The 266,378-nt window shown below is 41.0% G+C and overlaps 3 protein-coding genes across 4 annotated transcripts; 2 read left to right on the top strand and 1 right to left on the bottom strand.

Moving 5' to 3' along the window:
• Window positions 1-53,723: 53,723 nt before the first annotated feature.
• On the top strand, window positions 53,724-222,320 carry SLC35F3 (solute carrier family 35 member F3; the record flags this gene model as incomplete). 2 transcript variants are annotated; one of them, XM_080616883.1, is made up of 8 exons in its annotated part: window positions 53,724-53,776; window positions 54,104-54,333; window positions 180,385-180,709; window positions 212,477-212,696; window positions 217,062-217,187; window positions 219,605-219,797; window positions 220,824-220,913; window positions 222,076-222,320. In XM_080616883.1, 8 exons carry the CDS (start codon window positions 53,724-53,726, stop codon window positions 222,318-222,320), a joined length of 1,482 nt encoding a protein of 493 aa, XP_080473009.1. The 2 variants fall into 2 exon arrangements, with proteins under 2 accessions (XP_080473009.1, XP_080473010.1); XM_080616884.1 differs by lacking the exons at window positions 53,724-53,776; window positions 54,104-54,333 and adding an exon at window positions 164,438-164,513.
• Window positions 222,321-229,153: 6,833 nt separating this feature from the next.
• Window positions 229,154-230,682, top strand: COA6 (cytochrome c oxidase assembly factor 6). The gene is made up of 2 exons (XM_080616368.1): window positions 229,154-229,431; window positions 230,431-230,682. Exons 1-2 carry the CDS (start codon window positions 229,288-229,290, stop codon window positions 230,524-230,526), a joined length of 240 nt encoding a protein of 79 aa, XP_080472494.1. The 5' UTR covers window positions 229,154-229,287; the 3' UTR covers window positions 230,527-230,682.
• A 411-nt stretch (window positions 230,683-231,093) lies between these two features.
• Window positions 231,094-265,878, bottom strand: TARBP1 (tRNA guanosine 2 -O-methyltransferase TARBP1; the record flags this gene model as incomplete). Its single annotated transcript, XM_080616985.1, has 30 exons — window positions 231,094-231,639; window positions 232,705-232,841; window positions 233,959-234,083; window positions 234,944-235,135; window positions 235,380-235,551; window positions 236,349-236,430; window positions 237,394-237,590; window positions 238,169-238,255; window positions 240,070-240,219; window positions 240,761-240,871; window positions 242,238-242,358; window positions 243,941-244,012; window positions 244,153-244,352; window positions 247,434-247,622; window positions 247,706-247,961; window positions 248,641-248,834; window positions 249,969-250,130; window positions 250,961-251,058; window positions 253,975-254,150; window positions 254,445-254,541; window positions 256,696-256,834; window positions 257,764-257,853; window positions 258,667-258,763; window positions 259,091-259,226; window positions 260,481-260,578; window positions 262,181-262,233; window positions 263,433-263,581; window positions 263,950-264,019; window positions 264,849-264,946; window positions 265,041-265,878. The coding sequence occupies 30 exons, from the start codon at window positions 265,876-265,878 to the stop codon at window positions 231,480-231,482; spliced, it is 4,746 nt and encodes a 1,581-aa protein (XP_080473111.1). The 3' UTR covers window positions 231,094-231,479.
• Window positions 265,879-266,378: the final 500 nt, after the last annotated feature.

Below are 266,378 nucleotides of genomic sequence, written 5' to 3'. Positions count from 1 at the left end.
GCAAATTACATGTACACAGAAAAGAATTGCCTGGGTCCTACCCTCACTCTCCTCTCATCAGTCGATCCAAGCATATATTCTATGGCTAGCTTTATTAGCATGCTGCATCTAGCATGCTATATCTACGTTTGCCATCTTTTATTTTAGTCATTAAATATAAATGTTTTATTATTGTTTCAAGTGAAAGAACTGGCGGGCCATTCGCTTGTGTTGGAAGAAAGAAAATGGAAGAACACACTTAAGTTTTGATCTTGGAGCTGAGTGACAGTCCTTTCGAGAACATGTCCTCTTCCCTAAGAATTTCTTCCCAAGGCTCAGCAATGGCACAGTGTGAGTGAACACAAGACCTGCTGAAGGCTGAAATGAGTAATTTTCAAAGAAGGTAACTTCAGAGGCTTGAGTGGTTTGCAGCTTTAATGCCACACTACAAAAGTTACCTACTTGGATGTATATGTCAGAATAGTTGCTTAAGAGAAGCAGCTCTGGATTACACTAAATTTTGGTCTAGCCCAGTATCTTGTCTCTGGCAATGCCCAAGATCAGATGTATGAACTTGTGTAAAGAGAGGGCAAGCATAAGCATATAACATGCTTAGTTCCCTGGAATCTTCTCCCAGCTCCCAGCAATGGGTAGCTCTGGATCTATGATGGATGTACGGAAAGTTGGTGCAGGTATGATGTGTAGAAGACACGCTACGCTGGTGTGCATGCTTTCTATTAAGGCCAGTAAGAGACTGTCCCACGCATGGTTAAATGAAAATTACCTATTACTTTCCCGTAAGGTAGTTTCAAGTTAAGTGCTTTGCAGTAACCAGGTTTGAAGCAAAAGAAAGTTACTATAACTGAAACCAGTGTTACTCCAGATGTGACCCAGTACAAAAGAATGTGGTTTCTCTTCTCTGCCTTAGTAACTGTCATTATTGTAGTGTGTATCGAGAAACTGCTACACAGGAAAAAAAAAAGAAGTGTGTATCTTCATGTTGCTTGTTTCAAACAGAAGCAGTCATTTTTGAAATCACGGTGATTAGATCTGGAAATTCATATGCTTGCTAATGCATAATAAGTACTTGATGTATGTCATTTTTAATGCTTCATCACTTCCTAAGTTATGAGGTACTTGCTTTTTATTGTGGATTTCTTGTCTCAGTTATCTTCAAAGGTCATCACATTGCCACTGATTATAAGAGCTGTGATGCAGTTATTTTGCTGGCAACGATATAGGTCTGTCAGAGCCATTGCTTTAGCTCACAATAAGACTACCTCATGTGTGGCAGTTGGGGCCAAATGATAGATTTAGGTAATGAGCAGGGACAGTGTGTCTGGGAGCAGGTGCACGGGCTGACAGCCAAAGTCAGAACAAAATCATCTGCTAAGTGACCACATAGTTTTCACCATGTTTCGTTGCCTTTCACTAGGATTAAGAGGAAAATACTTCCAGAGGAAGGTAGGAGAAAGATAAAAGTCAGGATAAAAGGAAGACTAGGGAGAATGTGGGCCCTTGCCAGAAGGAAACATCAGACCTGTTGCCTGGGACATGGAGAAGGCTGAGGTACTCAGCAACTTTTTTGCCTCGGTCTTCACTTGCAAGAGCTCCAGCCACACCACCTGAGTTGTAAAATGTAGGTACTGGGAGAATGAAGAACCACCTGCTGTAAGGGGAAGATCAGATTCAAGAACATTTAAGGAACATGAAGGTGCACACATCCATGGAACCTGATGAAATGCACCTGTAAGTCCTGAGGGAAAAGGCAGATGAAGTTGCTAAGACATTGTCCATCATATTTGGGAAGTCATGGCAGTCTGGTGAAGTTCCCACTGACTGGAAAAGGGGAAACAACTCCCATTTTTTAAAAGGGATAAAATGCAGACCTGGGGAACTACAGGCCAGTTAGTCTCACCCTGGTGCTTGGTGAGATCATGGAGCAGATCCTCCTGGAGGCTATGCCAAGGCAGATGGAAAATAAGGAGGTGATTTGTGACAGCCAGCATGGCTTCACTAAGGGCAAATCTTGCCTGATAGGTTTCTTGGCCTTCTACGAAGGGGTGATAGCACTAGTGGATAAGGGAAGAGTAACTGACATCATCTACCTGGACTTGTGCAGAGTGTTTGATGCTGCCCCACACAATATTCTTGTCTCTAAGCTGGAGAGACATGGATTTGATGGATGGACCACTCAGTGGATAAGAAATTGCATGGATGGTTGTGTGCAAACAGTTGCAGTCAACAAGTTGTCCCGAGAAGCTGTGGATGCCCCATCTCTGGCAGTGTTCAAGGCCAGGCTGGATGGGGCTTTGAGCAACCTGGTCTGGTGGAAGGTGTCCCTGCCCATGGCAGGGGTTTGGAACTGGATGATCTTAATGTCCCTTCCAACCCAAACAGTACCATGATTCTATGAAGGACACCACCAGAAGTAATCTGAAACAAAATTCAATGGATTTGGCTTTTTCAGTTTGTCTGTAGTCTGTGGCTCTCTGTTGCTTCAGTTACACCACATACAATACAAATCAGGAAAACAGTCTGGCTTTTCCCCAGTGTAAATGGTCCCTGGCTCCCTGAAGTGCATTAAGCTTGTTATAACAAGTTTTCCTGTATTAAATTCACTGAGCGCTCAGACCTGTGAGCTGGAAGCATCACTGCTGAAACTTTTTGAGGGCACTGCCTGACCCTGGGACTTCCTCTGTTTTAAGGCTTCAGGCCATCTGGAAAGGGAAAAGGGAACCCTCTATCCTAAAAAGTGAGAAACCAACTCTACTGGGAGGCTCAAAGCTCCCCAAACTCATTTTGTGCTAATCCCAGAGGTCTTGCACTCTTGAGCATATAGTATATATGTAGAAGTATCCAAAGTAGCACATAGAACTACAACTCAGGTTCTCTTTGCCTAATTTATTGAAATCGGTCAACCCACTCAACCTTCTGAATTTTTCTTCCCCATTCAATAATGTGACAGTATTCACTGACCATCCTCAAGCACTCACAGGTACCTATCTGGGCCACTTCAGCAGACAGCAAGGTGAGATTAAGAGAGCAGAAGGGAGTTGTATACCATCTGCCCTAAGGAGGAGCGGTGATGGGAATAGGTGAAGGGACAGGCAGTTACTGGGAAAAACCCATCTTCACCCATGAGAACATGTTAACTTCAACTGTAGCCACCACTAAGGGGACCAGTTATTTCTAAAACTAGTTACAACATCTGGCATATAAGGTCTGTACGATTCACCTGGCTGTGCACTGTATGTTGGCCAAAGTTCATGCTGCTAGTAGCATAATGAATATAAAAACTAACAGCTCATCCAGAATAAATAAATTATTTTTCATTTTGAGTGTGGTGTTGTGCTTCTGGGCATTATTTAGACTCTGATGTTATTCTGGCCTGCAATGCTGCGTTATCCTACAACTGTAAAGATTCTGTCTCAGCCACGCATGGGCAAAAATTAATTAGCATCTTTGCATAAATAGAAGACAGCGAACTGTAGTAACAGTTTAAATGGGAATTAGAAAATCTTATTCTGCTTTCCTGGGCTGGTTTCCTGATTATGAGCAAAGATCTGTTAAATTTCTTCAGGGATTGGCAGCTGTGATTTGAAGCATGCTTTCTGAACAGAAATGCAAAACATATTGCTATGCAGTAATAAAGTACAGTATCACCTTTGGGATTAAGTCCCCCAAATGTTTAGTTAGCTGTTTTTGCAAATTAATCCTATTTGCATGGAGTAGTAAAGCCTTGTTTGAAATTTAGTATGCAAAAATTAAAATCCACACTCCATTTAACTCAACTGCATGTTCAGAGAAAAGAAAAAAGTCAGTATGAAAGAAGGAGATGACCTTACTTTGTACCCCACATCCCAGGGAGCTTGACCTGCTGCTGCTGATCCATGGCCACAGCTGAGAAAATCCCCTGGCTTTCCAGTCCCATGCAGAATGTGGAGGTGGGCAGTCTTTGCCCCAGGAAGGCTTGAAGCAACATCCCCAGCCTTGAGAAGACAGGGCTGTCTCAGGGAGCACCAAGAGAAGAGCAGCAGGCTCCATGGGACCTGCAAGAAGAGTGACCACATCAGCTCTGAGGCTAAGGTAAGCAGCAAAGAGGGCCAATGAGGAAGGGGAGATGATGGGATTTGGAGGAGGCAGGAGCAGACAGCCTGCTCCATCCTGTGGGGAAGGAGCTGCACCTGTGGCAGCATGAAAAACAAAGTGAAATAATTTTATATCAGGATTACAAGGGGGAAGGAGAAGAAGAGGAGGGGGGTGCTTTTTGAAGTTACTTAGCTTTTAATCTTCTGAGTTGTGGGGGGCTTTGAAGTGTATCGCAAAGAAACAGAAGTAGGAACTAGCGAATCTGTAACAATTAAGTGTTGAGAAAAAAAGATGTTTTTCTGTCTTTCAAAGGCAGAAACAACCATTGTGATGCCCTTCCCTGACCTCTTACAGGACCCAAGACACATCAGAGGTAGCTCTATTAGATGAGATTTCCAGATCTGACAGAGACTCTGTCCTAGCTCTCATCCCCTGTCCCAGACACTAATTATCTTCTCTGTTAAAAATTTCCTGTTTCATTTTTCTGACTGCACAATTTGTAATGAATTGTTCCAAAAGCAGCATTTCTATAGGGCTTTGTTACGTTTTGTCTGCTAGGTGATGCACCACATTACATTAGCTGTCAGCTGTCAGCTTGCTCTGAGAAGGTGAGCATCCCTCAATGTCCTTAATAAGCAAAGCAGGCTGAGCTCTTCTGAGCGCTGAATGCAAGCATCTTGTCAAAAGCTCAGTTAATTCCTGTTCCAGTTTTTCAACATGCGTTTTTCACGCAGCACTGAAAACAGGATGCCATGCTCTTGCCATCTCCCCTTTCTGCTCCATGGCCACAGCTCTGCCACTCTGCAGAGGTATCACTCTGGGTACTGGCAAGAGAATACCCCAAAAGGTAATAATTTATAGGATTTCTAACATCTTGGGGTATTTAAATGCAATGTTCTCTATCTGTTGTCACTTAATAGGATTTGATTCCCCTGTTCTAATAAAACAAGAAAGTCTAGATGAACAAACAGCCATGGGAAGGTAAAAGCCGAAAGCCACACTTTACAGGTATTTGTGGTTTCTAAAGTCAGATTTCCCCAAAAATCAGAGAGTCTCTCCCCAGCCAGAAGCACAGACATGTGGAAATGTTTGCATGACTGGACTCCATCCAGGTCAGAGGAAAAAGTCCATCAATTGTAAGGACTTCTCAATTGCAGATGGCAATTCCTTTCCTCACCGTATTCTTTCCTTCAGTTGCATGTTCTGTCAATGGCCAAATATGAGAGTCTTCCCCCATCATATCTAATGTAACTTAAAATTTCATGGAAAAGAGCAAGTAAAATTGTCTCAGCTGACCTCAACTATTCTGGGATCAGGGGGACACGAATTGGTGGGGTGCCTAAAAGTGGTCTCTGTGCTACTGAGGCATCCACACATCTGGACCAATATCCTGTTGCCCCAACGAAGACTAGAAGTCAAAATCAACAGCCTCAAGCACGAAACAAAATCTACCCTGGAGCCTGGGGATAACCAGGAAACCAGCCTAGCATGGAATTGAATGGCTATGTCACAAACACACATGACTAAGTCTCCTTTCAACTGGAGCTCTGAATAATACTAAAGGAATTGAAACTACATTTCTTACACCATCATTCCAAAACTAGGAACCATCTCTGGGTTCACACAATCACTTTCATAACCTAATCCAATATTATCTTGTAATAGACAGATGCCCTCTCCCAGCATCCCCCTTCAAAGGAGACTGCTCTGTCACTTTATTTGTTAACTATCTTCTTTCCAGCACAAATTCTTTCAGGGACAGTGTACACCTGGTTGATCTTGTAGCAGCTTTTATCTGAATAGAAATAATTCCCTTCCTGTATGTATTGCTCAAATGTAATCTAACCCTCTCTCAGTCTTCTGTTAACACAGCTACTGGCTATTTAATCTACCCTTAAGAAACAGAGAGAATCATCTCTTGTTTCTGGGTAGCACTTTGCCCACTTGTCTGTTTAAAATCACCAGTTTGAAAGGCAGATGATGAGAGGTCAGCACACTGACAGCTCAATGAGGCTGTTGTAGTGCCTGAGCCAGCACCAGGGCCTTCCCTGCCACTGTGGAAAACATCTCATCTGATACCTGCTGGATCTCCTGTCATTCTTTCCTGGCTGTTGAGACCAGGAGGCTAAACAGCAGCGCATCGTTTTGCAGTGCACCCAGATCACCCTCTTCCTCAGCATCCCTTCTTAGCATTTCAGCACACGCCAACAGACCACCTTCTCTGATCCCAGGTGAATTATGCAACAGTTTTTTCTACCACATTTCTACTTTTACTAGCTCCAGGGCTACCTAATTCTTTGTATTAAATAATCCAGTCATGCATTATAAACACAGGCTTTGTCTTGCACTGTAGGCGTTAAGGGAAATGGGCCAATTTGTGATTTGAGATACCTTTCTGTGCTGGTAACACCCTTACCAATTAATCTTCTTGTATCGTCCTCTTTACCCACGTTCTTGTGCTGTTTCTAATTCTTGCAGCACATCTCAGGTTTACAAATAAATCCTTCTGAGAAACTATACTAAATTCTTCTGTAGAGATGAGGCCAGCCAATCTATGCTATTGACTGGAATAACCTTTTTGCAGCACTCTCCATCTGTATGCATTTGTACATAATAACCAGCTGTACATAACAACCAACATAATAATAACACATTTTCTAATTCTTTTCAGTGAACATGATGGCTTTTGTTACCTGCCTAAATTTACCCCTGCTCACTGATAAAATGTAACAAAGGAGATGAAAAATACTTGCCATGCGTGCTTGAAAGAAGAAAATGGTTTGATGAATACAGAAACACTGGCTTTTATGTATCATGAAATACAGGACCTGGTTTAACCTATTGAGTGTTTCTTCTTGTTATCCTTCCCTTTCTCCTGGCAAGAGGTGGCCACACAGAGCCTGAACATGTGATTCTCCAAGCAAGCAGTGCCTTTTGTTTGCACAATAACTTCCATCAGGTCTCCAAACCCAAATGCCAGTGCTCAAGATTTAAATGAGACCCCCTGCATAAGAGAGGTGTGGATGGGCAGGTCTCACCTTCCCTTGCTTGTGAGAAGGGACACAGTCTTGGGCCAAGGCTGGCCAGTGGCCACCTGCCTTTCCATCGCCTGGCAGGCAGGATTGCAGATGGTCCGGAAATCAAACCTCCTTCCACACCGGCCTATCTCCCTGCCATCGTCATTAATAAAAGCACTTATGCTGGTTTCCCCAGCAAGGTCAAACACAAACTGGCTAGCAGCTAACACCGATTCAGTCCCCTCCAGTAATTTAAAGTTGCCATTTGCTGGCTTTCCAGGTCTGCCAGCTCGCTGCAGTATTTGCTTCCCATAGAAGGCAGCTGTGGCTCCCTGTTTGTGCCGCTTTAATAACTTCCTCCTTGGGGTGGAGTGTTGTTTGTTTGTTTTAATCATCTCCTGCCCTATTGTGCCTAGCTCTTTCTCAGTGCCTCACATTCCCCTACTCTGTTCCAGTGCCTGCTGTTATTCTTGGCATCCAAATCAATGCTAACTGGTATATAATCAGCCTGTGTTTTACCGACCAACATTTGTTCCACTGTCAGCTTTCATTTCAGCTTCTGCTCTGACACCAGTTACTGCTCTGCTCTCCAGAGTAGAGCTCTGATTGCTTTGCTGGGTGCTGTACACCATTCCTGGGGCCTATTCTAATTATTTTCTTGTCCACATCATGGACATCGAGTGCAGCTTGTTGTGCAGTGTCGCATCCTCACTTCTTACTAATTCATATACTGGGTTTACTTCTGCTCTTATCTGTTGTGTCCCAGCTTTTACCTACTCTTTGCTATTTGCAGGCGCATGTCATTGTAATTCTGTACAGAGTATTTCTTAATTTTAAGTCTAATATGATAAAACATTAAATAAATAGTTCCTGACAGGCACAGTCATACATTATAAGATGCCAGTTTGAGTGTTTTGGCGTGAATCTACTTTATTACATTCTGCCTCTGATAATCAAAATGCTAAAAACCTATTTCCCTCAATCCACACTTTTCTAAATTCATGTTTCATCAATCACTAGAAGCATGTTTTGTGCTGAAGAAATACAAATGTAGCTACCTAGATATTTATCAGCATATTGTCTGTGCTTTGGTGGTATTTGATTGTGTAAATCAGGTTTTGATTTTTGTGAGTAAGAGGCCACATTTAAAATAATCTTAAAGAAAACTTGGTTTATGAGCATCGCAATTCCTCCTCTCCACCCTGTCACAACCTGTCACAGCAAGTGAAAGTCCTGGAGAACTAAGAATAATCAGATGCTAGGGGGATAAGAAGGCTTGTATGGCCACCTCACAAACACTTCAAACATCTAAAAACGATCCTCAGTCCCTCCATGCCACTCCAAGAAAAGTGCTTAAAATTTTATCCTAAATGCCACTTCCTTTGATGTTTGTCCTGACTCCCCACACCACATCCAAGCCCTGTGGCAGTGATGGATGCTGATAGGTGTACTCATGTACACTGATAGGAATATTCACTCCTCCTTGCAAAGTAAAGCACAACTGTGAAATACTGCATTTCTTTGGTATGAATTATAGCCTGGAGTCTGCAAACTCCATATGCAAGTCTATTTGTGCCTAGATATATAGTCAGTTATTAATAAAAACTGTGTCAAGAAGAGTGGAAAGGGCCATGGTGTTTGGGCTGGCAGAGAGGGACATATTGGTCACCATGTGGTTAATCATCCATGGTTAATGTGGCAGGAGAAGTGGACTAATGCAGACAGAGTAAGTGGGTTCACCTATCATCTATTCTAGTCTCTAGGAATCCTTCTCCAACATCACATAGCTGGTTTGTTCCAGGCAAACTGGAGGATGTGGCATTTCATCGTCCAGCATAGGAGAAAAGTCTGCTGGGAAGAGCTGAGTAGCTGGAAAGGACACTCACACCAGAGAACCAGAATAGGAAACCTCAATATAAATTAGAGGTTTTTTTAAGTTTCTCCAATTTAAGAAGCTAAGAGCTGCACCACTAATAATCAAGGAAGAAGAATCACAATCCTTTCTTTTCAGTGTTGCGAATAAGGAAAAGATACAAGAGTGAAGAGAGGATAAAATATTCTAAAAGAGATAAGATGCGGCAGTCATTTTAAAATAATTTGATATGACAGCCTGGATCCCAAGATAAGGAAAACGAGGATACAAAGGGAATCATCAACTCAGTAAGAATCTCGCAGCTCTTTTGTGTGGCCTCATGTGTTTTCAAAACTAGACAATATTGTCTGTTGGGCAAATACCAATGGAGAATAAACATAGCTGTATTTTTTTGCAACAGATAAAGTAGATATTACCTTAGAAGGGAGTTATTATTCCACAGTGGACCAAATCCTGCCCCAAAAGTCACACTCAATGCTATCTTTAAGATATTGTCATTTTCTTTTTGCTAAACCTGTTTGCTAACTTTACTGGATTAAATGTGAGTGAACAGGCACAGGGTGATCTGCTGAGCTCCTTACAGGAAAAAGTGCCTGGGGTTCAAGCAGCTCTCCCTTTAACCAATGCCAGGCAGCTGGGGTAGGTAACAGCAATCAGCGGCTGGGTGGGGAAAGGTCTGTGGTTTGAGGGGCAAGAGCTCCTCCTCTGCAGAGGGTCAGATTAGCTGAAAAGGAATATTGTAGAAATCTAAGCAATGTGCACAGGAAAAACACCTTGTAAAACAGCTTTAGCTATGGAATGAGGACTTGCAGCAGAGAGTGATAGTGGCTTTTATCAGTGCTGGTGGGTGCAGGAGGTGTTAGCAGCCTTGCCAGCAGCCTATCTAGGTCAGTGCATCCATGTATGTGCAATGCCTCCAGCTTCAGTCCTAGAGAAAGGTAAGAACCAACCATGTGTCTCTTGCTCTCTGCACCTTTCCTTAGGCCAGGGCCAGAGCTGTGGAGCATCCTAGCCTGATCTAGGGATGCAGGACCTGGTGGAGGGATATAACTACTGCTTGGGGTGAGTGCAGTTGTAGAGGACTGAGGGTGATCCTGAGGAGTGAGAAGCTGAGACTAAAGAGAAATCAGAGAGCTGCGCTGGGAGCAAGTGTGAGCCAATTTTCTTTTTAGACTCTCATAAGTGCTGTTTGGAGACCTAGAGAAAAAGTGCCCGGGGACTAAAGAATTAGTTTCCTATCTGAGGGGAAAATAGAAAGGCAAGGATAAAACCCTTTTTATGAGAATAGGCAAATATATTCCTTTGATCTAGCTGGGTTTAAACCTCATCCATATGTTTATTAGCCTCTTATCTGAGCCATATGCCTTCTTGCAGCTGCATTTCCCTTATCACAGAGCAAGTGGAGAAGTCTCAAAACGCCTAAAAGCATGTCACTCTTTCATATGCTTCATAAAATCACAGCTGTCATCCATATCGCTGTCCTCCATATTGCTTTCCCCTGTCCATCACTGCAGTAAGTCCTCCTCACTTGCTACTCGATTGTTCACTGCTTTCTCTTCCCAGTCTTTCCTTCACCCTTGTCCTCCCCCTCCTCTGACCACCTCCTGCCACACTTCTCATTTCTGGGGACACCTGGGCTCCTGATTCCTCTCTCCCTGCTCAGTTCACCAAGTGAATGGCTGCTTTAAACCCCATTGATATGCAAAAGTGCCTTTGTGGTGAGTCTTTGACACCTTAGAAACCCAGCTGCTCAGGGCACTTGCTCAGAGATTCCTTCACAAGGAATATCCCCATTGTGCCAAATGAATGCTAAACAGCTGAAGGCTGGGCTTAGGGATGAGTGCTGATGGAAATTCCAAAAAATGAAGCAACCTTGAGTAAAATGTAGGCTGCCAGAGACGGTGAGTCTGATATGACCCTACTATGTTCATTTAGAAGAGATTTTTGTATGGGGACATCCCCTTAAGCCTGTGTGGAGGTGGAGGTATATGTTGATGCACTAAAACACACCTGTAATGTATGACCTCCATTTGATGTCCTCATAAGGCCAGTCCTTGCCTCGATTTAGTCTGAGTTAAATCTCACATAACAAATGTATTTCCTGTATGCAACAATTCAAATGCATTTCCCGCTTGGTGCTAACCTGTCAAAGCAGGACATGAGAAACCATGGTATGTATGCAGAGCCTATGAGAAGGTGATCATCTAGGGATGAGGCATAGGAGTGTACAAAAGAGCAAACACCCCATCGACATTGAGTCTGAGCTGATATGAAAACCTCATCCATGCAGTAGCTTGTGGAGTGCAAGGATGTATGCTGAGGCTCTGCTTGATCCCACAGCTATGGGGGGGAGCACAGGACCTGAGCAGTCTGGATAAGCTTGAGCTGTGGACAGGACCCTTCTTTCCTAGAGAAAATGTGTATATTGGCCCAAGGTGCTTGGTTTGTCACAGCATCCTGGCTGAGGGTGTCTTCTCAAGGGAAAGCATCAAGTCCAGACTTTTGTGCTGCTCCTGAGGGCCCAACACAGGGCACAATGGAAAAGTCCACTTGAAATAGGGGTCTTGGCCCTTTTGGAGGTGCCCTGTATGGAAGTAGGGTCTGCGGACCGATAGTTGCAATTAAAGGCCTCCACCTGCCTGTGGCACTTCTTTGGTGTGTTTCCCTTAAGGGAGGCTCATGCTCTCCCTGCATCTCACACAGCCTCAGCTGAGGGTAGCTATGGCTTGAAGGAAGCCGTGCTGTTGGCAAGGCTGTCCTCTGCCCACAAGACCCGGATGCCCCGGTTTGTGCCAGTCATGCCTGCCAGAGGAGTTGGGGGTTATTTTCTTGTTTTACTGTTGTGCTAGACTTCACTGAGGGAATTGCCTGAGACTTGTGGAATTGCATCTTTTGTGTGTCTGATTTGCCAAAACACCCTTTGCGTGACTGGACTGGGAAACGATTGTACTGCATGGCTGCAGCCTGCTGCAGCTTTTGCTTCTCAATTAACCCTTAGCTGCCGGTCAGCTACAAATGTATCAATCTATTAGGTGGAAATGAAATGAATTATTTTTTCTCTCCCAAACTTTCTTCATGGGTGAATTAACAGAGTGATCCATTGGCTCAAGCAGAGGCTGATCGTTGCCTGTGCCCCCAGGAGTTCTCTGTATTGCTGAAGTTTCATTTCTGGCCTGCTAACCAGGGGAAGTATTTGATGGGGAATAATACAGAGAGAAGCACACAAATGGGGAAGAGAACAAAGATACTGAAGCAAGACCCTGTGTGCTGCTTTACTAAGGGAAATGACTCCAGAAGTGCCCAGTTTTAGCAGGTCCCTCGACTTTCCCTGAGCAGCATATTAATGAAGGAAAATAAGCAGGACACAGTACAGCCAGAACACCAAGGTGTTGCTGGGACACAGACATTGCCCATGGCTGTGCTCAGCAAAGGGCTGCCGCAAAGCAGAATGCGGCAGAGGAGTGTAAACAGGCTTAGACCAATGGTCTGCAACAGGATGAACTACTTCTAAACACTTCTTCTTGCACTAAATCTTCATTAAAATGAAAATAAATGTGCAATATGAAGGTGGGTGTATGCTAGGAAGATTGATTAAGATGTTCAGATGTTAAAGTGGTGCTCAGTCCATCCTCCAACCCCTTCCAGCTTGACATCTGAGAACACTCTCTGGAGCCCTCTGAAAAGGGAAGCAAGCTAAGTGTACAGAACATGGTTACAAAAACAGGTTTATTGCTCCAGGCTGTGTTGATCAGCTGCACAGATGTTTGACAGGTAACCCACAGACCCCAAATCACATGAGTTGTTTTACCTAGAAATCCCTTTTCACACCTTTTCCTTTCTCAAATAACCTATCCGCACCTATTCAGTCTTTTCCCATGGGCCTCAGCTTTGCTGTTTTGGCTTCAGTGGCAACCAATAAACCAGAACCTCGCTATCTCTTCAGATTTTGCCTAAAGGGAGTTCCCAATGCTCCTGTTTCACTCTGAAATGCTTGATTGGTTTTTCCAGCTCCTGTTTGATTAGTTCAGTCCTGGGTATGGTTGGCCAGTTGCTTTTCCTCTTTCATCCCCTGCAATGTTTGGTTCTTTTCTGCATCGTTTTCCTGTCAGGTCTGGCCACTTGTATGGAGACCATAACAGCTGATACTTCCTTCTGAAGACTGCAGAGTATAAACCCTATATGGCTGTATTCAGGTTTGTTGCTTTCAAAAAAGGTGCTTTGCGTTCTCTGTTTCACCAAAAAACTAAGGCTGAGTGAAAGGCAAAAAGACAAAGAAATTCTGAATCCCCTGAATTTCACATGTATAAAGCCAGACCCCGTCAGCTGTTCAGCTGGCACGAAGAGTACAGAAGTTCAAGGCTTCACACACCTGTAATTTTTTTTGGCTAAAAAAATACTTGTCTTCAAACCCAGATAATAAATTGCTGGTGTTCAATGGAAGAAGTAAGGCACTCTCAGCTGTGACCTTTCATCATGTCAGCAGGTGGGCTGTCTGCTTTCTGTACCCTATGTGGCCTTACTTGCTGTCTGTGCCCTGTGTTTGCTGTGGGACCTCACCTTATCAGAGAGATCGCTGGGGCTCTCAGGTGCTGTTTGCAGCACAGTCAATTGTTTTGATTTTTGATCTTGGAGACAGTAAAAAAGAAACCACTCTCTCTGGGCTTTCTGCCCGAGTCTGTAACAAGTTGAAATGTTCCTTTACTTTCTAATGTGTTTGGGCACAAGTGTTACACGAAGTGTTGGCAGAGTAGGGATAAGGTCCTATGGGAGCATCCAGTGAAGCAGAAGCCTTCAAAAACTGAACATGTGGCTGAGGGAAGCAGGAAAGGAGAAATATGGGACTGGATGGGGCACCAAGGGTAGAAAGACTAGAGACAGGAACTGTGCAGAAAGGAGAAGTAAGTCATGTAGAGAAGGGGCATGATTTGACCTCTTGTAAATGACATGAAGAGAAAGTCTGTTGCCAGTGACAGCCTCTGGAAGAAAAGTCCATAAATCATGTTGCTTTTCTTAGTGGGAAGATATAGTTTTGAGGGACAACTCTGGCAAACCCAATGTTCTAAGCCTCCGTGAGAGGGAGTTCTCTGGTAATGAACCACTGACATCAGACAAACAGCTGCCTCCAAGCTCTGAGCTCCCACCTGGATTGCTGCTTTGAGACTATGCCAACCCTTAGGAACTGACAAAGACTGGCCTCATTTTAGAATTACCATTACTTAGTAGATGTGGTGTATTTGCACTAACCACCTCTCCCAGGGCTCTGTAGTCCTTCTTTATGTTTTCCAGCCTACTGCTATCTATATCACTAGCACTCACATGGATCACCAGAAGTGGGTAATAGTCCGTGTGTCTCACTAGAGCAGGCAGCCTCTCTGCAGCATCCCTGATCCGTGCCCCAGGTAGGCAACACACCTCCCTTGAGACCGGGTCAGGCCGACAGATGAGTGCTTCTGTCCCTTTCAAAGTAGAGTCCCCTACCACTATGACCTGTCTCTTTTTCCTGGCAGCACCAGTAGTGATCTTCTTTACTGGCGCACCAGACGGTTGTTTCTGGTGCAAGTGCCCTTCCTTCTTAGCCCCCTGCAGGACAGCAAAGCGCTTCTGGGTGGGGACAACAGATTTAGGAGGAAGCCCCTTGTTTTTAATTGTCCTCTTCCTCTTTTTTTTGTTGTTACTATTTCCCAGCTTCCTGGGTTGACAGCCTCCTCCACTCCTCCATGAGCTTCAGGGGACGCCTGAGGCCCCTGCACAGTTTGGGCCTGGAGAAGGCAGTCCTGCTTCCTCTCAGCTTCCCTGATATCTTGCAGTATGTATTCAGACATTACAGTGTGAGTGTGCAGAAAGTGTAGAAATAACAATTCTCTGTCACACAAAAACATAAATACAGTGTGGTTAGACAAGACAATGAAGGTGAATAAAACACTGAATGGCTGTATTAAGCAAGCTCCTACCTCTTTCAGTTTTGCAACATGGGTCCTGCAGAGAAAAGCAAAACATAAAGAATCCTGTAATCCAATACATTGTTTGAACAAATGACCTCAGTTGTGGTGTCTCCTAGCATCCAAATAGTTCAACCAATTTTACAAGACCATTAATGTCATAGGATGTGTTTTATTATAGTCATAATCCAGGAAAAGGGAAGGGGAAAAGAGATTTGTCATGGGCGTGCTCAGTATAAATTCTCTCCAAAGGTAAATGGCTGCCGTGCCAGGATGTGGCCCATCTTTAATTTATAGCTTTCCCCCTAGGACTATAGGACTGAAGAATATCAGTGCTACCAATGTCGTGCAGTATGCTATGTATTTAGCACAACAGTTAAAAGAAAGGCTGTAAATAAAAGTTGCAGCTGAAGCAGCAACTAAACAGCATTTCAGAAGCTGCTTTTGGTGTGGGAAAGCATAAGGTTTGAGCAACAGGACCTGAAGGGGGTAGGGGAAGAGGCAAGGAAGAGTCAGATGTGGGTTTGCTTTGCCTATTCATCATTCGCTGCTTCTGTACAGTCAGCATCACATAAGGCAGAATCTTCCATGCAATGGGGCTGCCTTGTGTGATGTCTGCTGCCTTCTGTCTGGGTGGAATTGATAACGGATTGGGGTTCTTCCACCTGGTTTGATGACTGAATGAAGATGAAAATACTTAAATCTGAAAGGAAAACGTCAGGTTTGTGGGTTCTTGACTAGACTATTTGGCATGAGAAGCAATCCTGCTGCGAGAGGGAGCTCTTAACTCACCCTTTACTTAGCACAAATCAGGACAGTTATAAATTTGACCTTTTAAAATTAACCGAAGGGGTAAAAATATTTTTTTTGAAAGTAACTATTTCTGAAACAAAATCATGTTCTTAATCCCACTTTAATTTTTTTTTATGTGTTCAAAACTAGACACTTAATTTGACCAAAATTCATAGATGATGTTCTCCCAGAGCTTCTTTAAACACTGGGAGGGATATATGGGATATCAAATAGGAGTTGCAGTCTCTAGTCCTACAGTATTAGCCCACCTGACTCAAAAAATGAGTGTAAGTGCCTTTTCCCTGGATACAGAGACTCCTTTTTTCATCTTTGCAATAGGAGCAACAAAGCACATTTACTGGGAACACTACACTCCTGAGAGAGGGTGGTGTCGCCATTCTAGTATCTTCTTCCTGCTTTCCCCAGCACCAGTGTTAGCAGATGTCACCCATGCTCACCTCATCACTTCAGGCACTTTGCTGTTCCTTGCCCTTGTACTCAAAAGATGACACATGCAGTTGGTAAAGGCTTATTTTTGCATCTTACCTGAATGTTTTCATTCTTGAGCAGGTCCTCAGGACTAGTCAGGGACCAATGCCTTCACACCTTGACTTCTCTCCATTAGCAGAACATACACGTTGCCATAACTTCCTTTCCAGGCACCCAGGCAGGCGTTTTTACTTATTTATGAAAAGAATGGTTATGCTGTCCTCACCACCTTCACTTAGCCCAACATAGTACACATCTTCTTCTACAAAATGTGTTTTTCTTTTCAAGTAATTGAGAGGCTGCACTTTTCAGATACTCTTATCCTGTTGTTCTTCACCAGTCAAGTATGTTACCTTTTAGTTTAAACTTCAGAAGGGTGATTCTTGCTAAAATGATGGCTGTCTGCTCACTGTTTGCCCTAAACATCACTAGAAGATCATCCCCAGGCCAGCACAGTCCTGGTTTCACCATCACAGGCTCTCTGTCCTTCTGCTGCTCAGTTCATGTATCTCTGTGCTTCTTTTCATTTTTAACAGGATTTTGTACTCAGTTTGACCTGCTACCTGATGTTTCCATCCTTTAGTCACAGCTAAGAGACTCTGTTCTCAGGCTAAGACTTTCTGGCATGCACACAAACTCCAGCACCATCACCACCACCCATTGCTTATAGGCAGGCTGAGCAGCTGCCTTCATTTTCTTTTTCCAGAAGAGCACAGCTCAAAGTCTATGGAATATTGATGTACCATAAAGCACTAGTTTTGAGGGAGACTAGTGGAAGTCATATATTATCTCCACTTGTTTTCTGCCTTAGTTTATACTAATAGATTAGGTCCATCTACTTAATAGGCACAGAGAGGTTCTACTGGGGGGAGAAGGAAATAGAGGTGAAACCACACAGGAAATAAGATTTATAAATCCCATTAACTCTTGAAAGGAAGATCAGTTTTCATTGCAAACTTCATTTTCTATACATAAATGTGTCTTTCACATAAACAAGTTTTCAAGTGCCTCAAGTGAGAAAGTAGCCTGAAGTTCAGAAGCTGCAGACCACTTGTGGTTTTCAGAAGTCTAAAGTAGCTGTTGAGTGTCTAATGAAGATTTTGAATAACAAACTCAGATAAACAGGTTGCTCTGTATAATAATATGTGGAAACTCTTTCAAAACACTTGCATGTAGTTTCCATAAAGTCATAACATGCTGGGATATCATCTTCAGTTTGAAATAAAACTGGATCTACTTCTGTATTAGGATTTCTTTTTTTAAATATACACTCTACAAGCTAAAAAAGAAGAAGATGGGCCTCCAGTAAACCATCGTCTGGTGAAAGGCAGAAGGAACTGGCACAGCGTGTGATGTTATCTGCTGTAGTTAACAATTTGGAAGGCAAGGCATAGAGTAACCCTGGTTCAGTGATGGGACTTGCTGCCAGGGAATCTGCAACCCTGCCCAAATCAAGGGAATGAGTTAGGTAAGCAGCTCCTCTATATGCAGAAAGGATCTGCATTATCATGGGTAATTTCAAGTCTAAAGACACATACCATAGGGCTATCCCTGCCAATGACAAAATACCTGTCAAGTCTCTAAATACATTTTTTCCAAACAAGTTATTAGCACAGGCTCTGGACTATTCTGTGTCTGCTAGATAGAATTATCTCTAACAAATGTTTCTAGTTTAATGATTAAATCCTACAGCTACCTATGTGCAAAGTGTGATCAGAGTACAGCTTCATGGAGGAAAAGAATGTGGTTCTGGAACAAACAGTAAAAGCTCAGGGGTAATGCTCAAAAAGTAAATGTGCTTCAGGGAAACTGAGTGCAGGAGGGTTATGTCACAAAATAGCTATGTTGATAAAGATTTTTAAAATCATTCTTTTGATATCTAAAAAGTATAATTATTTCAGATTGATGTTGTGCCTACAAGTATATATTTAACATATATTAATATACCTATTAATACCTATTTTATACATGTGCATGTATATATTTGTCATTGCTATTTTTTACTTCCATTTTAAAGACATTTGCATAATGGAAGCATGAACAGAGGGAGTATTTAGTCAAGAGATTAAACTGGCAGGTATAGGTATGAACCTGTCTCATGTTCTATAAACAGTATTTAATAAAAAAAACCACTACCAACAACAGTCAATGGTCGATCAATATCACAGAAAAAAGAGAGGGACTGAAATCTGATTAATTAACGGATTTGTATTTAGCCTCCTGAGCAAAAGGGAATCATGCAGTATGCTGCTCTTATGTGCACTGTAGCGCTATTCAGGTACCTGTTGTGACAATAAAGTATCTGACTAGCACCGTGTAAAGTATATATAAGCATAGGAATATCACATAAGCAGGAATCTAATAACCTGCTATAGGGCTAATGATCTGTCTTAGAAGGCTTTGTGCAAAAGGGTTCAAAAAGATTTTTAAATGGGAGGAAAAGATATAAAATTTAATCTATTTGCATACTCCAGTTGAAGGTTAAGAGGTGACTTGAGCCTGGTCCACATGTATGTGAATAAAAGAGGGATTTGAATGTTTAGGGAGAAAAGCATAAAGCATAAAAAGAAATCTTCAGTATTTCAGTGGTAAACTACCACATCTCTATATTCCCTGGTCAGTTTGAATTCAGGCAACTTCTGCAATTTAGCCTGTAATTTACTAATACAGATGTGAAGCAATTCTGAATCATAGAATCTATCTCATGATTGTTCACAGAAATATTAAGCTGTTAAAGTAAAAGCATCATGAATTAAGTAAACAGAAGCATCCAAGTATAAAGATGATTTATCTATCTAGTTTAGAGCAGAGTCTCCATGCACTATGCTTTAATTCTTGGTCTTGCTCAAACACTATAAATCAGGCTCAGTTCTGGGCAAAGTGAAGCTGTCTCCTGCTGAAGTGTTTTCCTGTACTTTTAAAAGCTCCATTTCAGGGATTTATGAGAAATATCTGAGGCAGGAGGAAATGCTGGTATAAAAAAAGATGCAAGTGAATTTGTAAACTCCATCAATCAGGAGGATTTCTGAAATCTCTTTCGGTCATTAAAACTCCTTGTTTAAAGTCTCCTTTGAAGTTGTGTAGGAAAACTAACAACATACAGATGAAAATCTGAATTTTTCATTCTCCTATTGTGAATTATTGAGTCCTGCTCCCCGTGGAGTCAATGTCTGCGGTGTGAAACAAAAAAAAAGGTAAATCAATGTAAAGTAAGAAAACTGTAATAATAAGAAACATTCTTATGAAACATTCTTGTACTATTTTCTGTCTAATTATTTAAATGAGCTCTTGCAGGACTGTGGAAGGAATTAATAGTGTTCAGGGCTACACTTTGCTGTGCTGTGTGAAGTAGCATACTGGTAAATCAGAGCATCGTAGAATGTTGTGGGTTGGAAGGGACCTTAAAGATTACACCCTCCTGCCATGAGCAGGGACACCTACCACTAGACCATGCTGCTCAAAGCCCCATCCTTTGGCCTTGGAAACTGACAGGGATGAGGCGTGAAGGATTATTTCCAACGCTATTAGGGAAAGACAAGCAGACACATCTGTGAGCAAACTGGGTGTGGTAGATTTGGCAGAGCCCTCATTGTCCAGGCTGTGCAGCAGGAGCCACAGCAACAAGGGGAAAGCAAGGAGCGGGGAAGCACTACTGGAAATGTCAAATGCTGAAACCATGGCAGAGCAAGACAGTTCACTCAGCAGTGCTCTTGAAGAAGAGCAAGAGCCTGAGACATAGAGGCCTCACATTTTTGTTTATTGTAGACATATACTTGTCCAGGGCTGGGCTCGCTCTGCAGAGTGGATCTGCAGAGACAGCTTGGAGGAACTGCGGGGCAACCAGGACCTCATAAAATATTGTCACCAAAGAGCCATTAGCAGGAACCTGCAAGTAGAAGACTTTCCTAAGGAGAAACTTGAAAGCAGCCACTGACTCAAGAGGGAATGGTTACTAAATACTGGTCTGTGCAGCCAAGCCTGCAAGCTGGAGGCTGAAAAGAGAGACATGCTAGTAGACTCTGTAACATGTGGATGAAGAAGTAATGCAAGTGTGTTCCCTAACTTCTGTCTCATTTGTCTACAAATTGGATTACTTTTATACATTTGACTCCCCCTGATACCAGCGGCTTTTCTATACTGCACTCAACCCATTCGCTCTATTATCTGTCATCTTGGTGTAAAAATTCAAGTAACTTAAAAACCTATAACAGTTAATACAGCTCTACAGATTTGTCCCAAAAATGTCCCAGTATAGATACTGAACATGACACTTCATCTTAGTCAGATTCAAGGAAAATAAATCCAAGCAACTCAAAAGATCACTGTAGGCTGTTTTCATGAAAGGTAAACTGTACATCTCTGCTGCGGCTGTGGCTGGCAGAAAGTTCTGTTTCTGCCATATACGAGCTACAGCCTCACTGAATATACATTTTAAGGCTTGTTTTTAGGTATTTTAAGCTCAAAGTTATCCTTTTGGCAGGTCTACAGCAGTGTGATTATTTGTGGCCAGGATCATTACTCTACATACATAGGTGTTTCCTGAAAGAACAGAGCAGATTGTAAGCCTTGTCTCATGTGAAAGTGCTAGCTATTCATTACACATTTTCAGTCTGATACCTATGATCTGATGGTAATTAAGCCCCTGCTATTCGTGCTTCTGTGGAATGCGACTCCATGATATTTCTTGCTGTCTTTCATTTGCAATTTCCTCAAAAGGAATTGGCTTTTTCTCTGTCTTTTATATCATACAATTTATATTCTTAACTTGCACAATGGTTATCTGCAGAATTGACATGATTGCTCTGAAAATTGCACCTAGCTCATGAAAGCTACAATTGATTTAAAAATGGTAACTATTCTCACTTCCTGTAATCTTGGAGCAGGCTTGAATACACTAAACTTTGTCTAAATTTGTTGGGCATTTTTGTAGAAGTGTTTCATTCATCGGAAGCAACAGTTTTCATTTGCAAATTTTAATGGATCTGTGACCTCCTGTGATATCAGCTTGGATCTTCTACTGAAACTAATGAGAGTTGCTTTGAGAGAGTAATGGCTTCCTAATAGTACCTGTGTGCTAAGACTTTCATGCAGCTTGTGAAGATGGCTACACCCACTGTGCACAAATAAATACTGTTCAGATAGAGTGTTTCTGTACAAAGCAGCTCTAACCCCCACCAGAGGCAGTCGTGGCTGCCTACCATATTTCAGATCGCCAGTCTCTTTTGTCCTATTCTTGCCTCTAGCCTCAGCAACTATAAACAGCTGTGAGAAAGTTAAGTGTATTAATCTAAGCCCACCTGGATACCATCTTGAACAGTTTTGCAGAAGAACTCAGGCCACACACAGAGTAATTCAGTGTGGCTTTGTGATGTCTTGTAGAAAAACCTTACCAGCTGAGCGAAATCCTCCTGCCAGGAAGCCCTGCTAAGTCTTCCCATCATGTTAGATCTTACACTTCAGGACCCTATACTGGTGGCCAGGAAGTAATTAAAAACCTAGCATCTGGACTCATTACTCAGTCAACACAGCCACTGATCAACAAGTCAATACTTGATCAAGACCTCCTGGCAAGCCCAACTTTGCTGTGTTTTTCTCTCTATCAATGCATGGCAAAATGACATCTCTCTACTTTTAGCTTTGCCTCAGGCTTAGTGTGTCTCTGCTAAATGTTATGCTGCTGTTGTTGCCTGAGCTGCAGATACAGCGCTGTTCTGCCACAGCTGAGGTATTTCTCCTCTGGTGAGTTGCACTGGTATTTTGATGCAGTGTTATGCAGGTTGCTGTCTTCTCACTGGTAGCATGTCTTCTGGGATGGTTATTTCTTTTGGTCAGCATATTCATGAAGGTCAAAATTGCACATACCCTGTGCAGAACTTGCCATGGCATAATCTTTTCAGTGACTAAAATCCTTTGCTTGCCAGCCCAGAATAGCTACAAACTGCTAGTAATGAGCATTTTGTGTTCGGTAGATCAAATTCCAGGTAAGGTAAATGATCAAATTCCAGCCTGCAATGTAATAGATGTATCTAGAAAGATCTGTCCCGTTTAGTCCTAGCTACAGCTGCACTGTACAATCTTATAGACAAATTTGCTGCAGTAGGGTCCAAATTGGCTCTAACATCATATGATACTGATGGAATCATATGAAAACAGGTACCTCCCTTCCTGTGGTGTAGGTAACATGGGAAGTCGCTTTATAGAAATGTGGGGTGGTCCACATGGGCAGATGGTACCAGGACCTTCAGAGAAGCAAAACTTTTGCTGCAGTGAGAACTTTTGCACTGGAGCGTACTATGGTACATGGTGACAGCATTTGGTTGAGAAAAACTGGCTTAATCTCTGCTTGTCTATCAGAACCTCAACTAGGGAAACAGGCAAAGTTCAACACAGAAGGGCTCTTCTGACACCTGGGTGTAAAGGACTTCTTATGTCCCAGAGATTGTCTTGTCTCCTGCTGCCAGATGTAGTGCTCTGAGCACACCAGGCTCTGGTCTCAACTTTGTGTGCCAGACAACGCATTCTGGCCAGTGTATTTGACTCTTTTGGCTGCTTGAGAAATGTCAAAGAGACTTCACTGAGCAGAGTTTTGAGTGGTTGGTAAGTTCAAGGAAAACATTATAAAAAAATTTTGATTTGAAACAGGTAGGATTGTCCTGCTGAAACAAAAATATTTCATTAATTTACCATGATTATTACCAAAAGAACATTGCCAGTATTTTCACCTTGGACTCGAAGTATTTTTTTGTTGTTTGTATTTAACAGTTCATTTTTTTATTTATATGAATTATGTTTACTGAATTAAAGCAGAAATCAAGGTTACATTAAGTACATAGGTCCAAAGAAATAAGTAAGGAGCTGTGAGCTCTGTCTGCTTAACCAGGTTTTCAGTCAGCTTTCATTTCTTCCTCTGTTTTCTTGTCCATAAAATAAGATAATTACCTCCCATTGGCTTAAAAGACTCTCTGGTCTTAGAAATATGAAGGATTGCAGTCAGGAAAGCTGGAGAACGCAGTCTGAAAAAGGCTTATGAGAGAGCAGTACTAGGAAAAGCTACTTATGAAGATGTAATCTTTCCTTCCTGATTCAGGTTAAGGCTAATCAAAAAGCTTTAAACACAATTTGTCTTTGCGTAGATGCCAGTTTGACTTACAGTGTATATGAACCTGCCTTACTCGCCCTCTGCAATGTGAGTTAAAGCTTACTGAAGTCAGTGGAGGCTGGAACAGAGCTTATGTGGGTCAGGGGGCCATGGATGAAACAGTAGTATCTGGGATGAGTTTGCCAGCTGAGCAGTATGGATCTCATAGCTTGAAAATCTGGGTGCAATTTGTTATTGTACAGTCCCCACATTTTTTCCCATATATCATTTGAATAAAGACTATATTAAGGCATCCATAAGCAACACAACAATATTACAATTTCACAATCTGTCACAATGCCAAGGCTTCTTATATGTTGGTGTTTGGCTTGCAAAACTAACACTATCTGAATTCATTCTTCTAGCAGTACAGAGGCTACTGATGCTGGAAAACAGCAGAATAAACAAACTAATATGAAATGAATTAAATTACCTTAAGGGTAGTTTTTATTCACCTGCTGCTTTGTTCGGACAGAACAAAATAGCAGATGAATTTTTTTTTAGCTGCTCTATCAGCTCCACCTAATTGCTCACATCAGTGCTTTCAAAGGGGAAACTCATATTCTTGTGGATTAGAGACATCTAGTCCATAAACTCTCTTGTCTTCATGTTCGCAATCCTAGCCCAATGAAACATGTGGAAGGGCAATCCTGAATATAGAGGGACCTCTGCACATTATTACACATAGGGTATTTCTAGTTGTAGATGTCTAAGTCGGTATAACCAGGCTGGCTTTTTAGGAGCACATGGCTTTGTTATGGCACCACGGCTGCTAAAACCCTTTGCAGCTCAGCACTTGAACAAGTGGGGCCCTGAATCACATCAAGCGCATCTTATTAGCACAAACAAAGAGTTACAGCAGGGGACTTGTGGTGCTTCACAGAGTCATCTGTGGCTCAGGCAATGACATAATTGTATCCTGGGCAGCTTTAATCTGCCTTAACCATGAGCTCATCCTTTCTGACTCATCCACCATGTGCTTTCCAGTTCCCAAAACAGGCAGAGAGCTGTTTTTAGTCCTTTTCCTTTGACAGCCTTGGTTCCCTCCAGGAGAAGCTCTATCCTGTGATTTGAAGGAAGAAGGTCCTGTGCAAATCGCTGTCTATGAACACATGCCACAGCCCACAGCAAAGTGCATATATAAGCACACCATGGTAAGGCTGCAAGGGCAATATCAATTTTATCAATTTCCAAACACTTTTCTTTCCAGCCCTCTATTCTTATATACTCTCTGCTGTATAATAATTTTAAGTGCAATGTCTCACCTTCCCATACGGAAGAGTCACCGCCACATAAGTAGTCCAAAAATTAAGTTGTGCTTAACTCAAAAATGAAGCCTGCACTGTCTAGGAATATGCCAGTCAACTGCTTAATCTATTTATTGCTTGGAGGATTCATTGTCTCTCTGAATACCTGCTGCTTCTTCAGAGAGTGCCATGAAGGAAGGCAATAAAATGCATCCAGGTATAATACTCTGTGCTATAGGCAGATGATGACCATTATACCTTTAAATGTCTTTCTGTCTTTATACGGAACGCATGACACTTAAAAGGAAGTATTATTCTTACACGATGAAAACCAATGAAAACATGTGATGCACGTATGGGCTTATAAAGGCATGAAATAACTGAATAAGTCACGAGACTCCATTTGATAATGACTATCTTTTACTTTTACTTCAGTCTGTCACAGCTGTTTAACTTCGTCCTCCCTCAGATAATGCTATTTGAATAGAGCGTTGTTTCTATGAAAAGTCTTGTGACAGGGAAAAGTTATGTATTAAAATGACACCGGTAACAGAAAAGCAGCATAGTTTTTTATTTTGCATGTGATGTTGGCAGTTCAAAAATGAGTTGAGATGGTCATATACTTTGGAAGTGGCTTGCTTCGAGGCTTAAAAATCCCAGTGTTTTGCTTTCTAATTGTTAAAATAGACAGGATAGCTCAGCTTACTGCTCCTAAGAGGCTGGTGGCAGCTCAGGTAGAGCCAGATACAAAGTCAGATGCAACAGATTTCAGGAGAAAGTGGCTTGGGATGCTCACTATTACGAGAGCAGCTAGGATACCCTTCTGACGCACTTGCTTGACCCAGCACTCTTCTAGAATAGTCTTAAGGGGAAAAAAAATTGCTTTTCATAAAGTTGCAAATGGACCTGTAGAAAAGAGCTGAAAAGCAGGACTCTTCTGGCTGAAGTAACCAACATTTGGTCTAAGCAGAAATGCGGACTTTGCATAAAAAATTCTTACTGCCCACATCTGTTCTGATTCATCCCACAGAAATGCGTAGAGGTATTTTACCAGGTATTATTAGCACTTTGTGTTGGTTTGCACACCTAATCACAACCCATTCATTTAGAGAACACTGATTTTATTTCAGGCAGTGAGGAGATAAGATAGAGAATGTGTATTGAGCTTCCAGTGCTTAAGTACGCATAAGTACTAGTAAAAGCAAGTAACAGTCTTCAAATAAAAGTAGATGGTGTTCTCAGGAAGAAATTTGATCTCTGTCTATTTCCCAGGATTTCACAGATACTGAAGGTTTCTATCCATATCTGTATGAGTAGCATATTATGCACTGTTGTGAAGCTGGCCCTCCACTTATCCAACTTACTTTTATTATCAAAAGTGTAACATAGCTATAGCAATGTTTCTTACATATAGAAAAATAACACACCTTCTATAATGCCTTTCATTTAGGAGGTGAGAACATTTCAAGCGTATTCCAGTTCAGTAAAAATGCTGATAATAAATTAAATTCTTCAGCCTATTTTATGGACCATGATACAAAATATTCTGAGGCTGGAAAACCCAAAGTCTTGGGACATATTGCTCAAACTGTGTAAAGAAGCAGATGGACATGGTAGGCTTTCAGGCTTCATACCAGTTTTCAATTGGTGTTCATCCTTCATAAGTTTTCAGATGTTACGTACTTTGGTTCAAATACCGAAAGTATGGATCTGAGCATATTTGGAAGTAATAATCAAAATCATGGCTGAAGTTCTGTTTTCTGTTTGGTGATATAAATGTCATTAGCATTCTCTGAGCATTATCCTGAAAATTCTATAGAATAAAATACATAAACCCAGGACAAATAGTTCCAAGTTCTCTTATAGAGTTATTCTCAAGACTGTATAGCTGTAAAATCACCCATGCAAAGATATCTGGCTGCATGTGTAGGAGCCATGACATTGACATCTGTCAGATCTACAAGTGTTCCCATGAAGAGAACCAATTTATTTTTCCCCCAGGTTACTTGTTTCTTAATGCTCATTGTGACAAGTTTTGCTTCCCCAGATTGACACTATTGTTAGAACATAAGTACAAAATGCACTTGTAGCTGCTCCTTTCACGTGGCTGGGGATTTCTCTGTGTTCAGGCATTATTGCTTGTTGTCTGTGTTCAGAAATTGCACTTTTTTGACTTCTTTGTGTTTATTTGCAAGTTTAATACACTTGATTAGTGATAGTGAAAAGGGTGTGTGTGTGTTAACATTCCATTAGGTCATTTAGTAATGCTTATTCATAGGTTTTATGTAACAATTTGACCATATGCTTTTTCAAGTTGGCAAAAATGTGTATGTTTATCTGTGTATGTATGTGTTTAGGTGGATCAGTCAACAGCTACCTGATACTAAGAACTGGAGACTGAGAAGAGATTAGTAGTGTTCTGGGAGGATATAGGATACCAAAGGATTCTGCACCTTACTGGCAGACATCCTACACCCACACAATCTGTTTCAGATCCCTGCAGGAGCAGAAGAGAGCAGGTGTGATGTCCCATGGCAGCACACATCACATCTGCTGCTTACCTTGCAGCCTGCTAAGTGTTAACTCCTCCCAGGTAATGAGAAGAGTTATGCTTTCTCTGATTAGTGACTTCTGCACATCCTCTGTAACGTCTTTATGTGTCTCTCCTTGCCTCCTGCTAGCTGACAAGCTTCTGCCTGTGGCCAGCGTTGCACAAAATGAGCATGTGTAACAAGAAGTCTTACAGCTTTGAGCTGCTCGGGAGCTGCAGAAAGCAGCAGGCAAGGCAGAAAACAAAACCCTCCCATCGCACAATAGGTGAGGTTGAAAAGCACCTCTGGAGATCATCTAGTTCAGCCTTGCTGCTCAACCAGGTTTTGCTAGAGCAGGTTGCCCAGGGCCATATCTAGATTTGGTACAGTTTTAAAAACAAAGGCCAGAATAGTCTCCTTGCCCTGCAAGGACAGGATGTCACATAGGTCAAACTCATTCATTCTGGGCAGATAAACTGCACTGACCCTTGATGCTCATAGTCAAAGGACTGGAAGGAGCTTTAGCATAAAACTCGCCTAAAAAGGCATGGTTTATTGCACCTTTTGCCCTGAAGATCTCTCCAGACAGGGAAAAACCCACAAAGCTTGTATTTACAAAAATGAATCTTTATTCTTTTAAAATATAATAAAGCAAATTGAAAGCATTAACCTCTGCTCCACAAAGTAACTTCATTACAATGCAGAATCTGACTGAAATACACTGATTCTTCTGAAAGTGTGAAGGACCTTTTGCAAACAGCCAGTGTGAAGGAATTGTATTGTGTGATCCCCTGCTGTCAGGGCAATGTGGAAGAATGACAAAGTGTTTCTGGAAATTCAAGCAGTTTGTATATCATATTGACATAAAAACACATGCTCCTTAAAGTCTGTATGAATTCACCTGCAAACAAGAACATGCATCCTATGAAAGGATACTATAAGGTATTCTGGAATGTATAGAATTGTAGAATAGTACGGGTTGGAAGGAACCTTCAAAGGTCGTCTAGTCCACCTCCCCTGCAATGAGCAGGAACATCTTCAGCTAGATCAGGTAGAATAGTTTAATTATGAACTGAAGTCACTGCATTTTAGAAAAAGCACCTTTTCATTTTTGTTTGTCATGAGCCATTGCCGTACTCTACCAAAGGAAAAAGACCAGTCCCTCCCCCATTCTTACAGGTGTATGTCACAGATATTCCTCCCATGCTTAGTTATTTTGGGGTGGGGAGGGCTGGTTTGGGGTGTTTGTTGGCATTGCAGAATTGTAAAAATGTCTTATTTTAGTCAACATTCAATATCAGTCAAAATGTTTAATGGTGGTTGTTCTTTATGAGGGGAAAAAACAATCTTTCTGTGGAGCAGAAGGATGCTCTAAATTCCAAATATTGAAAGACCCCATAGAATTAATCCAGGAGATAACCAACAAATTCTTCTGATGACATTATTGTTACTATAGAAATATGCCTAAATCCAGAACTTTCCTGTCATTACTTGGTCGATGGGGACTTTAGTAACTGCAGTGCAGAGTCACAGAGGTATAAAAGCATCTCCAGCCCTCTCCATTAAAAGCAGATCAACAGAGATGCAAGTTGTTCTTCAGAACTGTGGCTGAGGGGGCCTTTTTTTCAGCCACCAGGTTTCTGTCACATAATCTAACACCAAAAACTCTTACTCACTGTAAGATGAATAAGGTGACAGCTACAACTTTGTAGTTATTACTTCAAGATTAAAAATGTCAGCCTGAACACCTTGCAAACCTGCAATGCTGTCACACCCCTGTTTTCTTGCACCCTCAGTCCATTTTTCTGCATTTGATGTTTGTTTATGAAGTTTTTCATTATTTGGTGGGTTGCACTGCTGCAGGAGGTCACTGGGGCAAGTACTTCAGTATGAATTTTGAAAGTGGATGGAGAGAATTATTACTAAAGTTCTATCTAATATGGAAGCACTGGCAAAGCTGTAACTAAATCCCAGCCTTCAGAGAGTATGGGTGCTTTCCTTTGCCACTCCACCACTGCTGTCTTTTAGGTTTTAATAGCATTGCACATATGCTTCCATCTTGCCTGTTGTTGTTTTCCCAAGAGCCATCGAAGGCAGTCCTCTACACAGGCAAAACACCTCCAAGACCCAGAGCTGGCCTGTTATTTCCCATGGGTACCACTTCGGTGATTTTGTTACAAAAGAACAGGTAATGAGCCAGGTTGTTGGCCAAACAGAACACAGAAAAGCAGATCAAGGATGTGGAGACCTGCAGCATTCTTGCTTCTGTCTCTCCAGGGCAGCTTCCAGAAGCAGGGTCATGCCAAGAGAAACAGTGGCAGTGTTGGCACCCATGGCATTTCTTGCTGGGAGCAAGGGCTGGCTTGGTGAGGTGACAGCCATGCTTTCTCTGGCAAGCACATTCACTTTCTGGGGATAGCTGGATTTAGAAGTCAGGGAGCAACTAGGAGCACCCAAAAATGCACCTGCTGAACTCCACATAAAACATTTTACATGCTCCCTGCAAAGTAACATAGAAAGTCTTGCGTAAGGGCAGGAAAGGACCTTTAAGTAGAGGTCCCTACGGCTGAGTTAGAAGAGAGAGACTGCTTGCAATGGCCATTTCTAACCTGGGGATCTCCCAGATACCCATCCCTGTCACCCAGCCACATCCCTGTACTTCATTTCAAAGACAGAAACACTCCAGCATGTGTCCTGGAAGATCTCTTTACTGCACTCCATCCAGCCATGTCCTCAGCCTGACTGTGCAGGGGGCCAGGGCTCACCACAGACCTTCTCCCTCGAGGCACACCACCACCCCAGGTGACCCCTGTGCCATGATGGACACTGAGCCATTGCAGTGGGAGGTAAATGGAGCTGCCGACTCCTTCTGGCACATCATGAAGAAGGTAAAACTATTTAAAATTATGCAAGAACTGATGATATTTCAACCACAGTTGAGGTGTCTTGAAAAAATCTTTACAGGATTTAATGAAGATTAATCCAGTTGACTGCTTGAGAAACTATTGTCATAACTACATAAGTTAATACAGAATACCTTGTCTACTGAGGTATTTCAAGAACGTCAATTTAAAAATACACTTGCTAAGATCATGTAAGTTCCCCATGGATATTCAGTAGACTTTCTGCCAGGAAGAAAACCCGTTGGCTTTTTCAACAGACTCTCTAGGAATCTCCCATAAACTGATTAACATTCAAGTGGGAAAGTACGTGTCTTTTCCTGTTTCCCCTGGGAAAAAGCTTGTTTCAATCCTTCCCCCACCTCTTAGTTCTAAAATCTCTTTAGAAACTTACAGTCTTTTCTAAAAATGGTACTAAAAATTAGGTTTCTGTCAAAGTCAACCAACCATGTTCACCTTTCCTGCCTCACTTGTCTGTGTTTAATAAATATATATTCTAATATTTATAATTTAAAGATAATAATTTTATTAATGGCACAGAGGTATATTGATTATTTTTTTAAAAAAGAGATAGTGCTCCCAAGTTATAACATCTGAAATAATGAAGAAAAATTAAAAAAGGGAAAACATTGATTTTCTTCATGAGTGGTTTCTTGAAAATTACATTTCATGCAAAGTTAAAACATGAGCCCTCTCATTTGAATTTTTTTATGCTTCTGGACTGCAGAGATCATTAGTACTGATATTTTTGTGGCTGTTTCCACGTAGACAGCTATGTGCTGTATGTAGTCAGTCTTGGGCTTTTTGTTGACAAAATAAATAAACTACCTCTTAAAATCTTTCATTGTGAGGAATTTCCTCCAGCCCTGGAATCAATTCACAAGAGTTCTTTCCACTCATTTGATTTTGCAATAGTCTTTGGGAGTAGTGGAGTTCAACACTGTATAGCCATATCAGCCTCAGCAGCCCATAGAGAAGTTCTCCTGCCTCCTGTGTACTTTACTGCAGCAGTCAGACCAGTCCCCTTTGAAATACAACTACAGTAAGGGCTCAAGTTTAGCACGTAGTAACCCATATGGACATACAAGCATCATTAAAGGCTTAAAGGGCTTCTGCTTCCTTTTCTTGACAAAATTGCTGATTAGGCACATCTGCTCCAAGAGGGAGCTCTCCAGGCATAGATGAGCAGTGGGTGAAGGTGTTAGAGCATCCTCTGGAGAGCCAGCAGAGAGAAGCTGTGTGAAGGTTCTTGGATGTGGAAGGTAGGAAAGCAGTCTTGGAGAAGGGTGAGAAATGAGAAGGGTTCATATGAGGTACACATGTAGTAAATGGTTGTAACAGAACCCCCTGTTGCAGGCTTTTGTGGGAGGGGCAAGTGACATTATGTTAAGCGAAACTGATCTTGCTCACCCATGTTCTCATATATGTAAGTATTGCTTATGCTTTCACACCCCTGCACTGTAAGCAAAGAGAGGGTTGTACAAGCAATGGGTGAGCAGGAGTAACAGTGTGCAACATGAGGGATGCAGGCCATCTGGTCTTTCGTCTTTCTTGTCTCCCACCTATGCTTGGAAGATCAATCGTCCTGGGCTACAGCAAATTGCTTCTTTTGTTCTCAGTGTTATAAGGGCACTGATGTGCATATCTCAAGGGTGGGACTTATAAAATCGACTCCCCATGCGTCTCATGTCAGCAACCCCAACAGGCCTATGGGCTGCAGCTTCCAGAGGTCAAGCCGTCAGTGTGAAATTCCCAGGCATTCTTCCTCTGGTATCTGCCAGTGTCTTGTTGTGTTAACTTGTGGAGTCTTTTTTAGGACTAGGTGGTGGGATGATGGATGTCTGTGTGCAGACACCCTGGGGGAGGTTGATCCGCAATGATCCCTTGTTTGGATCTTCTAAGAGGGGTCAAGTTGGATGGAGTCTTGGGTGACATGATTTAGTGTCTGTTGTCCCTGCCCATGACAGGGGGTTTGAAGCTAAATGATCTTAAGGTCTTTTCCAACCCTAACTATTCTATGATTCTATGCTCATGCTAGGATTGTAGCAGATCATGTAGCAGATTGTAGCGATCATGTGGCAGATTGAAGCTCCTGAAGGAGGTGCAGTGTGACCACAGGTGGGAGCTTTTGGCTCAATGTCCATCCTTAGAAGCAATGCAATCAGCAGAATCACCTTTCAGGAAGCTGCCATTTGCTAACCTAGTGACAACTGGAGAGTACAGAATAATTACTGGCATGGGTCCTTCAGCCCGCCCTTGTGTATGATCACTTCCTTTAGTTTGGTCTAGTAGTCCAGAGAACCTCCCTACCCCGTCTCCTCTCAAAACTTGGTAGCTGGCACACTGTTCAGTGTGTGGGGAACTGTGGTTTCCTTGCCCTAGTTTGTCTGTTTAAAATGTACAGAATAAACTTTGCTCCTTGGGTTCTGGATATTAGAAGCACAACTGTGAAAGGTTGGATATGAAAAGAAATGACTTGCAGCAATTATCAGTTGGAAGCAATGTTTTGTTATGAATCCTGTTTCCTATGCAATCTTATTATTACAGGTTTCCTCTACTAATTTTAGTTGCTAATTAAGGATACTCAGTGTTAAAATAATCAGAAAAAAACAATTTCTCAAACAGTCTTTTAAAGAAATGTTGCATTATTTGTTTTATAGATTTTTTCTTTTTAATATGGAGACTTAAAAAAGAAATAAAAATCAATAAGTCTTGTGTTCACCAGGGAGACATTTGTGCTTCTGGAAGTGTTAGGCTGTGAAATTTGCAGAAAGTGATTGCATGAATTGCAGAGACCTGAACTCACCTGTTGGGTCATGGCTTATGTTAAGTGCTATAGTTTATTTTTTTCTCTTTTGTTTTTCATAAAGCTCTAATAATGATCCAGGTTACAAAGGAACAAAAACATAACTCATTCCTTCATGATGGAGGAGCCAATTGTATCAGGATAACACCTGATATTTTCTGAGTGTGTCACAAAATGATTTAAGCAAAGTATTTTCCCATTGGCTAGATTGGAAAATGCCAACCACTCTTGCTAAGTTTGTTGATATTCTATCATTTTATGTAAGCCAAAAACTGCGAGGAACTAGAAACGGAAGAACTAAGTTGTACCGACTTGACCGTGTAAGATGCAGAGGTTTGGGCCCTTCTAGTGTTTGCACCTCCCTTGCATAGCAGGAAACAGTGGAGTGAAATTTTGAAATAGTGTGAATGAAAGAATTGGTCTGATGAAGTTTTGAGGAAGACATCTGGGTACTCTGGGGCAGTAAAGAATAAATATTCTTGCCTCAGTGTATATTTCACAGGAAACAAAGATCATGTCTGAAATGGGTGCTGCTGGTGGAGGAATGTGGGTCAGATACATGGTTAACCATATGCTGAATGAAGCTGAGTGAGTATTCAAGGCTTTACCTGCTTGCTGTATGGACAACCTCCGCAGCCTTTCGCTTCAGTTAAACCATTTTCCTAGTCAGGCATTTTTCTGAATAGTCTGTCAGACCACAGGCAGCATGTGCTTCTTTTGAAATTCAGACTGGAGGTGGCTGGAGCTTCATGGCCTTACATTGCACGGTCTGTAGACCCAGAATGCCTGCAGAGGAGGATTCTGAATGTGCAGAGTACTTTGGTCAGTTCCTGCTGTTCTGGGGTAGGCGAAGACAAAGCCGTCTTTGGAATTACACCCAATTGATTTTCTGGAGAAGAGGCTTTTATCTGCCTCCCCACACACATTTGCTGAGGTGCATGCGAAACATTGTTTATGAGGGGTGCACAGCTCTATTGGAAGCTGTTGTTAGTGTAAGTAAATTGGCACGCACTCCCTTTCCTACCTAAAGAGGTAATAAGGAACTACAGAACAGGGTACATAATAGAGATTTGTATTAAGATTTGCCTTTGAGATTTGTGTCAAATGCTTCAGCAATGGTTTTAAGCTTGATTTAATTCCCCAAATGTGTTAGCAACTAACAACCGTTGAGTTTGTTTTCTAATGCAACTCATTTAATACATGGCATGAAATACAGGAAGGATTGAATTACATGGGTATGCGATTATGCTTGCAAAAATGTATTGCAATGAGCTTTTCAATTTATAGGCAGGAAATGAAGCTCTGCAATTATGTGACAACATCAAATCAGAGCAGTGAAATTGGAATTTAGTCTTTTCTTTTTTAGGTCTACTGTCAGCAAACATGACCTTAGCCCATTTTTCCTTCATGTAGCTCAAAAAAGATTTCTGGTGAGAATCCAGTGAAAAACTGGTAATTTAGAGACTTCTGAAGACTGCATCATAGCCAGGGATATCTGGCTCCAGCACTGGTGAGCAACAGGGCCTCATGTACCCTCCCTCAAATGTAAGGTCATTTAGGACACAATCACATATTTTAATAACAGTAAAGCACTCCTCAACACAGACCATTTTAAACTAATTTTGGGATCTGTCCTGTTCTGGGGTGCAGTCGTGCCAGAAGATATACTTGTGAGATGGGAAACAACAAACTCTACAACCCTTCCTGTACTGCACCAGCCAGGACTTCAAACTGTAAGTCAAGAGGGTAAATATGTAGAGCCTTTTATGTTGCTTAATTATAGAATCACAGAATCGTTAGGGTTGGAAAGGACCTTAAGATCATCAAGTTCCACCACCCCTACCATGGGCAGGGACACCCCCCACTAAACCATGCCACCCAAGGCTCTGTCAAACCCAGCCTTGAACACCGCTAGGGAAGAAGCATTTACAACTCCCCTGGTCAACCCATTCCAGTGCCTCACCACCCTCACAGTAAAGAATTTCTTCCTTATGTCTAATCTAAACTTCCCCTGTTTAAGTTTTAACCCATTACCCCTTGTCCTGTCACTACAGTCCCTAATAAAGAATCACTCCCCAGCATCCTTGTAGGCCCCCTTCAGATACTGGAAGGCTGCTATGAGGTCTCCACGCAGCCTTCTCTTCTCCAGGCTGAACAGCCCCAACTTTCTCAGCCTGTCTCCATACAGGAGGTGCTCCAGTCCCCTGATCATCCTCGTGGCCCTCCTCTGGACTTGTTCCAACAGTTCCATGTCCTTTTTATGTTGAGGACACCAGAACTGCACACAATACTCCAAGTGAGGTCTCACGAGAGCAGAGTAGAGGGGCAGGATCACCTCCTTCGACCTGCTGGTCACGCTCCTTTTGATGCAGCCCAGGATACAGTTGGCTTTCTGGGCTGCAAGTGCACACTGAAGCCGGCTCATGTTCAATTTCTCATCAAAAAGTTTGTTATGAAAGCGTGGTTTACAAAATTCAGTACTGATACTGAGAGAATATGATAGTACCAGTTTCATCTAAGTCTTTTTAATTAAGTATTTTATAGAAAGTAAGGCTAAAAGAAAACTAAGTTGATACTTAATGAGTTAGGGATTAATTCCTATTTTGAAGAAAACACATTTAATAAGAATTATACCTACAGTATAATGCACTTTTCATAACAATGATACTCTCTGAAACATATTTTCTTCTAAGGAATAAGTTAGCTTTATTCTTCCACAGAATATACTCTGGATTTATTGCATCTGTGTGAACACTTACTATCAAAGGCTATGATCTTCAGCGTAGAAAGAGCTGTGTCTGAAAACTCTTACTAGGAATTCTGTTTCAGCTGAAGTAATATGTGGTTACCTTTTTGATCATCTAAATATGAACAGAGACTGGAAGACGGGAGAACAAATGAAAAAGGTCTTTGCTGGTGAGGGCTTACTGAGGGTGGAGATCCAGTGGGCCCAGGGCTGGAAAGAGACTGCTGGAAAGACTGAGTTGCCAGAACTGCTCCCTGAAAATGTTTGCTTCTGGGATATGGCTGGGAATTTTATGCCAAACCTCTGTTAGACATATACTGAGAAATACTGATAATGAATCTAGGTCAGGGACTTCTCATGTAAAGTACGGAAATTCACTTAACTGCTAGCAAAACCACAACAACTGTGTCTTCTTTTTAAAGCAGCCTTCATAAAGAGATACTTTTACAGACCTCTGTCTTCAGAAGCTCATGCACTTCAGGCACACTTCTGGCTCTCTGGTTTCTGCTGCAGAATTGCAGTACTTCAACATTAAGTGGATCAATGTCCATTCCTATTTCCAGTTAAATAAGTATTACACAAAAATTTCCTTGTACTTGTATAATTGTTTTCAGTAATATGAGAACAGAGAGTATTTGTGGTCCAAATAGTTGATCTTGATTAAGCTGGAAGGGGAAGTCACTTATCACATACATAATGCATAACTGAGCTATAAAAGCTTCTGAATCAGTGATCTCTAACATGTACATTCTGTATTACACTGCTGCTAGTGTTATGGTTTATTTGGTTTACTAGGAGAAATGTATTAACAAGTTTTAACTTTCTTGATAAGTAATATAAATATCCTATTTTTTTTCTATTCATGTTCATAGAACCTATAACTATATTATAGTATATTACTATACACAAATATTCATTGTGTTAACAAGAAGTAGGATATGTATCTTAATGAGTAAGGGATTCATTCCTGTTTTGGAGGAAACACACTTAAGTATTGTGCCTATAGGATAACATGCTCTTTGTAACAGTGATACTTTCTGAAGTATAGTTTCCTTTAAAGAATAACAGTGGAATATTGAAGTACAGATGTTTAATGTGGAAAATAGAAATTGTGTAATCTGTGTTAGTAAAAAGGAACCTTCCAGACATCTCAAACTGTATTGCAAATGTGAACAGACTATAGGTCTTCTCTTACTCCAAAGTCCTGCTCGCTTCCTCTTTGCGTAAGAGGATTTGATATTCAGAGAGGAAAAGTGGGACGGAGAGAGTGATGTATAACTCACTGACATTGGCAGGGTGCTGCTGGAACTTTTGCTGCTATCTGGAGTGAGCTGGAGGAGTAACATAAAGCTGTTAGTAAGGCTTTGGCTGCAGATGCTATAGGTTTGTATTATCACAGTTGAGGGAACCATTTGAACCTAACCTGTTCTATTTCAAAATATCTGTTTGGGTAAACTGTATTTGATCTTTAGTTTGGCTGGAAGCTAAGCATTGTTTCTGTGTCTTATAAACTGCAGTATAAAGTCAGTGAGATCTCTGCAGTTGTGAAATCTGACCTGATAGAACTGCAACAGTAAGAGATCTGTCTTGTGGAACTATGAAAGCCTTCAAAAAAGCTCAATAAAGGGAACCTCTCTAAGCAGTCTGCTTTTATTTTTCTGTTCATACGGGTTTCTCAGAGTGCCCTCTCTTCCTATGCTTGAAGAAAAGCAGGAGGTAAAATTGCCAAACCTCCTTGATGTTGCTTTATAGTTTTTCCCTTGCTCCTGAAGACAGATAATCCATAGAAAAGTATTCTAAAAGCCCCGTGAAGCCTGCTGAATGAGTCAGAACTGAATTACATTCTCAGACATCTCGAAGGATATGCCTGACGTCAAATCCCAGCAATTCTATCTGTCACTGGGTATGCTTACTGGGGGCTGCAACACCCTCAGCCCCTCAGGACTCCAGGCAGTATCCAAGTACTGAGCTCTTCCCCATGTCCTTTTCTGAATGATAAAACTGCAGTAGGTTTCTACTGCTGAATACAGTAGTTCATCTTCTAAAGTAGTCCAAAATAGGCATTAGTAGGTGTACACACAAAAAAGCAGTGGACTTTATATTTTCTGAACTTCTTATCTTGGGAAAAGATATATTAGATATTTATAAATACATTATTTCTGAAAGATTCAGGCAAACACCCTTAGTTGTAACTGATCCTACTTTTCCAAAAGCTGAAGACCTAAACAAGCATTAACTCTTACATAACTGCAGTACCTGCCTAAATTCTCCTCCATATTTGTGCATCTTCTGCTTAATAGGAAAGATAGTCAAAACTTTAATACAATAATACACTGTTACAGGGATTTTAAATTAAAATTAACAATTGAAAGGATAGGAATTAGTAAAGCAAAGGTGGGGTTTTGTTGGGTTGTTGGTTTTTTGTTGGTTTTTTTTTTATTATTTATTTATTTTTAAGCTAATGTGCTTTGAAAATCAAGATTTGGATGTGATTTGTATAGCTCCAGAGTGATAACATTTGAGCTTCCAACTCAGCCGGGATAGCAAAAAGCTATGTGGTCCTGTCAGGGAAAAAAGCCCATTTTTGTAGAGTGCATTTTGTACATTACAGCAAGATTTCTACTTAATGTCTCTGACATTTATCAATATTTATAAATGCCAACTATAAAAAAAATGTTACTTTGAGAAAGATGATGTTCTGGACTTTATGAATGGTCAGGTAAATGCTTTCAGAGGTGTTAATTACACCATTCATCTCAATAGGATTTTAATGCTAAAGCCACGCAGTGACAATCTTTTTAATTTTGTTACAGGTGATCAAAGCATGCAGGAAAAGAGAGAAGTTCTGTTAGGTTTTGGGTTTGGTTGGAAATCTTTTTGGCTTGTTTTGTGGTGGTTTTGTGTTTGTTTTGGTTTTTTTTAGTTTTATTTGATAAAACCTCATTTAGCTTAGCCAAGTGAACGGTATTCAGGAAAGTAATGCTACATCAGATCTGCTTTTGCTGCGGTTTGAATGTTTTTTCTCCCTATTAATGAAAAGAGCATGCATATGCCAATATCTGCCTTATATCAAGCAAAACCATTCTTAGCATTCAGGTAGCTCAGTACTCTTCAATACTAAAATTCTTTTGTGTTGATGGCTGAGTAGATAAGTGCGGTGGGTTAACCCTGACTGAACACTAGGTACCCACTAATGCTCTCCCCCTGCTCAACTGGACATGGGAGAGAAAATACAAAGACAGGCTTGTGAGTGGAGATAAGGATGGGGAGAGATCACTCACCAGTTACTGTCATGGGTAAAACAGACTCAACTTGGGGAAAATTAATTTATTACTAACCAAAACAGAATAGGGTAATGAGAAAATAAAACCCAAATCTTAAAACACTTTCCTCCCAACCCCCACCCCCCATTGACTTTAGATCTATAATCTGGTCAAGGATAAGTTCTGAAGCTCTTGCTGAATTTCTGTGATGGATAAAGACGGTGATTAAAGTCTTGAATATGCAAGAAAAACAGACATTGAATGGCAATATTCTAGAAACTGCCTTCATTGAGCCAGTGTGTTCCTTTGGTCAGAAATCTCAGCTGTGCACTCTGCCTTCTGTGAATGGACAGATGTCCATCTGTGTCTTTTTTAATTGTGAAACGTTGAAAAAATATGGAAAGCTACAGATAGGGTCCTCAGTAAAGGCACTAAATACAGCTCACTGCTATGATACATAAACGTGAAGCATTGATTAAAGGCATATTCCGTACATGTTTTAAAAGCACTCTCTTCATGGCAGAATGGAGGCATGAGGTATTCTGCTCTATTATTGGGATTTCATTGCTTTGGGTACAGGGTGCAAAAATAAAGCTGCCTCTTACACTCAAGAAACAGAAGACCTAATTGTTTACACCATTGTGTCCATAAGAAAGCTCTTGTGGGCTTTTTAGCTAGCAGTGCTGGAGATAGCAGATGAATACCACCACCTGCTTGAACATGACCGGTTCTAGCCAGCCTGGGATCCAAGGGTTTTGTCTGTCTTCTGCATTCTTCGCCTTCCTTTCTTAGGGCTTTTATCTGTCATCTTTGTTCTGGTTCTTTGGTTTTATGTTTAGAATTTACCTCCATCTATCCTCTTTGAACTGTTTTGTACTCAGATGATCATGCTTGTAATGAACACTCTGCAATTAGTAATCAAAGGGCCCTGAAGTACAGAGTTCAATACAGAGTTAATTCCATGAAATGCGAAAGTGTGTGGATGCAGGCCAGTAAATTCTCCTATAGTATTCGTAAGGATAACAGTAGTCTAAATTTCTGTGTCTGTATTTCACCTTCCTTTTACTATGATAGATCGAATGGCACACCTATTGCCCTCTATAATATGAGCTAAGCCATCTAATTTAACCTGGAAAATGGTGTCTCCCTTTAGTTGCATTGTCTTTCTTCATTACTTCTATCTTTGCTACAGCACTGCATCTAGGTTTCACATTCATCAAATCAAAGGCCAGCATGCACCAGCATTTCCTCTCTCAAAACTTTCCAAGTTGTGTGGGGTAGGTTTTAGCCTAAAAAAAATTCTAATGAAAGCATATGACGTCCATGTGATTAAAGTTGCAAACAACTAGTATGCCTAGGGGCACTGGCATTTACACTACTGCACTATGTAGGCCATTGGGCCAAATGATATTGCTGTTTCAGGAGATTATTCTGATCAAAGGTTGTGTACTGTGATGCACAAATGCACTGTTTTGTCATTCTACTCCAGAGCGCTTGCTCTGAGGCTCCTGATTCCTACAAGTTTTCACAGTACCAGAGGTAGAAATTGCTTAATTAGTGAGCTCAGAGTTAGCTTTGGTGTAAGCACAGACTGCTGGCTTTTGCCGCTGATGGAGTTATTTGATCTAAATCTTTGTATTTGGTCTAGTAGCGTCTGTCCTGTTCCTAATTTACTCTAAAATGAAGGCTGTTTCTTTAAGCTCTAAGTAGACATTACTGCCCACAAGCAGCCCTTTAACGTACCAGCTGGGATATTAGTATGCAGGATATTTTTCACTGCAGAGCTTTTTTGCAGAGTTTTGTATGTGTGCACATGAGAAAATCAATACAATCATTATAATCAGCAAAGCAGTGGAAAACTATAGATGCATGAGCAATGGAAAACAAAGTTGGTATTCTTCTAACAAATGTGTACCTGATGAAGAGGTCTGTGTTAGTGTGGTATTCATTTTCACTCTAACACTGAAATTTGTAAATATGTTTAACGGAACTAACATTATAACATTATAAATGGATCAATAGAGTTCATTATACAGACAAGGCAAAATATATTTTGAAAAAAGCCATAGTAATTTATCACATCTTGAAACTTGTATAAAGGACAAGAAATTCTTGTGAGGAAGGACAAAGATGAACAGTAGAACCACCAGAGGAAACAGCTGAAAGCGCCAGTAATTTAGTGTGGGAAAGTACAGCAGGAGCAGGACCTTCTGCACGGAGCTTTGTGCTAAATTCACCTGTGGACAGCCTTGCTGTTGCACTGCCTGGAGGCTGTAGGCTTCTCTGAAATGAACCTCTCCACACTGAGAGAAACGTGGTTTTTCACTTATGTCTACTGAGACTGCCTAGTGACTTGCTGCTATATGGCACCAAAACTCATTCCACCAGGATTCGTTTTTGCTGGCTGTGCCCACTGTCACTAGAAATTTTGCTTACAGAAGATCAGCGTAACATTGCAACACTACAATGGTAAGCAAGTCCTAAATTAAGGTCCTAATTTATTTCCCTTCTGTTCTTCCTCACAGCAAACTCTTGGGTTATTGTTTGAATGTCAAACTATCCTTACCTTCAAATGTTAGACATTAGGTGAGCTCACCTAAGGAAACTGTTACTTATGGATTGTTTGGTGGAGTTGGATTTTTTTTTAGTATGGACAAGTTACACAAGGTGATCCTATAGTGCAGGATAAGTGTCAGCTCTTTCATGCTATACTGTCACAATCTAAAAGACAGTTGAAGCTATTTACAGCACAGAGAATTGCTGTTTTCATAGAAGTGATTCATGGCTAGAAACTGTCATAGAACTACTGGTGACATGCAGGCTGTTGCCAGTTCCCACTGCCTTCTGACACAAAACATCCAGTGTCACACCTCGGGGATTTCTTGTTTGTCTTCATATACAATAGAAATACAGGAATTACTTTAGCTCACCTTAAAGCACACATTCCAACAACACTTTCGCAGTTTTAACCAGGTCCTTAATTACCCATGTATATTGCCAACCAATCTAGAATTAAGCAACCAATATGAAAGATTATGGCACTTCACAGTGGAGGAGCTGCACCTGGGATGGACTTTAATGAGCCCCAGAAGGTGTTATCTTGTTGCAGATAAGTTAGGACTGTTAATTCATGTGGGTAATGCTTGTAATTGCCTAGAAATTATTTAATCACAGTTTAAATATCTGGCTTCTGGACAAAAAGAAAACTCTTCTTATATTACTTTTCAGCCACCACCTTCCACCAATACTATGTTTAGAAAAGGAAAATATAAAAGAAGTGTTTATGCATAAATGACTCTCAAATTCTGAACTGAGCTTGTTATGTTTGTTACTAATAATGGTCCATAGAGTTGGAGTAGCAGGGAGGGAGAGAGGGGAAGAAGGCAACCATTTCCAGAAGCTTCTCTATAGCTTGACAAATAGAACAGGAGCTGCAAACAAGGCGGAATGAGAAGCTGCACTGTGAATCACCAAAGCCTGCAAAGCTTCATCTCCTCTCAAATGACACGCAGAGACCAAAGTTTCCAATTGTTCTATGAAGGACAGAGACTCCTTGGCCTCTTGTCCAAAAGGAACAAGCCATTCTCCAGGTCTTTGGCTCACTGCTGGAGAGAACAGCCTCAAAATGAAAGTCATGCCACCTGCCCACAGCTCTGCAGCACTTGTTAGTCTCACTTCAAATGATGGCAGCTCACCATCCCTACTAAATGTTGTTATGGTGACAGTGAAGATCTAACACTGAGTACTACATCTGCCTGCTTATCTATCACGAGGGATCCTGCTGTGTACAACTTCAAAAGGAAGGGAACCAATGTGTTGTTTTTCAAAACCTCCTCAGTGATCAAAGAGGAGAGAGAGGACAAAACTGTCCTTCTATTAAAAATTTAATGCTTGAGTACAATCCCAGGTGGTGAAAGGGAGGGTGGATATGACTCTCTGTGCATCCTTACAGCTAGATCCTTTGCTTATCTAGGACCTGGTCATAGTCCTGCAGAAGATTGCAAAAATGCCCTAGCCCCATGTAAGCAGCTTCCAGCAGAGCACACAGCTGGTACAGCAGCTTGGAGAATGAGCTGATCAGTGGTCATATGGGAGCAATGCGCAGGTGCCTAGAACATGCATGCAGACACTCGCATCTTGTTGGAAAGGCACTAGCAGAGAGTACGACCTTGTATATGCTGACACCAGGCAGTTTCACACTCCAGAATGGCACAGATCACTCTCAGCGATATTTTCCTATCCCTCTTTTCAGCTCTTACTATCCTTTGCTTAATACTGGCAGCAACTGTGTCGGTGTAGGTAAATACCTTAAATATCAACTAGTGCCTAGGAAAGGTATAGAAATGAAGTGGAGGGGTGAACTTTTTAAAACACAAGTTAAGAATATAATTGATATGTTTAGGTGAACAGTATGAGTGCACATTACCTTTTTACCCCCAGTAAAAAAATGATCACAAACATATGAGAAGCCTTACTTCCCTCCTTTGTACCACATGCACTTTCTGTAAATCAGTTTAGTCTCCCACACTGTATATGTGCTTGTCTTGGTTGGTGTCAAGCAAAACCACAACACAGGTGCAATTAGATGAAAACCCCTGCAGTCAGCTGGACCTCAAGGTGATGCATGGTGCTCTGCAGTCATCCTGCCTATTCCAGAACAAGGTAACAGAGGGCAGGCTGAACTTTGCAAGAAAATGGTATGCTGATAACTGTTACCACTAGTAGTCAACCATAATCCTTCTTGTCTGATGCTCAACAATTTAGATTCCATGGTAATCTGAGTTCTTAAGGATGTTCAGGGTTTTTCTCCTCCCAAAGCTGCCTTTCCTGCTTCTGAGTAGTGGGAGAAAGTTCTTCATGTTAGTTGGTACTCTGCTTCTCCTTTGTGATTTAGTGCTTCTCTTTTGTCATTTTGATGACTTTCTCTTGCATGTGGTGAAATCTGAGCCAGCGAAGCAGGCAAGCATTGCTCCCCCTGTCACTGGCCCGCTTTGCAGGCTTCAGGGGAGTATCTTTTGTGTTTCATTTGTATCTTTACAAAATATCACCAAAGAATCTTTTCAAAAGTTAGTGCTACAAACTGCATTTCTGAAAAGCATGACACAAACAGTACTCTCCGGAGCTCTGAGCTGGTTCATACACAGTAGAGCTGATGAGCACAGGAGAAACTGAATTTTGTCAGATGAAATGATAGCTTAATTCTGGGGGGAGCAGGGTAGGGGTGGAAAAAGGGTTCATTCTGAACCAGAGAATGAGCATTCAGAAAACGGAAAACAAGCCGTTATCCAGGATATATGTCTTTTCAATATTGTTTGACAACCAAAATGTAATAAAATTAAAAAAAAAAAGGAGGCTGCAAATAATGAGGTAGTTATTGACTGATGCAATACAAAACATTAAATGGCATAGTAGGAGCAACTGCAGCAACACTTCTCTAAAAATCTAATATACAGTCTGTGTTCTTTCTGGCATGATTTTGGCTTGGCACATGAAATGGCTGCTGCCAGTGATCAATTAAGATTGAGGCCTCCACTTCTCCCCTGTGGAGAACAGAAATAAGCAGTATGGGGTTCATCCCTTGACAGATGTTTCTGGGCAATGGCGGCTCCAGCAAACTTCCTGAGCAGGGCACTTCTACGTTGGTAACTGTCCTTACCAAAACACATATTTGCTCAGTATCTAAACTGTAAGTTGTTTATTTTTTTTGCTGAGATGCAAGCCCCTTCACCTGTCCCAGGCTATAGGAAGAAGAATGTGTTTTCTCTTTCTCAGAACAAATGGCTGTAAGGGATTCATGTTAGTCTTCACTCTATGCCCAGCCTAAAAACTACAGTGAGATTGTAGAGATGGCATTTTCTTGCCACCTCCAGTCTATTTATAATCTGATCTGCTAGCTTAAGTTAACTCCACTCCTGTGGAGTCCTTATTGCACCATAAGAATAAAGTAGGAGAGAAAGTGAAAGCAATTCCCTGTTTTTCTCTGTTCCTAAAGCAGTTAAGTGTGTCCTAAATGGTGAACCTTTGCTAATGCTGCCAATGCACAAGAAAAATACCTTTCATCCCTAGGCTGCCTCATGGGGAGCGTGGGTGGGTTTTTTCACAAACCTTTCCATATGATCAGGTGGTGTGCTGTCATGATAAATGCAGGTTCCCTTAATGCCATGAAGATTTTCTCTTTGGTATATAAGTGCACTCTGGAAGAACTGGGAAGCAGCTAGGGTTTTTGTGTATTTTCTCCTAGAGCAGATATTCTTGTTTCTGTTGTTCTGTTTTGCAAGATCTAGTTACTAATTGTACAATGGTCTAATGAAGTCAGTACTTGAATTTACTAAGAAGCAAAATTGTTAAATAAGCATGAATATTGTTCATCAGCTTAGTTTAAAGATCTTGTTTTAGTCAATGGAAATGTTTCATCAGTCTTTTCGTAGAATTTTTTGGTTTACTTGTCCTACTATCATAAAATACCTCAATACTAAAATAAGCACCTGCTACAAAATTACTGATCACAGAAGAAAGACGAATATTTACTCTTTAGTGGGAGATATACCAGAGCCTAGCATTAGCTTGCTAGCCCATGGATTATTCCAATGTCAGAAAAACTGCCATTTATAACTTACACGTTTGTTTCATATCTCTTCAACTTCATGAGCAGACCTGAGTATTTCTGTTGAAGTTTTTTCATTTAACTGATAAGTTTAGGCTTAAAAAGGCTTTTGCTCACTACAAAATCTCTGCTTTTTTATAATAGTAAAGAGTATTATACCTAATATAGCAGAGAATATCCCCAACCATTAGAGAAGAGAGGGAAGGACAAGGTAGTGCTTTATGCACTAATGCAGCACAAAGTGAACTTGAGGCATGGGGAATGACATGACTACCTCAGTAGTTGCACAGTGTGAGTGGGCTTTTGTCTTGAATGGTATCATAGCAACTGACAATACAGTAAATGGGAGAAGCCACAAAAAAGAAAGACCTTTTATTTATGAAAACAAAAGGAATAAATACAATATTGATCCATAACTGGTGCCAAAATGCAGGCTAAAAAAAACTGTTGTGATGAGGATTTGTTTTGTTTTTGCAGAGAAACACCATATTTAAGGTTACAAGACATTAATTTTAGTAGCGGCTGAGAGATAAAACTCTTAGTATATACGCGTGTTAGTATTGGACAATGGCAAAGCACTAGCTGCACCTCGGGTAGTAATGGTGGCTGTGTTTTGTGGGGGTTATTTTAACTCCATTTCAACGTTTACAGAAAATACACTGAAGGCAATATAGAAATGTGAGGTACAAAGGGTGCGTATTACCTCTTCACTACATATTAAAGCATAAAGTGCTGCCACTTTTCAAACTTTTAGCGTGTGAAATCTCAACCACTTCACCCTGCATTGTGTAGCAGGATCAAAAATAAAAATGAATTATTCTAATTTTTTAGTTATTTGATGCAACCACACAGAGCACTGGAACAGGTTGCCCAGGGGGGTTGTGGAGTCTCCTACATTGGAGATATTCAAGGCCCGGCTGGACAAGTTCCTGTGTGATGTACTCTAGGTTACCCTGCTCTTGCAGGGGGGTTGGACTAGATGATCTTTTGAGGTCCCTTCCAACCCTTGGGATTCTGTGATTCTGTGAACTAACATTGATAATTCTGGCAGGCATTAAAAAAATCCTATTAGGGAAGTTTTCAATATCCTTGGGTTGTGTTTTTTTCTTTTTTGATTTACTACAGATTGTAACTGAAGACTACCAAGGCTAGCGTTTTGGCTTGTCTTTATAGCCAAATACTCAAAAACTCCACAGTGGCCTGAAGAATGTTTCTCTCCTCCAGGTTTTCTCACAGGTCCTCCGTCTCGCACAGCACTCTCATTTCCTGAAGTGTTGTGGACTCCTATAGCCTAAGAAAACTTTATGTTATTTTTGTCTCTGGATTACTGTTTCAAGGAAAATATTGGTATTTCAAGACTGTCAAGGTGAGTGTCCTTTTCCTAATGAAGGTATCTAAGCATAATGTGATCTCTTCCTTATCTTTGTGTATGTTTTTTAGTTTGCCTTCCACATACTGCCTCATGATTGTCATGTTGCTAGTATGGCTTAATTTATCTTTGCTGGATTTTCTCATGTTCCCCTATTTTCACTTGAATGGGAATTCTGCAAGGACCAACAAAGGAAAACATATAAAGGAAAACCCTAAGCTCAAAACCATTTCAGGTAGCTTAGAAAAAGGAATATGAAAATTCACTTTAGATAAACAAAGGAACACAAGGACCTACCGATTTTTTTAAGAAGTTTTTACTTGCTTAACTTAAAAATTTTACTGCAATCATATTTTTCTTGAAAATATGATCACAAAAATCACACCACTCTTCTGAATTCACAGGTAGGCTGTTAGATAGGTTGCTGTGTACAAGACTTATGATGCAATTTACTTGACAATATAACTTTGTGTAGTTATTTGTGGCATAGTTGCATGAGTTTAAGCAACAATTACGACATTCATCTTGATCTTTGTGATGTTTTGATAGGCATGATTATGCACAACTGGTGCTTTTCTTCCACTTTCTCCACGTCTTTCTGAACTGTAATTGTTTACACAGAATGTAAGGCGCTGCTCAAAGTGGTGTGGTGGGTCTGTATCAATTATTGTAAATGAAAGTTTACCTTTAGATGGTCAGGTGATGCCAGTGAACTTTCAGATACTAAAAGAAAGAGGATGCTAGTGCGTGCAACTTTTTCCAAACTAAGCTTTTGTATCTAGCTTTCCAATCAGCATACACAACAAAATGAAGCTTGATGCATTGAATTACACAAGGAGAAGCCGTGTTATTTAACATATTGTTCTGTGCAGTAAGAAGCTCTAACATGAATGGGCTGTGGGGGAAGTCTGGACAGTTTAGGACTTCAGTTTTGCAAGGTCATTTTCTCCTGACTCAACCTTTAAGAATATGATTTAAAAGCTTTCTGACTTTGCTCAGCAAATGCCCTTTGGCAGGATTAAACTGCACTGCTGCCAATCTAGCTCAATACCAAGCATGTTAATGAGGTGTTTTGGCTTTTTTATTAATTCTACAAGCAGGGTACTTCATTCAGGAGTGACTGAGAAATTTTAAATCAAATAATCTCATTGTTCCAAATTTATCACCACAATAAAAGAATCTACTAAAGAAATATAAGATGCAAGAACTAATTTTTTAATGCTATATCATTTTATACTAAGAAGTAGTGCAGCCTTGAGGCTAACAGTAGTGCTAACATCTACCCTGTGTGGGTATATAGTATATAGGGGTGCTGCTGTCTACAGGAGGGACCTGCATAGCACCTCTGAAAATTGCCTACCCATGGTTCTTACTGCTGTTTATACTAAACATATTGTATTGTCAACAGGTTTTTTTTAATGAAAAATGTCCTCTCTTCACAAAAGGTGAAGAGAGGACACCTTTGTGTAAATTGTGAGGAGAAGTGGGGTCTCAACTGGTGCAGCAGAATAGTTATAGTAGCTTCCAAATTTATTTCCAGAAGATCAGGAAACTAAAATGTGGGTAACTTATGAAGAGGGTTAAGAATGCATACAAGGAAGCAAGTGGCTATGCCCTACACTGTAGAACCATATGGCAAAAGTGTAATGATCCTTGATCTTCTATGCTCCCAGATTAAAAATTCAGCTGTGGGATTTTTAATGTTTCAGACATGTGAGCAGCTTCAAACAACTGCCATTAATTTTATACAGTAAAAATTGCCTGTCAAATCAGCCTCCAAGTGTTCCCTTCTGAAACCTCTCCTGCTGAGAAAGCTACACAGTCCAAGGCTAGTGACATATTTTCTACATCAAAAAAAGTCAACTTTAAAAATACCTTCAAACCCAGAAAAAAACAAAAACAGAAGTTTGTCGTGAGGGTGAGAATCGTCAGATTTTTCTTGGGGCTAGCATACCTTTCAAATAAGCAACTTTAAACATAACACGAATACAGTGCTCTAATTCACTAAAGCAACTGCCTTCCCTCAGCACAAACCCATTAAAAGTTTTCTTTCAATTCTCTTCAGAGCCCTTCTTCTTCCCTTCCTCCCTCCCTCCATCTTTGTGGCTATTGCTTTTCTTTCCTCCTTCCTCCTTCTTTCCTCCTTCTGCTTCCCTCCTTCCCACCATGGGTTTTCATGGGCTAGCCAGAGTAGCTGTTACTATGACTTCTCCCTCTTCCTTAATTCCCTGATTCTTTGGCTTACCTCTCAGCCAAACTCGTGCAAAAAGGACAAACTAGTAATGATGCACAGAAAAAATACAGAAAACTCGGAAGACCAGTATCTACTCTTTCCTTAACCCCTGTTTTGTAGCCCATTATTTCTGGCACAAATTACTGTGAATGGCAGAACATGAAGGGATACCAAGGCTATGTAGAGCACAGATTGACTTTGAGATTCAAGCCTCTGGTATTTCTCAAAAATACAGGATATTGAAAAGGTCTGCTGTTCCGTATTTTCTGTCATTGACACCTCTTAGGTCTCTTTGAGTCTCTTGCTGGAGGAAGGTAATGTTACTATTTTTCTGCTCTTTGCATTTCATCTTTTTGATTTGAACTGGGAAGAGAGGCAATGGCAGGGCTCATACACCACCAAGACATGATAAGATGTCCTAAATTGTATTTTTTCTGCACTTATCATCTAACAGGGGGTAGCAAAACAAAAAATAGGCCTATCTTCAAATCCAAATATAAAGGACTCCTATTTTCCACTGTCTGGCAAAGAAGAAACTGAACAGTTTATATTCAGTTGCTTCAAAGTAGCAGATTAAAATCAGCTTTCTGTAAAGCAGCAAACCTCCCCAGAACTGGGGCACTGACATCAGCTTTCTATAAAGCTGCATACCTCCCCAGAACCGGGACACTGACTTCATGTGTCCCTTCCCAACTACTGCAGGGCAGGTACATCGTAATTTCCAGAGCTTTCCAGTTGCTTTCAGCAAGGAGTCATGTCAGAAATTCTGGTGCTTGTTTGGTTTTGCCTGTTCATGGCAAGGGTCTCAGAACAACGTGGGAGCTCAAGTGAAAACTATGCTGCAACTTTTCTTAAATTCATCTGTCTGCTCACAAGCACAGCCTCTGTCACCACTTGAGAAAGCAAATGTGAGTCTGTTGAAGGTGGTCATGCTGATTTTTGCTTACTATTCAATTGTGTATTTCGCCATTCTTTACCTGCTGTATTGGTTTTTGGTTCTCTGATTTATTTAAACCATTTAAAGGTGGTTCTGAATATTTTAAAGCACAGATGCAAGCAAAGATTACTCAGGATAGACTAAAAAGTTTCCAGCTATATATATAGGTTTTTTTGGTTGCTGATTCAAAATATTTTGCATGTGACATTAAGTTCAAAATTGCACTGCTATTCAATCTGAATACCATACCACACTTAGTCACATTGATTGAGCTGGAGCCACTGTGGATACAGTAGCACTGTATTCCTGTGGATGTCAAATTTGACCTCAGATAGAGAAAATGAATAGTTTTGTCATACAAGCATTTCCATATATCATATAGAGCTTTTATCATGTATATTTTATTTCTGTCTAATATCCAAAAGCCCTTGGGACAGGAACGTGTGATAAATGGATTGGGTACACACCTTCAATGCTAAGCATAAAAATACTAAAAATCAAGAACATAGACCAGCTATAGAAGATGCAGTTGGAAGAGTATTTGATTAAGGAAGCAGTTGGGTTTTCTGGTGAAGAATCGGCTCCTGGGGATGACTTTTATGAACTGGAGAAAAGGGAACACATCAACTTCATGCTGTAGTTTCTGCAGTTGTGATTATTTTGTTGCCCAATTGAATATTTTTGCTATCCTATGCTTCTACTGTCACTGTATCCTTCAAACGCAAAATTCTTACCTTTAGGAAGGTGGGAAAAATTCAAGAATTCACTTACCTTTCTCATGAAATGAGAAGTATTTTGATAAGTGTAAATTTCCATCCCTGAGAAACTTCTGACAAGCTACTCTTGGTGAGAAGTGAAAACAAATACAAAATTTAAATTACATTTTCCTCTGACATGGCATCACATTGTAGACAACATAACGCTAATATGTCTTAATGGTTGTGCTTTTAAGAGCTGACATCAGTGAAGCATGTAATTTCATGTTGTCTGGAAAAAAAATTAAAAAGTGTATCTAACAGGACAGAATTAAGTCACCGCACCCTGGAATCAGCACTGATTTTTCCTTTGCTTATAGGACTCTGACATTTTAAAAGATCCACTGTTTCCTAACTGTTCTGCCTTTGGGTGGTTGTAGGTGTTTTGTTAAAGCAACAGATTAGTAAGAGGTTCAGAAAAGCTGCTTATAGTGGCTCCAGCTTGGTGTTGCAGACCATGCTTCATGGCTCAAACCTAAACTCTGAGTCAAATCCCTCTCCATTTTGCCCATGATTCTTTGAATAAGTGCATACTATTTAGCAAATGTTTTCTTTCATACTTTTTTCTTGGTAGAATTGTTAATATACTACAATATTTTCTCTCCTATTAAAAATCTTCAGTAGCTCCATAAATCCACAAATTCCAAATCACTCAACCCATGCTTTATTTTTTAGTGTCTGACGCCATATTGTAATGTCTCAGTTTTGGCTACAATGCTTAAACATAATTAAAATAATATATATACATGGATCTTTACTTGTATGTCTCCAGCAGTTATTAGTTTTTAAGAAGAAACATCACTTACAGCAAGGTTTTACAAGATCCTATGTTGATGTTGCCTCTTACTACACATTTGAAATGTCATCTTAATTAAATGTTTCAGTGAACTTTAAAATTTTCACCCCCATGTGTTTTTTCCCTCTCTCGCAAATATGCATGTTCACATCAAGTTTGTCAGCACTGCCAAACAAGCTATTCCGTGTCACTTGCTTGCATGACAGGAGAAAGTATTAACACCCATCCACCGTTTCATTTACACCTTGAAATGACAGCAGCTGGGAAAGAATAAAACAGGAGGAAAACAATCTCTAGTGGATGGAGGAATGAGATGGTTCTGGTGTATTAAAGGGGAGATGTGCGTAATATGGGCAGCTAAATGCATCAGTGATGGAGGCAAAATTTCTAGCAGGGCTGACCAGCCCTCTACTAGTTTGCACCAGCCCATGCCCAGAGGTAAGTGAGCACTCGGCAGGTGTCACTAGTTGGTTGGTCAACAATGCTGCTTGCTTGGTTGTTGGAACTTTTGGTTGCTGTAGGAGTCAGAACTTTATACTGTTTTCTTATGCCAATGTGACTTAGTCCTGTATGGAGCACAGACTTACATTTCTGGACCTGTATTATGTTGGGTTTAGTAATCTTCAAAAATGTTTACCTGTAACAATGGAGGAATTTGACACTAGGTAGGTACATGCAGTATTACAGGCAATTCTCAGATTAAATCCTATCCTTGTCCATCAGTTAAAGCCAGACAAAGCATGGGCTCTGCATATGGAATGATGCTGGACTTCAGAGGTCTGACTGAGAAGTTTAATCCCATTCATGCCTGTTGTTATCTCTCCTCCTGCCCTGAATGCCCTGAAGAGACTTAAATCAAGATAGTAACCAATATCCATAGATTTAGTGAGCATTGTGTTTTCATCCTCTCAACCTAAACCATCCTCCTGCATTGGTTTGTATACCCGACAAGGATCTCTATCACTTTGCAGGTTGGCAGCATCAAAGGCTAGCAGTTGCTCTCTGCTTGTCCACTGCTGTTCACCTGTACAACACTTTGGAACTGACCTCCTTAGCCACAAACATTTTCAATTTCACAGGCTCAAATTAAGGGTTGCATAGGAAATAAATAGATTTAGTGTCTTATTTACTACGTGTACATTTAAGATGGTAATTCGTTTGGCTGTCATCTGCTGGAGATTTTTTGCTTTCTCTTTGTGCTAACGGTGCAGCAATCCTGTAACATTACCTTCAGGGGTAATGAAAGGTTGCATTTAACTGATACCAGCTTGCTTGCACATTCAATTCCTTGGTGTTATAATGGTCCACGTAAACAGCTTGTACAGTGCTGAAGTGCTGAAAGGGAACAGTCCTTTCTCCTAGAACTTCATCATCTTTTTCCCTGTGTTTGAGACACATAGATGTACACAAAAATTCCTTTAACTTCAACTAACACTGTTTACAGGTCATCAACTAGATTTTGTCTAGTTTGTCAGAGTATAAATTTGCTGTCTGTGAAGTGTTTGTACAACGTACACATCCATGCTTCCACATTTTTTTATGCTTAACTGCATCTTTTCCACTTAAGTTAGGTGGTGTGTTTGAAAACAAATAGGTAAAAAATGTTGCTTGATATAAGGTCGGGTGCCTGCGATCTGGGGTTCAGCAGCCCTGTTCCATCGCTCCTTCAGAGGGGACGCTGCCACAAACGACGTACCCTTCACCAGAGCCGCGCGGCCTTCGGGCTGCCGCGCTCCGAACACCCAACCGGAGACCTCCCCACCGGCAGCACGGGAGCGGGCACGGGTCACTCCTCGCCCGAGCAGGGAGCGGGTGCGTCCGCCGGGGGAGGTGAGGCTGCCCCCTCCCCGCCTCGCATGTGCCCGCCAGGGGGCGAATGCTACCGGCGGCTGGCGGGGACAGGGCTGCGGGGCTCCTCCTACTGGCGACCGGTGGCAACGCGCGGGTGGGGGGCGCGGAGCGCGCCCGGCCCGGCCCCCGCCGCTGGCGCTTCGCAGGCGGCAGCGCCTCGGAGGCGGCAGCGGCAGTAGCCCGGCTTCCCGTCCGCCTCTACCACTGGGAGCCAGAGCCAGCCCGGGCACCTTCTGCCACGGCGGCCGCCGCCTCCCCTCTCTCTTCTCTCCTTCCTTCCTTTCCACCTCTTCTCCGGCCGGTGAGCGCCGCCGGCTCGCCCCACCGTGAAGTCTGGGCGCCCCCCAGCCATCGCTGCTGCTCCCCATGGGGATCCGGGAGTTCCCCAACGGCTCCGCGCGGGGCAAAACCGCCACCCTGTGAGTACCGCTGCGGGGCCGGACGGGCGGGGAGGGACGGGGACATCCCACCCCACCGCACCCCACCTCACCTTACCCCACCTTAGCAGGCGGCGCCGCCCGCCCGCTCGCTCCTGGGGGTCGCTCCGGTGGAGAGTGGCAAGGAAAGTTTGCGGTGCCGCCGCCGCCGGTCCCGCTCACCTGCCGGCGGAGGTCCCGCCGCCGCCGGTCCCGCTCACCTGCCGGCGGAGGTCCCGCCGCCAACTTCGCCTCGGGCCGGGGCAGGGCGGCGGCGCTGGCAGCTGCTGTTCCCCGCTCCCCCGCTGACGCCCCTCTCCCGGCCCGCAGCGGCATGCGGCGCTCCCCCGATGTCAGCCCTCGGCGGCTGTCCGACATCAGCCCCCAGCTGCGGCAGCTGAAGTACCTGGTGGTGGACGAGGCCATCAAAGAGGACTTGAAGTGGTCCCGCTCCGTGGAAGACCTCACCAGCGCGTCCGTGGGACTCACCTCCATTGAGGAGCGGATCCTCCGCATCACCGGCTACTACGGCTACCAGCCCTGGGCCGCCAGCTACAAACGTGAGTCCGCGGCGCGGCCGGGCGTGGGGGGCTGCGGGGAGCGGAACGGGCACCGGGGCTTTGCAGGGTGTCAACCCAGCCCAGAGGCGGCTGATGAGTGCGGGTTGGAGGGGCTGATCGCTTTGCCCCTGGGAGCAACTCGCCCCATGGGAGTGCTCTCACTCTGCGAAGAATTCTATGCCCGTGATGCAGTTGCTGGCTCACAGGAGTGGAGTGCTAAAGAATCACGACAGCTAAATTCTGCTAAGAAAATAGGTCAAATATTTGTCTTAGTGTTGCAGACACACTTAGTGATTCTGATTACAGTGTTTGTGACAGCTGTGTAAAAGCCCCAGTGCATTCATGCACATACTGTTTTCACAGGTAATGAGTTCCGAGCATCTTTCTGTCGTTTTAGGGGTCTGACAGATTTTCACAGCACTTGATCTGAATATTATGCCTTTTCTTATGTCAAGTGGAACTGTTTCTTCCCTATGCTTGCACTTGAGAAAGAAACTTCCTACGATATCAATATGAAGAGAGACAGTGGAGCTGTATTCCTCCACATGATTTACAAAGGAAGTGATACCTTGAGTAGCTGTAATATATCAACTAGTGCATTTGTGTGTAACACTTTCTTGCCCATCATTAATTGCCACAATGGCAGCTGCATGAATTAACAAGTTAGAAGTGTAATTTACCAATTAACTGAAGCATTAAAATATTTTGGTTGTCTTAATGTCGTTTGCAGCATCACAGGGGGGTTTGCTGTGAGAAGGATTTTGCTGTAACAGAAATAATTGCTTTGCAAGGAAGACTGGCTCGGATAAAGTGATTGTTTTTATGTTGTTCTTTCCTAAGTATTTAGTGTAAACGTTCTGAAATACTCTTGGATTATCTGTTTGTCAGTGTGCTTATAAGGGAAGAAAATGATACAAGAAAGCATGGTACACAGTACTAGTTCAGTTTTTCTGTGAAGAAGAGCCACTCCTGGTTGCCTGATAATAGGACTTTACTAACAAATATTCTAAGACTTCTTCTCTAAGAGCCTTTTTTTGTTTTCTTTTTTGCTTGCAGTTATGGCAGAAATATCTGTTATTTGCTACTTTACTCACAGGGAATATGGGATTTCTCTGAGAGCAATTCCATTGCCTGGATTGGGACCATTCTTGAGAGTAATGCTTATTCAGGTCATTTTTCAGGATCAGTTCATATGCTGATGCCAGACTGAGTTGGATTTTAGTGCTTCTGTCTGACAGAGTGACTAACAGCCCAGCTGAAGTCTCACTGAGCTGCTATGGCTGAGCTTTCTGAAATAATAAAGGTCATGCTGGCTCCTCAATTATATCCTATTTGTCGAAATTTATAACTGTGCCTGAAAAAGTTAATTGCGAGCTTAAGCCTGCTATTCTAGTTGCATTTTTCTCTCGTAACTCGTTCTGAATAACCAAATTACATACTTGAGTTGTAATGGTGGGGGATAAATAGACAAAGTGTCTGAGTTTCATAAATGTGTGTCTAAGAATAATAGGTTATGTGAAGTTATTGCCAATTTAAAATCTGACTTGCTAGGGATGCAGAAGAACACACTGAAGAAAAGACCCATCTCTCTAGCTGTGATAATAAGGCATGGTTTAAGCAGAGCTGTGTTGATCTGCATCAGCTGAATAGCAGACTGAATGCATGTAAATGGGGTAGATAATCGAAAAGTGGGAAAGTCAAGTCTGTGACAGCTACTTTGAAACATCTTTGAATACTCCTTTAAGCTGGGCTTAAGCCCAGTTTTGGGGTATGGACTTCCTGTGTGACTTCCCAGTTAGAAATTGTCTCAAGAACTGTGAACAAACAATTTTTAATTAAGTTCAGATTGCACCCTGGGTACTTCTTGTTGTCTTATTGTGTATGCCTGTAGACATTTCGGTGCTGTTGGCACTATGAGTGCAATTAGGGTACGCATTAACGGTGGACATGCTTTCTGGAAAATAAGTCTGCAGTCTAGTCTGATCTAGAGTTGGTCTCTCTCAGTGACATTCTTTTTATTGTAACTAAATCACCTGTAGGGCAAGATCTGGTTGTTGTGGGTTTTTTTTCTCATGGAAGTGTATTTCTCTCATACTTTCTGTAGACTGTATATATGTGTGTGTGTGTGTGTATCTATCTATGTATGTATAAAATTGTTTGAGATGTTCAGGACATTTTTTGAAGTTTTTTTTAACAAAACTCCATGATGAAAACTACCAGAGACAATCTGAGATAGTGTTGACCCCATGCCATGACCTCGAAACTTGCTTGGGGACTAGTTTTGCTGTGCTAAAAACTTGAGTATTTAAAACATACTGGGATACCTCAAGGTTATATACCAAGTCCAGTGCTTAATATACTTATAAATTAGATGGAAAGAGAGGAGGAAGAAGTGAAAATCTGCTGAAGACATAAATTGATATGAATTGGACAGAATGAGGTAGGACTCATCATTACTCAAGAGAGACTCGACCCAGCAAGGTGAATAGGCCAGATGTCAACAGATTACATTCAATTATTACAAATAAAAGCCTCATGCTTCCTGAAGATGCTAAAATTACCTGCAGAATTTCACATTATCACATCGGCTGCTCAGAGGGAATAGTTTGTGACTGTACACAGCTCAGGGAAGACCTCTGCTGTTTGACTGCACTTGCAAACTAGATTTTAGGAACTGGAATAATGTAACATACTGCCTGTGTTATGATGCCTTCAGAGAATTTAGTGGTACAGCCTAGTGAAATAATGTGTAATACTGGTTGTCTCTCAGAAAAGATTACACAAGGCTCTGAGATGAGTAAGAAGAAAGGGTACAGATATTCTATAAAGAATCTCAAGAGTTTGGTTGTTTACCTTAAAGAAGTAGAAACAGAAGTATGGAAGGTACTGGCACATATTGCTCAGGCAGATAGTTTTCCTTCTTAATGTGTCATAAGGGAAAAACAGGTGGACAGTCAGTGAAGGTGAAAAGCCATCAATTAACAACTGATGGACAAAGAAACAGTTTTTAAGAAAACACTCAATTTGTTCTTGAGATTGGGAATTCAAGGGCTTGTATTTGATAGCAGTGACTGTGATACATTTGGAACATATTGGAGATAATATTCAGAATTATTCAGAAAATTATTCAGAATTCAAAACTTTGTTATTCAGAATTAGGCTGGGAGGGGGCTGCTTCTTGGGGGTTTGTTGTGCTTCCCTCTGTAGCATCTGCCTGCCTTTAGAAAGAGTGACAGGATTGTGTTTAACCTGATCCAATCTGGCAGTTCTTATTTTTCTGAAATTCTAACTATTGATTTTCAGGGTAACTAATTATGTGAATAACTGCTCTCCAGTCTGAATCCAATATTTGTATTTGTCCCATGGGGACTATTCTGCAGCATCTGATTTGATTTCTGAAATGCAAAGGCAGAGGAGAAGAAACACATGTAAGATGGAGTCAGATTGTAGAGTCATACTCTAATGCAGCTACATTAACAACAGAGCTTAAAATTTGTGAAATCCTAGTTATCAACAAGAGGTATTGACTTTTAAAATTTTTTAATTAACACATCGGAATTAACTTAATTAAAAAAACGAAACAAAAATAAACAACAACAAAAAAAACCAAACATGAAACCCCACAAAATCTGTAGATCTCAGTGGCAGCCTTTATTTTCGCATGGAAATGAAACCATTATTAAAGCTGTATTAGCAGTGCTGTTCTCTTCCACGAAAGTTAAGTAAATTATCATGATTTCTGCCTCTAAAAGCTTGTGACTTCAGTTTAATAGCAGAGACAAGTTTGGAGGTGAACAGACATATTTTAAGTTTCCATTTCATGCCATTATCAGAAGGACTTAGATTTCTAAATATTTTTAGAAGTGTAGTCCCTAGGAGCTTTACTGTACTTCAGAAGTACAGGTGTCACTAAACTCTTGAATTGTCTTGCTGATCAGTATGGAAGACTTGTCTATTTTAATTATTGTAGCAAGTGGTAAGGCCCCTGTTTCCACATGAAATGTGCACAGCTAACACCTTTGCAAAACATGCATTTTTCTCTACATTAACTAGGTCTATTTTGTGGTGATTCAATATCACAGTCTGTCATTATGTGATTAGTATTTTACAGACATTCATGTGGGCTTGAGCCAACTATCTCTTTTTTACAATCTTTGCCTCTTCCTACAGATCACCTGCTTCGACTCTTTTTTTTTTAGAATAGGATTTCTCTTCTAAACAGGGACTTTGAAATACCTGTAGCATGTGTTCCTAAATACAGTCTTGTTACGGATAAATCAGGATTGCATGGTCCCTCCCTCCTTTCAGATGCCCAAGAGACCACCTGGCCTCCCACTTTTATTCACTTACTTTCTTTGTGCGCTTACAGATGTTACTCTACCTGCAGAAAAAGTGATTTTAAATCCTCTCAGTTCTATTTCATAGGAATTGATCACAGTCTGTGGCATATGGCTTATGAACATGCATTTCTATGAGACTTTGACCTTGTGAATAATTCCAGGTTGTTCCAGTGATGACTTTGAAGTTGGCATACTGTTGGTCAGGTGAAAGGGAAAGATGGTGTCCAGTAACTGAAGTTCACTGCCTTTTCTCCTCCCTGCTACTTTAAATGTTAGCTTCCTATTTTTAATGTTTCTTCATAGTTATTTCAACTGTAATAAAATAAACCCAACAGTTGTAAGGTCCAGAATTTCTATGTAGTACTTATCCAGCATGTTGCTAGTAGGTCTTGACCTGGACATGGAATTTAAGTGCCGTCACCAATACAAATAATATATTGGAACACAGTGGCTTACAAATACCCTGGGCATTGCTCAGAAAGCATAATTGTCTGAGTATGAAAATGCCCCAGTGACTGAACTTTGATAGCCTTTCAAGGTAGTAATTCAGTGTTGGTTTTAGCTAATTAAAAGTATGCGCATTGTACCCTTGTAAATGTCGGAGCGTCAGTTATACAGCTAAAGACAAGTGTTTCTTGATGTTCCTTCTTGTGATCTGCTTTTAATATGCCATTGAATGCTGTAACTTTCACACTGACAAAAAGCAAATCCAGTGGGGATATGAATCAGGGTAAAATTATTAATGCTTGAAATTGGTGCAAATTTGCATATTTGCATCCGAGCAAGAATTTAACTTATTTTTTTGAGGTGATATATGGGAATCTTCAGAAGTTCAAAGCCAGAAATTGAAGAGTATTTGTTTCCCCAGGAAAGCCATTTTCAGGCCAGCTGTAAGCAATTAATTTAAAACTGATTACTTGCTTTCCAGTACATAAATACTGAATGTAATGCTGTTACAACTAATGCAAGACTTGGTGGTGTTCATGTTGCTGCTCCTGTGGTCAAATGATCCTCTTGCAAAGTGAGAATCTTGCTTTTCAGGTGAACACATGGAGTAACCTCTAGATGTCTTATTCTGAGAGAGAAATTCGGATAGCTACCCATTGTCAATTTACAGGTCAACCTCCATTCTTGCCCTCTCCTCCCCAAAACTTAGAAGACAAGTGAAAATATATGCCTGATTAATAGGCCTGATCAAGTTTTTTTTCATGCCCTTCGTTGGCCATACTAACGTAACTAAGTGTTATGCTAGCAAGAAAAGCTAAGAAAACATGGTAACTCCTGCAGATGAAATAAAGCAATGACAATGAACTGCATAGCAGAATTGAAAGTTCTGTAGCATTATTGTTTCACACATCAGCTATAATTGTCTCCTGCAATGTAAACTTACATGTGGTTGTACACAAACCAGGGACGCTACTGATTTACATCCACAGGACAACTCACACAAAAACTTGTAAAGCCATTTCCCCACATACTCATTGTGACAGAAGAACTGTCCCCAGAAACAGTCTCTTAAAAGGTTTCAGAGACCTAACCATAAACCTGCAGTGGATGTCCCAGAATATTACAGGAGATGTTTCTCATTGGAAAGGGAACCAACTGGCCTCTGTGGGCTTGAACTCTGACTGGTCTTGCAACTGAGAATGAGTATGGAGTAGCACAATCTGGCCATGGATGCAATGCATCTGCATACATGGATGCAGTGCAGAGGAGTACAGGTTTGGAATACTAGTCAGCTGCAAGGGTACCTTATGAATATTTAAAGAAATAGAGAAATTGATATACAGCCAGCCTTTCAGAAGTTTCTTTTTCAAGAGAATTCCAATGGAGAAGAGACATGAGAGTTCTTTGGCTTTTGGCATGTGGAAAGAAAAGTATTTTTTGGACAATGCTAAGCAGCAACCTGGTTCCTGTTACAATACAGAGCTTCATTAATCACGAATTTTAAGTTTTAAATTGCTTGCTGGGAAGCCAAGCAAATTGTAATTTAAACTGGTTTGCTAAACATTTTGAATTGTTTGGTAAATATTTAGTAAATGATGTTTAGTGAACATTTAGTAACTTGTTTACTCAATAAATTAACTGTGTAGGGTTAAGTAACCACCACTTTTAACTAGGCAGCTGGTGAAGTATTTTATAGTTTGTGTCTAGTTTTCAAAGTGAAGAAACTAAAAATAACCACCTAGAAATAGTCCCTCTTTTTTTTGTTTGTTTCCTGTTTAAACAAATTAATTGGTTGCTTTCAACTTTCTTTTTTTCAGTGCAGATTTAATCTGCTGTACACCATTTATGCAAAACAGTCCATGGGACAGCAATTAGGGTTTGTTGGATTCCAGCATTCATTTTATACCCTTCACAAACTTTATCATTGAAAGTTTTTGTTTTGGGAGAATATACCACCGAAGTCTCCATTGTGAAAACCTACTATTAAAGTTAGTTGTATGACCTTATAAAGTCAGGGCCCATGTTAACAGTTTTGAAGGAGAGTGTTATGTAGCGTTTGAGACTCCTTTCACTGGTGAACTGTATTGGTTTTTTTTTAAATAGAAATGTGAATGTGCTCACTAATCAATGAATTGAATCCATAAGAATGGATTGTGGCTAAACCCACAAATTACTCTGTATTGATACGGAATAATGAGGAAACAAGCTTGGAGACTATCAAGAATTATGAATAAATGCTTATTTTTAGAACTATCTTTATTGGAGGCCCTTCATCAGGGTAAATTTCTGTAATACTTCCGGAGTGTACTGTGTGGTGTATATTTGCAACTTAAATAAATGGTTTGTTTAATAAGCGCAATTAGTTGCATAAGATAATGGCATTGGAATCTGACTGTAAAGTCAGTGCTGGTCTACCATAATATCAGATGCTGTTGTGTAACTGTAGTGTTACTGAAACACAGAGCCACAAAAGGACAAAGACTCATGCTCCCAGATGTTTGTCCCTCTTGAAATTGCTTAGTGCATCACTAGCAAGGCTCATTTACCTAATAGTTAATTTTACCAGGTTCTGATTCATGTCAGGGCTATCTTCGAAGTGAGGTTTTGTTCCCTAATTTCTCTGTAATGTAATAAGGTGTTTGTGTCTCATTTTCCTGGTGCAAATCAGAAGCTGCAGATAATTGATGCCGTCTGCTTGAGGTCAGATAAGCACCTAGATAAAGAGAGGGCTGGAAAAGTTACATACAGGCAACTTTATCCCTTTGCCAAAATGTCCTTCTCTGGAGCAACTGAGGTTGTAGTTCTGCTGCTTTCTTTCTTATAGAAGCCGAAGCCACAGGCTTTCCAGTATTGCGAGTGAATTATGACTACTCTTAAAACAGTAATACAACCAGCATTTATGTTTGGAGAAAGAAATTTATCTGCAAATCATGGTTTCTACCTAAGGAATAGCTAGACATAGAATCATAAAATGGTTAGGGTTGGAAGGGACCTTAAAGATCACCTAGTTCAAACTCCCAAGCCATGGGGTGGGACACCTTCCACTAGACCAGGTTGCTCAAAGCCTCGTCCAGCCTGGCCTTGCACACTCCAGGGATGGGGCATCCACAACTTTTTTTGACAGCATGTGCCAGCGCCTCACCACCTTCACAGTAAAGAACTTTTCCTAATATCTAAATTTCCTCTCTGTCAGTTTAAAACCATTTCCCCTTTTTCTATCCCTCAGCTTGCTCACTCCCCCCCCCCTTTTCTCCCCCCTGCTCCCAGAGGGATGGGGAGGAGAATCAGAAGAATGTAACTCCCACGGGTTGAGATAAGAACAATCCAGTAACTAAGGTATAACACAAATCACTACTGCTACCACCAATAATAATAATGATAAGGGAAATAACAAGGGAAGAGAATACAACTGGTCACCACCCGCTGACCAATACTCAGCCCGACCTGAGCAGTGATCTAACCCTTCTGGGTAACTGCCCCCAGTTTACATAGTGAGCATGATGTGCTGTGGTATGGAATACCTCTTTGGCTAGTTTGGGTCAGGTGTCCTGTCTCTGCTTCCTTCTGGCTTCCCCTCCTCCCTGGCAGAGCATGAGACTCACAAGTCCTTGGTCAGACTAAACAGTACTGAGCAGCAACTGAAAACATCGGTGTCGCAGCGCTGTTCCCAGGCTGAAAGTCAAAACCACAGCACTGCACCAGCTACTAAGAAGGAGAGAAAATTACTGCTACTGCTGAATCCAGGACAGCAAACTAAAATGGTAATATTCTTACGGAAATCTTGTTTAATTTTCCAGTTTAGACATTAGCTACTGCTTATGGGTTTGGGTAGCACTTTTCATGGAACAGAAATTAATAATAGAAAATATATTGTTCCTTGTATTTTTGCTGAAATTATTTTTTGCTGTATAGCATTTAGTTTTACAGTGTACCACTAGCCTGCTAGCCTCTCAGTTGTGGATCTTTCTTCCTTTCAGAAACAAGGCATTTATAAATTAAAAATATGTTTAGGCTTGATTTTCAAATGCTAGTTAAAGAGAAGAAGTTACAAAACAACATAAACATAGAAAAAGGCAGGCAACAAATAAAACCCTGAAAGTCAGTACAGCCATGGAAAAATGTCTGTAATCAAAGTTAGGAGTTTGGATCACTTTCAAGTTGAGCAAGAGGAGTGAGAAAAGGACAGAAAAGGCTTTTTTTTTTTTTTCCTACAGATTTGGCTTCCTGATGCTTATACATGTGTGGGGACTACAGACCTCTGTTTTTAAGGACTTCTATTTCAGCTATTTCTTACATGCATTGCAAATTGACATATATTGTAATTTAGGAACTCAGGTTTCATTCAAGGCAGAGATTATGCCCAGACAAGGTGAATTATGGTGAAATCAGGAGTTTAGAAACAGTTTAAGGTGTCTGTATAGTCATGGGAGTGAAGGTGGGTCTTGAGAATGAACATAAGCCCGCACTTAATTAGTATTGTAAATATATTGTGGGACTCCTGCATCCGGCCACCTGAACCTTCTCCCAGTATGTAGGGTTTATAGCAATTTTTCCAAAGATTCTCTTTTTCAGTCTGGGAAAATACATGAGTTGGAATGAAAAACAGGATTAAAATGTTGGAATAGAGCTGCTGTATGCATTGCTTCGTGGATTTCAGGAGACTATCTGACTCCTGGATGGTTTCTCCAGCTTGTCAAGTTGCCCTGGGAGAATACATGAAGAGTGCACAAAGACATCTTAAATCTCATCTTAAATCACTGCATTCCCACAGTTGGCTTGTAAGACAGTGCACTGTAGAATGTGACCTCTGGTTCCTGCTCATAAAATTATTTCTCAGTCTTTGGGAAATATTATTTAATAAACAACTTATTTAATAAACAACTCCTTTATTTGTTTTTCTTGTTTCAAATACAAAAAGAAAATGTAGTACCTTTTGTTATTTCAAACTTTACACCTTAGTAATGTGTAGTTCAGTATCTGTAGGAAATTCTGTGCCTTTTGCAAATAATTACTTCAAGAGGTATATGTGTTTTGACTTCATACAGGTTGAGTGGTTTTGTGTTCTATATTCCTCCAAATGGAAACAAAGATGGGCAGTAAATCATAGAAGCGTAACAGGTATATTCTTTGTAGAGAAATGTATGGACAAAACAAATGTCTTGAATCTTGTATTGGGAGCCATACTTTGGAACTTTTATTTCTGGCATGTGCATAATAGAAGTCGAATCTCACTGGAAATCATTCTGCCAAACAATATTAATCATTCTGTATTTCTAGAAAACTCAGAAAAAGAAAAGATTTTTGCCTCTCATCTTTATAGGTATCTTTGCTATTCATATTACTTTAAAATGACACTCATATACCAGACAGTGTTTTCTTTCTGCATGTCAGATTCTTTTACTTCCTACAATAACACTTCTCTAAAAGCACTGTATCTCTTCTACATAATAAAAATACATTGGAAGTGGGAATGATACCAGAATCTCTAGAGTGTAAGCCTAGACTCTCTTATGACTCCCTAAGTACTTTTCATTTCTTGATGAATTTATTGAGCAGAGGAAGCTGGGAAATGCATCTCCAGTAGAGCACTTCTTGCTCAAAGTAATGTATTATTCAGCTCAGCAGTCATAATAATGTTGCAAACAGGAGAGAATTAGAAGAGGTGTTGGAATGAACCCCTGACTCCAACCAAGCCTGTGGCACTTTTGTCAGTAACTTCAGTCAAGCCAGGTTTCACCCACCGGGCTTAAATCTTTGAGTTTGCCTTTTAAACAGGCTTCCTGCTTTATATGCTGAACATCTGTTCCTAAGGCAACTGCATCCAATTACACCTACCCATAAATGGTCTTTATTATACGTTCCTGAGCACTATTGAGGAGCTCCATTTAAATTACAGAAGAATTATTTCTTTTAATAGATGTGCAGTTTTTAATTTTCTTTCATCTTGAACTTGGTATTTAATTAGTATGTAATAGTTTGTCCCAACATGGGTAGAAAGCATCTACAGCAATTGAGAAGAGACCACTCTTTCTTCCCATTGCCTAGAAAACTGACCAGTCAGAGCCCAAGTGCTGAAAGGAGAAAGAACATATGTACATTCATTTGCAGTTTTAGGTTAGGAGATAAGGATTGAGACCTCTAACAGGGCATGCTAATAGAAGCACTGGGATAGGAGGTGAAGGTCCTCAGTTGCCAACAGGAAATTGCATTTCTTTAAGCACAAAGTCCCTAATTTTTGTTATATGCCAAACCATTGTTCATGTCTTTTTACTTCATGTGAGGACGAAGAATGCACCTAAACTAGTATGGGGGACACTGAATGGGTCTGAGGCAGGAGCCTTTTAAAACAATAACAGAAAGACATTCTAGTTCACCATTTGTATAACTTGGAAGCTAGTTAGGGTTTGACAGCCCTCATTCAGTCAGCTGAGGAATAAGAACATAAAAAACCAGACCCTTTGCAAACGTAGACAAAGGATGGTGTGCAGTGGGATGAAATCATGGGGTTCCTCAAGAAATTTGAAATGCTAAAGATAAGTGTTGTACATGCAACTTAGTTTTTTTTTTTATTATTGTCAAATTATCCCACCACAAAGCCGTATGAGTGATGTACGGGATGCAGCTTGGAGAAACCCCCAGGTAAAGTTTTAAATCCGTCTAATGAAACTGGCTGATTGGATTCGTGCATCAAACTCTTAACTTTTTATTTTCAAAGTCAGGAATCATTCAGTCTTAATGTTGGTAAAACTCTGATAGAAGTGAAGAGGAATTTTTCCCAACTAAAACCAGCAGTTAACGGTGTGAAGGAATACGGTGGTCCTGAAGGCAAGTGATGGTTCTGGTCTGTGTTTGTAATAGGTCTATGAAAGCTGTGCAGTTTGGCAGGCTTGGACACTCATAAACCTCCAGAGACTACCAGGAGTAAACTAACTGAAGTATTTTTTACAAACACAACATGCTATAACAAGGCCGGCATCTCTTTTTCTGTTCTAATGCTTTCTGCACTTTTCAAATGCAAATTGCAGACTGGATCTGGTCCCAGCGTCCAGCTGAGAGCATACCTGTTGTAGCTATCTGCTGATGTAAAGATGTATAGTAAATTCACTTCTAGCTAAGAGCATTCCCCTTGTAAATGTCTAGTGAATTCCTTTGTTTACTTCGCTTTGTTTCCATGCAGAAAGCAATTAGACAGTAGGCATTTGTGATCTTCCAATTATTTATAAGAAAAGGATCATGCTTATTTATGCTAGGTGAGGACAGCATGAGAGCAATAAAACTGCCTTTCTTTCTGGAGCAGTTCAAAACAGGAGGAGGTAGAACAATCTCAGACGTTGAGGCAATTTGGATCTCAAAACACATTTTTGGAAGGAGGCTTATAGAACCTTAGCCAGAGTCATAGGAATTGTTCTGGAGTAGATAAAGAGATTAAATATTAGTTAATATTTGGGATATTAACTGCTCTAGCTGGATTTCTGTGCATTGAAGGATAATTGGAAGGTACAAAAACATCAACACGTTGCAGAAAGGCTTCTTTCACTTGAGATACATAGCTGTCAGCTAGTACAAGGTTAAACCAGTTGCACTGTAATCTGCTTTGTGTAACAACAGCTAATTTTATTAAAAGAAAATTAATCATATAAATCTGGGTTCAGTGTTGAAGCTGGAAAATTTCTCTGACAATAACCAGCCTTGCAGTACCTGATCTTTCTTGCTTTTTTGTTGCTGTTGATGTTTCTAAAAGGCTGAATTATTCTGTCATCTCCTAAGGATGGTTTCATTAGATTTATTTTTTTTTAGGGTTAAAAATAGAGCAATTCTCAACCATTCCCTACTTTAAATAGTATTTCTCAAATAGTTTTGCATTTATAAGCTTTTGGGACTAGCTAACAAATGAAGTTTAATCCTTGCAGTAATTTCTGTAAGGTAATTCTTCAAGCTTATTGGTATTAAAGAGTCATTTTTACAATGCCTTTAATCATGTGCTTTAACTTTTGGTCAACCCTGAAGTGGTCAGGCGGTTGGACTAGGTAATTATTGTAGGTCCTTTCCAATTGAAACTATTCTATTCTACTCTTCATCTCTCATAATTTTTATAATGTTAATATTAGAACATTAAATTAGTAAGGACCTGTATAATAACCAAAATAATAATTGAAAATGCCCATGGCTGTAAGTAAAGAGTCATGCATCTGTTTATAATTGTAAGATAGGTCTTCAATGGTTTTTATTGAGTTAAATGGCGAGGGAGCTATAGTTCCATGGAAATATTTCTGCAGCTATTTGATACACAAGTTTCAAGCCTGCAGGATTATATATGAGTAACTTAAACCGTGCAGTGGCTCTGTGACTAAAATTATTCATTTTTATATATTAACTTTTAGGATGTTAATTATTAGGATTGCCCCAAATAGCTGGTTTCTACTGACTGTGCAAGTTTTTTCAAAAATACTAATTTAATATTCTTCACAACATAAAATATAACTTTTGTCTATGCAAATTATAGCAATCTAGAAGATTTCATCAGTGCTTTTATAGATACATTATAAGTCAATCTGTGTGTGAATAAACCAAATAATTTTTCTGTGTAATCAGAAATAATTCTATTCAGTGCCAAAATACTTCAGTTCTCTTGATAATTTTATCCTTTCCAACATAACCATTGATCTCTGTTTTAATTCTTTTCATCAATCTGATCTTGTAGTTTTTCCAGAATGTAATATAATCCAAAGTAATTCACATGTCTTGAGCAATTAACTTTAACACAATGGTCCATCTATAAGGAAACATCCTTCTGGCAGGGTTTTTTTGAAGTTTATTTAATGTAAATTAAAAACTGTATACATTAGCGTTTTGATGGATGTTTGATTTATTTGAGAAAATTTATTTCTCCTGGTAGTATTTCTGAATGACCAATTAAATATTATAACACCATGTTGTGAAATTGTCTTTGATAATCTTGTTTGCAAGAAGCACAATTTCCTTAAACATAAAACCCTCTTCAAACCGAGTACACCATTAATTTTATTTAAGTTGGTTCTCTGCTGATTTCAGTGGAGATAAGTAGTACTTCAGCAGCACAAGCTGGTAGAATCCAGCTTAAAATAAATAGCCTGGAGAGAAGAGTGAAGACAGCTATCAGCTGTAGAGTTTTGGGGAAACAGCGTTAACAGTTTCAAGTATCTATCTGTCCTGGATCCCAAATGCAGCATGTGACAAGAAACTTTAGTTACCACATTTTTTTGTGCCAATTTTAACTCTCGGTCAAGTTCTGGGAAACAGGAAAAATTTTGTCATGCACAAGTCTTACATAGATTTATAGACTGTAAGAGACTTACTTATAGTCTCTTACACAGAACACAAGTCTCTGTGTGTTCTGTATAATCTTTACCTAAGGAACTGTCATCTTTAAGGAACCACTATTAACTACACGTTATTTGCAAGTGATTATCTGTGATTTGAGCAAGAAGAATGGAAGGAGAGGGAGAAAAATTAATTTTAACTACTGGGAAGTAGTTATGTGTGAAGTTGTAACTGCTGCTTTCTGTTCTCCAACAACTGCCCTTTTTGTCTGTATGGTTCTGTGTGTGGTTCTGTGATGGGTTCTGTAATGCAAATTATGTCCCATGAACATCATGACAAAATACTCTATACAACTTTCATTTTTCTTTTTCCTTCCTAACGTCAAATCACTTCATTGATGTGATGTGCAGTTGAAAGCCCTCTGTGGATATGTTAGCTGATCATCATATACAACTGTAAGCAAATAACCAGTCTTCCTAATTGAATTGCACTGCAGTGTGGCTGAGGTAGCCATCTAATGGCCTTCCTTTTGTAGACTCTGGCAAGGAGGGGAAATTGGCAAAGGCAAGAAAAGGAGGAGTACCGGTTTTTATTCTTAGATCAAGCACACCAGTTTTATCAGTGTTCCAGGTAATAAGTATCAGCCAGCAGTAGTCTGGAAAGCTAGAAGTAATTAAGCTTCAATTACCTAGACTAATTTTCAAGTTCTGTATGGCTGGGTAGAAGACTCAGATCCCCAAAAGTTTTGGTGAGTCTAAGTTCAGTGAGAATTAGATGCTCAAATGTAAAGGCTGCACCTTGGATTCATCCTACTGCCTCAGTCTTAATTTTCTTGTTAGTGGAGTTTCTAAGGTGTAGCCTGGTATCTGAGATTACCTGCATGTCATTGTTCTCTGAGAGGGACTTTGTTGCTTGATTTGGCACCATATTTGTTCTGTAGCTTGTAGGTCATTCTTTCACCCAAATCTGTAAGTCAGGTTTGGTTTCATGCTTTATGACAGGATCTGTACAACTCCTGGGCACCAATACAAATATTATGAAGATAAAGTAGTATCGGTCCTGCAGAGGAATGTATTTCCATCTCTGTGTGCAGTCAGTCAACTCTAAGAATGAAATGTTACATTGAAGGTCTCTGCTCCTTTAAGCCAGCTTTTTCTGAAGAGCCTGGGCAAGCTTCTTGGGCCTTCCCTCAGTGCTTCTGCCTGTAAAATATGAAATTGTCAGTTCACAAAGCAAGTAACACATAACTCACTTGAGTTACTGTTTTGATAGCTGTGATGTGCTGAAGTATCCATGTGCATGTATGACAGGGCAATTAACAAAATATATTTTGGCAGTAACAGAACAACAGAGACAAAATATATAAATGTAAGGAAAACATTCTGAATCAATTTAGTAAATAAAAAATACAAAGCAAAATAAACCACGAAGTAAACGAGGTTGCTCTGGAAGTGCAAGATTACATGGGTGAGAATGCCCTATGGAGCACTGGATTTCAGGCAGCCGAATTCGCATCTGATGCGAGCTCAGTGAAAACTTATAAGGAAAAAAGTAACATAGGACAGACACTGAAGAATAGCAAAGGCATAGGAGAGGTCATGAAACCTTCAAACAGATCTGAAGGTCTAGAACTAGGAAGAAAACTAGATTTCTCTTCTGCTGAAAATCTAAGAAGTGTCAGAGTTTATGGTATCTTCATACATTTCTCATACACTTATTTAAATAGATTCTGAACTCAAACATTAATGCATTAAGTGACTGTACTCCCAACATGTTTTGTTTAAGAGGTGAGTGCTAGGTGGGCTACGTTGTAATTGTTGTATTGTTTCGTGAATAAGCAGAGAGGAGAAAGCAACTTTATCTGAAATAACCAAACCAAAAAACCCAGACAGCCTAGTATCAGTCAGAAATTACCTTTGCCTATAACTATACAAATGCTAAAAAGAATGGCAAGAAGTCCTTCTAATTAAATATTTCCTTCTCTCCTTCTCTCTGTACTGTATCCTAAGCATCTACAATAAATGAAAATAGTAGCCAGATCTTGGTTATGCTTTTTGCTCCCTTAACAGTAATGGACGTTAAATTGGTGTTCGAGTATTTCCCTGACTTGAAGATACTTTGGCCAGTAAACTCAGATATTCCTGATAAGGGACAGAGAAGAGACAGCTGTTCCACAGAACGTAGATTTTGTGGGCAGGAAAATGAGATACAACTGAGTGATCTTTGTGCAAGCAGGAAGTCCCTGCATGTTATTTTCTACTGATACTGTTTAGACTTGTCTATTCCTGTATCAGTCCAGGATCACAGGAATTGTGAGGATGGAATAATGTATTGATGCGGTCTGTGCCATCTTCAGATGTGCTACATCCTGTGAATTTGGCTGAGAAAGGTACCCTTTTTTCTCCCCCCTCCTTTCCAGATAAACTCTTCTTGACAAGGTAACACTGGAATCCACAGTCCTCTCTCTTTCCTTTGCTTAGTGACTGAGCCTATATGCATGCAGAATCATACATATACCAATCAAGATTATAATGCTGATGTTACACTGCTGTGTGCTTCTTCATTGCTTTTAATATAAACACAATTTCTACACATGTGAACCAAATGCATGTGTGTGCAATGTTAGCTGACATTGTTGGGATTTAAGTGTTACCTTTGAGAAAACTGAACAGTTAGGTTTTCTTGTAACAAGTACCCTGAGAGAACATTATGTAATGATCTTCGCTGACATGTTTGGATGGTTTCTTTACATTGACTGATTGTTCTTACAGCTCATTTCCCCCCTCCTTTTCTAATAATTTAATTCAGTCGCTTGTAAAAAGCCCATCAGTTTTGCACTGAATTTATTGTCTATATCACAGCTATGGATTTGTTCATCTAAGGCATTTTACAGAAGTCTTAATTCAGTCCTTTCTACAGTTCCAGCAGTGAATAATGTAGTTAGACAACCAGTTATTTCAAACTGCATATAACACTCCTTGAGTGGTGTTCACAGAGAAATGGAAAAATGAGAAAGGGAGTTTGATATAGAAGTCTATGTAGTATGCTTTTCACCTGGGCAGAATAAGGTAAACCTATGTAGTGAAAAATAGAGGGAAGGCATAAGAAAAGAAATTTGTGCTACTTTCCCATGACTAAACCTTATTCATCTTTAGCTGTTGTTCTAAGAAGTCTGTAAGCACCCACAATGTATTAAGATCACTGGCTTCAGTACTCAACAAAATTCAGAGGCACATCTTTTTAATGCAGAAATGGGAATGTGCATGCAAAATTATTTCAAAATACTGAAGAAGTTTTTGTGACATTCATGATGCATAATATTGAGCAGGTGATGGAAGAAAGTATAATTTGAAATAATGTGACAATACACTTCTAATGAGAAAGTCTAAGGTTTTTAAAATGACTATTTATTCAGTAAGATCTGGGTTCCACAGACAGGATATTGTAACTTCAAGACACCACTTCAACTAGTACATTTTCCAAAGCCCAGATCAGACATGCTTATTCTCAGCAGGTACTCTTGCTAATTTAAACTTATTGACAGTAAGACATAGCTTATTACTACTTACAGCACTCCTTGCAGTGGTGTCCCTCGGGGATAGAAAGATAGGAATTGCCATGATTGCTAGGAGTTGTGGTTCATCTAATTGTTATTCAGTCTTTAAGAGAAAGCAAAGTTAACTTTGAGAAGGTGTTATGGGAAAACCTCTTTAAAAAGTTGTTTGGTTTTATGTGGGGTTTTTTTTTTTTGGTGTTTTTGTTTGTTTGTTTGTTTGGTGGTTTTTTTGGTTTTTGGTTTTTTGGTTTTTTTTTTTTTTTTTTTTCTGATGCCCAAGGGTTTGCTGGCAAAAATTGGAGTTAACATATTTAAATTCTGGGTTTGAATATCTTGGCAGCTGATGTCTTATAGGTTCAGATATAGCCTTAAAATAATTCAGTGGTTTGCCTATGTGTATTAAAACTGCAAGATAAAAAATACTGTGCCAGTTAAGATGAATGATATGGAATAATTATATTTGGCCATGCAAATATCAATGGATTTTCTTGATAAGATTGTCATTGATTTACTTCAGAATTCTCACATAACTGAGAAGGTAGAACAGGATTAGATGACAAAAACAAGCTGATAATGAAATGTTTTGCTGAGCAGTGAACAAAGCTTAGCTACTAAAGCATCAATGAATAAATATCAGAACATGATGTCATCCCCCTTTATGCCTTATATATAACAAACTTGTCTGAAATAGGAACACAGGCAGGTGATCCAGGTTAAGGAATTTAACCTAAAGTATTTCTGTATCTTGAAAATGTAAAGAGTAACTATACTGATACTAGACATCCCATACAGTTTTCCCATATAGGAAGATGGAGACTCCTAATTTTCAAAAGTATTAGCAGAAGACAGACTTATTTTGGTCTTGGTCTATGTCTCAAATTAAATTAAAATGTCTGTCTTTTTCTGAAAGTGGGAGGCCTGTACAAAAGTGTATATTCCAATTACATGGGTATTCATCTCTGTTACATAAAAACCAAACTGGTACATACTTAAACTGTTGAAAAGTTCAGATAGATCTTTGACTGTAAAGTGTAAGCAAAAAATGTACTTATTTTATCTCCTTGTATCATCCTTTTACAAGTTTGACTTTGATGGAATTTAGGTTTTCAGTCCTGTGAAGGTGTGCTTGAAATGCCTTGTCTTACAGGATTGTTCCTAACCAACAGCACACAGTGTTTTAGGGTTTTGCAAAAGTGAAATGTGTCAGCTGCTTAAAAACAAAGTTTCCATATCTGATGATGAAGTCAAAAGTGAATTGTCTTACTTCAGTCTTACTGATATTTTCAGTACAGGAGCTGAATAAATTGTTTAGACAGTTTTAACAAGTTTAACAGACTTACAATATGCTTCAAGACTATAGCAACTGAAAAAGGAAATAAATAAGAACTACCTTCTAGCAGACTATTAACTGAGACTGACATGAAGCCATATGCACATGTTGATACTCATTGGGATAAAAGTGTCAATACAAAATGACATGCTAATAGCAAGTGTGGTTAGTAAGGTAAGGACACTTGTTTTTATGATGCCTGTAATATATTAGTATTGTCATATATATTATATATACAATATATTAGTAGTTCAAAATTCTTTACTGAAGAATTTAATTCAAATAAAATTGAGATGCTTTTTAAAAAGACAAGATCAAAAACAATTAAGAAGAAAGTATGAAGAACTTAACATTATTAATGTTAACTGGAAACTCTTTTTTCCCCCAACATTAGAGCACCTGTACTGGTTTGAATGACTCAGGTTATGTTAATCATCTGAATCATTGTGAGGACTCTGTAACACACCAAAAAGTCAGCAGTAAAATGGCTTTTGGCTTATCCTGAGACATATTCCCAGTCATGCCTTCCTATCCCAAGTTTTACCACTGCGCATTGGCCAGGAATTCCTTTGTCATGGTAAAAAAGTACTTTAATACAGTGAAAGGAAATCAAAAGTGTGATAATACATTTAGATATGCAGATACATTTAGTTGCACATTAATATTAATATAATTAATTTTATTGACAGAAAAATAATCCATCAAAAATAAGTCATCGCCACTGAATGTGTAGCAGTAAAATTTAAAAAAAATGGAAAAAAGTCTCAACCTTATTGACTCTAATATGTAGGCATTTAGTACCTATTAAAGACAGACATAAGTTGACCATAAACTACAAGGAATGTTATCAGATCAGATGTGTGTTTCTTATGTGTTATAAAGATTTCTTAAAGCAGATTAAATGAGGGAATCTAAGTAAAAGCGTTTTCCACAATAAATTTTCCAGTACAGGAAGAGTTGAAGAGTTGTGTGATGTGGACAAGAAGGGTCTAATTATTCTAGCATCAATGGAGTTCTCTGGTATTTCTCTTACTCAAGGTTTTATTAAGGTAATTTAGAATTGCATTGGTTTAAAATGTATTTGTGCATTGTTGAATCTTCTTTTTAAATGGAATTGTATAGCTTAAACTCTTGTTATTGTTATGTTTTCAGATGTATTTGCAGCATGTTATACCTAAACCCTTTCTCCCATGCTAGTTTCTTTCACATACTGGAAGCACTTTTTCAAAATTTCTCTTCTATGCCATCTATAAAAAACCCCTATGACCTGATAACAGGAATAAGTATTGAATATCACTCCCAGCTGGGCCAGGAATTGGGTATATATTGTGATTTTTGCCACTGTGTTTTCTCCCCAGTCTCTTTCTGTCTGTCCTCTTGTTATACCCTCCTTTTATCCTTTTTAGTAGTATGCTATCGATGGAAAGTGCTCTAAATAATAATGCTTTTACTGTATGTAATACTGCATATAATAGCTAGATTCTGAACATTACCACAATATGAATTGTGGTAATAGATAAATTGGGGGGGGTAATAACTCCTCCAATAGCTAAAGAAGGCCTATTAGAAATCTGGAGGGGGACTTTTTGCAAGGGTGTGTAGTGACAGGATGAGGGGGAATGGCTTTAAACTGGCAGAGGAGAGATTTAGATGAGATATTAGGAAAAATTACTCAGTATGAGGTTACTGAGACACTTGGACAGGTTGCCCAGAGAAACTGCAGATGTGCCATCCCTGGAAGTGTTCAATGCCAGGTTGGATGGGGCTTTGAGCAACCTGGTTTAGTAGGAGTTGTCCCTGCCTATGGCAAGGGGTTTGGAACTAGATGATCTTTAAGGTGCCTTCCAACCCAAACCATGTTATGCTTCTATGATTGCATGATAAATATTAATAAATTATGACCGCTGATGGTACTGCCAAGAGTCAGGGTAGTTCTTGTTTGATATTGAGAGGGTGCACACTTGCAAACCAGCCAAATAGCATATGTTGTAACATGGCTGAGAAGGATGGACTATGCATAGTTTAATATTTAATAGGTACTAGCTCACAGAATCAGACAAAGAAAGCATTTGGGTTCTCCTGATTTTGCTGGAAAAAGGACATCTGTAGCACTTGCGTAAATGTTTCTCTTTCTCTAACAGAAAAAGGTAATTGAGAGAACTTTCCTGTTTATAACATCTATAAATATGAGATGGGGTATTTGGATTTGCACAGAAGTTTATTAGGTAATGACTAGCAGAAGAATACTGTTCTCTTTTCATCTGTCCTGCAGGGTAGTTTTGGACTTTTAAATGCCAGCTCTGGGGAGATGTGATGATCACATTGTGACTTGAATGATTTCAAAGCAGGCAGCAGTCTGTATCTTTCACTTGCACACTGCTCTGCAACCTGGCTCTTTTACTGATTTTTTTATTTCATTTTGTTTCACTGGTTCCAAGGTGGCCAGTGCATTCAGAAAGATTGTATCGTGTTAATTACCAAGAAGTTTTGACAAAGCTGTGTTCTTTCCCAGGACGTGTGGAAGTGTGAAGTGCAGGAACATAAATCAATAGTGTCAAGCCTTGCGCAGTTCAGACTTTGAGATATAAAGTGACTAGTGACAGGATAGACAAGAGTCTTATTCCTTTTATAAGCAAAATAAAGCCATCTTTGTATTCTGCGTGAATATAAGTTCAAGAGAAAGGGAACTACATTCAGTGCTATTCTTGACAGTGTTTTTTCTGAACACCTGGTAAGTTGGCCTGCAAACAGGTATGTGCAGGAAACAGCAGCAGCCCAGCAAGGGAAGTAAACAGCTTGAGTGACAGTCTTTTCCATCTCTGGTTATTGCTGATGATGCCTCCCTCCTGTATGATTTTTTCCCATAATTCAATTTATGCATTACATGGGGAATGGAGCACACTGTGCCAGGAATTAACTTCTTGGAAAATCTCTTTTCTTGGTGCTTATACTTCTCTAATATGATGGCATCCGCGAGAAAGGTGTCTCTCTTGTTCCGTGTCAGGCTTAAATATTTAGTTGAAACGTATTTCTCACTGTTTGTTCCAGGATTTTGTTCTTTTTAGGGTGACAATATGGCTCCTGAGGCAATTTATAAAGAGCTGTGCAGTGATGAAATAGTGCTGTAATTCAGAAGCATTCTGATGTAACAGCTAAGAGTGGAAGATTCCCATCGTCTGGGCAAAGTAAAAAGACTTGTTCGATTAGCAGCAGTGCATTGCATTTTCCTCCTTTTAAAACAAGGATAAGATTTGCAAAAGCCTGAAGCAGTCCTGGGATTTCCCATTGTTTTTAGGGGACTCTGTGTTCCATGTCTTGCTTCTGTCTTTGGAAGTTTATTGAATCATCTCACTTTCTTAAACAAAATTGAATCATTCCTCAACTCCAGCACAGTGTGTTCTTGCCTGAATCTTAGAATTGTAAATGATGGACAGAGTAAACTGCAGCAATTTTTTTTTTTTTTTATAGATAAATACTATATATATATAGATATACATATAGATATATAGATAATGAAATAACTTCCATTATTTAAAGTGCTATGAAAAAAATTCTTAAGTATAAGTCTCATTATGAAAATTTATGGGACTTTAATTATGCCTAAGTAAATACATTATAATGTATTCTGATTATTCCAAGTATGTTTTTAGAACATATCAGTGTAACAGCTTTGTTTGCTGCTGCAGTTATAAGAAGTCTCAATCATGAAAGAGGTGGAGGTCCCTGGCTGTTTAACTAGAACTTCATTGTTTTTGAATGGCTGAGCCCACTTTTGGTATTGGTAGGTTTTTTTATGGGGGAGTGGAAAGCATTTTATCTTGATTTGAATAAATCAGTCAGGTGATCTCAGAAGCAGGAGATCAGATTACAAAAACAAGTTTCTGGTCTGTGAATGAAGATGCAATTTGTAATTTTGGGGGTTTTTTTAATTATTTTGTTTGTTTAAAGGATCACTAGCTCTAGACTCGTGAATGGGACAGTGATGACACAGACCATTATCATAATTCAGTCTCTTACAATAAATTAATTTCTGTGGAATATGAACTACTTTAAAATTCATAAACCAGCTTTTTGCCCTAAAGAATCCATTTAGGATAGTTTAATAAAAAGTAACAACAAAATTTTATGCTGGTTTTGCAATGCCTACATCAAGCTGCTATTTTCATCCAAACTAAGCATGATAAAACCATAACATCAATAAAATTAAGCAGCAACTCTATTACTAATTAAGAATCTGAGTAAACTACATAATATTTAAATAACTTTATATCCTTATACAACTTGCTGGTGGTTTTTTGTTTTGTTTTGTTGGGGTTTTTTTAAGTGATTTAAGAAAAGCTATGTATGATCAGAACCATAATGCAGCTTTCATCTGAAGAAACACTAATCAGAATAAGATAATACAACATGAGAAAAATGGAGCAATGTTATAAGCCTATAAACAAGTTTTAGTCTGGTCTTTCTCATAGAGAGAGACTCATTCGATACTCAATGAAATGATCATGCAGCAATTTTCAAGCATTCATGAAAAGACTGATTGGGGTTTTAGTTTGTTTCTTTTCTGCACCCTTATTATAAGATTATGGACCTCATTGACCCAGGATATATTGAAGTTGAAAAGGAACAAGACACCTGGGGAGAACGGCTGTGTTGCTGGTGTCAGTCTTGGTGTAGCCTCTAACTTGTCAAGTCCATAGGCACCTGCTGTCTGAAAAGTGTGTGAGGAGAACAGGCACATTTGTGCTTGCTCACACTGTTTTCTGTACTTTTCAAATGGCACTGATCATGGTGGGTTTCCTTACTGGGACAGATGCCAGCTGTGCCTTAACAAACAAATCCCTGCAAGTCTGCCTGGAAATCACCCACACTCCTCCTCAGTGGGCTGCATGAACTCCAGGCAGCTCACTCTGAATAGCTATATGGAAACACCTCTGCATGCCTGTGGTCTGCTCACACGATTTCCTTTTTCTTCTGTTCCACTCAGACATGAACTGATGTCTTGACACTGAGAGGCAGCCCACATGGCACTGGAACACTTAGGGACATGGTTTAGCAGAGGATTTGGCAGTGCCGGGTTAACAATTGGACTTAATGATCTTAAAGGTCCTCTCTAGCATAAATGATTCTATGATTCTATGTTTTTGTCATAGAACGACAAAATTCTCATCCGTGGGCAGAGCACAACAGAACAGCGTTCACCCAGATCCTTTGATGCCTCCAGGAAGCAGCGAAGTGCTCTGTCCATATAGCTGCCCATCCTTTCCCCACCTTCCCCAGCTCCCTGTTTTCACAGTATTTAATTAATATTCAAGCTTACTGTTTTCATTTTTGTTAATAAAACACAAAAAGGGAGAGGAAGCAGAAGTAGATTTTGCTACGAGGGCTAGGAGTAACAATGGTCAAGGAGACTTTGCCTGTCTGTGCAGCTCTTGAGATGGAGAAAATGGTTGCCAGACCAGGGCACTGCTCATCTCCTGGAGCTAGCAGTGAGAATTCTGCAAGTGGGTTGCCCTGTCAGCCTCTGGAGTCACCTTCTGTGACAGCCTTGATCTTTTAAACCATAGTCTTCTGTGTCCTGTTTAAACTGGAGTCAAATGACTTAAAGTTATTTCCCTTCTCTTGATTTACTGATCCTTATACATAGTCATGCCTGATCTTCCAAGGGTGAAAATCACAGGGTTTGAGAGTTAACAGTGAAGTCCAAGGAAAAACAGCTTTTGCTTGTATACCATCCTAGCTTTGTAACTTCTCCTTCTCAAAAAAGGAATCAGCTCAGGATTTCTATTATCTTCTCCTTCTTCTTCTTCTTCTTTTATTGGTTTGTTTGTTTAGGTTTATTTGGGGGGTGTGTGTGGGCGTGTTCTGGTTTTGTTTTTTTTTCTTTGGGGGGGTTTGGTTTTGTGTTTTTTTGTTTTTTGTTGTTTGGTTTTTGTTTGTCTGGTTTGATTTTGGTTTTTTTCTTGCTCTCTGTAAGAATGGTCAGGAAGATCATTCAACCGCTGTTTTGGTTGAGGGATCTGCAGAAGTACTGCAAGAATTTGTTTACAGTGAGACAGTATCCCATCTGTTGTCAGAAGCCACTGTGCTTTATTTTCTCATCATTTCATGCTCTTATTATTTACCAGTTGTCCAGCAAAATGTGAGGAATTTAGAGCTATATTTAATGCAAAAGAGAAATATCCTTCATGAACTCAGAGATGACCATATTTGGCCACATCACTGCAGTGCTTTGTGAGCAGTGAGAAAAGTTTGGTTCAAAAGAGTGGTAGAGTTTGGATAAAAATATCAACATTTCTGGTGATTGTTTAAATATATTTAATCACGTGGCTCATCTTCAGTTTTCCATACTGCTCAAAGATAAATTGTAACATTATCTGATGTGATAAGAAAAGAAAAAAATCAATAGAAAAATTAACTTCCATAGTTTCTCATTGAATTCTTTGCCTTTTGTTCCCTTTGTCTCTACAATAAATTGACTGTGAGTATATGTTTATCTGACACTGGTTTTGTTCTTTTTCCTTTTTAAATATTTTTGCTCTGCTGATATATTTTGCATCTTTCCTAGCACTTTGTTAGTCTGCCTCTTCCTGTTTCCGTCTTATATAAAGCATAAGTGGTTTCATTTTCATTAAGGCACAGGGGGGACCTGGGATGTAATGTCTCTTCTAAATTAACAGGGAAAGACAGGGTCATATCTAATTCTAACAGACTTTTTAGGTGATCTATTTAATTACTGAAACAAAAAAAAAAAAAACCTTTCATTTAGACTTTCACCTGGAAGTTCCTGTCTATTGCTTTCCTAATCCTAGTTCTTCCTTCTTATGTTTTTGTCATAGAATGACAAAATGTCATTAATGTCTTAATGACTTTAATGTCCTAAAACTTAAGGCTTACTGTATAGGGGTTTTGTTTGATTTTTTTTATTTTATTTTCTTCTGCAGGCAATGGTATATTCATAGAGCAATTTTCTTGTGGAAGCAGTTAGGTATGCACCTAAATCTGTCTGTTTTCAGAAAAGCACATACGTACTTGTCCTCTTGATCCTAGTGGATCTTATGCATTACAATCACTCTTCTGTTGCAGTCTTCCTGCTTCTGTCTTACAGGCTTCAAATATCAGAAACTCTGATGATGCTGTTGATCTTGAGTTTCAATACATATGTGCTATTAATGCAACCAGGTCTGACCTGCATGTCAAGTGCTGGATTCTAAATTACTTCTTTGCCCTATAGGAGTGTTGGTACCATTATGCTTTCCCAGCAGTACTATTCTTTACATGTAATTTCAAGCTTTAATATAATTGCTTAATTAAATATTTATCAGATGCCAACCCAAACTATTGTGTAGAACTCCTGTAATTAAGTTTTAGAACTGATGAATTCATCTACTTGCAAATAGTGTAAAGAAATTGTTTATTTTTCATGACTTAACATATTTTTATTATGAACAGGTCAAGGGGATGCGGGAGGATGAAGTTCTGCAGTGCAGTCAGATTACGTTATTGCCAGATTCAGTTTTGCTGGAACATGGTGGGTTTTTTTTTGGTTCACAGTATCACAGTATGTTAGAGATTGGAAGGGACCTCAAAAGATCATCTAGTCCAATCCCCCTGCCGGAGCAGGAATACCTAGATAAGGTTACACAGGAATGTGTCCAGGCGGGTTTTGAATGTCTCCAGAGAAGGAGACTCCACAACCCCCCTGGGCAGCCTGTTCCAGTGTTCCGTCACCCTCACTGAGAAGAAGTTTCTTCTCAAGTTTAAGTGGAACCTCTTGTGTTCCAGTTTGTACCCATTACCCCTTGTCCTATCATTGTTTGCCACCGAGAAGAGCCTGGCTCCATCCTCGTGACACTCCCCCTTTATATATTTGTATACACTAATAAGGTCACCCCTCAGTCTCCTCTTCTCCAAACTATAGAGACCCAGCTCCCTCAGCTGGTTGGCTGGTGTTTTGTTGCTTACTTGGTGTCTTTTTTGTTTGTTTGGTTGGTTGGGTTTTTTTTGTTGGTTGGGTTTTTTTCTAATCTTATTACAGAGTCATTGGTACTTGTGAAGGTGATCTAATTAGGTAACATAAAACAATTACTGCTGTAACTGCCAATATTTTAAAAGGGCACTGTCTGCAAAAGTGCTTAAGTTGTTCTCTGGTTGGCATGCTATCAAAAGATAGGAAATCCTGATTTAAAAGAAACGGTATATTTTCATCAAAATGAAATTTAACACAGCACCTCCATTTAAATGGGGAGAAGAATCGCTGGAGCAAGTAATCTGCTGCTGCTGCAGTTATACATTTAACACTAATTCTACAGAACATCAGTAGGAATAGTGAAATAATATGAAAGGACCAAAACCATTTAGATACATGAGCAGAAAAAGAAAAAAGTTGAATTTGGAAAAATGCTAGGTTACATCCATGCCTGTAAGAGTTTTACTTAGTACAGCTTCAGAAAAGTGCTTTTCAATGAAAATATTTGTTAGAAAGAGCAAAATCCTGAGACCCAGCAGTATTGAGGGCGTTCTGTGAGTAGGAGAAATACTAGACATGAATATACAATGGAATATACTGATGGGGAAAAATGTGACTGTTCCTGCATCATCAGCCCATCCTGGGAATAAGCCAATTGATGCAAGGATTGAATTGAACTGAATATACACTTTGTTTGGTTCTGGACACCATTTCTGTGTTATGCTGTCAAACTTCAGTGAGCCCAAAGGAAAAAACATATTTGTAGTAAGTGGCTGGAGGGGACCAGAATGTAACAGAAATGAACATTCGCTTAAATGTTATTTATCTTAATTAAGAAATAAAATAAAGGACAGAAATACAACACTGATGTGCTCTTAGTTTAGCATTTGTGTCTCTGGAAACAGTCAAAGAACTGTGATTCTGCTGTTTTCCACATAGATTATCAGAATCAGTGCTGCCTGAGGGAAACACATTCAGGAGAATATTTTTTGATTTTTTCTGCCTATGAAACATCACACCTATGGGAAGGAAATGCTTGCTAGAGTTGTACATCTTCGGTCTGCTGGCAGTCACCACATGCTTTGTAATGCAACTGAGACCTGCATTGTGCAGGGAAATTCCTTGAGAAGAAGTTGATGTGTAATACCAATGGCATGATAAAAAAATAGATCTTGCACTTTTGCAGGCATATAAATAAGTTGTGCCTTTCTGCAGAGTCTTATAAGTTATTAAAAGGCAGCGTAAGGAGTAGAAGGTAGGAAAGATTTATATCCAGGTGGAATAGGCTGATACAAAGCAAATGGATCAAGGACACTGAAAGCCTTAGCAACTCAAGGGAGGAGTGAACCTCCCTACACGTTGGCTGCAAATAACCAAGCTTGCTTTGTTTTCCAGGCCATTTAATTTAATGAATAATGACTTTTTACCCATAATCATGACCGATGGCGTACCTCTTTGTCTTGGTTGAGACCAGATGTTATTCTTACTGCAACCTTGCAGAGGTTCTCTATTACTTTAGTTCACTTCCTAACTAATAGTCAGATCATTTTTTGCAGTAAATTAGGCCTCTAAATATTGCAGTATAATATGCAAGAGCCTCTGCTGTGGATCAGTTTCAGCACTATGAAAAACATTTAAAGGAACAGTGGGAAACGTGGAGATAGCAGAGCGTGGTTTTGTGTTTCATTTCAGTGACCTTTCTTTCAAAGATCAGGGAAGACGAAAGGTATGGTATATTCCCTGATTTACTGCCATATGGGGCAGGACCTGGATAGCTACCCTTATGCAAACTTGGAGACCTCTCTTCTGCTGGTTGTGTCTGAGAGTTGGGGGCCACAAGCCAAAAGGCTGTTTCCTGTCTAGCATGGTGGGAGCATGGAAAAGCATGATTTTGTCAGGAGATCCTGAGAAAATGTGATCCTATTTCAGGAGCAGGACTCTCTTTGCAGCTATGGGCATGAAAGTCAAAAGCTCCAGCAATTCAGTTTTTGTTTGATGTTGCTTGTATTTTAGATCTGCCTCTTTGCCATTTACAAAATGATACAAAGGATTCCTGTCAAAGATAGGAGGAGAGTGGACTGGAGACATTGAAATAGCTTCAGAAGACAAGTTTGGGACATAAATCTTTGTCTCTTCACTGGGTTAAAACAAATCCATGCCTGTTCACTGGGCTTCACCTCAAACAGCCCCAGCTAGCCTCTTAGTACAGCAGACTCTAGGAACAGTGACTGTCCCTGTCTCTTGTGTCCCCTAGAAAGATTGATTTCTACAGCAGCCTCATCTGTGAACACTGTTTTCTGCTGTCACCAGCCAATATATATGTATATATCAAGTATATATATCCAGTTAACCTAGACTAGTAACTCGTAACAGCTAATCTGCATTTAGCTTGATATTGTTGCTCTTATTTGAGAGCTAGAGAGTTTGAGTGCCTGAATGCTTGTCTTAATTTTTTTTTCTCACAACTGTCAACATGGGTTGCTTATGCCATCATTCTATAATAGCATTATTGATATTTTACTTTAGACATTGATATGACAAAGGACAAAGAGAAAGATACTGCTGTATTTACTAGGCAGTCCAGTCACTTTTAAGTATTCAAGCTTTCTATGGAAAAGGTCATAACCTTTGAGCTTGTGAGTTTCATGAGAAATCATCACTTAGAAAAATTAAGCATATTGTCAAAAATATGTGTTTGGAATTTTTGAGGCAATCTCTGCTTCTAGTAGACTTGCCACTTTCTGAAGAAGAATACTTAAAATAAAATGCTCAGGTTTTAGCTAAAATGTATTTCTAATCAATGGCTTTAGTTCTCACTACAATTTCAAATATGCACTTGTCGCGATGTTTTAAAATGTCAACTTTGTTTTAAAGGAGAATCTTCTGGGTGGTAATTGTTAGATTGAAATACAATAATGTAAAGTTCTTAGATCAACCAAGTGAGATCACTTAAAAAACTCCAACTTCTTACTGCAATCATTACATGTGCCTATTTTTATCTTGCTATTTGTTGGGGAACTTAGATTTTCTATTTTAAAAATCTATTTGGAAATAATTTTTAGGAATATTTTGCTTGAATCTTACTCTATTTGTTTCTCTTTATCCCAAGGTCAGCAGCATAAATTTTCCTTTGGTAAGGTTTTGGTGTGCTTCGTGTGCTTCTGGAGAAGAGAAGGCTGCAAGAGACCTCATAGCAGCCTTCCAGTATCTGAAGGGGGCCTATAAGGATGCTGGGGTGGGACTCTTCATCAGGAACTGTAGTGACAGGACAAGGGGTAACGGGTTAAAACTTAAACAGGGGAAGTTTAGATTGGGTATAAGGAGGAAGTTCTTTACCATGAGGATGGTGAGGCACCGGAATGGGCTGCCCAGGGAAGTTGTGAATGCTCCATCCCTGGCGGTGTTCAAGGCCGGGCTGGACAGAGCCTTGGATGACATGGTTTAGTGTGAGGTGTCTGTGCCCGTGGCATGGAGGTCGGAACTTGATGATCTTAAGGTCCTTGCCAACCCAAGCTATTCTATGATTCTATCATTCTATTTTTCATGTAGGTTAATGAGGTCACAACCTGAAATCTTAAATAGCTTTTTTTCTCTTTTTTTCTTTTTTGATTTTTTTAAAAATTTTCTTATATGAGGCATTTTGAAACATTTTCTCATGTTTTTGTGGATTGTCTGAATCTGACTTAATCTTGCATTAAAGTGGGCTTGTATAAAGAAGGCCTGACACATAGTACACAACATCACAGGAAAAATGTCAAGAAGCTTTAGTGTCCTGCATCATCTTGGAAGACTTAAAAATAAAAGGGAAAAGAATGTTTATTACAGCTTCTTGCCTTGATCTAGTTTTGTTCCTGTAAACGTCAGTGGTAGAATTCCCATGGTTTGCAGAGCAGCCAACACCAAGGGCTATGATTGTGCTGAAAAGGGTTTTCAAAAGCACTGCATAACACAAATTTATCAGCCAAGTGCCCAGTACACCTGAGGGAAGTGCTGATGGCTTAAATGTTTTTTTTAGACAAGCAAACAAAACCAGTCGTCCCTATCTTCCATTCACCTTTTCAAACCAGTGACTGTTGTAACTTTTACTGAGCAGTTGTGAGAGGTTTAGGGCATATCTTAGACATATCTTCTGCAGAAGTTTTAGATGTTGTCACCCATAGCTTCCTACCCTGTGGCAGACTTGTTAAGAGTTGTCAGTGAACCTCTGCAGCACAGTCACATTTGCAGTGCACTTTCTTTACTCAAACCCAGTGTCGCTGGCAGTTTTAGTTTAGATGCTTAAAACCAGACCTTTGCATGGGAGTTTCAGCTATAAGTGTGCATTCTCCTCTACTGCTGTGTGGTAGGGCAGGCAGCACAAATCACACACCACTGCAGCAAGATTACCACAAAACATCTGCTAATACTTTTGGGATGAGTTCTGGCGAAGCTGGCTTATTTACTGTATCGTAGGTGAGAATATTGACAGTGCATAACGCTGCAGTTGATCACACAATTGGTGCCATGTTGTAGTAGAAGTATGCATCCACGTGGTTATTGATTGGGCTTGTCCAGTTTTTTTGAAGAGATTATAAACAGGATTGAGAGATTATAAAAACGATTGAAATTATGCATATTTTACACTGTTGATTAATGTAGTCATGACTGTTACATCAGTCATGCATCTTTTACGTTTCTTCATCTGTTGCACACGTTTTCTAGAAAGAAATACTTATGCATGCAAAAAAAAATCATTTATATATCTGAGAAATCTCATTCTGTAAAGTGCCATTGTGGTACAGACCTGGTCCATGTGAGGATGCAGAATGAGCAATGTTCTTAGTCCCTTTTCAAACAATGCTCAACCTGTGTTTTTTCCTACTGTTGTTTCGTGTCCTGTAATTTCAACCTACTACCAACTTCAAAGGCTTACACTAGAGTGCAAAGTTTAATTATACCCATTTGAATAAAAGTGCCGATGAATCAGCTCTTTACCAGGCTGAATATTAAAATAGTTCAAAATAAGATATTTGCTGCATTTACAGATGTGAAAGATTCTGTGGTTGCCCAGCAACCAGGGAAGGAAAAGCAAACAGGGAACGCTGCTCTTCACTAGTGGTGGGGAGCATCAGTGCTTCATCATGACTAGCAGTAGACTGAAATGGAAGGCCACCTCTACTAATCTAGGCTTCTGCTCAGATAAACACATCCACCTCCTTCTGGGCTTGCCTGTCTTCGTTGAAGGCAGGCATCATTAACTAAAATGTCATTTGGCCATAAAAGCTCTTGCACAAATTGCTAGTTGTGTAGCCATCCTTTCTAAGTAGAATGCATGGAAAGGGAGTCACATCTGTGGGAAGTTCACCGGACTTCGAGCACTGACAGCATTCTAAACGTTTAACTGGGCTACACCCATGCTAACTGTTGTCACATAGCCACCTGTCAGGGTGATGAATGGTTCATCACAAACATCAAACCTGGAGCTGCCTAGCTGTGACTAAAGCTCTGTTCTTTTATCCTTCCCCCTGTGGATTGCAGACCATTATCCTCTTCCTCTTTGCAGCAACTTTTCATGTTTTGGTAGACTGTTAACTTCTTCACCTCTGTTTCCTCTCCATGTTTTTTGCCTCCGTTTGGCTTCTCTTTGTAGCTCTCTATTGCTAGACTGCTATCACTCTCAGTGTTTTCTTCTGGATTCTGTCCAGATGGTTGGCATTGCTATTGACAGCTAGTCCAGCTATGACTTTACCTGTGCTGAATGTGTGCAGCTCATTTCCCAACTGCTGCAGTGCAGAGAGGAACCTGCTGCAGTCTGCTGAGATTGCGTGGCTCTTCAGCAGTGAAGTGCATGTTGGTTGCTATGCCTAGGCTCACACCTCATGTGTAGGGGTGGAAAACATTGCAGGTGGGTCACTCAAGGAGTGTTGGTCCACCTTCTTGGCCATAGCCTCGCTGGGGGGGAAAGCAGTCCGAGATGTACCCAGTATGTCTCCAGGTCTCTATTTCATCACTGTCCTTCTCTTTATGCATCGCAGACAGCAAACAGCGTGGTCTCAATGACTTCTGTTCTCCTTATGATCCACAGCAGCCTACATTTCTGCAGAAATTAAGCTTATTTTGTATTAGTGTTACTGAGTTTTCCCACCAGCACTCCGGACCTTGCATTTAAGCTTGTTGAACAGCATCTAGCCTTCCCATCAAGGGGCTGGTGAGACAGCACAAATTAAGTTGGTGTTTGGACAGCTGTTTCTGCCTTCCCTTGTGTAGAAATTGTATACAGGGTACCAAGTGAACCAGGAAAGAGAAGTGTAGAATTACCCAGAGAAATTATGCCACTGCATAGGGAAGGGGAGAGAGTGAACTGTATAACAGGTATCTAGTGATTCAGAGGAATAAGACCAGATTCCTCTGCTCCGGCTTTAAGCCCAAATAGCAGTTTGAGGGCTGAAATTGTGAAAAAATAGTGGAGAATTAAAATAATATTCTCAAAGAAATGAAAATCAAATATGTAGAGAAATTCTTGCCCTATTCCTGGAAGTGTTCAGGGTGAGGTTGGATGGGGCTTTGAGTAGCCTGGTCTAGTGGAACATGTCCTTGCCCACAGCAGGGGTTTGGAATTAAATGATTGTTAAGGTCCCTTCCAATGCAACCATTCAACAATTCTGTGAAATAGAGTATTGAAAATATGGGGGTTTGCCTGCTTAATGCCCCAGTGCATCTTGCTGTAGTTGTCAGGGTGGCTTGTATGACTGTAATATGTGCAGAAAGGCTTTGGTCAACTTCTATAGTACTTCTATATTTGATGTGGTGATCACCCCTTCCTTCTTTGATTTCAAAAATCTATTCAGTTTAATTTTACTTTTTTCATGGTAGAGTAAGACAAAGCCATTGTTTTTTTTTCTTTAGTAGGGTTCTGCTGCTGCTGCTAAGAAGGAAAAATACACAGGGGCAGTATAGCTTTCCTAATATTAATAACCAGCTTCTCAAGTGAGTACTTGTCCCCACAATGCAGTCATTCTCATAAGCCTGTGCTTCATAATTAGCCTACATTTTCCCAGTGAATTCTTTCCGCATGCTTTTACAGTCTGGATAAAACTGATGGAGAATCTTGCAGGCTCAGTATTTTCTGTGTTTTATAAACTGAAGTGAATAATCTCTCTATATTAACTTTTCTAATTGTGAAAGCCTCAAATTGTATAGAACTGTCTAGAGTTTCAGATCAAGTAGTTTTTTTCTTTTCCTACTAACCTTTGGTTTAAAATGCATGTCTAAGATACAAAATACAATTTCAGGGCTTCATTAATACCCACATCACAGAAATGGCACAGACAAAGCTGAGAAGTAAATGGTGTGAGCAGTATTTGTAGCTGCTATTGTTATGCTGTACCCTGCACTTCTGCATGTCAGGGAAGCTGATGATTTACAGCTTTCCAGCAAGATCTGCAGGTGAGAACTTTGGGGCTTGTGCTTCCATGTAACTTGAATGCTTTTGGAAATTTTCATTGAGATGTCCGAGTATGAACTCAGTAGCCTCTCAAAGGCTCTTAGACAAATCTGTTCTGCGTGTGTTTCAGAAGTTAACCATAACAGCTAAAAGGCTGAAAATCAAGGTTACTTTCCTTTCTCAAGGCTGCGCTGTTTTGTTGTGATGGAACTAAATCTTGTGAAGTTAAAAAATAAAAAACTTATTTCCCGATCCTGCAGTAATTATATACATGCTTGATTTTAAGTACAGAAGCAGTCTGTGGAAGACTTTGGGAATAACTATGTGAGTAACATTTCAGTAGTGCCTGGTTTGCACACAGGGCTTGGTTATTGTTCTCTCTTTAGTTTCCTTCACTAGAGATGCTTAGCTAGAATTAGAGCAGTACAATTGTTCAGATGATTTAAGGCTTTGGAAAAAATAGATCAATTTTTTTTTTTTTTTTTTTAGATTGAAGTAATAAAGAAAAGAAAATGGAGCTGGCTAGGTGCAATCACTGCTCTTTGTCTTTTTCTGTCATTTCCCTCTTCTGCCGCCTTTTCTTTGTTTTCTGTTCACTTCCCTGAGGCCATCTTTTTTCTTGTCCACCCATTCCTCACTTGCTGTATTCTTCCTTATCTTCATTTACTGGCTGATGCAGCATTGCCAGCTCCTTTGGTTTACTTAAACTGTACTGCAAAAGCAGTACCTGTCTGCTGTGGCTTTGACAGGGAAGTGTGGGACCTGTCCAAGGCCCCATTGTCCTTCAGCATCAAGGGTAGAAAATATTTTAAGGACATGCTGCTCAGCAGCTGTGGCGTGTTATCTCTTCTGACTGGTCAGCAAGAATTTCCCTCTAGACTTCAATCTGTAGACTCATAAACTCTTTTATAAAGTGTCTGGCATCTGCTCTCAGGAAAGTGATTCAGGGATAAGCAAGACCTGCATCAGTTAATGAGATTATTCATAGGTGGTTTTTAATTGGTGATCTTGTATGTTGAATAGCAGATGTAATTAATAGTGCTTTTCCCAGTTGTGGTGGAAGTGTTCCAGCAGCAGAGATAAACAGTTCACATCCACACTAGTGCAGACATACCTGGGGTGCTGCTGCTAATTTTCAGTCAGAGCAGTTGCCCTGGTAATTTTAATAACATTGCCAGAAAGCTCACAGGGAATTCAAGGTGAACAAGCAAACCTGCACACAGCAGAAACTGCACCATCTCCCAGCACAGCTCCTTTGCCTTGGCTCCGAGAGAGTAGGTGACATAGGTCAGGGCAACCCATTATCTGTCAGAGACCACATGTTGCCCAGGACCTGTCGCTGCCCATCAGGCCACAGTGGTTCTATGGATGTGTAATGAAGAGGAAGGCCAGGCAAACCAATCTGCTGGGGAGTAGAAAGAGCCATGCGAGGAGCTCATCTCCTATGTGAGAAGTGGTGAGATATCTACCGTCCTTCTTCTAGAGGTCTGAAGGCATCCCCCTAGGAGATGAGTCATTAGGAGGGAATGTGAGATAAAGAAAATCTTTTTCTATCATCCTGAAGATAGATATTTATTCAGGCTAGTTCCCTCTTGTTGTGCCTTTGCTTTCAGAATTAATAATGGTGGTAATACTGAAGCTGTCTACAACAGGGAATGCACACAGTTTTAGTGGCTTAAAACATTTTGATTCAACAAAACTGGTCAGGCAGTCCTACTGCAAGGTAATTGGAGCGGGACTGCCATCCAATTTATCTCCAGCTGGTGTGGCTTGATGATTCCTGCAGATCTGATCTTTGCTGCAGGAAATACAGAGCAATAGCCATTTGTCCAGAGGGGTCAGAGGTGCTTTGAAGAGGTAGCACCTTGCAAGAACTAATCCAAGGAAGTCTAAGCAATTCCTTGATTGATACAGAAAAGCTGTACTGATTTATATATTTGAATACTAAGGTAACTGTGAACTACCCCCATGTGCATAAAAACAGCAATCATACAAAATGCAGAATACAGCCTGAATTAGACTTAAAAGCCAGCAAATCCAGCAAGCCAGAAAAAAAAAAACCAACAAAAAAAAACCACAAAAAAAAACCCCACAACTGGTAGGGATTTTATGGTCAAAAAGCCAATTATAGCTTTAAAGAGTTTATGGAGGAGACTTAAGCTTAATACCTCCATGAAAGCTTGCAAAACATATTCAAAAGTGGAAAATTAACAACAGTTTGAAATAGCTAATTCTTTTATTCAAAGTGAACTCTGTCATCTTAAATTGTTACTGTTTATTATCTGAACTGACTGCACTCATTGGAAAAAGAAAAGCTGAGGTGAGATACATAATGGGGAAATACATAAGAAACCTCATGTGACCAAACAACAAAAATAAGTAATCCTGATCTTCAGGTGGTGGCAGAATGCCAAGTTCAATAATGATACTGACTAATCTTGCTGAAAAATGAATTCTTGTGTTGTAATTTGCCTGCAATTCTTACAAAGGGCTATAAATCTAGTTAAAGTGTGTTTGTTTAGAAACGGCTTCTGATACTGTTTGCAAGCGGGAGAACTGGATTTGTGAGCTGAGAATTCATAATCACAGCACTTTGAAGGATCCTTATTTTTCCCTCTTCTCCTTCAAGAAGAAAACATTGGGAAACACAAAATATTTCATAGCTTTTAAAAGAACAGTCTGCTGTTAAACAAGCTGTAGCTCTGTAGAACGCATTGTTGTGTTGCTCCTGAGCATGCAGAACTGGAAAAGGGATACAACCAGATGCTTCAGTAGGAGCTTTTCAGTAGATGATCCTAATTTTTTTCAGTAAGTGATGGGAGCTGTTGCTAATGCAAACAACCAAAGGTGTTTTCATCAGTAATGGGTATTGGAGGCACCACTTATAGGCAAAGACACTGCTTCTATTCGTTGCATAGAGAGTGCCTAATACAATATTTTATTCCTCTTTAGACACAGAAAAAGTATGATTAATTTTAATAGCAATAACAATATCTAGCTAATAGAAGCTTGTAGTAACCAAGTCTATTGGAAGAAAAAAAACCCAAGAAAGTCTCAGGAATGTTGTATCTCTGTACTCCACTGCAAACTTTTCTAAAGAAAAATTCTCAGAGATGCAATAGGAACAACCCAAGGACAATTGTCCATATGGATTCTGACAAATACCAGATTTGTATTCAGCTGGGTCAAATTGCTTTCCTGGTCTTTCTTGTAACTGCTGCTAGATTGGTTAGGACGAATCAGTGATACAGACTCTGTGTTTATCCTCTGAGTAACTGGCATTATCTACGTTAGTTTTTGAAAGGTAGTCTGAAATGTTTTCCATTTGTTTTTAACAATTTTTCTTATCAACATTATTACTGAAACTCAAATGATCAGCCCAGAATTATTATTTCAGTACAGTGTTATTCCATTTTCCCTGATTCTGCCACTCACCTTTATCTTTTCATTATAAAAAGTCTTTGGCTATTTTCAGGAAATAAATGTTTAAAATGCAATGTGCTGCTAAATATTTGCTTCCATTTACCAGCTGAATGTTTCTTTTAAATAATCTGACAGCACAAAAAAAATCCCTTGATTCACAACAATTCTATTGATTTTGATGGGAGATAGACTTAGGAGTTTACTTTCTAATAATTTCTCTTATTGCTATTTGGAGGAAAATGAAAGACTAGGATCCATAAAATAAGCTAGCAGAACTGTAACTGAGATAGCACAGTAATGAGTCTGCAGTCTGGAGACAATGAATGAATGGCCCATACATGGCCGTGAAAGTCAGACATGAGGGCAGTTCTCGGCATAAAAATAAACCAAAACAAGACAAAACCCAGTAGAGAAGTCTGGTTCTGGTAAAATGATCTGGAAATGTGGTCCAGGATTTATGAATCTCAGCATTCCTCAAAGTTAGCAAATAACTATGAAAATCTGTGTGTGCCTCATGTTAATTTGCCTGTGCTAGTTATGTACCTGGTGTCCCTTCTTCCACTAGTTCAAGTTATAGAAAGACAGTGCATCCAGAAAGATTTCAGCTGGCTTGGCGAGTAAGAGTTCTGAGTAGGATGCTGTGAGATTAATTTTTTTACCCACCTTGCTTTCCCTTTAGAAGTAGCGAAATACGAAGAAATGCTCATTCAACTTGAAACCACTGAGATACTCCGCTTTTCTAATTTGCAAATGCCAGAAAACAAGTTGCCTGTACAACCTGGATGTGATCCAATATGTGCACGTGAAGTCATCAGGGTCCCTGAATCCAGGCCATTGCATGCTCAGGTGGCCAGTCAGCAGCTGGTTATGTCAAAACAGTAGACCTTACATCTTTTTCATGTGCTTTTACTCATCACTGGCCATAAAATACTTTTGATTTTATAATTACCTTCCAATAAACTTTAGATATTGAAAAGGACTGAGAAATGTGCCAGTAGAACATTATTGTTCTGGTGCAGGACACTGCTCATGTTTTAGGTCCTGCACTTGCTGAAAAATTGTAAATTAAATTTCCCCTAGGCCATACCACAAAGGAGGGAGAAAACAGTCTTGATATTCTGGGCCCAGTGTGTGGCATATGAGAAGACACATCAGTCAGGTACATCAGAGATCTGAATGTTGCTGGCAATGCCCATGCTATACCCAGCTATATGCATGTTTCCGTCTATAACCAATCTCGGAGGAAATGGGAGAAAACCATGTTAGACTTGACAAGAGGAAAGCTATCAACTAACTAGGAAAAACTCATAGAATTGATGAAGGCGACTTAAATACGATGCACAAAAATGTCAGCAGCCATCTACAAAAATGTTGCAATTCTCCTGTAGCAAGCTGAGGAGGGCTCTGTCTGTATCTACCACACAGTTGTTTATTACATCTCTCCATTGCTCCATGACAGGAACAAACTGCAGCTGCTATTGCATGTGCTCCAGGAAGCAAGTACAACAGTGTTGTTATACATGTTGAAGAGGTGCTAGATTTCCGTACCACCCACTCAGTTACCTGCAGGATAGAAAGCTGAGCAGCTCTGTAGAGCCTGCAGGTCTGTATTCAGAAGATGGAGGCTCAGGGTATTTGTACAGCAATGGATACAGATTCATACCTCTGTCTCAATGTGCTGCTACGGTGAGCTCTGGAAGGAGCTGGTATTGCAGGCTTTCACCAGCATCCTTCTATGGTCTGCTTTATATACTTCTCTTGTTTATATGGTATAGATGCAGCTGTTCCTGCAGAGTCATTCATTGTAGCAAAATAAGAGTTTTAAGCAGGTGAACTAAACGCAGAATTTATTTAAAAGGCATGTGCTGGGCTGGGTATTACAGACAGAGTCCTAACCATCTCCTTTAATGAAAGGCTGCTAGAGCATGAAAGCAGTGAAAAAGAAATAAAGCCACATCTTAGCATTTCTTAGTGGCATGCCTTGCAGCTTGCTTACATCCCTGTACTGAGTGCCATAGTTTTGGTTTGTTCATTGTTGTGGGATTTTTTTTTAATCCATGAATGCATGCTTTCTTTATAAATAGACATACTTACACAGAGGAGCATGCTTTCTTATTTACATAGCTTTGTGCGTAAAGCCAGTTTGAAGCTTTATGTAATCTAATATGTTTATAAGAATATTAGTATCTTGCGTATGAACCAAATGTTGATCATTCAGATTTTTAACTGTCCTTTGGCAGGAAATTTTTGAACTGTGTTGCTTTGCTGTCTTTTTCACAGTCAAACTAGAGCTTTTCCAAATCTGACTAGGTTTGTTACAAGACGTAGGAAGTGATTTTGTGGTTAGAGATTATTTCAGTTTAAGACCACAGGTGGAATTCAGAAATCCTGATACTCCATATGACCCTGTCAGGAATAGAAATGTAACGAGTCTTTGCGTAAAAGTCAGAAAAAGTGTGTGACCAGTCATATTTGCAGACTTGAAGGCACAGTTCTTCAGAAGACGTTTTAAACTGAGGTTTCTTCCTGCCTTATGATTGTCAAAGTAGTAATTATTCTAGAAGTGCAATAATTGAGTAATATTTGGAATAATTTTCCATTTCTAAAGGCTAGGCTGTCACTGAAAAAGTGACTGAATTCACAATGGCATATGTTTTTGTATTTAAAGACAAAATCACTGCTCTTCTTAACTTGCCATATGCTGAATAGTTACTTTTTCCAGGGATATAGAATAAATGAGAATAAAAAAAATCCAAGAAATGTATCCCTCTTTTGCAATTTGCTTATTTCACTTTGCAGACAAATTTCTTAGTTTTCTTGTCACAAAAGGAATATCAAAGGTAATACAGAAATTGAGGACATTTTTAAAGAGCTGAAACTTGAATATCCTGCTGAATAAGAGAGTAAATACTGTCTCTATGAAGCTTATATGTGATACACAACTACAAACAATTTCAAGGACAGAAAATTGGACGGGAGTGTAAAAACAAAATCCTCTTTGAAAAATGCAGGCTAACACAATGAGAAATTTGAAAATGAATGAGTTGGAAGCTCTGGTTTATCAGAAGAGATTAAGGAGTATTCTCATGAGCACATCTGCAAATACGTTGCCTTAACCAGAAGCTATTATGATCTCTTTGGGCAAGGAAAGTATTACATATATTTTTCTAGATTACACGTATTTTGATGTTTTATGAGGAAAGTATTACTACTATTTTTTAAAATATATGTGAGTGATAATATGAGTGCAGACACACTGGATTACTGTAAATGCAGATTTTTATGCTTCAGATGGTCCCTTTTTCATGCCTGGCATTCAGTCTGGAGTAAATCACAACTGAAGTGAGTTTGGTGCTCTTATACACTAGCATTGCCTAAGTCTTCCCACGTGTCACAAAGGCAGTACAGACTGCAATACATTTATGTTCTGTTTGCAGCCATCCTCCGGAAAGTTTCAAAACCAAACCCGGTCTTTAGATCCACTGTGTGACCATCACAGACAGTGCTGTGAAGGAGCTGGGGGTTACAGTTCCAGTGTTAAACCTCTCTTTACGCAGCACCCCACCCACATTGAGTCTAACTCTTCTCTTGTACGCACCTTCATAAATATCCCCGCTTATAACTTTCTCCGACAAATATTTTTTAAGAGTAACAGACCTATATTGTGCATCTCACCTCACCCTCCAGTGACTTCCATTTAGTATAAACATCAGGCAAGTGTGTCAGCCTTCTTCCTGCAAAGAAGATGATGAATTCTGACTTCAGGGGGAAACACAGCTCAGCTACAGTCAGTGGCAAAACTCCAGCTAACTGAGCGGAACTAGGATTTGGCCCTTAGTGTTCATCTCATCTCTAGCTACCTAAGGACAGAATAAAGCCTGGAAATCCCTGTGTTTATACTTTGCATTTGTTCATCAGATAACTTTCCGTCAGCTCCTTAAAGCCATCTGTGGGGGTTTTTTCAGCTCAGGAACTTGAACTGTGGCCATATTCATGCTTGGAAAAACCAAAGGCTTTTGGTGTAGCCCTACACTGAAAAATGAATATGTAGCTCAGAGAGGTATGGCCATGGGATTTCATTTTAGAAGTCAAAGCATGTTCTTAATGTTCGTTATTCCTGCTTGCATTTTAGAGTCTGCACAAAACAAACAGAGCAGGTATACATTCTGTCCGTCATTGTCATAAATATGTCATTCCTTTTCCTTTTCTTCTACAAACCCCCTCTTTCCACTGAACCTTCAGTTGATGGTTCAGAAACCCCCTCAAACTGTATGAGGTTGTCCTGGGTTCAGCAGCAGCAGTCACTTTGTCTCCTTCTTAGTAGCTGGTGCAGTGCTGTGGTTTTGACTTTCGGCCTGGGAATAATACTGATAAAGCTGATGTTTTCAGGTACTGGTCAGAATGTTTACCCTGACCAAGGACTTTCTGAGTCTCATGCTCTGCCAGGGAGGAGGAGAAGACGGGAGGAAGCAGGGACAGGACACCTGACCCAAACTAGCCAAAGAGGTATTCCATACCACAGCACATCATGCCCAGGGATGTAACTGGGAGTTACCCGGAAGGGCAGATCCTTTTCTTGGTCGGGCTTTTTTCCGACGGGCGGTATCGTATTCTCTTCCCTTGTTATTTCTCTTATCATTGTTATTATTGGTGGCAGCAGTAGTGATTTGTGTTATACCTTAGTTACTGGACTGTTCTTATCTCAACCCATGGGAGTTACTTTCTTTTGATTCTCCTCCCCATCCCTCGGGGGGGGGGGCGAGTAGAGAATGTCTCCTTCATAGGTTGACCGCCCAGGAAGGAGAAAAAAGATGTGTAATTGCTAAGCACTTGTATTATATACTTCCCAAAGTATAAAGGTGGTGACCACACTGGGAACATAAGCCAGATCAGTTTCATGATCAATTTTTCTATTGTATTACAAGTCATTACCATAAAATACAATGAGACAATAACCTTAGCCCAAGCCCCACACTTAAAAACCACTAACACAGCAAATACCGGCTCTAAGTAAGCTACGGTATATTGAAACTGTGAGATCAAAAACAACAACTTTGAGAGCCAATAAATCAGCATTGTGACAAGTGACTATCAATCCAAAACACTGAATGCTTATCACAAATACGATTAGACACACTCCGGTCAGATCTGTCGTTATCTCAACCCTTTGTGCCCCACGTTGGGCACCAAAAAGAACTGTTGTGGTTTAAGGCCAGGCCGTAAATCAGAACCACGCAGTCTACAAAACCACAGCGTTGCACCAGCTACTAAAAAGGAGAAAAAGTGACTGCTGCTGCTGAACCCAAGCCAGTGGTAAAAACATGGATATCGTCCAATTCCAGTGTCGCTCAGACTTTGCTAGCAGAACCTTGGAAGGGAAATGGAGACACAGGATGCTCCTTGTCACTGCTCTCTTCTTTTCTGGACTGCAAGGTCATGTACACACCTTGTTTCTCACACGGTACATCTGTATGTGGCCTAAATCAAACCATGTCATGCATCTAGGAACATAATTTCAGGGGAGAATCAGAGATTTCAGTTTTATCCTGGGAGTTCAGAAACTAGGCTACTAAATGTACCTTTTGGAATTAGAGGCCCAATTCTTTTGGTTCAATGAATCAGAGATTAATTCAGATTATACCCTTGGCAGGATTATTTTGAATGTGATATTTTAATCATGGCAAATAATGTTTTATCTTTTAAATTGATATTTACATTTTATTTAAGCTCAATGGTTATTTCTCCTCCATCTCCATTAAGTGCCACAGGCATTTTTCAGTGAGTATTATGTCTGTAAAGCTGAGGTCTAAGTAACATGTTTCTGTCAAGAATAATACATTAGTATGATTCTTAACTGGCAGTTGCCACTAAAATTAATCTGTTCTCCCAGCTTGTGTCACATTTTAGAAATAGATCCTATATGCAAAGGGTGGGGATTAATAAACACAAACTCTATGTTAAAATTAAATGAAAGAACACATCTCTCACTTAAGGCATCTTTCTGTGTTTATGTCTGGTGGCTGAATACATTCCAAAACACATTTTGTGCTATTCCAGTAAAATTTTGGGAAAAAAACCAAAAAAGTTTTTGTTATTATATTTACGATTACAATTAGACTGAGTCATGATAACCACTGTAACACGACGGCCGTTAATTCACAGATGTTTCAGAGAGGTCTGCTAATGTTCTCTAGAGAGACTTAAAGTAAGTTTAAAAGACCCAGAAATCTCTGATTTTGTTTTAATGTGTCTTTAGTGAACTCTCCTGCAAGGGAAAACAAATTTCTCTGTGCAGATAGAGTCTGCTTCTCTGTTTTGCTTAATAGGAAAAAAAAAGTGTTTATAGATTATGGGGATTTGATGTGTATTTTCATTTTTAGTATGACAGCTGATCTTAACATTTCACTGAAATCTTGAGGTGTTGGAATGAAAAATACCATTTGTTTGAATAACTGAAGAATTCTAGCATGGCATCGTGGGTAGCTTCACTCTTTTTGTATGCTATTATATATAATTGTTCAGTTTTCTGATAAGTCTAAGTAAATTAATTTTTTTTCAAGACCTGATAGTAATAGGTATGTGTAAACTTGAGTGTACACAAATGATAAATTTGTCAAGAACAAACTGTATTTTTTCAACAGACGTTTAGCTTCTTTCTGATAGTGTTTCTCAGGTACTTATATAAAATTTTTGGTCCTCCTCAATGTTTGTAATCATCTTGTGTATATATTGTCTTTTGAGTGCTTTCTTTTGAAAGCTGATCTGTCAGGATACTTTGCCAATCTTTGTTCAGCCATTTGCCATAACTCTAAAATTGTGTCTTCAGAGCAATATGGAGGGGAATGTTTTAGTCTGTGGAAACCTGTTACATGTTTTCTGACCCAATGTATGAGCACTGTAGGGAATGACAGATCACAGATCACTTAAGTGTGTTGTTTCTCAGAATGGCCATAATCAGGTATTTTGAGAACAAGGTAAGAAGGGGACACATATAAAATAGGGATTTCCTGCTTATGGTCTTGGGTTTTTGCAGAGAAGAAGAATATACCAATACCTCAGGTTGTATAAGTGGGAGGAGAGGAAGCAGCCTGACTGCATGAAAAAGGAGAAATGGCTATGGACAGCAGATGCTGGGTAAAATGTCATGATAGCAGAACCCTTCTGAGTATAGGTCAGTCCCAGAGACTGTTGAATGCTGTGCCTCTTCCGCGCTTGGAGACCTCCTGTGCTTGAGGTGGTTCACAGATGAGGCTCAGCACAGTTAATGACAGGGCAAAGACAACTTGAGCACAAATTAACAGGGACCCTACTGCTGTCCATGTCAATTACCACAAGGGTACTAATGTATTTTTTAATCACAGGTTTTGTTTTCTTTACAGAACTATCTGCACATAAAGCACAATTATTTTTCTGTAACAATAGGCAGTGCCCTATCTAAATGATATAGACAGTATTTTATAATATGTAATGCTTTGGGGCCTATGCATTCTTTTTAGAACATTATATTCTTAAATTAAGTTGTCTTCCTTCTATAACTTTGTACTCTTATATGCTATAGCTTCCATATCTTTAGCCAAAGGCAAAAGCCTGATGTCTTAAAAGTAAATAATTGCTTCTCTCTGTATTTTAGCTGTGCAGGACTAGTTACATCTCACCAGGAGATAGTCTCTCAAATGCTGTAGATATTAAATGTAAATGCTGTTGGTTATCAAATGTATACAAAAGGATAAAACAAAGTAACCCAAAACTTAGCTTCAGGGAAAAGCATAAAAACTGTCACTACTCCACTATACGGGATATGTCTGAGTGTACAATACCTGACAAAAGACTCACTTCTTTAATGTTGCCTGTACTTCCTCTTCTTTTTTGTTTTTTTTTTTTTTTTTTTTTAACGCTCTGTGGTTCTGTTTCTGCCCAAATCTGAGGGAGCGAAAGGATGTGCATAGAATGTGTAATATAATCCTCCTTGAGTAGGTATTTTGTGTACAGGAAGAGTTACACTGGGTTGTATCAACTGTCCATTTCCTTCAGTATCTTCACTCCATCAAAGATAGTATGCAAATTCTAAGGTGTAAGATCAAGATAAGCCCATATTGACACCTCTTTCTAATACTTTGCCAGCATCCAGTATCTTCATCTCAGCAACTTCCAGGGCCAGATGTTGTTTATTATACCTAATAAGCTTTCCCGTGAGTGTGCCAAATTTCTCCCTTAATTCTTGTGAGCTTTGCATATCCCACAAAATCCTTTGGCAAGGATTTCTACATATCTACTACATAGTCTGTGACAAGCCACTTGCTTTTGTTTGTTGTGAACATGGTTCCCACTAGCTTAATTTGATTCCTGCTAGATCTTGCGCAGAAGAAACAGTGAACACCAATTCCCATCTCCAGTCTTTTCATGACATTTATGATTTGGGTGGACTCTTTTCACATTCCCCAGGGTAATTTCTACTCCTGGCTGAAGAGGGGTACCTTAGACATTTATTCCTTCTAAAGAATTCTCTAGCGTCGATATCCCTTTTGCCCTTCTCTAAACCTTTTCCAGTTCTGCCATTTCCTTTCTCAGATAAGGGGATGAAAACTGCATCCAGTATTCAAGGTACAGCAACCACAAATTTGCATAAAGGCATAGTGATGTGTTCATCTATTCTCTTGCTAATAGTTCCAAATATTGTATTGCCTTTTTTTGCCTGTTGCTGAGCATTGAGCTGTTTTCATGATCTATCATGGTCTCAGGATCTCACTTCTGGCTGGTAATGATCAATACAGAGTCTTTAATTTAATGTGTGAAGCTAGGATTGTTGTTTGACACATGCACCACTTATGCACATGAATATATGTGAGCTTTTACAAGTTGAGTCCCCTGTAGATATCCTGTTTATTTGTCTAGACTATTAAATTAAGCTGAGTTTGGAGTTGGCTACTTTTTATCTTGTTTTACCCATCACCTTAGGATAGCGAAAAATGAAAACTTTAAGTAGTTAGGATTGACTGGAGATTCTCTAAAATACATGCCTCAGCTGGCTAGGAAAAAATTACTAACATGCATCTGAATGAGGAAGAAGATCAAGCTCAAGTCATCGCTAGTGGGGAAAACAAGTTGGCTAACACTGACCTGTTCTGAGCCACCTGTCTGCATCTTGACAGATCTATTTTCTCAGTATCTTTTTTAAGATACTTTTTTAAGTTGGTTGCTATACAATAACATGGATTAGGTATTTCATTGCAATAATTTCAGATTCAGTTGAGAAAAAGAACGACCTCTTGCTTTTTACTTTTTTTAAATAGATTTTGACCTTAATTCTCATTTATTCAAATCCACGTTGCACCACTCAACCAGTGTAATGAAGGCTTAAAATAAACATAAATGTAATTTGAAGCACAGTTTTCTACCGTTATTGTTTAAAATGTCGTTGGTATAAGTGGTAATCAGAGTCCTTATTTTGAAATTAAAAATAAAGAATATTTCTTTAACAGTAGCTGAAAATGAAAAAGCACAAAGTATAATGGTATATTTAAGCACAATCTAAGGCCATTTCTAAGTTTTGAAGTTTGCATTACCATAAAAAAAAGTAATGCTATTCATTTGTCTAGTGTGTACTCTTTTGTTGGATGTCTCAATAGATATTACACAAACTGAGCATAAAAATCTTCCCCTTTGAATATATTTAGCACAGACTATTTCACTTTCCCAGTCTTTGTTTTGATGTATCTACAGATATAAGTGTCCATTACTGTGAAGTATCTGACCACATCTGCAAGTTATTTTCAAGCTTTTGAACTCTCACAGATCTTTTCATTTACTAGTTGCATTCAGGTTTGCCTTACTGATTTTATTTTTGTTTTATTGGTGCATGACATTCATTCAAACAAAAAAACCCCAACCATATGATGGTGTTGTTTGATGAACCTTTGGGTTTTCTTATTATAATGAAGTTTGCCTTAAAATAAACAAGCAAATAAGGATGGAGAAAATTATTAACCCTTCCTGCTGAAAAGAAACCAACAAGAGTTTGTAGAGTATTACTTCTCTTATGCCTAGGCATTTAGACACACAAGTGTGCCTTTGCATCTTCCTAATTTCCTTAGGACTAATCATCAAAGCTACTCACTTCTGATTCCAGGACTTGGGACTTATATTTTTTTACAGTAAATTAGGCCAGCCTTGGTTGGATTTTTTTTATATATTTGGAAAGAAGAAGAGGAAAGTGAATCTGAATAGTTTCTAGAATCCATGTATCTGTCCTCCAATGTGAGTGCATTGGCTTCTCTAGCTTATGCTCCCTTTTCTATGTCCCAGGGATACACGGTTGTTTTCCACAACATGTTAACATTTTGCAAGTAGGAATGGAAAATCCTCACCTTGAGTTCAGGACTTTCTGTAAATCAAAGTCAAGGCACTCTGCTGGGCTGTGCACTGGGAAGGAATCTCACTCTGGCTGTGCTAAGTGCAGTAATGACTGTGCCACTGGCTGGTGCCACAGCACCAGTTTCTGCTGTGTCCTGTTCTCCCTTTCAGTGGCTTAACCACCTAATTTTGGGGCCAGTGCTAATCTGTGTGCCTCATTCTGACACTCCTCACCCCTTTATGGACATGGGCTGGATTCTGCTCTGAAAGCCCAGCATCATCATCCTAACGTACCCTAACTACGTTTTATACTCTGAAAGCAGAGAAGTGCAACCCAAAGACATTTTAAAGCCACCTTGTAATGTCAGACTTACGTAGTTGTGATTAAGTAGGAGTTTTGTGTTAATTTTTGGTATCTCATGAATCATTCATATAGCCAATAATGGACAATCTGTATTCTGTAAGTTGCTCACAGAGATTTACTTTTTTGTAATTCTTAGGGATGGGAATGAACTCTGCTAGTACAAAATGTGTCTTGTGCATGTACACAATAAAGGAGCCAAAAAACTTCAGACAACTCATTCATTCAAATTTCCAGGAATCAAAAATAAGGTGAAGCCTTTTCATTATGCATGAAAAAAAACTTAGTAAGCATCCATATCTCACCCACTTGATTGTCTTTTCTTTGTACTGGTTTTCTTGGGGGAGTGCCGCTACTCCAGCTGTGAAGTGGATGTGCTCATCATTTGAAACAATACATAATGTGAACCTCCAAATCATGAGCACTGTATCAGCTGTACAAGCAGAAAAGCAGCCAAATACTTGTTTGCACCAAGGTATTTCCAGTTAGGGTGAGAATATGGTGTGGTCTTCAAAGATAGTGAACTAACGGCTCTGTTATGGTATTGTGTACCGATGTGAGCTGTGCTTCTCCTTTCTAGCATGCTTGTACCAGGTAGGAGGAATGAAGTGGAGGCTTTGGAGGACGTCTTCCCCAGGATAGAAGGCAGCATGGAGCCCCATTGAAATTTCTGGGCCATATTACAGAGAATCTGGTGATGACATCCCTGGCTCAAATTCCAGGTTTCCAGCCCTGTCAGTGTTTCAGCAGCTCCTTATGGCCCCTTAACAGGACCACAAGGGCCCCAAAGCGTCCTTAAGCCATTTAGTCCCAAATTTCTCAGTTGTGTGCCATCCTACGTCTCTGAAAGCAAAGCACCAAAAGGTATCCTTAGGTAGCTTTTTTGTACGCTCAGCACTCCCCTTAAAGGTGTTTTAATACAGGTGAAAAGAATGAAAATTAAGGCATAATTATAACTAAGTAGCTTTACTAGGCAGTATAATTGTTTAAAAAATCTGAACAATTTGTATTTAGACAGGTGCTTGGAGAGTTTAGTCAGAACAGAAGAAACCATGCCACAACAGGAGAAACCATGTTGTGTGCAGTTACAGACCCCTTTGGGGTCCTTTAGTATACGGAATTCCCTCTCAGGGAAGTAAAGGCCCTGGGAGCTACTGCTTCAGTTTCTTCAAAATGTTCTTAGCGCCATTTCCCCATGAAATAAACAGCTTCATCAAATTGATAACAGCAAGAACCTGTTCCACAGATAGCTTTATATATCATATAACTGTACTCCTTCCTCGCTAATACAGTAAAGTTCTTACCAAGCCTGGGTTCATTGCTTCCTTCATTGAAATCTACAGAACAGTTTGTCTTACACCTCCATGGGCAGCCATTCTCAGTGAAAGAGTGAAACATGATTAATTTCTGACAGTCATAAAGCTGAAACAGTTGTTCTATAAACACAGAGGTTGTCTGATTTTGTGTTTTTAGATTCACAATAATCCCTACTATTTGTTTCTAAATGTTACATGTAGATCAATTTACTTTAGATATTTTATGAAAGTACAGCCAAGACTGTATTGCCTGTAGATGCCTGCGTGATCATCTTAATTCTGAATGCCATGAACACTATGGAAACAGGTTTCATCCACAATAGCATCATTTTAACTACACTCAAAATGACATAATCATAGATTACTGACAGTTTCAAAGTCATTTAACTGTGGAAAACCATCTTCTACAGACAGCTGGATTTTTATCACTAAAAGTAATTAAAAAACACCAAACAACCTTTCATTAGAGTTGTCTTGATAATTATGATTTACAACAAAGGTGTAGCTATCTCTCCTTAACCACGCAAGTTAAATCACAGTGCACATCTTACACCAGTGGCCTCATTCCCTGTTTTAGAGGAGGTTATTCATGGTTTTATAATTCAGAAGATCCTACCTCTGTGCTGTTTATAAAGCTATTCCTCAGTGTGCTTCTAATAGTTAGCTAGATGATGCTGGTTTAAGGATCGTTTTCATAAAGAAACTTCTTCACTGGGTTATCATCTGGTGTTTTCCCTGCAGTGCTGCAGAGAAGCATAGAAAACATGTGACGGGCTTCCTTTTGAGTGTGCTCTTCTTTTAAATTGCAGCAGTTAAGACAACAGCAACGTAATTGTTGATGTAGACCCTGTATATTCTCTTAGTATTGATCTTCGTGTTATTGCTGGAATTTTTAGTAAATTTGAAAAGTAGTAGGGTGATTAAAAAACCCCAAAACACAACCCCCAAGCTAGAACTTGCTATAGTCTACTTCTCAGTGGCGTCCATTTTCTCCTTGGGTTGTCGTAGTCTCTTGTTTGCAATCAGGAATGTGTCTGCATGTTTCTGTTGCTGTTTAAGCTGTCAGTAACAACATAATCCGTTGATTTTCCTTATCTTTATTTTCAGTCATTCAGTTCAGAATGAAAAATGACTGGAAATTATAAAAACAAGCAATCTTGATTTTTCTTTTTCTCCTTAATTCTCTAGTATGGTTCAAGGTAATTTCCTTGCTTGCTCTTCCAGCTTACTTTGTCAGCAGTGTCTCTGTCTGGGGATACACTGATATTGATACTAACCTGTTTCTTATCAGAGGGAGAATGTAGAAGTTTGTAATTCTCAGGGCTGATCTAAGTGTCAGACCTTGGTTTTATTTTATATCCTTTTGTTATTATAAACACATTATGGGAAGATTTTTTGCCTTTGTCCTGTATTTTGCCATTTAAAATGTTAATTTAAACATATTGAGGAGAGATACAGCTGGCATTTGGTGAACTGACTCTTCACAGCATGATTTTTAACAAAAAGAAATTAAATCTGCACACTTCTTTTCTTCCCTTGGAAGGAATCAGTATCTTTTATGTGTGCAGGAGTAGTAGTCAAGTGCTCTCAGCACAAGAGTAAGTACCTTTTAATCTCCTACCCAGGAGTGGATTCTTGAGGTCAGACGTGTGCTTCAGGTATTGGTCACTGAATTTCAACTTTGAGATTACAGGAAAGAGAGCTCTTCATTAACGGATCAGGTGAGACCATGAAATTTACCCTGTCTCTATTTTGTACCTGAACAGCATCACGGAAAGTTTCTTACCAAAGTTAATTTGGTCTAAAAATTTCGGACTCAGACAGACAACCAAAGCTATTCCACCTGTAAGTGAAATGACATCCATGAAGTAACACTCCTTTACCTGTTCTACATGGTGGTGTAGCTTTTAACAGTCTTTTGACAGGAAAATATCCCTCTTTTTTAACATGAATGACTTTATAACCTTGTAGTTTTCTTAGTTTAGGTCAGTTTTCAAATCCTTTAAACTTAGCCTGGCTATTTTATCACCAGTCTTCTCAAAGTTAAAGTAGTGATAATTCCAACCTATGATTTGAATATATTTATGCACGGTGTACCTGTAAGTGCCATCCATGTTAGGAGATTCCTTATGTGCTGCACCTGAGTACACTGAAGAGGTAAATAGCTGAAGACTGAAGTGGAGAAATGAAGTTCGAGGTGGAGGTGTGGAAAATAATGATTCTCCCCTTCACTCTGTGACAGTGTATAGTAGCTGAGAGTCCATTCCATTAACTTCTATGTCAAACAGCCTCCAGAAGCTTTATTTCACAACACGCTGAAGTAGCAAAGAGCCATCTCCTGATTTACAATGTTATTCAGCAGATATACATTTCAAGGTTACATTAAAATGAATTTATTAGTGAAATTAGTGTTCTGAAATGTGAGTCAAGGAGGTGCAGCCTGCAAGTGAGTTGACTTAATATCAAACAGCACAATTTTTCTAGGTCACATAAACAGTTAAACAGTCAGCATCCAAACCGATGTATGTACAGTTAGCCACTTTCAGCCTCTTTGGACAGTGTCTGTGCATAAATCATATGCCTTAGAATAAACAGTTGTGCAACTGGGTTTTTAGTTTTTATTGCAGATTGAAATACCAGCAGTTGCAGGAAATGCTCCTCATTTGGATTATTTGAATTGTTTTCGGGCCATCTGAAAAAGTTATTCTGAATGAAAATGTAGTATTGGAGCAGTCAGCTGCTCAAAGCTATAAGAAAATGCCAAGTACTTCACTGTGGTTTTAAACTTTTTGTAAAATATTTTCTTTGAACATATACATTATTATTGCCTGTTAATACAAAATATTTGGAAACTAGATTGAAAATACAAAAATGTTTTGCTGGAGCTTATTGAATTACTAATGATGGTTGCTGGTACGTTGATGTGTAATTTCACTCGGAGGTTAATGTCCTTTTTCCAGTTTGCATTGAAAGACAACTTTGTATTGGTGAAAGTTAATTTCTGATCTTGCTTTATCCTAAGCTTTACCTCCTGATGTCTAGAAAATAACCCATTAAGAAGTCTAGAAGACATAAAGCAAGGTTTTCTACTTCAATACAGAATATAAGTTAATTTATTTCTAGTGATAGCAAATTAAAAAAAAAAAAAATGATCAAGTTGCTTTTTAAAGAATCTGTGTACTTTATCAGGCTTCCTATAAAAATTGACCTGTTCTAGGTGAAATAAAAACAAGACCTCTCTTGATTAATTCTGCTTTCATCTGGCCCTTCCATTTGGAGAAATTATGTTAGTTTAAAAACCTAATTTCTGGCTCAAATATTTGCCTACATGTAGTGATTTCTTAAACTTCTCTAAATCAAAACAGGGCCTAGAAGTAGATACACAATTTAGCAGACCAAGCCTGTCACTTTTTTTTTCAATATGCTAGTGTTAAAAGTTCAACTAATGGTTGAACTTGCAATCAAAGTAGTGAAGGAGAAAATAAACTTATCTTTTGTTCAGTATGTGCTCACTTTGCATAATATGGTTTATAAGAAAGTTACCCTGTGCATTCAGTAATTTTCCGTTCTGATTTATACCAATTTCTGATTTATATCAATTTCTGATTTATACAAATACAGATTTTTTTGAAAAGAAATGGAGAAAAGGGAGAAAATGATAAAATAAATAGTACAACTGCCGGTGCTATCTGGAGGACTTAGATTTAAATTGCAGCTTTTTTTTGTTGTTGTTGCTCCTAAAAATATCACTAAGATGTAAAATTCATCTTTCCTTTTGTCTTGGGTTCAGCAGTAGCAGTCATTTTTGTCCTTCTTAGTAGCTGGTGCAATGCTGTGGTTTTGACTTTCAGCCTGGGAACAGCACTGATAACACCGATGTTTTTAGTTGCTGCTCAGTAATGTTTACTCTGACCAAGGACTTTCTGAGTCTCATGCTCTGCCAGGGAGGAGGGGAAGCCGGGAGGAAGCAGAGGCAGGACACCTGACCCAAACTAGCCAAAGGGTATTCCATACCACAGCACATCATGTCCACTATATAAACTGGAGGCAGTTACCCGGAAGGGCTAGATCACTGCTCGGTCGGGCTGGGTATCGGTCAGCGGGTAGTGAGCGGTTGTATTCTCTTCCCCTGTTATTTCCCTTATCATTATTATTATTGGTGGTAGCAGCAGTGATTTGTGTTATACCTTAGTTACTGGGCTGCTCTTATCTCAACCCGTGGGAGTTACATTCTTTCGATTCTCCTCCCTATCCCTCTGGGAGCAGAGGAGAGTAAGGGGAGGGGGGTGGAAGTGAGAGAGCGGCTGCATGGTTCTGAGTTACTGGCCTGGCTTAAACCACAACACCTTTAAAACTAGCCTATATTTAAACGTTCTTCTCTCTTCTTTAAAAACAGTGTTCCTTTTTCTATATTGTACTTGGTTTTAATTCATAAGCTAGCCAGAGTATATTCATATGTTTTGTAATGAATGTACATTTTGCAGTATTAGGGGATTGGGAGTCTGATCAACCTAGATAAATATTTCCATGTATGTCGAACCTTTATTCAGGTATTAGTTATGAAAATAAGGAAGATATCTTAATAATCCATGGGACAACTAAATCTTGCTTTAATCTTGCTCTTTGGGTAGGAGAAGCTGTCTATATCCTAATCTGAAAGGTACTTAGGTGATAACTCTTGGCTGTAGAAATTGCAGTAGAAATTACGCTGTACCTTTTGAATGAAAAATTGAAGGTTTGTGGTTCTTTTTTACTCAGGCTGATGATTTAGTAGGTTTCTTAATCTCAAAAATATGGTTTCTTTAGTGGCCAAGTGTCACAGAAGATCTGGCCTTTGCAGTGGCAGTAATAGTCATTGTGGTTTACAAGTCTGTGGCAGTAGTTCTGCTTCAGCACTACATATTTGTGCATAGAATCATAGAATAGCATTGGAAAGGACCTTAAGATCATCAAGTTCCAACCCCCCTACCATGGGCAGGGACACCTCACACTAAACCATGTCACCCAAGGCTCTGTCCAGCCTGGCCTTGAACACCGCCAGGGATGGAGCATTCACGACTTCCCTGGGCAACCCATTGCAGTGCCTCACCACCTTTACAGTAAAGAACTTCCTCCTTATATCCAGTCTAAACTTCCCCTGTTTAAGTTTTATGCATGTGTATGTGCTGTTTCAAAGTTAGGATGGAAGGCAAGGGCTGTTAATCTTGATCTGCCCTGCTGTGGTTGGAGCATTACTGACACCTATGGTTTGGTTTACCTAGGCAGTGCCCCTATAAACTATCCTATGGAAAATTCCAAAGTGTTCATTGTTTAGGACTAAACTTCCAAAACCCTGTTTCTGCCTTTTTCTTCCCATTTGTGATTTTTATCTGGGCATCCACTGCATCAAACTGGGTCATTGGTAAGATGGAAATAAAACTTTAAAATGAGGTCTCTTTTCTAACAATTGCAGCTCTAAAACCAGCCAGAGCTTGGAGGAGGAATATTTCCCTGGCTTCAAGCATCTCTTTAAAAAATTCTGTTTTAAGTCTTAGAACCAGTCCTTGTCAAAGTGGATTAGTGAGCAGGGAACATAGGAAGCTGTCAACAGGGCATTAGGACACAAGAATGGCTGTGCCAGTTCAGACCAGAGGCCTATCCAGACCAGTATCTTATCTCAAACAGTGCCAGTAGCAGACTGTGAGGGCAGAGTGGCAAACAGGGAAGGCATGGAGCTGTAGCTGCTCAGCTCCTGAGGTTTGTGGCTTAGGGACTTTATGGTGTGATGTAGTGTATCCTTGTGTTTGGCTGCCTTTGAAAGGCACTGCAAATGTGTCAAAAAGTCCTGCCTGGGCATCTGCCCTACAAGAAAGCTTGCATGTATATTAGGACACAGCTGGTCACTGAACCTAGTGTGCCCTACAAGGAAACATGCATATGTATGTGGGTTAGGAAACAGAAGCAGGTCACTGAACCTAGTCAGTCACTGTGAGGCATGGTTTGTGTGCCCAGATGCTGCTGTGGTTACTGACACTGGTGTGAAATTCATGCTCATATTTTATTGTCCAAGATTTTAAGAAAAAGGAAAAGGTGTTTGATTTTGTTTGGTTTGGTTTTTTTGTTTGTGGTTTTGTTTTGTTTTTTAATAATTGTATGCACAGATGTCACACTTATTTTCAGGATTTGAATTCTGGACCTTGCATACTTCATTAGATTCTGGTCACTTGAACTTCAAGTGCCTCCAGATGGCTACCCTTCTTTAGTTCACTATTTAAGACCCAGAAGTGGGACAGAGCAATGTGGGACTCTTTGCCCCCCATAATTTGCAGCAAACTTAATGAAAAGGAAAGCCCTTTAGAAGCTGAGTCATACCAAGGTGAGGGCCAGCTGACTGGCTGGAAACAGCTGTACCTTATGGTCTAATTTACAGTAGCTACTGCGTCTGCACTGACTACAAAGATGAACTACCTGGGTAGGCAAGTTCGTAGCTGGCCTTCTCCTTCCCTAGCAGGGAGGATGTGAGAGGGAGAGGATTTGCATCAGTCTTTTCAATGTAAACAACAACAATAACAGTATTTTATTGATTCTGTAAGATACTTGGGAGCTACTGATCTTGCTTTCCTTTTTTTCAACTGCAATATTTCCCAAGTCCTTTGTGCTCCCTGAATTGGTGGGAGAACATATTTTGAGTCTAGTATGGAATGTGAATAGGAAGATCCTACCCTGGTTTTCTTCCCTCTGAAACGTAAAGGATGTTACAGTCTTTCTACACTGTATGCACAAACAGAAAGAAACTGCATCTTACTTTACACATCTGTGAAAAAAGAGGGGATTGAGAATATAACATGAATCTTATGTTCACTTTTCAAAGTGGATATAAACTGCTTTCCATGGTATGAGCAGAAAAGCATCAAGAATTAGAACTTAGAAATCTGACAACTACAGTGAAAGCAATTAGCCAAGTATGCATGTAGATAAAGGTGATTCTGTGTTGAAAGAGACTCCCTCTTGGGAGTAATGCTGGAGCCAGAAATATTTTTAAAAACAGAAAGTCTTTTCTAAATGTGACCATGCTACATTCACTGAACTCTATGTGACATGTCTTTATCTTCAGGGATTCCTTGAATCCTAACCCTTACGCTGTGCATTCATTTCTTGCTAATCAGGTTCTGGCAAGTCATTGGTTGTTACCACTTCAGAGACTATTCTTTTCACATTCTTTTAATCTAAAGGTCTGGCATGCTGTGAATTATTCCTTAACCATGATGTCACACCTATAAAGTACATTATGTTATTGATTTATATATATATATATTTGGTGCTTACCTCTGCACTATTTGAAGCATAGTAGCTTAATACATTTGCAGGAAAACTTTAAGACAGTGTTTCATACAGGGTCATTCTGGAAGCAATTTTAAAAAGGAGCTCTGGTGGCATGATAAAGAGCATTCAGGAGGAAGAACAGAAAGGAGGAAGAGGAGAGAAGGAAACAGGAAAGCAGTCATCACTCACATAAGGAAACAAAAAGATCAGTTGATAGTGGAGCTAGCACAGGTAGTAATTACAGAGCTACAGGATTTTTTACACAGGCTTGAATCAAGGAACAGTAAAATGTAAAATGGGAATGGTAAATGAATTTTAAAGAACGATGTCCAAAGTCATACATTCAAAAACAGTAGGTTTGGTGAATTCTTTAGTTTGGTTTGTTGTTTGTTGGGTTTTGTTTGTTTTGGGTTTGATTTTTTTTTTTTTTTTTAATTTTTTTTTAAGAAGAGGCATAATGACAGTTTGTCTCCTTCCTGGCATTACCCTGATTTGTAGGTTTGTTTCAGCTACCTTTATAGCTATATCGCATTTATCTACTTCTTCTCACCTATCTGAAATAGTGAGGATAAATGTTCCAGAATGCACAATATGTTTTCATCACATGTATATATATAATTATGGAAATGAGCAAGAAACAAACTCTTTGACAGTATGAAATACTCTACTTTGGGCAGCTCCACAGCTAAAGCAGAATTGCAGGTTGCATACAAGCAGTATGCAATTGCAGTTGCATACTACAGAGATGTGAACACAAACCCAAGGACGTGGTCTATGATACCTCCATGCAAGTGTTTCGTATGGTATGTGCTGGGCTTTTACATCATTTAGTTTGCTAAACTGCTAGATAAAAGGGTCCTGGCTGCTTCTATCAGATAGAGCCAAAAGCATTTCCCGGCTAACCATGATGGCTGCACGTTTTCCATCTTTTGTGAAGGTTGGGCTGTATTTGCAAAAGGTACTTAAACACATTTAGGGCCAGGGAGCAAGCACCACTGGGATTTGACAATGTTTAAGCAAAGAAAGCACCACCTCTGAAGTCATGTCCTTTTGTAAATTGCCTTGCATTTATCTTTGCTTTTTTTCATGTGTCAGCTAAGGAGCTGTATATCTCATTTTCTGCTCTTCTCAAAAGACCATGAATCTGTAAATCACAGTCTTTTACAAGGTCTCCTGCACTCTCTGAGAACTTGAGTCTACTGTGGGAGTAGTAAAAAGAGTGGGTCTCATCGCTTGCAGGCCCCTATTTAGAAAATGGCATTGTTACATAGCATGCAAAACTATCAGTCTTTGTCTGCAACTTCCTATGTGAATAACTCAGAAACAGAAAAAATGGGTTGTTTCTTTTTTTTGAGCCTCAGAGTGCTCAAGCAATGAAGATGTAAATGATTATGTAAAATTTGGCGATATACTAACGAGATCTGCGTTTGATGGATATCCTGATGCATGTAGTCCCTGCATATTTAGCTGAAGAACTTCAGTGGTACTTTTGCACTCATACCTTATGCATAATCCAACATGTATACCAAATTCTCCAGAATAAAGCAACTAAAGAGTACAGAAAGGACGTGGTCAATTAAATTTGAAAAACTTCACACTTTTCAGTGAGAAAACCACTGGATGTGAGACAATCATAGAACAGCTCAAATTGGAAGGGACCTCAACAGATCATCTGGTCCAGCCTTTCACGAGAAAGGGAGCCTAGATGACATTGTCTAGCTACTTGCCCAGTAGCATCTTGGAAATCTGCAGTGGTGGTCACTCCTCTCACCATGTCCTCACTATGCTGACTGACATCTTAGAATCTGGTTATGAATAGCCCAAGAAGTAGCATTCAAGAAGAAATGTTGAGAATTACCTTAAGGGGGAAGTAATACCACTTTGTCCTTGTTTGGGTTATGTGTTTTGATCACCTAAGCAGACCAAATACCTGCTAAAACGAGGTGTCTTGTTAACTTGTGTTCGGTTCTTGAGTACAGAAAGGATATTTTGCAGCTTATAAATCATACGCTAGATTTCACATCAGGCAATTAAGGGGGTACTGAAAGTTGGTAAAATGCCATTCCAGAAGACCAACAGAATGGCTGCAGGTTTTCAATATAGGAGGAAATTCAACACTGCACTATGCACATGTTTACTTTTTAATGCAGTAACTCACATTCAAAGGAGGAAACTAATTGTGCATGGTCTTGATTTTAGCACTATTCCACTGAGATAATGTGCTGTGGTAAACTTAAAATTAAGTTGCTTTGACTGGCTAGAATCTGTCTTTTCAGATTACAAGGAGACGATTCTGAGACCCAAGGAGTCTTGCTAAAGCAAAACAAAATCAGATTAACAATTACAGTCAGTGCTTCAGGCCAGTGAATGGGTGGCTTTTACCCTCAGAATTTACTCATTAGTCTGCACTTCTCACACACTGCACTCAGCTCTCAGGTGGAGCTGGTGCTGGAGAAAACTGCCAGGCTGGTGTAAATTCTTGATCTCCAACTAAAGATCTGATCTTCTGACAGACAGAGATTAGCTTCTCATCATTAGAAAGGAGAATCTGTGCTGAATCTGATAAGATGAAAGGTGTATTGGGAAAAGAAATGTGTATCTTAAATTCATAGTCAGTTTGGTCGTAATAACTGCAAGTTTATCAACCACATTTTGGACCGGCTTCTCTGGAGATGAAGTCACAAATATTGTCCTAGAAACCACACCTCAAATGATGTCAGTCAGTAAAGAGAAACCTGTGTGAGGGTTTAGAAACCTCATAATGACCCTGTGATGTTGAGGGTCACCCAAGAGGAGATGGCTTAGGAAGATTATCTCTTCAGTTTAGTAGATTTCAAGAGTCTCAGTGAGGTCAAGGGCCTCTCCAGACAAAGAAGTTCTCTGACTGGAGTTCTTAATTTGTTATGCCTGAAGAGCTCAAATGTGATGTTTGAGATCTAATTTTGCACTGAAACCCAGCTGCTTCATGTGTTGGATTGGGCTTCTTTTAAAAAAATGAATTGCCTTGGGCTGCCTTCCTTAAAATACTCTTCCAGATGCCAGTTTTCCTTAATGGAAAAAAAAAGGCTGGTATCTAAATTTGCTATGTTTAGTAAACACTGTCCCCAGAATTCCTGCAAAACCACTTACTGCAGAGCTGCCCAGTTTCAGCCCCAGGCTTGCAGGAGATTTGCCTAGGACTTGAACAGAGATATGAGCTATTTATTAGGTCAGCTTAGTTTTTATTGTGAAATAGTAAACCTCACAGTTAATGAATGCAAGTAAAAATACGAACGTATTTAATGTAATATCCAGAGTCAAACATTGTTGGGACTCTCTTGAGAATGGGGCATCTCTATAAGTTAATATATTAAGGAAGAATGGTGATCACAGTGAAAAATCTCTATATTTCTGCCCCCAAGTCAGTTGCAGATGCCAGCCATCTGCCCACTCCTTATATCTTTCAGACAAACACATTGTTCTTGCTGTGCTTGAGAGGTGCAAACTGCCTCATTACATTCATTCTATCATCCTTTATACTTTCTGGTTTTTGTCAATCTGCAAAAGTCATCAGTGGATAGTTTGTGTATCTACTCCCTATCTTGCTAACCAACAGCACACTGCAAGCTTTGTCTGTAACCTTCTGTTACTTCTTGCCTCATACCTAGATCTTAATCTGGACTGAACTCAGCAAAGCTTTAGTTATTCCCAGGGACTCAAGACAACTGTTAACTAGATGCAACATTGATAAGTGGACATGCAGGTGAACTTTTGGGTTCTGTGAACGTTTTTTGGGCTGACTTCACAAGAGGTTTCCAGCAATGTTGTTTGTGGTTGCCCTCATGACAAGCAAAGGGTGCATTCACTTTCTTAGTATGAGTCATAATTTTTTGTGTTTCTTTAAAAAAGATTGTCTCTCTGCTTGTGTTGCAGGAAGAATATGCTTGAATAAGCCTTGCAGCTACTATCAGCCTTGAGACAAATAGGTTGTGTCCAATGCATGAATCAACAAGCTTTGGCGGGGGGGGGGGGGGGGGAGGAAGCATGACATGAAACATCCTGCAATTCTTCTGACCTTGAGCGTTTCAGGTGCTTTATCTTCTCTTAAGAATATCTTGAGTCTCCATCCTTTTGGAAAAGCTATAAATTGTTCCACTGAGAACAATGTTTATGTGCTTTGAATGTTTCCTGATCTTCAAGAACTGTCTGTAGACTAAATGGTATAGAACTAGGTTCTGTAGCAGTGACAGCTCACAAGCAGAACTGACAGCTTCTACACGAAAAGCTGTAACACCATTAGAAAAGGTGTAAATATTTGCAAGTCGCATCTGTGTCCTGTGATGGTGATACATATGTGAGTAGCCTGTCATCAAGGAGAAAGATTCTTCATGGTTTAGAGATCAGATGAGAGCTTACTTATCTGTGGCTTTACTGAAAAATCCAAGTTCCCCAACCTCCTTTAGGTTTCTTAGGTACTTTTACACTCATGACATAAACACGTAAGAACACATTTCTCCGTCTACAGAAATACACTTAACGCTCTGTACATTCAGTAGGGGTAAATGCCTCTGCTGGGACCTTTTAACATCTAGTAAGAAACAACAGCAGGAAATCCTCTTCCTAGCAGAGCAAAGCCATATGGTTTTTAGTCTTTGCTGCCATATACTGAATGACAAGGAGCTTTTTATAGTGGTGTACACCCTGAATTCCCTGGTTTTGTCCAAGGTTTTGGGGCTGCCTCTCAAATATTTTCTTGAGAATCATCCCAACGCACACTGTTTAAAAAAAAAGCTATGGTGACTTGGGACTTTGGGCAAACAGATGAGTGTTGACCATCAAGGTTTTCCACATCCAACTTCCTTGCTTTTCTGCAGAATGCCTGTCAATGAGGACATACTGTGTTCATCCATGGAAATATTTTTATACAAGGCTCTGCTTATCTCTGAGCTTCCCTTGGGAGCCAAATTCACAGAAACCCAACAAGGAGTTCTAGATGGTTTCAAATTGCCTCAGACATCACCACTGTTGGAGGCTTCTCCTGGCAAGCCTGAATTACGGCTCTATCAATTGTAAGTGAAAAGGGATTTTTCATCTTTTCAACCAATTTTGCTAACAAGTATAGCTTGACAGCTCCATTCAGGATGCTGATAGTTTTTATTCCAGTCTTCAGAGCACAGTGCCCCAGGGAACACTCAGGGAACTACAGCAATTACAACTTTTAGCTGTGTTTTCTTCACCTCTTAGCTTCTAGCAGAGGGATTATCTGACAAAAATCTTACCCTGTCATTGAGTGACATATTTGTTTTCCAGGGTCTCAGGTCACTGCTGTTGGCACACTGGTGCACACATCAGATTATCTCTATTCAGCTTTCAACAAATTGTTCATATGTGCCCAGTTTAGTGTAGGCTCTGGAAGCCCCATAGCTGTGTTTGTGGAGTGCTCTATCTAGGCTTATTTACCCTGCCTCTCAGAAAGGCTATTTGGTTTAGGTGCCATATTGAGTGCCAATACTTTGCCCAGGACCCAGTTTAGCTAATTAAAAGTTAGCAGTTATTTCTCCACAAAACTCCATCATGCAGAGTAGAAATTCTCTTGTTTCTTGTATAGGTTTTGAGAGACAGAACTGTGTATTTAGTGTTCTTTATTAACCATGGAATCAACCAGACTGGAAAAGACCTTTAATATCATCAAGTTTAACCTTTACCTCAGCATCGCCGAGGCCATCACTAAACAATGTCAGTAAGGGCTTCATCTACACGGTTTTTAAACATTTCCAGGGACAGTGATTCCACCACTGCCCTGAGCAGCCTGTTCCAATGCCTGACCACCCTTTTGGGGAAGAAATTGTTCCTAATATCCAGTCTAAACCTCTTCTGGCACAGCTTGAGGCTGTTTCTCCTTGTCCCATCACTTGTTACTTGGGAGAAGAGATCAGTCACCTCCTGGCTCCATCCTCCTTTCAGATAGTTGTAAAGAGTGATAAGGTTCCCCCTGAGCTTTCTCTTCTCCATACTAAAACCTCCCAGTTCTCTCAGCTGTTCCTTATCAGACTTGTGCTCCAGGCCCTTCACCAGCTCCATTGCCCTTCTCCGGACCTGCTCCAGCATCTTAATGTCTCTCTTATATTGAGGGGCCCAGAACTGAACACAGAATTCAAGGTACAGCCTCACCAGTGCTGAGTACGGGGAAATGGATGGCCCCTAGGGTAGATTGTGATCTCAGGAGTTTTCTTGTCTTCTTGTAGCTTGACACAAGCATGCATCTTCAAGCCAATGAGTACCTCTGAGTCGAAAGTTTTCTGTCATGAGGAAGAATCACATGAGTCAATAAGTAATGTGTTTTGTTCATATGTTTCCTTTCCTTCAAGATTATTAGACGGTTTTGACCTTTGTGTTCCTTCCTGGCAATGAATGGCTTTAGTAAAGGCACTTGCATGAAAAGGAAGTTTTTCAGATTTGTTAATAATTGCTGCTTTCAGAGGCCAGCAGGTTACGTGTTATGTTTAATTACCACTGCCTCTGCCTGGCTGGAGATTTTAATTGCAGAGACAGACTAGCAGGGTAAAGATTATGAAGTAGTCACCCACCCTACAGTCCTACAATTCTCCTTTTCAGCACATGTTGCTAGCCATAACATGTGGGAGGTAATACATTTAGTGGACCTGAAAAGAAATAATGTTGTCTCACAAGGATGGCGCTTTTGTCTTTTATCTGGAGATTAATGTTCTTCCTGAGGACTCCTGAGAAACATTGTCACTATCCAAATTAATACTAGAGACTTTCTTACCAAGTACAGCTGTTTCACAGGTGAAAAACATTACATTCCAGTAATATTAATGACATTTGCCTTGGGATTTTCATACTGTATTAAATATCTCAAACCTGCCTTTTGATGTCAGCTAATGGTAACATTTTTTCCACCATGACTCAATTCTAAATTGCTTTTCCTACTGCCTTCACAGAAATCCGTAACATTCATAGCTTTCCTAGAAGTCTGTTTTCAATTTTCTTACCTTTTTCGTTTGCCATTTTACACTTACTGATGTGACTGGACGTGATCTGAAGTTTAGAAATATTACATCTAATCTGAAAATAAACTGTGTTAGTATATCTTAGTCTTGATAATATACACTTGATCAGCGAGAGAGCAAAGGAATAAAAGTTTGTGAATGTATGCTCCATACCTTGAAGCATACAACGGAAGTTATGCAGGGCAATCCAGCACCTTGCAGAAGGCTGCACATTAGCCCTGAAAGAGTCTGCTTCAGAGCCAGAGTCTCTGAAATAATTTCAGCAGAATGCCAGGTTCAGTCAATATGACCCTATCAAGGGATGGAGGTGATAATCAGCCTATTGGCGAAATACTCTTTGGTCTCACCAGATAACTGTCTGTGCAGAAGTCCCTGTTATTTGTGGAGAGTTACTGGCCCCTGTGGGTATTCCCAAAACAGTGCTAATCACTCTGTTGAGATATACCCACAGAGATCTTTCAAGTTAGTCCTTTACCACCCACACAGCAACGCAGTGCATAATGGGTGATCTGTTATCATGTGTGATGTCTCACATTAGAAGACCTTCTTCTGACTTTCCCAGTGCAGCGTTCGTGAGGAAGTGATGCACACAATCTACTAGTAGATATATTGGAAGATGCACAGGGGCAGGTGACAAGAATACAGGGTTACAACACTTTGAAGACTATGCTGGAATTCATAGGATTTGTTTCATATCTCTTTGATCTTTAATTTCCATTTTACTGTGTAATCTCATGGTATTGTTCTCAAAATGAGTGAAGTTACTGGTATGTGGTGGTGGTATGAAAGATATGAACTCAGTACAGGGTGTATTATGTCCTCTAAAAAGGCACATAAAACATTTTAGGCAGCTTGAGTGTTGTTCTGATTTGCATTAAAACCTCATTCTGTAATTCCAGCAATGTGAAGAAATATTAGAAGATATTTTTACATATAGTTTGTACCCAGAGAAATATAAAAGGATGAAGGGAGCTGGCATGCATGTCGTTAAGACTTTCAGTGGAAAAATGGTTCAAGGTGAGCGTAAGGCTCCATAGACCAACATAGAGCACTAGTACTGACTTAATAGATTCTCCCATCCTAAAGATAAGTTGGGAACTCAAGATGCGTGCTCCGAAGAACTGAGGGAAAAATTTCTTCTGTTTTCAAGCCTCCTACTTGCATGTTTCCTGTAAGGACTTTGGAAGCTGGTGAGGCAGCTGCAGGGGCTGGAAGTCGGCCACTGCTGCAGACCAGCATTCTGAACTGCCTGGGACAAAGCTGTAAGAGGTGGTGGCAAGAAGAACAGAGAAGTAGCACCAGTAGGGACTGGAGATGCAAGTAAGAAGTGGCCTGAAGGCTGTGCTTAAGAGGAAATACTGATACATTTTTTAGCACATTTCTATTCCTTGGTATTGAGTTTGTTGCTTTAACATTGAAAGGTGGGTAAACCTCAGACTCAGAGGTTCTAGGAAAAGTAGTTTGATATAGCCCATTGAGATTTATGTTGAAATGACTTTACAGCATCCTAGCAGTTTAAAGAACTCCTTAAAATAGATGGAAGCATTGTTCTTGTTCATTGTTATACTTCTTCACCCAGCCAGAGCACTTAGAAATGAACTCTATTACTCAGGATCAAGTACATTTCTCCATACCTGAAGTGGGCAGCTAAATGGGTCATGTATAACCTGGCATGAACTGTACAGGTTCCTGTTTCTATCCCCAGACACCATCTGGGGGAAAAAGAGACTTTTACTTTCTTCTGAGGACAGCAGCACTGAATACTGGCAAACACTACTGTGCAATACAGGAGCGAAACATTATGCCTCCCAAACCCCATTTGTTTTCTTTCATTCTGAGAAAACTTGCTGTTGGTGCTGCTTTGTGACAATGTTCTTGCTAACTCCCTGATGCTCCTTGCAGTGGAATTGCTGCAGTTTCTGTTAATAATCACCTTCCCATTCAAAGTAAATGAAGAAATGGGCTAGTACGTATATTGTGAGGCTTATGCATGTGGTGATGCAGGATTTGTATATATTTTCCAGGTAACTTCCAGCTATAGAACTGAATGAGCTGACTAGGATGAGAGATGACAAATAACGGATTTGTTAGCATTGTCTTGAAGTCTGAGACTTAGTGAGAAACCCTGCTATCCTGCCATTGCCATTTTTTGGTACTTACTAGCTTGGATGCTGGGAAGACCACTAATGAGAAGGCCTACATGCTGCTTGGAGGCTCTGTCTTTCATTTCCATTTTTGGCTAGCTGGTTCTCTGAGGAGCTTAAGGCCTTCATACTTTTCAGCTTGTGGTGAAAGCGGAGATGCAGATTTTGCTTTACTCCTCTCTGTCGCAGGGCAGAAGCTTTTCTGGTCAGTTGTTTCCACAGGCACAGATTTTTGGGGCTACATAGCTAAGCCTACATTTCATTTCATACTATGTTAGTAAATTCAATACCCATATCTGCTACTTTCTTGGATGTGTAGTATTTTAATCACTAAGCTTTCCAGAGCTGCCGATCAGAAATCCTGTGAGAAGAAGGGCTTGAAAATCAGTACATATAATAATAAAATAACATTTTATTGCTCTTTATCTATTCATTTTGTCATCTTATGGCTGAATCCCAGAGTGCACGTTCATCAAGTTTTCAACCTTTCTCCCCTAACCAACAGCAGTAGGAATGTTTTAAAAGGTATTGCAGATTCTCACAGGGACACATCCACAGTTGTGGTGGAAACAGAATACCTGGTGTCTTGAGAATCTCCATTGAACTGGGAAAATTGACAACACTATAGATTTCCCTCAAAGTCTGAGTTTAATGAAACTGATATGATTCTTTGCACAAAGATTTCATTGGGTTTATTGCTGCACTGGGACTTTTTTCAGCCGAAAGCACATGCTTCTTTTTTGGTACTGTGTCACAATATCAATAGATGCATTGATGTTTCCCTCTCCTTTGTAAACTAGCTATTGGGTAGAAGTTTTAATTTTATTTTAAAAACCTGAGTCTTCCAAAGGTACACCTCACAGGCCCCCACATACTGTAAGAGAAAGCATCCTCATAGGATGCTCTTCTTGCTGTAATATTGCCTGTCTACTTTCTAACCAGACAAGAGCATTTTAACACCTTCTCATCACTGAGACAATATGGTTTTGAGGCTATGACAACAGCATGGGAGTCAAGCATTACAGATTATAGCAGCCCAGAGCAATTCAAACAGCCATGTAGCTGCTTTGCCTGGGCTCAGAGCCTAGCAAATGGAAGACGGTTCTGTCTGTAAACTGTAACCACGCTCAGCAGAGCTGAGCCCTTCAGTGGATACACAGCAGTCTGCACACAGCCCTGGGTATAAAGCCTGAGATTCTCCTGCTGCTGTTTGGCCAGAGGTCACTGCTGCATCTTCAGTGTCTGAGTGTTCTCACCTCCAAAAAGGAGAATTTCTTCCTTTTTCACAAAGGGGTAGAAATGTTCACTCTCCTCTTAGATGTGAGAAAACGTGCGTATGCATGAATACGTATATGTACATACGTATATTTACGCACAACATGTCTAGTACTCCAGGTTTTATTTTGCTTAAGGATTGGAAGCCATAACTCCATGTTTTAGGGGTTGTTTTTTTGGCGTGTGTTTCTGAAGTAACCATAAATCCTGCCTGATTTTGATCTCTCATTTCTCAGGCCCCAAATCGTCATACATTTATCTTCAGATTTCATGCATTATGTGCTGAGGAGTGTTCTGAGTTTCCAGACAGCTTTCATAAATTATTTAGAGCCGAACATGGCACGTTAAAAAAAAAACCCTAAAAGCAAACAAACAGAGTGTCTCTTCTGATGATGGAGCCCTGAGAACTAAAACAAAGGGGTTTGTGCTCCCTCTTCAGGCCATGCCCAGGCAATGACCGGTCAAAACATTATCTCAAGCTCAGGGAAGCAAGATCTTTGGCATGACTGAATGCTGAGGGGGTCCACATATAAAGAGACTTTTCAGCCTTCAGAAGTAAAGCTTTCTTTTTCAGCCACAGCCTGAGGTTAGAGACAGAGAAGACGGCAGCTTTCTTGCAAAGAGTTTGCTAGCATTTGGATTGAATCATAGAATCACAGAATAGTTAGTGTTGGAAAGTACCTTAAGATCATCAAGTTCCACCACCCCTGCCATGGGCAGGGACACCTCACACTAAACCATATCACCCAAGGCCCTGTCCAGCCTGGCCTTGAACACAGCCAGGGATGGAGCGTTCACATCTTCCTTGGGCAACCCATTGCAGTGCCTCACCACCCTCTCAGTAAAGAATTTCTTCCTTATATCCAATATAAACTTCCCCTGTTTAAGTTTTAACCCATTACCCCTTGTCCTGTCACTACAGTCCCTGATGAAGAGTCCATCCCCAGCATCCTTACAGGGCTCCTTCAGATACTGGAAGGCTGCTATGAGGTCTCCACGCAGCCTTCTCTTCTCCAGGCTGAACAGCCCCAACTTTCTCAGCCTGTCTTCATACGGGAGGTGCTCCAGTCCCCTGATCATCCTCGTGGCCCTCCTCTGGACTTGTTCCAACAGTTCCATGGCCTTTTTATGTTGAGGACACCAGAACTGCACACAATACTCCAAGTGAGGTCTCACGAGAGCAGAGTAGAGGGGCAGGATCACCTCCTTTGACCTGCTGGTCATGCTCCTTTTGATGCAGCCCAGGATATGGTTGGCTTTCTGGGCTGCAAGCGCACACTGAAGCTGGCTCATGTTCATTTTCTCATCGACCAACACCCCCAAGTCCTTCTCTGCAGGGCTGCTCTGAATCTCTTCTCTGCCCAACCTGTAGCTGTGCCTGGGATTGCTCTGACCCAGCTGTAGGACCTTGCACTTGTCATGGTTAAACTTCATCAGGTTGGCATCAGCCCACCTCACAAGCGTGTCAAGGTCCCACTGGATGGCATCCCTTCCTTCCAGTGCATCAACCGAACCACTCAGCTTGGTGTCATCAGCAAACTTGCTGAGGGTGCACTCAATCACACTGTCCATGTCACCAACAAAGATGTTGAACAAGATAGGTCCCAACACCGATCCCTGAGGGACACCACTTGTTACTGATCTCCAGCTGGACATTGAGCTCTTTGTGCACAGCCATCTAGCAATTCTTTATCCACTGAGTGGTCCATCCACCAAATTGATGTCTCTCTAGTCTCTCCCAGCTCTCTTGGGACCCTGCTCTCTAGGGCTATATCCCATGGAACCTTACTAAGCAGGTTCCTGAAGAGGCCAAAGTCTGCTCTCTTGAAGTCCAAGGCAGTGAGCTTGCTGCACGCTCTTCTCACTGTCCTGAGGATCTTGAACTCAACCATCTCATGACTGCTACAGCCAAGGCTGCCCTGGATCATCACTTTTCCAACCAGCCCTTCCCTGTTGGTGAGTACGAGGTCAAGCATGGCACCTCTCCTTGTCAGCTCCTCTATTACTTGAAGAAGGAAATTGTCTTTCATACAATCAAAGAACCTCCTGAATTTCTTGTGCCAGGATGTACTATCTCTCCAGCAGATATCAGGATGGCTGAGGTCCCCCATGAGAACAAGGGCCTGTGAGCGTGAGGCTGTTCCTATCTGTCTATAGAGTGCTTCATCCACAGAGTCCTCCTGATCAGGCGGTCTGTAACAGATCCCCACAGTAATGTCCCACATCGCTGTTCTCCCTTTGACCCACAAGCTCTCTGTTGACTGATTGCCTATCCACAGGCAGAGTTCCATACTCTTTTGCTGGTGCTGAAGGCGTCCTCTCTGAGTTATTCGCCTTAGCAAATGACCCAATGATTGATCTGCTAAAAGAGTAGTCAGTATATACAGATGTTTAGTTCAACATATCCAGGTAGGCAAATATAACTGAAATTCTACCAGTTGCAGCAGGAGTAAGCAGAGCATAAGCTCAAAGTATCTGAATCTTTTATCTTACATTTGGTCTCCTTCCCATCTTGCTTTTTTAACTGTGCTTTTTTGAATCTCACAGTTCTTTAAAATAACTGTGTTGTTTGGTGAAGGAAGGGCTCACACATTCACACTTCAAATACTTGAAGTCCTCTTAAGATTTAATAAAGTTGCTCTCTAGAGTGGAAGGGGGGAGCAAGGACTATCAAGTGCTGTGTGTTATCTCAGCTGCTAGGGCTGGGAATACTCCCAGTTCTCTGGCAGAGGTGGCAAAATCCTTGGAGAGCCACACTGGGGCTTTATGGTGGGGGTGGCATAGGTTGCCCAGAGAATTTGTGGTGTCTCTATCCTTGAAGATTTTCAAAAGACATTTGTATGTGGTCCTGGGCAACTGACTCTAGCTGACCTTGCTTGAGCAAGAGTTGAACTAGATCATCTCCAGATATCCCATCCTACCACAGCCTTTCTGTCAGTCTGATGAAAGTGGCCTTTCATCACCCATCCTCCTGGCTGGAAATGGCATCCAACAGACTGTCACCAGAGTGAGGACATTATATGGGCCCAGAAGTGCTGAGACGTAGCAGGTCAGCACTTAGCAGTGTCCAGCAACATCATTCAGCACCTAGTAACAGCCAAGGTGTTGGGGCTGCTCATGATCCTGCATCATGGTGCCATCCCCTGGGATAGCAACTCCATGACTCCTCCTGCCTGAGCTACCTGGAACCTCCTGCTTGCCTTTCTGTCGTTCCTCACCTGCACTAAATCACAGCATGTCACAGTAACTGAGATCAATAATGTCAGTGAGGATGGTAAAAGGTCATGGCCATTGTATGTGTGCTATTTTGGAAGGTCAGTGGCAGGGGAAGTGCTCCTGAGTTGGAATAAATACATATTTTAAGAATCTCTGCCTCATGTTGCATATGTTGTTCCTCAGGACAACGACCATACAACTTTGGCACTTTGGAAGGGATACTCTTGTTTGTTAGGTCCCTTCTCCAGGGCAGCCTCAAAGCACTGCAGGAGTGAACACTGCCTATTGCCATGCCTTAGACAGAGTGTGGCAAAGCAATTAACTGAAGTATTTAAGCTTCTCAGATCCTAGGTGAGTAGTAAGTGGTGCTGCATGTTTGATATTCATACTACAAAGAATAAAAGGAAGCCCCATGTCCAGCTAAACCCTGTGCACACCCTCAACTTTCCATAGTGCCTTATAGGTGCATCTTCTATCCATAAAATCCAGCTTAGATGCATCATTGGTGTCTGTGTTGTCTGTGGAAACCATATGTGCTCAGGAAGTCCACTAGCTGTGGTGATTAAACTTCTTTAAAAATATAAAGGGTTTGAGAAGGGCATCTAGTTCCTTAGGATACTGATGAAATGATCATAAAATGCTGAACTTCACTGGAATTCTCTCACTTATGCTACTAGTTTGGGAACATTTTCAGGGTTTTTTGGATAATCATTTCCTATACTTTCCCCACTGGGCTGGCCTAGAATTCTGCAAGTTTTCCAATATAGAATAAAAGTGTCCTACTTTAGTGTTGTACTGCATAGAGAGTGACTGCTTGCCTTTTCTCACCAGATTTTTGGCCATTAGAAATGAGTTGTTTGTGAATTCCAATGCTCCTCTGTGTAGAGAGAGATTAAATCTGGATCTGTGCTCATATATTGAACTTTGTGACCTATTGCAATCAGAATAACATAATTTGTTAAAATGTTTTCTGCAACGTCCTTTTCTTGGAAATTCTAAAATCCAGCAAGTTCATCTATTCTCCAGGGACTTTTCCTGTTTCCTAGTTTATCATGGAGTGTCCTGACTGCGTGGTACTGCTGTGGCTTGAGGTCTTTCTTAGGTTTAGAAAAATCTGACCTCTGAACCAAGGTCCCTGGGACTCCAGGAAGTTCCAGGAAGGAGGTTAATGCTAAAACGTGTGAGGAGCAGCTTTTCTGATGTCCAAGAAGATGCTCTAGTTGTTAAAACTCATCTTAGGGTGAATCAGTTTCCACGGCTGGAAGGCTTCATTGGCACAAATAAAGGTTGAGAGGTTGTTAGGATTATCAGTTGTATGTGAACACAAGGTGGCACTGCAGGAATTAATTTGATACTGCTTAATTAATTTTCAGAGTTAATGCTTTTTATGGTGCTTTTAATAGGCGCACAGAGATGGTTTTTGCTTTCAGATCTGTGTTTTCAGGAATTGGTGTGGGCATATTTACAGTAAAACGAATAAAAATCAACCACAGCCACATGGTTTAGCAGATCACAGGCTCTAATTTTGCTCAGGAAAATCTGAACCGTCGCAATGCAAATTCCCCAGCCTAAGAACTCTCTCTTTCTTTGTTTGATGTTTACGAAAGTGTGAAATTGTAGAGACTGAGGAGCATCCAGGTGTTAACTAACTTTCTGACTTGATAAGATGGACTTGTTTTCATGTTCTTTATTATCCATCTCCTGTTCCTCTCTGTTTTGATTTACGCTACACATAAAATGTAAGATCACTGGGCCAATGGTGTTGTTTTCATTCTACTTTTAATAGTATTTCACAGTGCTATCCTATATCTGATAGGACTTCCAGCAGCTGTTAAAATATACATCAGTCGCAAGTGAAATCCATTATTATAGCTGTTGCCAGTCTCACCAAGTTTGTCTCAAGGACAACATATAAGCAAGTCTGTGATAGCCAGTTAAAAATTTACAAGTTTAAGAAAACTTACTTTATTGCCAACTTGGGTCTGGTGATTTCAGATCTTGGTTAGAAATGTAGTGGGACAAGATGTCCTATTGACTTTGCAGCTGATTTTCTGAAAAGCTTCTCATTCTTTCATTTCTGTGTCGTGTGATGCTTATGGAAACACATCTGGTCACTGTTTTCCTTGTTGGATGGCATAAAATGTACATGCAGCATTTGGGGTGGGTGTCTATTATTTTTTCTCAAGGTTTTCATGCATACTGCTCTGATTGATAGAGCAGCCACAGAAACCATGAGTTACCTTTCACAGTTAAGGCATTATCTCACTAAACCCTATATGCTGGTTTCTTCTTATAGTCCTGAGCCTAAATGTTCTATGTTTTTTAACTCAGGTTTCTAAGGACATAAAATTATGCTTCAATGGTGGTTTCAAGCCTTTTTTTCCACCATTATGGTTTGTAAATGTTTTGTTGCAAAATCTTGAAATGCTCATTTGACCAATTAATTCAAGAGGTAGAACTTTAGCAGAAGAAAATTTGTGATGAAATATAATACCTGTTGGAAACATGTTCAAGATTTTGTTCACACAACTGCCATAGCACTAAAGTGTGTAGCTGTGACTTTCTCTGTATCTTTTGAACTAGATGCCTTTTACCTATGAGTGATTGCATTCAGTCAATTAGAAGGTACTTTAATTCTCCATAATTTTTTAGTCCCACCACTTTCTGCATTGCCAGCCAATCATGGCATCACACAATGCTGGTATTGGCAGAATGGCTAATGCCCTTTTTTATGTGGTGCCAGCAACTCCCAGGGGATTACAGATCAGGGAATAGCACATTCCAGGTACTACTGAGAAAGGTCAGAGTCTAGCTACTAACCTAATAATGTTAGTATAGATGAAATGGAAGAAGAATGGAGCTTGACATGGTGTAAATATGTGATATAAGAAGCCCCATAGTCTGGACAATGCTCTCAGTCATATGGTTAACTTATGTAGTCCTGCAACGAGCAGGTAGTTGGAACTGATGATTGTTATGGTTCCCTTCCAACTCAAGATACTCTATGTTTCTATATTTAACAGAAAAATTTACAAATTTACAGCTGGAAAGGGACTACTAAACAGAGAGGAAGATAGTCTTTGTCATACAAAGCTCTTAACCTGCTGACTGCTGAAAGGCAGAAGGGTATACCAGAAGTATCGTTGTGTATTCACCCTCCTGTTACTCCTTGCTAGAGCTCCTGTACACGAAGTATGTGCCTGAGAACACATACGCATGGAGAGACACATATGCACAATACATATTAAACAGTTTTGTTAGTTGTTTATGCTTTTCATGTGCAGAGCAATGCCACAGGCCCCTGTTTCTCTAAAAACTGCTCTCCCTGACAGCAATGTCCACTCTTTAGCTGATCACATTTCCTCACAACTAAGAGGCAGGACTCTGATCTCATGCATCAGCTCAGTCAGTCTTGCAGGAAGCTTAGTTCCTACAGTCTTTTGCTACGTAACTGTGTGTGGGGCTGTTTCCCACCAGGTAGAAAGTCGGGATTCTCACCGGTGTGCAGGGAGCAGTAGTGAGGCCTGAAGTGAGTTGTGTGCATTGAGCACTTTTATGGAGATGTCTACTGAATCTACACATCCAGTCAATTTTGTGAAGGCTTTGAATCATTGAAAGTAATTGGAGCTGCTGTGTTTGGGTAGTCTGTAGGCCTTTACAGAAAATTTATATCATCCATAAAGATGAACAGTATAAAAACAGCTTGCATCTGAAGAGCTATAGTGATATTACAGTTGATTTGGTTTTGAAGCAGTCAAACAGTCCTTTGAACTTTTCAGGTTCTGAAAAATGAGGACAGTCATCTTCCTCTTTCTTTCTGATAGTCACTCACCTCTCACAAAAGCAAAGGTAGATTTCATCTGGAAAAAGAGAATAATGCTCTTATTCAGTGCCCTACATTCCTTAGGACATTGCAGACCTCTTCCTTTCTATTCTAAGGTCTTAGAAACTTTGTTTCCTTCTTTACTAACAATTTTTTGGTATAAGTGGTGTCCTGTGTTCAGCAGTAGCAGTCATTTTTTCTCCTTGTTAGTAGCTGGTGCAGTGCTGTGGTTTTGACTTTTGGCCTGGGAACAGCACTGATAACACCGACGTTTTTAGTTACTGCTCACATGTTTAGCCTGACCAAGGGCTTTCTGAGTCTCATGCTCTACCAGGGAGGAGGGGAAGCCGGGAGGAAGCAGAGACAGGACACTTGACCCAAACTAGCCAAAGAGGTATTCCATACCACAGCATGTCATGCTGGGGGATGTAACTGGGAGTTACCTGGAAGGGCACTCTTTGCTCGGTCGGGCTCGTTTCGGCGGGTGGTATCATATTCTCTCCCCTTGTTATTTCCCTTACCATTATTATTATTGGTGGTAGCAGTAGTGGTTTGTGTTATACCTGAGTTACTGGACTGTTCGTATCTCAACCTGTGGGAGTTACATTCTTTCGATTCTCAACCCCATCCCTCCAGGGCGGGGGGGGGGGAGTAGAAACTGCGTGGCTGACTTGCTGACAGGGCTTAAACCACGACAAGTAGCCATTGACTTTGCTGCTTTGACAGTGTCAGTATTTATCACTGTCTGTTCAACGACTTTCTCAACAGCTGGAAGAACACCAGGGATATGGGTAGAGATAGTTACGAAGCCAACTTCAGTAGCAACTGTCCTATTGTGTGTATCTTATGAGCAAAAATAGAAAGTGGTTGTCAGCAAGCTCTGTTTACAAAGGGCGAATGCTTGACTTATTAGTAAAGTGGCAGCTAAAGTATGCATGTCAGACAGGTATCAATTGTGTTGATCTAGTAAAACCTATGAACTGCAACATCTTGTCACAGGAAGATCAGCTGCAAATGGGTATGGTGAGTGAGCAAGGGTGAACTAGAGCAGGAAAAATTGTTAGAAACATCTGGCAGCTTTCGTAACTACAGTAATGAGCTCTTCATGAAGGTCTGACAGTTATTCACTCCTGCTGGCAGTGTCGTCTTTTTCTGGTGGCCCAAAGAATCCCTATAGATACTGTTAGAAACTTTTTTATTCCCTTGATATTGATGACCCCAATGTAGTGGCTTACGTGCAAGAATCTTTAATTATTAAGGAGTTAAATTTTGCAGACTTAAAGCATTTCAGCATTCCTGTGTTATAAGGTTATATTTTAATCATCCAACTGTTTTTTGCTCCCAAAACATTGACATCCTACTTTATGTTCACTTTCAAGTATACCATTTGAAAGGTATTTTTTCACCATTCACGAGGGGTTAAGCACACAAATTGCTGCATTTGTATACTAGTTGTCTAGGCCCAATTGAATTGTAGTGAAAGAGGAGCATATACAGATCTGATTATTCCATCTCAGTTGGCAGGGAGAAGTAGTTCTTCAAATGTGCTTGTCATATTAAGTTTATTCAGGTTTTCCAAAGTACACAGAGCAATACTACAGTATCTTTACTGTTGCAGACATGGAGCTGAAGATTTCTTTTGAGAAACTGGCCCATAATAGGCAACTGAGAAGGTAAAGTAATAAAGAAAAGAGAGAAAGGAGGAAGATATTAGAGTGGACAAAAACTCTGCACCTTCAGCAGCTAGAGTGCAATATATGCTTTTTGATTGATCATTTTAAAGAGCAGTATCCTGTTGGCAGTTGTTCCAGTATATTTGCTTTAATCTTCAATATTGAGTTGAGAGAAGGTGTGGCAGAGTAAAAGAATGTGAATTAGTAACTCTTAAGAAGCCTTTTAAAGAAACTCTAAAGAAGCTTTCAAAAGAGAATTTTCTGTTTGAGTTTCTTGGATTTTTTTTCTCTTCTTTCACAATCTTCCTTAAAAGATTATTCTGTTAAGTAGGTAAAATGTTAGCACTTTCAGCACCATACTGCTCTTTTTCTTATGAATCATTACCCTTTCCATATCACCTAATTTGCACTGTTTAAATACTTTTTGTTAATATTGATTCATTCCCCCAAATACATAGATATTCCCTTCCCCACATCACATCGTATTTAAAAGGCTTGCCTTATGTCAAACTGTTCTCATTATTTTTTTACTGCTGGGTGCAATGGAGCTCTTGCTCACAGATCTTAAAGAGCTCATTCTCCACAGATCAGGATCTCTAAGGGGTAAGCCACCTGGATGTATTCACAAAGCAGACTCAGGTAACTACTATGGTAACCAAACATTTTCCCCTGAGAGTGGGCATCTTGTGCACCTGCTGTGTTCTGCCCTCAGCTGTGTGTGTTTATCTATTTGTAGGGGCAAGGACAGGTTTTATATCCTGTTGCATACTTGGTGATGAGTCTGTATTGTTGACAGCCTACGTGCTGTGGACTACTTAGGAGTTTCCTAAGTGCTGAGGCACTGGAGATACAGAAGTGACCTCTGAAGGATCTCAAAGACCAAGGTAATGTTTGTGCTCTTGTTCTGCAGTCTCCACTGCAGGCACATGAAGGGCTGCCAGATGTGTGTGAAGTGTTAGGCAGCTGATAAAACTTACAGAGCAAGAGCTGTCCTTGAAAGCATGGAGAGGAGTAGACTTCACTCAAACCAAAGGATTACAGATGTAAAAATAAAAGACATGTGAATGACATAGAATAACTTTGAAATTTAGATTGTGATTACTTATTTCCACAAAGAAAACTGCTTTCTAAAAAAACCCTTCCCAAGTGGTTGAAGTTTTAAAAGTTAAAGAGAGATAACTAGCAAATACTTAATGTGTTTGAGTACTATACCTTGGAAAAGTCACTTTCAAAATTAGTAAGTCTAGTAATATGTAATTCAGAAAGGAAAGTAGAAATTAATTTACTTCCTAGAATACGCATTAATTTTTGGTGAGTAATGCTTCATACTCACAGAGTGATTAGTTGTATTTTTGTATCTCCTACAATTTATCATAATTAAACTCACCACTAATGCCAAGCATGTTCAGATGTATTCTCAGGATAGCAGCTTTTGCTTGACAAAACTATCTGCAAAGCACTGTTACTCCTCTGACTCTAATCCATTGTTATTAATGAGACTTCCAAATACTTCTTTCCATTGCTTTGGAAGATGTTTCAGCACTCTATTGCCTCATTTTAGTTGAAATCTTGGGGGCTTTTTAACAATATAAAGTACAGATATCGATGTTACCATTTTACTGTCCTTTTTGAAGAGGTATGGCCCTTCTTTCTGCGGCCCCATGAGCATAAATTCAGCCTAAATGTTCAACATAACATCTAAGAGAAATGGGAATGTGTGGGAAGTGAAACCTCATGAGGAGCATTTGCAGAACAAGAGCTGGGTTATAGCAGGTGTCTGGGCAGCAATCTAGCCATTTGCTACCATCTTAATAGTTGCTGGTCAGCTGAAAATCTCTGATACAACAATTTCTCGTTGCAAAATGAAACAGTTTTATGCAACACACAGAATATATGTACTTTTATTGTGAGTGAAATACTGGTTTATTAATAGTGAAGTGTTTCCTTTGATTTTGCTATATTAGACTTTTAGTGTATTTTTTACTACAGTCATGGTATTTTATGCTTGAGTGATGGGGCTGTTTCATCCAAATTTTGTATCATTTAGTTACTTTCCAATTTCAGCTCAAAATTCTTATTTTGAAATTTTTCTCTTTGGCATTGTCATTCTCTTTCTCTGAGCTTCAGAGTGTATGCTCCTTCATTCGTTTGGGTATTTATACTTCCTGACCTCCTTTTACTGTCTGTAGTTCCAAGATGAAGTTGTCTCATTACTTTGCTTGTGTTGATCCAAATATAGCTCTGAATTGCAGACTCCAAAACTTTTTGTATCAAGCTGTTTCTCAGGTTGACAGCAATGCACAGTAATTTTCCTTACCTACTTAAATGTTTAATATTTAATAAATCACATATATATATAAAATAGCTCAGGATTTTAATGGCCTTATTTGAAGGCAGAAAGACCACTAGGAGAGTTTTCACTTTAAGGCCATCCTACTTTCATAAAATGTTAATCACATGAGATAAGATCCAGTCTGCCTACTCAGCTTGCATCTAGGTATTGCAACTCTGCATCTGACTATCTAGCTTGGATCTTAATTTTAGATATCTAGTGAAGAAAGCCTCCTAAAATAAGCACATGCATTCCTTGTCAAATGAATGGAACTCTCAAGTGCTCCAGAGGGAGATAGTGTCTGCTTGAATTCAAGCATCTAAGTAGGTGTTTTCCCCTCAGCTCAGCAGCTGAATTGAAAAGGTAAATTTTACTTTAGTAATTCAATAGGTGATCGCTCACTGGGTGCAAAAATGAAATGAGCAAATAAAGATCTGTTTATGCAACAGTTACATCACTGGCATGTGTAGAAGGGAAGTCAGGACATGATCTGTTCATAATTACACCTAGAAACATTATCAAGAGCAATTTATCCTTTCATTAATGTAGTTCTAAAAATGATTATTTTTGAAAACTTCCTTTACCTGGAAACCAGATGAACCAAGATAATTTCTTAGAAAACACATTTGCCTCACTTTAAAGGTATCTTTTGAAGTTAGCTTTCTTTAAGTATCATATATAACAAGTGAATTATGGTTTCTATGCTAGTTCAGCAGCAATACCTATGCATGTGACTTTCACCTTAAAGATGTAGAGTTTTTTGCAGTCATCCAAAGGGAACACTGTCAGCAATCAGAACTCCATTTGTACAATAGTTTCTGATTGACAGAAAAAAAAGACTGAAGATTCTTGTTGGTGTTTGGTGTTACAACCTTGGTAACTTTAAAGTAACTTTCAGCAATATTTTCCACTTAGAGATATAGGGGTCCATCCTCAGCAAGTGACAAGCAAAAAATAGATAAACTTTCAAGATACAAATGTGGGTCTTGATAGAATTTTCAGTCTTGGTGATATGAGGATAATCTGTTTTCCAAAAAGTGATGGACAGCATGGTTCTCTAAGCCAATTATTTTGAATAGATTTCAGTTTGACATGAGTTTACATTATTAACTTCATGGATCTGAAAAAGCTTGAGTCCAAAGAACAAACTTGAGTTTTAAAATAAATAATGAAAGAATGCCCAGAATCAGAATTTGACTGATGAGTTCCTGTTACTTTGAACAGGTTTTGATACTCGTGTTCTACGCTAGCTCTTAATTTAAAGAAAAGTTGCCATTATAATGAAGTCCATAATCAAAATAGAAGATGAAAGGCTGTGTCATGACCAATCCTATGCCATCAGAACCCAGTGTGAAGGACAGACACCCTCCTTGGCAATGACCAGCTGGCTGCTTGGCGCTGTAAGCCATCTGAACTACTTTAGTAGCTGCCTGGGAGGGCAAGAATTGGTTTCTTTGGCACTGCAGGGCTTGTTTCTGACTTCAGTTTGAAGCTGCATATAGCAGAGTTCTGGGCTTTGCTGCCTAGTGTCTGTCCAGAAGCCTTCCAGTTCAGAAATGTGTGCAGAAACATGTCCTCCCAACCCAGTTTGTTCCTTTCCCACCTGCCTCCTCCCCAGGCTGGCCAGGAGCATCGATATCAGCAAGCAGTAGCAAGGCTGAGAAATTCATGGGCATATGGAACATCATCTCTAGAGACTACTGTAAGGAATTTGTACTGCTTTTTCCCATTCCTGCTTTGTTGAAGAGCAAAGGATGTTGTCCATGATGCAATTTCATGTTGCTTTCAGGTAAAAGGAATTAACTTTTAATCCACTTACAAGGTGAAATCAGTATTTCTTTTACTTCAGTAATTCTGTATTTCTGTCAAGATTTTTATGTTTGGAGCTTCGTTCATGAGTTAAGTATGATTTAGCAATAAGCATTTTAAGTCTTTAGAAATGTGCATCAGACCTGTGGCAAGTCAGTTAAGATGATAAATATGAAGCATAGAAGTAAAACTATTGATTTGAAATGCTTATTGGGAAAGAAGCTGAGAAGCTATGTGGATATTTATAAATTATGGATGTTTTACATAGCTAAATGTTGCCGGTAAGCTTAATGTTTCCTCTTTAACATTTCATTTCCGTTTTTATATATTTTGTAGCATATCTGAGGATTTAAATAACGCAAGTAATTTCTAAACAGGATAGTCATTGGTATACTCTATTCTGAGATGAATGTCACTTCAAGTTCAGAAAGCAGTAACTGTTAAAGAGGATTACAAAAGTCAATATTTAGACTATTAACTGTGTCTAATAAAGCTGCTTCTGGAACACAGCTAGTGGGTATATCAAGTGTATTGAAGCAATGGGCTATTTGTCTACAAAACACTTAAAAGAAGAATATTGCTGGCAAATATTTTCAGACTACCTAGCCCTACAACAATCTCTCCTGCTTGAGGAGTGTGTGTGCTTATATGAAATTAATCAAATTGTGTTGATATTTTCATTTTTAAATGGATTAAGACCAATGCTATTAATTCAGTAAGCATCTGTCTATCATCTCTTTGTCTATCCCTTGAAAACCTTGCGCTTCAGTTATTGTTACTTCAAAAGACCTTCAGCTCCTGAATTAGCCAAGGAACATTTTGACAATATGTTTCTTTGTAATTTTTTGAATTATTTTTTTGTAAAGATATTTTTAAAAGCCTTTGTGTGCCTGATCCATCTAACACATGGAACAAAATGCTGAAAGCTGGATTTTATGCATTTAAAGGCATGTAAAGTTAGTGAAGCACGCGAAGATGCAGAGAGACACCTGTTGTTATTGCTAGTGTTTTGGGGACCTAAGTCTCTTCACTTCCCATTAATTTCAGTGGCAATCTGGCAAATTACCAGCTTCCAAAGTTTGTAATCTGTACATACCAGTACCTTCAGATTTCTGGCTTTTAATATCTGGTTCTCAAGGTACATTGTGTTTAGTTAACTAGCCTTTGTATTTTGTTCCTTGAACTTAGCCATTCTAGATTCTTTTCCTCAAGATCAGCATTAGGGTTGCAATTACATGATCTTACAGCATTTCCCAGTGGGAAGGTGAAATACTAAGACACCAATATAAATGCCTGTCCTTCTTGGTCCTGCATGCTACCCAGTGCTGGTTTTTGTTCAACAAGGATGCTGTGCCCTGAACAAGCTCTTGGGTGTGAAGGTATTGCAGAAGCATGTGTTCATGCTGCCATGTAAGCAACTCCTGTCCTTGGGAGGCAGTCTGCACCTGTATGAGATGTTCACAGGTTAGAACCCCTAAAGTGAGAGGAAGAGACAACAGAATAAGTGATGGAGAAATTAAGAAAACAGGGTGAAATATTTTATCCTTCTAAAGACCATTTGTGTCCTACACAGAGCATGTACTGGCATGCCTCAGCCCAGCACCTACCATGCAGAGACAATTTTAATAGTCTGCCACCTCTCTTCTTCACTGCAGCTGTAGAACATCCCTGCTTCTACTGTGGCACACGTATACACTGAGAAGTAAAACATATTTTTGTGTTTTCTACTGTAAAACTGGATTTCATTCAATGACTAATTTCTTTTGAGTTATCCCCAAAACTCTGTCTCTGCTGTAAGTTTGAAAGCCAAGTCTAATGGTGGCTTGGTTAGACCTTCCATCTATAGGGTGCTTTCTTTTGTTCTTTTTGATCAAACCTCAAATAGGTTTGATCATTTCCTGATACTACCTTAACAGCAAGCCCCTTTCAGCCGTTCAGTAGATCAGAACCCAAGTTCTATGCAGTCTACCCCAACTGCAAGCAAAAAAGAAAATAAAAGGAATTTGGATTATTTGTTTCACACAATTCTGTGAAGTCAGAAAAAAAAAAACAAACAAAACAAACCAAAACCAAACAACCTTGGAGTAAGAGGTAATTCTTAATAATAGATTTCAAGATTCAAATCAGTTTTCTCATGACAACTAATAACTGCTGCTGCAGCTCAGTTCTTGGGTGTGGCAGTACAATTGGAATGAATGAAAAATCACTAAGGGGAGGGAGAATCATTCTTTCAGCAGACTGCATTAAATGGAGAATGCCATTTAAAAAGAAATCAGGAAACTCTGGCTGTCACCTTTTAAGATGAAAACCAAAGTTAGTTAAGTGAACAGGATTCTGTCCACTCAGAAGTTATAATAAATAGTAGTACCTAACCTAAACTATTTGTGGTAATGAAATTATCTTGAAATAACACGTTTTAAGTCTCATGGATAGTACTGGAAGACACTGCATATGCTCAAGGATCTCTGAGAATACAGTGCACCTGAGGATACAGCTGTTAGTCATCGATTGGATTTTTGTCTAAAAGAGATCTGATACATCACCAGATATATTTGCAAAAGTCAAAGACAGTGCATGTGTTACCACCAGCAAATCGCAATTGTAATGCTTAGTTTGAAGTATCCGGTTATGGACTGCTGTCAGGAACTTCAGAAGGAAAAGTAGCCAGTAGGTTCAGGTTGTGCAACTTCTCAGCACATTTGCTGAGGAGAAGGCTCTCTATTGTGGTTTAAGCACAGGCCTGGGAGCCAGGTCTGGATCTATTTGTGGCCATATGCTGTGACCTTGAGTAAGTCAGGTTAACCTCTCTGGGCTTCTGTACGTCTGGTATTATAGCTATGCTTAGGCAAAAGCATTGCAAAATGTTACTGCTGTAGTCACTACACTTCTTTTCCAAGGGTATCTTTGCTTTCAAGGCAATGGGAATGCTAGAATGAGCAGGAGAAAGTTTGGGAGTTTTTCCATGTGGAGTCCATGTTAGTAACCTGTCCTAGTTCACATATGCTCAACTTCAGTGTGACATGTCTTTCCTCTGAGTATCATCCTGCATGCAGACAGATCAGGACCCCCTTCCCTCCACACCACCCCAGAGCTTAGGGTCTGTGAGAAAATGCCAGACCTCCCCTTTTTGGGTCATCTTTTTGGTCCTCCATCCAGATCTCAGTCAGCCAGAACACATCACATAAAGCTTCTGTGTCCCCAGGGCATCTCTGTGCAGGAGGATGATGTGAAGGGATGGCTTGTAACCTATTTCTGATCTCAACAGGTTAAACAAGCAATGCTGCTTATAAGGATGTGTGGTTTTATATTGGATAGTCCTCACAAATTGCTCCAAGGCAGATGTTTCATATTCTCACATCCACTAACAGGTCCCCATGCAGATGACTAGGCATGTCCAGGCTTCTAAGGCACCTTGCTACAAAGCCCCTACAGGGTCCTGGCTATCTTCAGTGGGAAACTGGCTGTTCCCCACTGAAGCTGGGGCCTGCCAGCCTGGTCTATACCAACAGCGTTTCTGTTAGGCTTTACTTGATTTAATGAAAGTATAACCTTGATACAGCAGTTGCAAATGCTGTGACTGTGTGACGCTGAGCAGCGCATGTCTGCTACATAATAGTGTGAGCCCCTTGCATGCACTTCAGCAACATGTGAGGCTGTGAACTTCCCTGCTGAAAGAGAAGTGCTGAGATGAAGCAGCAGTAAGATGTTCTCGCTCTTATTTGTGGACACTAGAGGGCAATATAATAATATAGTCCCATAAATTTCGATAGTGGTGCTTGCAACTCGAACGTTGTAATAGGGATCGACATTTTTAAGTGCTTACCTGAACTGTTAGCAACCCATGCATTGCTAATCATACAAATCTCTGGTGTTAGCTACGAAGGACACTCAATCTTGGTTCTGTGTTATAAAATACATGACTAAGTAACATTACCGCATCTGACAATACGAAAAGAAGGGATCAGAGATTTATTTGTTCTTCTCATTTTGTGACTGGTTCTGGCCCCATCCCCTTCCACACTGTGCTTCCAGCTCAGATGGTGGAGGAAAATTTGCAGAAAGGTGACTGCACCTTTCCGTTCCAGCCACAGAGAAGGTGGAAGCAGGTGTTTTGCTTTGTCTCTAGGCATGCACTGGATAGTAATAGCTATGTAGGAAGCAGAAAAAAGAAAAAAGAAGTTGGGAAAACTGGATCCCTGGAGCTGCTGGAAGATGACTGTTCCCTGTGCGGCTCCGGGGGTGGCTCTTTTGCAGGAGGTCGTGGGTGGGTTTGATTTTCTGCTACCCCATGACGATGGGAAAATAGTAGTTGGAACATGGAAATTAAGAGCTGTTTTCTTCACTGTCTGAGACGGGGAGCTGTGAAATTCTGTCAATATTAATATCACCAGAGGCAGAGCAATGTTTTTACTAGGCTGTTCTGCTACAGTTTTTCCTCTCCAGCAGCAGCTCTGACACAACAGCAGCAGGAAGGAGAAAAATAAAAGGAGTTAACCTGAATTTTTACTGCAGGGTTTTCACCACAGAACAAGAGTAGGAGGCAAAAATAATAGGAGCACGCTGCCATCAGGAAGGAAATTATTAATATAGAAAACTGCGTAAGGTCTCAGACATTTGATGTCACATGCTGTGTAATGGGGTTTAGCTCCGCCAATGCTCATAATTTTCAAAGAGCAGCTGACAAGAGGCCCTAATGCCAGAGATCACTGTGAATTCTGTTTGTTCAACCTGATGCAAGTTCTGGAATTGCTATGAAAGTTGCAAATTTTGAGTGTGTTTAGTTTGTGCTTGCATGAAACAACATAGAATATTGAGATAAAGAAAACATTTCACTTTCACAAAAATGGTTTTTGTCTGGTGGTCTTGACACCAGCCTCGATATATTTGCCCCCACCTCACTGTCACGTAAGACTGATCGTAGCTGGAGTCCTTAGTTGTAATTGTAATCCAAAGACTAAATCCTGGCCCCCAGCAGTCACGCCTGCTACTGTCTCTGCTTTAGGAGACTTGCATCTTTGGCAGTTCACAGTTCTGTGACCAGTGGGTCAAGAGCACATCTTTTACTTGGAATTTAAAAACAGGTCTTGATTTCTTTTTTTTGCAAGCATTGGCAAGCTCAGCCTTGGTCTCTACTGAAGAGGGTTTTGCAGATGCAGCTGCACTGGCAGAGTGCAACCCTCCTAAATTTGCTTCTTACCAGGAAGGGGGGGTTTGCCTGTAAAGCTTAAACCAGAAATGAAGTAAAGTAAGTCAGCAAAAGGGTTTCCTGACAGTATGACAGCTATACTGGGCCATGTTCTGGTAAAGTTGGATGCTTTCTGGACAAGATACTTTTTCATGGTCCGGACTGGTGCAATCATTCCCTCTCTGCATGGAGGTGAGGTTTCACTGATGCTGGGGCAGTACTGAATAGTAGCAGCTTCTCCACTTCTCTGGTGCCTGAAGAGGAGAGGCAGGCAGTGCTTCTCATTCCATTTGGAAAGCAAGGGAAGGAGCAAGGTTCAGAGACTGCAGTCTCTACTGGAAGAAACAGGGGCCTTGCGCATCCATAATATGAAGGTGTGATATTAGCTCCTTTTTGTCAGCTTGCCCCAGCTAGCTGTAAGGACATGGATTTTAGCACATAGTAGCAACCAACCTGCATTCCAGGATCCCCAGAGGCTTCTGGTCCCATCACTAGCTCATGCAGAAACACCCTCTGCTGCAGTCCCTTCCCTGCCACAGTTATCTGGGCTAGAGCAGCTGGCCTGTCCCTGGCACGGGACAAGCCCACTGTGCTTCGAGGTGCTGGCAAGCTCTCAGCACCCTGTCCGGAGGGAAAGCAGCCTTCCGCTCCACCTGTGTAATGACACGATTTTCAGCTTCTGAGTCTGTGTTTTAAAGATTTGAGCGCCCATGCTGTTCCCTTGGGCAGCTGATTTTTCCCTCACATCTCCTTGCATTTCACCATAGCTAGGCAGGGCTGCTGTAGTTTGCTTTCACTCTTCTCACACAGCAGGCCAAATGGTGATAAGCTCCTTCGTGCCTGCCTTGCCATCGAAGCCTGCTAGATACTTACTTACCCCTCAAATTATAGTTCAAGTGTTTTGTTTGTCCTTAAGTTGTTAGTAAGTTTCAAGCTGAAGCCTTTTCTCAGATGGCATTGCAAATGTTATTTCGATTGCACACTAATGCGTTAGTGGCACTTCTAGTAGGGTGAGATTGCCTGCCAGAGGAAAAAAATGTTATTTACAATAAAGGCACTTATGGCATATGTGCCTTCATAATGTCATATCTGCATGGCTGTCAGTGAAAGCCAAGGTGGGCAGCAAAGATTTCTTCCTACCTTTAACTCTCCCGCTGTTTGGCAGAGCGGAGCAGACAGCCTGGCTCTCAGAAATACTAAACCAATCACCCTTTGCATTGCACTGAAACAAGGGAATGAAGCTTTCAGCTGGCATGTGCATTTGTTACCCATATTTTAGCTGCTTGAACACATACAGAAAAAAGCCATGGTGACAGCAATTAGTTACAGATGAAATGTCCTGGAAAGTATTTCCTGAAAACAGTCTCCAGGTATTTTCCTTGAACTGTCTGAATAACTTCAATCCCTCTTCTCTGCGGTGCTTTTGTGAGATCATGTTCTTCTGTGTGGTTTTGCTACCGTGCATTATGTATTACTGATTTAATTCCTACCACAAAAAGGTGCCAAGGAATTTCCAAAGATGCACAGGTACCCACATGAACTTAGACAGGAAAATCGAGGTGACAAACCCAAACTAAGCAATCTAATCACCAGTAGATTTACAAATCTACTGTGGTATGGTAGATTTTGTCCAGGCATGCATGGTATTCTGAGAATTTAAAGTGCATGAAGGTTTTTCCAGTCCCTATCTCAAATTCATTTCCTACGGAAAATTAGACTGGGACTAGGATGTATCTACACTAATGTTGAGAGAGTGTTTAATTCAGTGAATCACTGTGAAGGACCAAAACCTGGAAGTCATATATGCTGAAGCAAAATGGTATAGTAGTGAGCCATATGGAAACAGTTGTGTTATGAACAACTAATAGGATACAAGTGGCTTTTTTTGTCTCTTCCTCTAGTAAACACTTACAGAGAACCCAGCTTCAAATTATACACTTGCTTTGTGTTAGCAATAAACAGCCATTTGTTAAGAATGATCTGTTTTGATAACTCTGTTCTTTGACATTGCAGAGTTTCTTTCTTTGAAATTATTCCCCTGTGCCACTCAAACTGCAGTTAACTCTTCTCTTGTCACTTACAAAACAGCTAGAAGCTCATCTCCTCAAATTCATCCATGTTGCTCCACATCCAGATTATTTAATAATCTCAGTTTTAACATCTGCTACCCTAGAATTCTTCCCAGCACATTCAGCAGTGCCTCTTATGGCTCAGGTATAAGTAAATATGGCTTTTCAGCCCTTTGTATTCTGGAAAAGATTGGAGGAAGAAAGGGTCAAGCTTCAAAATCATTGACTTGAAATTAAGGGACAGAATTGTGGAAGAAGAATGGGACAGGAACGAATGGATTGTTTGACATAGGCTGAGGCAGAAAGGGGTCACCCGGCAGACATGTAGCACAGACCATGACCTGCCATGGGACAATTCAGAGGAATGTTGAGGAGCTCCATTTCCGCTGCATGTGGGTCAAAAAGGAAGGATGAAAGCCAAAGAGCAGGCAAAAGAAAGGACACAGGGAACCATAATGCATAAATCCATCAATGTGACAAGGTTACGTGTTACGGACAGCCATGCAGGTACTTCATTGACTCTTTCTTGACTCAGTCTAAATGCCGGACGGTAAAGCCTGCTAGGCTAAGTATAGCTGAAGGCAGCAGTTGATGGTAGAAGATGGTTGAGGGTTTTACAGCCTGCAGTATTAAGTACTTGCCTAGTAGTATTATAGGGAAATTACAGAGATGCATTGGAGAACTTTTTGAAACTTTTCCCATACTTGTAAGGTGACCGAAGATGGCAAGGTCACCCAAGAATGCTGTGTTTTCATGCTGAACATCATACCGCCACCATGGTGACTTCTAACAATGCTTTGCACTTTCATGAACACTCACCTGATTCATAGTTTCATGCAACAGTTAAGAAATAAGGGGATTTATATTTATTTCTGGTTGGAAGGTGAAATCATGAACAGAACAACATTTGCTTCCTCTGTTTAAATTTCAGTTGCTTTGTTTGAAACTGAAGCTGAAGGCAGAAGGCTTTGAAGCTTACCTTTGGTTTGTTATTTTAAGCATTTTGTGGGCTGTAGCAGAGTAGGAGGGTATCACTGGCAAATAAGCTTTGTATTTTTGACAGGGAGTCTTGTGACATTTCAGTAAGTTGGATCCTTAAGCAGCAGAAAGACTGATACGTGTAGCAGCATTTCTCATGTGTGAGCTTCTTCATCTAGAAAAGAAACTCCTTCCTCTTGTAGTAAGGCAATTTTTGCATCATCCTTGTAGGATGAGAGAGAGATCTGCTGGTTTAGATCCTGTACATGCTAACACCATACGCCGTGTCCAAGAAACATATCATTGATTTCATTGGAGGATTTGTTGGCAATCTTTTAAACTTCGGATCAGTGTAAGTAAATAGTTTAAGAACATTTAAAATAATAGGATTGACACTGCTGAGCAAAGCTTTATCTTAGGATAGCCAATTTTTAGGGTTTCCATGAATTCGAACATGACAAATGAATCAGTTTCTCAGTGAAAGTGTCCCCTTCCCCCTCCTCTCCAAAATACAGAAAGCTTAAAAGGCAGCCAGCTTCTGTTAGTCTGTCCATGCATCTTTCCCACAAGGTTTGCAGAGGTTTCAGCTCAAATCACATATGAGAGAGAAATACTCAGTAACTTTACAAGAAAAATAGGTTGTTTTCTTTCTGAACTATAAAGTCACTGGGGGTCTTATGCAGGGAAGATTTTAACTCAATTGCCTGTAATACAATTAGCCATACCAAAGATTTTTTTTAAAGTGGAATTTACCTGGAAAGGATTGTTGATGATGTGCAAGGCAGAAGGCAGTCTCAAATAGCTGTCCTTAAAGCTCTGCCAGCTCTGTGGAGCCGAGACAAATAGAACTTCAGATTAGCATTTTCACCTGAAATGAATGAGGAATAAGGCAGGAATGTGCATTTTGCTAATCACTTTGTTATGAGTCAGTAACAGTGGATAAGGAAAGTTAGAGATGCACTTGAATTCTGGACTCTTCAGTCTACCAGGGCCAGGAGATGTGAAACAAAATGAAGGGCACTTATTAAACATAGACAATTTGAGATATTTGCACCCAAGTGCCACTGAAATTAAAAGTCAGGTGCACTCATTCATAAGAGCAGAACATGGTTTATGGAAACTTTGAGTCAAAATATTTTTTTAGCCAGCCATTAGGCAGTTTTGGGGGTTTATTCCTGTCCCATACATTTGTTTCACATTACTTGTTTTTCCTTTCTTTTTCTTCATATTTCTTCTAAAAATACTTAATTAAAAAAAAAAAAAAAATAAGATGGATGACTAGTCCTTAGTGTAAGGAGTGGAATTCAGATCATTTTCTCACATAGTTTTCTTAGTGTTATCAGTTATATAGCTCACTCAAAATTTAATTGTTCATACCTGTAAAAGAAAGCTTCCCAGAACCATACTACAGGTTTGCACCTACTGGAACTCTTAAGAAAACTCTTTATTCACCAGATCTTCAGGAGAAGCTCCTCACAATTTCCAGGAGACAACTAAAAGCAAAAGATGGAGAGGAGAAGGGAGACGTGTTATTTCTGTCTGAAGTGTTCCCTGGGTGTAACCCTTTGGTTGGATGTTCACTGGATCAAATCCTTTCCCTCATGACTAAAGCATTTCATCTTCACTTCAGTGCAGACACAGATTTCACCCAGTTCTTTCTACTGATGCTGATTACCTTTGGGTCATATTCACTGCACGAAAAGATTGTCTTGGGAAACAGTAGAAAGGTAATTTTAACTTCTAACAGCTCTTCAGAACAACTAAAACTCAAACCCCACTTTACAGTATTTGTAGTATGATTCTTTGATCTGTTTTTAATACTGTCAGCAGCTGATGTATTTCTACCCTTTGCTGCCATGTAGCCTACTTGCAAACTAATTGATGTACCCTGTAACAGCTTGGCATAACAAAACTCTGCTTCTGTCTAGTCTTTTAAAGAGATTATGCATTTGTCTTCCAGACTTACAAGTCTGTCCCCTTTTCTAGGTTTCTGGAATATACTTTGTGTACCTTTGCAAGGCAGTAAATAATATATGGGAGGGCTAATTTCTCCTTAATGCTTGGTAATAAGCACCTCAAGTGCCTGTGAGTCCCTTCATAGACACCTGGCTGCACACCCCTCTTGCTTTGAATTCCTGACTACCCAAGTAGGAAAAACGAAGGGCACTAGGTTGTGCCAAATCTGTTTCAAATATTAGCCCAAAATACAAACAAGTTTATTCTGGTGAAGGGTGGTGCTCTGGATAATGGAAAACAAAACCAAAAATAGAAGCAACAAACAGCATTCGGCAGTGTCAGAGTACCCCATCTATATGGCAGCCAGGGCTCTGAGTGTAGACTTGGCAGTGATAGCCAAAATATCCTTTTGGCAGCAATCCCATGCCCAAGGAGTAGGTCTCCAAAATTATCTAGCAGAACAGGCAACTTATTTTGCCACTCTGATTTGCTTTGGGAGCTCTCCTACAGCTTGAACCTACTCTGTTCCTCTTTTTAGGATGGATTTTCCTCTTCTGATCTGTCATCTCAGTCCTGCCACCCACCAGCAGGTGAATATTGTGCTTATGAGTGAGGCATCCTTGCTTTCACCTCACTGTTTCTTAATTAGCTTATTCCTTCAGGTTTGAATGGTTACTGCCTTTTGTGAAATAATAACTGCTAGTTACTGATGGTAACTACATTTCCAGGACTGGTTCATATTTATAAATCATGTATCTGAAGTATTTACTACGCATATGCTAACAAACTCTCAGCTTTCTTTTTATTTTGGGTTATTTAAAGACAGCACAGACAATACACAGTAATACAGATGATGTTTTTACCAGTACTCTTTCCATGCTCATCCTCCCCCCACTTTCTGTCAGGGATTTGCTTCCATCACAGCACCATAGCCCTTTCTGTGCTGAGTATCTGCTTATGTGGCTCTATGCTAACAACACTCGTGCTTGGCCACAGTAAATGTCAAATACACCTAGCAATACTGCAAGCAGAGTGTCTTGTCTCAGCTCTAAAGGGGAATCAAATCAGAACAATCTCAACATGATTGTAACAACCAGCCAAAATGGCTGAGTGAAGAGGAAAAGTCCTATCCTGCTTTATGTGAAAGTCTAATGCATTTGGTGACTTAGAGTTCAATTCTAGTGCTTTGACAAAGATGTTTTATAAAAGATAGAGCAGCAGTTTCTATTGACTTTATGGTAAGGATCAAACCAAAGAGAAATATTTGAGATAAGCTATATCTTAAGTGCAAAACAAGTCACTATACAGTACACCAGTGATTCTAATAAGTCTTCTCATATTTGTTCATTGTCATGCACTGGTTATGTATGAATACAAGGACATCATGAAGAAGCAAATAAAACTACATGTTGTATCACTAGAATTACTTGAATACATTTTTCAGGACTTTATCTGTTACCTTCTAGTTGTGCAAAATGACAGTGAGTTTTCTATAAATAATGTGTCTGTGAAAATACTTTTTTGCATTTTAAAATAGTGTACTTACAGGTTATAAATATGACATTCTGGATGCCTACACGTTTTTCATATAGCTCCCATATCATTATTTTATCTGAAAGTCATGTGTCAGGTAGCTGTTCACTGATGAGACAAGCCTGGGCTCTTTTAATCCCTTGCTCTGGTTCTTTCAACCTCCACTGAAAATCTCCTGCACTTTCCAGCACTCCTGACATCTCACTGCTGAGAAAACAGTGACTTTATCAAATGCCTCCTGCTCTGGGACATTTTCTCTTCTGCTACAATTCCATGGACTTCAGTCAGAGTAGGTGAACTGAGCACTCGGTGAGTTACCCAAAGTGGCCTAAGCCAGGAGTGATATTTCCACAGCTATCAGCAATCGTCTTTCTGTTGGCTGCTGTGGAATTTGGATCTCACCCTTAAGATCATACTGCAGATACTTTACTTCTCAGGGTTAACAGACACAGTTCACACAGGAGGCTTGTGCAGATATGCTCAGGAAAGTCAGGACATCTCCTCCTGCAAATAACAAATTCTGCTTCCAAAGTGGAGAGTGGAGTTTTTCTGATCCACTGAAATTCTTCAAACACATCCACAGAAGCAGCAGAGGGAGAAGTACTCACCCACAAATTCTGCCTATAATTATCATCAAATGCTGTAGGAGCGTTTGAGGTGTTCACTCAGGATGTCTGAGTAATGCGTGTGCTTACAGTTCTCCCAGGTGCCTGAGTGCACAGATCTCCTCCCCTCACCCACCAAATGCCTGCAAGAGGCTTGTTAGCTGTGCTGGATACTTGGCCTGGGAGCTGGGATACACCCATGCTCTGCCACAAACAGGTTTTCTAGAGACAGTGTAAGGTGCTCATGCACATATTTTGTAATGTATTTCCACATAATTTTCCACATATAACAGTTCATGCACAGCTTCCATCATCTGCTGTTGTTTGTAAGTCCAAGCCATGTCTTAGTTTGCAGGCATCCAGAGTACTGTAGTGTTGCATTGTTTGAACCTTTTGCTTCTGAGAAACTAATATATCTGTCTCACAAGATTTAAAGGTTGGGCAGGCATAAACTGAATGAAAACAAGCATTGTCTAGCAAAGCAATAGGGTACATTCTTGATCATAAAGCTGAATACATAGTTATAAATAAGAATGTTAAAAATGCAGACATGAGATAAAGCCAAAGTTACATGTGAAATATTCTCACTGTCTTCTAAACTTTTTCTGAGACACCTCTTAGCTGTTATAGCTGAGGGCTAATCAACAGATCCAAGGTGCTGCATTGTAGACTGTAATAAATTGTAGGCTCTCCACACACAATCTCTGTGTTGGAGTTTCTCTAATACTTAACAGTTGTCAGGATAACAATGTGTATAAATTAGACGTCAAAGCAATTCTAGGACCTTCACTTTCTTATTAATCAATTTAGGAAAATGTATTGTATTTGCAGCCTGGGCTGTCTGCAAATGTGCTTGAGATATTATAATGGATATAATGAATGTGCTTATAATAGTGTTCAAGCCTGTCTAGGTTGGGCTGCGTGAAGCCTTTCTTCATAGGAGGGGTGACTTTTTACAACAGCTGTATCTCCCTGCTAATTACCTTGCTATCTCTTTCTGTCCCAGACAGAATGTTTTGTTATGTGAAAATTTCGTCCTTTTTGTAGGAAAATCTAATTTACATATTATGAATGGCAATACCTGTATAGCATTTTGGTCCCACAAATGAGCTTACAAGAAAGACACGTAGCCAGCTCTCTAGATCCCTTAACATTAAAAACACTAAAATAGACTTAGTATTTTAAGTTTCTTCTTTTCTTTCTCTGTTTTTTTTTAGAGTTATTGGCAGGACTAATCGCATTAATCCAGGGTATTAAAGAAATACACTTCTTACAGTCTTTCTGGGTTCCATACTGAAGTAGCATAATTCCCTATCCATAATCTATTACATCAGATTTAGCTACTGGAGACAGTTCTGGCCAACCTTTCATGGACCAGCTTCATCATGATTCGGAGAAACATGAGGTAGGGAAAAGACCAGAGTCATAGAGAAGTTCCAAAACAAAGAGAAGACAGAAAGACAGAGCTGTTTCATGTAAAGGAGTGTTGAATATTAGAGAACAAGATGACTGCAGGCAAAACAAAAAAAATGGTTTAGGGACCATGTGTCAGGCTTCTCCTCTTTGAATTTTCTCATAAAATAAGAAAAAAGGGAATTGTTCATGATTACTTACCCACTAAAACAGGCAGCAGCTGTGAAACTGAGAGAAGAGTTTTTCACCTGGGATAAAGCTAACCTGTGTGACTCTTGCAATGAAAAATATGCTGAGACCATAAGTTCAGTAGGACTTTGAAGAGAATGGGACTTTTAAGGTGGAATTACTCTGTACTCCCAACAGCGTCAACTAAAAGAATAGGAAACATGCTTTAGGGTTAAATCAAATAGAAAACATGGAGGGAGAGAGGCTAATCAGCATCAAGTAAAGCACTGATGCACATTCTTAGCTTTAAATATCTACCTAAACCCACTCAGCAAATCACTTCGTAAGCAGATACAGAGCTCTGAAGGTGTGCTCAAGTCAGTTGAAGTTGAAGCTTCATTATTTGGTGCTCTGATTTTGTGCCTGGGAACTTTTCGATAGTACGAGGCCTGGAACTGGAACATGCTGAGGGATAATGTCAGGCATACTATCCAGGAAATTATAAACCTGCAGTACAGCAGACAAACCTATAACACATGTATATCAAAATACTTAACATTTGAAAGCAATCCTCCCATTGCCATTGCCCTAGCTTCAAGCTGATGAAATGTCCAGTTTGCTAAAATGTATGGCTATTGTCAGGAATCAGGGCACATTACTGGCATGGGAGAAAAAAGTGGATGACTTACAGTATGCCAATTTATGTGATTATAACATAAACGGTTTTGTGCAATGCCCATTACTCTTTATTTTTGTGAATCTGAGGCTCAGTTCAAGCCACTCTTGGGATCCATGGCAAGTCCCTAAGTCTCCTTCACATTAAAATAAATGATGAGGAGGGAAAGTCTGAAAAAAAAATTAAAATACAGTAAAATAAGCCCTCGGTTGAGACTAATAATAAACCATTCTGACACAGTCCTATATCTTATATATTATCCATAATTATATCTTATATATTATATATATATTATCTTATAGCTATTATATATCTTATATATTATTATTATATATTATATAAGTCCTATATCTTATATATTATATATTATCCTATATCTTATATATTATTATGTTTTGCCTTTCACATCCAGGTCTATTTTGATTCCTCCTTCTTATTCAGCTTCTCTTTTACTTAGGCTTTAGATTCTCATAATCTTCCTTAGTGCTGAACAGCAAAAAATTTTCCTGCAAGCCTGGAGGATCTTCTCTGTTTGCTTTCATCCATCTGTATTATCTGCAGCAGAAGTAGCAGTGATTCTAATTATGGAATTTCTGCAGTCATTAACATTTTATAAATTATCTGTTTCTTCTTTGAGATGGTCCTATTCCAGCAGCAGATAGTCTCACATTCCCTCTGTTACTGGCAAATTGTTAAGTATTTGGCATCCTGTACTCAGTGGAGTTGCAAAGAACCTCCCTTCCCCCGTGTGGTACATTCATGAGTACAGCTTTTCTGTTGATCTCTTTTAAATGTCATCTGTTAGTGCCTGTGTACAGTATATAAGCATACAGGAGAACATCAGAATGTTAGTATCTAAGAAACAAGCAGTGATGATTGCTTTTTTGCTCTTCAGTGCCTTTTACCTTGAAGTTTTCCAAATATTAAAACTGAAAAACAAGCCCCAAACCTCTCAGCACTGATCAGGCAGTCATTGGCAGTCATTCTGGGTAGCAATTTCGTCATACCAGATGCATTGTTCTTGTTATGGGTTGGAAATAAAATTGAAAACTTAATTTCTCCAGGTGAAACACAGAAAAAACACAGGAGATTAAAGCACTTCCCTAAACCTCAAAGTGAATGGAGTAAAAAGAATGAGAGATAGGAAAGGCAGAACCTAAGGATCCTGGTTGTTGCCAGTATATAATGACATCACATTTACAAGGTCTTCAGTGATTTCCCCTGAAGCAGAGAAAACAACTTTGAAACTCTGAACTATCTGGAAGTGAGACCAGGCTGGCTGAACCTGTTATGCAGCTCCGCACACTGAAATTCAGTCATTTTGCTGGTAATGCAATAGGACATGGTGTCTTTTCAGATAAGGACTCCTTTTATGTCAAAATTTGCCAACAAAAAAAAAAAATTAAGTAGGTGGGGTAAAAATCACTGTGAAATAAAATATAAAGTGGCTGTTTTTCACTTTGCATGCAGTGATCCAGGAGGGGAATGATAGGTGGCAATGAAATATCCAGACCACAGGAAAATGCGTTTTCAATGACTGCAGTGCCTGAACACTAATTTTGGTGGTATTTAATGATTGGAGCTTGTGATGAACAGATGACACTACTGTTTAAAGGTGAATTGTTTAAGATTCTCCATGTGTAACAATAAAATATGACAAAGTTATGTTTGATAAGATATAGAGGAGATAAAGATATAGTGAGAGAAAAATGTATAGCTTGGCTCAAAGCTAACATACTTACAACAATCAAATAGAATGTCATTATCTAAGTGCTGACTTCATGAAGCAAAAATATCTGTTGGAGAAGTTGTATGATCCTCTACAAGATAACAAAGGCTGATTTTTAAGCAAAAGGACTTAAACCAATCCTGCTTCTTAGGGATTTAGACAGCAGTCAGACAGTAACTGGCAGTTAAATTGGGTGAAGCTTAATGTAGGTGGTATAGATTGCCTGAAGTGCAAAGAGCTTATTTTCTTATCTTTGTGTATATTATACACTGCCAGAGGAAGGAGAGCAGGGTCACAACTCTTTGAAAGATACAGCATTAGCTTAGATGAAGCAGTCAGTATTATTATTATTATTCCTGTTTTACGTGCACTGAAACATAAAAATTTAGGGCCACATTTCATTTAAATATATTCCTCTAAAAGTTAGAGTTGTAGTTTAGGAGATTTCTTCATAGTGCTTCTGCAGATAATGAAAAGAGGTTGGCCTAAGGGATCCACATCTGGATCCTACCCAGATAGCAAAAACATTCTTTTTTTTTTTAAAGTAAGTTTCAAATAAATCTTTACACTCCTGAAATGATTAAATGGATGCAGGCTATCTGTGAATATCTGTTTGGATGCTGTTTAGAACTGAGCAGTGTTGCATATCTCTCAGGAAAGCCAACTTGTACTCCCAACATTTGCCTCGCTAGTATTTCATGTCCTCCCTTTCTGTAACCTTAATTGCACTAATAACTTCTGTATGCTTCTGCCTGTCTTCTGCCTTTGGATTGTTAACTTCAGCTGATGCCTGATTTGCTTTGTCAGACACAAAAGTATCATTCAAAACACAATCTCCCACAGATATGCCTTCCATGACCTTATTTTACACAGCAATTACATGAATAGCTCTTAAATGCTGGAATGACAAAAACTATTCTGAGTTTCTTGCTAACAAAACCAAGAATCTTTCCTCCTGTTTTACTGGCAAGAACTTATCTCAAGCCTAGTCATGCAGTGGTCTTAACTCCATGTAGATTTAAAGCTGTGTTTTGATTCTTCTATTTGTCTATCTCACATAAGCCTTCCGGGCATGATTCTGTTTCTCTATTCACATACTCCCGTGTTCATCCAAACAATCTCTAAAAGAGCACAAGATAAGCTTTTTGATGGAAAAAGAAACCAGTAAAATTCTTGTCAATTCCCATATATAATCTTGTGCCTGGGGAGTATGTATGTGTTTTCAATTAGGGTTTCTAAAGTTCCTTTAAGTGTCCTAGCTATGCCCTATACGCTGATTGAAGGCTTCAGCAAATAGGACCTGAGAGGCTTTACAACCTTCCAGTCTCATATAAATGCATTTGCTTACTCATTTTCCCTTCTTTATGTGTGTGGTTGTTGTTGTTGATTTAATCCTCTCTAGAAAGTCAATCTTGGAGAAATGCCATTAGTAGGGGAAAGACTGAGCAAACAGCAAGTATTATGTTTACTTCTGAAGAAGTGCTGGCTTATTCCTAGAGGTGTCTGAAAGAGTCAGAGAGCCTGGACTCAGCCTAAAGCTCTAATTTTTAGGTCTCCATGAGCAATAATCAGTTTGGTTTACATTTTGCACTGGAAATGCTAATATCCAAGCCAGGTTTAAATTGACACTGAAGAGTTATTTCTATTCAGGGAGTAACTATATGAAATGGCTATAAGTTATTTGCAAGGTGTTTTATACATAGTTAATCAGAAAATAATTGCTTGGCAGTTGTGCTCTTTATTTCCGTTAGGTGGTATGGGACCTAGATTTATGTTTTGAAGCTTTGAGGAACTGTGTATTGCATTGCTGAAGGCTGTGGGCTGTTCTTTGAAAGAAAAGCAGTCAAAGAAATACACACTGCTACCTGAATTATTACACATCTTTGAATAACAAGGCCGCAGCCACATTTGCCTCCTGCCTGTAAAATGAAACAAAGCATGTTTCTCCTACAATAATAGGTACTTGTAATTTTAATTACTTAGAGCAAAATTCAAGTGGTTTATTAATATCAACAGAACCCTAGGACAGAATTATAGTCATATTTTATATACACTTGGGGGAACACTGGTGGAAATAATATGCAGGATACAAATCTGCTGTCCCACTGCTTCACAGTTTGAAGGAAATTTAACCTGAGATCTAGACCTGTGTCTGCTGGGTGTGGGAGAGGAAAGAGGAGCACAAGACCGTCACCCCAGGAAGTTTCATTGTTCTATATCTCAGGAGGATAATTCTGTTATCAGTGCAGAGGCTGGAGCCTGCTCAATGGAGGCTCAGTACAGTCAAGAGGGAGATGGATAGGGTATCTCTTGCTTTCAGGTCTCTTATCCTGCCATCACCCAGGCATCTGTCCAGCTCCCAGCAAAGATCAGAGCATGCCTCACCCTACTGTGACATCAGAAGCTGATTCTCCCCTGGGGTTACACTAAGACATAGGGTACCAGCCAGGGACAACGCAAATGAAGTCCCAGTCTTCTCCCCACTACGCCTGCTTTGTATCCATGTGCCATCCAGTGAACGCTCCTGTGGCCGTACTATGCTTTGCATGACAGGAGGGATACAGATCAGCAGGATTCTCCAAAGAATTTGGCCTGTGGCCATGGTGAAAGGATTAAACTGCAGCTCAAGGACAAGTTGGAAGTCTCTTTGCACAAGGATACATGCTAACCCAAAACAACGTATTACAAGGAGCTTCCTTGTAATAGAAATCTGTGCTTTTAGTAGCCTACTTTTTATTCCATCTGAAAGGAACAGGATCTGCTGAATTCCCACCCTCTATCTGAAGCACACATGGACTTCCCTTACAATAGGCAGGTACTTCAGTTTTTCTGAATTAACCCAATATTATCTTATTTCTGTTTCCAAGTGTGTTTTGTATCTGGGTTTTGATGCTTGCCTGAGCTACTGTGCATGTGTCTTTGGCTTGTCCTGTCTAGTAGTCCTCTCTTTCTTTCTCCACCTTCAGTATTTCTGCCTAATGCTTTGCCTTCTTTCAGCTTCCCCCTGGAATTCTACTCCATAAACTAATATTTTTGCCTACTTTTTAAATTTAACTTCCTCTTTAGTTGTTTAATTATTACCATTTTATCATCAATGAGGGTTCCAGCACTGAGTACATTGAGTGCAATGGCAAAGTTCCCATTAGTTCAAAAGAAAATTGACTGAGTCATGGGAATGTAAAACCATGTGCATAATCTTATTACAGATATCCCTGGTACTGTTAATTAATGATCCAGATTCATTCCCCAAAAGCATTAACCAAATCCAGTCTAGAAGTTGAGGGATTAATGATAAGCAGCAATGTGCCTTTATAAACAGCTGTCTTGTTATTGTGTAAAATACAGGGCTTATAGCATGGAATGACACATCTGCAGTGCTCACAGCCATTGTCATGTAAGCATAAAACTTGAAATTTCTACTCCAGTATATTAAAAATCATCATGCCTATTTTAAAAAAATCTATACACATTCAGCAAGTACTGAGAACCCATTAAACCTGCTTTCTTCTCATACTGCAAGAGAAAAACAGACAAGATCCAACAACGGACATTCATGTCCCAAAGGAGATTGTAAAAATCTCTGCCTTTTGTAATAATATGTAAATTGCAAACTCCCAAAAGTTGGCAGGAATCAAGCTGACAAAGGATAAAAATTGCATTTCATACAGAGCCTCCACAAATAGAGCGCGTATCTCGTGCCTAGCAGGGAGGGAAGAAGGTATCTGTAGTAAATTTGTGTGCCATAGCATAGTTCTTGCTAGAAAGAGGGAGAAGATTGAGAGTGACTAAGAGAAACCATCCAGTTCTTCTTTCCTGCCCTCCTTCACAGACCCTCAGGCTGTGATTCCCCTATATCTGCTGAAATCAAAGGCTCTGTTGGACCATCTCCAACTGAGATTAAACTGATTATTTGAACTGATTTAACTGGTAAGTATGTATGAAATTTTTTAAAGCTAAGCTGATATTCTCTGAATTTGCAATCTGAAGAATAAAAAAACTCCACAAGTTTTTTGTTTATTTTAGACTAAATAAATTCATCAAATACAGAACATAACATTGCAGTCTTGCCTTGTTTATTCAAAGTATTTTTGTTAGAAAAACTCCCAGTTTTCCTCAGACCTCATAACTGTTTTTTGAGGGCTACTACAAACTGAACATTATAGGCTAAGTAAAAGGCCGGATTCATTGCAAGTTGTTTGGGGTGCTGCTGTGCCTTCAACTGACATGGCTGCATTGAAATCTGTGGAATTATTCTGGGTTTACACACTGTTATGAATCTCCTGACTGTATCTGTGGTCCTTCATATAAAGTACCTCCTTTCAAAAGGGACAGAGCAGACCTCCTAACTTTCCAGTCACAACCCCAAGCTTGTTTCCAGTCTTTAACCCCACTCTCTGATCAAAACTTACTTGGCCTTGAAGCAGCCCAAAGGACTTAAACTTTCTCTGTGGTGTTTCCCATGAATATGAGGTGATGTACGTTTGCTGTAGGCGTTCATCTGACATTTTGTTGTTCAGCAATGTATTTGTGAGGTTAAAATCATTAACTCTGTAAAGATATATGAGATTTTGAATCAATTTATAAACACCTAGAATATTAAGAGAGTTACTTCTTGGTCTACAAAAAGCTGATTCACTGTAATTTCGGAAACCCAGAGTTAGCATATCACCCAAAGATTTTAGTTATTCTTGCACTAGTGACAAATAGCAGTAACAATACATTCACTCTCTGCACTAGTAATAAAGCCATCCTCTTTATTAAGAGTAAGCCCTATAGATATATAGATATAAAATGTAAGCCCATTAGATATACTCCAAGTGTTTAATAACAGTAATGCTTGGCTATTCTCAGGGCTTTTTCAGCATAGGATGTCAAAAGCACATTGATGGAGTGGCTAAGTTATGTCCCAGGGTACTCATGAGTGTGACAAAAGCTTAACTTTAACCCTGCGTCATGGTAATGGCAGAGCCTGAAATGGAGTGGAAAGATTGCACTGCCACTGCTCATAGGTACTTCTAGATCTTATAATAGTCATTCCCACCTCAGCATTCTCTTCCTTTTCCCAGTATCTGAATGCAGATATTCTTCTAGGAAACAGGCTTATATTGCTGTGTCATATTATAATAAAATAGCCAGGGCTCAACTGTATTAGTACCTCCCTTAATAGCAGTTGAAAGAAGCAAGAGAAAAAGCCTCCAAAAAACAGTAAAGCAGCCATAGGGCTCAAGAAGCAGCAATTAGCCTCTCCAGGAGTGGGAGACTGAAGTGATTAGGATAGCAGGGTTGGGAGGATATAATTACAATGCACTTGGTGCTAAAAGATTCATCCCATATAATGCTTTTTAAATAAAATCTACCTTGAAGGAGTAGATTTTATTTAAAAGGCATTAAAGGATTCAGCATGCCAAACTGAATGGCCTCTCTGAGGGCAATCAGCCCAGCTGCTTACTGTAGAGGTTCTGTGAGAGGTCCCAGGAAAATTAACCTGTTGCCTACTGGGATCTGACTTGCTGCTTCCCAAGAATTAACCAAGAAGCCTGCTCTGCTGGACCTTGCTTGGAGCTCCGGCAAGGAAGCAGGGAAGACTTGGAAAATTTGGTGAGAGCCTGTGCCTAGGACATTATTTTTCACTCTCATCTTGAATTCTTCTGGACATAGCACCGGTAGCATGCACAGGCAGAAACTTAAAATCACAGAGAAAAGGATAAGATTTTGAAGTTGTAAATTGTGAGGTCTAAGACACCTCCAAAAATCCCAGTACTAGCTATAACGGTTGTGATGGACATGAACAATAAAAAACAGAACCCACAGTTGAATGCGGTTTTATTTTGTTTATCTGTGTAACTTTATAAGTGGATGTGGCATTCAGCTCATACCACAAGCTTTTTAGTATTAGCACTGTGAGAAATTTGACAAAGGAAAGACATGACAAAGGAAAGGAAAAGAAAACAAAGAAAAAAGGAATAGAAGAAATGCTGACATAAAAAGTAAGAAGATAGACAAAGTGCAGAGTATACACGGGAGAACAGGAAAAATATAATTATTTAAAGTGTTTAAAATCACTCTTCCTGGTAAAAGGGCAACACAGAAATCAGTCTGGGCCTGCTTGCTGGCTCTTACGCATCTTTGGACAGGCAGCAGTTTTCTTCCTGGCAAATATCTAGCAAGTTATTTATGTAGGCTGGAGCCCTGTCCATTCCACAGGCCTCTGAGAGTGCTTACAATCCTACCTGATTCAAGCAGCTGACAGTAAAACTTAGATTTGACGGATGTTGTGATTTTCATCCCGGAGCACAGAGTCCATAAAAAGGGTGACTTGAAATACTGAACATATTTGCTCAGAAGTGTCTTTACTGTTATTTTCAGAAAAATCTTTGGATGTCCCTTTTTCATCTCTTTTTTTTTTTTGCTCTTTTTCTGCCTGATACGACTTGGTAGGGCAGTGCAGAGGTCTGCAAGTATTCAGGTGAGAAGGAGGAAAAAAATATGATTCTGTCTTTAGTTCTCATGGTCTCTGCTTGTGTGTTTGAGGCCAGGAGTATATGCTTATTTGCTCAATCAATTCTGAAAGAACCCGTTCTTTGAGCACAAAAGCTTGCCTCACAAATTCAACTTATTTCTTTCTGATCCAGCGTCTGAACAATAGATTTTTTTAATCCTGTTTTTAGGTTTTACATTTTTTTAATTTTGTTTTCATATGTCCCAACTTCAGATTTTTTTCCACCTGTTCTTTTGCAATGCTAGAATTGTGAGTGGCTGCCAAACATGGTCTCCCGGCCTTTGCATCTTTACTAGAGGAGTCAGGGATGTTACAGCAGTAGAGGTTTCACAAAGCTTACACACTGTTTCTAATGGTGGAAAACATGTACAACTACATTTAAATGCACCTCATATCTGGTGCTTTACAAACAACTGGCCAGGAGTAGGCTGGTGGTGAAGAATGTAGAGGTTATGCCCAGTTAATTTTTATATACTTCATGTATCCTAGATAATTAAAAGGTTAAGAAATAGCTGTTACTGAATTATTAATATTGATGGCATAATGATGTATTTCATATGATTTGAGGTCGTTAAGGTGTTGTAGATAGACAGCGTGTTATATGCAAATATGCAAGGAAAAGCAATTGCCTGCTAAGTCCAAAAGGGTCATTACAAAAACTGCCAGGCTGTCAGGGTATGAGACACTAGTTTCTCATCTTCAGCCACAACTGCACAGGGAACTGATGGCTTTTTGGGAATTGACATTTGAAATGGCTGAAAAGTTACAAAAGACAGAAGGAAGGTTGGTAGAGTTGTCAGGAGCAGCTAGCAAAGGGCAGCTTCTGCCAAACAAAACTGTTGAGCCTTCTGAAGTTCCCAGGGAAAGACAAACTGCAGGAAGACAGTTTCCCCTGTATTCTCACAACTAATATCAATAAATGCTATATATCGTGGTAGCCTAATGGCAGGTGGCCTCACTGAACAATCACAGTCACCACATCATGAGTTGTTCCTAAGCCACCTGGTCAAAAAGTGGGCAGTTCCCTTAAACTGCACCAGTAGAGAGGAAAAGGTGTAGGCAAAGGTTCACTGAAGGAGCTACATGGGTATCATAATTATGACAAGAGACATGCAAATTTGTGTTGTATTTGTGGGCCATTCACCTTTAAACATCTTTACTCAATCTGCTGTTGGTTGTAGGAGACCCAGTGGCCTTCAGAAAATGAATAATCTCTGTCATATTTCTCCTACATGTCCATTTTTGAGGAAGTATTGCCCTGGGCTAATCCCAGTGCTCATTTCCCCTGTGTTGCTGAAGACAATGAAGACTGAGTGATTTTGGGATGCTCTTAATCCCCAGCAGTGTCAGACAGGTTTGGAGCAGCTTGGCAAACATCTGATTCCGTTGTAAATGTAAAGCTTCATGCACAAAACCTCACAATTCTATTCCTGCCCATGGGCACTGAATTAATTTTTCTTTAAAATTCAAAGGAACAGAAAAACTGACAAAAAATTTCCCTTCAAAAGCATGGTTAAGACATGAATGTTTCCTGTCGAATTCCTAAAGCGCAAGTCTGAAAATTAAATTCACATAGTCCCGTGCTGAAATTTTGAGACTTAAGCTAGCTTTATTTCTTATATTTTGTGGAATTCGGCAGTATTATTTGAAATGCAGCTGTTCTGTATGCACAAAACCACGAGAGCGTCTCAGAAAATATTGGAAACAGTTAGTATTTTATTAGATTTGGAAACAAAATTGGTCAGTGCTGTCGCTCCAGTAACACTTACTGCAGTTACAGACAGAAAGTTTAAAAAAAAAAAAAAACCCTGAAGAAGGAATTCTCACCAGGATTTTGTATCCTTGTCTAGGAACTGTTGGATATATGGTCACATATGCAACCTGCAGCCTTTATGGATAACTCAGATTTGACTGTTATCTGTAGCATTGCGTATATGATCAAAATTGAAGATACGACATTCAAGTATAGCAGTCTCTGCTTGGTGCAGTCTGGCAAACACCGCTAGCCAGACAGGTTTTAATCCTCTTTCCTTCACTGCCTTGTTCTGTGAATTCAAGACATGATACTGAAAGAAGCTGAACTGTTTTGGCATAGGAAGCTTTGGAAAGACATCATCATCCTTACAGCTCAGCTAATATTGCAGAGAAAGACTGTATGTAAATTTAACAAAATGTGAATTTTTTCTGAGTGGAGGTTGTGAATGTAGGAGGTGTGCAAACAGAACAGTGATGGATGGTCACCAGACAGCATGTCTAAATACAGATTTCAGAATGATTGCAAGACAGCAAACGTCACTTCCAAAATAGCTATTATTTGTGTTGAAAATGTGCTTTTAACATCTATGTTTGGGGGGGGGGGGGGGGTTCAGTTGGGAAATAAAAGAAGATTAGGATATTATTAAGTGGTAGACAAACAAAACTAATAACAGCATTCAAGTAGAACAAGCCCCTCAGAAACAGACTAATAATTATTTGTGGAGGATATTCAGCAAATTACTTAAACTAAAGGGAAGGATGATCTGTTTCTGACAGGTTGTGGGCAGTGTTGGTTTCATGCATGTATTTGACTCCCGGCAGATGAATTCATTCTGGCGTGAGATGGAATCTATTAGGAAATTGGCTACACAAATAAAAGTCCACACTCCATTTCCTTTAGGGTTGCTAAGCACAACAATTACTGCCCTCAGTGGTGAGGCAAGCACTTGAATTAATAAATGCCCCATTAATAAGTACACTATACACAAAAATGTCTGAACTGGAAAAATACCAACTATGCACATTACTAACTGGGCACATGATTCATAAACTAGCTGTTAAGAAAAAAGTCAAAGGTTGTAGCACACATAACTGTGAGAATTTAGTTTTGTCTTGAATCTACCTTTTCCATGTCAATAAGAAATATTTCAGAAAAGTGGTGGTGATGCATGAGCTCAAAAGCAGTATTTTTCTGGATGTTTGCACACTTGTATGTGGGTTTATGTGACTCTAATTTCTTAATCTAAAATGAAGAAGGGTAACTGACTGTAACAAAACCAGTTCCATCAAATTACAGATTCTACAAATTCTTCAAACCGGGCAAATTCTAACTATCTCATCCTGGATTTGTAATCTGACCTTGCCTTTTTCATGTGAAGCATCGGTTTTTTTGACCGGCAATGAAAGTCTGCTTTCTCCAGTTTTGAAGCCTCAAGAGTTTCCTATCTGCATTAGTAAACTGTCTGCCATCCAAACATCCACCATCTTCTCCCCGTTGCCACTTGAATTCGAGAGTGGTGTTATAAATCAAAAAGAAAAGCCATAAATCTGACTTTAAATTTTACCCTGAGTGCATCCTCAGGGTTACCTGAGGTTTACATTGCTTATACTGTAAGATGCTTATTGTAAATTCAACTAAACATAATCCAGCAGCAAATGTGTTAAGGCTTAGGGAGATGGGAGGCTGTAGCGTGATGCAAGTTACAGAAAGTAACAAGCCTGCTGCCAAATGTAGCTCTCACTGCAGAGCCCTTGGAACACAGTCCTCAGACACCCTGGTCTTCATTAAACAAACACAACTTTTTGTTACTGTGATACATGGCTGATATTTTTATGCACAGTGTAAGACAGGGGCCTAGTGTGGATCTCTGGTGTGTGTGTGTGTGCCTGTAAGGGCAGCAAGAGAAATCAGAGACTGACAGATTTAAAATTTCTGGGATGAGGGTCGAGCAGAGCCATATCGGACAGGGTCAGCCCCAGGCAGCAATACTTCACACACACACACTGGGCAAAAGATTTCCAAAAGCCTGCAAGGAGTTGGATGTCCTATCCCCAATTTGAAACCAGTCTTAGTTGGATACTAATTGTTCATGGTCCCTTGAAAGCTTCTTTGGGTTGACTACCTTGGACACTGAAGAGGCTTGAGTGATGTGGTTGTGCAGGGCATCATCATCATCATAGGAGAAAGGAGGACAGGAGGTTTGAAGGCTTAGATGCCTCCTAGTTCTCTTGTAGCACCACTGGCAGAGGTGCACCAGTCTCTGCTAAGCAGTGCCCTTGGAGACCACATAGAATCATAGAATAGTTAGGGTTGGAAAGGACCTTAAGATCATCTAGTTCCAATCCCCCTGCCATGGGCAGGGACACCCCACACTAAACCATGCCACCCAAGGCCTCGTCCAACCTGGCCTTGAACACCACCAAGGATGGAGCATTCACAACCTCCTTGGGCAACCCATTCCAGTGCCTCACCACCCTCTCAGTAAAGAATTTCTTCCTTATATCCAATAGGCAAGCAGAGGTCCATCCAACTGCTGGAGATACTGCCATACAAGTCTTTGACATTTGCAGTTCTAGGCTTTAGTAAAACATTGCAGGCCTGGAACATGTTAACAGCTGCACAAATCCTGCAATATTAAACATATGCAGAGTTAAAATAACATGCTATTAAAAACAAAAAGTCTTGTTTTCAGTGTAATTCTCTAGGTGAGCAACGCCATCCTCCAAGTAAAATAACGTTGTTACTATGCATACATAATATACTCTACTTTCCTTCAATATATGAGAGCATAAACCTTGCAGAAAGGAAAGAGTGTAAGTACCCAGCAGCAAAGACTTTTTAATAAATGTCCTTTAGATTTTTATGAATGTCCCATCGACTACAAGATACAGCCAGTAGAGAAGGCTGATAGTCTTGCCTTGCACAGCCATGTACCTGTAGGAAAAGTAGGTGAAATATGGATGTAAAATGTTGATTTAGTAGTTTCCTGCTTACCTAGCAGGGGCTCCAATGATCCTGGAAGGCAAGCTCAGAGGAGAAGCTGGTCAGGGTTATCCATATTCTGATGTTACTAGTCATCTGAATCTGAGGGAGTCACTTAAAATCTGTGCTTGTATTTTACTCACCAGTGAGGCTGACGTTTCTTTACTGAGGCAGTGCAAAGTGAATTAAAATTTTATAACATGCTTTGAAATCCTCAGATAAAAGGCACTGCAACATTGCAAAATATTTCATGGGCAGGACCATCCAAGGTGAGATCTGCCTCCTTTTTTATGTAACTTCTTTCGAAGATCAGAAACTACTCCAAGGTGAAATAGTGCAATGAAACAAGATGAACCCACAGTTTCCTACATGCCTATGATCTGTAACATCACAGGAAGCTGAATGAATCATATACTTCTACTCAGAAGGCCTGGAAATATCCATGAAAGCCAGGGTTTTTTCATTTGACCAAGCCAAGCTTTTGTGGTCCTTGCACTGAGCACACGAATATACTCTCAAGAAAGATCACTTTGAGAGGAGCCTAATGATTTTTATTGTAAAGCTCATCCCAAAGGCTGGCACAGAAGAGGCATAGAAAGCGTAAACCATTCCTGAGCTTCATCAGAGCACTGATCACGAGGTGAGACCTGTGCAGACTAGCAGTTCACACTTGACCCCCCCAAGAAAGCTCACCTCTCAAATACAGAGAGCTGTCCTGCTGGCACAAGTAAGGTGGTATTTTCCCACGGTTTGCTAAATGGTCTGTCGGGGCTGCTTTTTGGTAGCTAGTACTTGTATAATTAACAAGTACTTTGGAATGTTTGTGGAGTATTGATGGCTGAACAGTCTTGTTTGCAAAGTCCACTCTTTCAGTTTAATCAAGTCTTAAGAAATGTTGAGTATTTGCTTCTTTGTCTGCTGATGCATCTTGTATTGGAACATGGTAAATGCACTAAGTATTTTTATATCCATGGAAGAAATCACGGGGAGTCAAGTGCGCTGAGCTCACCATGCTCAGCAACTTTGCTTGTAGTGGTACAGTCTTTCTTACATGTTTCATATTCATTCGGATGTGATCTCTCCTGGATCCACTTGCGTTAAGTCTTGTTAACTGATAGCAGTTAGACTTCTGCATATTGACAGAAGGGTAAATCTGCCACGCATTTTTGGTGTGTCATGACTGGGGGTCTTAAAATTATTGCTGGAAAAAAAGCACTATAAAAAGTTGCTACATACAAGTGGCATCCAGTTGTGAAATGCTGCATTTTATTTAACTTGTATGTAGGTATGGGGGTACTTTGTTTCATGCCTCAAAAAGAAGGTGGTAAGCTCTGTTAAGAAAGCTATAGAGTATGCTACTGCAAGTATTGGGATATTATGGATAAATCAATGGTGTATCCTCATCTGGACTGTTGTGTCTAATCTTGGCCTCCCTCTTATAAAGACACAGCAGGAACAGAAAAGCTGTACAAAGGATGCGAGAAATTATTAACGGCACGCATGAAAATCGACTCAGAACAGTGACTAGATTTGAAGGAAAATAGAGGAGGGATAATACGGGCAAGTAAGAAATTGGTTTGGAAAGTGTCAACTACCCTTTCCCGTAAGACAATAAGAAGGGTACTAGGCAGATCGCGAAAGCCAGCAGAAATCACCGAGGCCGTGATCCCGGCTCGCTCCGGGAATCCCTGGCGCACCGGCGGCGGCAGCAGCGGTGGCCGCAGCCGCATTACGGGCAGGGCTCGCTGTCTGCTCTGCCTGAGCGGCGGTGCCCGGGAAGCGCAGCCCCGGAGCCAGGCACACTGCGAACTGACGCTCCGAGGCCGGACTGCGGGGCAGGAGCCGACCGGAGCTGGGAGGGGAACGGCGACCGCAGCGCGACCCTCACCGGGGCGTCCGGGCGCCACCTCCGCCTCGACCCAAGGGAGTGAGGGGGCGGCCCCGAGAGCCCTGGGGGCGGTCGTGGGGGGGCTGTGCCGGTGACGTCGGGTTTGCAGCAGCCCCGAGCGGCAGCGGGCGGGCGAGCCCGCCGCCCGGTGCTGCGGCAGAGGGCGGCGGAGCCGGGAGCCGAACCGGGGGAGCTCCGCCGAGGAGGGCTCCGGCGGCGCCAGGATGTAGGCGCGGGGCGGCGGGGAGCTGCCGCCGGTGACGGGCTCGCCATGAAGAAGCACTCGGCCAGGGTGGCCCCCCTCAGTGCTTGCAACAGCCCCGTCCTCACCCTCACCAAAGTGGAAGGTAAACGACGGCGCTGGGAGCGAGACGGGGAGACCGGGTACCGCGATGGGGGATGATGCTCGGGGGAGACCGCGTACCGCGACGGGGTAATGCCCAGCTGCGATGGAGCTGCGCTACCCTAGGGTCCCCGCTGCCCGCCCAAGGGTCGCGCAACTCCCCCTCAGCCGGGCATCACAGGCATCCATCAGTGTCCTCCGCCTCTCTCTGCTCCGTCTCTTTCCTCCCCCACGCTCCACAGTCAGAGCTCCTCTCCTGGAGCTCTCCTCGGGGCCCCGGAGCATCGCCCAAGCCCCTGGACAAGTACGTGCCAGGTGGGACCCTTCGGGGAAGGAAGGAGGATGCTGGACAGATTTACCCTCCCCCATGGGAACACAGTCCCGTGTTCCAACCATCTCTTCTCATCCCTAATCCAGGTGCGTGGTAGCAGTGGGGCTGGGGAATGGAATCAGAAGAATCATAGAACCAAAAGGGTTGGAAAAGATCTTTAAGATCATCAAGTCCAACCTTTAGCCCAGGACTGCCAATTCCACCCCTAAACCATATCATGGAGGGACATCAGGAGCCCAGGAGTAGTGAGGGGTTGGCAGACCTTCAGGGATCATTGGAAACTTTCAGGGATCATGGCTGGGTACTTTAAAAAGGGCAGTGATGTGCTCAGGAGGGTTTTCTAGAGAGTTCTGAAGCTCTGGGTGTTGCTGATCGTGAGGTCTGGGGTGAGGAGCTGCTATCTTGGGTAGAAACCTATAGACCATGCCCTAAGAGAGGCAGAACGGGTGAGGTGGAGAGGGTGATGTGGAGGCAGTAGGGTGCAGGTCAGGAAGAGGAGCCCATCTGAGGAGTGGATATGGACGTCAGTTCCTGAAGGAAGGGCAAAGAGGAAGCCACTGGTTTGGGGGATCCACTGAGGAATGTGGTAGTTGGTTGAACGAATAGGATTGATGAGAGGAAAAATATTGCCTGAGAGGACTGGAAGGCGGAAAGGGAGAAAGGGATGAGCAAGATGAGGCAGAGGAAGAATGATTCAGAAAAGGAAGTTATTGAACAGTAAAGTACAAACTTGAGACTCCATAGAAAGCTCACGAAGGAGAAAAAAAGTAATATTGAAAAACTGAGGAACAAAGAAAGGAGAAGAAGAAATGCCAGCAATAGCTCTGTGGAGGAGAAGGTGAGAACATGCAGAAATGCCTGAGAGAGGGAAAGGAACTGAAATCGGCAAGGAAAAGTGGAAAATCAGGAGTACCTGAAGGTTGTTATTTCAGTTCATGGAGAGCACAGCTGTTGCATTCCCCCAGCATAAAAAGCACTTGCTTTCAGTTTTCTGACCAGAAGAAGAACAGGCCTGATCTTCATTATACTATAATTAGAATTTTTAAAAAGCTCTTGGATTTAGCCTTGTGCATAGTAGAGGGTTTCTCCCAAGGTTTGCATTGGAGGCTTCTCTGGGTACAGAGCATGTCTCCCTTCTTTTTGGTGCACTGCACATGCTTTATGAATCATAAATAATAATAACCCACCAGGTCCCAGCTTTGAAATGTGGGTCATCTCATTCCTCTTCTCACAGTTCAAATACAGTTTATTGCCTACCTTTTATAGAAACAGAACCAGTGCGATCTTTCCCTATGCCATAAAATTGAATCCTTTCAAGCATTTCCATGTCAGCTCTGCATACCAACTCTCAGACACCCTATTGCCACTCACCAGGGACTTTGTTGACCTAGTTGGACTTTTCCTTCTTTACTTGAGACTCTTTTTTCCTTTATCATCAGTGACAAAATCTATATTGCCTTGATGGTGTATGATAGGGCCCAGAGGTTGTACAGAGGCAGATAAGAGTTTCCTTTGTTGTTTGCTTCCTTTTAATGAAACAGACTGGCTTTGTTTGAGAGCTTCTTTTTCCACATCGACATTTCCTTTCAGACTAATATTGAATTTTGACAGCTGCTGTTTAGAGCCATATGAAAAAGCCAAGTGTAGTTACAGGCAAAAATAAGGTGAGGCAGTGGGCACACTGTGCACTGCTTGCTTCCGTCGGTCTGGCTGCCAGACCTCTAGTAAAGATTTGCTTTCCTAAACTTCTCTGGTATCCTAAGTCCCCTGCAAAGGCATAGCCAGTGCTGCAAATACAAGGCAACAAAAACTTTCTTCTGCTTCACAGTTATGATTATTTTCTCACCTATCAGCCAGCATCAAAGCATTTCAAGGATCTCTGGCAGAACCACTAGGAATATGTTTCACTCTGGGATAGTTAGCCAAGAGGAGCCTTTCATTGATTTGCATTGCTGTAAAGCCTTCCAGCAGTCCCTCTATTTTCCTGTTGGTGCAGTAGCTTCTTTGCTTTAAAAGGGAGATAAGGACTTTGTGAGTCTTCACAAGCGTGACTGTCATTTCAAATTACTTCAGAGATTGAATCATCAGTATGCTCTGAGCCTGCTGTACCAGCACTTCCCAAGATGAGTGTATCTTCTTGCATCACCCGGGCAGGCAGTAACCATACCATGTGTTTTGTATGCCTGGCACCATTGCACACTCTTCATATATTGAGAAATGTAGGCTCGGTGCCTGATTCATGCTTGTTCATCTTCCTGTTGTTGTTTTTCTCACCAGTTTCTGTCCATACTGGAGGGGCCATTCCTCTCAGACCAGCCAGTTGACTGGTTTCACCCTGTTTGTACACGAAAGCACAGTGTACTTTGAAGACTGATTTCCCTTCCTTAGGAAAGTAAATATTTCACTCTCTGCTCTGCATCCTCCACAGACAGGTAACATCAGCTTTCATGAGGAGCTGTGGGACAATCACCTTGCCAGAGAAGAAACATCCCTCACTTAATTAGCCCATACTTAGAGCTACTTATTCCCAGGTTTCCAGCACCTAGGAAATGGTATTTCAGCTTCCCAATACAGCACATTCCCTCTGCACTGTTCTCTTGGGAAGAGTGACTAGTGATGTTCAAAGTTGCTTATAATGCAAATAATAACCTCTCTACTTCCAATTATTACACATAAATGTTTAAACTGAGTTGCTGTGGAACCAGATTCGGCCACATGCTCAGCTGGAGTAACCTTGTCTGCGTTGCTGGAGTTGCAGGGAATGATACAAGTACAAATAAGAAATGAGTTTGGCCTTTTAACATATTTGCATGCCTGCAGGGGAGTCATCACAAGCGTATCAACACTGTAATCACTTTAACAAAAAATCTTCTTTACTTCAGAAAGCACGAACTGAAGATCCCGAGCACAGCAAAAACTTCCATGAGTGGCAGTCTGATTCCTTAAGAGATGCAGTTCTTATTATCCTCATTTTGCAGATGGAGCAGCCGAGAAACTGCAGAATGAAGCAACTTGCCTAAAATCAAGCAGCACGTCATTTCACTGAGCAGGCAAGAAAAGACTGACAGTAGGTAGGAATGGACCCCCAAACTTCCCACACATGTTCTCTTGGCCACGGGAGGGCACTGTCATGAATGGATGCAATATAGCGGGGACAACTTTTACTGAAATCAGTGGCTTCAGCTTCCTACTAAAACTTCCTTTTTGGGAGATAAGCTCAAGTGCTGCATAAATATATCTCTGGATAAATACTGTGTAACTGTTAGTGTTCCGCTGGTGGCATTGAAAGATTTTGGTAGTTGGGCCATACTTGTTTATACTTGGAGCACTTGCGCAGACAGTGTGAAAAATCACATCTGTCAGCATCTGTAGAAGCAAGAATTGTGCCCACTGATCTTTTTTATACAACAGCTATACGTGATAGAAATATGCACTACTTGTATGTTCTTGAAAGCAGAAGCAGCTGGAGAGCAGGAGAGGACTGTGGCTCAGCTAGGGCATTTGGTTTGTGTGTGCTTCCCCACTGAAGTGGCCTTCATGAGGAATGCATGCTGGCTTCTGTGCAGAGTAATAACTTGCAAAATACTCACTTTTGGTCAGACAGTCTTCAATGTGAGCATTCACTATTAGGGCAGATCATCAAACCCACCTGGTGCTTGCTCCATAGTTGTGGTAGCAGCTTTTGCTGATTCCTGACCAGAGCTGTGATGAGGTGAATGACCTAGAGGTGAAGGTAGTGCTAACAAGTTTGCATGCAGCTACAGGACTGAACAGAAGTGTAAATTTGCTGTGTGTCTGCTTCTCCATGATGCCACCAGCATGCGCTGTGATATGACAGGGTGAAGTCAATATGACTTACTCCCCTGATGGAAAAACAGTGCACTCTTCCATGTTTACTGCGGGTACTGTTAAGTGCACATAGGCTGTAATTACACTCTGGCTTTGCCACAAGGCAACTTTTGCCCAGATTTCCTATTCCTTGCAGTATTTTCAGTTAACCCACCAGCATATCTGAACAGATGTCCAAGCTCCTGCTCCAAAGGCGTGAGGAGTTTCTTGTTGCATAACACCTGGTTCCCTTCCCAAATGGCACCATGCTTTCTTAAGCTTTAAACAGCCTCAAAATGAGCCACTCTTAGATGTGCTAGGCTTACCCACTGGGGGTTCCCACCAGCTCCTCTTTGATCATGTCCCACCAGTGACAGGACAAGGGGTAGCGGGTTCAAACTTAAACAGGGGAAGTTTAGATTGGATCTAAGGAAGAAATTCTTTACTGAGAGGGTGGTGAGGCACTGGAATGGGTTGCCCAGGGAGGTTGTGAATGCTCCATCCTTGGCGGTGTTCAAGGCCAGGCTGGATGAGGCCTTGGGTGGCATGGTTTAGTGTGAGGTGTCCCTGCCCATGGCAGGGGGGTTGGAACTAGATGATCTCAAGGTCCTTTCCAACCCTAACTATTCTATGATTCTATGATTCTATGATTTCATATACTATCTCGCCTGTGCAAACTCATAAGCTATAGTTTGTAGGTGACTCATTACTTCCGCACTGTGTCCCCCCTCCCCAAAAGATGCAAAAATAAAATGAGACTATTTTAATGTTACTAAACAAATGCCAGAGCAGGAACTTTAATGTATCATGAAGCTGGAAGATAAATTATTAAAGATGTATCCAAGGTTCCTTACTTTAGTGTCTGAAAAGAGCCAACATGCACGTGCTATGGACAAACAATAGTTTCATTTACAATGACAGAACTTACAGATAACAGCAACCTTGGATCATCTTCTCAGATTTTTCTGTAGATCACAGACCATTATGTTTAACCCACTTGCCCCTAGATGAAGCAAGGTGCATTTTCCAGTCATCTTTAATCAATTTAGGCATTTGCTTTCAAAAAATCAGGTTACTAATCCACCTATTTAATTACAGATTTCTCCTATGAGAAGTTGAAACAAGACATAGTAAAAAATAAATATTAAATCACTGCAATGAGTCATTTGTTGTCTCCCATTTTAATTTTATAATTCTTGTTAAAGAAATCTTGTCTCTGTTTCCCAATGGCTGACATTTGTAAACACCAGGATTTGTAGCATAGGAGTAGTTCAGCATAAAAGACAGAGTTCAAACAAGGTTAGTAGTTCAACATAAAAGTCTATGGCAGCTCAACATGTATTCCCCAGGAATCTACCAGTTATAAGCCTCATATACAGCATTATTTATGTTGTAGCTTTCCTAGCACATTATACTCAGCACAGCACATTCACTTACATACTAAGCAGCTCCCTCCACTTGGCTGGAGTACCATTGCCAGCCTTTAGTCTACAGCCCAGTTAATCTTTGTTAATTATAAACCATGAGATGCCACTGCAGACCTGGAGAACATCCCGCAGAAGCAGGAATTTGTCCAATAAAAAAGTAGATTTACTTTATAATCTTCACTGAGTTTTGCTGACAGCCACTACAGAATAAGATCAAAGGCAACAGGAGCCAAGGTGTTTTTAGCGGTGCAGATATGGCTTGCTTTTACAGAGAGCTCCCCACCAACTGTGTAGATACCACGTAGTGGAGAAACCAGCTACCTTCTCTGATGTTAACTGCCCAGTTCCAGGAACCTGGCTCCACTCTACCTGTGCATAATGCAGGGCATAATAACCTGGCATGGAAATTTTGTGAGTCCTACTCAAGGCATGGATTTTTCCATAGGATCTAGCACCGTTTTGTTATACACTGACTTTTCTTGAGGTAATAGGTACACATTTTACTTAGTATCATTACTTCTGGCCAAAACCTCCTCAAATGACAAAAAAAAAAAAGAAAGAGCCCTGCGAGCCTTGTAATTCAGTCATGGAGAATTCAGAATTGAAGAAGTATGATCTAGAGATGCCCTTTTCCACATTCTCCTCAAATTCCCTAGTGCAAGTCTCAGCAAGGATGATATTGTGTTTATGGCTGACAAAGGCACGAGTCTGTCTTCTATAGTGATTGAAACAAGTGAAGAATAGTGGGTTACGAAAGCCTTTCTCACTGAAAAGAGGAAAAGGCAAGTATCAGAGAGAATACAGAAACTAGGTTTTTTGCATTGGAAAGGAATACGCATGAGTCTCAAGGCAGAAAATTAACTCTATCCCAACCAAAATCAGGACAGTAATGTATTTTTGCTAGGAATTATACTGAGCGCCTTTGTGCCACCATGGGTCCAGCCAAACCTAGGTTTGTTATCAAAGGAGACCCAGCTTTTGCTAAACTTTCTGGTGAAAGGTGGAGAGCATCCTCTTCTTTCTTCTGGTAGATCTTTGAGCAGCAGAATGATGGGAGCTTGTCTGGATTACATGTGCATTACTCCAACCACTGTGAGCACGCTCAAGTTCATGTCAAGTCTATGGTAATATCTGGTTATTGGTTGACAGACAACATCTGCTCCAACAATCTTGTTCTGGATGCAGGACCTAAAAAAACATTGTGTTTGAGGTTCAATAGCAGGTAACCCCTTTAGCTTCAAAGAAATCGGTTGGAGTTAGAATTCAGTATGCAAGAAACCAACGGGCTATAGCAAAATCTTTTGTCTAAAATTGTGTTTCCTTGAAAGCCAAGCAGCTCTGAATTTTGGAAAGCTCCATCAGGGAGAAAGAACATCATCTTGGTTTTGATAAAATGCAGCCAGCATAGCCTCCACAGTTAACATAAATTCGCTTACCTCTTAATATAAATACCTGAACATATGTACTGATATAAATGTGCTATTTATATAAGTAGTTAGATTCCCTTGGATATAAAACTATTACTCAAGAAAGACACGAGGCACTCAAATGCCTGGCTAATTAATACAGTAGTTTCCCTCAGAGAATTCAGTCTGTTTTTTTCACCAGAACAGACAATCGTCTCTCAAACCTTTGTTCAGAGTGAAATTTGCACAGACTCTGATCAAAATTTGCCGGGAATAATGTTCTGGTTCTAAGTTATTTTTGTTCTAATGAAAGTTCTGCTTCCATAGAGATGCTGGTCTCCTCACACTAAATGGCAAAACTTCCAGTGACATTGCCAGGCAACTCATTGTAAGCTTCAGTCCAACTTTTATTTAAGAAGGGAATAATGAGGAAAAAAAAAATCTTTTTCCATGCTATCAAGAATATGTACCTCATAATCAGGATTATTCCTTACATGCTTTTACAATTGTTACTTTCCAGTGCCACAATGCTGATACTGTAATAAGCACCCAGTATCTTCCATTTTCACTCTGGATTCCAGTCATGAATTCTGATTAATAATAAAAAGGACAGTATTTAGGGGAGCTCCCCACCCCACAAAATTCAAAGTTGGAATATCATAAATTAATGAGGCCCATTCAAATGCAGCAGTTTTAATAGAATTTCTAAGCAGTTGCCTCTGAAGATAAATTAAGTGGATTAAAGTCTAAATTGCTGTGGTATGGAGTTGGTAATTTTTCAGCTCACTATCGCTAGCAGGAATTAGAACATACATTTTGCAGGAAGCCTCACTGGAGTATTTGGCAGAGGAAGGAATGTGTATGTGTGCTAAGGAGGAGAATTTAGCATATATTCGGCAAATATGTGAGATTATTTAATTCCAACTATTAATAAGTTTAGGTATAATATTTGGTGCAGGATAAACCAGGAATTAATATATAATAACTGTTAGTGATAGAAAACACTATATCTGTTGTTAATAGTTTAGGATTTGGGTGTACCTGTTACAAGAAATTTATGCCTGTTTGGTAGAAGTTAAGTATATGGATGATCTGATGATATCAGTGATATGGGACAGATTTCCACAGACAAAAGGACAGGAGAATCAACTTGCTTGCTGGTGAGCCAGTAGACCTATTTTCTAACCTGCAGAAATTAGGGTGAGATGATCAGGCAAGTTTGAAAATCCTGCATGGATACACTTTACTTTGCATAATTAGTTAATTTATATTATGAATTCCAATAGCAAAAGCAGGTCTGAACTCAGAATGCATTTGTCTCATTTTGAATCTGTCTTCATGCAGTTTTCCACATTTCCAGGTACATATATCCCTTATTCTGTAGCCTAGAGCAAATTCAGACCTTCTGACCTAATAGGTTAATATCCTGGTTTTGTTCTTTAAAATAACCTCTACTGTGGATTTTAAAACTATCTGCTGTATTGATTTATTCTTGATTTAGTCATTCCATTCCATGATCAAATTAAGTAAAATTATTTTTATCTGTTACTGTAAAAGCAAAGCATTTAAAGAAAGTGCTTGAAACTTTTACAGTTTCCCAAATAGCGTCTAAAAATCCATATGTGATGCCATTTTGACCAAATATTCTCATTTAAAAACTGTTTTAATAAAGGTTTATGGGGTTTTGTAATTTTTCCATTACAATACATTAATTGGTATTCACTAAAAAATGTGATACTGGTCTCTTAGACCTTCAGTGCTGACCATGGTTGGAAGGTTGGAGAAATGCGTGCAAACCCAAAGTCATTGTGACACTAAGTGTTGCAGTCTCACCCACCAGCCACCCATGGGGACGTAGGAAAAAACCTTTTTTCTCTGTTTTCTGCTTTGTTCCTAGTAATTTTTGGCAGCTATTTTGGGGTTTCTTGGCTGCTCCTGAACACTGAGTTGCCCTTTTTGTGGAGTAGCCTGTGAAGGGCTCAGGATTCCCGACAGCAGTGGCCGGAGCCCATTGCTGGGTATGCAGCATATTGGTTGTTTACTCCCACCTGCACCTCTTGATCGACAGGTACACTTCTCCATCCGCTGGTGTATGACCCAGTCACGTAGCCTGCCATCCTCGCAGCTGGCCCTTGCCCTTGCTGACCTGCCCAACTTCAGGTCATTGGGAAACTCACCTCACAGCTTGCCCCCTGGTCAGGTCCCCTGGGGTTATTGTGAAAAGCGCAGGTCCCACAGCAGACCTCTGCAAAGCCTCAGCTACTTCCCGCATTACTGTATTTACTCCTCACTGGTTTCCTATCTTGTACTGGGCCTTTTATCCATTCCAGCACCTTCCCCAGGTGCTTGTTTTCTGTAAGATCTTTATAGTGTGATTTTGTCAGAAGCCTCTGAAAAGCCTAGGAGAGGAAACTGCATCTCTTCTATCAGTGTGCCTGTTGGCCCCCATCAGAGGACACTAGTGAGGCTGCAGGTTAAATCGTTTAGTTTGCCCAATAGGTAACGCCGAGTAGAGACCTGTGGTTTATGCTGTGATAAGATCCCTGTTCCTCACTATGGCTCACTCTCTCTAGCACTTACTACTCTGTTTTAGAGTTGAGTTGGCAGCTAAGTGGCTGAACTCTTTTCCTTCAAAAAGTGTAGGTGGAGTGTGTGATCTTCTTCAGTAGCTCAGAGCATGGAGCAGCCTTCCACCCCCTGTGCTAAAAGGAGCAGGAATCCCATCTACTCAGAAGGGTGCCCTAATCCAGTGACTCTCTAATACCAGGGGAACCCAGATATCAGCAAAGCTGGTCTGCTCGCAATAGCAAACATCCTTATTTATTGGAAAGCATGAAGTGAGAAAGTCATTTGCCCAGAAGATGAAAAGTGAGGGTCTAGGCCTTGTTCCGATGACTACTTCAAATACAGTATGGAAGTATTTCTTGGAGCTTACTCTTAAAATGAGAGATGGGAGCTCTCAAATGTGTCTGAATCCTGACAGGGTCTGGATGTGACAGAGGCACAAACCTGCTTAGGAGTCATGGTGCTTAGGTGTGCCCAGGAAAAGATTCTTTGGCGTCTGAGGAACTCTAGTGGGACTGGGAGGAGGATACAGCGGGTAAAGCTAATTCGGAGAAAACGGCCCCTGATGCAGAAGTTAGGCTGTGTGTGCTGTCATTACTGATTTGTGCAGCAGAGAGGAAGGCCTTTGGAAAGGTTGATACGTGAAGGTAACTGGCTTCTGAAATAAAATATTAACAGTTCCTTAAAACCAGTTATCAGGATGACCTGTGAAAGGAGAGGTCATCATTTGCAGTGGCATGAGAAGGCTGCACTAGCTACTAGGTGATCTGCCAGGTGACAGATGAGTCCCTAACTGGCCTGGGCCACACATCTGAATAAATACCCACATTTCAGATTTAGACAACTACAGTGGCAATCAGAGATGTAAATCACTTTGTGGATTTGACATTTCATCTTCACAGGATGATTCCTAAGCTGGTTTTCAACAACTTAGCTCAAAAAGCCCGGACAGCTAAATAGTGCATAGCTAGTGTGGTAGACAGAAAAAGGGATAAAAAACACAGTGAGGAGCTTGGAATTCTGCTACTGAGGCAAATTGTATTTTGTGTCCAGAAAACCACCACCAGAAGTCATCATGTGTGTTCTTAGGTATGTTTGTATGTAACTAGTAAGTTATTGTGTTGGAACTGTCTCCCACTGATCCATGTGGCAATTAATCGGGTGAAGAGGAAGTCACACAGCATTCAAGGTTGTGAGAAGTTGGGTAGTGCTCCAGCTCTGATCCCCCTGCATGTCATTGGTTTCTAGAGCTCTAAACACAGTGGTGGTCAGGTGCTGTGCTACAGGGCTTGCCTCAGCTGCTTCTGCCCTGTTTATGATAACCATATATTTTTGCAAGCTTCACGAGCTTGTTCTGTGCAATGCCCAAGCAGCCGCAAAACATCTGAGAGGCTGGCAAAATGGAAATGCCTGAGGATGGCACATTTGTATTTGTCAGAGAGACCTGTGAGGATTCTTCCTTTTGCCAGAATTTTTTCCAGAAGCTGGATTTAAAACACTGCTTAAGAATATGCTTACATTGAAGCATAAGCATAGACTGGGGAAGCTGGTGGAGTTGTGCGTTATCATTAGGCACATGTTTCAGTCCCTACTAGGCAGGACCTTAGTCTGTGAAGGTCTCTTTCTCACTCTGAAGGGTTGGCAAGGACACCCAGCACTTTTGTAATATGTCTTTCACTCATTTGCTGACTAGCTGGCATCAGCTAAAGCAGCTCATTGGTGACAGCTAAATATGTTTGTGTGTCATGGCCCAGCGCTGAGCCCACTAATGCTGTCTGCAGTGGCTATACTCTGTGTTCCTCACAGAACAGAGGTGGAGAAGTGGGATTCGTCTCGCCCAGCTTCAGACACCTACGCTAGAGACACCTAATTCTGAGCATGTCACCCCAGACTGTTTAGAAGAGCTGGTGGAGAGAAACAAGCACTTGGTAAGGGTGATTCATCTGGCTTGCTTTAATCATCTACTTTAGGAGGAGATAAATCATGCTATGCAAATGTCTTTTTGCTGTCTACTAACTATGCGGAAAGTGTAAATCACTGTCTCAGATACATAAGTCTGCAGAGTAGAAGTCTCAAACTGAGAAGATGAATGCCACCCTTGGTTTTTATCAGTATCACATTTTAACATCTACAGTGAGGTATAGTGTGGTGCTGTGGTAAATCTTTAGGTGGCTATCTGTGCACAGGAGTCTCAAACCTCAACACACGTTTGAAGTGGTCTGGACAGGTTGTTTAAAGGTGTTACCTCTGCTGGGGTGGATTTTCTCTAACACAGTGCAAGCATCTGTAGTTGATGAGAAAGGGCACACCATCTAAGGCATCTAACTTACGTGGGGTGTCTAGTACCTTCCAGTGCCTGTTTTAATCCATGGCCTCAGCTGTGAGCGTGGACTAAGTAGCTCAGGTATAGATGTCCCTACCACAAGTATCAGAAGTCAGCTGAGAGGGCTCTCACCCATAATGGAGAAACAGAAGGACAGCTGTCTCCCAGGGTTGGGGTCCCCATGGGTAACAGCACTGGCAGTAGCACTGGAGGTGATCTCTTCCCTTTGCTTCTGGATGCCATGGCAGAGAGGTTGGGCTGAAAGGGAGGGAAGAGGAGTGGTTCCAGTTGGGATTTACAAAACAGGAAAAGGCATGAATAAAAGGAAAAATGAAAAGCCAAAATTAGTAAAAGCAAGATAGGCAATTTTCCTCTATCTCAGCATCTTGATTTGTTCTTTTGGGGGATACAGTAGCATACAGAGCAGTCTGCTGCAAGGAGCAATGGAAGAAAACCAGTAAAAGTCTGGAGAAGAGTGTCCAGAAATAAAATTCTTTAATGTCCTGTTGTCCATTCTGACAAGACATTTTGCCATCTTTAAATTCGTATGGATTCTGTTGCCAGCTGACCATGGTGGAATGTTAGAAAGGGAGTGAAGAGCTTTTCATCCATGTGTAGGTTTGATGTCACCCCATTTGGGAGCTAAACTGTGGTTTAGGTGAGGAAAATGTCCCCATCAGGACACAGGGATTGGGCAGGGAAAGCTGCAGCTCTGAGTATTATACCAACTGGCAGGCAAGTCCCCATCACAGTAAATGAGAGATGAGACCACATGGGTGTATAACATCTGTAGTGTCCACCTCTTCCAAAGACATCCTGGCTTTTTGGGGCAGATTGTGTCCCCGATATCCTCCAGGACAGTGCCACTAGAAAAGGCTGTGCCCATTTGGCATCTGGGCCTCAAGCAGCACAGGAAATGGTATGGGCACGATACAGTTTCACTGACAGATACCACAGCCACTGACACATGCTTTAAGCCTCAGCTTGTAACTGTGTATTACCAGGATAGTGTTTTTTACCACAAAATATGGTCCCATATTTCATATTTCATCACAAAATATTTCAAATATGGTCCCATATTTCATATTTCAAAATATGGTCCCATATTTCATCATGAAACCCATCATATCTGGCATCAGTTTTTACTTCACCCAGCATGTGAAAGCATCCAAAGAATAAGCATCCCTAAAAATTTAACCCTTGAGCTGCAAGATCACTTTAGATGTGATCCATGCAATGTTGTCTTTTGCTGAAAGTTTGTGTTTCTGTCAGTGTATTTAACACAAAATTAAATATACCTGGACAAGTAATTTTGGCTATGGAGCTGAGAAAGCATCAGTAAAGTTCGGCTTTATTTCATAGGGAGTAATTGCCATGGAGCAGAGTTAAAAGGCAGTGATTCCCTTGCGAGTTGTCCACATGAACCGCTGACTCATGCATATGTGCACAGTAAAAGGGGGAGCAGAGCAGGCATCATCTTCAGCCTTGGTGAGGATAAGATCTTTATCACAGTGTGTGTTGTGAGTTGTCCATCAAACACTGCATTATTTTATGTAGTGTCTGATGCATCAGATGGTATAGTCGTGATTTCCCCCCTTTCCTCTCCCTACGAGGCCAGAGGTACAGACTTGCTGTCTCAATGATCAAATCTGATCTTAGAAAACACAGCTTCAATATTGTGATTCAGAGCACCTACTCATCTTCAGATATCATACACCCTAGTGGCTTAAGGCATGCTCACTAATCTTAAATATCTTCAGCAGGAGGGGTTTAAATCCCGATTTCCTGCTTCCTGGGGGAATAACTGCAGAGAAGACAGGTACGGCAAGTACCCTGCTAGCTGTCTTTCAGAAGGAGGAACATTTTTGCCTACTTCTCCAAGTAGTTTCAAAAATGTAAACTGTGAGTGAAGGAAGGCTGTTCTCTGCACTGACACAGTGGCACAAACCCCTCCTAAGCTCTTGCTTGGCACTCTGGCTGCCTCAGTTTTGGTTTTCTGTGCATAGAAATACCCCTGGTCTGTGGGAAGGACGCTGCAGTTTGTTAGGGTGTGTGAAGAGTTTGGTGTTTCAGTGACAACGCTTAGTAGAAAAGCTTGAGAGGAAAGAAAAAATCAGTAAACGTTATGGGACTTGTGTGGGGAAGAACAAAGAGTGCTGAGCCATTAGATGGTGAAGTTAGAAGAAATGAATGTACTGTTGTCTGGTAAACTGAACCCTGACTGGTCTGTACAGCAAGTAAGGCAAGAAGCATTAGTTACAAGCAGTGTATTATGAAGAAAATGTATTTAAATGATTTTGAATGAGCTAAGGGTTCACAGGCAGCCTTTTCTCAACTCTAGCTTCTTGTAACATTTAGCAGGTAGCACTAACCCTTCCATTAGGTGTTTAATACGAAGCCACACTAACTTTGGATAATTTATTGGCCTGCTGGTGCATCTCCTGTTATGTAGGAAGCTGCCCACACAATGTTCTGCTGAAATAACTGGGGATCAACAAAGTGCCCAGCTCTCTTAAAGCCACTCAAAAAGACCAGATGTTTATACCTGTGCTGCTATTCACTCTTTTTAAGACACCAGAGGCCACAGATTTTCCTGTTACAAAATACAGGTTTACTAGGCAAACTCAGATCTTAGTGAGATCATGCATTTGTTATCTATAAAGAAATAAGTAAATAATTCTCTCCATTGGACTAATCCTTTTCTTTAATAATGTATTAGCTCATATAAATACAAATTTAGGTTAACCTGAAATGAAAGTTTTTAAGCAATTTTCCATTCCAAATATTGATTCTCACCAGGACAAGGAAGGATTTTTGTGTATGGATCTCTCTTAGTCTGCGTTGAACATATATAAATGTTTGGCAATAATACAGTCTCTCATTGTCGTGGCTGCACTTACATTTCTCTTTTCACCTTTCAATGCATGCAGTGACCTCTGGACACTTTTGAAGTTGTAGGTTCCTGGCTTTCAACACAAACTACTAATACATCCTCCTTCAAGTGAATGGACCAACTCAACTGAATCATCCTTTAAATCACTGCTGAGTGCTGCACGTGAATGGGGTGAATTTAAGAAAGGCAGGTAGAAAGCCCTAAAGGGTCTGCTGCTGAGGTCTCCAGCATATTTTGACCTCTGCAAGAACTGCACCACCCTAACCTCACTTTGCTCATTCAGTCACAAGCTGGATACAGTATCTGCTGATAGTGGTATGATACCAGGGCTACACTAATCCATGTTTAAGGATTTAAGGGACGAGGTTTCTTAGGAAAGAAGTTTCCAGCAGCATAGTAGGCTCAGTTACAAACTGGGGAAAAGTTCCAGTCCAGTCTCATTTGGTGCAGGGCTGGAGCTAAAAAAAAGTTAGTCGCCTACTCCGAGATGCTCTCCAGGGCAGCATGTGGGTTGGTCTCATTTTGCCATCTGGCTACAGCCTCAGGAGAGCTGTTTCTCTAGGGATCACTGAAATGCCTGGCAATCCAAGTTCCTTATTAATCGTACTATTTACATTCCTGTGATCGTGCTTAACTGCAAGATAAAATACATTGTCCCCCCTCTCCTTTTAAGAAACACCATATTCCATAAGCTGTCCAATTCCACATTTTCCAAGACAATAACAATTCCAAATGTTGTTGTAATCCCCTTTGATGCTTTATTAAACTCGATGTGTATTTTTCATTCATTTACGTGTCCTAACAGCATGAGTTTAAGTGGTGTGTTAAGCCTTTCTCCGTTCATCAGAGCAACATGTAATTTTCATTTCAATTTTACCCAGTGGCTTCTAAATCTAGAGGTGATAATTATTATTTGCATTGTAATTACGTCTCGGTTGAACCAGAGGCTTTGCAATGATCTAAAAACAAAGGACATTTTGTGGCAAGATCTGGTGGGTTCTTTTGCTGCTAAAGCTCTGCGTGACTGCAGAAGGGCCTAGGGTTTGAAAACTAAAATGCAGGCTGGCTTTCTTTAGTAAGCCTTGTATTTTCTTCTCCCCAGGGGATGAGCGCTCCCGGGAGTCTCCAGCCCCAGCCGAAGCACAGATGCAAGCCGGGGTGGAAGGTGGTGGAAGGGTGAACCGCTGTTGCTGGAAATGCTCCGTGACGCAGCTCAAGAAGATTGTCTGGGGTGTGGCTATGGTCCTGGGTGTCTGCTCCTCTTGGTCAGGTTCAACCCAGCTAGCAAAACTGACCTTTAAGAAATTCGATGCACCCTTCACTCTAACGTGGTTTGCAACAAACTGGAACTTTTTATTCTTTCCTTTATATTATCTTGGACATGTTTTTAAGTCAGCTGAAAAGCAGTCTCCGAAGCAAAGATACAGGTATGGGAGCTTTTGTTTTTTCCCCTGTGGCTCTTGCATGCGGCTCTATGTCTAGCAGGTATTTTATTCATGTCACAGAATCATAGAATGATTTGGTTTGGAAGCGACCTCTAGTTCCAACCCCCCTGCCACACCTTCCACTAGACCAAGTTGCTCAAAATCCCGTCCAACCTTGGCCTTGAACACTCCCAGGGATGGAGCATCCACAGCTTCTCGGGGCAGCCTGTGCCAGTGCACATCACCCTCACAGGAAAGAGCTTCTTCCTTATATCTAATCTAAATCTACCTTCTCCTCCTTGTCCTGTCCCTAGAGGCTCTTGTAAAATGTCCCTCTCCAGATTTCTTGTAGGCCCTGTTTAGGTACTGGAAGGCTGCTCTAAGGTCTCCCTGGAGCCTTCTCTTCTCCAGGCTGAACCCCAACTCTCTCAGCCTATCTTTATAGGAGAGGTGCTCCAGCCTTCAAATCATCTTCAAATGTCAGTTAAATCAAACTTGCATTTGCTTTATTTTCCAGGTTTGTTGAAGGATGTTCTGAATTAATTGTATGTCCTGTGCTAGGTGCTGTGTTATTATTCTTAATACAATTTCACTGCAACAGTAAGAAATCTTGGTTTATTTCCAATGCATACAAGTCACATAATGAAAGTCCACATTTGCTGCAATTACTTCTCAAGAGCTTTCTGTTCAATACTCTGTGAACATCATTTTTTTATTAATACCTTCTTCCTCTACCCACAGCTGACTTTTATGGCAATTTCTGAGTAAGCTCAGTAAGCTTTTCTGTTCCAAACTCAGGACTAGTGCAGTGTCTTGATCAGCCAAGTAAAAAGTATTGCAGTATTTTCCTGGCATTATGCCCCTGACACCAAAGGCCAAGCTCTGATCCCAGTTAAACTCGAGCTGTTGTGTTTATTTCCGGGAGGAAGCGCAGTCATAACCAAAGCCAGTACTTTGTCTTCAGCACACCTTGTCTTTACAGCAAGCCAAACACACAAAGCCCATAGTGCCCATCCTCTGTGAGGGGCTGAGGATGCTCTAGCTGCTTAAAGGACCGCCTCTTGGTGAGCGCTCCTTCAGCTCATCTCATTTTGGCCCGAGAGGTGTCTGGGACAGATGGGATGACTCAGCCATCAAGATGTCCTGTGTCAGAGCGCTTCCCGATACATGGAAGGATGTGAACAATGTTTTCCCCTTCTGTTACACAGTGGGGCTCACAGGCTTTTAATGAAGTAGCTCAGAAAGTAAACAGTAAGAAGTGCACATTTCTCAGCTTCCAGCTGTGCAGCAGCGAGGTGGAAACTTACTACAGGAAAAGTCTAAGAAACCAGGGTACTCGGGAAATGCTCCACCTCAGATGACTATGGTTAAGGTTATCAATGCTGAAATTTTGCTGCTTAGCCATTGTTATGGTTTCTCCATCTTCAGAATTATTTGCGGGCTGCAGATAGAAGAAATCTACTGTTCAGTGCAGGTCCTAGAGCAGCGTCCACAAGTTTTAAAAGCATTTTCATAAAATGCCATGTTTCCTGCACTTCAGTGTTCAATTTGTGCTTGTTTACTCAGCAGTAAACATGGTTGCTTCAGAGATGAGAGAAGTATAGAGGCTAGAGAAGCAAGTTTAATCTAGAGCCAATAACAAATGCTAGCCCCAAAAGAGCTACCTTTTCGTTTCTTTGGGTTTTAAGTATTTTTCTTCCATCTGCCCTCAGATAATGTTTTAAATACTGCTGAATTCTGGAATGAGCAGTTGTGGTTTGCCAGATCCCTGGGGTTAAAACCAGAGCATTATACACATTGTTGCTGCAGTTTATTGTTATGGTTGGTAGTTTTCTGTCTTCCATTCAATTAAATGATGGCTGAGTTGAAAAGCAGGTCATGCAGCCTATTTGGGTTGCAGGGGAACATCACTAAAAGTAAGCTTACAGCAGGCTTAGTAAAGAATGTGCGTTTGTGTTTCTGACCAGTAGATTTCATAGGGTTAATTTACAGAACTGTTTTCTAGGTGTCAGGGTAGACCTGGACATTTGGAGATATGGCTTTGGTTTCTAGCTTTGCTGCAGATTAATTCTGTGGTTTTGAGCAAGTCTCTATAGACATCTGATCTCCTTGTACTCTCTGTTCATTTGGATGAGACAGTTCTTTAGGGAGGGGGGAGGACTCCCCTACCATGTGTTTACATCGTGTCTGCCCCAGCATGTCCACTATCTAAACTGAGACCTTTCAGTGGTGCTGCACTAAAAACTACTGTGAAAAGAATAACTGTTCATCTGCTTCCTCTGTTATGGCTGAGATGTCACATGCATGTATGTCAGAAAACCCAAGCATTGTATTCCAGCATCCTCTCTTAATTATTCTCCCTTTTTTGCATATTTTGTATATGTATAAAAATATGCATAGAAAAAAAGACATATACCAAGACTTTGCAGCTTTATGAGAGCATTACCATCTTCGGGAAAGCTTGAACTCTAGGCATAGTTGGACACCTTAGGGAGGCATTTTGTGGGCTTCTGGGTAGTTATTATAAGACAGTTCTGACCTGGAACTAAGAAGAAACTTGTATAATCAGTTTCTCCTTCCTTTATCCTTCACTTTCATCTATATTTTATATATTATCTGAGCTCTCTGGAAGGCATTTGCAACAAGATAGATGAAAAGGTGGTAGTGGGAGGTGGAAAAATGCCATCTAAGTCACCTTAGCAGTGAGGTAGTAAAGGAAGGGATTCTCAGACACTGCCTACACAGGTTGCTAAAACCCACAGGCACCTAACGGGTTTTGGCAGCTAAGCTCCCCAAGGACACCTGCGCAGCCACCTCCTCCTCCTCAGGACTGGGCAGCTCAGCCTCCTCTCACCATGGCACAGGCAGTGCCTTCCCACCTCCTCTTCCTCAGTGGGTGGCTTCAGGGGGCCTAAGCCAGCAGGCGTGCTTTGGTACCAGCAGGTACCTCACTGTGCAGTTAAAGAGCATGTAAAGAACTGAAACTTTTAGGAAAAATACAAAACACAGGGATAATAAAATGTAGCAACAGTGCATAGATGTATAGTCCCTCAGTGCAGATTATATGGTTTATTGTGGTTTTAAATTTCTGTTGTATTGTACCAGTATGTATATATACTATGCTGTAAATATATGAGTTTTCCTGGTTTTTTAGTCTCACAGAAGAACATACCTGCAATGGACACAAACCAGTTTAAAGCTGCAGATTTTTTTTTTTTTACCCCATTTTATAGCACATACAGTGGTAGTAAAGTTGCCACCAACATTTCAGAGTAGCACATTAAATTTAAGATCAGGTTTATTCAGTTTCTTTACAAGATTTTGAGTATTAGCTGTAATGTAAAGTATTAAGTGTTTCTGACTGACCCATACTGCATGGTAAGGAACGCTATTTAAGCTGGAGCAGACTGTCAGCATAGGGAGACAGTCACTCTCCAAAGCAAACAAAAACTCATGCATTCATAGAATCACAGAATCACATGTCAAAACTGCTTTAGGTTCCCTGTGCAGCTCCATCAACTGCTGGAGTGCATTGGGAATTGCAGTGGGAATTGTGCCCAGGTGTAGACTGCTCAGAGAGACCTTGTGCCATGCTCACTATCAAGGGTGCCACACACCCTTGGCACGGGACTGTGTGCGTGGGTAGTGACGCAGAGATCTGTGGCAGGCCACAGAAGAGCACACCAGGGTCATTGCTGCTTTTTCTTTGTGCAAGCGCTTACTAGCTTAAAATAAAATTGCAGTAACTAAATTATCACTCATTTCAACCATCATCCAGTCCAGAAGTAACACGTAATGATTTATGCGCCTAATGGATCGTCTAAGAGCACTTTATTTCGGCTTTATACTTTCTGCATTCAAACTGCTTTTTAAAATGACACATTTAATCTGATGAGTTACCCTCTGTCGTACCTACATTATTAATTTATGAGGTAACATAAATTAAAAGCACTAGGCTTAAAGTTCACTGGCTACATGAAAGATCAAATTAAAATCTCTGTAAGATACTGCTTAGCTTTGTGTATCTCTAGGCAGGACTAAACGCACCTTTCATAAAGATTCATTCTGTGGGTGCAAGCTGGGGGAATAACAGAGGGCTGTGTACACATTTCAGGAGAATACCTCAGAAGGCTTGATTATTCTGACGGTACAGTCTTATGATTTTTTTGAGAAGGAAACAGCAGGACTTACCAGAATGGTTTGTGTGATTATGTGTTTGTTTATCATTTAAATCTTGATTTTTATTTCATAAAGCACTAGGGCTAAAGAAAACACCAGAAGCTAAAACTAAATCTCTTCTACAACCTAGAATGCACCTAATGTGTTGGGTGAATGAAAGAATCATTGCACGTACCTGCACTGATCTTTACACCTTTAAACCTGCACGTTTTAACATGTTCTCTTTCACTGGGTCAGGTTTTAGTTTATACTGCCCCCAAATTAGCTGCCACTAATCCTTCAGAATTTGAAGAGTTTTCTTTGAAAAGAAGAAAAAACTTGCAGATGACACCAAAATGTAGTTATTTCTTTTAAATGGAACCAGAATAGTGGGAGCAACAACTGTAGAGGTCTAATGTAGTAGATCTCACTTACTCTGATTAATCAACATTAATGTCACAAGAAACACTTTTAATTTATATGCATACGGGCTCAGAATCAAGACAGTTCTTCAGTGGCCAAAAATTATCAGTGCTATAGTTTCACATGATGTTCAGGAGAATGTGGGCCAGTTTCTGAAGGTATTTCGTATGTATTTCTACTAGCACAGAGGAGACAAGGTACTAACAAAGCATTTCCAGCTATTTCAGGAGTTGGGTCCATTAGTTTGATCCTGACTAAAGCAAAAGTGCAACTCACTGCACCATGGCACTGACCTCCTCTTCTGCAGTAGGCAGAGAACCCAGCAATGTCCTCTTCTGCAGTAGGCAGAGAACCCAGCAACGCTGCACTGGTAACCAACCGCCGGTCACCATGCAACTCTAAGGGGAAAGAATGTCAGAGCCTGGTTTGGCAAGACTTTACTATTGATTTTCAGCATTTTGTATTCATGAGTCTCTCATACCCAACAGCATTAAAATGTTGCAGCGTGGCTGACTTTTGGCATCCTACAGATTTATATGACTACTTAGGTGGGAGCTTCACCACCAGAGCAGACAGCATTAACAGAGTCATAAATAAGCTACAAAGGCATCAAGACATGATGAATGCAAGTGGTTTTGGCAAATGTCACCCAGTCAAGCACATTTTCTGTCAAAAACCCTCACTCTATAAACTCTATTTGTGTAATTCAGTACATTAGCCTTAAAATAATACCTCTTTACTTTGTGTTCCTCAAAATAAAATCACTATAATTCAAGTTCCCATTACTTTCTTTGGGGAAAATAAAACCAACAACCAAAGAACAAAAACAACCCTTGAAATTAAAAGATATGGCATCTCATTCTTACTTGAGTTAGACACAAGCCAGGAGTAACTCCAAATTAAATCAGTTTGGTCTCTACAGCAGTCTGTCAGGACTTAGCTTTGTGCTTGATACTGAAGCGATTAATTAAAAAAATGCGTGGATATTGTGCAAGCATACTCGTGATCATCTAAGTCTCTCCTCCAGATGTCTGAACTGTTGTTGTTGATGTGTTATTGATGGGCTCCTGTATTACTTCTCAGACTGTTTTCACTGAATCTGCACTTGTAGCTGAAGACAAGGCCAAATTGTACTATTAGAAAGTAGCAGTAGTAGTGAAGCCTTCTGCTGGAACAGTAGTGTATTTGTAGTAAGGGCAGTGCTGGTGGAAGTCTGTCTAATATACACTTGCTGTGTGTATAGCCTCAAGCTCCATCATGGCACAATCACTTGGGCTTAGCTCAGCTGAAGCACAAGCCACAGAGCTCAGCTGCTGTTGATAAATTCTGGTTTTCAAAGTTAAGTAATTACCTCTTCGTGGTGAAACCTGTGGTTGCTGCTGCATCTTCTCTTTTGAAAAGGAAAGCATGACCCCATGGGATTTGGGATAGGGGTGTGTTGTTCCATAGGAGTTCTGGAGGTGGCTTCTCACTGCTATACCTTGACATGATATAGCTATGTTGCACTGTTGCCGGGTGATCAGTAAGTCATTTTTTCAGCTGCTTCCTTGGGGAGACTTGTTTTCTTAGGTAAGTTAAAGATTAATGCCATGATTTCTTGCTCTTTGTGGGTCTTGAAACAATTAATTTCTCTGCTAGCTGTGAAAAGTGTGTTTTATAGGTTGCCTGTTCTTGAGAAAATAGGTGATCTTCCAGCTCCAGGGTTTTTCTAGAGTAGCCTCCTGTTTACCTAGGTCTTTTCTACACACTGAAGACAGTACCAAAGGTTAGGTTAGCAAGGAAATTTGCCACATATAGCTCCTTAGTGCCACGATGAATATCCCAGCACGGCAGGCTTGGAGCTGAATGCCCAGTTTCTTCCTAAAGTGCATGAAGAGAGCAAACACTTACAGCATAGACACAAACATGAGGCATATAAGGTAAACAGGAGGTAGCTAACACTGCGTTTGAGAGCTTGTGTCTTAGCTTCTGTGGGAAAATGGTTGTGGGTCCTTCTTTAGGCAAACAGTTGTTTCTAATTTAGCCTCCCAGTTTATGTTTGGAGACTGTGTATTTCAGACCATGACATTCTGAAAAGAATTTAATGTTCATGGCTGGTGAAAAGCTTTCTTTTAATCTGAAGATCCTTCATCTTTTGAGGATCACCTCTTCTGGCCTTTTAGATCTTTGCTAATTGAGAATAAAAACTGGATATTGCCTGATCAGGAGAAATACATGTTCTTTAATCTTGAGCTTGGTTTGCAAAACTATCCCAAGGATGATTGAATTAAGTGGTGTCCTGTAATTTTGTCATCTTCTTTCATTACTTCTGTCTTCCCTGCTGTGGCTTGATGCTGTAAAATAATTATGTCATATGCCTCCTATGAGGTAATGGTGCTTGAGGCAAGGACTAGAAAGAGAAATAATTGTTCTTGTTACCTGCAGACAGGGCATGAAACAATGTGTTTATGTAATGGCTTCTGCTTGGAAAAAATGTTGTGCTTTGCAGTACTGAATGATCTCTGGTCAGCAGTTAAACTATGTTTCATTAAAAGGCTTTTCCTCTGGTTAGTAGAGCAATCTGCCAAGCTTCCGTGCTGCTAGGGTTTTTCTCAGGACACCTCAAAACAAGTCCATCTATACTGTGGAACCAAAGCAAGCTAGGATGAAGGGACCTCAAGGGTCATCTCCTCCTTTCCCTGCCTCCAGTCATGAGCTGCACACACAAACAGAAAAGTAACTGGATATTGTGGCTGGCAAAAGAAAAAAGGGACAGGGAAAAGAGTGCATGATGATGTTTATTGCATGGGGAAAGAAGCAGAATGCCGAGGTGAGCATGGATATGTTGTTTTTCCAATCACCATAACATGGCAGAGTTCACAGCTGATCTTCTTTTTGCAGAAAGTGTTTTACCTTGGTTGTCATATCAAGTACCTTGACACCCAGTGCACAAACTCACTGAATGACGACTATCCTAGGCATGTTCTCCATATTCTTTAAACACCAACAAAGCCAACAAAATTTAGGAAGGAGCAACAAGGAATTCTACACATTTTTTCAGCCCAGATCTGTTTCAAAATATCTTGAAGACAGCTACCTTTAAAGCTGCTTTATAAAAGGAAAGTGCCTGTATGGCAACAAACTTCATAGCTGTAATTAACAACTCTCAATAAGGACGTATGGTACAGTGAGAAGTGTTGGAGGCTGGCAGTACTACAGAAGTGGAAAAATCCTTTTTGTCCAGCTGCCTAGTGGTTATGGACCATGTCCAGATTTCCCAGGATTGTTTGTGTTTGTATGAAAAGGCAGCCTCATATATATGCACAAGTACCTGGCTGAAGCGCCTGTTCAGTGCAGGTCTGCAGGAGCTGGCCACCCTTGGTGTTAGTCAGAGCTATAAGCTGGTAAAGAGAGAAATAGCCAAAGGTGAAGGTTGGTAGCTACATAGGTATATAAAGAGGGTGTCATAAATTGAACAACCCTGTCAAACAACTGCATAATGTCTGTAAACAACCATAGGGCTTTTTTTTTTGAGGGAAACAATGGTAAGATATGAACTGATGAGCAGACAGTTTCATATATATATGTACTCACACACATGTACAATTATTTCTGTGTTTTAAAGTGCTAAACCACCTTTTCAATAGTAACTTTCTGACAGAGAATCCAATCCGAAATGGAGAAGACAAACAAAATCTGGGTTTATTACCTTGTTCGCCTACTTTGGGTGGTAGGTAGTGAAGACAGCCTACCTGTGGAAAAAAAACAACCTTCCTGCCGGTCTGCTTTTTAGTCCTTGGAGTCAGGGCTAAAACTCAGTGAGTTTAAAGAGCTTTTTTTAATTTACTTTGTGGCCTTATGGTCATTGCTATATCATTTGGGGCTCTTGTCTTCAGCATGCCTATACTAACCAAGTCCATTGTGGCTACCTCATCTGTTCCCTGTTCCTCATATCTCTGACTGAGCGCATCTCCATGTGGAGCTGGTGTCGTTTTCTTGTGGTTTGTTAATTTATCAGACGTGTTCCTTCAGAGCTGGGGGGGTGTTTACTCGTTTATTGAAGCTGCTTACTTCACGAGCACTTAGAGACTGCTGCAACATTTCCTTCCTACCTTTGAACACCTTCCACTGCCTCAATAAAACGTCCAGACTCCCACAGGGGGGAATGGGCCTCTGTAAGCCTTCCATGAAGGATGGGATCCCCCATCTCTTTCAGCAGATGCAAATGTTAAACCCCAGGGATCTCAAGTCATCATGAATCTCCCTTCAGTGACAGAGCAGTTAAACTTTTTGTAGCTCATTGCTAACACAGGGTGCCCTTGGACAGTACAAGCCCAGGTCCATTTGCTGCAGGAAGACTCTATCTCTGTATCACCTGGCATTTGCCGTAGAATTTTTAGATTAATTTAGAAGTACGTCTAAAAAATGTTTTTCTTCACCAAAGTACTTGGATTGGTGGGGTTTTTTTATTTAATTCTCTTCAGTGTATGCTGTAGAGGCCAGCCAGACCAATGGAAAATTGTTTCTTGGTTTTTCAGCTTCCTTCCATAGTCTTATTATGCTTTCAGCTAGAGTACATACAGGTTTCCAAGTACAGAAGGATAAATTTTCAGGTATGAAAAGCTCTGCTATTAAATAGCACACTAGAAAATAGACAGAATTGCACCTCTACTTTCAGTGCCTCTTAATAGTACCTAGGAACAACAATGACACTACAGCTCTGTAATGCTTTCTGATACTTTCACCATCTAACAAATGGGGCTGCTGTTAGACCATCTCACCATGATATCCAGAACATTAGTTCATAGAAATGTGGAATAATTCTGGCTGCTGGGGAACTGGGGAGGGAGGTCTCTAGACCAATCTGCTCAGCACAGGGCCACCTCATATCTACTTTTTTCTTTGTTAATGGTTAGTGATCTACAGACACTGAATGAGACATAACTATTATTATTTCAATTTATGTGTAGGGGCATGAATGGTACCCACTCTGCTGCTGTTTGCCCCTTTTTGTGAGATTCACCTTAAATATTTGTCTGTCCTCAGGCAAAAACATGTTGATTCAAACCCTGAGGATTTGATTTGTTTTTTCTTAACCTTAAAATAAAATAAGCCTCACTATAAAGTGTTTCTGCTTAACTTATTTTTAACAATCTAATATTTTCAATATTTCATGATGTTCTGTACACTAAATGTGATGGGTCCAGTCAGCACTTGACCCTAGCTGGCATAGCTCCACTGAGTCCCATGCCAGTATGCTCATTTCTATCAGAGAAGGGTCTGGCTCAGTGATTATTAAAAGTATCAAGTTAATAACTATTTAGATGTGTTTTGGCTTTTCTTCTTTCAGAGGGGATCTCAGGCTGTGACCAGGCTGAAATTCACCTGATCTCACACGTTATTTTTTTAAAAGTGTCTTTTGCTTCTGGAGAACTGAAGTAGAAAAACTTAATGTTGAAAAACAATATCCCAGAAGAGGGTACAGTGACATACAGCCAAATGATCAGCTGCCTTCCATTAATGGACCTGCAGACTTGCACTTGCTCATGAAAATTCAGCAATTAAGGCCAACCCTCTGAAAGTCTCACAGTATTTAACAAGGAGCTTTATCTATCTCATTGGTTTTTCAAAGCTAAACAACTCTGCTGTAGTTCCAAGTCATCCCTATGGTGCTGTTACTTTCTGCCTTACCTAGTTCCATATGGCTTTTTCAGTAGAGTTGGACTCTTGATCACATAAAAGGGACAACTTTTATACAGGGGGAGATGATGAAGGTCATCTGAATTGTATATAGATTGGAGAAGGTGAGGAAAGAGCTAGGTGGCATCAAACAGAATGAGTGAGGTGTTTGAAACAAGGGGAGTGGTTCCTATCAATGTGCAACTGAGCTGTCAGTGGCCTGAAAAGCAAGAAAAGAGTAGTTAGTGCATGCTTGGGAATCAGAGGTGGTGGGATCAAATGTGGCCTGTCATGGGAGCAGATTGCATGAGTTCTGCTTGAATGTAACGCTCACATGAATGATAGTTCCTGTTGCTCTTCTACAAGCTAAGCTAAATCAGTAAATCCTGTATGATTTTAATGGACAGTGTGCTTACTGTGGTGTTGCTCATGTGCTGAGTCCTGTGGCTGGTTTCAGATTCTGAGTATGGGATGTAGAATCATAGGTTAGGTCATCTTGAGATCATCTAGTTCCAACCCACCTGCCATGGGCAGGGACACCTCACACTACACCATGTCGCTCAAGGCTCTGTCCAGCCTGGCCTTGAACAGTGCTAGGGATGGAGCATTTACCACTTCTTTGGGCAACCTGTTCTAGTACCTCACCACTCTCACAGTAAAGAACTTCTTCCTTATGTCCAGCCTGAACTTCCCCTGTTTAAATTTGAGCCCATTACCTCTTGTCTTATCACTGCTTGGTTCAGCTCAGCAGCCATCCAAGTTACAGGGATCCAAACATGTCACTCATAAGTATCTAGATGAGATTCAGCAACAGTTACTGAACGTGTTTCCGAATTGGTTTCTTAACAGAAGCGAATACGCAAATAAAATTTACCGAACTGCTGAAGATATTTTCTTGGGATCTTTTCAAAAGCAAGCAGTGAATTGGCTTAATTTTTAAGTAAATAGGAGCCATAATGAGGTCATTCATCTTGAAAATCATACCAGTTATATGCATAGCTCATTGTGGACCTTACTTCTGGCAGGCAAGTTGCAGAATGTTGTCTGCTGCTTTATATTTCTTGAGCTTTGTTTTGTTTTAAGGGTTAACAAAAAAAAGCCAACCAAACAAACAAAAAACAAACAAAAAACCCCCAAAAAACAAGCCCAATCCCAGAAACCAGCTGGCTTCCCGGATATGTTTGCTGCAAGAAACCAGAGACAAGTGGTTTTAAGAAATTAGAGACAAGTGTGTTTCTTCCACGGCAATTGTGCTGAAAACAAACTGGTCTTTTTGTCAGTGTGGCTTCAGACACTTTCTACTATTATGCTGCTGGTATCTGGAGTCCCGTTACCCAAAAAGCCTTTGTCTAGTGCAGAACAGTAAACACAGATTTTAGGCACACGTAGAAACACCTCATTAGGAAACTCTGAGTGAGAGATGACAGATGATGTCTTGGTATCAATCTAATGCCAGGGACTGAATGTACAATGATAGATCATCCCTCTTCAAGTAACTCAGCTACTGAAGGCTTCAGATGGGTTTATCTTCAGTGGGAAGCTTGGTATTCTCCTGCCTTTGGGCTAATAGCCATGACCATATAGCCCCTCTGCATGACGCGTGCTGATGGCACCTACTAGATGTTGTGCAGCTGACAGGAAAAAGATACAGCAGTTCATTAGTTTTGTCATTTTGTCTAATTCAGGCATTTTCAAAAGGAATGGCACTGAAAGCTTTGTAGTACTGAAGGTGCATAATAATTGCATCGAAATTGCCCATCTGCAGCTAAAGTGAGATAATTGCCTAGGCGTATTCACGTTTGCAGAAGAGATTTTGAATAATAAATGTTTATAAAGCCCTTCTGTCATCATGTTATCCAGTCCTCGCCCCATGAGCCAAATTCTCAATTCATTTACAGGCTTTTCAAACCAAAAATATCTCATGTCAGTGCAGCTCTGGAGTTGGAGAAGATGAGAATCTGGACTAGTGTAAGTCACTTGAAATTGGCTTCCAGCTCCCCATCAACTTTTACAGTCCAAATTGAAAGAGAGGAATCAGCAGCAGCAAACCCTGCTGATTCCCTGCTGGTGTTATTTTCTGTATCTTTAATAATTAATTTGACTAAATTACTGCAGTTGAGGGGTGCTGGTACTGTTTTTCAGTGCTGCTGAAGGGTGCTGTTTCCTGAGGGGCAAGACTTGTCACAGGCTCAGACCCCCAAAAAGGCTGAGATGCATGCCGTGTTCTGCAAAGAGGCATAAATATGTACGTGTGGTTTCCAGCAGGTGCTTCTCCCTCCTCAGGAGCCTCTCCTTTCTCTCAGAGGTAAAGCCTGAGTGGATCCATCCTTAGAAAACACAGATAGGCTGCAGGACTGGCAGCAGCAGGTGAAACGCAAGCCCATCTTAATTAGGCTTATCACAGCTGATCTAACCTGCTCTTCCAGATAAGCTCATTACCATGGACTCAGCTCACTCAAGGCTTTAAACATAGTCCCTCTATGCTTCACAAAATGCAAATAGCTGAAAGACATGTCCTGGTTTAAGTGCATGCTTACCTGGTCAACCCTTCTCTGCAGGGACACAGTCTGTAACTGCTCCTGTGTTTTGCTGCACTCCCTTTTCCTGGCAATTGAAGATGAAAATAGCACTGACCACACGAGATTTGTTGATGAAACTTTATCTTATTCTTTTCCAAGACTGAATTAATTGATTTTTCCATTGGACTTGATATAAATCTTTATGTCCCTGTCATCCTCAGTATGCCTGACTGATTCTTTACAGTTTTCACAACACATCTTGTGCCTCTACCATGCTCTCCTGCAGTGACAAGAGCTGCTCATTCTAGCCCAGCACTACTAAATGAGCAATCATGATGGTTTACAGTGGGATGGAAAATATTTCCAGCTAGATGACAGATTCAGCTGCTTTCTGCCACTGCATGGCACTGGTATTTCTGCGTGACCAGAGAAGCTGCCATTCCTGCTGTGGGATCCCATCAGCAGAAGAGCCACCTGCTTCCCCCATGGTCAGCTCACTCTGTAGCTCTTCAGCTTGTAAATCCTTGGTGCTGTAGCGAGATCTCACCAGGCTGTACCTCTTGGGTGTTCCCAGCATGGGCATGGCAAAGCTGTCTAGCTCTTCAGCACTGGGAGAGTAGCCAGCAACTGTATGAGACATCTAAGCTGATGTCCCTAGCCACCTAGAGAGAGCCCTGCACACATCATGAGGTGCTTTGCATGCCTGAATCAGCGAGGTTCTTCGGGTGCCTTCACTGGATCTGAACAGCGCTCTGGGGGAGGAGTGGCACTCACTGCTACAGATCCAGAAGAAAGTGGGTTAGCAAATAGGCGCCACCTTTGCCAGGTTTCTGAGCAAATAGTTTCATCTCAGAGGCTGAAACTGCATTGCTGCTCTTGTCACTCTTCCCAGGAAACAATCTGAAAAGAAATTCAGATGCAACACTAAAATTAGTAACATTACAAACTATTGTTCAGTGCATTTTTTTCTCTCTCAAGGCCTTAAGCTTATTGAGTAACTTCTTTCTCGCTCTGTTTCATCACAGAATGTTACATTTTGAGGAGCGGCTGAGCCCATCCACTGAAGCTCTTCATGCTAGTTGCGTAGGTGCGGTATTGACAGAGCCAGATTTAACACAGTTTACCCGGTGCACAGTGACAGTAAAACAAGAGAGATTTTGTGATGTGTATACTGGGGGGATTGGATAGGGGTATTGCAGGGCACTGTGACTCTGAGTGACTCTTTTCTTTGAGGCTCAGTGAGGTGTCAGGATATTTTGGAGGCATTTTTGAGGTCCTGCTGCTGGATTCTCTGCTCTTACTGAAGACTGTGGTGAAGCTATAATAACTCAGTTGGAAGGAGTGGTGAACCCATAGTGAAAGCTGTTGGAAGTGTTTCCTTGTGGTTGTGTGCATATGTTTGCATGTGTAAGTATGTGTGCATATATGCACCATGTGAGTGCACATATGCACCATTTGAATGCACATGCTGAGATCCTTTACCCTGCAAGAGCAAGGCTATCTCGCAGGGGTTACAGACTGGTTTACTTGTGTCTTCATACGGTGTCCTGCAGATCAGGGGCTCTCCTGTGGAATACAAACTTGAGAAAGAAAGGACAATGAAGTCACAGATTTTGTGCTTTCTAGCTCTAGGGTAAACGTGGGGTCATGCCCTTGACTGGAGTGGAAAAATGTGTATCTTTCCCTACGGGTGTCAGTGGAAAAGCAAGGGCTCCAGGATCAGGTCCCAGCTTGTTTGCTGAGGGAGCTGACACTTGCTTTTTCGCAGCAGGAAAGCTGCTTATTCTCAAGCATCTGTCTCCAAGTGCTGTCTGGTGCTGCTCTGAAAATATCTTCCCCCAGCGAACAGAGCTGGAGCCCCAGGATAGGGTGAAAGGCACCCTGAGCACTCTGCTGCCTGCATGCAGGGTGGTGCCTGCAGCACAAGGTGACTTGTCACTGGCCCCACCACCCTGGGCTGCCCTCACCGTAGGCAGATCTTGGGTTGTGCAGGGGGATCAGGCTGCTCTTACCAGTCTTTCTGCTTTGCACTGCTTTCCATCCCACTCACGTTCAGTATAAAAAGAATGCCCTTAACAGCCCTCTTCATTATCCATACACCTGAACATAAAAAAAAAATCCCCAGCCCTTTGGTACATGCTCCTTCCTCCACAGCCGCACACAGATGCTGTCCCCACTTCCAAAGGGCAAAACTCCCCCTCAGCAAGGCTTTTTGACTCTCTCCTTGGCTTGGGATCCCACTGTGGCTGACGCCTGTGCAAGAGATGCCGTGCTTAACCTTCCTAACTCTGTTTTATAATCCAAATTTGATCACCCATAATTCCTTTTGAAATCAGTGGGTGGTGACAGTCTTCAGCCCACTGGAAATGTCAGTGTGTTAGGTACCTGAATATGAATTTATGTTTTTAATTTCATGTGATTCTCCTGGGATTTCAGTGTGAAGGTGGAAAAACGCAGTAATTCCTTGCAGCTTGCTCATTTGTGCTGCCTATGGATTATTATAAAATTCTTTTTATACGCTTTTCATGACAAATCTAATGAATCTCATCAACACCAAATCATTTGTCTCTGTCGGTTTACTTTCTAGGAGGATTTATGTATATATTAAATGTGATTGCAAGCCATTTCCTAACACAAGTAAATCTCAATTTTAAAGATCTCTGGGGATGCTCTGAGATTTAATAACAGGCTCATATAAAGCACAATTATGCCACTCTGGCAGTGAACATGAGTAAACATGGATATGAGGAGTTGGTAAAGTAATAGTTTATTTGTTATTTCACAAATTATACTTTATAATTAGTAAACTGTCTTTTAAGAATGCATTGACCGCGTACCCTAAACTTGGGATTTCATCCTTGTTTTCACATGCGCTGTTGATGCCAAAGAGAAAAGGGTAAATGTATTTTAATGAATGAGCATAGCAATAAAGCAAAATTCACATCAAAACCAAAGAGCAAGAATTATCAGGTAGATTTTTTTTTTTTCCCCCAGAATGTATTCAAGGTATTCCATGCTTTGCTCTTGGGAAGCTGACAGTGTTTGCTCACTTCTCCCATAAAGTCTTAGAGCTGCCTCTCTCACATGCTGGGAATATTTTGGTTTATGGCTCAGCCCACCTACCAACTATTTCAGCTGCTGAGATGCAGTGAGCTAATTAATGCATTCATCATCTTACACGTTCTTCAGATGCCATGAGCAATAAGGAGACTTAGCCTTAATCTTCTTCTTTGCCTTATTCTTTGTCCCAGGCTTGGCACTGGCTTAACTTAAGCCCATACACATTTTCCTTGCTGAACTGTTCATTCATGTGTTTTTGTTCCCTGTTTTTTGACTTCTAATTCCCTACCTCTCTGAGCACGCATGCTAGATTAAATCTCCTTTGTCAGAGCCTGTGCCTCCTTTTCCTAGCTCACACAGCCGTGTAAGTATCATTATTGCTTAATATTTGTATGAAATTAGCATCCAGCAAGTCCTGATCCACACCAGCAGTTTGTGCTAGGTGCTTTTCCAGCAGGGAAATAAACACAGTGTCTGTGTCACAGAGCCTGTAGTCGAGGTTAAGGCAGAAATCTGCTAAAATCTGCTATTTTTCATTTAACTGGTGATTGGTGCTGACTTCTGCAGCTGCTGTTTGCTGCCCTGTGGAGGAGGGCTGTGGTCCGACAGTACCTGCTGACTGAAGGCTGGATAGAAGGACGAGGACATCAGGGAGATGGTTTTCCCACCCCTTCATGGACCTCACCATGAACCTAAGAAACACAGGATGTGATGCAGTAGCACAGCCTGGCAGATGAACAGGAAGGGAAGTAATTACAAAGGTCCTTATAGATAAGGATCAACGCAGGTTTTTTCAGAAGGCCTGATTCCTCTTCTGCCTGAGATCCACTTTCTGCCAATATAATGCCTCAATCTCATGTCAGAACATGATGTAAGGTGACCAGATTCTATTAATGACAGAGAAAGAGGAAGCTTATGTGAGAAGCAGGCAAATGACAAGTCTTGCTGTGAAGCTCCCCCAAGAGGCTCACAGCACTGAACCCACCGTGGCTGGGCCAGCTTAACCAAGAGACGTTTGTGAAATCCAAGGTCGAAAGAAATCTCAGAGTCTTAGAAACATGTAAACCTGCCTTTCCAGATAACAGCAACAAGTTATCTGGTTAAATTAATCTATGTCTGAACTTAAACTGAGGCAAGTGCTTATGGAATATGTAGGCTGTGATACATCCCCAGCAGTGTTGCTGTTAAATTTTTCAACACCGCCTGCTATGCATGTGTAACGATTTGCAGGCACACCAAAACAGGCAAACTATGCTACTCTCCTCTGCTTTTAACCACTCTCAGAACAGCACTGTGCCTCCTCCTTGCCTGCTTTCTGCTATAAACCCAACCATTTTCATTTCCGAGGCAGCCCATTGCACGTGGCTGCAATTGCACTAACCATAACTGCAACCAAAGGGTATCCGATCCAAATTATGTAGCACATTCTGATATTGGCCTCTGGAGTCACAGATCTGGGCGAGGGCCAGAAAAGCCATTTTACAATTATAGTCTAAGTCATGGGCTTTATAAATCTGTTATTAAAAAAAGAGAAGACAGAGCAGGCATGCCCACAGGGCAGGCATTAATCATGGCTGATACAGTCCACTTCTCTCCTAGGGGGCAAGCAGCAAGGTGTCAGCAGGAGCTGACCCCTGCTGCAAGGACACCCTGTGCTTTTTGCCCTAGCAGTGATTTTACCTTGTCATAGCAGGGAGCAGATTTTTCACTGCTGTCTTGTGCGGCTGCTCTGGAACCAGAGTGTGATCCTGGAAGTAAGGATCACAAGGTCATTTTCCAAAATGAAGGAAGGAATAAGCATGTCACAGGAGTAGAAGGTGGAAGACAAATGAACCTGGTAATTTTTTATCTGGCTTGGCTTGGCTCTCCTCACTTGGCTCTCCTCACTTTGCTCTCCTCACTGCAACTCAGCAAGCAGGAGGGGGACTCATTGCAGAGCCCTTAACTGTTTCTCTCAGAAAATCACAGTCCTACACTCCCTGTAACTCCCTCTACCCATTAAATCCAGGAAGATGCCATAAACTGCAGCTGTATGTCACAGAGCTTTTTCATTTTAGCCAAAAGTGAGTGCTGTAAAAATGGATGTGTTGCACGATTTACTGCAGATTAAAAGGATTGCTGTAGATTAAAAGGAGCTTGATTTCTATAGTCAAAAATAGTCAAAGAACAGAAATTACTTTTGTGACTCTAAATCAAGTTACAGTGCGTGACGGTCTTTCCTGATATTCTGACGTTTTATTTTAGAAATCCTCTATCATAAAAGGATATTCATCTGTGCTACAGTCAATCACATGGTATCTGAACATCTAAATGTAAAAAAACTCTCTAACAGGCTCTATTCCAGACACTTTATTAAAGCTATTACCAGAGATACATCAAAATGTAATGAACACAGAAGCAGAAAATGATCAGAACATTTCTAGTTTGAAAAATGCACAATCTGTTCCGATTAAGGGAAATCCAGGTTAAAAGCTGTCGTTTTCATTTGGCAGTTTCAAATGTCGCAGTCCCATTTCCGAGACAAATCCAGATACCATGTTCATGAGTCACCTCAAGTTTACTGTCAGCAGTCAGTCTCTGCCACTTAAACATCAAAGGCTCCTCTCGCAAGGTGCTCTTGCTAGACAGTGTATCTTCCCCCTGAGTAATCCTGACTCTTCCTCTGCCTGCTACACTAATTCCCAGAAGGTAATGGTACTGTTCTCTCCAGAGATGTAATCTGAGTGAATCCCAACCATCCTGTGGAGCCACACCATCATGGTGCCCGGTATGGCTATTTCCCTGTCACAGGAAGAATTTGGCAAACCATGCACACACAGCACACTGCCCAGGGCTGACAAAGTCCCAGCTGAGCTGAGCAGATGATCAGGATCTTATCACAGTGGTTCATATCATTCTGTCAAAGACAACAGAGCTGCACTTTGGCTCTGCACTTACACCTAAGCCGTTCAGAGCACAGCCAAGAGACAGGACAGGGATTGCCTGGACCCTGGCTGGTAGTTCCTGTCTGGTCCAGGTCCATCCCTTCACAGGCACCTCTGAGTGAAAGCCTCACTGATATAGACCAGGCAGAGGGGAAGACTCACACTGTAATATTATCACAATAATTTCGATGCTGAAAACACGAGTACAGCATTTGGACCAGCAGATGGATTTTTCCAATTCATTAACTCAGCAGTTCTGCATCTTGTTCTGAAAGTTCTTGTGTTATTACTGTTGCAGATAAGGGCTCCTTTCTGGTTTCCAATCATAAAGTAAATTGGTACCTTCAGTGATGACTGGGTTGAAATCCTGATTTGTGGATTCACAGCCAAGATCAGGATGGCACATTAGATGCTAGCGAGGCACTGGCTCGCTCCTCATCAAGGCAGTTTGCAAAGTGCTTCCCTGAACAGAACTGTTTTCTGTGCAGTGAGGATCACACAAAGCAGAGCCAAAAGAAACCATTTAGTAAGCAATAAAAAATATAAAAGTACAAGTACATTAAAAATGTCACTAGGAGGGAGAGCAGTGTGTGCTGTAACAGCCTGATCCAAACCACACTGATATTCCCTCTGTGCATGCACTCTAACGACAAGTTCCTACTGCTTTGAGTTTTCCATGTGGCACCATGCTCCATCCAGAGACTTTCGATGTTCTATCATCTTCTATCATGTAAGAGTAAAATCTTAAAAACATGAAATTCTTCATATAAATAATTTTACATTTTTAAAACAGAGCTCAGCACTCTGAAGCACTGTATCTGTGGAAGGCTTCAGACTCAAAGCAAATTTCTTCCTGGCCTCTGAAGAACAGCTACATCTCCTATCCAAGCACATAAATAATAATGGCTAGCATCCTGTTCAGAGCGTCACTCACAGCTTCCAGCAGTTTTTAGCCACAAGCACCATTTTGCTTCACCATCTCAATTTTTAGTCAAATTTGACAAATCTGAAACTTCCCAAAGTTCTGTTTCCTTCAAATTCCTGACTATCCCTCACCACTATTCTCATTTCTGGTCTTCCTACAGACTTCAAAGAAATCTCATTTCCTTACAACCTCTAAGTAGCATAATCACCTCAGTGCTGTAATATCTTTGTTTACTTGTAGAATGAATCAGTTTTATCTCATCTCTTTCCCCCTCATTATATTTCTTCTCTGTTCTTTTTAATATCATGCTCGCCTTACTTCAGTCTGAATGAAGCAGTTGAGGGCTAATAACCCCATTAGGTGTTTATGTTCTTATTTTGTTTCTAAGGAGGATCTTGGCTAGAAAGTTGAGAGTAGGACATAGCAGCTGGAGGAAAAGTCAACACCAAACGTGGCTGCTCTGATAGTCAACAGTGGGGTCACAAGGGTAACCCACGTGTGTCACTCCACACTTCCAGCAGAAACCAAGGAGGTAACTTAAAAGTTTTAAAATGGAGCAATTTCAAAACCTCTATCAGTATTTTTTGCAGGATTTTTAACCTGTACCCTTCTACAGAAGTTTCTGTTTCAGTGAATGAGCATTTTGTTTCACAGCTAATTGAATGAAAACAAAAACCTACAGCTTTTTGACCAACACTTGTAGAACATCTCCTGCACAGCTCTTCACTGGAGCTGTATCTACCTAACTCTTCATGAAGAAACTCTCTTGGAGTTCCAGCTGCTATGGCTCCATTTCTATGCTATCCAGTCCTTCTTTAAAAACACAGTAGATGTCAGTACTTCTTACTTTACCTGTTTATTGTTCTAACAAGAAAGTGCTTGTATGGAGAGCCTAAAATTACATATTTCTCTTGGACAACAGGTAATTGATTTCCAGGCCATTCTCAGTGATTGTATGCCACTTGAGAGACCTAAATGCTCCAGTAACACAGAGTCATTCAATTGGTGTTACATATTGCCCTGTTTTTACCATTTATATTAAGGACTTAAACAAAATTAATGCAGACAGCAACAGCAACATATCATAGAACATGTTTACTGAAGGACTAGCCTATTGAGAGGAGGGTCAAAACAAGTGAAGCTGTTCGGAAATCTGAATCTCAGAAGTGCATCATATTCTATAACACCTTCCTTTTGTCACCAAACTCATCAGCTGTACTCCTTCATGTGACACCTGACTGCCGAGTTTCTCAGTCTCTCGTGGGCTGCTTTTCAAAGATCACTGTGCTCTGAAGGGTGCTGTTATATCAGACTCTGAGGTGAGGGTAGATGCCAGTGCCTTGAGACCTCCTCACTCTACTTCCATGGGTCATTCAGGGCTTGCTTCACTCCATGCTGTGCTGCTGTGTGTGGGGTTGGGATGACATTACTGAATGTCAGAGAGTAAGGGAGTACGGGGCAGAGTGCTCTGGTTTTCTGTTAAATTTACATCAGCAGTGTAATTACAAAGGCAAACAAACTTCAAACAGAAAAGATTCACCTGTTCTTGATACAAGGTGCTCTAAAAATGACCACAAATGCAAGTATTTAGAAAAGATTAATTCCTTTCTATACCCCGGTTTACTTAACACATCTAGAGTCAATTTGTGGGTTGTGAACGTCAGTTTCTCTGTTATGTCAGCAGGCTCCTGGCTTTCTTTTTTGTATAACTTTATTTCTTTTCATTGACTAGCTGCCAGGTTGATGGTGTCTCTTTTGGTGTCTCCTGACTCACGTGCCTTCCTGTTCCCAGCTGTTCCAGTATCCTGTCATGGTGCTGAACAATGAGCACTTAGGCTATGGAGCTGACCTATTTCCCTCGTTTTCTGTATCACAGCACAATGCTGCTATGGAGTAAGGATTTGCAGAGGCAATAGTTTATGCCCGTGTGTGTATTTCACATATATATATGTGAATTATATATATATTAGTATTTCATTAATATTAGTATTAGTATTTCAGTCATAGCTATCTCAGGGTATTTGCATAGCCAGGATTGTCACTGAGACATTCCTCTCCTCCTGGTATTGCCCCTTGTCTTGTTCCTTCCCTCCCCCAAGAAACAACAGCCCAGTTCCCCTTCTGTCAGCATTGTGCTTCTAAATCAGCAAAGCCAAAACCCTCCATTTCCAGAAGCCAAGACAGCAGCTATTAGAAACTCATTTTATTCTTGCATGCTTTTTTGTCTACCTGTACCAACTGCTACAAAAAATCCAGTTCACAGGAGGCCAGCTGGCCAGCTCCTCCTAGAAGTTTCATTTTGACTGTTCCAAAAACTAGTAAGTGGTGCACAGCTGAAGAGCACAAGCTGAATATAAATCACATCAGGACAAGCTTAAGACATCTGCAAGCGATCGCTGCACAGTTTCAAACTCTGCAGGCCTTTCACACCCGGAACATCCACTGACGACAATGGAAATTTTGGACGATGACGGAGAGCACTGATGATGTTGACTCCGGCAGTGAAAGCCTTAAGAGCCTAGTGTTTAGGTTTTCTCTGCTTTAGTTTGTATATGCTGTCCCTCACCACACACTAAATGCTGCACAAATGCTCACTTGCATTTACCTCAACACAGCCCTGGGAAATAACAATGAGCCTGTACCCTCATGTCCTGCTGCCGAGCCGAGGAGGGACGGACTGGCTGTGAGACTCAGCCAAGCTTATGCTGGGAATCTGTGATAAAGCATCACCATGGGCGTCAAATTCAGCCTCCCAGCACCTTTTCCAGCTCTTTCCCTGGGAGACTTTTCCTCTTTTCAGTAACTGAAGTGGTGTAACATTGCTTGAGGTGCCTCTCCAAACTGCTGGGACCTGCAGGGAATTGCCCAATCCACTTAGGTAACATTAAAAACAATGTGGGTTTGTGGTTTGAGTTTTTTCCCCCCATCAAAAAAAGTGTTATTAACTCACCTTTTAAAGGCCAAAATTAACAAACACATTCATAAGACAGCCTGGGCTATGCAGGACACAATTAGGTGTGAATGGTGCCAGTGCACCTCCCAGGACACTCTGGACACAGCCCATGCTTCTTAGCACAGCACCCAGCTGCACTGGGCAAGGAAATGGCCCCTGAAGCAGCGGGAGATCCTCGGGAAGGTCTGAATTCATTAGCACTTAGCTGCTCTGAGCAGTCGATGCCCTGTTTTTTTGATGGCAGTCCTTAGGTGCGTGGTATAAGCAGGAGCCCTGCCCCAAACACAGCAGGAACAGTCCTTCTGTGTGCACTGTGGGTATGCCAATAATCCCCACGCACCTGTGAAGCTTTCATTCCCCTCACTACCCCTTCCAGCTTCAGCCGATGCTGCTGTGAAGAGGAAATGTCTGGTCCAAGTTTCCTCCTGGCCACTGCTCTGATGGGTTCTAATAAGATTTAGGGCTGATTCTGTGAGCTACACCAGACCAAGTCAAGGGGTGCATCTCCTTATGGGCTCAGTAACAAGCTGCTCCATGAAACAGGCTTGGAGCGTAACTAAAAACCTCATCTCTACGTCCAAGTGTGACGTCTGTCTGGTCTGTGGGTGTTTGGAGCTTGCATATAGCAACAGTATTGCATGATATTTGTATAATAGCAATTACCTAGAACAGTATAAAGCAGTTCAGGCCCTAGGTACTTCTAGGTTATAAAGCCAGAGAATGTTAGATAATGTACCATTCTCAACTTCAGCTGTCTGATCACACTGAAAGCTTCTTGACAGGAATACTTGCTGCATTTCCCAAAATGGCACGTCCCCTCTGGCCGGATGGCAGACCTGCAAATGCCAGCCTGCCCCATGCAGCACGCTGAATGAAGGCTTTCCAGCAGGATCTCCTGGTTGCTGTGATAACACACCCCAGCGTGAGCTCAGCTAACCCTGGTGCTTATGGACAGATGTGACTCCGCAAGGAAATCTGTTGTAATGTCTGCTCACACTGTTACAGCCGGTGTTGTTCCTCTAAAGTATCAGCAGTGTTGTAGTGCTGCTGAGAGACTTTACCTTCTCCTCAGTGCCTTCCCTGATGTCCCATCAGAGATGGCTGGTGGCCTGCTCCCACAACAACAAGCAACTTACGTGCAAAATTCTGCAGTACCTTCTGGTGCAAAACTTCAATGAAATATTCATCCCAATGTGACCCTCCTCCCGCAGCCTTTGCTGCAGTCACGTATGTAAAAGCTGTAGAGCGTGTCCTAGGACTACTGCTCTTCACTGCAAATGGACAGAGGCAAACGGAACAGTTTTAGTGCCTCAGGCACAGCAAATCGTGGGATGGAGGGCCATCCCACAGGGGAAGCTGCAGATGTTTTTCCTGTGTGTCTTCAACCCAAGACTCCCACACTGATGTTTGCTAAGGCAGTTTACAGCATGTGAACCTTCCCCATGGTTTGGTCTTGTTCTTTTAAACTTTTTTCTAAGTGTTAGTTTAAACAGCCTCTCATTAAGGCTTCTGAGTGTGTGCTGAGATCTGTCTTGGAAATGGGAATCAGGTGGTTTGTAAGATTTGTATTATTTGCTTCTTTTGGAGCCATTCTGGTGTTTTATGTAAATCCATAGCTAAGCATTTCCTGGGACCATTTATTGTGCAAATGCTGGTTTGGCACAAGTACAGTGCTGGGTAAAACCAATTGCTTCTGTCTCTCTAGTGCAGAGATGGAAGATCAGCCTGAAGATTGTTTTGCTTCATTTAAGAGAAATGGTTTTCTCATTTCTCTGCATTTTCTCAAATAAGCTGGAAACTCTCAGAATAATTAAAAGTTTAAAGGCAGAACATCAGTCCCACACTGTGTGTAGACACAAGTAACAGTCAGCATCAGATGCAGACATTTAAAAGTGGCAGCTAGATGCTGGATTGACTTCTATGGTCATCTCTTGCATTTAATAGCATAATAACATGCATGGGATGATGGGCATTAACATCCATTTCTCAGAAACCGCTTAATCCGTTGAAGAGTTATTTCTCCATTCACGCCATCAGGTAGATTTGGTGACAACCCCCAGATCTACCTCTTGCTTTAAGCTTCAGTCCAAGCCTTTTTCTACGTACTGACGGCATAAATTCACTCCCAGAGCTGAAAAAAGCAGGCATGGGGTATCTGATACCAGGAACTTCTCCATCCTTTCTTAGTTTCAAGGTTTGGTGTTCCTTAGCTATGTCGTTGCTTTTCTCCTGCTGCAAGCTTGGGAAGGGGCTATGGGTTGCGGTCTGTCTCTGTTCCCTCCTGCGGGAAGGAGGTCTTCAAGGGGCTTTCCGGGGCACAGGAAGTGGGGAGGGGTTTGATTTTAAGGCTTGCCGCCACCCTAATCTTCCAGACTCCCTCTCCGGGGTTGATGGCATCCACATCTGGAAGGTCAGAAAGGTGCAGAGCTCCTTGCAGGCACCATCAGCTGCAGCTCTCAGATCTCAGCAGGGGTAGGATGAGCTGTTGGGGGTCATGGCAGGACCTGCCACCCCACAGTGCCCCTGAAGGGAGCCCCCAGTTACTTGGAGCTGGCAGCGGGCCATCTTCCCACCTCCCTCCTCCATGGTCTGATGCGCTGGGTCCTATGTTATACCTCAGACAGCAGAGCCCTGCGATATGTCGCCATCACCTTCCCACAGGTGGGATTGGGGTTAAAACACAGCCCTGCAACCCACCTTGCTTTTTAGCTGGGGACCCCCCTTCAGGCACACGGAGGGACAGCATGGGATGAGGACCCTCATCTGGACACCCCAGGGAGGGTTAAAATGTTCACTGTGGTGGCTTGGGCTAATGTGCTTGGCATGGACCTTGGGATGGGAGCAGCACGGGAGCGTCGCATGGCACAGCACAGCGTGGTCCGTGAGTGACCTGCTGCTTGAATTTTCTGCCATGTAAGATTTGTAGACATGTTCTGAAATTGACCTGACCCTGAAGACAGGAGGGTTCAGTTAAAGAAACTTTTCCTTGTGAAATCAGCTGCAAAAATGGTGCTTTTATGACAGGCTGCACTTGCTGCCTTGTGCTTTCTAAGGGCAGAGTACTCTAAGCTTGAGATATTCTGACAGTAACCACACATTTCAGCTCTTCTCAGGCACAGATCCCGTAAAGGAAAAATGCCTGATCATGATGAGTCACTCACTGAACAGCTTAGCGGTGCCCCATCACCAGCCATTACTGTGGGTCGTATTAATTAAACAGCCACTGGGAGCATGCCAGGCATTTTTCAGGAAGAAAAAAGGGACACCCCTTGCTTTGGAGTCCAAAAGCCACTGCTCCTCCAGCCCTGGCCTGTGGCGTGCCTCAGCAGGCAGCGCAGGCAGCGGGGCAGGAAGGGACACCGGTACACTCGGGGCAGGCCTCGGGTCTCTGCCCCATGGAAGCTGAGGAGGAGCTTGTGCCCTCCCAGCACAGGGGAGCAGCTTTCCTGAGCTGATCCGGGTGCACAGGAGGAAATCTGGAGGCAGGGGCACACAGGTTTTGTGGTAGGAGCTGTGGACCAAAGGGCAATAAAAGCCATGGCAGGAACCCTGGGCACCTCTCTGCAAAATGCTGAGGCTAGCAGATTTATTCACAGCGTTTCATGATCTGGGACACACCACAGGAGCCTCCGTGCAACTGTTCTGCTGGCACCTGAACCTGCGGTGACTCAGGAAAAAGGCGCTCAGGGGCTGTCTTGATAAGTTGGCTGTAAAATAAACATGCGGGAAAAGCAAATCCCCAGCTATCCAAAGGTGCAGCCACAGTCAGCCCTTACCCTGCCTCTTCTGAGCACCCAGGGACTTCACCTCCCTGTGCCCAAGCTTGCACATCTGTGAAATGGGTTTCACAAGCTCACCCTTCGCTTGCGCTGCTTTGAAATCCACCCACCAGAGAGGCTGGTTTTGTCATGAGTGCCCTTCATGTCAGCACTGGCTCAAGAGGGAAGGAAGCAGGGCTGGAGGTATGATCCTGTGTTCTGGGAAACACCGTGCAGGTTCCTGGACAGCATTTTTGAGGGATATTTTGGCTTTACTTGTATCTTTTATCTGTACATCAGTATCCGACCTACCTCCACTTGTGAGCATAATGCACGGGGGCTGCTGTGGATGAATTACAAGAAAATGTCCTAGGATTCCTTTTTAAACTGGGAGAAATTAAATTTGAGTCTAGTTTCCTTCCCTCCTATTAACAGCCAGGGCACATCATCCACCATCTTTGCTTTTGGATACTGCCGCTGGCTTGTGAGTCTCCCCCGAAGACTTGGCATGACGTTTTAAGTCCATGTCTCTTTTTTCCTACGTTGAATTTAAAACGTGCAACTGTTAACAGTGCATCTGCAGATTATTTATCCATGCCGGCCTCGTCAGTGCATGGATTAGGAAAATATGTTTTGCCTGCCAATCTCTAATCAAGAGGACAGAGTCAGTGCCACAGTGGCAGCTTTGCTGTGCTCCAGGGAGGTGATGTTCACTCTGCTGAAAATGAGGGGCAGTTTAGCCAAATTCGATTTGCAGGTACAGACCTTGCAAGGTCACAGTAAGAAGTACAGTCTACAAAGGAGAAAACACCACCTGCTAGTAACAACAGCAGATCCAAACCTGCTTTGGAGGAGAAGGCTCTGGTATGAGCACTGAGATGGTGAAAAAACTGTAACAGAAGCTAACAGTCCGGAAAGGAGAAATAACCAGCTTGTGCAAAGTATCCCCTTAGGATGTGTATTCCTCACAGAAAATCCCTACTTTGCTGCACCTTTCACAAGGATGTTATAGCAGCTTCAATGGCTTATTAACCTCTCTGGCACAGGTTTGTTCTGTAGTGAGTTATCAAGAGACCGAACCGCAGCCTGGGGGAATGCACTGTGTGTGCTTTTTCTGGTTCTTGTCAACCTTCCTGGTTCTTGTCAACCTGTTCCCTAGGTGGGATTTTTTTTTTGCAAAATGGGGGCAAAAAGCGTTCCTTCCAGTCTTGGCAGAATTTTATGCACTCATCTGCACAAGGTTCAAAGCAGTGGAGAATCCTCCTGGCTACCTAGCAATGGTCAAAGACAAAGCAGGCAGTGGAAGGTGGATAGTGTTAAACATAATGATGATAATCTATGATAATTGTGAGCTCAGTGGGGAAAAAATGGAGCATTACTGTCATTTTATTCTCAAGTTTTATTTGACTGCAGCACCTGCTTTCAATATGATTAACTCTTACTTAGCATGCAATTCTGGTACCACTGACATCTGATTTACTTCACTGGGCATGTTCAGTTTCAGCAACGGGGGTATTTTGCTAGTACTGTTGTGCTGAAGACATGCCTAATGGGGCAGAGCTAATTTGCCATTTGCTGGGTTAATGAAGATACACACTAAAATGATTATGAGCAAAACCAAGAACTAGTACATGAAAGATTAAGAAACCAGCAAACAATTTAGAGTGAAAATACAAACAGTAAGATCTCTATGCCTTAGGCTTTGCTTTACTATTTTTCAACCCAGCACAGTTCCTGTAGTGCTGTAACAGCTAAGTGCTTTTCCCAGGTGACATTACATGTTTGCATAAGGCCGAGTTGTCAGGAGCACCCTGTGACAAGCATCAGGGGGCCAGAGCCTCCGTCTGGGAGAGAGAACCACTGGTACGTGCAGCCTGGCTGGTGCTGGACAAAACTTCTAAATCCTGCTTTGGGGCTGTTACTGCAGGGGGCTTTTGCTACAGCGGCATAAAGTGGGTTCAGTTATGCCATGTTGTGCCTAATGCTTTATTTTTTACATTTTTTTATAAATTATAAATAATAAATTATTTTATACATTCTATAAAGCAGGTTTCTGTCTGTCCCCATCGCTGTCATCCCATGCAGAGGATGCCCTGAAAGCCAGGCACCCACTTCTGCCCCAAGATGGGCTTTATGGGCTTTACACCACCCATCCCAGTTGTTATACTGAACAAGAGAGCAGCCAGGCCAAGCGTGTGCTGCTCTTTCCCACCTGCACCATCCTGTTACTCTGACACAGCAGAGGTGCCTGCTGCAGCAGCTCCCTCAGCAACACCCCATGGCAGGCACATCCACTGTGTAACATCTCTCTGAAAACACTTCCCAGTTCCCGACGGCTACGTATAACAATGCAATTCTCTCAGTTCACACACAGACCTCCTCCCAGCAGTGTAATTCTGCCTTTTATTTCAGCCGTGAGCCTTCAGATTGTCTGTGAACACAGATACAACACATCTGAGTGGGAGCAAGCTTTTCTTTTTTACTGCTGTGGCGGTTAAGCCAGTACATTTTCCTTCCAGTATCCATCCTTTGGCATTTCCATTCCAGTCTTTCACAGGCTGCTGGCCTCGGCAGTCAAAGCCAGAGAAGGCTGGTGGTATCCTTGCCAGAGCAGGGCACTTCGCTGTCACTGCACACTTGTCCCAGGAGAAGATATCAAATGCCACCTACACCCCAGCCCAGAGGCAGCCAGCTTGCTCTGGTGCAAACAGGGGACTCCCTCTGTGTCCTGCCATGGGGAGGGAGAGCTGCAGGAGTTTGTCCTGTAAAACCTGAAGGAACCGATACCAGCTCCCCATCTGACCCATGGCTCTGGGAGACTTAGGGTCAGGCCTCATTCTAGGGTCCACAGTGCTGAGTTGGGCTCCAAAGAATGCTGAACGCTTACAGACTGCCCTCCAGGCAGGGTGGGGGATTGTCTTTCTTAAAAAGTAACATTTTCATTAGCAGATGAGATTGTTAAAATGCTCATAGTTAGGCTCTTCTGGCGCAGTCAGGCACATCTGGAGTACCACAGGACACCAGCTCTGCTTTTTCCAAGGCATATCCATAAAACATCAGGATATTCATTGCGTACAAAGCATCCTTGTTGGCAAAAGTGAAATTACTGGACAGCAGGAACAACTGTGTCCAAAATGTTCTGTCAAAATATTTAAAGTTGAAGGCTGGTTTTTCTGGAGTAATTTCGTCCCCCAACTGTTTGGGGACTACAGCACAGGTCCTGTCTTGCTTCCCATAACTATTTATCTACCATTGTGCACTGACAACTCTCTTCATCAAGTGCTTCCATGTATAGCTTCACAAGCTGTGTTATGGCACTGAGGAAAAATCACTTTCCCAGATAAGTAGTAGCAAACCTGAGGAAACAACTAATTGTGAGGGGGTTATTGTACAGGATATAGCCATCCTGAGGCATGAAATACATTTCCCCTATTGCTTCTCCAACTTCACTGAAGGTGCCAGGTCCAAGAAATCCATCTAACCCATCTGCTTCCCCCACAAAGCACCTGCAGTTCAGCAGTGCACCCATTTTGGACAGCAGGGCTCTCTGTACATGTGGGTGTATGTCTGGTAGCACCCTCCACAGCACTGGGTGTTCTTGGAGAGAAGCTCGCTTACAGCTTCATGCTGGATGGGAAACCCCTGCCATAAGGAGGTCTCCTTTGGAAGCTGGAGCCAACCTGCAAGAAGAAATTCACAATTGGTGAAACCAGCCAAAACAGCTAAACCCAAGCTTTATTATATAGGTCCCAAAGGGAGAAATGCAGCTTGGGGCCCTGATCCATGCCAAGGCAAGGTTGTCCTTTGGGACATCATGGCACTACACTGGGTACTTCAGGGACAGGGGCAAGTGCCAGGTGGTGCTAACATATGGATCCAGTGGTATCTACTAAACAAGAGCCGGGCTCACAGTACAGTAAAAGCACATGTTCTACTGTGTATGAAATTGTGAAACCCAGTTGTATGGGTGAGGAACAGGTTTTTGGCAGGAGAAACTTTTCTTTCCCAGAATGAATCCCAGCATAAATTCCAGTTTAGTCTTTTCGTTTGACTACATCCCTCTCCTATTAATCTTACTTAAGGTCATTTAATTTAAACTGTGCCTGGGTTTATGTGTTTACCTTTGGAGCATTAAACTGCCTGCCTGTGACACCCTGGCAGTGCAGCCCTTTCCAGTGTCTTTGGTTTCTTTAGGTAATCACCTGATACACCCCCATCGTCAGACTCCAAATAATGAGCCTTACGTGCCCAGTCTCGGGAAGCAAAGAGCTTGAAATTCAAAGCAGAGTAAAAACCTGTTTGGCTTCATTGCCAGAGGAAAATTTAACTTTGCTCAGATTTTGCAAAACACTCTACTGAAGTACTTCAGGGACACAGGGGTTTGCGGGTTTGAAAGCAAGCAGAGCCAGCACAGGACATGGCACCACCGCTGGCCACCACCTGCAAACTTCTGCAGGCTGCGCCCTTGGCCTCGCAGACCTCTGCATTTCTTCTTCACGTTACTGTATTTCCATGCAGGCAGCACAGCCAGCAGCTCCAGTTCTGCAGCTCAGCAGAAGCGGGTTGCACGCAGGCAGGTGGCCCAGGCAGCCCCATCTCAGCCCCGATCCTCTGCCTCCCCAGAGCTGTGCCAGGCTGTGCTCATCACCTCTTGCCCCCTTTTGCCCGCCAGTGCCTCCAGGGCACAAATAAACCACTGGTGTTTCCTTTCCCTGTGCCAGGGCTGTACCAGCTCTGGCTGCCTCTTGCTAGGAATTCGCAGCATACACAGTCCTCACAGTCCTAACTGCACACCTGAGCTCCTGACTCCACGCTGCTGCTCCAACTGACCCAGCATGTCCCTGGGTGCCACTGTGACATGTCCCAGTGCATGTCCTCACTCCAGTGGGAGCAGGCAGCTGCCAGCTGCCTCCTTCTTCTACTGCCCCTGCTGCTGCAGCGGGGGCTTGAGCCAGGTGTCGCCCCTTGGGTGGAAAAACCCCAAACCAGGCTCCTTTCAGAAGTGGAGAGCAAGGGGCTTTGCTGCCAGCCTTGGCCCCTCAGCATCCTGGTGCCCACAGGGGTGAAAGGAGGAGGATGACTGCACACTGTTTCAAAGAGTCCACTGTGAAGGTGCTCACTCATTATGAGAGTGAGATTTCACCTCCTAGCTTCACCTCTCCCCTTGCCCTTTCATTGCTGCCCTCCCATGTTTGCAGCCCTGGTGTGTTCATACCCACTGCAGGTGCTGGGTGTTACAGCAGAAGCTGAAACTTATTTTTCTTCTCCTCTTTAATGTATGCCTTCCTCTTTCCCCAAAGGAAAAGAAGGCGAGTAAGAAAAGGAACCCATGTACTTGCTGCAGACTGTGACTGGTTTGTGCAATAACGCTGCCTTTCTCTCCTTGTTTTAGGGAGTGCTGCCGATTTTTTGGAGACAATGGCTTGACTCTGAAGGTGTTTTTTACCAAAGCAGCACCCTTTGGTGTTCTTTGGACACTCACAAACTACCTTTACTTACATGCAATAAAGAAAATAAACACTACGGATGTCTCCGTGTTGTTCTGCTGCAACAAAGCTTTTGTGTTCTTGCTTTCATGGATCGTTCTGAGGGACAGGTTCATGGGAGTGAGGGTAAGTGACTCCTTATCTCTCTTCCTCCTCAACCTTCTGCCTTCCCTTTCCCCTTTCCCTCACGCTGGCCAAGTTAAATAGCACATCACGCAGACAGCCAATCTCACAGGGTGGGAACACATCCTTCCCTGCAGCCTGCCCAGGTACCTGTGAGCTCCTGGAGCCCCCATATCACCCAGCCTGATGCCTTTGAGCAAATGCGTTCCTTCAGGAAAGAGGTAATTTGCTCCAGACGTGGCACAAAGGGTAGCTGCTACCTCCGTGTTGCTGTGGATGTGCACCAGCCTTTGCTGGCCCCTTCTGAGTGACTATTCCCAGGCTATGGCACCAGACCTAGTGGTTTCTAACTTCACATTCCTGCAAGACCCAGATGCATGCAGTGCCCTTCTAGTCCCAACCTGTGAATTTAAAAGGGCGCTCACCTTGCTATATGTGACAGCAGGCTTGCGGGGTGGCATGGCTATCCTTTGCACCCATGTCAGTCAGCAGCAGCAGGGCTGCCCTTGCCCACCCATGGCCAAAACGTGTGTGTGCGTCACTGGTGGAGGATGGCTGTAACACCAACACAGGGGGACTTGCATCTGGCCAGCTGCTGTGGACACAGGGCCAGGCGGCACAGCAGGCAGTGAGCCCGCTTCCCTGGGGCTGCTCTGCTGGTGACACCCCAAGTCTTTGCTTACACCCTTAGTCCTACACCCACAGGAGCGCCTGCTCCACAGTGGCAATGCACCTGTGTGCTGGGGGGATTATCAGAAAACCCTGCAGCTCCCTGTTCATCCTGCAGCCATTCTGGCAGCCCTCAGCACACAGTGTCCCCTGCAGCAGGGCCGGAAGGGTGGGTAGCACATCACCTTTGGCCAAGGGGAGGGCCTGCCAGGAGTAACTACAAGGTGCCAGTGTGTTCCCCCTGCCTCACTGCCCCAGCAGGCACTTATTAACAGCAATAACAATAATAATGCCTGTTTTCTGCCCACCATTTGAGCAGCTCTCAGCTCACCCACCCAGGCAGTGCTCTCAGAGCTCAGAAGAGGTTGTCAGCCCTCGCTGCATGGAACAACTGAGAGTTAACTCTTCGGGAAGTGCTGCTCTCCAGCAGGCAAGCTTGGCAGGAGAGCTTGGCCAGCCTTGCAGTGGTGGCAGCCAAGAGGCTGCTCAGGGAATCATTGCAAAATGTACCTGCCAAAACCCCAACCTGGCCAGATGGTGTCTGCGCTTGCCCACCCCCTGCCCAGGTAGCAGTACCTGAAAACAAATTAACCGGGGGTTTTAGTGTAGAAGCAAGGATGTCCTGAAATGGTCCTGGAGGCAGGGGTGTCACTGGTACCACGGCTGGACGTGACGGCCATTTTGATCAAAGTAGAAAGAGAATAATGCATTTTTTTGTGGTCACCAGCTCCCTTGTGGCACTGCCTACTGTAGTGCTGGTGGGGTGGCACTAGAGGAGGTGTGTAGAGGGCTGACCACTGCTGTCCTGCGTGTGCAGTGTGCTTCGTGGTGTGCACGTGCCATCTTTCACCACTGGATACGGCTGTGGTCTCGGGGGGAACCTGTGTGGGGATACCCACACCGGCAGACACATCCTGGAACTGAGATGCTTCTTGTGCTCTCCTGGGTGCATGGCTACGTGTGAAAAGCCAGAGTGATCAGGGGCTCTCCAGCAGCTTCCCGGCTAGGCAGTCTTGTGCCATGGCAGATGACACTCACTGGGGGTCGGATCCTGCTCTGTATCCCTGGGGCCAAAGGAATGGAAGGAGCAGGGAAGCAGATCCGAGTGGTGGTCTTGGCCATGTCCAGGTGTCCTTCATTTCTTATCACCATTCCCTTGGGAGAGCAGCAGTGAAGCTGAGACCCAGAACAGGGGCCAAGACAGTAAGGGCTGTGTGATGTTCCTGCCACGTGCCATGGCACCCCGTGCTGGTGAGGGGTGAGAAGCCACCTCTGTTCCCAAGGAGGAACACACTCCTTCCCAGGTGATGGGCCAGCAAGGGACCTGGGTGCAGGAGGAAGGGGCTTGCAGGCAGAGTGGGCTGATTGCTCTTGTGCAGATGTGGCACCTTAACCTGTGGCAAAATGCAAGTGAGGAGGCACTTGCCCTAGGGACTGAGAGGACTGGGGGCAGCAGAGCAGCCCTGCTGCCTAGATTCATGTGGCACAGTGGGAGTGCTGGGAACACTCCTGTCTGTACAGGGCCATAATGTGGACTCTCTTGGAGAGACTCATTTTCTTCCCTCTTTCCTCTTTTCTGTACAGCTCATGTAGAAAGATAGTGGCAGCGAGCATGGCACTGCCTGGTGTGCTGAGCGATAGCCTCAGGATGAACAAAGCCTTCTTCCTGGGACTGGCAACCAGGAGGAAGGATAGGTGCTGGGGCTTTTCCCAGAGTGACTTACGGACTGCAAGCCAACACACAGCCCAGCCCCAAAACTTCTGGTCCCTTGAGGCCATCCTGAGTCAGAGCTGATGACCCTTTTGGAAGCAGCTTTTGGGAGGGTATTTGACAGATGAGGCAGCAGAGGAGACAGTGCCTTGCCCTGCAGCTAGCATCATCCCATGCTCCCACTCCATCCCGTGGCAGCACTGTGGGATAGATGGTGCCACAGCAAAGCTGTGATGGCACATTTGGGTGTCCCTGTTCACACCTGCTGGAGAAGAAGCCAAGTGAGAAAGGCAGCAGCTCAGTGGGGTTTAATCATGTACAAGAATCCCACTTGGCATTCAAAAGCGCAGCTGGCACTTAAACCACAGTTTGGCTGGAATTTAAATGTAAGAGCAAGATACAAAATCCCATCCTTGCCACTCAGGCACTTGTAAGTGCCTACTCTCTCTCCCTTGCACTTTTCCCCCTTTCCCTTCACTGTGCCCAGAGCAATGGTCTAACAGAAGTGGAGCTGTGAGCTGTTGTATTGCTTTCAGAGAGGACACACATGTAATGAAGCTGCAGGTGCCTGAAGTGCTGTATCTGCAAGCCCTGTGGTGCTGAGGCATTTGCAGGTAACCACAGGCTGGCAGCTGTGGTGCGGTGCAAGCAGCCTCTCACCACCACTAATGGTGTGCTTGATAGACAGGTTGAAAGGCTTCCAGAGACAGCGTATGTGACATGCTTGGCATGTCAACAGGCAGGATGAGAGGTGAGGCCGAGACTCATCTGACACTTGTGACATGCTCAATAAAAGAGGTAAGGACCTCTGCCCCAGCAAAACTGTTTGCAGACTGCAGTTATTTGATTTGATCTTTGACTTTGATGTTCCCCTCCATGCAACAGTAAGTAAAATACCTCAGGATCCAAGAGAACCATCACTGGCAGGTACCCCTGTGTACATATATAGACAAGTGCACCTGCCAGTGAGACTTGGAAATAAATAGACTAGCAAATCCCAAATGATAGTCTTCCTTTCCAGCAGAGACCCAGCCTCCTGGGAGGTGCTCTGAAGTCAGTCAGCCCCTGACATTAAAAGCAAAACTGGGCGCTTTTCATTCTGCAGTTCATTAATGCTCATTAAGTTTCCACCGCAGAGAAGGTGCAGCATTTGTAGGAAGCACAGCCTGGGGATAGGTCTTAAAACCCAGTCTGGCTCCAGGAGAGGGCACAGTTGGCTGGCACTGACCCAGCTACAGGTCAAAATAAACTCATTTATCCCAGTCACAGAAGCATCACCATGACTGTGCAGCCAACGGGAGGTTTTAAGGAGGGCATCCCTCACACCACAGCAGAGCCATGAGGCACAGAGCATGCAGAAAGCCCTTTTCACTCCAGAATTACTTCCTGGGGAGGCTTGAGGCATCTGGCAGGACAGTCCCAGAGAAGCTGCTGACCCTGCAGCCTGTACCCATGCTACCTCCCCTTGAACGACACCCTTCAGGCGTTGCTGGATGACTAAACCTCCCCCTCTGAAATGATGCGTATGAACTGAAAAGTAGTTGCATGAGTTTTATTCCCCTGTTTATTTCAAAAAACTTCTTCCTCCAAAACCTCAAGCACTCAAAGCCTTCCCTGCAAGCTTCAGGGAACTATTACTTCTGTATAATTGTCACGCAGAGGCTGCAGGGACCCAATGATGAGAGGTTAAATGACAGAGATGAAATCCCCCTTCAGCTCAGCCCGAGACAAACTGGGCCCTGTGTTCTGGTCTGCCACACAGGCCCATGGCAAAACTGCTTCACAGCTCTGCCTGCAGCTTCTCTGCAGACGGGGAAATAGAGAGGGGAGGCAGCACTGGCTCCATGGGTATCAGGTAGGGCTTGCTACCGGTTTTCTACACAAGCAGATGATGCAGTACTGCCCTCATTTAAACCTGCTCACCTGTTTTTCTGTGTTGGTGGTTGTCGAGTAACACTTTCTTGCTTTCTTTCTTTGTCTCCAACTAGATTGTGGCTGCTATATTTGCCATTGCAGGGATAGTTATGATGACGTACGCTGATGGGTTTCACAGCCATTCAGTTATTGGGATAGCCCTGGTGGTGGGCTCTGCCTCAATGTCTGCTCTCTACAAGGTAAGCACACCTTGGTCTTTCCCTACACACCCCGAAAGATGCCTGTCACCCTCGTCACTCTTTTGGACTGCTCCTGTCTTACTTGCAAACCTTCATGCAGTTCAGTGCCACATTCCCTTCTTTCAGGGGCTCTGCCATAAGCACACTGACTACAACACTGCGTTCAGGCATTCACTTAGGATAAAAACTCCTGTTTCCTGGGAAGAGTCTTCTCCAGTGCCCGCAGGAGAACTAGAGCTGCCCTGTGTTCTTGACAAATGAGGCTGCTTTTCCACACGTGCTGGATTTATTCACTCACTCTGGAAGCACCTTGCAGAGATTTAGCTTCTTTTTCAAGTCACTTTGTTACCTCCCCTTGCCAGTCCTCCTTCAGTGGCACATGTAGGCTGCATTGGGTTTAAAGTATTGCTTATCATGGAAATAATTACATGCTTAACAATTACATGAGCTCAAGGTCTCATCCAGGGACCAGCAGGGTAAACTGCATGGTTTGTAAGATGACATGAAGTCTTCTCTGCTGAGCAGAGCTGTTTCATGTAGCCTGGGACACATATGTGCATTTGCCTCTGGGCTGCTCATGGCACCCAGAGTCACAGTCCAGAGAGGAATAAGGACTTGTAGGGTGCGGGTCACCCACCCTAGCTCAGATGTGTAGACAGGATGAGGTGTAGATGACTCCATATGGCCTAATGAATTGCACCATTCCAGTCCTGCAACAGAAATTGACCAGACGAGCCCTGCAGCCTTAACACAAGCAATCCAAGGAGGCTCGCCAAACTGAGAAGCATCTGTCCGTGTCCCTCAACACTGCACTACAATGCTTTCTGCTCCTTTTTTCAGATCAGCCTGTCTCTTACATAAGGGAGGTTGTGAAGTGTCATACAGCTTTTTCCCCTAAAAGAAAGGAAAAGAGAAGAGAGATGCAAGAAGAAAGATATGGCTTTCCAGACCCAAGGAAACACCATGGCTCTGGAGTCATCTGCAGGCAGGCAGGGTTATTCAAGGCTAGAGCCTAAGCTCTGCCCCTTCTCCCATGGCACCTTGCAGGGATCAGGGTCTCAGGGCTGCTCCAATAGAGCCCATGCACGAAGAGATGATGGTGGCAGCGGTGGCAGGGTGATTCATTGCAGTGCACCCTGCATGCAAGGGCAGATGGAGCTGTGCAGCTTGTTCTGCAATTAGTGCCACTCTGCCCTTGTTTCCCACAGCCTGACTCAGTTTCCATGAGTTCTGCCATAGCACGCAGGCAGCTCTGCAGGCAGATAAGCTGTGCCACATGCAGCAGAACCACCTCCACCTGCCCTACTATCCCAGACACAGACACTTCAGCCTGCCTGGGCTGGCTGCCTGCCCTGCCAGGGGCAACAAGCCATCCTCAGGTGGCACAGGAGGAGTAATCCATTATGCAGAGTGGCAATGCAACTCCACTGGCAGTGAGATCTGTGAGGCGGTGGGAGCAGGCAGCAGCTCCATGAGCACAGCAGCCCTGCAGACTTGCCTGCAAGGCTCTGGGTAGGCAAAGGGGCACTGGTGGGGGGGCCTGTCATCCCAGCACAAACCAGTAAGTCAGAATCTATCGGCTGTACTAGTCTGCAGCCTGTAGCATGGGAGAGCTGTACCCAGAGCCCGTGGGTTCTGCTGGATCCTCTGCAGTTCTATGTGGAAAACTGATGTAGTTACCAGACCAAATCTGTCTGCAGGTACTTCTTCAATGGGCCACTCACATCCCCTGTTTCCTCTCTATTTATCCCTTCTCCCATTAACAAATCGAAGCTTTTAAATCCCTCCCTGTGGTCTCATTAGGCTGCAGCTGTGTTCCAGGCTGTGAGGCTGCTGCTGCAGAATCTGCTTTCTGGGAACAAGCCCCCAGGGAGAAAGTGGTCTGGCACTGTGAGCATGTGTTGGGAGGCAGGGACAGCAGTGCTCGCGGGCAGGCCATAGTGCACAGCAGGACAAGGCAGGAGGACGGCCGGGCAGCTTGAACTGTACTTGCTCAGCAAGGCAGCGCTCCTCAGGTGGCAGCTCAAGGTGATGCAAGGAGATCACACAGGTTGCTTTCTCTTCACCCCTGCCCTGCTTCACCACATCTTCTGGATTTAATATGAGTTTATCCAGAGGACCAAAGGTGCTGAGCCCCCTTCCTGCATAGGCTCCTTTGGTGGTTGCCCTTTCCTGTGTTCTAGTTGGCTCCCAGCAGGGAGAAGTCTGGGGTACACAAACTGGAAATCACAGCTTCACGAGCAGCCACCTCAAGTGTCTGGCAAGCATCGCCATATAGGTGCTGACTGACAGCGGTCCGTTGGCCCCAACCACTGGCCAGTGGGCCAGGATGCTGGAAGCCACTGGAGCCAAGACACCAACCAGCCCTCCAGAGGAGTGGTAAAAGAGAGTTAAACCCATGTGTTTTCCTCTTGTAGGTTTTATTCAAACTTCTTTTGGGCAGTGCTAAATTTGGAGAAGCTGCCTTATTCCTGTCTGTGTTAGCTGTCTTCAACGTCCTCTTCGTTACCTGTATTCCTGTCATCCTTTATTTTACCAAAGTGGAGTACTGGAGCTCTTTTGACATCGTTCCTTGGGGAAACCTCTGTGGATTTTCAATTCTCTTATTGAGTGAGTAGACGGGAGGCTTTCACACTGCTCAGGGTGGAGGAGGGTTCACAAAACTGGCTGCTCCAGACCTCTGACATTCTGGAGCTGTTTTCCCTTCTCCTCAACCCAGTTATTAGCTCGAGAAATCATGCAGAGGGTCCCTTCCTAGGTGGCAATGCACACCCCACTTCTGCTGTTATTACCAAGCCAAAATACTGTGGCCCTCATTAGAAGGTGCTGTGGGAGTAAATTGTAAAGCTTGTCCTCACTCCTACTCATGAACTCTGCTGCAGAGATAGCGAGACTTGCCTGGGCTGCGATGGGAAGCAGCCCTTCTGGCAGGGCATTACCTTGAGCTCATCAGCATCCCTCGAGCAAGGAGGTTAGATCAGACAAGTCAAGGGCAACCTCCAGCGCCTCTGCTGACTTCAGTAATAGCTAATTGCTATTCCTAAAGAGCAGTAAAGTTTTGAAAATGTAGCATTGCACAGCACAGATGGGAATTAGGTAGGCGGCTCTCCGCTCTTCTGCTGCCACTGCTGTGCCACCAAGGGAGCCCAGCTTGGGAGGGATGCCAAATCTAAGCCTTAATGAGTCATGGTCATGAGAAGTGTGATGCTGTTCCCTGTCAAACTAGATATGTGGACTGTGCTGCCACGGTTGCTCACTACACAGGATGATGGCATCACATCTCCCAGAATGTTCCATTTGTTTCTACTGGAAATAGCCCTTCCCATACCTATCTTGAGTCCCAGCTCCTATTACCCAGAACAGCCACAATGCTTGGCTCTACAAGTATCTCCAGTTTACTTATCAGTGGATTCAAATGGAAGGTTTCTGTGGGCAAGTAGTGCAGCAATTGGCAAGAGATCACTGGGCTGTGTGATGTATAGGTACTACTAGAAGACAGTCAGCCCCAGCTCCTGACATGGTCAGTATTGGCGAGGCTGTCCTGACTTTGCTGAAGCTAATCGCCTTAAAACAAGAGTGATTTGGCCCTCTGCCTAGTTTCACTGTAGTAAAAAGTGGTTTTCTTTCTTTCTTCAGCATTCAATATTCTACTAAATTTTGGGATTGCTATTACCTACCCCACCTTGATTTCTCTTGGAATTGTGCTGAGTGTCCCAGTGAATGCAGGTAAGAATTTCTGTCTTTCGTATCTTAATGAATAAATTAAATCTGTGGCCTTTCAAATGCAGAGTGGGGATACAATCACATAGCTTCATTAAACATGTTTTGCATCTTCTCTCAAAGACTTACGGAGATAACCTAGATAAAAAGTGCATTCTTTACATGTTAAATGTGTTGTATAACATTACATGAATATTCATAATCTCTAAAATTGCTTTTTAAATTACTGTCCAAAGAAGCCTGGCTACTGAAAAACAAAGTGGATTTGAAGTCATCCATCTCAGGGCTGGGATGACAACTCATGGATGAAGCAGAAATCAATTCTTAATGATTTCTGCAGGGCAGGCTTAACACTAAATTGAAACAAATAAAATTGCTTATATTTTAAAGCAAACACATACTAGTAATTCTGCTTGCCTTGGTAACCAACACTGCAGGTGTCTTTCAAGAGCTCTGGACAATTCAATTTTGCACATGGCCGGGTACATTTCACTGACTGACTTCTGAAATTTAGTGAAAGCCAAGAGACTGCAGAGCCCAAGAGTGCTGGGCAGGGGAGTGCAGAGGCAATCCCGGCTCAAACCAAAGCCACCTCTCCCAAAGCCAGCTGGGCTGAACTGGTGCCACAGTGCAGGCAGAAGCTCCCAGCTTTGTGCTGACTACAGGCACGAAGGGCCAGGCACCACTGGCTGCCTCAGCAGGTTTTGGTACCAAGCGGTGTGATCCCACAGAGCATGTGCATGGCTCAGTGTCCACAGGGTTTCTTACTCAGTGAGGCCATCAGGGTGAGAATTAAAATTAGCACGAAGGAGTTTCTGTGCTGGGGAGGGAAATGACCTTTCTCTGTGTACCTGGACCTCAGTGGGAGTTCCTGTGCTGTCGGTGAGCAAGGGAGAAGATGCCACTGCAGACAATAACTCAACAAGCTCCAGGTGTTAACGCCTTTTGCATGCTGAGCCCACGGGCCAGCTCTGCCTGCTCTGAAGGGGGCCATACCCTGTTGTGTGCTAAATCAGCAGCAAGGGTAGTGTCCCTGCCACAATTGCCTCCATGGCCATGTTCTCCTGCTGAAGCCAGCCTCCAGAGCTGGGGAGGCAAAGGGGAGGGATAGGGATACTGTCCTAATGCTTTGTCCCATGTAATAACAGCTGTTCAATGTCCCACACAGTTGTTGATCACTACACGAGTGAAATTGTCTTCAACAGTGTCCGGGTGATCGCCATTATCATTATTGGCCTGGGCTTTCTCCTGTTGCTCTTGCCAGAGGAGTGGGACGTCTGGGTAATAAAGCTCCTCACACGTCTCAAAGTCCGGAAGAAGGAAGAAATCCCTGAAGGGAATGGAGACATTGCTTCAGGACTGCCTAACAAAAGCCGAAGAACTCGTCCCTCCATGTCATCCTTTGCTCATTAAATGCTCTTTTTAACAAAACTTTGTGGTTAACCTTATCTATGATGATGCAAAGGTCTTTTCTTGGAAAGAAGCACACCTGTCCAACATGGTGTACATACCTGTACAGTTTTGATATGATCACCATCTAAGGCATTGAATCTTGGCATGTCCAGTTTGCTTGTACTTTTTTCACATCAGACCTTTCACTTAAGTAGTACACTGAAAAAAAACCTGCAAACCAAGAACCTCTCTTCTCTTTTTAAATGAATGTAATATATAGTCAAAATATATTTGCATAGGTTATTTTAAAGAATGATTTTCATGAAATGCAGGGCAGACATTTGAACATTAGGTACTGAATGATGCATTGCACACTGTGATTTAAAAGAAACAAATGCTATGCTACATCACACCTTTATTTTTGACCAGAGCTGTACTCTGAAATTTGTCAAGGAAAACAAAAGGGAAACTTTCTGGGACTGGAAGATGGGGAGAAGAGTGGAAGGAAGGGAGGAGGTTTGGAAATCACTCTATGTAGATGAGCGCACGTTGCGCTGCAGTCAGGAGAAAATTTAAGTGCTAAAAATGCTTGCACTAAAGCACTAAAGAGAAAGCAGTCTAGAGCCCTAATCTCCTTATTCTGCACATGACTGTAGTCCACGTTTAAAATCATGCAAGAGAAATCCAGTGCCTTCTACAGAACTCTTGTCTTTATCCACACAGAACCAGGTCCTGCCAGGAGGCATTTGCAATGGCAGGGCTCAGGCTTGCGGCCCCGGGGGACCCCAAATTCCCACTGACATCAGGACGTGCACCCCATACACGCCGTGGCTTCTGTGGGAACACGTATGTTTGCGTGCAGCAGACCTGGTTCTTTTCTCACTTGCACAGGTTTTACCCCTGTGTGAAGCTGCGTTTGATTAACACCAGTGTGAGGAAGGGGAAGTCTTGGTCATGTGTGGAACAAGCCAACCAAAAACGATCAAAGGGGCTGGCAGGAGCGTGGTTGTTGACGTACAGTCTGAGAGCACGGACTAAGGGGGTGAATCACCAGTTGCTTTTACTCCATAATTGTGAGTGTTAAGAGTAAAAATGTGAGATATTTACATCAAATGTAACACTTTTTATGAAACTTGTAAGCACCAGGATGTTTACTTACGCGATTTTGGTTCGCCATTAAATTTCTATCTGTGATAGATCACATGCTATGTAAAAAGTGGGGGGGAAAGGTTATAGTTTACTATTTTTGAAGTTTACATTGTTGCATACAAAATTAAAAGTGTTCTTTTGAACTGCTGCCATAGCCTAAGGGTCCCTGCTGCCACTGAGGTCCTTTGTCTCAGGCAGGGGTGGCATCCACTTCAAAACATTTTAGCAAATCAACTTCAGATTCCATTATCTGTTTGGCAAAGCTAAATAATAAAAGATTTTAAACTCAGCCTCAGTCAATGCTATCTGTTTCCTTCTCTTGACTGCACTTCTATTCCTGTTTTACTGTGGGTGGTATTGGGCCAAAGCGATCAAAAGGGATAGAATGCAACCCTTGCCAGTCTCTCACTGCTTGCCAGTCTGTCTTCGACAGCAAAGTCTGCTCTAGTCTTCCTGGACAAATCCCTCTGGAAGGCTGATGTCAGGCATCAGTCAGGAAACATGTCCAGCAGAAGCGGGCCAAAAGAAAAGCTGAGCTTCCTTTGAAACCATTGGTGAGCAGCCATACATGCATATGCTAACAGGTATTTAGGGCTATGGATGGGACACAAATTTGTACATTAACCATTAGGCCGTAGCCCAGGCTATATGTTTTTTCTCCATATCTTCATAATCTCTTCATGACCAAACAGATACTAAAGACTCGCTAACAGAGATTATACACACAGGCAAAAATCTGAGGCTGTGGGAAGCTGCTCAGAACCACTGTCCCACTCAGTCTTACACACCTGGATCTTTAACCTATTTCTTTGGGAAGCAGGGGAGGGTAAGGCACAGGACAGGAGCCCAGGTACAACTCTAATAACTGGTTGAGAGACTTGATCTCAAAGCTGTCATATTAAACTTTACTCCATCTTTGGGCATATCATTTTGTCATCCTTGAAGTAATCCACACCCTCCCCAAGCCCCCTGCCTGAGGCAAAGCCAGAGAAGAATGTACAAATAGTCCTTCCATTTTCCTTAGTCCAAATAAGTGGCATCTTCTGTTATCTCTGCACTCCATTTCACTGTGTGCTAGATGCAGTCTCATAGGTATCCAAAAGGCTCTAAATGCCAATTTAAAAACTGCAACTCATGTATGTCTATTACTAAAATGACAGATTAATTTTTTAACATTCCATATGATTGCGGGGGAGTTTATGCACCAGAATGGATAGCAGCATCAGGAAAACCCTGTGATTTGCCTGATGCAACTGTCATTGCTTCTGCTGGCTTATCCTTCCTGAGTACAGACTAAATACATGCAAGGGCTGTGATTTCAAACAGCACTTTATTACAAACTCTCTCCCAAGTAGGAGCTGAGCAAACTAGAATTACCCATGTTGAGCAACTGTAAATTACACACAGACAAATTAATCAGATGAAATTACCTATATTTCTTCAGGCAATACATTGCGCCTGGACTACATGGACTCAGAAAGCAGGCTGGGACAGGGATTTCTTCAAGGAATGGGGAAAGAACAGAAGCCAGGGACAATGCAGCTGGTGTGAAGCAGGAGCATAGAAGAGCTGCTGACAGTATGAGGACAGAGATGCCTTTGAGAAACATTTTCCAAGAGAAGATGCTCACCTGTCCCTTGCTACAATCCATTTGAAGAAATGGGATCTGCGTACTTACTCTGAAGTCATAAGCTATAAGGAGTTTGGCTCCATGCCCCTGATGTGTCCTACAGAAAGAACCAAGTCTTTCAAGGCCTCCAAACCTGAGCTACTTCTTTCTTGGCAAAGGCCAAGACTGAGAACCTTCTTTCACAATCCTTTCACAGAAGCTTCTTTCAAAGTCATGCAAGCTGTCTTAGCAGAAACTGCTATCAGCAAATAGATTTTGATGGGTAAATTTAATTAGCTCAAAACTATTAAAAGAGAAGCAATGAGATTTTCTTCTTCAGCTGTCATGTTCTAGGGCATTTCAAAAATCCCTGCACCTTATCTAAAAGTCCTGAACATTAGAAAGAGAAATAACGAAAAAAGGAGCTGAAAGGTCTTGTGAAAGCAAAAAGGAAGTCAAATGAACAGATGTGCACCTGCAGCCTAAAAATATTCTTTTAAGAGGAAATCACAGTCCTAAGGACAGGAGCAGTAACTCAAACTAATGTTTCTGAAAATAGTAAGCCTCACATTTCTCTTTTCTACCTGTTAGAGGTCCAAGCAGACAGATTTGTAAGGACTTATAAAACATGAACTTCAGCTTGGGTTTCCTGCGCTGCTGGCTATGAGTGTCCATTATGGGTCAGTGAACATAGCTTTGCTATCTCCCAGCAATAGGTCTCTCTCTGTCCCTCTGGCTTCTGAAGCTGCCAAGCTTCAAAACGACTGCAGCCTAGTAAGCAGAGTAAGTTAGTTGCTTAATACTCTCCCTGTGATTTTTGGCCAATTACACATTTTAAATGGCTTCATGACTTGTAAACAAAACCATCTCTTTCACTGTGTGATTTTGGATTTGGTCAAAGGCATGTCACTTGCTAGCTTGGCTGCTAAGAAAATTGATATTGATCTTGAGAACAAATATCATGTTTGAGAATGATGTTGCCTTTGTGCATGTGTAAGCAATCCCATCTAGTACAGTACACCTACACTTCACAGACAATGTTTATAGTGACTATAAGTAATGGGTGAAGCTGATGCATGATTAAATACAATACTTGAATGCAAGAATGCTGCTGGATTTTTTAGAAAGAATTTTAGGATGTGTTTCAGTCTCAGAGAGAACTAGAAACCACTTCTTCGCTTTTAGTACATAACATGCCACAGAAATGTGAAGGCATCCAAATGAAACTCAGAAGATGGGTTTCCTTCTTTCATTTACATAGCTTTGAAACCTGAAGTCTGCTTGTTGAACAGGCAGGTTCCCAGTTTCCCATTTAGCTTTCCTGCAAAAGGCTGAGCATCAACATCGCTGCAAAGCAAGCTTGTCTCATCCTTCATAGGCTTAGACAATTGCTAATCAGGAGTCAATAGAAGAGTAAGAATTAGTCTTCCCACCTTACCATTGACTGCTTTTCCCAAAATACTCCTTCTTCTGTTTTCGTACTTCCTAACAACTGAACAAAAATGGAATATTGTCATTAAAAACCAGTGCCTATAATTAGTGTGAATTACTTTGTCAACTCAGAAGAATCCTAAACCTCTAGCTGCTGGGTTAGCTTTTCTTTTTTCTTCATCATAAAATCACAGAATAGTTAGGGTTGGAAAGGACCTTCAGATCATCTAGTTCCAACCTCTCTGTCACTCCCTGGTGGTCATAATCGCCACTTGTCTAGGTAGCCTATTGATTTTCAGACTATGCTCCATGGAATTCTCCATTGACGTCCACGAGCTGTCACAAAGACAAGGAAACCTTTTCTCAGCAGGCTTCAGATCACTAAACTGAGATTTGGAGAAGACAAAAATCACTGTTCTGTCTATTCTTTATCCTTTTGTGTCCACACCAGCCTGCACAGACAGCTTAGCTCTTCCTAGTCAAATCCCCTCCTGTGCTAATTGATGCACCCACACAGCCAGGTCTCCATCTCAGTGTCCCAAGCCATGTGCTTAATTTTCGATGTTCATACCACACTGGCACTCCCTAGTGTGACAGCGAAGACACAGCATTGTTGACCCAGCAAAGACAGCATTACAAGGAAATCAAGGTAAGAGCTCCAGTTAGCTGAAAAATAACTTTATAATGCACATTTTCTTAGGGATTCAGAAAATAGATTTGGTAAGGCTGCCAAACAAAAGCTACGGTTTTCCTTCTCCTCATACACTCCTCCTTCTTTATTCATTTAAACCCTAAATTCTTGCTAACTCATCCAAAGACGTTAAAGCAGGTTATTGTTAAAAGGATATTCATAAAACTCAACATGAATTCTTTAGACAGGTATCTATTTCTTTAATAACCCCTATCTCACTAACCGCTAAATGGAAATGTAATTCAAAGGCTTCAATTGTGGCCAGCAGTGCACCTAACAAATCTGGAATTTTTTCAGCCTCCCCTCTTTCTAGAACATTTGCCTCTGCCCGGTATTATAAATATCCCATTTATTACTTACTGGGCATATTTCCCAAAAGTAAGAGACTAAAGATAGATAAATAGAATTGGCTAATAAACAACAAAAATCCACCTCCTTATGATAGCAGTTTAACCAAATGGAAATATTGCCATTAAAAATGTATTAGAGAAACCTTTTTTCTATTCATGCACTTTCTTAAAACCAGATCATTAAATTTCCATAATATCCATTACATGGAGTTATTTACAATTGTGTCCACTGAGTATTTCTTCAGCTACAGATCATTAAAGAATAAACTATCACAAATCCCAGGTGTGCTATTCAGGCTTTGTGATTAATTATACATAATCATATTACTCACTCCGTTTCTACAATGCAGTAACAAAACAACATTACATGCACCATAAATTTTTAAATCTAAAACACTACTGACGTTTCCTATTATCATGTTTCAGTCCTGAGACTTAACATTCATTTTCTTTTCAATATTCATGATTGTAAAAGCTTGCTTTGCAAAAGCTTGAGTGCAAAAGAGTTCCAAGTAAGCAGTAATATAAATTTACTTCTATATTAATTCTTTTCAACAGAAAAAAATTAATTGAAATTCTACTTTTGTAGTGGCTTCCACTCACCTTAAACCCCCTGTTTTGTAAGATGTTAAATTACTGCACTTCTGTCTTTTACCTATCACAGTCTAACAAACAGGAGGTAGCTAAGCAAATAGGCAGGGATGAGAACATGGGCTGTTATATACTCTACAGTGTACAGCAGCAGTCACATTTGCTTTGCTTCAAAAAGATTCCGTTCGAAGAGGTTGGTTAGGTATTTCAACCAATGAAATCCCCTCCAGAACTGGCTGGCTTATAGGGTACTCTGCGGAAGAAGCACAAACCCTTGGTCTTCTCTGAAAATACCTTTCCAGGTATAGAAGTAAGCGAGCCATTTGCAAGGAGAACCAGACGAGCATGCCCATAACCACCAGTGGGAATTGTTATTGCATGCTGAGAAGGAAAACCAGTTCAAGGTAGGTCGGCAGTTCCACCCGCTCCCTGGCCCGGCTGCCGAGCGGCCTTGTGCACCCAAAGCAGCACCAGCCATCAGCATGGGAGCTGGCAGTGGTTCCACCCGGCAGAGTTGGGCTCTTCCCAGCTAACAAAACGCCACCCTTCCCACGAGTGCAGCGGGTGGCTACGGCAACACGGGTGATCGCTTTCCAAACTGCAACACTGCCCCGCATTGCCAGGCAAATGATGATGCATAAAATAAGACTTCCAGTTCCTCGGTTGCAGGGACTGCCACGAGGAAACACCACCGACTCCCAAATAAAATAACGAACATAGTGCGCTCATGGGTGTTCTTTATCAGCACTGCAGGGCTGTTCCCCGGTGCTGCCGCTCAGCTGAGCTCTCCTCTCACTAAGCGGGAACCCTGAAGGGCCTGGCGGGGGGAACTGAACTACTGGGAAGGGACGATCTGGGGAGCCCCGGCACGGCACGGCACGGCACGGCACCGCACGGCACGGCCCGCGGGGGGATACCGCATCTCCGTCCCCATGACGACCACGTCCCGTGACCAATCTCGCCCAGGACTGCGCGTGCGCACTAGGAAAGGCGCCGCATCGCTTCCGGGGCTGTGACCTTCGCCGGGCGGGTGAGGCGGTGCTGGTTTGCGGCCTGCCGCCCGGCAGTGCTCTCAGGCAGCCGCTTCCCCCGGTGCCTTGGGACCGGCTCGCAGCCGACCCGGTGCCGCTCGGACACACCGCTGTTTGCGTTCAGGTCGGTAGCGAGATGGCGGCGCCAACGATGGAGGAGAGGAAGGCCTGCTGGGGGGCCCGGGACGAGTTCTGGCAGTGTCTGGACAGCCACGGGGATGATGCCTCCAAGTGCGAGAAGCTGCGGCTGTCCTTCGAGTCGCTGTGCCCGCAGCAGTGGGTGAGCAGCCGCCGCTCCGGGCGCGACCTCGGCCTCCACTTACCGCGTTAATGATGGCAGCTCTGGGTTCTTGCATTGGAGAACGCGTGCTGTCTAACGCTTTCTCATGGAGAGCCTTGCACCTTCGAAACATAACTTGGTTTGCACGCTTTTAGTCTTGCAGGGAAATTACAGCTCCTGAGCAGAGCCCTAACTAACCTAGGAGCTGTGAAAAGTAGATCAAAGCACATGGTATAAAGGGAAAGAAAATCACAATGTCAAACTTTCAGATAAACACACAACTACGCAAGTATACAGGGTTATTGTTTAGTTAAAATTAAGTTCAGAAAGATGCTCAAAAGCTTGTGGAAATGCACAGACGTTACTAAAGAGGAAAGGCTAGTACAGAAGGGAGGCCACACATAGGGCTTGCACTTGCATGGCATCTTAAGACTGGCATCAGATAGATGCCTTGTGCATTCCCTTCTTCATGCAGTGTAACTTCACAGTAAACCATCGACTTCCATATAGCCCACTCATGTTGTGCCTTTTAGTTTCTCTAAGCTCAAGCTGTAGTTCTTAACTTTTTTAAATGCTCTTGTGCTAACAGCAGTGGCTGACAGGCTGAACGGACTGAAGTCGGTAACAAAAACCCAAGTACATTCACAGTTGCTGTAGTGACTTACACTTTGAACGCTGCATTTCTGCTGTATATCATCTCTAGTGATGATGGTTTCACAGTAAAAATAGCAAAGCAATAGACTGGTTTTATCAGATGCTTACAGAAGTAATGGGGTGGTTATGGCAGGAAACTTAAGTTCACTTTCAAAATGGTAAAAAAAAAAAATCCACAAAACAAATACTCCACTCTTAATTTCTTCAACAGAGCAAGAAGCTCCTAATTAATGTATTGAGTTAAAGTCCTCCTCAAGTTTGGTCATTATTCCTTATTCTTTTTGTGATGCACAAGGCCTCTTTCTCTGCCAGTTTCTTCCAAATATCTTTTCTCTTTTCAAACAGGTTAAATATTTTGACAAAAGAAGAGACTTTTTAAAATATAAAAAGAAGCTTGAAACAGAAGGATATCATCCTCCAGAAGCTGCTGGGAAGTCCTAGCTACTCTGCTTTCAAAATGAATCTAGTGAGAATAACTATGTAAGGAAAAAGCACGAGAAAGTGACAGCTTCAGCTCAAGAACTGGTAACCCAACTGTCTTCCTGAAATGCACACTGCTGCTCCTGTTACCAGGTCTGAGGTGTCTGCTGGGAAAAGATGGTCGTGGATAGCTTTTTCATGAGAATAAGTCAAAGAAATATGGTGCAGGGCTATTCAAAAATGAAGGTTTTGAATGTGCAGTTAGTCAAATTGTTTCATGGGAATAAATGATTAATAATGTAATATAATTCTGAAGAGAACAATAAAACTGTTTTTCAGTAAGTTAACCAGCTTTTCCTTAAGATAAAAAGTCCATTCCAACTTCCTTGTCAAAAGGAGGTGGTGGTATAATACGATTTGTATTTGTCAATAAACTGTATTTTAAAATAGTTTGATATATGTGGTAAAGTCAGACATCAGTTTATAAAACAGCAGCTATTAGAAGACCTAATGCAGGGGGTGGCATTTAAAGTAAGTGAATTTACCTTGAAAAACATGCTGGAGGCATAAAATGCTTTAGCTGCAGTAAGTTTTGATTGAGGTTCCAGGAAAGCACCACTTTCATTTCAAGCATGGTCATCACAATTGAAGTAACTGCAGGAAAAACTTATTTTTTGAGTTTGGGATTCTTCACGTACTATACTGATGTTCTAATAGTAGAAAAAAAAAAAACACCCCACACCAAATGCAATATAAATAGTATTTATTTCCAATGAAACAGTTTTATTTAAGGAGGTACAGTATTATTAAGGCATTTAAAAGTCAGTCTGAACATTACAGAGATCAAAACATGCAAAACTGAAGAATCCCCATTCACCCTGAGTTTATATCTCGCCTATTCAGAATTTCACATTGTAGCACCATAGGAAGTCACCCCTCTGTACTATAAGGCACAGAACTCTTGACAGTTATTTTTACTGTTTTTGCTTGATGACTTGTTGCCTTGTGTACTCCCAAATCAGCAGAGCTCCGCTTACATGAACATTGAGGGATCGAATGATACCCTGCTGAGGAATTTCCACACAGACATCCAGGTGGTGAATCAAGTTTGCTGGGATTCCTTCATGTTCATTTCTAGTAAAGAAAAAAGAAAACACGGGAGACCTAACTAAGCTTTCATGTCAGAAAAAAATTCAGTTCACTGCTCCAGCAACAGCTGAACACCCAATATGAAGACTCCCTCTCTGCCTTTTTTTGAAACTAATGAACAGCTGTATAGGAAACGATCTGGGCATGAAGCTGCTGGCACAAGAGCGAAGCTCTAACTACCCACTTTACGTTCAGTGAGGTCTTGGTATGAGGGAATGTCGAGACTGATTGGAGCCTTGAACTGGAAGTGTTTCACCTCTTCAGAATGAGCACACCAGAAGTTACTAAAGGTTATCTATTGGTAATTGGAACTGTGGTTTTAAGTAGAAGAGAACAAAGTAATTATGAAAACTACATTCTGAAGAGAAGCTACATATAAAAAGGTTTGAAAACCCAGTATTTCTGCCCTTATTCCTGGTCTCACTTGGTGACCCCACAATTCAGCAGCTTTCTGACTTGCAGGCACTTTCCTCTAGACTTCTTCAAGTAGCCTTCCCTTTGTCACATGAGGCTTGCTTGCCTATAGGAACTGATTACTGCTTTTCTCTGAGGTTGTCCCAGCTTCTGCTTGTACTGCAGAAACTTACTTTGTCTTGTGCCTCATCCTTGATTTTTAAAGCATCTCCCAGCTGTGCATGCTTCCACTCAGCTCCAGTCCTCACCAAGTTAAGCAGAGTAAACAGGCAGCCCCCTTCTTGCTGAGCAAACTGCAGCCTACACACACAGGGCCCCAAATAACTGAAATGAACTGATGGTACCTCTTATCGCACCAGGAAAACTATAATCTGTGCTGTTGCTAATTCCACTCATAAAAAAAAGTAGTTACAGCGTATGGATAGCGTATTAAGTATGAGGAGAAGGATCATTCAGAAGCAAATACCAGCACCACCTACTCCTTAGCACACAAAGCCAAGCTCTGCTGTCTCCATGATCACTTTGCACTCTAAATCCACCTTCACCACTGCCACTTGGTTTTCACATGACCAAAATCTGACTACTGGAAGGGATGGACTGCAAGAGGTAGATTTACAAAAACGTGTGTGTTCTTACCCTAGCAGTAACAGTGACTTCTCTGGGAAACAATATTCTGTAAGATCAAAACTTTTAGCTGTCTGCTCCACACCAATAATAGTGTAGCCTTCTGTTTTTTTCTGCTGTAAATAATCAACAAGCTGACATGGTTTCACCTGTCCATCAGAAGCAGAGAGAAATACACAAATACTGAAATATCACCATTTGTAAACTTCTGAAGTAACTGTCAAAATCAATTTACTTAGACTGTTTTTAAGATGGATGACTTTTATCTCCAAAAGCTCTGGGCATATGCGTAGCTTAACGTTTTAAAAGCTCTTCAGCAATAGCACACAAGGTTAAGGTCACAAAAACCGTACTCTACAAATGCAATGAACAAAAAGGCTTTTCTATGATTCTGACAGCTACAAGCCTTACATCTGAATGTAAAAGAATCACAGGGAGAAAGTGCATAGTTATTTAACCTGGAATTCCTTCCCAAAACAATACAACACCCAGTACCAAGGCTGAGTTGCCTTACATGCCTTCATTACAACTTGTGATAGCTTGCAGTGAAGAATTGTCTGCACTCTACTCTCTGGATTGCTTATTCATATTAAATGCCTTCATGCAGAAGTTCTGTCATCAGTACACTTCTATGCAGAGACTAGGCATGACAACACGTGTCCATCAGCATTCTGTTTTAGGCAAAACACTGTAGCTATCAAGAAAAATCTGAATAGGCTGAACATAAACACTGAGGAGGTGGTGAAAAATCTGCATTCCATTATTCTGAGTTAAAAAACCTGATTATTATAAAATATCACAAACATTTTCTACCAAATGCTAAACATATAGATTGAAACCCTCATTTTTATAAGCTAGATAATAGGTTCTAAAAGCTTGGCACAAGTTAGCTTCAGGCAAGCTCAGAGATCATCCCCATGAAGTTACCAAAAGCAATGGAGCAAGCAAGATAAATAAAGCATTGTTGAACATTTATAAATAAACATTAAATTCCAACTCACCACTATAAAAAATAGGGTAACAATGACAGCTCACACAATCAATTTAAAAATAATGTTAATTTCTTATTGCTGTGATAAGCGATTTTTATGCGATTGAGCCAAATTTTATACCAAAATACTGAAGATTAAGTCTCAGTGATAACAGTGGGAGCTTCTGTTAAATAAAAGGTTCATTTTTACCAGATAAAAGAAGACTCTGAACTACACATTTGATGAACTGAAGATGTACAGTACACTTCTGAGCTATTAAAATGTTTCCATTCACCTCAACAAGGGGGAGCCACTGCTCTGCAGAAACGCTAAGATGCTGAAACTGCTTATCTTGTATATAATGAAGACTGCCCACAACTAGTGCAGATGCCCCAAATATTTCACTTGTACGACATAAACCTGCAAGTAGAAGAATTAAAGTGATTTTTTTGTGTAGAAAATAAACACAAAGCCAGAATATTTTAGCAATTGAGAAAGGGCAAAAAAATCCAAGAGAAATTATTACTTTAGTCCTCTATTTTTTAATCAGTTTTACATCAGTTTTTCCAAGCCACACCTTGTTCCATATAATTTACCAAGGTGGGAAAAAGTTTTGTAACTTATCAGAAAGATAAAAATTAGAAAAGTATTATATCTGACAATGTGCTTCTACAGAGTAATGGGTCAGCTTACAAGCCTCATAAACCCCATACCTGCTAAATGACATTACACTGAGAAAATGACACATTACAATGCAGACAGCACCAGCTTGTGGGTTTATTTTTCATTAATAGTCTCACTGCAGTTATTTAAACTGCTAACAGCAAGTACAATGCAATGAAGTATTTGGAGGATTTATTATATCACAGCTTGCATGACATTGTGAAAAGCACTTGATCGGGAGCAGGCACTTTCCTGTCCACATCATGAGAAACTAGTAGGTCTACCAGATTTGGCTTAATTGTTACAGAAAAGAACGTAAAAGCAAATTATTTCCTTTAACTACATACAATGTTGAAAAACTCAACTGTAACAAAAAATACAAAAGCAGTAAGAAACTGAGCATAACTTAACAGCAAAGTTCTATTTAATTAATGCATGCTATGTGTAATTCCTCCTCCCTCAACTCCCCCTTGAAATGAAACTCTAGAAGACCCCTTCTTCTGAAGCAGGTAGTATTTCATTTGGTTACCGCCTCCCCAAGATAGTAATCTATTTCTCTGAGCAGTACTTAAATAGTTTTCCAACTGGTCTAAAATAAGATGTGCCATCAATCTTACCTCCTAAATTGGTAGGCTTATCAATAAGAGAAGCCACCACAATCAGCCTGCTGTTTGATTTACCAAGTTTAGCAGCACGGTCCTGAAATACCATTTCCAGGTCTAAACTAGGAGTACTGTTTTTCCAGGGTATAATCTTTTTCTGAACATCAGTCCATTCTGTCTGGCTATCTGTTTCAGCTGAACTTGAACCTATAAAAACAATTAGTAGTCAATGCAGATAGGCAAGTGGTCGCAAAACTATTGTTTCAGTAAAGATTATCTAAGTGGTAATTCTGTAGACACCATTAGTCATTTACTATTATTTTATGGTATATACTCTGGTCACATACATAGAAGTCTACTGCAGCTAAGAAACAGAGATCAGATTGAACACAGATGTATACAGCTACTACATACAAATAATTACATTTAATATAGGTTAGCTATATTTTACCCATGTCTTGCTGAGACCAGTCACTTGGTTTCAGATCATGAAGTTCTATTCGAGAATGATACCACTGAAATGCTGGTGGCAAAGGAATGTCAGTGAATCTATCGAATTTAGAGAGCGAGATCCATTCATCTTCAGCAAGCTCCGAAAGGCGGGGAAGAATGTAAAATATAGTCTGCAGTGTAACACAGTGTTATTAGCAGAGCACCACTAAAGCAAGTGAAACAGATAATAAATTAATCTCTAGTAATTTTACCACACATATCTTATCTAGCATTCTATGATCTTATACTTGTTTTTCTTTGTACTTGATATAACTTACTAATGTATCTCTCATTGATCGCTTTACATATAGTGCTATCCCAAATTTTCATAGATCTAGTCTCTTCCACTCTCCAGTTAGACATTTTTTAAACACACATACCCCTTTTCACATTCATGTTTATCTTGTATTTTCAGCTTAGTTCCTTTATATCTTATTTTCCTCTGCACCAGTATTTTTGCCTGCCTTCCTTTCCTTAGTGTTTATTCACTATAGCAAAAAGAAGAGATGAAAAAGGTGCTCTAGAAGTTACAGATTTGTATTCATTCACATCAATTTTAAGCATCCTCAAAAGTTACTTCTAAGAACGGAAGCCTTAAAAATCCTAACAAACTACATGTGATTAAGTAGATGCTCTTTATTTATTAGAAGTACCTCTTCTAGTCACACATATAAAACCTGATTAACTCCCACAGATGGGCAAATTCATCAAATACACCACTTCTTAACTAGCCTAGGTTTTTAACACAGTATTAATTAGACAATTAAGCTGCAGCCTTAGTCTAAAATCCATCACAATTAGGTGAAGTAATTTTTCAGTTTAAAATGAATAATAATTGATCATTATTCATCCTACATTAGAACATACACAGGAAGATAAAAACATAGTTGTAAAACTACACAAAGATCAGCAATAATTTCAGACTTGCCTCTAGACTGTAATCCTTAAGTGGATGAAATGTTGCAAAGAAGAAGTGATCTTGGATTCGCTGCCAGTTCCTTCTAGCATTCCTGAAATTGCAGAAAGTAATGCAAGATGCACAAAAAGGGCAATGTAATGGAATTTTTTCTTCAATTATCAAATTGGAATAAGGCAACTTGATCATATTTATTATGTACTGTATGGGAAATAAGATACTTCAACAATTAAGTAAGGACCCATTTACAAATAACAGCAACAAAACCCCCAATATGCAGGAAATAAGTTTTACTTATGTTTCAAGGAAGGCCCGTAACATGTCTCCAAATTCTATTATCAAAAGCAGCAAGTTTCACAAGAAAGTGTTCTATCTAGGTAGGCCTCTGGAGGAAACTGAATACTAGCCTAGAGTTTAGTTACAACTTATATCTGTGAAAAATAGAGTTTATGTTGGCTGACAACACCACTGTCGGAAACTGAATATTTTTCATTAACTCCTAAAAACAGAGCTAAAAAAATAAGAATACACACACATAAAGTCACACACACAGAGTACAAAATCAAATTCACTGCTCTATTTCCAAATCAGGACGCAGAAAAGCATTTCTGTAGAGCCCATTTAATCATCATCCAAAATTAAATTCCCTATCTACTTTCCTCCCACAGAAGTTTTTTTTTTTTTTCAAGTATTAACACCAAAAAACATTTTGGATTTTTATATTTAAGAAATTACTGGTATCAGGAAGTTTGGGAGAATTAATTTTTTTGCTTTAAAATCCACCATATAAGAAAATTAAGCACCCCTGACTTTTTTTTTTACCCCACCTCTAAACTATGAGCACTGTTCAAACATGCCGTGAGTTTTATCTCTTGTGCTTTCAGACTGTGATGCTACACTGAATTATGACTTCATTTACTTTGCTGATAATTAATTTTAACAGAGTTAAAAACCCCATAAACTCCCACAGAAATTATCAAGTGCTGCTTAAGAAAATTAGGCTGCAAATAGCTCAGAAGAATAATGTTAGGCAGTAAGCAAGATGAATGTTACTAACCCTGTACCATGCATGTTTTCCACTTGTTGAAGGCTAGATTCAATAACTGGTGTCAGAGCTTCAAATTCTTCCACATGCGACATTCTGCACATGCCCCAGATTTTTTTAAGGGCAATTAATGCATAAAGTCGAACGCTGAAATTATGGTTGAAACACCACTGTAGAACAACTATGAGGGCTTTCTTCAAGGCTGGTTTCTACAAAAGAAAACACAAAACCCAATGATTCTTTCATTTATATGTTAAGGCTAAATGTACCATTCAAAAGTAGAAAGGGAAGAGTGGCCCAAGAAACAGTGGCTTAGTCAAAAAACAGCATTTCAGAAAGTCAGAAGCTTTAACAGTATGTAGATGTGCAAAACCAGGCTTCATAATGTGGTCCTGATTTTCTTCCTTCTTTTTCATTAGAACACAGACGTACCGCCCTAACAAGTGTTTTGAAAATGCACTAATTTGTTTTAAAAATTATTAATTCTGCATACACAGAAGCCTCTGTTTACTTCTGATTTTCTAGCTCTGATCTTGCAAATGTATGCAAACATTAAAAAAAATAATAGAAATGCCTGGATTGCTACAGATATGTAACATCTGACTGTATCTCATAATCTATTTTAAAGTTCAGTGTTTTCCATACAAAGCATACCTTAGTAGGAAGCAGGTATTAAAAAGGTTCTGAAAAACCTTTGAACCTTTGAAAAACTGCAATAATGGATTTCGTTTCAGAAATCCATACACAGAGGAACTGGAAAAGAATGAACACTTTTAGTCAAACTTACCTTCTCAGAGGTATTTTGAAGAATGATGTCAAAGTGTGATAACACTGATAAAAATGTGCAGATGCTTGTTTTAAGCTTTTCTTCATCCTAAAGCAAAAGAGAATGTAACAAGAAATAGGCATATTATATCCTAAAAGTTTCCAAAGCATGTTCTGCACATGCAATAATACCACACTATTAACAAAACCCATGTGTTTCCATAGCAAAATTTACTAAAATATGAAGTTCAGATTTCATTTTTCCTAACATGTTATTTGCATTTTATTAACACACTATTCAGAACAACATACACAGCAGTGTAAATAAGCTAAAATTCAACCCAAATTTGCTGTGCTCCTTACTCTGAAAACCCCAAACCCAATAAAAACCTCAGGGATTCTTTTTAGTGCTTGCACTTTTTCATGTCATCACACACATGGGTATTGGATGTAGAACAAAATAGCCTAGTAGCTGCCTCACCCACATTCTGTACTGGAAGAAATGAGTTTCCACACTTCTATTCAACTCTTCTGTTTACAGATATATTTCCTATTCATCCATTTTGCTGCAGCTTTGCACTGGGTGCTCAAGCAGCTTATTTTTCAGTATGATCCTGAAAAACCTGTTCAGAGTCACTGTTTTCCAGGACAGCCTCTGAAAATACAATCCGTATTTCTTTTTCATAAATCTACATCTTTTCTGCTTGCTGTTTGTTTGAATGGGCCCACTGTGATTCAGTGCATTTGCTATCAGCGTGAGATTGCTTTAATCCAACACATCATCATCTACTAAGTGACAGTAATTCCAACTGCATGAGCTTTTAAAAAGAACTCAAATAGGAAAAGGCTACGTTCCTTACAACACTTCAGTTCAGATAGGCATGACAAGGCATCTTTGTGCAGTTGTATACTTATATGTGTGTATATATATGCAAAAGTATAAATTGTAAATGGAAAGATTTTTTTTTCTCCTGTGCAGGTGAAAAAATAAAGACAAATCAGAACAAAACCCCAGCAAGCACTACTAGCAAGCAAAGTATTAAAAACCTCCCTCGTTTGGGGCAAAAAAATGTATGTATATAGTTTTTTAATTTAATTCTTGTTCGACTGTTTAGCTGTTTTAAAAACTACAGTAGCAACTAGGCTATTGGATAAAAAAGAAGACATCTACATTTAATTATTATGAGTGGTGAGCTTCAGTAGAGGCACAACTGCAAGTAATGTGTTCCTACACACTGGAGGAGATGCAAGTATATACATGTTCTACTCAGCCCAAATTATACAATGCTATCAAATTCAAGAATATCAATATAGACAATTACTATTTCCACAAGTCAACTCTTATGGATGATTACTTAATCATCCAAGACGTAAAAATGAAATGGTAGCAAGTCAGTTCTCCTCAGTCAACCCTTTTACAACTTTTGGATGCCATAATTCAAACTCTGCCTCCAGCTTTTGGAACCACATTACAGAACTGCACTATGAGAGAAGTGCATATTACAAGCCAAAAATTGAATGTGTGTTATGCAAGTCATGTTCCCATGGACAAACAAGATGCAGAAGACAAAAGCTGGGTGTGGAAACCACAAGTGACTTTGCACTTTCCCAAACTCAGAATCTAGGGCATCCATGTGTTCCTGATGGAACTGTGACTGCAAAGAGTACTCCAACTCAGTATGCTCAGAGCAGTACCTAAATGTACTCAAGAAATCTCAACTGGAAAAATTCATTTGTCTTCAGCTACTTCTGTATCACAAATATCTCAGACTATAGTTCAGACCCACTTCCAAGTTAATTTGATTGGCTCAATAACCCATTGCTTCCAAAGGGAAATTGGAATACATAGAAAATAAGGTATGGGGTGACGAACTGCACCCTCTTTGAATTATTCTTCAAGCGAATGCTGAAATTCTTACTTACATAGCAAAAGCAATCCCAGAATTTGTTAAGGAATTGGGGGTATCTATGTAGACTCATGATAACAATCCATTCGATGAAGTATTTCACAGATGCCTGATTGTTACCAAATCCAGCCTGAAAGACTTTGCCAAGGATTCCACACAAAAAATTCTGAGGAAAAAAGATCATAAATCACTTGGTATCTTGTTAGTTACTTCCATAAAGGGGAAAAAAATCTAAATAAAAGAACATTCTCAGCTTTATCATAATATTAGAAATATTTTAATACTCAGATGTAAACATTTTAGAACCATCTCATTTCTTTATTATACCTTTAAATTATTCAATTATGAAGTGTTAGTTGAAACTAAGATTTTTCAATATTCTGAGTGTTCATAAACTAGCAACACTTTTACTACATGAAACCCTTTAAACTGGACGTTCAGCACAGAGTTTAGCTAGCTTTAACAGGCATGATCTAGTCTCCTGTAACTCACAAGTCCAAGAACCAGTTTTCAAGTGAACTCTAAAAATGCATAATAAATCAATGAATTCAGACAGAAAGAATGAAACTACACAAAACTTCTACATCATCCACAGAAACTGCATGCCCCTTATACTGTGCTGCAATTTAACATATGCAGTTTGCATGACACCAAATTATCCTTGAAAGGAGATATTTATTTAAGAATTCATAGTAAAAAAGCAATACCTGGTCAAGCTTTGGAAGAAGAATCAAGAGTGTCTGCCATACCCGGTTTTTAATTCTATGCTGTAAGGAGTTTGCATAATAGCGTGTTCTAGATCTGGATACCTGTTCATCCTAAAAGCAAATTAAAAAGTTTTTTGCATATTCTTCCCTTAAAATTGAATACATGGAAATATACTGTACTGGGAAAGCAGCACCTACTGCATACCTAGTAGCAGCATTAAATATAAAAGTTCGGAAAAATATATTAATTTCATTTATTCAGAAATAAATTTTGAAGCTTGTCCATGAGAAGTTCAGAAAGGTAAAAAGTATACAATTCCACTAGAACTTTTAGTTAAGAGCACAAAAAAAAAGTATTAAGACTCTTCAAACAGCAGAAGCTTAAGAATTTACAGCACCTACTGTACATGAAAAATTAAAACAGTACTACATAAAATGGAGCATGAGCACTCAATCTGTCATTTAGCTATGTAAGAACTAAAGATCCTAATTGAAGAGATGAGTATATAAAACATTTCTACTTTACTGTCTACATTAAAAAAAAAAAAAGATTTAGTCAAGCTATCAATCAAGATCAGCTTGAAACTACAGCTCTAGCTTTGAGACAGAAGTTGATATTCTGCAATAGAGATGTTTTGCATGACAGAAAACAGATAAATAAAGCTTTTGAAAGATTTTAAATTCAAGTTCTCATATAGCTTTCCCTATGGTCTTCAAAATACGTGACACTCAAAACTATTTTTACTTTTAAAAAAGAAAATAATTTGATCCAAGTCCTGTATTATTATTAAAATGCAAATACACTTTACTTTTACATGTTTAAGCTTCATATTTAAGCAAGTAATGAAATAACTTTTAAAACTCACTTCTCCCACTTTATCAAACTTACAACACAAATATTATCCTTTCTTCTCCAGTAGCTAACTGACAAGAATGAAGGACCAAAGGACCACCCATTTCTTGTTCTTCAGACAAAAGCAGAATTCTATAGTACCAGAATGCATGGGTGATGTTCCAATAGTAGCTGTAGTAATTTACCACTGACTCATGCCAATGCATAAGCAGATATGATATAAACGAAAATGAGACCCAAGCCTTCCCCATTAAATCTATTCATAAAGGTCTTCCAAGGAGACAATAGCTCTCTCAATTCAAGTTAGTCTGTAGTCTCCAATTGTTAAAGTGAAATGTGTTGCTTCAAAATGCAGCCTAAAGGAAGATTTGTAATGCAAAAATGGTTACAATTTGGATAATGTTTCATGAAGTCAGAACATCCACTAAAAAGAGAGAAATAAATCTGAGAGAATTTTCACCATTTTTGTTTGGCTGAAGTAATTTCTGCCTTACAACCCAAAAAAAGTGTATTATTGGACAAACCCTGACAGACTACTGTAAATAAACCTGTCACCTGTAAACACTTTGCATTTTAGTAACTGTACTGACATTACATTTGCACAGCATGAGAAAAGAAGTTTACTTTATCAAGTAGTTTGATGAAAATGTCTTCCATGAGTGTCTTATGCAAGGTATTTGATCCATCCAGCAAGCACAGAAATTTAATAGCACAAACCCGAACATAGTGATCATCTCGACGTGTACTGTAAAATACAAATGAAAAAATAATCAAAATTATTTTTTTAGAGATGGGGAATTCCTAAATGATAAAAAAAAAAAAAAGCACCAACCATCATCTTGAACCTTCAGCCATCAAGTTTCCTGTAGTGAGACTACATGCAAATACCCAGAACCAGAATTTTAAAGTCTGTTCATCATTGCTGATGAAGAACACTAGTGAGTTCCACATAACCTGCCCCTGCTTCTATCTACAAGTCTCAGGGATCTATGCTGGGACTGGTCTTGGGACTGGTCTTGTTCAACATCTTTGTCGGTGACATGGACAGTGGGATTGAGTGCGCCCTCAGCAAGTTTGCCGATGACACCAAGCTGTGTGGTTCGGTTGATACGCCGGAGGGAAGGGATGCCATCCAGAGGGACCTCGACACGCTTGTGAGGTGGGCTGATGCCAACCTGATGAAGTTTAACCATGCCAAGTGCAAGGTCCTACACCTGGGTCAGAGCAATCCCAGGCACAGCTACAGGTTGGGCAGAGAAGAGATTCAGAGCAGCCCTGCAGAGAAGGACTTGGGGGTGTTGGTCGATGAGAAAATGAACATGAGCCGGCTTCAGTGTGCACTCACAGCCCAGAAAGCCAACTGTATCCTGGGCTGCATCAAAAGGAGCATGACCAGCAGGTCGAAGGAGGTGATCCTGCCCCTCTGCTCTCGTGAGACCTCACTTGGAGTATTGTGTGCAGTTCTGGTGTCCTCAACATAAAAAGGACATGGAACTGTTGGAACAAGTCCAGAGGAGGGCCACGAGGATGATCAGGGGACTGGAGCACCTCCCGTATGAAGACAGGCTGAGAAAGTTGGGGCTGTTCAGCCTGGAGAAGAGAAGGCTGCGTGGAGACCTCATGGCAGCCCTCCAGTACCTGAAGGGGGCCTGTAAGGATGCTGGGGAGGGACTCTTCATTAGGGACTGTAGTGACAGGACAAGGGGTAATGGGTTAAAACTTAAACAGGGGAAGTTTAGATTGGATACAAGGAAGAAATTCTTTACTATGAGGGTGGTGAGGCACTGGAATGGGTTGCCGAAGGAAGTTGTGAATGCTCCATCCCTGGCAGTGTTCAAGGCCAGGTTGGACAGAGCCTTGGGTGACATGGTTTAGTGGGAGGTGTCCCTGCCCATGGCACTGAGGTTGGAACTTGATTATTTTAAAGTCCTTTCCAACCCTATTCTATGATTCTATGATTAAAATGGAGTAGTGAACTTTGGCAGCAGATTTTTTAAAAGCTCAGGTTTTATCAACTACTAACGCTTCTCAAAACACTATGTTAGAACTATTTCTCTTTCATTTACTGAGTTAAAGGTGGTAGTGAAATGACAAAAAAACAATTCAATAATCCAGTAACCACTATATGAATTATGAATATAATGTATGTCCCTTTTACCAATATTTTATAAAGTTATGAATATACTCCTTATGGGTCCCATCCAATTTGAGAGACACTATGATAAGAAGCTGACTTCAAAACCAGCATCTATTCTATTGTAGCATCAATGGTAACAGAACACACAATTCACACTAAATATTGTAAGATATATCCTCCAAATCATTACCTTTCTGTAACAAGGTTTGCTGCACATTTTTCTCCAAGATTTTCTATGAAGGCATGCACATCCTGAATAAGTCTTCACAGATGCAAGAAGACAAAGCAACAAAATTAGCAGAATACCATACAAAAATTGCTTTCAATAGTTATCTCAAGGTTAAAAAGAAAACAAAGTGCACAAAATGGTAACAAATATCATCACAAAGATGTTTTTTATACCTCTGATCTTTCCTAAATACAGTTCCAAAGACACAAGCCTCAGTGATAAGTTCACAGTAATTTCCAGCATTTACGAAAGCATTTGTCAAGGCACTTCTCTCATCAACAGTGGGCAATATCCAAGATTGACAACAATGACTAAGGACTACATTGAATACTCCAGTCTTTGTAGTAGACATATCTATCAGCTTGAAAATTATCTGAAAAGAAAGAAAAGATTCAAAAATCTTGTTTTCAGAAGCACTAGAATTACTAGAATACTACTGCAGTGATATCTATTTTAACAGGTCCGATCATCTCTGCATCCTATCTCTGCTCATGTAAATGCTGTCTGAAATCTATCTACAACTCTCTGATTATAAGGGCAGGTGAATGGGCAACAACTGGCCCAGTTATATGATTAAATTAACAGAAGACAGAACTGTTCTTTGCTTAAACAGATGAAACATCAGCTGCTTCACACAAATCTCCCCAATAACTGTAACAAATGCTACCTGGGCTTACTTCATGAGTACAAACCTGGTGTTTTCAATCAATCCTTATTGACTGAGAAAGAAAATAAACAAAATTTCTTCCACAGGCAGCCAAATCACTAATTCTCTTCTTTAATGAGGGTTACATTCATGCTGAAGTTAAAGTTTGTATGTGAGTTCAAGTGGAAAAATGTGTTGTGTCACTTATTTTTTGGTTTTGAGTAGGGCATATTTAAGACAAACAAAACTGCTGCCTAGAACTTCTCCAGAAAGAGAAAAAAATTAAACAATGAAAATGGCCCCCAATTTCTTCTTTCCTGTTCCCATCACCAGGCTAAGTGCAAAAGTAAACTTCAATTACAAAGTAAATTTTTTCTAAGCAATTAGAAGCATTTGGGAGAGGACAGGGAGATTCAGAATGAACAGGTGGGGTTTTTTTATGAGTTCCTTTATAGACAACATCAGTTAGAGCTGTCCAGGAGAACGGTTTTCCAGAAGTGTGACAGTTCTTTCCAGACAAAGCTGCTTCTCCTCTCCACTCTGAATATCCCCTTTTGAGAATGCAACAGTTCTGACAGTAACTCAGTTTTTATAGAGAAAGCTGTTCCAAATTGCTGAGGATTAAGGTACCAAGAAGCCCCAGAAGAGCTTAAACCGAAATACTGAAATGCTCTCTGAAGAAACACTTTTTGGGAGAAAAAAAAACCAAACCAACAACCTAGTAACAGTTGGTCTTTTTACAAAGAATTCAAACTTTTCTTTTAGTGCAAAGACACACATTGTAACTGTCCTAATAATTCCAAAATTGAACTACCGCGTTTCATGTGGAAGGAAGCAGCATGACATTTACCACACATTTCTCAATCCTGGAATGCCTTTCAATTGTTTCGTGAACATAGTAAAAGTCCAGCACGCACAAAAGAAATTTAAGTTCTAGCACAATTAACATTCAAATAAGCACAAAGGAAAAGTGCAGCAGAAGAAATTAAGCCTAAGAACACAGTACTCTGGGCACTTCTGTCAAAGTCCGTCTGGATTTTACCATAGCAATATTCCCTTTTCTGGCTTAACAACATCCCTCTATTCCACCCTTTCTAAGGATTGAAAAGGCAGAGTGCACTGTGGAAGATGAAATTAAAATTATGCTTCTGTGACAAATTAGTATCAAGGAGTTTCATTTTTTCCTTTCTGTTCAGCTAAAACTATACAGCCATTGCACAAGGGGTCAATGGCAACAGAGACCGCTGAGGATTTGCATAAGAATATACATAAGCAGACACTTGCTTGGGAACTTTATCTTCATTTTCTTATGAAGGGGCAGAAGGTGGCTCAACCAGATGCCCTTTGTTGAGTACAGGAGACCTTCCTTAGTTCCTTGTTGCCTGCTGTCATGGTATGTCCCACTGCAGACAATGGGATAGCTGTCACACAGACTCAAGATGCTCAACATTGGCAAAATACATCTTACATAATGCTTGAAATACTAACACTGATGTTAATACAGTAGCACTAAGAATTTAAACCAAAGTTAAGATCAAAGAAAAATAAGTTCATCAGTTACAACAATACTGAGCATATAATTATCCATTACAGATACTCATTGAAAGAAAAAACTAACCAATTCCTAGAACTGAACGGGTATTTTATCATCTTAGCATATGTATCTTGGCTTATGCCCATATGAAGACTACAATTGCAAAGACTTATCTACTGCTTAGAATACATGACAGTAACAGCCATTTGAATCAAGTTTTCAAAAAGAACAGAGGAAAAAGGACTGCATTTTAAGACACTGAAGTTAAACCTGGAGATATCACATCATTTTGGAGTGTCTGTGCTGAAAATAAAGCTGGAGACATTTGCTAATTTTTACAGATACAAGTGTGACACCAGGACACAGCTACTTATGGTGACTTTAAGCAAAACTGCAACCCCTCCTCGTATGATTTCTGTGCCAAGTACAATGCAGCACGAGACCTAAGTCTAAGCATCCTAGTAACTAATACATAATGTATTACTGCTATGGTGAAAGTCTTGCAGTCATTGTGACTGTTCTGCACAAACTCTTAGTTGATGCTCAGAAAGGAAAAAGGCAAAAAAACCCAAAAGCACCCAAAAAAGATTACATAGAAAAGAAACAGTAGACAACTTTCTAGTATATAAAGCAAAGGTGAACTAACATCTCAATATTGAATGCGGTTTTAGTGACCTAAAATGGAAAAAGAACACCCCGACACACAAAAACTTTTGGAGTACAGGAAGTTGCATACAACTCTTGACTGTGGAGGCAGCACTACCATGTTCTACACCTGGACCCCAGAGGATAAAAAAAAAAACTTTTAAAGAAGCAGTTAGTGTTGTCTTGTTCAGCAACATCTATGAAAGCTTCTAACTTAAGAAAGTATTTTCATAAAAACTGAACTATTGGAATAAGGCATATTTGTTCCAGAATATTAATAGTTTGTGACAGTTCAGGTGGCAAATCCTTAACAAAACATTCAAGAGGAAGTGCATAATATAAAAATAAAGTAGCAAGACTGAAAAACCAATTTTCTCAATGCAGATGAAACTGAACAGTCTAAAAAACAAAGAAATAGTACTTTAAATTTTCTGTTACAAAAACAAACAATAGATTTGTTTATCCTCAATTTAATTCTCAGATCTTTTTTTCTTAACACTGTCAAGCTAATACCTTTTGGAAATGATATATTCACAACAATAGCTGAAGTGAAAATAGGAGATAAAACACATTTTTAGATCCAGATAAAATTTATGTTCTCTTGCCAAAAAAGAATTCTTAAAACTGACCTCTTTTATTTTGGCATATGCTTGACCCTTTGCACTTGCAGCAACAGCTAGAACCTCAGTATCAAAGATGAACCGAACAAAAGCTTTTAGATTGGACCAAAATATCAGTTGTGTGTTGCTCAAAGAAGATATAATTTTCCAACCTAAATCAAATGCTTCTATGCAAAGAGGCTCTGAGGTGTCCAGAAGCTGAAAATAAAGAGAAGAACAAAGTGTCAGACAAAAAACACCCCCAAAACTATTAATAGTGTGTAGTAGTTTTTATCTTTTACCTTGGGGACAAGGACTTTCATGCAGTCAAACACAGGTAAAACTTGGTCTGAAGGAAGTATAGTTAGGGCTTCCAATGCAGACTGTAGAATTTTTCTTGACCTTTCAACTGTATATAACGACATTTCAGAAGTTTCTTCATGTTCCTGAGCCAGTGTAGGAAATGAACTTAAAACAAAACGAAGGCAAATCCACTGGTCACGAACATAGCGTGCAACTATCTTCCCCCATCCTTGAGATGCTGTTTCTTCACGAAAGCTGTAAGAAGAATATTATTCTTAAATACATATTGTATTAATTTATCCTGCACATTCCTAATCACCAGGAACAGCTTAACTGTACAAACTCATTATACTTCAAGACACTAAAATTTACACAGGTTCAAGGAGAGACTGGACGAGTTCATGGAAGAGAAATCAACAAAGTTCTTTTAAACAGAGAAAAAGCAGTTCAGGCTCAGACAGTCTCATCAGTCATAAACATCTGGGAGAGTATTCAATGGAAGCATCACTATGTGCTGGCCATCTCTCTTACTCAAGTATTTGGGGTTTGGCCCTCAGGCTTGCTCTGGGCTTCCCTTGCTGAACAGTAATTTCCATTTCAACTTGCCTGTATATGTGTTATAGCTTTGTGCACTGTATATATATTTAATTTAACATAAGGATAAGCAATGTTCAAAGCTAGCTCTGGCTTCATATCTCTAAAGGACTAAGCAAAAGAACGTTTGGTCTGATTAATTATGGGTGCTTTAATGTTCTAACACCTGAATGTTAAAACAAAAGGGCAACTGAATGAATGGTTTGTGTTCAGAATTCTTCATTTTTATCTTGGCAAAAAGTTATCAAAGAAAACAACAAGAAAAACCATCATCTTAATCACTGCTCCACATTAATCAAATTTGTTCTGGAGAATTACTGAAGCTATAGCACAGACATACCTACTTTCTTCTTCAATATAAGATGGCTTCTTTAACACATCATTGAATCGAGAAAAGGAAATAAATCTCTTCAGAGCATCCACAGAAGGCAGAGACTCAAGGTGTGCTTCAGGTTTCCGATCCATTAACTCACAAACTGCTGTAAGTGAAGCCATGCTAGCTACTTTTTTAATTTGTTCTTGAAGCTTTGGCTCCTAAGTAAAACCAAATCATACATGAACAAACATGCACCAATTTCTTCTAATGATACAAATAGCTTACTAATACATTTGATAATCCTCCTACTTGTATCACTGCAGACATCATAAGGTAGCAATTCTGCATCCTACTTCCTTATTTTCTTACCCTATGCATAACACAGCTTTGCTTGTCTGGGTCAGTGCACTCAATAATCACAAGTTGCAAGCATTGAAAAAAGTGTAAATCTTGCAAATTACAGTAAATTATTCATTAAGTGCAGGTGTGTAGCTTGACTATGATGGAACACTTTTATCTTGCCAGGTAGCAGTTTATGTATATTGCTGAATATCAACTAGAAAAAAATGCAGGTCCATGTAGTCAGAAACACGATGCAGTAACACAGCTGAAATTCAGATTACCACATGCTAAGTGCTCCAAGAAGCTACGAGGTCACAACATTTACTATAGTTATTTTGTGTGATACATATATTCAAGCATGAAATAGAAAGTCTCAATAAAAAAGCCAATAAGCATATAGTAACCTAATGGTATTAAAAGCTCAATGTTATTTGAAACTTCTAGAATGAGAATGTAACTCATATAAAGAGAAAAAAAATTGAAATTGGGTCTTATTCTTTGTTTCCTTAGAAAAGTAAACTTAGCAAATCAAATACTACCAGTCTTACTGTGTTATTAACTGTTCTTGATCAATTCAATGCAGAAAATACCAAAGATTATACCCAACAAATCTTAATTTAAATCTCCTCCTTTTATAAAAGTTAAAAAGTCCATTATTATGAGTAAAGTTTTACTCTAGCTATACAGACTTCTAAAAAGGTAAGGAAAAAAGAGTGCTACAAATCTTAGCTACAAATATTTTACATTAACAGTACAAAGCCAACTGAAGACATATACAAATGTGTTAGTGCATGTACATACACACATACATACTCACACATTTTTTTTATTATTTCATATCATATATATTTATAATAAATGTTAATATTTGTAGATTGTTATGTTTATCATAGGGTTATGCAATTAGCTCATATAACAGAAATATCCCATAACGATTACAAAAATATTTAACTAATATTTACTAGTTTATTTTATATTAATATTTACTGTTGTAAATAATGCTAAGTTACCTCTTTACAATTTCTCGCCTGAAGATTTTGAATAGATGCATTTGTCAGGGACAAAATGAAATTCTTGATATATGGTACTTTCTTCCAGCTGACTTGCAAGCACAGATTCACTATCTCTGGAATTAAAGCTAAGTACAGATCACAACGATCCAAATCACCAACCTAAAAGAGGAAACAAAGGTAAACTAAAGCATTAAAAGGAGGAAACTTAAGCTGAAAAGAAAGAAAACCAATAGTAACAATGACAGCAGAAAGAAAACAACAGGTCATGGCGCCTTTCCCTAATTTCAGGGGGATTTTGTCATTGTTAGGGGTTTTTTGTTGGTTTGGGTTTTGTTTGGGTTTTATTATTATTTTTAAACCTTTTCAACTGACAGGTTTTTTCAGTTTTAGGGCTCTGGAGCACGTCTTACAAGAGATAGTGTGAAATTCTGAAAGAAATCTCCACTTCTTTTAATTGGCAAGTTCACTTAACTTCCTGGGCCCGAAGTAATGCCATGTAAAAACATTAGAGCTGGCCCTGAATATCGTGGTACTCAAAGGCAACTCAGTTCTCAGATCACAGCACAGCACTGCACCCTGTACATACACACTGTGCCTTGCACTTCTTGCCCACTATATTTTCTTTCTTGGCTGTATCTTGCTTGTTTTTATGGCTTTTTATTCTTGAGTTATTTGCAACTCTTCTTCACATATAAAAAAACATACATAAAGCCATGCACTCGAGAAACGTGTGAAGAAAGAACTATTCCTTTTGTAGTTTTGAGAAAGATTACACCTTTGAATTGCCACTGGCTTTCAGACGCCATTTTCCTGCTTCAACTCTAACTTTTGCTTTGACACAGAACCACTTTTCTCACCAATCTTCCATGGCATTCACATTCTGGGGACTCTCCACTATCAGATTTGTTTTATATGAAAATCAGGAACACTGGTAAATCAAATTAACAAGCAAAAACCACACTAAAGTATGTCTCACAATAATTACTTACAGTGCGTAACTCATTTGTAGTAAGCCGTCGGAGAACAAATTCAAGAATACTCTCCACAGGTGTCACGAGAGATTTCCAGATAAAATGCAATACACCATCTGTGTGAAGAGAGAAAAAAGCCAATAATGCATTAACATACAGAGATACAATTTCCTTAAGAAATTTATTGTATCATGCAGATTCAGTTGAGTTAAAGTTACACAGTAATACATACTCAAATATCTCAGAATATCTTAAAACAGCTCTGTACTCTTTAGCAATTAAAGACACAGGGCTGAAAGAATCAAACCAGACTGTAGTCTTTCCTGAGATTTATCATGTATTAGTGAGCCAGAAACCACAAAAAAGCAGAAGACCGAAGCATAATTTTCCAGCTTCTGATGCACATTCATCCTACGCACAGCTTACTCATGAACAAACTCTTTAATAAAGAACAGAAGTTTCCATATTCAGCAATTGATTCTATGTAAGAAAAACAGAGTTATGCATTTCCAATATGTACAGATGTGAAAACTGGGCTTTGGTTGTTGGTTGGAGTTGTTTTTTTTTTTTTGCCATTTAGCAATAATTTGGCTTTGGATATAGAGTAATCTTAAAATATTTCAGTCAAGTAGTTTCCTTGCTAAATACTGTAAACAAAACCATACGGTTCTAACATAAAATGTGATACTTTCTCTAAGAAAAAGCTAGACTACAAAGTATACCGCATGTGCATATTTATTTCACAAACTGAAAGACACAAGTTTATTATACAAGGGAGGTAGGTCACTCTGGTAAAATGCATTTAGCCACGAACACCCTTCAGTCTGTGCCTCTACGGTAAGGGCTAGCTGAAAGCCAAAGAAATAATGTATCAATATGAAAATGGAGTTAAAATACTCTGCATGACCATGTCATTCTAAAAATATCAATCATTAGTTTTGGTATTTAGGACATTTACCCAGGGGTTATATCTGCTGTTGTTTTCTGGAGCTGACCATGAGTTACACTTGATATAGCAAAGTTATTACAAAATGGAAGACCTTCAGAAGGCTGAAATATAAAGGGACATTATTTCCATAAGTTCCAAATCTGTACTGTACTTACTGGCAATGTTCTCTATTAAAACGGATCATTGGACTGCCTTTCTAATGCTTAATTAGTTTAGAACAGTTTTAACCATGTCAGATTATTATCCCATTTCATCCTAAGTCTCAAATAGCTAAAACATCTTCTGCAATTAAAATTCAGAAATTCTTCAGATAAACATGTTGGCATAAAATCAATTTCACTACCAGCGGCTCTGTAACACTATGAATAAAAATTAGCAGAACCTTACTTGTTTAAAACAGAGATGCATAAAACCAGCAAGACCTGTAGAAAAATGCTGCTGGCTCAGCATGCATTTCAGACATACATCTATCCCCATTAAAAGTATTCTTAAATAAAATACTTCCCAATTGTTATTTTTATTTTACAAGCTTAAGTTCCTTTCTTCTTCCCTCCCATACCATTTGCCATTTGACAGACAGGACTTTTGACCTCCTGTTTAATCAACACAGAAACAAAACTTCTGTGAGTTACAGTATTACTCTTCCCACCCCTCACTATAGTCAATTCCCAGCTGTGGAAACAAGATTTATTAATTGTCTCTCCTGTACAGGAGGAAGAAGCACAAAAACACTGTAGGAAGTACTATAAAAAAAAAAAAGAAAAGCAACCCTTGTTTAACTTAACAGAAAGAGACATAATATTACAAGTGCAATTCTGAAAACCTCTTGAAAGACTACTGACAACAAGCCGTACTAAAGTACCTAGGGGCATTCAAAGAGATGGAGATACTGCAAGGCTCATCCTTCCAGATCTTAAGAACTCTGTTAGCGGAATTTAACATTAAATCAGGTGTCAAAATTCCCAAAGCAGGAGCCATCTATTACATCTACCTTAGCAAACACAGAAGGAAGCAAAGCACACAAGGAAATAAGTTACAGGGTTCAATTCTTTATACTAATAACTTAACACGCACTTGCATGTGTCTTATAGAGTTCTGCCTTAGCTTATTCTAGCCTTGTGTTGTAGACTGAATGCACACAGGTGGCTGGGGCTCATCTTCCAGTTTAGTTTCATTTGAAGGAATCCACTTCAGCAGAAGCCATCCCACATTATAAACTAGCAGCCTGCATAATGCTCAATACTTCAGTCAAACAGCTAAAATTCAAGAGGTGAGTGAATATATAAAGCACTTTTTAAAATGAGGGTAAGGATTTACTTAGGGGCTGCATTTAGACATCTTTATGAAACCTAGATGCAGAACCTGAAATACTTTTTCCCCACGTAAGAACTCAGATCTGTGGTCCCCACTCCAAAACTACTTTAATACTCCATGTTATAAAAACACTAAAAAAAAAAATAAAATCCCCAAATAGTCTGGGAAAGCAGAAACCAAACACTAAGGTCTCTCTTGTTCCAGTTCAGCATCCTAATTCATGAAAATAATAACGCAAATCCTCATTTACTCTCAGGAGAAAAAAAAAAAAAAGGTCTATCCTGGTTACAAACTGAGCAAGTTCTCACAAAAAGAATGCTAAAGGACTCCATGGCTCCATGGTTTTTGTTCAGACTCTCCTGAAAGGTCTATAAGCTAAAGTGCACCATTGAGGTGGGGAGGGTAACACAAAACTCCCAGACATTCAGATCAGCAGCCTTGTCCTCAAGCTTTACCTCCTTGCTTCTAACCGCAGTCAAACTAAAGCAAGTTGGTTAAGCACTGTAAATCTAATTCTGAGGGATAACAACTGCTTTTTTGGAAGGCTTCCACATTCTCAATTCCCAGTCCTTGGAACACCATCAGAAAAGCTCCTGTAGGATTGGACCCGCAGCTCTACTTCATAACAGATATGCCATATGGTCAACTTTTACATTTAACACTTCTAGGCTAGTATTAATTTGACAATATAGCCTTAAAACAGTAAGTACCTCAGTTTTAGTTAGACTATAATTAACAAAAGACACAGTATACTGAAGATATCACTAACCATCTTGCGTATTGGAACATTTTAACGAACGGGTCTGCAATAACTTCAAGAGAAGCTGTAGGCTTTTATCTGTTTTCAGTGTTGGTATGTAAGCATTACTGCCAAGTTTCATCAAGACATCCAGAAGAGGGTTCAAGAAAGCCTCTAGTTCAATCCATTCTATGTTGCTTTTTCCACTACACAAAAACAAAAATTAAAAAGAAAGTCTTCTTCTGAGTATCTGCCTTAAGTGCTGAAGTCCCTTACGGAAATAAATAGGACACACGTCCCCAAATCACTTAAGTATCTTTAGAAATGTTACCCAGTATGTTTACAGCAACAGTTGGACAAGACTAAAAAATAACCAGGCTGACTGAAAGTCTACAGAGAAAAATGGACAGCTTCCTGATTCAATCAGGCTTCTATGAGATCCTTCAGCACTGAAGGGGTTCCAAAAGAGAGAAATGTAAAACAAGATATTTCATACTTACCTGTGCTTATTCCTCATCTGCTCCACGTCCGCAGCCAACAGAATCATTGTTGCGACAAGCTTAGCTTCAAACCAGTCAGGCATAAAGCAATTTTCTCCTGATTAAAGATATTTTAAGGTTTCCACAGTATTTAAAAAATATCTTCATATAGATTTCTAAAACTTTTGTTTTTATAGCTTAATAAATTAGTAGCAAAACAATTAATTCTAGCAAGAGAATTAGTAATATTTTGCAATCTTTTATCTAGATATAAACTAAACACAAACATAATTGCTTTTCTTCTTAAGAAGCTTCTAAAGAAGACACCTTAAGGAGGCTAATATCATTGGTCTCTATGCTGAAATCAATTTCAGGCTAAGTATCACAGTATCACAGTATGTTAGAGATTGGAAGGGACCTCAAAAGATCATCTAGTCCAATCCCCCTGCCGGAGCAGGAATACCTAGATAAGGTTACACAGGAATGTGTCCAGGCGGGTTTTGAATGTCTCCAGAGAAGGAGACTCCACAACCTCCCTGGGCAGCCTGTTCCAGTGTTCCGTCACCCTCACTGAGAAGAAGCTTCTTCTCAAGTTTAAGTGGAACCTCTTGTGTTCCAGTTTGTACCCATTACCCCTTGTCCTATCATTGTTTGCCACTGAGAAGAGCCTGGCTCCATCCTCGTGACACTCCCCCTTTATATATTTATATACACTAATAAGGTCACCCCGCAGTCTCCTCCAAACTATAGAGACCCAGCTCCCTCAGCCTTTCCTCATAAGGGAGATGCTCCACTCCCTTAATCATCTTAGTTGCCCTGCGCTGGACTCTCTCCAGCAGGTCCCTGTCCTTCTTGAACTGAGGGGCCCAGAACTGGACACAATATTCCAGATGCGGTCTCACCAGGGCAGAGTAGAGGGGAAGGAGGACCTCTCTCGACCTACTGACCACCCCCCTTCTAACACACCCCAGGATGCCATTGGCCTTCTTGGCCACAAAGGCACAGTGTTGGCTCATGGTCATCCTGCCGTCCACTAGGACCCCCAGGTCCCTCTCCCCTACACTGCTCTCTAACAGGTCGTTCCCCAACCTATACTGGAACCTGGGGTTGTTCCTGCCCAGATGCAGAACTCTACACTTTCCCTTGTTATATTTCATCAAGTTACTCCCTGCCCAACTCTGCAGCCTGTCCAGGTCTCGCTGGATGGCAGCACAGCCTTCTGGCGTGTCAGCCACTCCTCCCAGCTTAGTGTCATCAGCAAACTTGCTGACAGTACACTCAATTCCTTCATCTAAATCGTTGATGAATATATTAAATAATACTGGTCCCAATACTGACCCTTGAGGCACTCCACTAGATACAGGCCTCCAACTGGACTCCACCCCATAGACTACAACTCTCTGGCTTCTGTCCTTCAGCCAGTTTGCAGTCCACCTCACTACCTGATCATCCAGGCCACACTTCCTCAGTTTAGCTATGAGGATGCTGTGGGAGACTGTGTCAAATGCTTTGCTGAAGTCAAGGTAGACCTTGCGTAGTGGCTCCTAAAAGACTTTTCTATTGCTTTTAAAAATACATTAGCATATTCGAATGACGTTAACCAACAACATAATTCCACTACGTTTCATCGGAAACATCAGCTGTGATTTTGACCAGCTAAAAGGCATATGAAGAACTAGAATTATTCTGCCAAAAAGAAATTAAAAAACAAAATTAAAACACTGTGGCATTTTCAGACACCTCCAAAAAAAGTAAGACGTTTAATAGGCAATCAGAGCGGCATTAGAATTGAATATTAAGGCTTAACTTCCAATTAATTGCTGCAGGACTGTATTTTTTACAACGGGAAACTGGAATTAGAAAATTAATTTCAAACTTAAGTATCATGAATACCGCAAATAAGGTAGAATTTGAATAGATACAGAATCATAGAATAATTCGTGTTGGAAGGGACCTTCAGAGGTCATCTAGTCCAACCCCCCTTCAATAAGCAGGTTGTAGGTTGCCCACAACCATATCCAGCCTGGCCTTGAATGTCTCCACAGATGGAGCATCTACCACCTAAGGGCAACCTGTTCCACCCTCATTGTGAATGTTTTTTTCTTCACATCCAGCCTGAATCTCCCCTCCTTTGGTTTAAACCATTACCCAATGGGTACAATATAATATAATATAATAATACCAAAGGTACAGTGTAAACAAACAAGCAACTATCTAAAATTCAAAGGACTGTAGTAATTTTTTGTTTAATATTAATAAACATTTAACTTACTTTCATACACTGGAGTCTTAAGGTACTCTCTCACAAGACTGCACACATATTGGCACAATGACGGTGTCTCTTGATGTTCAAAATCAGAGGTTACAGACTTTCTGAAGCATCTTTCATTCACTTGCAACCAACTGCAAAGCTAAATTAAAACCAGTACATTACTACTTAACCATGTCTGACAGCTGTATACTGAAATTACCAACATCCAGCAGCACACAAAAGCACTATCAAAACATGAGTTGTTATAACAACAAATCCACACTGTGAGAGGCGTTTAATGGAGCTACCTTGGAGCTTAGCAGACGATTCCCTTCTAACTAACATGGAAAAAGGTTCTTCCAGAGAGTAATTTGGAATGCCCCAAAAGCGATCATCGATACCATTATAAGACAAAACTCAGCTGAGTAAAATCCGATTCTGTTTTGCACTTCAATATGCTAAAGCTTAACCTCCTTGCTACTAACTGTGGCAAAACTTAAGCAAGTCAGTTAAGCATGCCGACTGAAATCATGGCTAATGCTGTGAAATAATCAGAGAAACACTGCACCCAACAGCTGCAATACTGAGATTAACTCTAGGAAACACAATGAATTGGAGCATATATACTCTGAAAGAGTTAAAAAACAAAAAAACAAAACAAAACAAAAAAAAACCCAAAAAAAACCCCAACTCTGCCTCAAGAAAGAACTTTTCCTTTTGCAGAATTGAGAACTTCTGCATGAAAAAAGAAAAATTCATGTTTTTCTCCTCACCCTAACCTCACCTAACCTTACCTTCAATGCCTTAGAATTCTTCCACTTTGAATCTGCTTAATAATTTGTTTGGAGTTAACATTAACACCTCTAGCATTTAAAAAAAAAAAAAAATATATATATATATACACATATATATAAATTTTTTTAAAAAATTACAACTTTCAAGTAAAACATAAATCCATCAGAATTCCACATCCAGAAATTCCAGAATGCAAAAAACAGCATTTAAATATGAAATTAGCAATAATAAAACATGCATTTGTATAGGTATTAAAAACCAGCTGATGAACATAAACCCAGCTTCAGTTCTCACCTCCATCCATAACATAGTATCTCTCCTTAGGGACTCCTCGGGTCTAAGCGACAGAAGAAAGCTTGAAACTTCTGGGAGGGACACTTTCTCCTGAAGATAACAGTTGCCAACATAATATACAACAGGTAACAATCATGTAACAACTCAAGCAGCTTACTGTCATCTGGCAACAGTTTGAGAAAAACTTATTTTTTCCTTTCCATGACACGAACTTGTTTTTTTCTCTTTGGGACCAACTTATCTTTATGAAGAAACACCATTTAATATGCCCAAGTATTAATATATCTATCTGAAAGTTAATGAATGACTAGAAGAATGGTGCTATTCACTGAAGAAACCTTTCAAATGAATGTACATAAAATGAGTAAGAGACACTGATAAGTACTTTTATGTATTTCCAAAAGGAAATTCTCAGTTCAGACAAGTTTATAACCATAACACATTACATGGAAGACTGTCTACTCATCTAAAAAACAAGCATGTTCTAACCCAACCAAAACATGAATACTTCGACTACTGCACACCTAAGGTCTTGCTATTTCAACATAAATGGTATAATACCAGTTCTGGTATTATGAATACTTCTATTCTCTTAGGTATTTCAGGAAAGTCAGTTTAGTTTCTACCTGTTAGAACCTGAATTTATAGAGTGCATATCATAACAGAATGCTATTCCATAACTAATGCATGAAAAACCTACAAGAATATATCAACTAATAAAAGGTAATGGGAAAAAAAAAAAAAAATCAACTTAACTCACACAGCACAATTTTTAAATAGTCACTAAAACAAATGTGGTATTTAGCCATTTTTTGAATACTATTTACCCTGTAAAAGTGTCTGTGTATTTCTATTACACCAGGAAGAAAAAAACCAACCAAACAAAATCAAACCAAAACTCACCACATCTGTCAAATGCATTGCTGTTTGAAGAAGATAGCACTGTGCAGCTCCACGCAACAAAATCTGATGTGTAATCATAGTGCACTGGAGGACATCTCTGGAAAGAGGAAAAATGCACTGTAGAAAACACACACTTGGGATGTTTAAATATTTTCAATATATTAGATTGCATTTAACAAATTCTACAAAGCATGGCACAAACATTGCCTGATCAAACAGAATACAATCCAGAACCAAGATTCTATCGGCTACTGCCATATGTACTTTAAAAAACTGATATTAAAACTCGGATAAACATATACCTGACAAATCTAAAACGAAGTAGGAGGGGGATAGACAGGACTAAGGCCAAAACTAAAGGAACAATCCACATGATCACTTCAAACTGAATTTAATATTTGCATTTCCATGTGTACATTTTTACCTCAAAGCATGAAGTCCTTCAGTGCCCAGTATTTTACACTCAGGGATATACGCCAGAGCCATAGAAAGAAACAAAATGGGAACAGCACACCAATGCCTACTTGTCATCTTCTGAATAAATTTTAACAGGAAGCTACCTTAAAAGAATACAAAACAAACAATTCGGAGTGATTTCTTGTTCTGCGCTCTCCAACACATTTAAGTAACACCCCAGCAGCAGAGTGTTATAATCATTACTGAAAATTAAATGCAAACTAATAGAATAATATCCTAATTATTTCAATTAAAAAAAGTATATTCCAAAGATGTCTGTCAATACAGCAGTGTGATAAGGAGATAACCTTAACCCTAATTTTGGCTTTGGTGATCTGCACTGATCACTATATTCAGTAACAGAATTTTGAGTACTAGACAATGCCTAGTAGACTGAGTAGCGATGGCATATTAAAGTACACGATTCAACCAGTATGACCAATTTAAGCCTCCACAACAAGCTCAAGCAAAAAAAACAACCCAACACACCAAGACCTTAAAATAAAAAACAAACCTAAAAAAAGAATAGCTCTAAAGATCTTGCTCAACACAGTATTACCTTCACCGACAAATAAAGAAAAAAGAATCATAGAATCGTTAGGGTTGGAAAGGACCTTAAGATCATCAAGTTCCAACCCCCATGCCATGGGCAGGGACACCCCACACTAAACCATGCCATTCAAGGCCTCATCCAACCTGGCCTTGAACACCGCCAAGGATGGAGCATTCACAACCTCCCTGGGCCACCCATTCCAGTGCCTCACCACCCTAACAATAAAGAACTTCTTCCTTATATCCAATCTAAATTTCCCCTGTTTAAGTTTTAACCCATTACCCCTTGTCCTGTCACTACAGTCCCTGATGAAGAGTCCATCCCCAGCATCCTTACAGGCCCCCTTCAGATACTGGAAGGCTGCTATGAGGTCTCCACGCAGCCTTCTCTTCTCCAGGCTGAACAGCCCCAACTTTCTCAGCCTGTCTTCATACAGGAGGTGCTCCAGTCCCCTGATCATCCTCGTGGCCCTCCTCTGGACTTGTTCCAACAGTTCCATGTCCTTTTTATGTTGAGGACACCAGAACTGCATACAATACTCCAAGTCTTCAAATACTATTCACCTTCAGAACTTAGGAGTTTAATAAGAAAAGCAAGCCTGCTTCAGTTTGCCCCTGCAGCATCCCTCAAAGCCTCCGAAGACTTCTCTCTTCTCTGGAAAATCCACTGCCACAAGAACTACTCCTTTTTTTCTCTTAAGTAATGTAGAAAACCAGTGGTAAATGTTTACATGAGATATGGAAAATGGGTCCATAGTTTTTATTTGGTTTCTTTATTGAAAAATTAGGGTAAAACTGAAACATACCTTTTTCTTCCTCTGGAAGAAGCATCATGTAAGTAGCCAAAAATTTCTGTAGCCTCATTCCCAAAGGAGGACAGGCTCCCATTAGCTGACCTGGTGTCCTGTTGGGTTTGAAACATCAAATACATAATTTGCATGTTAACAGATACAAATAGGATTGTCCCTACACAAAGCCAAAGTGCAGTTCATGGCTGAAGACTGCTCCAACAGGCCAAATAGATGGAAGTGCATTAGCTTGCATCCTCCAGTTATCCCAGTATTCCAACAGTAGCCAGCAAACACAAAGAGGATGGGGATGGTCACAACACCATAACTCTCCCTGGCCACCTACAAGGACATGGTGGTAGCACACTGCAGCATTCAAGTGCAGGCTCAAGTCAGGTTAGGTTACTCAGGACTGAGAGTACCTTGCATTTAGCCCACAGTACGAGATGTCATTGTCAGTTCAACCCTGTGCCTGCACCCACATAATGACACAAGCCTCCATGCAGCAGGTTGCCAATGCCCACAGGACAAGATCAGCAGCACACAGCAAGAATGTGACCAGGCTGGTCTGGAGAACAGCTAAGATAAATTACCTACGTAAGTGTGCTAGGAAATAAGATTACAAAGTCAGTATATAGAAAACTACCAACCAGCACAGAAGGTTTTAATGTGCAAAAAAACACTCCATGAGACCAACAGAGGCAATCTGTGTCTCATGAGAAGTCTCAGGCTATCAAGGATTAGCATAAGTCATGAGATTTTACAGTTTTCTCTCATGCAGTTTGACATTAACCATAATAACTTTGTCTATTCTTGGCATACTCAAACGCGCACCCTTCTCTACATATGCCAACTTGTGTCACCAGAAATGCATAAGCTAAGAGAGAAGATTATGAAGCATTGATCCAGCATAGCTCTAACAGTGCATAAAGAGACAGCATCAACTTTTCTAGCTGCCTAACAAGGTCACCCAGTTAAGGCCCCTTCAACATCAACTGAGTTTCAGACTGCTAGCTCAATCACCCAAGCCATGGCATCTGGCATAACGCTGAGTACGAAGTGCAGTCAGCACTTAATCCCCCATTCACAGTACTCTCCATGCAGTTAGCACAAATGACTGAATGCCATCAGTACTCTGAATGTACAACTTGTAAATCCTCAAACTATTATCTGTTCTTTATGTATTTACACCAAGGGAGGCCACTTGTCATCCGTCAACTGCAAATAGTCTCCTGTAAAAAAGTATTAATTTCCCAAAAGATAATCAGGCCCTGACAGGAAACCACTTCAATCAGTTATGAACTGGCAACAATTAGAGCAGCCCCTTCTTTCAGTGTGTGGCAAGAAAATTAGAAGATCAAAAAATACTTTACCAAGTTATTCATTCATCCTATCTCACTTCACTTCCAAATTAGTATCTCGACAAGGTGTAAAAAAGGTCCTTAAGGGATCCCCATGTTGCTATTACAAGGATTAAATTGAACCTACTTCACCTTACAGCCACCCACCCTTCCTGAAAAACTCTTTACCTGTCAGTAAGTGCAGCAACACCACTTGTTCATTAATGTGCTCCTTTACCCAGACTCGATCCACATACTTAAAACAGTATGTTTTTAAATGTGCCATTAAAATACATTTCTAATAATTAATACATTAAAAAAAAAAAAAAAAAAAAAAAAAAACCAAACCAAACAACTAAATGAAAATCAGTGTCTTACCTGCTATAGAGGGAACTTTCAGACAGCGCATCCATTAACGGTCCAATAACAAACTGATAACAGGAAGAGAACAATGGCTAAATGCACACTTGCAAGGCACTGTTACACAGAGGATAATTAGACTTTTTTCACTAGATTTTAAAAGGACACAGTCCTTTTAGTGAAAATAGAGAATTGTCTTGCTAGTAGTAAATATCAGGAGCAAAAAGAAGAGGAAACTAAAGAGAATGGGTAGCAGGAGAATCACAGAATGGCTTGGGTTGGACAGGACTTAAGAGATTGCTTAGATCCAATCCCCAGGTATGGGCAGGGTCACTTTCCACTAGACCAGGTGTCTAGTGGCGAATAAACAAGCAAAGTAATTTTTCCACTAGGTTCATTGCACAGAGGACTGTGAAAGGTACAGATGAGTAAGAAAAACTTTTGGGAAACAGATGCAGAAAAGATATTTAAACATTAAATAAGTAAAAGACAAGGGCAAACGCAAGCAGAAAGATTAAGGGTGTGATTTACGGTTGACTGGATTTCAAGTTAGTCATGAAGAGGCTGATTTCATTTGTATAAATTAGAAATGTTAGCCTCTGAAGGCAACATTCCTTCTATGAAGGAGGAAAGGAAGAAGTAACAATATAGTAGAGATCATTCCTTACAAAGGTGTAGGCTTACTAATAAAAGAAAAAAAAAAAAAAAAAGAACTTTAAATTTAGAGTATTTCTTCCCACATCTAGAATATTTTGAAGTGCCATTTTTAATGGGATACAGCAAGATATTCATCAGTATATTACTGCTTATATGTTTGCCTCCTCACTGGGTTATCTAACAATGGATTTTCAAAATCCATCGCTGAATAGGAGACAATATATACAGACTTGAAGTTTATTGACCATGTTTATCCAAGACTTTGTTCAATCAAATAACGTTAATTTTTGAGAGGTTCAGGGGCTCTGAAAATTTGCAGCACCCATCACCCCTCAATTTCACTTCTGGTAAAAACAAACAAACAAAAAAAACATCACGATCAATTGGGAGCCAACTTTAAGTAGCATTAGTTTGAAATATGGGAATGAAAGACTGCACTCAAAAACGCACTCCCTCTAGCCTAGCCATATTTGACACCACTTACAAAATATTGCTATCACTTGCACAGCTAAATAAGAGGGTCTAACTCCAACACTACTGAGGCAGTTAGTGTTAAGATATATCATAGATTAGAACATCCGTTTGTTCTGGCAAGTAACAGTAACTGCCTTACCTCTGAAAAACCAAATGAATTGGGAAGATGCTTTGTTTCATAAAGCTCCAGAAAATGAAGAATGCCCTCCTTTGTCAATGTTTTATTCTCACTCTCAAACATTCGTTTATAAATGCACATGTGCCATGATGGGTGAAACAACCAACAACCTGTTACAAAAGCAAATTTTTCTAAACCAACACAGAAATGACACTGACACATCAACACACTAAGCAAAACATAGTCCAAAAGGATCACTAAGTTGGGATTACTGATTGAAAAAAGTATTTCAAGATAATATAGTAAGCAATAAGCACATGCTAGGACTTCTGCCTGGCACAGTGGCACTGCCCGTGCATGTTTGCCAAGCAACCTATGCATGTAGAAGGCCCACAAAAACTGGAATAGCCACCAGCTAATTTGAGAAACAAAACATAACAAAAATTGCTATTTAAAACAGCAGAATTAAAAAAAAATAAAGAAGTGTGACTTAACTGCTTAATATTTAGGAGATGGCTCAGAAAATGTTGCACCTTACCTCCTTCCCCTGATACAGCATGTTCAAACAAACTGTTTAGTTTTGGTAATACTGGCTTTATGACATGAATCTGAAATGCAAATCAGATGTAATATAAGTAGTTTATATCTCAAGCTTAGTAACTGGCACTCATGGTTTAGAATTTACTATCAACTGTATTAACATAGTAATTGACAATGTAACTGCATTTAAATAGACCTACAGCGCCTGTGCAACTGATCCTGGCACTCGGTATGTAACAATCATAGTTTAGCACCAAAGAAAAACTGGTACTTCCATGCTACTCTATCATAAGAATGCTTCCCAATAACCAATCATTCTATTCATCAAAATTATAATAAAGCAGCATTAATCTCTAAAACTAAACGTTTTAGTAAATACTAGTTCCCTCAGTTACAGGACAATTATGTACAAATAAAATAACTACAAAGCCACACAACCAGTAGTTATCACCACAACATGATACAATTACGGAAGCTTCAAGTCAACAGGAATCTTTCTGCCATGCACCCTGGACACTCAAACTCAGAATCACTTTCACCCAAGGCCACAAGTGCTTTACCATACAGATGTAGTCCCCTCTACTGAAAAGAGGTCATTAAGTGCAACAGCCTGATTTCACTAAGGAACAGGTTACTCGTGGCCTTGCAATAAGCTATGATGCAGATTTTTCCTTCTTCAATTCAAAGACAGAAGAGAGCTCTGAATTTATAAGATTAATTACAAGTGCTGTGTTTTAAATATTTAAAATTCGAAATAAGAATATTTCTGTTAATGCTTATTTAGATACCCTCAATTACCTAAAGTGGAAGTGCTTTGAGCAATAAAACATTTACAGCCACTGTTGCAGAAGGCATCACATGTAACCAGGATAAGCCTCGATTTTACAGCGCTCCTACCTGGTTTCCCTCCAAAGTTTCCATTACCAAGATGTAAGTTTCCCAAAACTGCAGGAGTTTCTCATTCTCCTCAGCAGACCACCAAAACAGACTTGAGTCTAACAAAAGAAAACAAAGAACGAACAAGGTTACCCCTTCCACACAGCCCGGGTCCATCGGCACTCCTTTTCCACCCTCCCCACCCGGCCGTACCGTCTCCGCCGTCCGTGGGGCAGCGCAGCTCGGCGCGCTGCCCGCCGCTGAGGTCTAGGGCCCGCTTCAGCAGGTACCGGGCTCGCTTCCGGCACAGCCCGTCCCGCTCGGTGAGACCCTCCTGCACCAGCCGCCAGAACTGCGGGCACAGCCGAGCGTCCAGCCCCAGCCCCGGCCCCAGCCCGCTCCGGGGCAGCAGCACGTCGGCCAGGGCGCTCAGGGCCAGCAGCGCCCGCCCGGCCCGCGGGGTGCCGCCGGCGCCCAGCAGGCCCTCCCAAACGTAGCGCAGGGCCGCGCCGTTGCCGCCAAGCGCCGGCAGCAGCCGCTCAGCCACCAGCGCCGCGATCGCTTCTCCTTCACCCTCCTCCCGCATCAGCGCCAGCGCCGCCGCCGCGCACCGCGCCACCAGCGCCGGCTCCTCCAGCCGCGGCGCAGCCGCCACCAGCGCCTCCACCGCCGACTCCGCGCCCGCCCCGCCGCCCACCGCCAGCTCGGACAGGGCGTCGCAGGCCAGCCGCGCCGCCAGCGGCGCTCCGCACAGCTCCACGCAGTGCCGCAGCGCGCCCCGAGCCGCCCGCGCCACCCGCAGCCGCTCCCCGCATCCTGCGGCCGCCTCCCCGCCGCACAGCAGCGGCCGGCACCGCTCCAGCGCCACCTCCCAGGCTGCCCGCCGCAGCGCTTCGGCCTCCCCCGGCGGCGGCTCGACCGCGGCCAGGCGCTGGAGCAGGAGGCGCAGCGCCTCCGCGCGCTCGGCGCATAGCGGCGCGCAGACGGCCCGCAACAGCGCGCAGGGGTCCCCGCAGCGCGCTAGCAGCGCGTCGGCCAGCACCACCTCCATCCTGCGGGGGGAGCGGGAGAGCCGCTCCGCGCCTGCGCAGGCCGCGGCGGGCGGGGCCTGGCCCCTGAGCGGCGGTGGGAGGTGTGGCGGGTACCTCACGCGTGGTTCCGTCGCCCGCTCGGGTGTGCGGGGTGGCCACGTGCTGTAGAAGGTGCGTGAGCTTTGTGGCTGTTGCACGAGCGCAGGGCAGGAAGCGCCTGGAATTGTCTGTGTTCCGAGTTGTGTGGTGCTGTGTGTCCTGTCAGGGATACCCGTGCACGGCTGAGTGTCTTTGTCTGGATGTGTCCAGTCGTCTTGGCTGCTAAGCAGAGCCCGACCCACCTTGAGCTCTAATGAGCTGAGCACGGGAAGGCTTAACAGAGACATCTCAGGTTTTGGCACCGTGTTTGAGGGAGTGAAGGTTCTTCATTGTGTGCCTTAGACACTCTCTATCCTTCGTGCATGTCATAACAGTATCAAGCAGCAGTAACATACAAAATGTTCTGTTTTCCCATCAGTTT

This window comes from Psittacula echo (genome assembly GCF_963264785.1).
Source record: "Psittacula echo genome assembly, chromosome: 4".
Lineage (NCBI taxonomy): Eukaryota > Metazoa > Chordata > Aves > Psittaciformes > Psittacidae > Psittacula > Psittacula echo.
Note: the sequence above shows the minus strand (reverse complement) of the source record. Positions and strands in the feature narration are given on the sequence as shown.

Coding starts and splice junctions, on each gene's coding strand:
- COA6 (XM_080616368.1), top strand. CDS start 229,288: ATGGCGGCGCCAACGATGGAGGAGAGGAAGGCCTGCTGGGGGGCCCGG. Junction 229,432..230,430: donor CGCTGTGCCCGCAGCAGTGG/GTGAGCAGCCGC, acceptor CTTTTCAAACAG/GTTAAATATTTTGACAAAAG.